The 288358-nt window shown below is 40.7% G+C and overlaps 1 protein-coding gene and 1 pseudogene across 2 annotated transcripts; both read right to left on the bottom strand.

The window, feature by feature from the left end:
• Window positions 1–108607: 108607 nt before the first annotated feature.
• ABCB7 (ATP binding cassette subfamily B member 7) lies at window positions 108608–279518 on the bottom strand. The gene is made up of 15 exons (XM_079764771.1): window positions 279320–279518; window positions 216949–217035; window positions 209121–209240; window positions 154932–155064; window positions 153337–153605; window positions 152150–152238; window positions 151970–152057; window positions 150879–151053; window positions 149628–149785; window positions 148893–149056; window positions 148607–148736; window positions 145194–145365; window positions 127038–127141; window positions 117434–117541; window positions 108608–110548 (listed from the first exon to the last, which is right to left on the bottom strand). Exons 1-15 carry the CDS (start codon window positions 279485–279487, stop codon window positions 110333–110335), a joined length of 2181 nt encoding a protein of 726 aa, XP_079620897.1. The 5' UTR covers window positions 279488–279518; the 3' UTR covers window positions 108608–110332.
• Window positions 176150–177120, bottom strand: LOC307095183 (protein AF1q-like; annotated as a pseudogene). The gene has a single exon. The product of its transcript is annotated as a protein AF1q-like (transcript).
• Window positions 279519–288358: the final 8840 nt, after the last annotated feature.

Here is a 288358-nt window from a genome sequence, read left to right as displayed (position 1 = left end):
TGTCCATGCCCCCAGCCCAGCGCCCTCCACAGGGGGATGGCTGCTGGCCTCTGGGGTGTGCCAAGACCTCAGGGGCCACCACCAGGTGGCAGGGACACACCCCTAACCCAGTGGACACAACCCAGGGGCTGCATGAGCTGCAGATGAATCACCTTTTTAAAAATATATATATTTCATTGATTTTTTTACAGAGAAGAGGGGAGAGGGATAGACAGTCGGAAATATCAATGAGAGAGAAACATTGATTAGCTGCCTCCTGCACACTCCCCACTCCTCCAACCAAGGTACATGCCCTTAACAGGAATCAAACCTGGGATCCTTCAGTCTTCAGGCCCACGGTCTATCCACTGAGCCAAACCAGTTTGAGAGTAAATACCTTTTCTGACAGCTCATTGGCTAAGCTCCCTGTAGGCCGCCACTTGCAGTGTTCTTGGTAATTTGGGTTATAAGAATCCAAGAAGGTGATCTAGGGTTTTTCCACCACACTCCTGGAGGAAAAAATGAGGCCACACACCCCTGGGTCTGGGTGAGGCCACGTGCCCCTGGGTCCAGGTGAAGCTGGAACCCAGGTCGTGGTGAGGCCGCACACCCCTGTGTCCGGATAAGGCTGGGTCCCGGGCCCGGGTGAGGCCACACGCCCCAGGGTCCGGGTGAGGCCGCGCTCCCCTGTGTCTGGGGGAGGCTGAGCGCCCCTGGGTCTGGGTGAGGCCACGTGCTCCGGGGCCAGGGTGATGCTGGGTCCCGGGTCCAGGTGAGGCCACACGCCCCTGAGTCTGGGTGAAGCCGCGCCCCTGGGTCTGGGTGAAACCTAACCAGAGGGAGTCGGACCTGCATTACCACCATTTGTTCACCATCCAGAACTGAAAATCAGTGCTGACATGTACACATAAGGAACTGGTGGACATTGAAATTGGGTCTCAAAAGAACTGTTGGTCCAGAAAGAAACTCACGACAGACTGATTCATTTGCCTGTCAGCATAACTATTATTGCTTGTCTCACATTCGGTTCTTATAAGTATATTTCTAGTAACACATGATCTCACTCATCTAGGGGAAATGATGAACAACATAGACTGAGGAACAAGAACAGACCCAGAAACAAGGAGGCATCGATCGGACTGTCGGGCCTCAGAGGGAGGGTAGGGGAAGGTGGGGATAGGGAGGAGAGATCAACCAAAGGACTTGTGTGCATGCATACGAGCCTAACCAATAGTTAAGGACAACAGGAGGGTGGGGGCATCTGTGGGGAGGGGTGTGGGATCGGAATGGGGGGGTGAGGACAAATATGTGACACCTTAATCAATAAAGAAATTTAAAAAAAATGAAGGTCCCTTGAGGGGTCCCAGATTGAAGAGGCTGCAGGCTGAGCTGAGAGACAATGCCCCCCCTCGTGCACGAATTTTGTGCACCGGGCCTCTAGTTAGAAATAAAAAGCATTCAAATTGGAAAAGAAGTAAAATTGTCATTATTCACAGATGACATGATACTGTATGAAGAAAACCCTAAAGACTCCATCAAAATATTATTAGACTTAATAAATGAATTCAGCAATGGAGCAGGATACAAAATAAATGCCAAGAAATCCATGGCATATTTATACACCAATAGTGAGCTTACAGAAAGAGAGATTAAAAAAACAATTCCATTTACCACTGCACACAAAAAAATTAAGATACCTAGGAATAAACTAAGGAGGTAAAAGACCTATAAGTGGAAAACTATAGGACACTGAAAAAAGAGGTAGAGGAAGACATAAACAAGTGAAAGAACATACCGTGTTCACGGATTGGTAGAATCAACATCATTAAAATGTCCATACTACCCAAAGCAATCTATAGATTCAATGCACTCCCCATTAAAATACCAACAGCATATTTCACAGACCTAGAAAGAACTCTCCAAAAATTAATCTGGAATAAAAAAAAGACCCCGAATAGCTGCAGCAATCCTGAGAAAGAAGAACAAAGTAGGTGGGATCTCAATACCAGATATCAAGCTGTATTACAAAGCCACTGTTCTCAAAAATGCCTGGTAATGGCATAAGAACAGACATATAGACCAAAGGAATAGAATGGAGAACACAGAAATGGACCCAAACCACTATGCTCAAGTAATATTTGACAATGGAGGCAAGAACATACAATGGAGTCAAGACAGTCTCTTCAATAAATGGTGCTGGGAAAATTGGTCAGACACATGCAAAAAAATGAAAGCAGACCACCAACTTACACCATACACAAAAAATAAACTCAAAATGGATAAAGGTCTTAAATGTAAGACAGGAAACCATAAAAAGCTTAGAGGAATCCACAGGCAGCAAAATCTCAGATATATTCCGAAGCAATATCTTCACTGATATAGCTCCTAGGGCAGTGATGGGCAACCTTTTGAGCTTGGTGTGTCAAACTTCGCCAAAAAACTAAGCATAACTCGGGTAGTGTGTCACCTTGAGGAAAAAACATTATTTCGCAAATGTTTCATCCTCACCCACGCGCCCCTGGGTCCGGGAGAAGCTAGATCCCGGGTCCGGGCGAGGCCGTGTGCCCCTGGATCCAGGTGAGGCTGGGTCCCGGGCCCGGGAGAGGCCACACGCCTCTGGGTCCGGGTGAGGCCATGCGCCCCTGGGTCCGGGTGAAGCTGAATCCTGGGTCTGGGCGAGGCCATGTGCCCCTGGATCCGGGTGAGGCTGGGTCCCGGGTCCGGGTGAGGCCGTGGGCCCCTGGATCTGGGTGAGGCCACGCGACCCTGGGTCTGGGAGAGGCCACGGGCCCCTGGTCCGGGTGAGGCCACGCGCCCCTGGGTCCGGGAGAAGCTAGATCCCGGGTCCGGGTGAGGCCGTGTGCCCCTGGATCCAGGTGAGGCTGGGTCCCGGGCCCGGGAGAGGCCACGCGCCCCTGGGTCCAGGTGAGGCCATGCACCCCTGGGTCCGGGTGAAGCTGAATCCTGGGTCTGGGCGAGGCCGTGTGCCCCTGGATCCGGGTGAGGCTGGGTCCCGGGTCCGGGTGAGGCCGTGGGCCCCTGGATCCGGGTGAGGCCATGCGACCCTGGGTCTGAGAGAGGCCACGGGCCCCTGGTCCTGGGAGGCCACGCGCCCCTGGGTCCGGGTGAGGCCATGCGCCCCTGGGTCCGGGTGAAGCTGAATCCTGGGTCTGGGCGAGGCCGTGTGTCCCTGGATCCGGGTGAGGCTGGGTCCCGGGCCCGGGTGAGGCCACGCACACCTGGGTCCAGGTGAGGCCACGTACCCCCTGGGTCCAGGTGAGGCCACGTGCCCCTGGGTCCGGGTGAAGCCGTGCCCCTGGGTCTGGCCGAGACCAAACCAGAGGGAGTTGGACCTGCATTACCACCATTTGTCCACCATCCAGAGCTGAGGGGTCAGTGCCAACATGTACTCATAAGGAACTGGTGGACATTGATATTGGGTCTCAAAAGAACTGTTGGTCCAGAAAGAAACTCACTACAGACTGATTCATTTGCCTGTCAGCATAACTATTATTGCTTGTCTCACATTCAGTTCTTATAAGTATATCTCTAGTGACACATGATTTCACTCATCTAGGGGAAATGATGAACAACATAGACTTATGAACAACAACAGAACCAGAAACAAGGAGGCATCGATCGGACTATCGGGCCTCAGAGGGAGGATAGGGGAGGGTGGGGGGAGGGGGGAGAGATCAACCAAAGGTCTTGTGTGCATGCATATGAGCCTAACCAATGGTTAAGTTCAACAGGGGGTTGGGGCATCCGTGGGGAGGGGTGTGGGATGGGAATGGGGGGATGAGGACAAATATGTGACACCTTAATCAATAAAGAAATTTAAAAGAAAAATGTTTCATCATCAGGAGCAGCAAATATTTCATCCTCGGCATGCAGCCGCTGGCGGCCGCATGTCATCAGAAATGGCTACGCGTGTCAGTGCTGACACGCATGTCATAGGTTTCCCATCACTGTCCTAGGGCAATGGAAACTAAAAAGAAAATAACCATATGGGACTACATTAAAACAAAAAGCTTTTGCACAGCAAAAGAAACCACCAACAAAACAACAATAAAGCCCACTGCATAGGAGAACGTATTTGACAATGCTATCTCTGATAAGGGTTTAATCTCCAACATTTACAGGGAACTTATAGAACATAATAAAAGGAAGATAAACAACCCAATCAAAAAATGGGCAATGGACCTAAATAGATACTTTTTGATAGAAGACATAAGGAAGACCAAGAGACATATGAAAACATGCTCAAAGTCACTAATCAACTGAGAGATGCAAATCAAAACGACAATGAGGTACCATCTCACACCTGTCATCAACAAATCAACAAGTGACAAGTGCTGGCGAGGATGCGGAGAGAATGGAACCCTAGTGCACTGCTGGTGGGAATGTAGATTGTACAGCCACTGTGGAGAACAGTATGGAGTTTCCTCAAAAAACTAAAAATGGAACTTCCATTTGACCCAGTGATCCCACTTCTAGGAATATATCCCAAGAAACTAGAAACACCAATCAGAAAGGATATATGCACCCCTATGTTCATAGCAGCACAATTTACAATAGCTAAGATTTGGAAACAGCCTAAGTGCCCATCAGCAGGTGACTGGATTAAAAAACGTTGGTACATCTACACAATGGAATACTATGCTGCTATAAAAAGGAAGGAACTCCTACCTTTTGCAAAAGCATGGATGGAGCTGGCGAAATAAGTCAGTCAGAGAAAGATAAATAACACATGATCTCATTCATTTGTGGATTATAATGAACTATATAAACCGATGAACAAAAGCAGATACAGAGACAGAGAAGCATTGATCAGATGCTCAAACCACAGAAGGAAAGTAGGGGAGGGTGGGGGTGAGGGGGAGAGATCAACCAAAGGACTTTTATGCATGCATATAAGCATAAATAATGTATGCAGACAACAGGGGGTGAGGGTGAGGGCAAGATTGGAGGGTGGGGAAGCAATTGTGGGATATGGACACATATGTAATACCTTCTTCAATAAAGAAAAAAAAAGATACAACAGACCAAACCAAACATACCACAAAAATCAGGCTACTCAATGCCACAAACAGGAGAGATTAAGAAAGAAAAGGAAGAGAAAGCAAAGCAAAGAAAAAATAAAAAGGATGCAAAAAGACACATGACCAAAGACTTAGAGGTGATATAAAGAAAAAGGGAGAAAGAATAAGATGAAGAAATGGCTATATTGAAGCAAGGAGGAAGCTAAAAGAACTAGTATAAGAGGGGAAAAGGAAACAGAAAATAAATGAAATAATAATAATGATTTCAAAATGTAGTGATAATGGATATAAGATAAAGATAGAAAAGTACAATGGAAAAATGAGAAAATGAAAAATAAAGTAAGAAAAATTAAAAAGAAGAAGAAGGAGAGAGAAAAGTAGAATAAAATCAAAGGGAAGAGAGAAATTAGAGATGTGAAAGAAAAAAAGAGAAGAAATATAAAAAGGGGAAAGAACAAACAAAAAACAAAGAAAGAAAAAATCCACTCACACACACACAGACCAAAAATCAAAAGCACATATGCTCACACACTGAAAAACCTTTGGGTCCACTATTTGTGGAGTTCAATGGATTTTGCTCTGATGTTGTTGAGTCTGGTCCCTTGGTGTGTCTATCCTGGGTCCCACAGGAGCTTCTCTGGTGCAGGTCAATATGAGTCACTGTCCCTTTCTTGCCCTGGGCAACCTGATTGAGATCCAAGGGGATGAAGCCCCTAGTGGTCCTGTGGGCATGGACTCCTTAGCCCAAACCTGGGTCTGCCAGTCTCAGGCCTTGGTTGTCTCTGTTCTGGGCTATAGGCCCTTCCCCCACTGAGTGGGGCTCTGTGTGTGGGTATCCTGGTCTTGGCTAGGACAGTTTGATCAGAGTTGTGGTCGGGTAGTGCCAATAACTTGTAGGAGGTGGGTGGGGGCCCTTCCTCTCCTAATGCCTCAGCTCTGCCTGGTTTGCTGAAACTTCCTTTCTGTCACCAGCAGGAGCACAGATTTCCTGTCCCGTGGTGTTTCCCCTTGCCTCAGGTCACTGCATATCAGATCAGAAGCAGCTGTTTTACCACCAGGAAAGAGGATCCCTCCCCTGTGTTCCAGGGTGTAGGTCTGATCTCCTTCCTGGATCTACTGTCCAGCCCCCTTTCTGCTCACCAGCACTAGTTCCTCCAAGAAATAGAGGGCCCCCCAGATTCAATGTTAATTGTGTCCTTCAGACTCCTCCAGTGTAGACTGGCCCTAATCTTCAGTGCATGACCCTTCCCATTGGTCAGAGAAGCTTCCAAGGCTGCATGATGGCGGGGACTTCAGCCCTATCCAGGGACTTCAGCCCCAGGCTTCCACTGCTGCGCCCACTCTGCAGTCTCCACAGCCAGTGCCCTCAGGGCCTCCTCTCTCAATCCCAGGGCCTTCCATCTCACCTACAGATCTGTAGCCTCTTCAGTTTCCTCAGATTCAATAGGTCCAGGTCAGGGGAGGCTATATCCACCTCTCGGCCTTCAGCACAGTTCCTGCATCCAAGCCCTGGCGGTGGAGCCAAGCATCTGCCCTCTAGAACAGTGGTGGCAGCACAGTAGTGATGGCAGTGAGTGCGTACATGGCAAGGTCAAGAGCCCTGCGGTGTCAGTGGTGGCCTCATGGCGGTGGCACAGTGTCCAGGCTGGGTCCTGTTGAGTGCATGGATTCAGGCTGGGTGCGTGCCAGGCACACAGAGGACCCACTGGTGTCTGTTGTAAGCATGCGGGTCTGGGTTGTGATCTCTGTGGGTGCACAGGGACCGGGGAGGGGTGCACGTGGGTTTGAGCAGAGGCTGCATTGACTCTGAGTGGTGGCGAGGCTTGGTGGCTAGCTGCTGCCGCTCCCCACCGCCTCCTCCCAAAGAGGACCATGTAAACCCCTCAAAATGGCGCCATCTCCAAGCTGGTGCTGTGCCTAGGGAGTGGCTGTGGTGGTAACAGTAGCTGCTTGTGGAGGTAGCACTGGGTCACGCAGTTATCAGCTGCAGGTGTGTGGGGTCCTGCTGCTGTTCCTGCTTTTGAGTCTTTTCATTGTAGTTGATTTCTAAGTTCATTCCATTGTGATCTGAGAAGATGCTTAATACGATTTCAATCTTCTTGGACTGGTAGAGACTTAATTTGTGAGCTAATATGTGGTCTATCTTTGAAAATGTCTAATGTGCACTTGAGAAGAATGTATATTCTATATCTTTGAGGTCAAATGTTCTGAAAAAGTCAATTAATTCCATCTCATATAGAATGTCATTTAGGATCACTGTTTCCTTATGGATTTTTTATGTAAAAGATCTATCCAGTGATGTAAGTGGAGTATTAAAGTCTACTAATATGATTGTATTGCTATCCAATTCTTCCTTAAAATTCTCCAAAAGTTTTTTTTTATATATTTGGATGCTCCTGTTTTGGGTACATATATGTTTACAAGAGTTATATCCTCTTGTTGTATCGATCCCTTTAGTATTATGAAGTGGCCTTCATTATCTCTTGTTATGGCCTTCACTTTGAAGTTTATTTTGTCAGATATGTGTATTGCAACCCCAGATTTTTTTTTTTCATTTCCATTTGCCTGGAAAATTTTATTCCATCACTTTACTTTCATTCTTCGTGAGTCCTTTGTTCTCAGGTGGGTTTCTAGTAGATAACATATATATGGATCATATTTTCTTATCTATTCAGCTAACCTATGTCATTTGATTGGAGCATATAAGCCATTTACATTTAAGGTTGTTTTGTTTTATTTTGTTTTGTTGTTTTGATAGGTACTTATTTGTTGCCATTCTTATATTTTATACCCATGTGCTTCTCTTTCTCTCTATTTCTTCTTCTTACAACAGTACATTTAGAATTGCTTGTAGTGCTGGTTTGGTTTGGTGATAATAAATTCTTTTAGTCTTTTTTTTTTTTTTTTTGTCTGTGAAGCTCTATCTCACCTTTGATTTTGAATGATAGCCTTGCTGGATAGAGTAGTCTTGGGTTCAGTCCCTTGGCTTTCATTACTTTGTATACTTCATGCTACTCTATTCTGGCTTGAAATGTTTCTATTAAAAAATAAGCTGACAGTCAAATTGGAGCTCCCTTGTAGGTAACTTTCTGTCTCTCTTTGCAACCTTTAAGATTCTTATTTTTACTCTTTTCTACAAAAATGGAATGAAAATTCTGGTCATTCATCCATCTAACATAAAGCTCTGAGAACTAATGAATAGCTACAAGGCTCTTTCTCAAAATGAAGTCCTTGTGAGAGAGAGGTGAGCAATAAATAGCACCCGTACTTTCCTCAGTTTCCAAGACAACTCTGATTGAAAATTTTCTGTCCCTTTGTCAGGTCATATGTCAGGCTTTGTGCCAAATTTTTATGCTAACCCTAACCAAACTCCTCTTCCACGCGGACATAAAACAGTTATAATTTCCTAAAGTCAGAGAATCCCAAGAAAACTCAACTAAGAGTACCTATAGGGGAAAGGCTTAGGAAATGTCTTTACTGTTAGGCATAAGACATATACTAATTTGTATGACTGATTTGCAGACATTATACAAGAGTCATTTGTCAATGTTTCCCTGGGCTCCTCATTTTTCTGGGGACACAAGTGCAAATAGCAGCAGATCAAGTCTTCCCTGAACTATTTATCCCCACTTAGCAAAATCTTTGACAGAAAAGTTAAAGTGTCTTAGAGTCTCTCTCTCTCTCTCTCTCTCTCTCTCTCTCTCTCTCTCTCTCTCTCTCTTCTCTCTCTTTTCCAGGAGAAGGAAGCAGTTTTGGCCAGAGGTATTAATAAAGACTCCTTATTTTTTTTTCAACTTTTACAGACTTTCCACTTCGTCTGGCTCACATAAGAGTACAGCTTGCTTTCTCCTTGGTTTGAACATTTTCACACAGGCACTCATATAGAAAAATATTTCACACACTTGGTCCCCCAATAAATATACACTAGTATATTGGTCAGGGGTCTCAGAATAGGTTTCATTTAACAGATACCTTCTATTACTAAAGACAAAAATAGCAAGAATGTGAAACAGGAACAAGAATGAGAACAAAGAAGTAGAAAAGTCAAATAAAAATATCACTAAGAGAATCCAGAATCCCAGAGTCAGAAGGATCTTGGAAATCATATAATCCAATTTTGTCCTGATTCATGATTCCCTTTCACAGTATCCTCCACAAGTGGATGCTTAATCTATTTTTTCATAACTCTTATGCCAAGGAATTTACTATTATCACTTTTTAAGGATATGAATTTTTATAATTCATAGAAAGATAGCTGAGTGGATCCAAAGAGAAATTGGATCTACCATGTTGGGGGAGGGGTGGCTTTGTTTCAAAGATCAAAACTATATCCTTCTTTTTGTCAATAGTTGATAGATCAAGCAAGCATAAAACCAGTAAAGAGATATAGATTATTGGAACAGTACTATCAATCAACTTGATCTAATTGACATTTATAGAATACTTCATCCAGAAACAGCAGAATACACTTCCCAAACTTGTAGGGAACACTCACCAAAATAGACCACATTCTGGGCCATAGCACATACCTTAAATTTAGATGAATAAAAGTAATAGAAAGTATGATCTCAGAGTACAATAGAATTAAACTAAATCAACAACCAAAAGATATCTATAAAATCCCCAAATATTTGAAAATTAAACAACACACTTCTAAATAAGCCATGGGTTGAATAAGCAGACTCAAAATACTTTAATCTCACTAAATAAATATACAACTTATAAACTTCATGGTATGCAGCAAAAGCAGTGCTTAGAGGGAGAGTTATAGTACTAAATGAATATATTAAAAAAGAAGAAAGATCTAAAATTGATACTGCTTTCAATTTTTGAAACTAAAGAAAGAAAAGCAATTTAAGATGGAAGTAAGCAAAAGACAAGAAATAATAAAAAAGTGAGCCAGAAATCAATAGTTGAAAATAGAAAAACAATAAAGAAAACCAATAAAACCAAAAGCTGGTGTGGTGGGGTTTTTTTTGTTTATTTGTTTGTTTTTTTGAAAAACAAATGTTTGATAGACCTCTAGCGAGGTAAAATAAAAGAGAGAGGACACACACACACACACACACACACACACACACACACATTCTTATTTTGTCTTTAATGTTTGCCATTTTAATTATGATATGTGTAGTTATGGGTCTCTTGGTGTTCATCTTGACTGGGACTCTCTATGCTTCCTGAAGTTGAGTGACTTTTTCCTTCACCATGTTAGGGAAATTTTCTGCCATTATCTCTTCAAATGGGTTCTCTATTCCTGGCTTGGATTCTTCTCCTTCTGGTACCCCTATAATGTGAATGGTGTTATATTTCATGTTATCCCAAACTCCCTTAGATTTTCTCCTGCTTTTATTTTTTCCCAATTGCTTCTCTGAATGGGTGTGTGTGTATTTTCTACCTTGTCTTCTAATTTGCTGATTCAGTCCTCAGCTTCTTCTAGCCTACTATTGAATTCTTCCAGGATGTTCTTTATTTCAGCTATGTCATTCTTCATTCCTCTTGGTTCTTATTCATGTTGGTGTAGTTCTCATTCAGCTCTTTATAATTCTCATTAAGGTGCTTGTAGTTCTCACTTAATTGTTTAAGCACCCTTATTACCATCACTTTGGATTATTTTTTCTGACAAATTGCTTACCTCCATTTCATTTAGTTCCTTTTCTGATAATTCCTCCTTTTCTTTCATTTGGGGGTTGTTTCTTTGTATCCCCATTTTTGTTGTTCCTTTGTACTTGTTTCTATGTTTTAGATCAAACTGCTATTCCTCCCAGATTTTGTGGGGCGGTCTTATGTAGTAGGTGTTTTGTGGGACCCAGTGGTGCCGTTGCTTAGATATCCTGAGCTGGGTGCTCTAGAAAAGCCCCTTACTTGAGTTATTTGGATACTCCTGTTGTAGTTGGGTCTTGAATGTTATTGTCCCAATCATGGATGGAGTCTCCTCTCAGGCTGGCTGACTATGTGTTTCAACTATGACCATGTCATGAGAACTGTTGTGGAGATGCTGACCAAAGAACACAAAATACAATACAACAAAACACAAAACAAAAGAAACAAAATAAAAACATACACAAGACCAGTAGAGCACCAAAAAAAGCAACCACCAGACAAGAGAGAATTAGGAAAAAGAAAAGAGAGCAATAATGATGGAAACAAAGAAAAATATATAAGGAGAAAATAAAACAAACAAACAAAGCACAAACAAAGAAAGGATGTGGGAGGAATATGTAGGTACAGATTTGAAATAAAGAAAATCAGAATAAAGAATTATGGGAGTAGGGGAAAGAAAAATGTTTAAAATTGAGGAAGAAAATAAAAGAAAAAATTGGAAAATGAAAGTAGAGGAGAAATAAAATAGATCTAAAATAAGAAAAAAGATGAGAAAGCAGGAGAGAAAGAAAAGAAGAAAAAATATTGAGTAGTGAATAAAAGGAAAAATGAAAAAATGAGTAGAAAAAAGGAATAAGAAAATTAGGTATATGAAGAAATCAATAGAGACTAGAATAATAACAAATGAATAAAGAAGATAGATAAAGTAGATAAATTAAAAAGGGGGAAATGTAAGGAAATAGAAAAAAGAAAAAAGAAGAGAAGAAGTAAAAAATAAAAAAAAGTGAAATGGCATTTGTTTCAGAAGAGTTTACTGTCCCATGGGAGCTCACTTTTGATCATAGTCTTCTGATGACGGTTGACTGTTCTGTCTACTAGTTATCAACTTCCTCTGAGGTACTTGGGTGCTAACCACTGTTGCCCTTGGCTTTCAGCTACCGGCTTGAAGTTTCAAGAGATCCACCTTTGTATCCGTCTCCACAAAACTTGGCTGCAAGAAGGAGGGGCTAATCTGCCCTCTAAAGTAGGCTTGTAAGCAGCATGGGGCCCAGGTAGGTCTGAATAGGCATACTTCCCATGGGTTCCCTGGCTCTGCCTCTGCCATCTTTTGCCTGCTAGCCATCTGTCAATCATAATCACTCAAAAGTATGTTTCTGCAAGGGCTTTAGGTAGGGGAGGTGCTGTTCAGCTTTCAGTAAATGTGGTTGTTGTGTTTCCCTGTCCCAGAGCTACACCTCTGTGAGTGGCACAAAATACTCTGGCCTCATCTGGGCACAGATAATTGTATGGAGTCCAGTGTGATCCACTGGAAACTTGGAGTTTTTATCAGCTCTCCGATTCAGGGAAAGTATCAGTCAGGTTCCTGGGATAGTGGGGCGGAATGCCCCTCCCCAATCTAGTAACTGGTACTCTCTAATACTGTTCAAATCCATGGACTTAGACTCTGCTTTTGTTTCCTCTGAAAAGGTTAAAATCAGGATGTGGCAGGCATGTCTCCTGAGGGTGGGGAAGGCTGCCTCACCTACAGCAGGGTTTCTTTCTTTTCCTACCCTATGTCTACTGGGAGCAGCTAGCACTTCTCAGGAAAAAATGACCATTTCAGTTTGGGAACACACAACCAAATGCAGGACTCCTGGCTTCTGCTTTTCCATGACTTCCTGCAATGCTTCCCATCTGAGCCTATCCTCAGGCACCTCAAATCCATGCCTCCCTCCCTGCACTGAAGCCTTGAGTGAGTAGCTTCAAATAAAAACTCCTGTGCTCTGGGTTTAAGAAAAACAAATGAACATGAAACTGTGGCTTTCTCTCTAACCAGCTCCAATCTACTGGCTCCAGATTCTGCCATGAACAGCAGCCCTGCCATCATTCATGGCTGAATGTTATGTGGAATGCTGGTCTTGGCTCTGGTGCTTAGGGCTGTGGAGCCCAGCCTGGGTTCTATCTTCTGAAGGAAATGACCCTCCCACTTTTGGCCTGTTGGCCTGCCACACCTGGGAACTAGGTCATCTCCTCTCAGAACCTCGCCCTTTCTACCAGGTGTTTTCTGTCCTTCCTTGATATAAGTCTCTACAGATGGATCTCAGTTGGTAATTCCAGGTTGGTATGTTCCCCACTTTAGTTTTATTTCCAGTTTGGCCCTGGGAGGAGGTACAAGAAAGGTCTACCTATTTGGCCACCATTGTTCCCCTCCATCCTATCCAATTTTGATGCCTTTTATTTTTCCTTCTTGTCTGATCAATGTGGATAGGACTTCCAGTAATATATTGAATAAAACTGGTGTAAGTAGACATCCCTGTCTTGTTCCTGTTCTTAAGGAAAACACTTTGAGATTTTGTGCATTGAGTATGATGTTGGCTTTAATTTGTCATATATAAACTTTATTATTTTGATGTAAAATGCTTCTATTTCCACTATTCTGAGAGGTTTTATCAAAAATAGGTGCTTGATTTTGTCAAATGTTTTTCTGCATAAATTGATATGATCATGTGATTTTTATCTTGCAATCTGTTAATGTGCTGTATCACATTTATTGATTGCAGATATTGTACCAATCTTGTATCCCTGGAATATATCTTTTTAATGATCTTTTTAATGTATTGCTCAATCCTATTTGTTAAAATTATGTTGAGGATTTTAGCATATATGTTCACTAGGGATAGGCCTGTAATTCTCTTTCTTTGTAGTATCTTTATCTGGTTTTGGAATTAGAATAATGCTGGCCTTCTAAAAATAACTTGTACATCTTGCTTCCTCTTGGAATTTTTGGAATAGTTTCAGGAGAATAGGTGCTAGTTCTTTGAATGTTTGTTAAAACTTCCGTGTGAAGTCATCTGATCTAGGATTTTGTTTGTTGGAAGTTTTTTATTACTGCTTCAATTTCATTAGTTATTGACCCATTCAGGTTTTCTGATTCTTCATTATTGACTTTTGGAAGACTATTTTTCTAGGAATTTTTCCATTTAATCCAGGTTATCCAACTTGTTGGAATATAGTTGTTCAAAGTATTTTCTTAGAATCCTTTGTATTTTGCTGGTCTCAGTTGTTACTTCACATCTTTCATTTTTTCATTTTATTTACTTCCATGCTATCTATTTGTTTCTTGATGAGTCTGGCTAAAGGTTCATCAATCTAGTTTATCTTTTCAAGAAACAGGTCTTGGTTTCATTACTCTTTTGAATTGTTTTTTGGTTTTTTTGTCTCTATGTTATTTATTTCCACTACTACTATTTACTCTGGGCTTTTATTGTTGTTCTCTTTTTAATTCTTTTAGTTGTAGGGTTAGATAGTTTATTAGATTTTTCTTGTTTCTTGCAGTTGGCCTGTAAAACTATGAACTTCACTCTCAGGACTGATTTCCCTGTGTCACATAGATTTTGGATTATTGTGTGTACATTTTTGTATTTTCAAGGAAGTTTTAGATTTATTCCTTGATTTCAATGGTAAACCATTTACTGTTTAATAATGTGCTACTTAGTCTCCATAAGTTTGAGTGTTTTTTATTGTGGTTGATTTCTAGTTTTGTGCCATTGTGATCTGAGAAGATGCTATCTTTTGAAGACTGTTTTCATTGTGATATGATTTCAATCTTCTTGAACTTGTAGAGAGCTATTTTGTGTCATAACATGTGGTCTATCTTTGACCATGTCCTATGTGCAGTGGAGATTGTATATTCTGCAGCTTTGGGGTGAAATGTTCTGTAAATGTCCATTAAATCCATCTCATCTAGTGTGTCTTTTAAGGTCACTGTATCCTTATTGATTTTTTGTCTAGATCTATCTAATGATGTCAGTGGGGTGTTAAAGTCCCCTTCTATGACTATATGGTGTTGATCTCTTTCTTCAAGTCCCCAAGAGATTTTATATATGTTTAGGTGCTCCTGTATTTGGTGCATATATGTTTACCAGGGTTATATCCTCTTGTTGGATAAATCCTTTAGTCTTTTTAGTGGACTCCTTTGTCTATTGTTGTGGCATTTGCTTTTGAAGTCTATTTTGTTAGATATAAGTACTGCTACCCCTGCATTTTTTTTCATTTCCATTTGCATGGATAATTTTTTACTCATCCCTTCACTTTCGTCCTTTTTGAGTCTTTTGTTCTGAGGTGGGTCTCTTCTAGATTGTATATATATGGGTCTTATTGGTTTGTGTTTTTTTTTTCATTTGTCTACCCTATTTCTTTTGATTGGAACATTTAATCCATTTACATTTAAGGTTATTGATAGGTACTTATTTATTGCCATTTTAATTCATCATGGCTCTCTATTTTTTTTTCTTACAGCAGTTCATTTAACATTTTCTGCACTGCAGACTTTGTAGCGATAAACTCCTTTAGAATTTTTTTTTTTGTCTGCCAAACTCTTTTTTTCACCTTCAGTTTTGAGTGATGACCTTGCTGGATAGCATAATCTTGGTTTTAGTTCTTTGCTTTTCATTACTTTAAAAACCTCATGACATTCTATTCTGGCCTGTTGTATTTCTGATGAGAAATGAGCTGGCAACCTATGGGAGCTCCTTTGTAGGTCATTGACTGTCTGTTTCTTGTCGCTCTTAAGGTTTTTCTCTTTGTCTTTAATGATTGCGATTTTAATTATCACGTGTCTTGGTGGGGTCTCTTTGCATTCATCTTGCTTGGTACCCTCTGTGCTTCCTGAACTTCTGTGGCTTTTTCTTGTACCAGCTTAGAGAAAATGTTCTCTCATCATTTCTTCAAATGGGTTCTATGCCTTGCTCACTTTCTTCTCTGTCTGGTACCCCTAATATGTGGACATTGTTCCCTTTCATATTGTCCCAAAGTTCCCTTAAACGGTCATGTTTTTTTACACACTCTTCCTTTTTGCTGCTCTGATTGCATGTTTTTTTTACCTTGTATTCTAATTAGCTTATTCAGTCCTCTAGTTCATTGAGCCTGTTTTTAGTTTGCTGGAAGGTTTTGGATGACTGCTTCAATTTCTTCCATAATTATCAGACTATTGAGATTTTTAGAATCTTCCTGATTGAGTTTTGGAAGGTTGTATTTTTCTAGTAATATGTCCATTTCCTCCAGGTTGTCTAGTTTGTTGGAATAGAGTTATTCATAGTATTTTTTAACAATCCTTTGTATTTCTGTGGGTTCTGTTGTTATATCTCCTCCTTCATTTCTGATTTTGTTTATTTGGGTCCTCTCTCTTTGCTTCTTGTTGAGCCTGGCTTGAGGTTCATCAATCTTGTTTATTCTTTCAAAGAACCACCTCTTGGTTTCATTGGTCATTTGTATGTGTTTTTTTTGTTTGTTTGTTTTATTTTATTTATTTATTTTTTGTCTCTATGTCATTTATTTCTGCTCTGATCTTTATTATCTCCTTCCTTCGCTCACTTGGGGCTTTTCTTGTTGCTCTCTTTCTAATTCTTTGATTTGTAGAGTTAGATGATTTATTACCCTTTTTTCTTGTTTTTTGAGGTAGGCCTGTAGCACTCTAAATTTCCCTCTCAGGACTGCATTCATTGTGTTCAATAGATTTTGGATTATTTTGTTTTTATTGTCATTAGTTTCCAGGATGTTTTTAATTCCCTCTTTGATATCTTTGGTAACCCAATCACTGTTTAATAGCATGCTATTCAGCTTCCAAGTGTTTAAGTTTATTGGATTGTTTTTATTGCAGTTTATTTCTAATATGCCATTGTGGTCTGAGAAGATGCTTGGTATTATTTCAATCTTCTTGAATTTTGGGAGATTTTGCTTGTGACCCAATATGTGGTGTATTTTTTGAAAATGTCCCATGTACACTTGAGAAAAACGTATATTCTGCGGCTTTCGGGTCAAATGTTCTGAAGATGTCAATTAAGTCCATCTGATCCAGTGAGTCATTTAGGATTGATGATTCTTTGATGATTTTTTTTGTCTAGAGAATTTATCCAGTGATGTCAGTGGTGTATTAAAGTCCCCTACTATGATTGCATTGTTGTAGATCTCTCCCTTGATATCTTAGAGGAGTTTTTTTTTTTATGTATTTGGGTGCTCCTGCATTGGGTGCATATATGTTTATTAGGGTTATATCCTTTTGTTGTATCGATCCCTTTAGTATTATGAAGTGGCCTTCCTTATCTCTTGTTATGGCCTTCACTTTGAGGTCTATTTTGTCAGATATAAGTATTGCTACCCCAGCTTATTTTTCATTTCCATTTGCCTGAAAGATATTTTTCCATCCCTTCACTTTCACTCTGTGTGAGTCCCTTTTTCTGAGGTCGGTCTCTTGTAGACAGAATATATATGAGTCATGTTTTTTTTTTTTTAATCTATTCAGCCACTCGATGTCTTCTGATTGGAGCATTTAGTTCATTTACGTGTAAAGTTATTATTGAAAGGTACTTGTTTGTAACCATTTCTATTTTTTGTGCCTGGGTTCCTTCTTACCTTTTTATTTCTTCTTTTTACAACATTCCCTTGAGCGTTTCTTGCATTGCTGGATTGGTAGTGATAAACTCCCTTAGTCTTCTTTGTGGTTGAAGCTCCAGATTTCCGCTTCAATTTTGATTGATAGTCTTGCTGGATAGAATATTCTTGGATTCAGTCCCTTGCTTTCCATAACTTTGTATACGTCCTTCCATTCCCTTCTATCTTGATGTGTTTCTGTTGAAAAATCATTTGATAATCTGATGGGGGATCCTTTGTAGGTAACTCTCTGTCTCTCTCTTGCAGTCTTTAAGATTCTCTCTTTGTCATTAACATTTGCCATTGTAATTATGACGTGTCTTGGTGTGGGTCCTTTGGGATTCTTCTTGCTTGGGACTCTGTACTTGTGTAACTTTTTTCTTCCCCATATCAGGGAAGTTTTCTGTCATTATTTCTTCAAATAAATTTTCTAATCCTTGCTGCTTTTCTTGTCCTTCTGGAAGCCCTATTATACATATATTACTTCGTTTTGCATTGTCCCAAAGCTCCCTTAGGCTCTCTTCCTTCTTTTTAATGTTTTCCTCCAGTTTCTGTTCAGATTAGGCTTGTTTCTTTACTTTATCTTCTAACTCACTAATTCAGTCCTCTGCTTCTTCTAGTCTACTGTTGTAACCTTCGTGGTGTTTTTATTGTAGCTATATCACTTTTCATTTCTTCCTGATTTTTGCTCAGGTTGTTAATTTCCTCAACCATCCAGTGTATAATCTGTATGACCATTACTCTGAATTCTTTTTCTGTCATGTTGCATGCTTCCTTTTCACTTATTTCCTTTCTTGGCGATTCCTCCTTTTCTTTCCTCTGGGGATTGTTTTGTTGTCTCCCCATTCTGACTATCACCAGAAGGTTCAAATGTCGATTTGCAGGGGCCTGGGCTGTGTTCAGTGGGAGCTTTGCACCCACCGAGTGTCACTGGAAAGCTCTGACACCAAGACATGTGGCTGCCGTGGGTTGGTGGGAGCCACGCTCGCCCAGTATCAGAGTCACAGATGCTTAGTGTGGCCTCATGTGTGCACCTAGAATCAGGGACCCTACCTGCGCCACACTGAAATAGAGACCCCACTGGCATGTGCCAAAAATCAGAGTCCCCTGTTGCATGTCAGGAGTCAGAGAACCCTTATATCCGTGCCGATAATCGAGTATCAGATTCTCTGTTGCTTGGTGTGGTCTCGCACCGAGAATCAGGGTCCCTGTGTGTGCATGAACTAAGAATTGCAGTCACTAGCTCTTAGTGTGAATGCACTGGGAATCAGGGATCCCAGGCACACTAGAAACAGAGTCTAGTCACTGGTGCTCAGTGCTGCCTCTTGTGTGGAGATTCAGGGTCCCTGATCTGCTTGGGAGACCGGGTTGCACAGTCGCACTGTGTTTGCAGGAGGTCCACTCCTGCCCTGCAGAAAACAGCCTTTCGTGTGTGCTTGCCCTGAATCCACATCAGGTGGCACTACGGCCCAGTGTGGGCATGGAGTCTAGTCATGCAGGTGTGCACTGAGGGAAACAACTCCTCATGTCCATGAACCCAGGCTCAAATTCATTGCTGCCTCCCTGTGTGGGCATGGAGTCTGGTCATGGGAAACAAAGTCCCTGAGTTCGCACGTCTAGGTTCAAATTCAGCGCAGCCTCCCTACTTATGTGCAGGGTCTGGTTGTGGGAAACAAACTCCCCGGGTTGGCATGTTCAGGTGCAGATTTAGTGCAGCCTCCCTGCATGGGCGCAGGATATGGTCGCGGAAAACAATCTCCCTAAGGTCGCGAACCAAGGCTCAAATTCAGCACAGCCTCCCTGCATGGGCATGGAGTCTGGTCGCAGGAAACAAACTTCCTGTGTCTGCACACCAAGGCTAAAATTCAGGTAGAGCTACTGCTGCTGTGTGTGGGCAGAAAGCCTGTTTGTGCGGAGCGGGTCTGCCAGTTCCTATGCCACTGCTGCAGGGAGGGGGATTGGCTCTGTGACTCACAGAAATCTGCGGCCAGGGTGCCTGGAATCTTGCTGTCCCTGGGTCTGAAGCTGTGGTCACAGGTCTTTTACCCGATTGGCTGTAGGGTCCTGGTTTGCAACTGAGGCCAGATTGGGTAGTGGCAAGGCTAGGATCCTAGTCTCAAGCAGTTCTGCTCTTCAAGATGGTGTGGTCTCTGTGCCGGCGGTGTACTCCCCAGAGTGTTTGCGGTGGCAGCAGGGTTTTGCCATCTCAGACTGCCCAGTTTGGCAGCCCCTTGGAAGACCTGCAGGAGCTAACTGTCCCTATTTCACACACACACACACACACACACACACATCCACACACTCCTCTATCGCTCTTTCACTCTCTCACACACTATCCCTCCCTACCTCCTTGCCAGTCGCCATCTTTTCTCCTCTGTATCACCATTTTTTAATCCACTCATCTGCTGATGGACAGTTAGACTGTTTCTAAATCGTGGCTATTGTAAATTGTGCGGCTATGAACATAGTTGTGCATATATTCTTTCTGATTGGTGTTTCTGATTTTTTGAATATATTCTAGTAGTGGGATTACTGAGTCAAATGGGAATTCCATGTTTAATTTTAGAAGGAAACTCTACTGTTTTCCACAATGGCTGCACCAGTCTGCATTCTCACCATCAATTCACGAGGGTTCCTTTTTCTACACATCCTTGCCAGCACTTGTCATTTGTTGATTTGTTGATGATAGCCATTCTGACAGGCATGAGATGGTACCTCATTGTTGTTTTGATTTGCATCTCTTTGATAATTAGTCACTTTGAGCATGTTTTTAAATGTTTCTTGGCCTTCTGTATGTCCTCTTTTGAAATGTGTCTAGGTCATTTACTCATTTTTTATTGGATTTTTTATCTTCCTTTTGTTAAGTTGTAGGAATTCCCTGTAAAATATGGAGATTAAACCCTTATCGGATATAACATTGGCAAATATGTTCTCCAATGAGTTGGGTATTCTTGGTGTTTTGTTGATGTTTTTTGTTTTTGTTTTTGTTTTTGCTGTGCAGAAGCTTTTTATTTTAATGTAGTACCATTTGTTTATTTTCTCCTTAATTTCCATTGTCCTAGTAACTGTATCAGTAAAGATATTGCTATGACATATGTCAGATATTTTGTTACCTGTGGTTTCCTCTAAGATTTTTATGCTTTTCCATTTTACATTTAAGTTCTTTATCCATTTTGAGTTGTTTCTGTGTGTGTGTGTGTGTGTGTGTGTGTGTGTGTGTGTGTGGTGTAAGTTGGTAGTCTAGTTTCATTTTTTTGCATTTATTTGTCCAATTTTCCCAACACCATTTATTGAAGAGACTGTCTTGACTCCATTGTATGTTCTTGCCTCCTTTGTCAAATATTAACTGAGCATAATGGCTTGTGTCAATTTCTGGCTTCACTGTTCTGTTCCACTGGTATATATGTGTGTTCTTCTGCCAGAACCACGCAGTTTTGAGGACAGTGGCTTTGTAATATACCTTGATTTCAGCAACTGAGATTATTCCTACTATGTTCTTTTGTCAAGATTGCTGTACCTATTCGGGGTCTGTTTTTATTCGAGATGAATTTTTAGAGAATTTGTTCTAGGTCTGTGAACTACACCATGGGTATTTTAATGGGGTTGCATTGAATCTATACATTGTTTTGGGTAGTTTTGGGGATTAGGGTAATGCTGGATTCAGCATTTGAGATTTTGTTGGAATAGAGTTGTTCATAGTATTTTTTCATAATTGTTTGTATTTCTGTAGGATTGGTTGTTACTTCACCTCTTTTATTTCTGATTTTGTTTATTTGGGTCCTCTCTCTTTGCTTCTTGGTGAGCCTGGCTAGAGGTTCATCACTCTTATTTATCCTTTCAAAGAAACAGCTTTTTTCATTTCAATGAATCTTTATTGTTCATATTATTACAATTGTTCCTCTTTTTCCCCCACATAGCTCCCTCCACCCAGTTCCCACCCAAGCTCTGCCCTTAACCCCCCTCCACTGTCTTCATCCATAGGTGTAAGATTTTTGTCCAGTCTCTTCCCACACCCCCACACCTCTTTCCCCCCGAGAATTGTCAGTCCACTCCCTTTCTATGCCCCTGATTCTATTATATTCACCAGTTTATTCTGTTCATCAGATTTCTTATTCACTTGATTATTAGATTCTCTTGTTGATAGATATGTATTTGTTGCTCATAATTTTTATCTTTACCTTTTTCTTCTTCTTCCTCTTCTTAAAGAATACCTTTCAGCATTTCATATAATACTGGTTTGGCGGTGAGGAACTCCTTTAGATTTTTCTTATCTGTAAAGCTCTTTATCTAACCTTCATTTCTGAATGATAGCTTTGCTGGGTAGAGTAATCTTGGTTGTAGGTTCTTGCTATTCATCACTTTGAATATATCTTGCCACTCCCTTCAGGCCTGCATAGTTTCTGTTGAGAAATCAGCTGACAATCGTATGGGTGCTCCCTGTAGGTAACTAACTGTTTTTCTCTTGCTGCTTTTAATATTCTCTCTTTGTCTTTTGCTCTTTGCATTTTAATTATGATGTGTCTTGGTGTGGTCCTCTTTGGATTCCTTTTGTTTGGGGTTCTCTGCACTTCCTGGACTTGTAAGTCTATTTCTTTCACCAGGTAGGGGAAGTTTTGGGTCATTATTTCTTCAAATATGTTTTCAGTATCTTGCTCTCTCTCTTCTTCTGGCACTCCCATAATTGGGATGTTGGTACACTTGAAGTTATCCCAGAGGCTCCTTACACTATCTTCATATTTTTGGATTCTTTTTTCTTTTTGCTTTTCCGGTTGGGTGTTTTGCTTCTTTGTATTTCAAATCTTTGACTTGATTCTTGCGATCCTCTAGTCTGCTGTTGGATCTCTGTATATTATTTTTTATTTCAGTCAGTGTATGCTTAATTTCTAGTTGGTCCTTTTTCATATCCTTGACGGTCTCACTAAATTTATCAGCATTTTTTTTTAAATTGAAAAACCTAATAACCGTGGTTTTGAATTCTAGATCCAGTAGTTTACTTTCTTCCATTTCTTTCATTTGTGACCTTTTTCTTTGTCTCTGCATTTTGGCTGCTTCCCTGAGTTGATAGAGTGGCTTTGTGTGCTAGGTGTCTTATAGGGCCCAGTGGCTCAGCCTCCCCAGTTACCTGAGGTGGACACTCTTGATGCACCCCTTTGTGGGCTGTGTGCACAGTCTTGTTGTAGTTAAGCCTTGATTGTTGTTAGTATCACTGGGAGGAATTGACCTCCAGGCCAATTGGCTGTGAGGATCAACTGTGTCTACAATGGGAGAACTTCTGTGATGGAGAGACCCTTATGAGGCAAGGCTTGCTTCAGTGGGGCTTTGGTGCTCACTGAGTCTGCCCCCTGAGTGTGTCCCTTATGGGTCTGAGGAGTTGTAATCTGGATGCTCCTACTCTGACCCATGGGTACACTGGCTCCAAGGAGGTGCTAATTTAGCCTCTGCCTAGGCCACCCAGCAGGAGCTACAGAGAGATCTGCAGATTCCTCTTCTTTGTTCGGGTTTTGCAGGGGCCCAGATGAGGCTCAACTGTGAAGCAATGCAAGCTGCTGCAGGGCCTTGGGCCTTTTTTTGGATGTTCTGGGTCTCACTGACTCAGCTGCAGTTTGTTAGGTAATTTTAGTTTTCAAAGTCCAGGCCATTCATATGCAAAAGACTCTGCACACAGCTTGGATGGGGCGGAGTCTCAGGGCAGAGCAAATAGCAATGGCTTCCCATCAGCCCTGCCCTAAGAGGCCCCTGGGTCTCAGTGTCCTTCGGTAATTGCTGCAAGCAATTTCTCTGAGAGAAAGCCACCCTCGAGTTCCGCCCGCTGCCAGACAGTCCAGTTTACCCCCATATGAGTCTGGGTCCCCAGAGTCTTGCCCGGAACTGGATTTCAGAGCAGTCAGGAGCTTTTGTCTCCCTCCCGCTTGAAAAAGACAGCTGCATACTCAGTTGCCAGCCCTCTCTGCACGTGTGCCTCCATACCTCTGCCTTTAGTTCCTCAGCTCCTCTGAGTCTCAGTGTGCTTTCCTCTTTCCTTCTAGTTGTAGAAGTTCCAATCAGCCAGCCTTCCTGTGGTTCTGGATGATGTCTGTTTTGTCTTTTTGTTGTAGTTTTGAAGTTGTTGTGCAAGGCAGCAGTTCAGGTGTTTACCTATGCCACCATCTTGGTTTCTCCTCTCCTCAAAGAAACAGCTCTTGGTTTTGTTGATCTTTTGTATTGTTTTGTTGTCGTTGTTGTTCTTTGTGTGGTTGGTTTTCTTGGGGGGTTTGTTTGTTTGTCTTTTTCATTTATCTCTGCTCTGATCTTTATTATTTCCTTCCTACTGCTTATGCTAGGCTTTTCTTGCTGCTCACTTTCTAACTCTTTGAGTTGTATGGTTAGATAATTTATTACCATTGTTTCTTGATTTTTGAGGTAGACCTGTAGATCTATGAACTTCACTCTCAAAACTGCTTAATTTGTGTCCCATAGATTTTGGATTGTTGTGTTGTCATTGTCATTTGTTGCCAGGATGCTTTTTATTTCTTCTTTGATCTCTTTGGTAACCCAGTAATTGTTTAATAGCATGCTATTTAGCCTCCAGGTGTTTGCTTTTTTATTGTTTTTATTGTAGTTGATTTCTAGTTTTACGCCATTGTGATCTGAGAAGATGCTTGATATGATTTCTATCTTCTTGAATTTGAAGAGACTTTGCCTGTGTCCCAACATATGGTCTACCTTTGAAAATGACCCATGTGCACTTGGGAATAATGTATATTCTGTGGCTTTGGTGTGAAAGTTTTGAAGATTTCAATTAATTACCTCTGATCTAGTGAGTCATTTATGATTGGATGTTTCTTTGTTGATTTTTTGTTTAGAGGATATGTCCAGTGGTGTTAGTGGGATATTAAAGTCCCCTACTATGATTGTAGTGCTGTCAGTCTCTCCCTTGATATTCTCCTGTAGTTTTTTTTATGTATTTGGGTGCTCCTGTATTGGGTGCATGTATGTTTACCAGAGTTATATCTTCTTGATGAATTGCTCCCTTTAGTATTATGAAGTGGCTTTCCTCGTCTCTTGTTATGGCATTTACTCTGAGGTCTAATTTTTCAGATATAAGTATTGGTAACCCAGCTTTTTTTTTTTTTTCATTTCCATTCACCTGAAAAACCTTTTTCCATCACTTCACCATCTGTCTGTGTAATTCCTGTTTTCTGAGGTGGGTTTCCTGTAGACAGCAGATATATGTGTCATGTTTTCTTATCCACTCAGTGACCCTATGTCTTTTGATTAGGACATTTAATCCATTTACGTTTAACATTATTAATGATAGGTACTTGTTTGTTGCCATTTTTATTCTTTTTGCCTGTGTTCCTTCGTTGCTTCCTATTTCTTCAATTAGCATTTCATGCATTGCTGGTTTGGTGGTAATAAACTCCCTTAGTCCTTTTTTGTCTGTGAAACTCCTGATTTCACCCTCAACTTTGATTGATAGCCCTGCTGGATACAGTATTCTTGGATCAAGAACTTTCCTTTGCATGACTTTATATTTCATTCCATTCCCTTCTGGCCTGATGTGTTTCTGTTGAGAAATCAGTTGATAGTCTAATGTGGGATGCTTTGTAGGTAACTTTCTGTCTCTCTCTCTGGGCACTCTTAAGATTCTTACTTTGTCATTGGTGTTAGCCAATTTAATTACAATGTGACTTTTCATTGGTCTTTTGGGGTTCATTTTGTTTGGTATTCTGTGAGCTTCTTGGATTTGTGTGATTTTTTCTTCCCTATATCAGGGAAGTTTCCAGTCATTATTTCTTTAAACAGATTTTCTATTCCTTCCTCATTTTCCTCTCCTTCTGGTACCCCTATTATGCGGATGTTGTTTCATTTTGTGTTGTCCCAAAGTTCCCTAAGGCTCTCCTCCTGTTTTTTAAGATTTTTTTTCCTAGATGCTGCTCTGCTTGGGTAATTCTTTCTACCTTGTCTTCTAGCTCACTGATGCAGTCCTCCACCTGTTCTAGTCTATTGTTGATGCTTTCAATTGAGTTCTTTATTGCAGTGATGTCATTTTCATTTCTTCTTGTTTCTTACACATATTGTTGAATTTGTCTTCCAACCTTTTCAGCGATCTTATGATCATTTCTCTGAATTCTTTCTCTGACATATTGCTTGCCTCTATTTCATTTATTTCCTTTTCTGGTGATGCCTCCTTTCCTTTCATATGTGGGCTGTTTTTGTTGTTGTTGTTGTTGTTGTTTTGTCTCCCCATAATCTCTCTTCCCCAGGTGTCTGGTTATGTAGCACTCTTTCTCCTGTGTTGACTTAAAGGCACAAAATGCAATACAACAAGGCACAACACACAAGGCACTGAACACAAATGTATTCCCAATACTAATTACCCCAAATAAAGGTGACCACCTGATAAAAGAGAATTAGGGGATAAAAAAGAGTGCAAAAATGATATTGAGAAAATGAAAAAAAAGTAAGAAAGAAAAGCAAGAGAATAAAAAAGAAGGTGGGAAAAACTATTTATATGGGGAGAAAACTCAATAGAACAACTAATCCAAAAAAATTCAAACAACTAACATCCAGAGATGAATGCAAACTAAAAACAACAACTAATAACAAGCAAGGAGAGGAAAAACAGAAGCAAAAAAAAAGAGAGAGAGAAACAATTACACAAACAAAAAAAAGCAATCCTACCTAATAATAGACAAATATGCAAATTGACCATACCTTTGCTATGCCTGCAATTGGCCAGGAGGCGCGGGGGGGGGGGGGGGGGACGGGACTCAGGGTGGCCGGGGTGGCTGATTGGGCCGGCGGGACGCTGAGCTCACGTCGCCAGCGGCGGCTCGAGCTCAGCATCTGTGCCATGGCTATGCTGTGGCACAGAAAGGGCCTCTGAGGCAGCGAGCTCACGTCCCGCCGCGGACCATCAAAAGCGGGGGAGCTGGGTGCCTGTCTACTCAGGCACCAGGCCTTTCAGAAGCCTCCGGCAGGGCAGAGGCTTCTGAAAGGCCTGGTGCACCAGCAGACAGGCACCTAGCTCCCCGAGATCGAAAGCAAAAGTGTGGGAGCCAGGTGCCTGTCCACTCCGGCACCAGCGGACAGGCACCTAGATCCCCGAGATCGAAAGCAAAAGTGTGGGAGCCGGGTGCCTGTCCGCTCAGGCACCAGGACTTTCAGAAGCCTCCACAGTGCTGGAGGCTTCTGAAAGGCCTGGTGCACCAGCGATCAGAAGCAAAAGTGTGGGAGCTGGGTGCCTGTCCGCTCCAGGCCTGGTGCACTAACGGACAGGCACCCAGCTCCCCCGAGATCGAAAGCAAAAGTGTGGAAGCTGGGTGCCTGTCCGCTCCGGCACCAGGCCTTTCAGAAGCCTCCGCGGCGCTGGAGGCTTCTGAAAGGCCTGGTGCACCAGCGATCAAAAGCAAAAGCGTGGGAGCTGGGTGCCTGTCCGCTCAGGCACCAGGCCTTTCAGAAGCCTCTGCCACGCTGGAGGCTTCTGAAAGGCCTGGTGCACCAGCGATCAAAAGCGAAAGCGTGGGAGCTGGGTGCCTGTCTGCTCAGGCACCAGGCCTTTCAGAAGGCTCCGCCCCACCGGAGGCTTCTGAAAGGCCTGGTGCACCAGCGGACAGGCACCCAGCTCCCCCCCTAAATGTGCATGATTCAATCATGCACTGAGCCTCTAGTCTAATCAATAATCAATCAAGCAACAACAATAGGACAGAGACAAAGAAGGGCAAAACCAAGCAAAATAAAAATATATATATAAAACAAAAAAAAAGAAGAGAGAAAAATGGATAGTGAAGAAAGAGAAGAGAGAACTGTATATGGACTTGTAGCAGGGGATTGGAAATTAGATATATAAGTTGAATGAATTTTAACAGGGAGTAAAAAGAAGGAATAGGGAAACTCTAAAGCAAGAATAGGGTAAGAGAAACAGAACAACAAAAGGGGAAAAGTGAGGAGGAGAATGTTGGAATAAAGGTAAAGTTGAGATATAGTAAATTGATGCTAAAGAAAAAAATGAAAATAGATTGTAGAACATTAATCCCAAAATAAAATAAAATAGAGAAAATAAAATGAAACTTTAAAAAAGGTAAAATAATAGTAGTAATAATACTGATTAAATATAAAAATATAATAATTTAAAAAGTAAAATAAAGTGAGAAAAAATTTAGTTCCTTAAGTAAAAGATAAAAAGTAAAAATGAGCAGTAGTGAAGGTCATTCACTTCCTGTTTCCTGTCAGGTAGTCATGACAGTATTGAAGTTCCCTGCATTCCACCGCTCCTTTGTGTTGTAAACCATAATCATGTTTTCAAGCAGGCAGTATTTCTTTGTTTCTCATCCTGGCTTTAGTTGTATTTCCACAAGAGTCAATTTGTGATACAACCCTTGGGTGGCAGTGTTTCTTTATTGACATCCTGGACTATATGTCCTCTCTACCCAGTATTTAGATTTTGTTTTCCCTGCTGCACTTAATACTGGTTTGGGGGAATAGACTGCCCCAGAGCTGGTTTTCTGATTGTTTCTTCCCACTCTCATCCCCAGGTTCCACAAAAACAACTTTCCCCTGCAGTCTCTGAGAGTGTTTTTAATTGTGTGATCCCATTTACTGGGCTTAGTAATCAAAAGCAAGGATTTAAAAAATAAAATGAGCCAGAGTAAGCGTGCAAACTTGTGACTTTTTTGCTCCAGCACTGCACGCAACTCTGCGCACATCTCTGCACAAGTCTTTTTTCCCTGGCACAGCACAGCCAGTATACTAGTAAAACTTCAGGCTGCCTTTTTGTGCCCATCCAAGCTATGGGTTGATTGCTAGAGTTCCATTCTGCCAACATCCTTGTGGTCCCCCTTCCACATCCATGGACTACGCTGGCCCCAAGGACCACGCATTTTGTGAGGTGCAGACTTCCTCTGAACCTTTAGATCCTGATGCAGGCGTTTCTCCCTCCAGCCTGGATCACAAACCTCACCTTTCTCTGGGCGAAATCTGACCTTTCCGTGAGAAGGTGCAGAGCTCATCTGAGTCTGTGTATTCGCACTGCTTAAGACCCAGTGTTTGTGTGTTCACAGCTAGTCCCTGGGTGTTGTAGTTATAGGGTCCTGGAAGGTATCTGATTCTTCCTGGTTGAAGTTAAGGCTAAGCTTATGATTACAGCCACCCTACCCTTCAAGATGATGTGGTCTCTGCAGCAGAGCCGGTCACTCCAGGAGAGATTTCAGCAGCAGTGGAGGCTGCCCGGTCAGGGGAGCCCAATCTAGCAGTTCCCAACAGTCCCTTGCAGTATAGCTGACCCTCACTCACAAATATATACTCCCCGTATGTCCATACACTCTCCTTTCATTCTCTCACTCACAAACTATCTTGCAGCCTGCCTTCCTGTCAGCAGTCATCTTCAGTTCTAGGGGCATATAAGTTTACCAGAGTTATATCCTCTTGTTGTATGGATCCCTTTAGTATTATGAAGTGGCCCTCCTTTTCTCTTGTTATGGCCTTCACTTTGAGGTCTATTTTGTCAGATATAGGTATTGCTACCCTAGCTTTTTTTTAATTCCCATTTGCCTGAAAGATATTTTTCCATCCCTTCACTTTCAGTCTGTGTGAGTCCCTTGTTCTGAGATGGGTCTCTTGTAGACAGCATATGTATGAGTCATGTTTTCTTATCCATTCAGCCACACAATATCTTTTGATTGGAGCATTTAATCCATTTACATTTAAGGTTATTATTGATAGGTACTTGTTTGTGGCCATTTTTATTCTTTGTGCCTGTGTTCCTTCTTGTATTTCTACTTCTTATTGCCACAGTCCCTTTAGAATTTTTTACATTGCTGGCTTGGTAGTGATAAACTCACTTAGCCTTTTTTTTTTTGTCTGTAAAGCTCCGTATCCCTTCAATTTTTAATGATAGCCTTGTTGGACAGAGTATTCTTGGATTCAGTCCCTTGCTTTGCATCAGTTTGTATACTTCATTCCATTCCCTACTGGCCTTATGTGTTTCTGTTGAGAAATCATTTGATAGTCTAATGGGAGTCCTCTTGTAGGTAATATTCTGTCTCTCTCTTGCAGCCCTTAATATTCTTTCTTTTTCATTAATGTTTTCCATTGTAATTATGACGTGTTTTGGTGTGTTTCTTTTTGGGTTCATCTTGTTTGGGACTCTGTGCTTATGTGACTTTTTTCTTCCCCACATCAAGGAAGTTTTCTGTCATTATTTCTTCAAATAAGTTTTCTAATTCTTGCCCCACTCCCTTTTGTTCTGGCACCCCTATTATTTGTATGTTGCTTAATTTCATATTTTCCCAAAACTCCCTTAGGCTCTCCTCCTGCTTTCTAATTTTTTTCTCCAATTGCTGTACAGATTGGGTGTGTTTTCTGCCCTGTCTTCTAATTCACTAAGTTGATCCTCCACTTCTTCTAATCTACTGTTGAAAGCTTCTGTTGTGTTTTTTATTGTAGCTATATCACTTTTTATGTACTCTTGATTCTTGCATAAGTTGTTGATTTTCTCATCCAGCCGTTTTAGGAGCTGTATGACCATTATTCTGAATTCTTTTTCTGACATATTACATGCCTCTGTTTCATTTAGTTCCTTTCCCGGGGACACCTTTTCTTTCCTTTGGGGGTTGTTTCATTGTCTCCCCATTTTTGCTCTCGTGGAAGGGTCTAATGCTGCAGGCTTTGTGGGTATGGAGCACAGTGTGAGGTCCACCTGCAGGATGTGCATGGCTGGGGCTGACTCCAAGGGCTTGGCGGGTGGGTAGCACAGTTAAAAGCTCGCCTGAGGGATAGGCAGGGCTGTGGCCCATGCCATGGGCTTGGCAGGCAGGGAGTGCAGTCCAAGATTCACTGGTGGGATGTGTGGGGCCAGAGTAACACTGCGGCCTTGGTAGGCAGGGGGGTGTGGCGCAGTGGAAGACTTACCAGCAGGATGCACGGTGCCCAGGAATGACGCGGTGGGCCAGTAGGAGAGGGTGCATTCTGGGAACCATAAGAGCCCATGACCAGGGAGGCTGCAGTCCTGGTGTCCATGTGTCTGCAGCTGAGATAGCAGGTCTTTGGGAAGAGTTTAGGCTCTATGGTGGTGTCTGAAGCCAGTCTGGGTGGTGGTGAGGCTGGGCTCCTAGTCACAGAAGCTTTCCCCTTCATGATGGTATGGTTTCTGTCAAAGCTGGCCACCCGGGAAGTGATTTCAGCAGTAGCAGGGGGGTATCCATCTAGGAGAGCCCAGTCTGCCATCCCCCAAAAGTCCTGCAAAATCTAACTTCACACACACACACACACACACACACACACACACACACACACAAACTCTGCATGTCCACACACTCCCCTTTCACTTCCTCACTCACTTGTACTCTCTTCTTCACTGCTGTCCTGCCAGCCGCTATCTTCCCTTATCTGCATAAAATATTTAAGGGCCTGGTGATCACTTATTCTAGCCTCTGACTCTTCATAAAGAGCCACAGTTCCCACCATCTTGTAGTTGAGGCTTTTGGATAGCATAGTTCAGGATGGAGCGAGAAGATGATGATAAATAGTGTTGATGATCTCAAAGGGCTTTAGAAATTATATAATACAACTTCATCATGTTGCAGTTAATAATGAAGCTTACTAATGATGAAGATAAATTGATAATAACAACAGACTGCTTACTATGTACCAGGCACTGTATTACTTGCATTATCCCACTTGACCCTTACAATATTCCTTTGGAATAGGAATTGTTATTATACCTATTTTACAGCTGAGAAAACTAAAGCACAGAGAGGTTAACTTGCCCAAGATCACATGATTAGAGAGTAACAGAACCCAAACAATGCAAGAGATCTTTGGCATATTTTTCCTTCAAAAACCATACTGCCTATGGAAAACAAGTTAAACTTTTAAATATGGCATTCAAGACAATCCATGATCTAGGCACAGCCTCTCTTTGCAGCCTTGTTTGCTGTGATTTATCTTCAAATATCTTGCACTCCAACTTTCCTAACTTATTGCTTTGACTGTTCCCTTTTATTCCCTCCCTTGGCATCTCTACAGGTTCAAATGTTACCCATCCTGTAATACTCCATTTACTTTTTAACTTTATTTTTATTGTTGACACTGTTACAGATGTCCCCATTTTCCTCCCCTTTGCCCACCTCCACCCAGCCCCCCTTCCTTCCACAACCACACTGTTGTCTGTGTTGTGGGTTATGCACATATATTCTTTGGCTAATCCCTTCACCTTCTTAAATGCCATTCAGATCACTTAGAAGTGATCCAACCTTCTCTGTGCTTCTGAATCTCCTTACATTGACCTTCTGCCCATGAAGGGCTTGTATTTTGGTTTGGCCAACAACAAAAATGACAAGAGAACCTCTATTTTCTGTTAGAGTCCTAGAGTCCTGCTTTCCTCATAAGCTTATCATAAGAATGTAATGAGGCAATGCATATGAAAGAGCTTTTGGAACCATTAAGTACTGTAAAGGTCATCACTGAATTTTGGATATCCCTATAATTGCCCAGGTTTGGGAAGGCAGAGCCTTTCCAGTGTGTGCCCACTTTTAGGAGGGCAAAATTCCATTTCTGATACACATTAAAATAACTGAAAATTGAATAAACAAAATGGCAAGAAATAGAAGGTAACATGGACAAATAAAAATATTGACTTTTATTAGGTGATGAGAATGTGAACAATTAGATCTCAGATTTGTGCTGTTTTTACAATAACCATGAGAAAAGTAAAGATAGTTGCTTGGAATTAATTGTGCATGTTCATAGCCTTTGTTTTATTTTTAAAATCTGTGTTCATTTAAAAGCCCTTTGCTTTTAGATGACAGAAGACTTATGCTCTTTGCTGACAGAGTGATAGGGTGGCTAGAGACCATGGTTTTATTTATGTCTATGTATGCATGTATGAAACCCACCAACATGCTAAAGAATAACACTTAACACATTGAGGACGCATCACTAGAATTCTTGCTTCATATTACAGTGTGGTTTATTTTATTTTATTTTTTATTTCAGAGAGGAAGGAGACAGAAACATCAATGATGAGAGAGAATCATTGATTGGCTGCCTCCTGAATGTCCCACACTGGGGATCAAGCCCATAACCTGGGCATGTGCCCTTGACAGGAATCGAACCTGGGACCTTAAGTCCACAGGCCAATGCTCTATCCACTGAGCCAAACCAGCTAGGGCCAAAGTATCATATTTTAAAAAGATATTAACTTGTAAGAACATGTAATAAATAACTTCAAAATGCAATGGGTACTTAATTGTAAAGCATGCCTTTAACATTTATGTAAAACGTTTTTTGTACTCATTCAGTAGAAACTTATCTGGCCACTGGGTAAAGCTAGCAATAAAACTACTGGTCCACAATGTGTTAAGAGCCTTCAGAGAGATAGTGACATCTGCTATGGGGGACTCACTCTTGGGACAACTTGATTGACCATTTCTTGGCAGGTGCTGGTCTAAACTGGTTTGTCTATTGGCTAAAAAATTTTTCTGAATTAGGTCCAACTCTCAGCAGGCACATTTCCATCTGGTTAAGTTTAGAACTCAAGCTGTTTTTATTTTTAAAAATACCTTACACCAATACTAGTCTAGGCAAAAGGTCTTATGTATCATACCATCTCTGTATTTTTTAAAAATACATTTTCATTTCCCTTTTCTTTAACCTGGATGTTAATGGTGTGGTTGTTGGGGATCTTTGAGCTGGGATTTTGAAGAAGAACAAAGATAGTTTTTTTTAAAGACACAAAGGGAACTAGGGAGAAAGAAAATTCAGACATCTGCAAAAACGGGTGCACTTGCATGGTAAAACAGGAAGTTAATGTGTTAGGTGCTTGCATTCCCTCAGTGGAGAAAGGTAACCCTGATGAACAGCTGTTTAGTGTAAAAAAAGCCTCCTGATACTTGGGTCTTTCATTGTATTTATGTCAAGCACTAGTCTTGGTGACAGTGCATCATATTATCAAGTCACATAGATGATTAGAAGAAAGATGACAATAAGCAAAGTCATGTGGTGTATGATATGTACCAGTAGGACAATAAATCAGACAGGCCCAAGTGCTTTGCTTACAATCAGCTCAATAATGATATTGTTGACCTTTCCTTAACACTCTCTGGTCCTCACTTCTGGGTATTAATTTCCATAGGCTATTTGGCTGACTTAGGGGTAAAAAAGTGAAGGGCAAGGCAGAGGACTGAACGACATGGCTAGTAATTCTTCAAAATGTGTTTGCAGCCCGGATATTGACAGAGCAACCTGAAGCAGAGCCTCTCATAACTAGATGTTTTGTGATTCTGTCATAGATCAAGGTTATAAGAGGTGTTTCATAGTTACTACAACATTGTAAAAACCACTTTTCACTTGATTCATAGTCTAAATCAGGCTAGAGATTTCTGGGGTGGTTCCAGAAATCTAGGGATGTTCAGTTCTTCTCAATTAAACATTTGTAATTTTAAAATAATTTTCACTTTCATAAGAGTTACAAAAATAGTAGAGTTCTCATGTAGTCTTCACCCACTAACAGAATTCTTATATAACCATGGTACATTATTAAGACCAGAACATTGACATTGGTACAATACTATTAACTAAACTATAGACCTTATTCAGATTTCATCAAGTTTTACATGCATTCATTTTTTTGGATATTTTGAAATGAAATCTTATACATGTAATTACCACCACCATCAGATATGTAACTTACATCCCAGAATGAATCTCCTTTGTGCTAATGGTTTTACAGTCCAGTCACACCAAGAGTATTACATTTTAATTAAGTTTTAACCTCTTTGAGATAGCCTAGGTCAAAAAAAAACTCTTATGAAACCTGTCTTCCAGTTAAAACCTCCTTGACTGGTTTCCAGAGGAACACTATTTTCTCATTAAATCTCTGGGACAGGTGTGAACAATTTTCTCATTTTTGACTCAACACACCTGTAGAAGGCTAAAAATATTTAAAGACTTTTAAAAATATTAAGGAGAGAGACAAAAATGGCGGCAGAATAGACAGAAATGTCCCAAGCCTTGTCCCAGAGCAGATAGAATGAACAGCTGAAACGAATAACATCCAACCCGAATTGGTGAAGGAGACTCAGCGGTTGAGACAGTTTGCAGCCAGGAAAGGCATAGGATCCCTGGAAAAAGGTAAAGTCAAGGATCTGGGCAGGAGAGTCTGCCAGACCTCTGAGCCCAGAGGGTCAGAGGGAATCCACACAGCACCAAGCCACATCCCTGGGGACAGGCACAGCGTCTGACTGTGGAAAGAAGGGCCACAGGACTGCTGAACTGCAGAGGATTCTAGAAATGGATTCAGAGTCACAAAAGGCTGATCCCAGAGGGTGCAGCCTGAAGGGCTGGCCAAACCACGCAGCACCAGCAGGAGTGGAGCGCTCAGAAGCCCAGTCTTTCACCTCTCTATGGCCTGAGCCTTTATTCACTGAACCTAGCTCATAGGACCTTTTGTATACAGACATTTACCTGTGACTGAGGTGAGGGAGAAGGTGCAGACTTTTGGAGTCTGGGGAGAGGAAGGGTTCCAGGAGAAGTGGCAAGGAGTCTGGCACTGATCATACCCGAGCACGGGACCTGAGCAGCCATTTTGTCCTGGAGATATAGACCCTCCCTCCAGTTTCCAGGCAACCAATACAGCCACACCCAGATCCCACCCTGAATGGTACAAAGGATTTAAAAAAAAAATAAATAGTCCCTGAGAGTCCAAAGGGACTGGGCTAAAGACAGTACAGAAGTCTGGGACCTTAAGCAAGCCAAAAAAACGAAACTTCACTTTTTCATTTTTATTTTTTTATTATTATTTTATCTCTCTCTTCTTTTCGTTTTTCTTTGTTTCCCTGATCTTATTTGTTGCTTTATTTTCTTTTCGCATTATTTTTCCATCACTCTATTTTATTTTCATTTGGTATTTTTTATACCATTTTTGAAATCAATTTTTTGGTAAATTTATTATTATTGTTATTATTATTTTCTTCTCATTCTCTTTCTTATTATCCACCCATCCCCTTTCTACTTCCTCTACACTGAACTGAGGACCTCCCCATATTCATACAATTCTTAACCTAATTTTCTGTATATAAGCTCAGCCTATACAGATTCAGCCCCCATGCTAGTGTGTTTTTTGCATATTACTCTTTTATTAGATAGGATTATATGTGTACATATCTTACCATTGACCCCCCACCTCACTGCCATACATGCTCTCACCACCCAGTGTTTTGCATCTATTGGTTATGCTTGTATACATGCATACAAGTCCTTCGGTTGATCTCTTATCTCCCCCACCTTGCTCTAAATTTCCAACTGTAATTTGACAGTCTGTTGGATGCTTTATTGCCTCTGTATCTATCTTTTTGTTCATCATTTTATAATGTTCTTTATTATCCACAAATGAGTGAGATCATGTGGTATTTTTCCTTCATTGACTGGCTTATTTCACTTAGCATAATGCTCTCCAGATCCATCCAAGTTGCTGCAAATGGTAACAATTCCTTCTTTTTAAGGCAGCATAGTATTCCATTGTGTAGATGTACCATTGTTTTCTGATCCAGTCATCTGTTGATGGGCACCTAGGCTGTTTCTAAATCGTAGCTATTGTAAATTGTGTTGCTATGAACATAGGGGTGCACATATCCTTTCTGATTGGTGTTTTCTATTTACTTAGGATATATTGCTAGGAGTGGGATTACTGGGTCAAATGGGAGTTCCATTTTTAGTTTTTTGAGGAAACTCAATACTGTTCTCCACAGTGGCTGCACCAGTCTGCATTCCCACCAGCAGTGCACGAGGGTTCCTTTTTCTCCGCATCCTCGCCAACACTTGTTGTTTGTTGATTTGTTGATGATAGCCATTCTGACAGGTGTGAGATGGTACCTCATTGTTGTTTTGATTTGCATCTCTCGGATAATAAGTGACTTTGAGCATGTTTTCATGTGTCTCTTGGCCTTCCTTCTGTCTTCTTTTGAAAATATTCTGTTTAGGTCCGTTGCCCATTTTTTTATTGGATCATTTATCTTCCTTTTATTAAGTTGCATAAGCTGCCTGTAGATGTTGGAGATTAAACCTTTATCAGTGCTAGCATTTGCAAATATGTTCTCCCATGCAGTGGGCTTTCTTGTTGTTTTGTTGATGGTTTCTTTTGATGTAAAAAAGCTTTTTATTTTGATGTAGTCCCATTTGTTAATTTTCTCTTTAGCTTCCATTGCCCTAGGGGCAGTGTCAGTGAAGAAGTTCTTTTGGCATATGTCTGAGATTTTGTTGCCTGTGGATTCCTCTAGTATTTTTATGGTTTCCCGTCTTATGTTTAAGTCCTGTATCCATTTTGAGTTTATTTTTGTGTATGGTGTAAGTTGGTGATCTAGTTTCATTTATTTGCATGTGTGTGTCCAATTTTCCCAACACCATTTATTGAAGAGACTGTCTTGATTCCATTGTATGTTCTTGCCTCCTTTGTCAAATATTAATTGAGCATAGTGGTTTGGGTCGATATCTGGATTCTCTATTCTGTTCCATTGATCTATATGTCTGTTCTTGTGCCAGTACCAGGCTGTTTTGAGAACAGTGGCTTTGTAATACAGCTTGAAATCTGGTATTGAGATCCCTCCTACTTTATTCTTCTTTCTCAGGATTGCTGCAGCTATTCGGGGTCTTTTTTTATTCCAGATGAATTTTTGGAGAGTTCTTTCTAGGTCTGTGAAATATGCCGTTGGTATTTTGATGGGTAGTGCATTGAATCTGTAGATTGCTTTGGGTAGTATGGACATTTTAATGATGTTGATTCTACCAATCCATGAACATGTTATGTTCTTCCATCTGTTTATGTCTTCCTCTATCTCTTTTTTCAGTGTCCTGTAGTTTTTCGTGCATAAGTCTTTTACCTCCTTAGTTAAGTTTATTCCTAGGTATCTTAATTTTTTTGGTGCGATGGTAAATGGGATTGCATTTTTAGTCTCTCTTTCTGTAAGTTCACTATTGGTGTATAGAAATGCGATAGGTTTCTTGGCGTTAATTTTGTATCCCGCTACATTGCCGAATTCATTTATTAAGTCTATTAGTTTTTTCATGGAATCTTTTGGGTTTTTTATGTACAATATCATGTCATCTGCAAATAAGGACAGCTTCACTTCTTCTTTTCCAATTTGGATGCCTCTTATTTCTTCTTCTTGCCTAATTGTGGTAGCTAATACTTCCAGTACTATGTCAAACAGGAGTGGTGAGAGTGGGCATCCCTGTCTTGTTCCTGTTCTTAGAGGAAATGGTTTTAGTTTTTGCCCATTGAGTATGATGTTTGCTGTGGGTTTATCATATATAGCTTTTATTATGTTGAGGTATGATCCATCTATTCCCACCTTGTTGAGAGTTTTTATCAAGAAAGGGTGTTGGATTTTGTCAAATGCTTTTTCTGCATCTATTGACATGACTATATGATTTTTATTTCTCAATTTCTTTATGTGATGTATCACATTTATTGATTTGCGGATATTGTACCATCCTTGCATTCCTGAGATAAATCCTACTTGGTCATGATGTATGATCTTTCTGATGTATTGCTGGATACGATTTGCTAGGATTTTGTTGAGGATTTTGGCATCTATGTTCATGAGGGATATTGGTCTGTAATTCTCTTTCATTGTGTTGTCTTTATCTGGTTTTGGTATTAGGGTGATGCTGGCTTCATAGAAGGAGCCTGGAAGTGTTCCTTCCTCTTGAATTTTTTGGAATAGTCTGAGGAGGATAGGTTTTAGTTCTTCCTTGAAAGTTTGGTAAAACTCTCCTGTGAAGCCATCAGGCCCCGGGCTTTTGCCGGAAGCTTTTTGATGACTGCTTCAATTTCTTCCATAGTTACTGGCCTGTTGAGCTGTTTAGATTCTTCCTGATTGAGTTTTGGAAGGTTGTATTTGTCTAGGAATATGTCCATTTCCTCCAAGTTGTCCAGTTTGTTGGAATAGAGTTGTTCGTAATATTTTGTAACAATCCTTTGTATTTCATCAGGGTCTGTTGTTATTTCACCTCTTTCATTTCTGATTTTGTTTATTTGGGTCCTATCTCTTTGCTTCTTAGTGAGCCTGGCTAGAGGTTCATCAATCTTGTTTATCCTTTCAAAGAACCAGCTCTTGGTTTTGTTGATCTTTTGTATTGTTTCTTTGGTCTCTATGTCGTTTTTTTTTTTTTTTTTTTTTTTTTTTTTTTTTTTTTTTTTCAATTTTTTTATTAAGGTATTATATGTGTACATATCTTACCATTTCCCTCCCCACACCCCCCTCCCATATATGCCCCCACCCCCCAGAGTTTTGCATCCATTGGTTATGCTTATATGCATGCATACAAGTCCTTTGATTGATCTCTTATCTCCCCCACCTCTCCCTAACCTTCCCCTTGTAATTTGACAGTCTGTTTGATGCTTTACTGTCTCTGTATCTATCTTTTTGTTCAAGATTATAATGTTCTTTATTATCCATAAATGAGTGAGATCATGTGGTATTTTTCTTTCATTGACTGACTTATTTCACTTAACATAATGTTCTCCAATTCCTCCCAGGTTGCTGCAAATGATGAGAATTCCTTCTTTTTTATGGCAGCATAGTATTCCATTGTGTAGATGTACCACAGTTTTCTGATCCAGTCATCTGCTGACGGGCACCTAGGCTGTTTCCAAATCTTAGCTATGGTTAATTGTGCTGCTATGAACATAGGGGTGCATATATCCTTTCTAATTGGTGTTTCTAGTTTCTTCGGATATATTCCCAGGAGTGGGATTACTGGGTCAAATGGGAGTTCCATTTTCAGTTTTTTGAGGAAACTCCATACTGTTCTCCACAGTGGCTGCACCAGTCTGCAATCCCACCAGCAGTGCACGAGGGTTCCTTTTTCTCCGCATCCTCGCCAACACTTGTCGTTTGTTGATTTGTTGATGATAGCCATTCTGACAGGTGTGAGATGGTACCGCATTGTTGTTTTGATTTGCATCTCTCGGATAATTAGTGACGTTGAGCATGTTTTCATGTGTCTCTTGGCCTTCCTTCTGTCTTCTTTTGAAAAGATTCTATTTAGGTCTGTTGCCCATTTTTTTATTGGATCATTTATCTTCCTTTTATTAAGTTGTATAAGCTGCCTGTAGATGTTGGAGATTAAACCTTTATCAGTGATGCCATTTGCAAATATGTTCTCCCATGCAGTGGGCCTTCTTGTTGTTTTGTTGATGGTTTCTTTTGCTATGAAAAAGCTTTTTATTTTGATGTAGTCCCATTTGTTAATTTTCTCTTTAGCTTCCATTGCCCTAGGGGCAGTGTCAGTGAAGAATTTCTTTTGGCATATGTCTGACATTTTGCTGCCTGTGGATTGCTCTAGTATTTTTATGGTTTCCCGTCTTATGTTTAAGTCCTGTATCCATTTTGAGTTTATTTTTGTGTATGGTGTAAGTTGGTGATCAAGCTTCATTTTTTTGCATGTATCTGTCCAATTTTCCCAACACCATTTATTGAAGAGACTGTCTTTATTCCATTGTATGTTCATGCCTCCTTTGTCAAATATTAATTGAGCATAGTGGTTTGGGTCAATATCTGGATTCTCTATTCTGTTCCATTGATCTATATGTCTGTTCTTGTGCCAGTACCAGGCTGTTTTGAGAACAGTGGCTTTGTAATACAGCTTGAAATCTGGTATTGAGATCCCTCCTACTTTACTCTTCTTTCTCAGGATTGCTGTGGCTATTCGGGGTCTTTTTTTATTCCAGATGAATTTTTGGAGAGTTCTTTCAAGGTCTGTGAAATATGCCGTTGGTATTTTAATGGGGAGTGCATTGAATCTATAGATTGCTTTGGGTAGTATGGACATTTTAATGATGTTGATTCTACCAATCCATGAACATGGTATGTTCTTCCATCTGTTTACGTCTTCCTCTATCTCTTTTTTCAGTGTCCTGTAGTTTTCCGTGTATAGGTCTTTTACCTCCTTAGTTAAGTTTATTCCTAGGTATCTTAATTTTTTTGGTGCGATGGTAAATGGGATTGCCTTTTTAGTCTCTCTGTCTGTAAGTTCACTATTGGTGTATAGAAAGGCCATAGATTTCTTGGCGTTAATTTTGTATCCTGCTACATTGCCGAATTCATTTATTAAGTCTATTAGTTTTTTGACGGAGTCTTTCGGATTTTTTATGTACAATATCATGTCGTCTGCAAATAAAGACAGCTTTACTTGTTCTTTTCCAATTTGGATGCCTTTTATTTCTTCTTCTTGTCTAATTGCAATGGCTAATACTTCCAGTACTATGTCAAACAGGAGTGGTGAGAGTGGGCATCCCTGTCTTGTTCCTGTTCTTAGGGGAAATGTTTTTAGTTTTTGTCCATTGAGTATGATGTTTGCTGTGGGTTTATCATATATAGCTTTTATTATGTTGAGGTATGAGCCATCTATTCCCACCTTGTTGAGAGTTTTTATCAAGAAAGGGTGTTGGATTTTGTCAAATGCTTTTTCTGCATCAATTGATATGACTATGTGATTTTTATCTTTCAATTTGTTTATGTGATGTATCACGTTTATTGATTTGCGGATATTGTACCATCCTTGCATTCCTGGGATAAATCCTACTTGGTCATGGTGTATGATCTTTCTGATGTACTGCTGGAGCCGATTTGCTAGAATTTTGTTGAGGATTTTGGCATCTATGTTCATGAGGGATATTGGTCTGTAATTCTCTTTCATTGTGTTGTCTTTATCTGGTTTTGGTATTAGGGTGATGCTGGCTTCATAGAAGGAGCTTGGAAGTATTCCTTCCACTTGAATTTTTTGGAATAGTCTGAGGAGGATAGGTTTTAGTTCTTCCTTGAATGTTTGGTAAAACTCTCCTGTGAAGCCATCAGGCCCCGGGCTTTTGTTTGTCGGAAGCTTTTTGATGACTGCTTCAATTTCGTCCATAGTTATTGGCCTATTGAGCTGTTTAGATTCTTCTTGATTGATTTTTGGAAGGTTATATTTTTCTAGGAATATGTCCATTTCCTCCAGGTTGTCCAGTTTGTTGGAATAGAGTTGTTCGTAGTATTTTGTAACAATCCTTTGTATCTCAGCGGGGTCTGTTGTTATTTCACCTCTTTCATTTCTGATTTTGTTTATTTGGGTCCTCTCTCTTTGCTTCTTGGTGAGCCTGGCTAGAGGTCCATCAATCTTGTTTATCCTTTCAAAGAACCAGCTCTTGGTTTTGTTGATCTTATGTATTGTTTCTTTGGTCTCTATGTCATTTATCTCCGCTCTGATCTTTGTTATTTCCTTCCTTCTGGTTACACTGGGCTTTTCTTGCTGCTCTTTTTCTAGCTCTTTGAGTTGTAGGGTTAAGTAATTTATTACCATTGTTTCTTGTTTTTTGCAATAGGCCTGTAGAGCTATGAACTTCCCTCTCAAGACTGCTTTCGCTGTGTCCCATAGATTTTGGATTGTTGTGTTTTCATTGTCATTTGTTGCCATGATGTTTTTTATTTCTTCCTTGATCTCTCTGGTGACCCAGTCCTTGTTTAATAGCATGCTGTTTAGTCTCCATGTGTTTGATTTCTTTGGATTGTATTTATTGTAGTTGATTTCCAGTTTTATGCCACTGTGATCTGAGAAGATGCTTGATATAATTTCTATCTTCTTGAATTTGAAGAGACTTTGCCTGTGACCCAGCATATGGTCTATCTTTGAAAATGACCCATGTGCACTTGAGAAGAATGTATATTCTGTGGCTTTGGGGTGAAATGTTCTGAAGATGTCAATTAATTCCATCTGGTCTAGTGAGTCATTTAGGATTGCTGTTTCTTTGCTGATTTTTTGTTTAGAGGATTTGTCCAGTGGTGATAGTGGGGTATTAAAGTCTCCTACTATGATTGTGTTGCTATTAATCTCTCCCTTGATATCCTCCAGGAGTTTTTTTATGTATTTGGGTGCTCCTATATTGGGAGCGTATATGTTTACCAGATTTATTTCTTCTTGTTGGATTTCTCCCTTTAGTATTATGAAGTGGCCTTCCTTATCTCTTGTTATGGCATTTACTTTGAGGTCTATTTTGTCAGATATAAGTATTGCTACCCCAGCTTTTTTTTCATTTCCATTTGCCTGAAAGATATTTTTCCATCCCTTCACTTTCAATCTGTGTGAGTCTCTTGTTCTGAGGTGGGTCTCTTGTAGACAGCATATATATGGGTCGTGTTTTTTTATCCATTCAGCTACTCGATGTCTTTTGATTGGAGCGTTTAGTCCGTTTACATTTAAAGTTATTACTGAAAGGTATTTGTTTGCAGTCATATCTATTTTTGTGTCTGTATTCCTTCTTACCTGTTTATTTCTTCTTTTTACAGTATTCCCTTTAGCAATTCTTGCATTGCTGGTTTGGTGGTGATAAACTCCCTGAGGCTTTTTTTGTCTGCAAAGCTCCTGATTTCCCCTTCAATTTTGATTGATAGTCTTGCTGGATATAGTATTCTTGGATTCAGTCCTTTGCTTTGCAACACTTTGTATACCTCCTTCCATTCACTTCTAGCTTGTTGTGTTTCTGATGAGTAATCATTTGACAATCTGATGGGTGTTCCTTTGTAGGTAACTCTCTGTCTCTCTCTTGCCGCCTTTAGGATTCTCTCTTTATCATTTATATTTGCCATTGAAATTATGACATGTCTTGGCGTGGGTCTTTTGGGGTTGATCCTGCTTGGGACTCTCTTTACTTGCGTAACTTTTATCTTTCCCATATCTGGGAAGTTTTCTGTCATTATTTCTTCAAATAGATTTTCTAATCCCTGCTGCTCTTCTTGTCCTTCTGGCAGCCCTATTATACGCATGTTACTTCGTTTCATGTTGTCCCGTAGTTCCCTTAGGCTTTCCTCCTGCTTTTTAATTTTTTTCTCCAATTGCTGTTCAGCTTGAGCTTGTTTCTGTACCTGATCTTCTAACTCACTAATTCGGTCCTCTGCTTCTTGTATTCTACTGTTGAAACTTTCCATGGTGTTTTTGATTGTAGCTATATCACTTTTCATTTCTTCCTGATTCTTGCATAAGTTGTTGATTTTCTCATCCATCCGATGTATAAATTCCATGACCATTACTCTGAATTCCTTTTCGGTCATGTTGCAAGCTTCATTTTCACTAATTTCCTTTCTTGGCGACTCCACATTTTCTTTCCTCTGTGAGTTATTTCGTTTCCCCATTCTGGCTATTACCAGAAAGCTTAAGCTTCTGTTTGCGTGGACCTGGGCCGTGTGCTGTGGGGACTTCGCTCCACCCTAGTTTCACTGAAGTGCTCTGACACTAGGACGTGTGGCTGTCTTTGGTTGGTGGGAACCAGACTTGCCCAGGATCAGTGTCCCCAGTGTGCCGTGTGGTCTCGTGTGCACATTTAGAATCAGGGGCCCTGTCTGCACCACACTGTTGGTATGTGCCGAGAATGAGATCCTTAGCATGTGCCAGGAGTCACAGTTTCCCTGTGTCTGCACCAAGACTCGAGTGTCAAAGTCTCTGTTGCCTTGTGCGGTTTCTCGTTGAGAATCAGGGTCCCTGTGTGTGCACGCACCAACAATTGGGGTCGCTGGCTCTTAGTGTGAATGCGCTGTGAGTCAGGGATCCCAGGCAGCTGTGTCCCGCGTGCCAAATTCCCTGAAGTGGAGCTGCGTCCTGTGTGTGCTCTCTCTGCTGAGCCAAACCGGCTAGAGCGCACTTTCTTAAAAACCTGAAGGTGAGCCGGCTCAGTGCATTCTCCCAAAGTCCCAGAAGGGGGGCGGAGTCCGTCCTGCGCGCCAAATTCCCCAAAGGGAAGCCCCTCTGTGCTGGCTCTTAAGAATCTCCGAAGGGGGAGCTGTGACCCGCGAGCCAAATTCCCCCAAATTCCCGGAAGGGGAGCCCTCTGTGCGCACTGACAGATTTCCCCGACGGGGAGCTGCTTCTGTCCCGTGCGCGAGCGCGCGCCAAATTCCCTAAGAGGGAGCGCGTCCCTGAGCAAAGCTCTGCAGCTTGGGCCGGGGGCGGGTCTATCAGTTACTATGGCGCTGTCTGTGCGCGCTGTGCGCGCTCCTGTGAGCAGCTAGGGCGAAGGGCGCGTCTATCAGTTACTATGGCGCTTTCCGCGCGCTGTGGGCGCTCAGCAGCTTGGGGGAGGGGCAGGTCTATCAGTTACTATGGCGCTATCAGCGCCTGCGAGGAGGGGGATAGGCTCTTTGACTCACGGAAATCTGCTGGGAAGTCTGGATTCTTGTTGTTTGTTTGTCTGAAGCTGTGATAGCAGTTCTCTGTCCCCGGTGGCTGCAGGGTCCTGGTTTGTGTCAGAAGCCAGGATCTGAGTCTCAGGCGGCTCTGTTTCTCAAGATGGCGTGGTCTCTGCGTCCGCACCAGCCGCCGAGAAGTGTCCGCTTTGTGCGCGGGGCTCCGCCGTCTAGGGCTGCCCTGTTCGGGAGCCCCTTGGAAGACCTGCAGAATCTAACTGACCCTATCTCATACACACACACACACCACACACATCTACACTCTCCTCTATGGGTTCCTCACTCACACTCTCTCTCTCCCTACCTTCCTGCCGGTCGCCATCTTTCTGGTCTCTATGTCGTTTATCTCCGCTCTGATCTTTATTATTTCTTTCCTTCTGCTTACACTGGGCTTTTCTTGTTGCTCTCTCTCTAACTCTTTGAGTTGTTGGGTTAGGTAATTTATTACCATTGTTTCTTGTTTTTTGCAGTAGGCTTGTAGAGCTATGAACTTCCCTCTCAGGACTGCTTTCGCTGTGTCCCATAGATTTTGGATTGTTGTGTTTTCATTGTCATTTGTTGCCATGATGTTTTTTATTTCTTCCTTGATGTCTTTGGTAACCCAGTCATGGTTTAATAGCATGCTGTTTAGTCTCCATGTGTTTGATTTCTTTGGGTTGTTTTTTTTTTTGTAGTTGATTTCCAGTTTTATGCCACTGTGATCTGAGAAGATACTTGATATGATTTCTATCTTCTTGAATTTGGAGAGACTTTGCCTATGTCCTAACATATGGTCTATCTTTGAAAATGTCCCATGTGCACTTGAGAAGAATGTATATTCTGTGGCTTTGGGGTGAAATGTTCTGAAGATGTCGATTAATTCCATCTGGTCTAGTGAGTCATTTAGGATTGATGTTTCTTTACTGATTTTTTGTTTAGAGGATTTGTCCAATGGTGATAGTGGGGTATTGAAGTCTCCTACTATAATTGTATTGCTGTCAATCTCTCCTTTGATATCTTCCAGGAGTTTTTTAATGTATCTTGGTGCTCCTGTGTTGGGTGCATATATGTTTACCAGAGTTATTTCTTCTTGTTGGATTTCTCCCTTTAGTATTATGAAGTGGCCTTCCTCATCTCTTGTTATGTCCTTCACTTTGAGATCTAATTTGTCAGCTATAAGTATTGCTACCCCAGCTTTTTTTTCATTTCCATTCGCCTGGAAAACCTTTTTCCATCCCTTTACTCTCAGTCTGTATGTGTCCTTTTTTTTGAGGTGGGTTTCCTGTAGACAGCAGATATATGGGTTTTGTTTTCTTATCCAATCTGTTACCCTATGTCTTTTGATTGGGGCATTCAATCCATTTACATTTAAAGTTATTATTGATAGGCACTTATTTGTCGCCATTTTTATTCTATACCCCTCTGTTCCTTCTTTGCTTCCTATTTCTGTCTTTTTTTTTTTTTAATAGCAGACCCTTTAGCATTTCTTTCATTGCTGGTTTGGTGGTGATAACCTCCCTTAGTCCTTTTTTGTCTGTGAAGCTCCTGATTTCACCTTCAATTTTGATTGATAGCCTTGCTGGGTACAGTATTCTTGGCTTGAGACCCTTCCTTTGCATGACTTTGTATATTTCATTCCATTCCCTTCTGGCTTGATGAGTTTCTGTTGAGAAATCAGTTGCTAGTCTGATGGGGGTTCCTTTGTACGTAACTGTCTGTCTCTCACTGGCCGCTTTTAAGATTCTTACTTTGTCGTTGGTGTTTGCCAATTTAATTATAATGTGCTTTGGCGTCGGTCTTTTGGGGTTCATTTTGCTTAAGACTCTGTGAGCTTCTTGGATTTGTGTGGGTTTTTTCTTCCCTATATCAGGGAAGTTTTCTGTTATTATTTCTTCAAACAGGTTTTCTATTCCTTTCTCAGTTTCCTCTCCTTCTGGAAGCCCTATTATGTGGATGTTGTTTTGTTTTGTGTTGTCCCAAAGTTTCCTTAGGCTCTCCTCCTGCTCTTTAAATTTTCTTTTCTAGAAACTGCTCTACTTGTGAATTTTTTCCCACCTTGTCTTCTAGCGCAATGATGTGGTCCTTTGCTTCTTCTAGTCTACTCTTGATGCTTTCTATTGAGTTCTTTACAGCAGCAATGACATTTTTAATTTCTTCTTGGTTCTTCTTCATTTCCTCTTGGTTCTTACTCATATTGTTGAATTTGTCTTTCATTCTTTTCGTCCACCTTATGACCATTTCTCTGAATTCTCTCTCTGACAGGTTGCTTCCTTCTATTTCGTTTACTTCCTTTTGTGATGATTCATGCTTTTTTTCATTTGCAGGCTCTTTCCTTGTCTCCCCATGGTCTCTCTTCTCCAGATGTCTGGTTATGTAGTTCTCTCTCTCCTGTGTTGATTTAAAGGCACAAAAAACAACACAACCATGTACAACACACAAGGCACTGAACAGAAATGTATTCATGATATTAATAACCCCCAATAAAGGTGACCACCAGAGAAAGGTAAATTAGGGGATAGGAGAGAAAGAAAAAGAGGGGGGAAAATGAGTGCCAAAATGAAATTGGGAAACGAAAAAAAAAGTAAGAGAGAAAAGAAAGAGACTAAGAAAGAAAAGGGGAACAAACTATATATATGGGGAGAAAACTCCAATAGAACAGCCACTAATCCCAGAAAATACCAGCAACAAGTACCTGGAGATTAATACAAACTACAAATAACAACTAAAGTCAAGTGAAGCGAGGGAAAACAGAAGCAAAAAAACAAACAAAAACAAAGCAAACCAAAAAAAGAACAAAAAAAGTAAGCAAAACAATCTCACAAAAAAGCATAAAAAATCGATATAATCAACATTCAAGCAAACAACAGCAAAAGGACAGAGAGAAAAACAATTTTTTGGATAGTTAAGACAGAGAAGAGAGAGGTGTGTATGGATTTGGAGCAGGGGATTGGAAATTAGATATATAAGTAGGGTGAAATTTTAACAGGAAATAAACAGAAAAAATAGGGAAAATCTAAAGCAGGAAAAGGGTAAGAGAAACAGGACACCAAAAGGGGAAAAGTTAGGAAAAGAGTGATGGCATAAAGGTAGAATTGAGATAGAGTAAAACGATGCTAAAGGAAAGATGAAAATAGAATGTAGAACACTAATCCCAAAGTAAAATAAAGAGAAAATAAAATGACACTTAAAAAAAAAGCTAAAATAGTAGTAGTAATAATACTGATTTAAAATAAAAATGTAATAATTAAAAAGGTAAAATCAAGTGAGGAAAAAACTAAAAAAAACACATTAGTTTCTTAAGTAAAATATGAAAAAAGTAAAAGTAAAAAACTAAAATGTGCAGTAGTGCAGGACATTCACTTCCTCTATTGTTCTGTTTGGCATGCCTTTTTCCCAGTCAGGACAGTATTGCAGTTCCCTGATTTCCACTGCTTCTCAGTGTTGTAAGCCAGTCCTGATTTTTTAACAGGCGGTGTCTTAATTTCTTGTATTCCTTTATTTTTGATTACACAAGAGTCAATTTGTGATTCAGCCCCTTGGTGGCAGTGTTTCTGGATTGACTTCCGGGTCTATATGGCCTCTCTAGCCTGTGCTTAGATCCCGCTTTCCCTGTGGCACTCAATACCAGTTTGTGGGAGTGGGCTGCCCCAGAGCTGGCTCTCTGACGGTCACTCCCTGCTCCGATCCCCAGGTTCCAGAAAAACAACCTTCACCTGCAGTCTCCCAGGGTGTCCCCAACTGGGTGATCCTGTGTATTGGGCTTAGTAATCAGAAGCAAGGATTTGAAGAGGAAAAAGCCCAAGTGTGCGAACAACGGGGCTGCATGCAAGTCTGTGCAGACTCCCTTTCCCCCTTGGGTCTAAGCAGCTGGCACACTTTTAAAAATTTTAGGCTGTACTCTTGCGTCAGATCAAAGTGTGTTGCTTTTTATAGATCCCTTCTGTTAGCAGCTCTGAGGACCCCCTTCCATATTCACGGTTCATGCCAGCCCCAACAACCACGGATTTTCTAGGCACAGACTTCCCCCGGTCCTCCAGCTCCCGATGTGTGCGCATTTCTCTCTCCCACCGGGACCAGAGACCTCACCTTATCCCGGTCAAAATTTGACCTTTCCATGGTGGACTGTAGAGCTCCTCTGAGTCCACATGTTTGCACCAATTGGGGACTAGTGTTCTGGGGCTCGCAGCTGTTTAGTGGTTGCCGCAGTTGTAGATTTTCAGGCTTCCAATAAGATCCACTTTCCCCTTCAAGATGGCGCGGTCTTCGCGTCCAAGCCCGTAGCTCCGGGAGGGGACCCAGTAGCAGTGGGGGCTTCCCAGTCAGGGGAACCCCGTCCAGCAGTTCCCCACCTTCTCCTGGAGTATAGCTGTCTCTTAACTCACCAACAAATACTCCCCGTGCGACCCTCAGCTGTTCTTTCTTTCTGCTCCAGGACAAGGCTCGGGACCCATCTATCTATTCCGCCACCATTTTTCTTCTCCTTGCCCCCACCCTCTTTGCTGGGTGTTTGGTGTTTGTATTTTTTTGGTTTACCTATTGGTTCTGTAGTGTTTGCTCCCGATATGTATATATATTCTCTTTTTCTTCCTTTTTCTTTTCTCTCTTATCTTTTTCTCTCTCTTTGATATCATTTGTGCTGTCTTTTCTCTCCTCTAATTCTCTTTTCTTGGGTGTTTACTTATAGTGGGGTCATTGGTGATGTGAGTATATCCGTGCTTTTTTCCCTTTGTGTTGTGTCTTGTCGAGGTGAATTTTATCCTGTGTGGCCAGGAGCTAGAGAGCGAGCCACATTAACCAGATACCTGGAGAGAAAACTCCATCCACGAACGGGTCAATAACACCCCAGATGCAACTACAGAGGCAGGAAGAAGGCGGCAGGAAGGGAGAGAGCATGAGTGAGGGAGGGAGCAAAAGAGGAGTGTGTGGTCATGTGGTGTGTGTGTGTGTGTGTGTGTGTGTGTGTGTGTGTGTGTGTGTGAGTAAGGCACAGTTAGATCCCGCAGGACCTTCGGGAGCAGGCTAACAAGGCTCGCTTAACTGGGCAGCCTCTACTACCATTGCAAAAAGTACTGGGAGGCCAGCTTGTTCTCAGAGGCCTAGCCTTTTTGAAGGGGAGAGCTGCTGTAACTGGGAACCCAGCCTCAACTCCACCCAGGGTTCCCTCAGAGAACACCTGGGACTCTAGAGCCACTCCTGCCAGGTACCTGCTACCTCAGCTATGGTCCCATAGTCAATGAGTCTCCAGCCACCATGGGTGCAGGCTCCTGTGAGTTTTTAAGCACACTCCCTTCTGACCGGCCCAACGCTTTAGCCCAGGGCACTGCAACCACATGAGCAGCAGACACATAAGCAACCCGCTCCTGTCCAAAGAGAAGCAGCCCCACAAGCAGCCTGCCCCAGGCCTCAGAGCAGCAGCTGCAGGAGCAGCCTGCCCCAATCTGAGGAGCAGCAGCTGTGTGAGCAGCCTGCCCCCATACGAGGAACAGAAGCACTGCAAGCAGCCCACCCCCATTCGAGGAGCAGCCCGCACTGGATCGAGGAACAGCAGCCACACAAGCAGCCTGCCCCCATCCAAGGAGCAGCATCTGTGTGAGTAGCCCGCCCCACTAGGAGGAACAGCAGTACTGCAAGCGACCCACCACCATTCGAGGAGCAGCAGCCACCTGAGCAACCTGCCCCATTTGAGGAGCAGCAGCCACCCAAGCAACCTGCCCCAGACCGAGGAGAAGCAGCCACACAAGCAGACTGCCCACGTTTGAGGAGCAGCAGCCCTGCGGAGCCCGCACTGGTCTGAAGAGAAGCAGCCGCACACAGCCTGCACCTGTCCAACAAGCAGCAGCTGGGTGAGCGGCCCACCCCCGCCTGAGGAGAAGCAGACATGCAAGCAGCCTGTCCCCCATCCAAGGAGCAGCAGCTGCACGAGGAGCCCGCACCTGTATGAGGAGCACCAGCCCGGCAAGCAACCTGCCCCTGTCCAAGAAGCAGCAGCCTCACAAGCAGCCCGCCCCATCTGTGGAACAGCAGCAGCATGCACCAGCGCTGACCCGAGGAGCAGCAGCCACGTGAGCAGTCCTCCCCTGTCCGAGGAGCAGCTACCACGTGAGCAGCATACCACCGACCAAGGAACAGCAGCTGTGCAAGCAGCCTCCCCCACCAGCCAAAGGAGACACCACTGCTGCGAACAACACCCACCAGAAGAGCCACTTCCAACTGAGGACCAGCCATTTCAGAGACCACCTGAGGAGCAACCACAGCCCAAGGAGCCACTGCCACGCAAGGAGCAGCCCCTGCACGACTCGACATCTAGATCAACCAGTGAGACGTATTTCAGAAAAAGAATGCAGAATAATGGTCATGCACTTCATAAGCTGGATGGAGGAAAAAATCAACAACTTAAGTAAGAATCAAGAAGAAATGGATGAAAAAATCAATAATGTATGTAAGAATCAAGAAGAAACTAAGAGTGATATAGCTGCAATAAAAAAACACCATGGAAAGTTTCAACAGTAGAGTAGGATAAACAGAGGACCGAATTAGTGAATTAGAAGACAGGGAAGCAAAACACATCCAAACTAAACTGCAATTAGAGAAAAAAATTAAAAGACAGGAGGAGAGCCTAAGTGAGCTATGGGACAACATGAAACGAAGCAACATACAAATAATAGGGGTGCCAGAACAACAGGAAGAGGAACAAGGGTTAGAAAACCTATTTGACGAAATAATGTCAGAAAACTTCCCTGATGTGGGGAAGAAAAAAATTACACAAACACAGAGAGTCCCAAACAAGATGAACCTGAAAAGACCCACACCAAGACACATCATAATTACAATGGCAAATGTTCAGGACAAAGAAAATCTTAAAGGCTGAAAGAGAGAGACACAAAGTTACATACAAGGGATCTCCCATTAGATTATCAAATGATTTCTCAACAGAAACACATCAGGACACAAAAGAACGGAAGGAAATTTACAAAGTGATGCAAAGCAAGGGACTGAATCCAAGAATACTCTACCAAGCAAAGCTATCATTCAAAATTGAAGGGGAAATAAGGAGCTTCACTGACAAAAAAAAAAAAAAAAAGGCTAAGGGAATTTATCACTACCAACCCAGCAAAGCAAGAAATGCTAAAGGGACTGGTGTAAAAAGAAGAAATGAAAATGTAAGAAAGAACACAGGCGCAAAAAATAAAAATGGCTATAAACAAGTACCTTTCAATAATAACTTTAAACGTAAACGGACTAAATGCTCCAATCAAAAGACATCGAGTGAGTGAATGGATAAAAAAAAAAAAAGACCCACATATCTTCTGTCTACAAGAGACCGACTTCAGAACAAGGGACTCACACAGACTGAAAGTTAAGGGATGAAAAAATATCTTTCAGGCAAATGGAAATGAAAACAAAAAAAAGCTGGGCTAGAAATACTTATCTCTGACAAAATAGACCTCAAACTGAAGGCCATAACAAGAGATAAGAAAGGCCATTACATAATACTAAAGGGATTGATACAACAAAAGGATATAACCCTGATTAATGTATATGCACCCAATGCAGGAGCACCCAAACACATAAAAAAAAAACTCCTGGAGGATATCAAGGGAAAGATTGACAACAATACAATCATAGGAGGGGACTTTAATACACCACTGACATCACTGGATAAATCCTCTAGACAAAAAAGCAGCAAAGAAACAGCAATCCTAAATGACTCACTAGATAAGATGGACTTAATTGACATCTTCAGAACATTTCACCCCAAAGCCATGGAATATATGTTCTTCTCAAGTACACATGGGACATTTTCAAAAATACACCACATATTGGGTCACAAGCAAAGTCTCCCCAAATTCAAGAAGATTGAAATCATATCAAGCATCTTCTCAGATCACAATGGCATAATATTAGAAATAAACTACAATAAAAACAATCCAAAAAACTCAAACACTTGGAAGTTGAATAGCATGCTATTGAACAGTGATTGGGTTACCAAAGAGATCAAAGAATAAATTAAAAACTTCCTGGAAAATAATGACAATAAAAACACAACAATCCTAAATCTATGGGACACAATGAAAGCAGTACTGAGAGGGAAATTTATACTGCTACAGGCCTACCTCAAAAAACAAGAAAAAAATGGTAATAAATCATCTAACTCTACAACTCAAACAATTAGAAAGAGAGCAACAAGAAAAGCCCAGAGTGAGCAGAAGTAAGGAAATAATAAAGATCAGAGCAGAAATAAATGACATAGAAACCAAAAACAAACATACAAAAGACTAATGAAATCAACAGGTGGTTTGTTGAAAGGATAAACAAGATTTATGAACCTCTAGCCAGGCTCACCAAGAAGCAAAGAGAGAGAACCCACATAAACAAAATCAGAAATGAAAGTGGCGAAATAACAACAGACCCCACAGAAATACAAAGAATTCTTTAAAAATACTATGAACAACCCTATTCTAACCACTAGACAACTTGGAGGAAATGGACATATTCCTAGAAAAATACAACCTTCCAAAACTCAATCAGGAAGATTCTAAAAATCTCAATAGGCCAATAACTATGGAAGAAATTGAAGCAGTCATCAAAGAGCTTCCAGCAAACAAAAGCCCAGGGCCAGACAGCTTCATAAGGGAGTTTTACCAAACATTTAAGAAAGAACTAAAACCTATCCTCCTAAGACTATTCCAAAAAATTTAAGAGGAAGAAATACTTCTAAGCTTATTCTTTGAAGTCAGCATCATCCTAATCCCAAAACCAGATAAAGACAACAAAATGAAAGAGAATTGCAGGCCAATATCCCTCATGAACATAGATGGCAAATCCTCAACAAAATTCTTGCAAATAAGCTCCAGCAGTACATCAGAAAGATCATACACCATGACCAAGTAGGCTTTATCCTGGGGATGCAGGGATGGTACAATATCTGCAAATCAATAAACGTGATACATCACATAAACAAATTGAGAGATAAAAATCGCATAGTCATATCAATTGATGCAGAAAAAGCATTTGACAAAATCCAACAACGTTTCTTGATAAAACCTCTCAGCAAGGTGGGAATAGAAGGATCATACCTCAACATAATAAAAGCCATATATGACAAACCCACAGCCAACATCATACTCAATGGACAAAAACTAAAACCATTTCCCCTAAGAACAGAAACAAGACAGGGATGCCCACTCTCACCACTCCTGTTCGACATAGTACTGTAAATACCAGCCATTGTGATCAGACAAGAAGAAGAAATAAAAGGCATCCAAATTGTAAAAGAAGAAGTAAAGCTATCCTTATTTGTAGATGACATGATACTGTACATAAAAAACCCGAAAGACTCCCTCAAAAAATTATGAGACTTAATAAATGAATTCAGCAATGTAGCAGCATACAAAATTAACACCAAGAAATCCATGGCATTTCTATACACCAAAAGTGAACTTACAAAAAGAGAGACTAAAAAAGCAATCCCATTTACCATCGCACCAAAAAAAATTAAGATACTTAGGAATAAACTTAACTCAGGAGGTAAAAGACCTCTGCTCAGAAAACTACAGAATGTTGAAAAAAGAGATAGAGGAAGACTTAAACAGATGGAAGAACAAACCGGGTTCATGGATTGGTAGAATCAACATCATTAAAATGTCCATACTACCCAAAGAAATCTACAGATTCAATGCACTCCCCATTAAAATACCAAGAGCATATTTCACAGACCTAGAAAGAACCCTCCAAAAATTCATCTGGAATTTAAAAATAATAATAAAATAAAATAAAATAAAATATAAAACACGAATAGCTGCAGCGATCCTGAGAAAGAAGAACAAATTTGGAGGGGTCTCAATACCAGATATCAAGCTGTATTACAAAGCCACTGTTCTCAAAACTGCCTGGTACTGGTACAAGAACAGACATATAGATCAATGGAATAGAATAGATAACCCAGAAATTGACCCAAACCACTATGCTCAATTAATATTTGACAAAGGAGGCATGAACATACAATGGAGTCAAGAGAATCTCTTCAATAAATGGTGCTGGGAAATTTGATCAGACACATTCAAAAAAATGAAGCTAGAGCACCAACTTACAACATACACATAAATAAACTCCAAATGGACAAAGAACTTAAACATAAGATGGAAAACCATAAAAATATTAGAGGAATACACAGGCAGCAAAATCTCAGATATCTGATGAAGCAATGTCTTTACCAACACAGCTCCTAGGGCAATGGAAACTAAGAGAATATAAACAAATGGGACTACATCAAAATAAAAAGCTTCTGCGCAACAAAAGAAACCATCAACAAAACAACAAGAAAACCCACCGCATGGGAAAACATATTTGCCAATGATATCTCAGATAAGGATTTAATATCCAACATTTACAGGGAACTCATACAACTAAACAAAACGACGACTAACAATGCAATAAAAAAAAATGAGCAACAGACCTAAATAAATACTTTTCAAAAGAAGACATAAGGATGGCCAAGAGACATATGAAAACATGCTCAAAGTCACTAATCATCCAAGAAATGCAAATCAAAATGACAATGTGGTACCATCTCACACCTGTCAGAATGGCTATCCTCAACAAATCGACAAACAAAAAATGCTGGCCAGGATGCGGAGAAAAAGGAACCCTCATGCACTGCTGGTGGGAATGCAGACTGGTGCAGCCACTGTGGAGAACAACGAGTTTCCTCATAAAACTAAAAATGGAACTTCCATTTGACCCAGTGATCCCATCTCTAGGAATATATCCCGAGAAACTAGAAACACCAATCAGAAAGGACATATGCAACCCTATGTTCATAACAGCACAATTTACAATAGCTAAGATTTGGAATCAGCCTAAGTGCCCATCAGCAGATGCGTGGATTTAAAAACTGTGGGACATCTACACAATGGAATACTATGCCGCAATAAAAAAGAAGGAATTTCTACCATTTGCAACAGAATAGATGGAACTGGATAGCATTATGATAAGCAAAATAAGCCAGGCAGGGAAAGATAAATATCACTTGATCTCACTCATATGTTAGATATAATGATCAACATAAACTGATGAACAAAAACAGATCCAGAGCTTTCAGGAAAAATGGCCATTTCAGTTTGAGGACTTCCGACTGCTGCTTTTCCATGTCTCCCCACAATGCCTTCTACACCAGCCTCTTAGGCACCTTGAGTCCACACCACCTTCCCTGCACCAAAGCATCAGCTGTAGCCGATCATCATGAGTCATTATTTAATCAATCACAAGATACCGTATTTGGGTGATATGAAGAAAGCAAGGACTGTTGGGGACTGGCATACCAGGATCCATTGGCCGGGCAGCCTCTACTGCCACTGAAATCTCTCTCCGGGGGGGGGGGGGGCGGCACTGGTGCAGAGACCATGATATCTTGAAGGGGAGATAGGCTGTGATCAGAAGACCAGCGTTACCTTCAACCGGAGAGACCTTGGATACCTCCTGGAACCCTAAAGATACAATGCCCAGTGACCAGCTACCTTAGCTGCAAACCCACAAACACTGAGACTCCAGCCTAAAATGTTTGTCTAGGGGGAGACAACATGGCGGTTGAATACATGGACGGGTCTTGTGCCTTCTCACAGAGCAGATAGAAGGAACAGCTGAATCAAATAACATCCACCCAGAATTGGTGAATTAAACACAGCTGGTGAGGCAATCCATGGATGGAAAGGTCAGAGATCACCTAAAGAGAGGTGAGATCTGGGATCCAGGCTGAAGGCAGAAACATGCACAGCGGGGACTAGAGTTTCAGAGGGAGACTGCGCTCCACCAAATCCAAGTCCCTTGGGGTCAGTGTAGCCCTCGAATGTGGAAGGGTGTCCACAGTGCTTCTGGCAGAGGGGGGGCTCTAGATCTAAGCCCACCACCATGAGAGACTGTGCCCAGAAAGGCAGCCTGAAGTTCTATGCCGGCAGTGCAGTGCCAGGGGGAGAAAGACCAGTCAGTGCAGTTCCTTTGTCTTTTTTACTTCCTTGCTTTTGCTTGCTAAGCCCAATACATAGGATCTTCCAATTAAAAACACTCACCAAGACTGCAGGGGAAAGTTGTTTTTGTGGAAAGTGGGGATCAGAGTAGGGAGAGATGAGCAGGAAACCAGCTTTAGGACAGTCTGTCCCCACAGCTCAGTCTTAAGTGTGGCAGGGAAAGAAGAGTCTAAACACTGGGATGAGGGGCCATTTGGTCCCATAAACTACTACAGAAACACCACCACTCAGGGACTGTGTCAGAAATAGAGGCTTGTGTAAATACAACTGATGACAGGCAGAGAAACAAAGTGAGCAGAGAGATCCTGCCTGCTTGAAAACAAGGTTTTGACTGATGACACAGAGGATCAGTAATTCGTGGGGAACTTCAACACTGTGCTGATTACCTGGCAGGAAACAGACGTGCCAGGCAGAACAGTAGAGAGGGGTCTTAAACCAGCCCCCATGGGTCATTGAAGACCCACTGAAGCAAATGAGCTTCACTACTTCACTTTTTTATTTTTTATCTTTTTCTTAAGAAACTAAAATTTTTTTCTCATTTTATTTTACTTTTTTTTTTAATTTCTTTATTGATTAAGGTGTCACATATTTGTCCTCATCCCCCCATTCCCATCCCACACCCCTCCCCATGGATGCCCCAACCCCCTGTTGAACTTAACCATTGGTTAGGCTCTTATGCATGCACACAAGACCTTTGGTTGATCTCTCCCTTCTCCCCCCACCCTCCCCTATCCTCCCTCTGAGGCCCGATAGTCCGATCGGTGCCTCCTTGTTTCTGGTTCTGTTCTTGTTCATCAGTCCATGTTGTTCATCATTTCCCCTAGATGAGCGAAATCATGTGTCACTAGAGATGTACTTATAAGAATTGAATGTGCGACGGGCAATAATAGTTATGCTGACAGGCAAAAAATCAGTCTGTAGTGAGTTTCTTTCTGGACCAACAGTTCTTTTGAGACCCAATATCAATGTCCACCAGTTCCTTATGAGTACATGTCGGCACTGACCCCTCAGCTCTGGATGGTGGACAAATGGTGATAATGCAGGTCCGACTCCCTCGGGTTTGGTCTCGGCCGGACCCAGGGGGGGCACGGCTTCACCCGGACCCGGGACCCAGGCTCACCCGGATCCAGGAGCCCGCGGCCTCGCCCGGACCCGGGGCCCAGGCTCGCCCGGATCCGGGGGCCCGCGGCCTCGCCCGGACCCGGGGGCCCGCGGCCTCGCCCGGACCCGGGGGCCCGCGGCCTCGCCCGGACCCGGGGGCCCGCGGCCTCGCCCGGACCCGGGGGCCCGCGGCCTCGCCCGGATCCGGGGGCCCGCGGCCTCGCCCGGACCCGGGGCCCAGGTTCAGCAATCTTGTTTATCCGTTCAAAGAACCAACTCTTGGTTTTGTTGATCTTTTGTATTGTTTCTTTGGTCTCTATGTTGTTTATCTTTGCTCTGAGCTTTATTATTTCCTTCCTTCTGCTTAAATTGGGCTTTTCTTGTTGCTCTCGTTCTAACTCTTTGAGTTGTAGGGTTAGGTAATTTATTACCATTGTTTCTTGTTTTCTGCAGTAGGCTTGTAGAGCTATGAACTTCCCTCTCAAGACTGCTTTCGCTGTGTCCCATACATTTTGGATTGTTGTGTTTTCATTGTTATTTGTTGCCATGATGTTTTTTATTTCATCTTTGATATCACTGGTAACCCAGTCATTGTTTAATAGCATGCTATTTAGTCTCCAAGTGTTTGATTTTTTGGGTTGTTTTTATTGTAGTTGATTTCCAGTTTTATGCCACTGTGATCTGAGAAGATGCTTGATATTATTTTTATCTTCTTGAATTTGAAGAGACTTTGCCTGTGTCCTAATATGTGGTCTATTTTTGAAAATGTTCCATGTGCAATGGAGAAGAATGTATATTCTCTGGCTTTGGGCTGGAATGTTCTAAGGATGTCAATTAAGTCCATCTGATCTAGTGTGTCATTTAGGATTGCTGTTTCTTTGCTGATTTTTTGTTTGGTTGATTTATTCAGTGTTGTCAGTGGGGTATTAAAATCCCCTACTATGACTGTACTGCTATTGATCTCTCCCTTGATATCTTTCAGAAGTTGTTTTATGTATTTGGGTGCTCCTCTATTGGGTGCATATATGTTTACCAGATTTATATCTTCTTGTTGAATTGCTCCCTTTAGTATTATCTAGTGGCCTTCCTTATCTCTTGTTATGGCCTTTTCTTTGAGGTCTATTTTATCTGATAAAAGTATCGCAACTCCAGCTTTTTTCTCATGTTCATTTGCCTGAAAAATGTTTTTCCATCCCTTCACTCTCAGTCTGTGTTAATCCTTTGTTCTGAGGTGGGTCTCTTGCAGACAGCAAATATTTGAGTTATGTTTTCTTATCCTTTGAGATACCCTATGTCTTTTGATTGGTGCATTTAATCCATTTACATTTAATGTTATTATTGACGAGTACATATTTGTTGTCATATTTTTCCTTAATGTTTGTGTTTCTTCTTGCCTTTCTCTTTCTTCTTTTTACAGCAGTCCCTTCAGCATTTCTTGCATTGCTGGCTCGGTAGTGATAAACTCTCTTAGTCCTTTTTTTGTCTGTGAAGCTCCTGATTCCACCTTTAATTTTGAATGATAGCCTTGCTGGGTATAGTATTCTTGGGTTCAGTCCCTTGCTTTGCATCACTTTGTAAATTTCATTCCATACCCTTCTGGCCTGTTGTGTTTCTGTTGAGAAATCTGTTGATAGTCTAATAGGAGAACACTTGTAGGTAACATTCTGTCTCTCTCTGGCAGTCTTTAAGATTCTTACTTTGATGTTTGTATTTGCCAATTTAATTATGATGTGTCTTAGTGTTGGGCTTTTAGGGTTCATCTTGTTTGGGACTCTGTGTGCTTCTTGGACTTGCATGTTTTTTTTTCTTGCCAGTATCAGGGAAGTTTTCTGTCATTATTTCTTCAAACAGGTTTTCTATTCCTTGCTTCTCTTCCTCTCCTTCTGGTACCCCTATTATGCAAATATTGTTTCATTTTGTGTTGTCCCAAAGCTCCCTTAGGCTCTTCTCTTGCTTTTTAAGTCTTCTTTCCAGTTGCTGCTGTGTTAGTTTGTTTTTTCCTACCTTGTCTTCTAATTCGCTGATTCGGTCCTCAGCCTCTTGTAGTCTACTGTTTAAGCCTTCCATTGTGTTCTTTATTGCAGCTAAGTCATATTTCATCTCCTCTTGGTTCTTTTTCATGTGGGCGACATTCTCATTTAGCTCCTTATAATTCTCATTGAGTTGCGTGTATTTGTCATCCAGTCATTTAAACATCTTTATAATCATTAATCTGAATTCTTTCGCTGTTAAGCTGCTAGCCTCAAGTTCATTTAACTACCTTTCTGGTGATTCCTCTTTTTCTTTCCTTTGGGGTTGCTTTTTTGTCTTCCCATGTCGTCCTGTAATGTTTTAATTGTAGATCCAATTGCTTTGCTACCCAGGTTCTTTTGGGGATGGTGCTACTGGTGTAATCTCTCAGTTCTCCTGGGCTTGGTAATTTAGTGTAGCTCCCTACTTGAGTTATTTGGATTCTCTTGATGTAGACCTGCGAGTTTGGGAGGCACAACTGCGGTGTCTAGAAGTCAGCAGCTGTGTAGGGGAGTGTCCCAATTTTTGCTGTCTTGCACCCTTAGTTGAAATCACGTGTGCCCAGCGGGGACTCACAGTGGCACCCAGGAACCGTCTGTTGGGGTGATAGGGTTCAGGGGTCCTGAACTATGGAAAGGCATGACTGTGGTGTCCAGAGTTCTGCACTTGTGGGGTGGGCAGACTCAGCTTTTGATGCTGTACCTGTGGTGGATAGGCACTCACTCCCAGTGGCGGATCAAAGGGGTACCCACAGTATGTTTGCCTGAAAGGCACACTGAAGCTCTCTGAAGGGCCCGGGCAGTGTAGCCGCATAATTGAGGCACCTGTGGGCAAGTCTCCAGGATGAGTGAATTCAGAATTTCTACTGCTGGGGGGCGGGGAGTGTGCCCCTGTTTGTCCACGATCACACCCAGGGAGAGCTCACAGTGGCTCCCACTAGCGCCCTGTGGGTAGATGGGTTCAGGGTGCCTGCCTGTTGGAAATTCGCATCTGTGGAGGTGCATTTGCACTCTGAGGGGTCCTGGCACTGAGGTTGAGCAGCTGGGGTGAATGTGGACAGTTATTCATGAAGAGGAAGTTCAGAATTTCTACTGCGGGGCAGTGCATCCTTGTCTGTACAGAATCACAACCAGCAGGGGCTCAAAGCAGCTCCCCAGAGGACCCTGGGGATATATGGGCTCAGGATGCCTGCCCTTTGGAAATGTGCACGTCTGTGGTGAGTGATTTTGCTGGCACAGAGCTCTGATGCACTTTGAGGGACCCTGGCACTGAAGTTACACTGCTGGGGTGTCTGTGCAGGTGTCCAGGATGAGTGAATTCAGAATTTCTACTGCCGGGACAGTGTGTCCCTGTTTGTCCAAGATCACACACAGCCAGGACTCACAGCAGCTCCCACAAGCACCCTGTGGGTAGGTGGGCTCAGGGTGCCTGCCCATTGGAAGTGCCCGCATGGAATGGTGGTGCGTTTGCCTGCACAGAGCTCTGACACACTTTGAGCAGTGGCCCTGGCACTGAAGTTGCACAGCTGGGGTGTCCGTGGGCAGTTATTCAGGAAGAGGGAGTTCAAAATTTCTACTGCAGGGCTGCACACCCTTGTCTGTACAAAATCACACCCGTGGTGGCTCCCAGTGGCTCCCAGGCGCTGCCTACGGAGCAGAGTGCCCGGCTGCCTGAGTGCGCTGGAAACAAGTGAATGTTTTGTCCGGAGTTCTGCCGCTGGGGAGGGAGAGGTTGCACTTACTGCTGCCGAGCAGTGCACCTTTGGAGGTGGATGTCCCAGGGTCCGCAGGTCTGCGGGTGGGGCAGCAGGATTTTGGCTGGAGTGGCTGCTGGGTAACGGGGCAGTTCCAAGGCCTATCTGGTTGGTGGTGTTGATGAGTTACTAAAAAAGGCTGTTCTCCCCTTCAAGATGGCATGGGCTCCGTGCTGGAGTCCAGCAGTCCGGGGAGTGCCCGCAGCAGTGGTAGTCTCTCCTTGTCCAAAAGAGCCTGTCTACAAGCCCCTGCTCTTCCTGCGAGATTTAAATGTCCCTTACTCACTCACACACACATGACACACATCTACACACTCTCCTTTCATCCCTTCACTCACTCACATCTTCTCCCTCACCTCCATCCTGCCAGCCGCCATCTTCCATCTCTTCATTTAATTTTTTTAATAAGTCTTTATTGTTCAGATTATTACAGTTGTTCCTCTTTTTTCCCCCCATAGCTCCCCTCCACCAGGTTCCTACCCCACCCTCTGCCCTTACACCCCCTCAGTGTCCTCCTCCATAGGTGTATGATTTTTGTTCAGTCTCTTCCCGCACCCTCCACTCCCCTTTTCCCCTGAGAATGGTCAGTCCACTCCCTTTCTATGCCCCTTATTCTATTATATTCACCAATTAGTACTGTTCATCAGATTTTTTATTCCCTTGGGTTTTAGATTCACTTGTTGATAGTTACCTATTTGTTGTTCATAATTTTTATCTTTATCTTCTTCCTCTTCTTAAAGAATACCTTTCAGCATTTCATATAATTCTAGTTTGGCGGTGATGAACTCCTTTAGCTTTTTCTTATTTGTGAAGCTCTTTATCTGGCCTTCAATTCTGAATGATAGCTTTGCTGGGTAGAGTAATCTTGGTTGTAGGTTCTTGCAATTCATCACTTTGAATATTTCTTGCCACTCCCATCTGGCCTTCATAGTTTCTGTTGAGAAATCAGCTGACAATCGTATGGGTGCTCCCTTATAGGTAACTGTTTTTCTCTTGCTGCTTTTAATATTCTCTCTTTGTCTTTTGCTCTTGGAATTTTAATTATGATGTGTCTTTGTGTGGTGCTCTTTGGATTCCTTTTCTTTGGGGTTCTGTGTGCTTCCTGGACTTGTAAGTCTATTTTTTTATCAGGTGGGGGAAGTTTTCTGTCTCTATTTCTTCAAATACGTTTTCAGTATCTTGCTCTATCTCTTCTTCTGGGACCCCCATAATTCTTATGTTGGTACGCTTGAAGTTTTCCCAGAGGCTTCTTACACTATCTTCAACTTCTTGTATTTTTCTTTTTGCTTTTTGATTTTTCAGAGGAGTGTTTTTTTGCTTCTTGGTATTCCAAATCTTTGACTTGATTCTTGCGATCCTCTAGTCTGCTTTTAGGTCTCTGTATAATATTTTTTATTTCAGTCAGTGTATGCTTTATTTCTAGTTGATCCCTTTTCATTTCCTTGAGGTTCTTGTTTAATTTATCAGCCTTTTCTAGGAAATTCTTGAAAAACCTTATAACTGTGGTTTTGAACTCTATATCCAGTCTTTTGCTTTCCTCCATTTTCTTTAATTGTGGCCTGCCTCTTTGTCTCCGCATTTTAGCTGCTTCCCTGAGTTGATGGTGTTGCTTTGTGTGTTAGGTGTCTTAGCAGAGCCCAGTAGCTCAGCCTCCGCAGTTACCTGTGGTGGATCCTCTTGGTGCACCCCTTTTGGGCTGTATGTGCAGACTTGTTGTAGTTAAGCCTTGCTTGTTGTTGGTATCACTGGGGGGAGTTGATCTCCAAGCTAATTGGCTGTGAGTATCAGCAGTGTCTCCGCTGGGAGGGCTTCTGTGCTCAGCTTGGATGGGGTGGAGTCTCAGGGTGGTGCAGACAAGCTTTGGTTTCCCGTCAGCCCCACCCTAGTGTCCCGCAGTGATGGCTGCGTGCACCTCTGAGAAGGCTGCTCTCAAGTTTCGCCTGTTGCCAGACAGGCCAGCTTCTCCCCGACAGGAGCTGGATATCAGTGTGGTTGGGAGTTTTGTTTTTCTCCTGAATGAGAAAGCTAGCCACTGGGAGGGCTTCTGTGCTCAGCTTGGATGGGGCGGGGTCTCAGGTTGGTGCAGACAAGCTTTAATTTCCCATCAGCCCCGCCCTAAGAGGGCCTTGTTTTCTATATCCCACTACAATGGCTGCGCCCCTCTGAGAGAAGGCTGCTCTTGAGTTTCGCCTGCTGCCAGACAGGCCGGCCTCTCCCCAACCAGCGATGGATATCAGTGTAATAGGGAGGCTTTGTTTTCCTCCCAAACGAGAAAGCCAGCTGCGCACTTGGTGCGTACCCTTTCAGTGTGCCGCGAGCAAGCCAGTCGTGTATTCAGCCGCCTGCCCTCTCCGCGCTCACAGATCTCCACACCTCCACAGCTCCCAAAGCTCAGCGTCCCTTTCTCTTTTATTATAGTTGTAGATCATCCGCTCAGCCAGCTTTCTGGTGGTTCTGGACGATGTCTGCTCTGTTTTCCAGTTGCAGTTTCAAAATTGTTGTGGTAGGCAACAATTAGGTGTTTACCCTATGCCGCCATCTTGGTTTCTCCCCTCTTCATTTAATTTTTGAAAGTGCTTGTTTTTTGGACAAAGAATCGCACATTTAGATATATTTTTAATATTATCTATAGATATACTATTACCAAAGGTAGCTTCAAAAATAGATCCATTATAAATCATTTCACAGGGGGAAGGTAGGGTAAGGTGGAGAGATCAACCAAAGGACTTATATGTATGCATATAAGCCTAACCAATGGATACAGACAACAGGGGGGTGAGGGCATGAGTGAGGAGGATGGGGGTGGAAAAGGGGGCATAAGGACATATATGTAACATCTTAATCAATAAAGAAATTAAAAAAAGAAAGTCTCACTAAGTCCCTTGGAGGTTTCTATAAGTTTATTGAGTAACCTTATAACCATGGTTTTAAACTCTACATCCAGTAGTTATCTTTCTTCCATTTATTTCATTTATGATATGTTTCTTTGTCTCTGCATTTTGGCTGCTTCCCTGTGTTTATTTCTATGTATTGGGTAGAGCTTCTATGTCTCCTTCAGTTGGTAGAGTGGCCTTGTGAAGTAGGTGTTCTATAGGGCCCAGTGGTTCATCCTCCCCAGTCACCTGAGCTGGGAGCTCTAGGTGCACCCTTTCGTGGGCTGTGAGCACAGTCTTGTTGTAGTTGAGACTTGATTGCTGTTGGTGTTACTGGGGGGAATTGACCTCCAGGCCAATTGGATGTGAGGACCAGCTGCAACTACAGTGGAATACCTGCTGTGCAGGAGACACCACTATGGAGCAGAACTTGCTTCAGTGGGGCTTTGGTGCTCACTGAGTCTGCCCCTTAAGTGTTTCATTTATGAATGTGTTGAGTTGTAACCTGGTATAGTCTAACACTGACCACTGGGTACACTGGCTCTTGGGTCTTCAAGGAGGTGCAAAGTCAGCCATGGTCTGGGACCACCCATCAAAGCTACAGAGAAAGCTGCAGATTCCTTCTCTTTGTGTGGGGTTTGAAGTGCCCAGGCAAGGCCAAGCTATGAAGCAAGGGCCTTTTATTGATAGGTTTGGGGCTCCCTTACCCAGCTGCAGTTTGTTTGATTTTAGCCTGAGCAAGGACAGTCCATTCATATTAAAAAGATAATGAATACAGCTTGGGTGGGTTTGTAAATTGCATGAGGTGCGGTCTTAGGGAATCAACAGCACAGAGCAAACAGAAATTGCTGCCAGTCAGCCCTGCGACAGAGGAAGTCCCAGCATAGGAACAATGATCCTTATGAGCACTTCCATCTGGGAGAAAGCTGCCCCCAAGTTCCTGCCATGATGCCAGACAATCCAGTTCCTCCTTATAGGTGTCTATGTCCCCCAGAGCCTCGCCCTGGTGCTGGAGCTCAGATGAAGCAGGAGGAAGTGGGAGGAAGAGGGATCTTGTGAATTCTGTTCATGCACTGGCCTTTTAAATGGAACAGCTGGGTCTCCAGCAGCCTCTTTGTCACTGAGCCCCAATCTGCACTGGTTTTTACATCTTGTAATTATGGGAATTTCTCTTCCCAGCTCTTGGTCCCTGGTCTGAGCTTCTGGTGTTGGGCTTGGAGCCCTTGCTCCTCACAGGCAGCTTCCACAAATATGATCTCCCTCCCAATTAAAAGAGCAGCACACGTGGGTGTCGAACCAGCCTGTTCCACAGCTCTGCCCCTCCTACCAATCTCAGTGTGCTTTCTTCTTTACTTCTCTAGTTGTAAGACTTCCATTCATCCAGCTTTTCCAGTGGTTCTCGATGATGGTTGGTCTTTATTTTAGTTGTAGTTATTTTGATGTGGTTGTGGGAGGCAGCAAGTACAGGTATTTACCTATGCCACCATTTTGTTTCTACCCCATCCCTTCACTTTCATTCTGTTTGAGTCTTTTGTTCTGAGGTAGGTTTCTTGAGCATATACACTGAGTGGCCAGATTATTATGATCTCTGAACACATAATAATCTGGCCACTCAGTGTATACAAAGTAATGAAAACCAAGGGGTTGAACCCAAGACTACTCTGTCCAGCAAGGCTATCATTCAAAATTAAAGGCTAAATAAAGATCTTCTCAGCCAAAAATGGCTAAAAGAATTTATTACCACCTAAGCACCACTGCAAGAACTGCAAAAGGGACTGTTGTAATAAGAAGAGAGAAAGATTAGAACATGAGTATAAAGAATAAGAATGACAAGCAAATACCTATAACTAATAACCTTAATTGTAAATGTCTTAAACGAGCCAATGAAAAGATATAGGGAAGCCTAATAGATAAGAAAACATTATATATACATACACATATACATGAAGAGAGGTTGAAATAATAAATAAGAATATATATATATACTGAGTGGCCAGATTATTATGCATTCAGAGATCATAATAATCTGGCCACTCAGTGTATACTTCATGCCACTCCCTTCTGGCCTGAAGTGTTTCTATTGAGAAATAAGTTGACATTCCAAATGGAGCTTCCTTGGAAGTAACTTCCTGTCTCTCTCTTGCAGCCTTTAAGATTATTTATTTGTCTTTAATATTTGCCATTTTAATTAACATGTACCTAGGTGTGGATATTTTGAGGTTCATCTTGATTGGAACTCTCTATGTTTCCTGATCTTGAAACATTGAATCACTATTTCCTTCACTAAATTAGGGAAATTTTCTGCCATTATTTCTTCAAACAGTTTCTCTATTCCTTGCTTGGATTCTTCTCCTTCTGGTAGCCCTCTGATGCGAATGGTGTTATGTTTCATGTAGTCCTACAGCTCTCTTAAACTCTCCTACTGCTTTTTAATTTTTTCCCCATATGCTACTCTGAATGGGTGTTTTCTCTACTTTGTCTTGTTATTCGCTGGTGTAGTCCTCAGCTTCTTCTAGTCTACTGTCTAATGTTTCCTGCCGGGGTCTTTTCCGCATCTAGTAGGGTTAAGGAATATGGAGAAAGGGCTGTGCATAACTGAATGAAGAGACTAGAGAAGAAATATGAATTTGGAAAGCATTTTGGGGTGCCAGACAGAAACTTAGTTCTAGTGACTAAGCTCCTTGAGTCTCCGCACCCAGGGCTTTTTATTCACACATTTTTCCCTCTAGCAAAGCAGATATACATATCAAAGGTAAGGTTTGGTAAACATTAAAGGACCATCAGGTTGGGGGAATTGCCTTCAGCTGTTCCAGCAGCAGGTAATAACATGCAGATTTTCATCCCTGCTGAAAGAGTCCATTCAACCTTTTGAGGACTTCTCGCATTTATTATGACCTGCTGGACTTAGCCTCCAGCAGTTTCCAGCATGTTCTTTATTTCTTCTATGTCATTCCTCATTTCCAATTGATTCTTATTTATTGTTTCAACCTCTCTTCATGTTGCTGTAACTCTCACTAAGTCTCTTATAATTCTAATTAAGTTCCTTATAATTCTCCTTAAGTTATTTGTAGTTCTCACTAAGTTGTTTGAACACCCTTATTACTATTACTCTGAATTCTTTATCTGGAAAATGGCTAGCTTCCATTTCATTCAGTACCTTTACTGGTGATTACTCCTTTTCTTTCACTTGGGGGTCATTTCTTTGTATCCCCATTTTTTCAGTCCTTTTATATCTATGTATTAGATCAAACTGATATGCTTTCAAGACTTTGTGGGGTGGTCTTATGCAATGGTTATTTTGTGGGACCCAGTGGTACATTCTCCTACATCTCCTGAGCATGGTGCCTTAGGAAAGCCCCTTGATGTGTTATTTAGGTTCTGTGGTAGTTGGATATTGAATGTTATTGTCCCATTCATGAGTTTAATTTCCTCTCAGGCTGGCTGACTATGTGGCTCACCCCTGATTATATCATGGGGGCTGTTGTGGAGGTGCTGACAGAACATAACAAAATACAAAACAACAAAATGTGAAACAAAATAAAAACATACACCAGACCCCTATTGCAACAATAAAAGCAACCAATATAGAAGAGAATTAGGAAAGAGAAAAGAGAGCAAGAATGGTGGAAGAAAAGAAAGAAAAAAGATATGAGAAAAGAAATTACAAAACAAACAAAAAATCTCACATAAACAAATTCACCAAACAAAAAAGACAAAAAAGGTGGGTGGAAAAAAAGGAATATGTAGGTGCAGAGCTGAAATAAAGAAAATAAGAATAAAGAATTAGGGGAATATAGGAAGGAAAACAGTTTTAAAAAAGGGAGAGAAAGAAAAGAAAAATATTTTGAAAAACTAAATAGAGGAGAAAGCAGGAAGACCCAAAACACAAAAAGGAAAAAAGATGAGACAGCAGGGGAAAAGGAAAATAGACAAAATGGGGTGGGGGGGGGAAGAAATAGAGTATGAAAAGGGAAGAGGAAAACTAGATATATAAACAAAATCATAGAGACTAGAATAATAACAAATTAATAAACCAGATAAAGAAGAGAAATTTAAAAAAAAAAAAAAACAGAAAGAGAACAGAAAGAGAAAAAAATTTTAAAAGGGAAAAGAAAAAAGAGAAGAAAAAATAAAAAGAAAAAAGTGAAGTGGCATTTGTTTCAGCAGAGTACAGTCACCATAAGAGCTATCTTTGGATCCTACTGTTCTGATGACTGCTACTTATGGACTTCCTGTGAGATTTTTACCTGCTAACTACCATCAGAAACTGTCCTCCTTTGGTGTTCAGTAACTTTCTTAAAGCTTATACAACCCAAACAGGACTTAGATGCAAGCAGGAGTGGCCCTCTAAAGCAAGTTTGTTAGCAGCACAGGGACCTGAGCTGGGTAAGGAAACTTCCCCTAGGTCCTTAGACTCTGCCTCTACCTACCTTTGCCTGCTATCCAGCTTTCAATCTTAAACCCTCAAAAGTTTGTTTCTGAAAGGGCTTTAGGTAGGGTAGGTGCTGTTCAGATTTCAAGGAATGTGATTGGTGTGTTTCACTGTCCCAGAGGTACTCCTCTGCAAGTGGCCCAAAAATATTACTTTACCCTTGGCTGGGCAGGGATCCTTGTATGCAATCCAGTGGGATAAGCTGGGAAACCTAGATTTTCTGTAATCTCTTCCTTGTAGGGAACATACAAGTCAGGTTCACAGGACAGTGTGGTGGAAGGCCCCTCCCACAATCCAGTCACTGATGCTCCCTGAGACTGTTACTAACAGTAGGTTTGGCCTCTGTTTTTGTTTCCTTTGAAAAGGTCAAAAGGCAAAGATCAAAAGGAAGGGTGTGTCAGGCAGGGCTCCTGGGGGTGGGGAGTACTGTATCACCTAGGGAGGTTTTTTTTTTTTTTCTTTACTTACCCTGTGTCTATAGGGAGCTACTAGCTTCTCTCAGGAAAAATGACGGTTTTGGTTTGGGGACACACAACCAAATGCAGGACTCCTGGCTGCTGCTTTTCCATGTCTCCCTGCAATGATTCCCACCCTAGCCTTTCCTTAGGCACCTCAAGTTTGTGCCTCCCTCTATGCATCAAAAACACAGGTGAGTAGTTGTAAATGAAAAATCCTGTGCTCTGGGTTTACAAAAACAAACAAACAAAAAAGAAACTGTGACTTTCTCTCCAACCAGATCTGGTCTACCAGCTTTGTAAGATAGCTTGATATCTGGTATTGTGATCCCTCCAACATTGTTCTTCTTTCTCAATATTGCTGCAGCTAATCGGGGTCTTTTTATATTCCAGATGAATATGTGGAGAGTTTGTTCTAGGTCTTTGAAATATGCCATTAGTATTTTAATGGGGAGTGCATTGAACCTATAGATTGCTTTTGGTAGTATGGACATTTTAATGATGTTGATTTGACCAATCCATGAATATGGTATATTCTTCCATTTGTTTATGTCTTCCTCCATCTCTTTTTTCAGCATCCTATAATTTTCTGAGTAATGGTCCTTTACCTCCTTGGTTAAATTTATTCCTAGGTATCTTAATTTTTTTGTTGCAATGGTAAATGAGATTGTTTTTTAGTTTCTCTTTCTGTGAGTTCATTACTGGTGCATAAAAAAGCCAGAGGTTTCTGGTTGTTAATTCTGTATCCTGCTACATTGCTGAATTCATTTATTAAGTCTATTAGTTTTTAGATGGAGTCTTTAGGGTTTTTGATCTACAATATCAAGTCATCTGTGAAAAATGACAATTTTACTTCTTTCCAATTTTGATGCCTTTTATTTCTTCTTCTTGTCTGATCGCTATGGCTAGCACTTCCAGTACTATGTCGAATAGGAGTGGTGAGAGTAGGTATCCCTGTCTTGTTCCTGTTCTTGGGGAAAATGGTTTTAATTTTTACCAATTGGTGTTATGTTGGCTGTAGGTTTGTCATATAAGGCTTTTATTATGTTGAGCTATGATCCCTCTATTCCCACTTTGCTGAGTGTTTTTATCAGAAAAGGGTGTTGGATTTTGTCAAATGCCTTTTCTGCATCAATTAATAGTATTATGTGATTTTTGTCTCTCAATTTGTTTATGTGATGTATCACCTTTATTGATTTGCAGATATTGTACCATCCTTGCATCCCTGGGATAAATCTCACTTGGTCATGGTGTATGATGTTTAAAATGTAATGCTGGATCTGATTTGCTAGAATTTTGTTGAGGATTTTAGCATCTATGTTTATCCGGGATATTGGCCTGTAATTTTTTTTGTAGTGTATTTATCTGTTTTTGGGATATGGTAATGCTGGATTCATAGAAAGAACTTGGAAGTATGCCTTACTCTTGAATTTTGTGTAATAGTCTGAGAAAGATTGGTTTTAGTTCTTTGTTGTTGATTTTTTAATATATTTTATTGATTTTTTTACAGAGAGGAAGAGAGAGGGATAGAGAGTTAGAAACATCAATCAGCTGCTTCAGGCACACTCCCTATTGGGTATGTGCCTGCAACCAAGGTACATGCCCTTGACCGGAATTGAACCTGGGACCCTTGAGTCCGAAGGCTGATGCTCTATCCACTGAGCCAAACCGGTTAGGGCGGTTTTACTTCTTTGAATGTTTGAGAAAACTCCCCTGTGAAGCTATCCAGTCCAGGACTTTTGTTTGCTGGAAGATTTTTTATTACTGTTTCAATTTCACCAGTAGTTATTGGCCTCTTCAGGTTTTTTTATTCTTCCTGATTGAGTTTTGGAAGCTTGTGTTTTTCTAGGAGCATGTCCATTTCATCAATGTTGTCCCATTTTTTGGAGTAGACTTGCTCAGTATTTTTATAACAATCCTTTGTATGTCTGTGGGGCGGTTGCTACTTCACCTGTTTCATTTCTGATTTTGTTTTTTTGGTTCCTCTCTCTTTGTTTCTTGGTGAGCCTGGATAAAGGTTCATCAATTTTGTTTATCCTTACAAAGGACCAGCTCTTAGTTTCATTGATCTTTTTACTGGTATTTTTGTTTGTTTGTTTATTTTTGTTTGTTTGTTTTGTTTTTGTCTCTATGTCATTTACTTCTGCTCTAATCTTTAATATTTCCTTCTTTCTGGTTACTCTGAGCTTTTCTTGTTGCTCTTTTTCTAATTATTTAAGTTGCAAGGTTAGATAATTTATTACCATTTTTTCTTGTTTGTTGAGGTAGGCCTGTAGAACTAAAAACTTCCCTCTCAAAACTTCTTTCACTGTGTCTCATAGCTTTTGGATTGTTGTGTTTTCATTGTCGTTTCTTCCAGGATGCTTTTTATTTCCTTGTTGATCTTTGGTAACCCAATCATTGTTTAATAGCATGCTATTTAGCTTCCAAGTGTTTGATATTTTTTTCATTGTTTTCATTGTAGTTGATTTCTAATTGTATGCCATTGTGGTCTGAGATGCTTGTTATGATTTCTATCTTCTTGAATTTTAAGAGAATTTGCCGGTGTCCTAATATGTGGCCTATCTTTGAAAATGTCCCATGTGCACTTGAGAAGAATGTATGTTCTGTAACTTTGAAGTGAAATGTTCTGAAGATGTCAATTAAGTCCATCTGATCTAGTGAGTCATTTAGGATTACTGTTTCTTTGCTAATTTTTTGATTAGAGAATTTATTCAGTGGTATCAGAGGTGCATTAAAGTCCCCTACTATGATTGTATTGCTCTCGATCTCTCCTATGATATCTTCCAGAAGTTGTTTTATGTATTTGGGTGCTCCTGTATTGGGTGCATATATGTTTACCAGAGTTATATCTTCTTGTTTAATTGCTCCCTTTAATATTAGGAAGTGGCACTGCTTATCTATTGTTATGGACTTTACTTTGAGGTCTATTTTGTCATATATAAGTATTGCAACCCCAGCCTTTTCCTCATTTCCATTTCCTGAAGAAAAAAATTTCATCCTTTCACTCTCAGTCTGTGTTAATCCTTTGTTCTGAGGTGGGTCTCTTGCAGACAGCAAATATATGGGTCATGTTTTCTTATCCATTCAGCTACCCTATATCTTTTGATTGGAGCATTTAATCCATTTGTGTTTAATGTTATTAGTGATAAGTACTTGTTTGTCACCATTTTTATTATTTATGCTTGTGTTTCTTCTTGCCTTTCTCTTTCTTCTTTTTACAGCAATCCCATTAGCGTTTCTTGCATTGCTGGCTTGGTGGTAAGAAACTCTCTTAGCCCTTTTTTGTCTGTGAAGCTCCTGATTCCACCTTCAATTTTGAATGATAGCCTTGCTGGGTATAATATTCTTGGGTTCAGACCCTTGCTTTGCATGACCTTGTATATTTCATTCCATTCCCTTCTGGCTTGGTGTGTTTCTGTTGAGATATAAGTTGATATTCTAATGGGAGATCCCTTGTAGGTAATTTTCTGTCTCTCTCTGGCAGCCTTTAAGATTCTTACTTTGTCATTGATGTTTGCCAGTTTAATTATGATGTGTCCTGGTGTCAGTCTTTTGGGGTTCATCTTTATTGGCACACTATGTGCTTTTTAGACTTGTGTGTGTTTTTTCTTGCCAACATCAAGGAAGTTTTCTGTCATTATTTCCTTAAACAGGTTTTCTATCCCTTGGTCCACTTCCTCTTCTTCTGGTACCCCTATTATGCAGATGTTGTTTCACTTCATGTGGTCCCAAAGCTCCCTTAGGCTGTCCTCCTGCTTTCTAATTTTTCTTCCCAGTTGCTGCTGTGTTTGTGTGTTTTTTTCCTACCTGGTCTTCTAATTCATGGATGCGGTCCTCAGCCTCTTCTAGTCTACTGATTAAACCTTCCATTGTGTTCTTTATTTCAGTTAGGTAATTCTTCATTTACTCTTGGTTCCCTTTCTTGTTGGTGACATTCTAATTCAGCTCCTTATAATTCTTACTGAGTTTTGTGTATTTGTCATCCAGTTGTTTGAGCATCCTTATAACCATTACTCTGAATTCCTTCTCTGACATGTTACTTGCCTCTATTTCATTTAATTCCCTTTCTGGTGATTCCTCTTTTTCTTTTCTTTGGGGAATGTTTTTTTGTCTCCCCATTTTTGCTGTAACATTTTAATTGTTTCTATGTCTTAGATCCAACTGCTTTCCTATCCAGGTTCTTATGGGGGTGGTGCTATGTAGTTGGTCATTTTTGGGACCCAGTGGTGTGGTCTCTCAGGTCTCCTGATTTTGGTGACCTAGTGGAGCTCCCTACTTGAGCTATTTAGGTCCTCTTGATTTAGTTGGGTCTTTAATATTAATTTCTTATTCGTGGATGAAATCTCATTATGGATTGGCAGTGTAAGTCACCCCCACCTTTGTTGTGCAAGCTGTTTTGGATGTGATCATGGTTCCAGCTCTTGTGGAGAAGGTTGCCTGAGGTCTCACTGGTATGTTCTCACTGTGGGCTCCCAGAGTCCATGGCCTGAAAAGAAGGAGTCTAGGGGCCTGAGGCTCAGGTACCGTGACTTTGGCCAGTGTTTTGTGACTCTTGCTGGAATAGAGTCACTCTGCAACTCACCACGATGGTCCCAGAGCCCATGTCAGTGTGGAGCAGGTGTCTCGTAGTCTGTGGTTGAGGCAATGATACTCTTGCCAAAATGATTTCCCTCTCTGAATCACAAGGGGGTTCAGGAGCCAGCAGCTGGGGATGTGGTAATCTCAGAGTCTGTGGCTGATACAATGTGACCTTGTCCAGGCAGGCGAGTCCTCAGTAACTCACCAAGTTGTCCAGAGGTAGGCAGCCAGGAGGGGATGTTGTGGATCCTGTTGAGGGAGTCATGCACTGCTGGTTGGAGAGGCACATGCCCAGTGGCAGCTCACAGAGGTTTCCAGGAGCCATATTCCAGGGGTGTGTGCTCATGGGGGCCCACATGCTGGATCAGAGTGATTGTGGTGTGCCACTGGCCCTGTGTAGGGAAAAGTTCCAATTTTCTGTTTGGGGAGGTGTGCACCCTTTGTTGCATACATGCACTCAGCAGCTGCTTACAGAGAAACCAAGGAGCTGTCTGCTGGGGCACTGGGCTCAGGGGGCTTGTGTGCTAGGGTGGCGCTACAGCAGGGACTGGAAGCCAACTGCTGGGGTTGTGCCTTACAGTTGCTCAGAGAGGCATCCAGGGATTGCCTGCAGCAGTCTCAGGGGGCTTGCATGCTGGATTGTTGTGACTGCAGTGACCGGAGGTTGGCAGCTGAGGAAGGGTAAATCCGAGTTTCTGCTGCCAGAGCCTTGCACCCTTGGTTGGATACAAGTGCACCTAGTGGTGGCTCACAGAGGCACCCAGGAGTTGCCTTCTGGGGTGGCAGACTCAGGGGGCCTGTGTGGTGAAACCATGTGACCACAGGGTTTATGGGCAGGCAGCTGGGCAGGGGGAAGTCTGAATTTCTACTGCTGGGGCCATGTGCCCTTCTTTGGATACAAGTGTGCCCAGCGGAGGCTCGAGTAGGCACCCAGGAGCTGCCTATAGGGGCAGCAGGCTCAGTAGGCCTGCGTGCTGGAAAGGCGCAACTGCTGTGTCTGGAGGTCAGCAGTTGGGGAGGGTGAAGTCCCAAGTTTTGCCACCTTGCGACCTTGGTTGGATTTGTGCATGCCCAGCAGGGGCTCACAGAGGCACCTAGGTGGCGCCTGTCAGGGTGGTGGGGCTCAGGAGGCCTTCACACAGATATTCACATTACTATTCATTAACAGTAGCAAAATTACAGTTATGAAGTAGCAATGAAAATAATTTTTTGGTTGGGGGTCACCACAACATGTGGAACTGTATTAAAGGGTCACGGCATTAGAAAGGTTGAGAACCACTGTACTAGAGGATTGCCTGTCACTTAACAGTTAACCCATACAATCCACATCCACATTTGGCTAACATTAATTAAACTAAACACCTATTATGTGGTGGGCAGTGGCCTAAGACTCCAAGACAAGGTAAATTGGAGGAGGAAGAAGTAATATTGGAGAGAAAACAAGGAAGCCAACTTTTTTTTTCCATTTGCTTTACTTTTTATTTTATTTTTATTTATTTATTTTCTATTTAATTATTTTTTTTCTTTATTGATTAAGGTATTACATATGTGTCTTATCCCCCCTCCCCTCCCCAACCCTTTCTCGTGCTCTCACCCACCTAGTGTCTGTATCCATTGATTATACTTATATGGATGTATACAATTACTTTGGTTGATCTCTCCCTCTTCCCCCCCATCCTCCCCTACCTTCCCTCTGAGGTTTGACAGTCTGATTGATGCTTCTTTGTCTCTGGATCTGTTTTTATTCATCAGTTCATGTTGTTCATTATATTCCACAAATGAGTGAGATCATGGGATATTTATCTTCCTCTGACTGACTTATTTCACATAACATAATACTCTCCAGTTCCATTCATGCTGTTGCAAATGGTAAAAGTTCCTTCCTTTTTACAGCAGTGTAATAGTCCTTTGTGTAGATGTACCAGGTTTTTGTAATCCACTCATCTGTTCATGGGCACTTAGGCTATTTCCAAACTTTAGCTACTTTAAATTGTGCTGCTATGAAGATAGGGCTGTATATATCCCTTCTGATTGGTGTTTCTGTTTTCTTGGGATATATCCCTAAAAGTTGGATCACTAGCTCAAATGGGAGTTCCATTTTTAGGTTTTTTTTTAAAAAACACCATACTGTTCTCCACACTGGCTGCACCAGTCTGCATTCCCACCAGCAGTGCACGAGGGTTCCTTTTTCTCCACATCCTCACCAGGAATTGTCGTTTGTTGATTTGTTGATGATAGCCATTCTGACAGGTGTGAGGAGGTACCTCATTGTCATTTTGATTTGCATCTCTTGGATGATTAGTGACTTGGAGCATGTTTTCATATGTCTCATGGCCTTCTGTATGTCGTTTTTGAAAAGTAAATATTTAGATCTGTTGCCCATTTTTTATTGGGTTGTTTATCTACCTTTTGTTAAGTTGTATGAGTTCCCTGTAAATATCGTAGATTAAACCCTTATCAGAGACTAGAGGCCCAGTGCACGAAATTCGTGCATGGGGGGGCGTGTCCCTCAACCCAGCCTGCACCCTCTCCAATCTGGGACCCCTCGAGGGATGTCCGATTGCCCTAAATGGGCAGTCGGACATCCCTCTCACAATCCAGGACTGCTGGCTCCCAACTGCTCACCTGCCTGTCTTCCTGATTGCCCCTAACCGCTTCTGCCTGCCAGCCTGATCACCCCCTAACCACTGCCCTGCCAGCCTGATTGATGTCTAACTGCTCCCCTGCCAACCTGTTTGCCCCCAACTTCCCTCCTCTGCCGGCCTGGTCACCCCTAACTGCCCTCCCCTACAGGCTTGATCACCCCCAACTGCCCTCCCTTGCAGGCCTGGTCCCTCCCAACTGCCCTCCCCTGCTGGCCATCTTGTAGTGGCCATCTTGTGTCCACACAGGGGCAGGATCTTTGACCACATGGGGGCAGCTATCTTGATCTTGTGTGTTGGAGTGATGGTCAATCTGCATATTACTCTTTTATTAGGTAGGATAGAGGCCTGGTACATGGGTGGGGGCCAGCTGGTTTTCCCTGAAGGGTGTCCCGGATCAGGGTGGGGGTTCCCTTGGGGCATGGGTTGGCTTGGGCGAGGGGCCTGTGGTGGTTTGCAGGCCAGCCATGCCCCCCTGGCGACCCAAGCGGAGGCCCTGGTATCTGGGATATATTTATTTTCTTCAATTGAAACTTTGTAGCGTGGAGTGGAGCCAAGCCTTCTGCTCGCTCCGTGGTGGCAGCCATTTCTGTTGGGGTTTATTCACCTTCTATAATTGAAACTTTGTAGCCTGGAGTGGAGGCCTAGGCTGGCCAGGGCAGGTGGAAAGCTTGGCTTCCTCTGTCACCGGGGGCAACCCTAGCCTGCTCTCTCCAGCTCCGTGGCTGCCACCATTTTTCTTGAGATTTATCTTCTATAATTGAAACTTTGTAGCCTTAAGCAGAGGCCTAGGCCGGCAAGGGCAGGTGGAAAGCTTGGCTTCCTCCATTGCCGGGGAAACCCAAGCGTCTCTCCTGCTCTCTCCATGGCCGAAGCCATCTTGGTTGTGTTAATTTGCATAATTGTTCCTGATTGGCTGGTAGGCGTGGCTGGTGGGCGTGGTTTGTGGGTGTAGCGGAGTGATGGTTAATTTGCATATTACTCTTTTATTAGATAGGATAACATTGACAAATATGTTCACCCATGCAGTGGGCTTTCTATTTGTTTTGTTGATGGTTTCTTTTGCTGTGCAGAAGCTTTGGTTTTTGTGTGTGTGTTTTTTATGTAGTCCCATTTGTTTATTTTCTCTTTAGTTTCCATTGCCCTAGGAGCTATATCGGTGAAGACATTGTTTCAGCATATGTCTGAGATTTTACTGACTGTGGATTACTCTAAGATTTATAAGGTTTCCCGTCTTATGTTTAAGTCCTTTATCCATTTTGAATTTATTTTTGTGTAGGGTGTAAGTTGGTGGTCTGGTTCCATTTTTACTCATGTATCTGTCCAATTTTCCCAACACCATTTATTGAAGAGACTATCTTGCTTCCATTGTATGCTCTTGCCTCCATTGTCAAATATTAATTGAGCATAGTTGTTTGGGTCAATTTCTGGATTCTCTATTCTATTTCACTAGTGTATATGTCTGTTCTAGTGCCAGTTCCAGGCAGTTTTGAGAATAATGGCCTTGTAATATTGCTTGTTTTATGATATCGATATCCTTCCTACTTTTTTCTTCTTTCACAGGATTGCTGCAACTATTTTGGGTCTTTTTTTTTTCCAAATAAATTTTTGGAGAGTTTGTTCTAGGTCGGTGAAACATGCGATGGATATTTTAATGGGGAATGCATTGAACCTATAGATTGCTTTGGGTAGTATGGACATTTTAGTGATATTGATTCTACCAATCCATGAACATGGTATGCTTCTACACTTCTTTATGTCTTCCTCCATGTCTTTTTTCAGTGTCCTGTAGTTTTCCAAGTACAGGTTTTTAACCTCCGTAGTTAAGTTTATTCCTAAGTATCTTAATTTTTTGGTGCAATGGTAAATGGGATTGTTTTTAATCTCTCTTTATCTAAGTTCACTATTGTGTATAAAAATGCCATAGATTTCTGGGTGTTAATTTTCTATCCTGCTACACTGCTGAATTCATTTATTAAGTCTAATAATGTCTTGATGGAGTCTTTAGGTTTTTCTATGTACAGTATCATGTCACCTGTGAGGACAGTTTTACTTCTTCTTTTCCAATTTGGATACCTTTTATTTCTTCTCCTTCTCTAATTGCTATGGCTAGCACTTCCAGTACTATGTCCAACAGGAGTGTTGAAAATGAGCATCCTTGGGGGAAAGAAGATGGCTGCCGACAGGAAGGCAGACTGCAACATAATGTGTGAGTGAGTGAGAAAACAAAGTGAGAGTGTGTGGTCGCATGGGGAGTGTTTGTTGGTGAGTTGAGGGACAGCTATACTCCAGGAGACTGTGGGGGACTTCTGGACGAGGCACCCTTGACCGGGAAGCCCCCACTGCTGCTGGGTTCCCTCCCGGAGCGACAGGCTCGGACATGGAGACCATGCCATCTTGAAGGGGAAAGTGGATGTTATTGGATGCCTGAAAAGCCCAGGGAATCTACAACCATGGCACCCACCGAACAGCTGAGAACCCGAGAACACTGGTCCCCAAGTGGCATAAGCATGTGGATTCAGAGGAGCTCTACACTCTCTCATGGAAAGGTCAGATTTCTCCTGGGATAAGGTGACGTCTGTAGTCCTGGCAGGAGAGAGAAATGCGCATATGGGAGCTGGAGGATGGGGAAGTCTCCGCCAAAAAACAAAATCCGTGGCTGTTGGGGCTGGCGTGATCTGTGAATGTGGAAGGGTATCCGCAAAGCTGCTAACAGAAGGGAACTCTAAAAAGCAACCCATTTTGATCTGGGCACAAAAGAATAGCCTAAAAGTGTGCCGGCTGCTTAGACCCAAGGGGAAAAAAAGACTGCACAGACTTGCACACAGCCCCAAAGTTCGCACACTTACCCTGGCTCTTTTTTTTCCCTCCTATTTGAATCCTTGCTTCTGATTACTAAGCCCAATACATAGGATCACCAAATTGGGGATGCTCTGGGAGACTGCAGGGGAAAGTTGTTTTTCCGAAACCTGGGGATCAGAGCAGGGAGTAACCATCAGAGAGCGAGCTCTGGAGCAACCCACTCTCCCAAGCCGGTATTGAGTGCCACAGGGAAGGCAGTATCTGAACACTAGCTGGAGAGGACCTGTAGACCTGGAGGTCAATCCGGAAACACTGCTGCCCAGGGGTTGAGTAGCAGATTGACTCTTGTGTAAACACAAATAAAGGAATAAAGGAAATAAGAGACGTATTGCCTGCTTAAAAATCAGTACTGGATAACAACACTGAGCAGCAGTGGAACACAGGGAACTTCAATGCTGTCCTGACTGGGAAACGGGTGTGCCAGGCAGAGCAGTAGAGGAACTGAATGACCTTCACTGCTGCACATTTTTGTTTTTATTTTTTTTTCATCTTTTACTTAAGAAACTAAATTTTTTCTTATTTTTCCTCACTTAATTTTACCTTTTTAATTATTGCATTTTTATTTTCAATCAGTATTATTACTACTACTATTTTACCTTTTTTTTTAAAAAGTGTCATTTTATTTTCTCTTTATTTTACTTTGGGATTAGTGTTCTACATTCTATTTTCATCTTTCCTTTAGCATCATTTTACTCTATCTCAACTTTACCTTTATGCCATCACTCTCTTCCTCACTTTTGCCCTTTTGTTGTCTTCTTTCTCTTACCCTATTCCTGCTTTAGATTTTTCCCTATTCCTTCTTTTTAACCCATGGTAAAATTTCACCCTACTTATATACCTAATTTCCAATCCCCTGCTCCAAGTCCATACACACCTCTCTTTTCTCTTTCTTCACTATTCAAAAATTTTTTTCTCTCTGTCCTTTTGTTGTTGTTTTCTTAATTGTTGATTATATGAATGTTTTATGCTTGTTCGTGAGATTGTTTTGCTTTTGCTTTTTTGTGTTTGTTTGTTTTTTGATTCTGTTTTTCCTAGCCTCACTTGATATTAGTTGTTGTTTGTAGTTTTCATTCATCTTCAGGTACTTGTTGCTGGCATGTGTTGGGATTAGTGGCTGTTCTATTGGAGTTTTCTACCCATATATATAGTTTTTTCCCTCTTCTTTCTTATCCTCTCTCTTTTATCTCACGTTTTTTTTTCCTTTTCCAAATTTCATTTTTGTACTCCTTTATTTTTCTCTACTCCTTTCTCTCCTATCCTCTAATTCGACTTTCTCTGGTGGTCACCTTTATTTGGGGTTATTAATATTGTGAATACATTTGTGTTCAGTGCCTTGTGCGTTGTACCTTGTTGTGTTGTATTTTGTGCCTTTAAAACAATGCAGGATGGAGAGAACTACATAACAAGACACCAAGGGAAGAGAGATCATGCGGAGACAAAGAAACTGCTTGCATATAAAAGAAAAGCAGGCATCACCAGAAAAGGAAGTAAACAAAAAGGAGGCAAGCAACCTGTCAGAGAAAGAATTCAGAGAAATGGTCATAAGGTGGACGAAAAGAATGGAAGACAAATTCAACAATATGAGTAAGAACCAAGAGGAAATGAAGAAGAACCAAGAAGAAATTAAAAATGTCATCACTGCTGTAAAGAACTCAATAGAAAGCATCAAGAGTAGACTAGAAGAAGCAGAGGACCACATAAGTGATCTAGAAGACAAGGTAGAAAAAATACCAAATAGAGTACCTTCTAGAAAAAAAGTTAAAAGGCAGGAGGAGAGCCTAAGGGAACTTTGGGAAAACACGGAACAAAACAACATCCACATAATAGGGCTTCCAGAAGGAGAGGAAACTGAGCAAGGAATAGAAAACCTGTTTGAAGAAATAACGATAGAAAACTTGCTTGATATAGGGGGAAAAAAACCACACATATCCAAGAAGCTCACAGAGTCCCAAGCAAAATGAACCCCAAAAGACCGACGCCAAGGCACGTTATAATTAAATTTGCAAACACCAATGACAAAGTAAGAATTTTAAAAGTGGCCAGACAGAGACAGAAAGTTACCTACAAAGGATCCCCCATCAGGCTAGCGACTGATTTCTCAACATAAACACATCAGGCCAGAAGGGAATGGAATGAAATAGACAAAGTCATGCAAAGGAAGTGTCTGAATCCAAGAATACTGTACTCAGCAAGTCTATCAATAAAAATTGAGGGTGAAATCAGTAGCTTCACAGACAAAAAAGGAATAAGGGAGTTTAGTACCACCAAACTAGCAATGTAAGAAATGCTAAAGGGTCTGCTGAAAATAAATAAATAAATAAATAAATAAATAAATAAATAAATAAATAACAGAAATGGGAAGCGAAGAAGGAACACATGGGTAAAGAATAAAAATGGAGACAAACAAGTACCTATCAATAATAACTTTAAGTGTAAGTGGATTAAATGCCCCAATCAAAAGACATAGGGTAACAGATTGGATAAGAAAACATGACCAGTATATCTGATGTCTACAAGAAACCCAACTCAGAAAAAAAGACACACACAGACTGAGGGTGAAGGGATGGGAAAGGGTTTTTCAGGCCAATGTAAATGAAAAAAAGCTGGGGTAGCAATAGTTATATCTGACAAATTGGATCTCAAAATGAAGGACATAAAAAGAGATAAGGAAGGCCACTTCACAATACTAAAGGGAGCAATCCAACAAGAAAAAATAATTCTGGTTATTTTTAATAACATATACACACCCAATATAAGAGCACACAAATACATTAAAAAAAAAAACTCCTGGAGGATATCAAGGGAAAGACTGACAGAAATACAATCATAGTAGGAGACTTTAATACCCCACTATCACCATTGGACAAATCCTCTAAACAAAAAATCAGCAAAGAAACATCAATCCTAAATGACTCACTAGACCACATGGATTTAATAGACATCTTCAGAACATTTCACCCCAAAGCCACAGAATACACATTCTTCTCCAGTGCACATGGGTCATTTTCAAAGATAGACCATATATTGGGTCACAGGCAAAGTCTCTTAAAACTCAAGAACATAGAAATCATATCAAGCATCTTCTCAGATCACAGTGGCATAAAACTGGAAATCAATTACAATAAAAACAATCCCAAAAAATCTAATACTTGGATACAAAATATCAAGCTATTAACCCTTTGCACTTGCTTGCTTTGTCCTCAATTCTTTTATTCTAATGCTAACCATATCGAGTCACACTCAATATCCGAGTGCAAAAGGTTAAACAATGACTTGGTTACCAGAGAGATCAAAGAAGAAATAAAAAACATCATGGCAACAAACAACAATGAAAACACAAAAATTCAAAATCTATCAGACACAGCGAAAGCAGTCTTGAGAGGGAAGTTCATACCTCTAAAAGCCTACTGCAAAAAACAAGAAGCAATGGTAATAAATTACTTAACCCTACAATTCAAAGAGTTAAAATGAGAGCAACAGGAAAAGCCCAGTGTAAGCAGAAGGAAGGAAATAATAAAGATCAGAGTGGAGATAAACAAGATAGAGACCAAAAAGACAATACAAAAGATCAACAAAACCAAGAGCTGGTTCTTTGAAAGGATAAACAAGATTGATGAACCTCTAGCCAGGCTCAACAAGAAGCAAAGAGAGAGGACCCAAATAAACAAAATCAGAAATGAAAGAGGAGAAATAATAACAGACGCCACAGAAATACAAAAGATTGTTAAAAAATACTATGAACAACTCTGTTCCAACAAACTGGACAACGTGAAGGAAATGGACATATTCCTAGAAAAATACAACCTTCCAAAACTTAATCAAGAAGATTCTAAAAGTCTCAATAGACTGGTAACTATGGAAGAAATTGAAGCAGTCATCAAAAAGCTTCCAGCAAACAAAAGCCCGGGGCCAGAAGGCTTCACAGGGGAGTTTTACCAAACATTCAAGAAAGAACTAAAACCTATCCTCCTCAGACTATTCCAAAAAAATCAAGAGGAAGGAACACTTCCAAGCTCGTTCTATGAAGCCAGCATCACCCTAATACCAAAACCAGATAAAGACAACACAATGAAAGAGAATTACAGGCCAATATCCCTCATGAACATAGATGCCAAAATCCTCAACAAAATTTTAGCAAATTGGATCCAGCAGTACATCATAAAGATCATATACCATGACCAAGTAGGATTTATCCCAGGGATGCAAGGATGGTACAACATCTGCAAGTCAATAAACGTGATACATCACATAAACAAACAGAGATAAAAATCACATAGTCATATCAATTTTTGCAGAAAAAGCATTTGACAAAATCCAACACCCTTTCTTGATAAAAACTCTCAGCAAGGTTGGAATAGAAGGATCATACTTCAACATAATCAAAGACATATATGACAAACTCACAGCCAACATCATACTCAATGGGCAAAACTAAAACCATTTCCCCTAAGAACAGGAACAAGACAGGGATGCCCACTCTCACCACTCCTGTTCGACATAGTACTGGAAGTATTACCCATTGCAATTAGACAAGAAGAAGAAATAAAAGGCATCCAAATTGAAAAAGAAGAAGTAAAACTGTCCTTATTTGTAGATGACATGATATTGTACATAAAAACCCCGAATGACTCCATAAAAAAACTATTAGACTTAATTAATTCGGCAATATTGCAGGATACAAAATTAACGCCAACAAATCTATGGCATTTCTATACACTAATAGTGAACCTACATAAAGAGAGACTAAAAATGCAATCCCATTTACCATCGCACCAAAAAAATTAAGATATCTAGGAATAAACTTAACTAAGGAGGTAAAAGACGTATACGTGGAAAACTACAAGACACTGAAAAAAGAGATAGAGGAAGATATAAACAGATGGAAGAAAATACCATGTTCATGGGTTGGTAAAATCAACATCATTATAATGTCCATACTACACAAAGCAATCTATAGATTCAATGCACTCCCGATTAAAATACCAACGGCATATTTCACAGATCTTGAAAAACTCTGCAAAAATTCATGTGGAATAAAAAAAGACCCTGAATATCCACAGCAATCCTGAGAAAGAAGAACAAAGTAGGTGGGATCTCAATACCAGATTTCTAGCTGTATTACAAAGACACTGTTCTCAAAACAGCCTGGTACTGTCACAAGAACAGACATATAAACCAATGGAATAGAAGAGAGAACCCAGATATTGACCCAAACCAGTATGCTCAATTAATATTTGACAAAGAAGGCATGAACATACAATGGAGTCAACACAGTCTCTTCAATAAATGGTGTTGGGAAAATTGGACAGATAAATGCAAAAATATGAATCTAGATCACCAACTTACACCATACACAAAAATAAATTCAAAATGGATAAAGGACTTAAACATAAGACAGGAAACCATAAAAATACTAGAGGAATCCACAGGCAGAGAAATCTCAGACATATGACGAAGCAATTTCTTCACCAATACAGCTCCTAGGGCAATGGAAACTAAAGAGAAAATAAACAAATGGGACTACATCAAAATAAAAAGCTTTTTCACAGCAAAAGAAACCATCAACAAAACAAGAAAGCCCACTCTATGGGAGAACATATTGGTAAATGTTATCACTGATAAAGGTTTAATCTCCAACATCTACAGGGAACTTATAAAACTTAATAAAATGAAGGTAAATGATCCAACAAAAAAATGGGCAATGGACTTAAACAGAATCTTTTCAAAAGAAGAGCGAATAAAGGCCAAGAGACCCATGAAAACATGCTCAAAGTCACTAATTATCTGAGAGATGCAAATCAAAACGACAATACAGCCGAAACCGGTTTGGCTCAGTGGATAGAGCGTCGGCCTGCAGACTGAAAGGTCCCAGGTTCGATTCCGGTCAAGGGCATGTACCTTGGTTGCGGGCACATTCCCAGTGAGGGGTGTGCAGGAGGCAGCTGATCGATGTTTCTCTCTCATCAATGTTTCTAACTCTCTATCCCTCTCCCTTCCTCTCTGTAAAAAATTAATAAAATATATTTTAAAAAAACTAAACAAAACGACAATACAGTACCATCTCACACCTGTAAGAATGGCAATCATCAACAAATGAACAAATGACAAGTTCTGGCGAGGATGCGGAGAAAAAGGAACCCTCGTGCACTGCTGGTAGGAATGCAGACTGGTGCAGCCACTGTGGAGAACAGTATGGAGTTTCCTCAAAAAACTAAAAATGGAACTCCGATTTGACCCAGTAATCCCATTTCTAAGAATATATCCTAAGAAACTAGAAACACCAATCAGAAAGGATATATGCACCCCTATGTTCATAGCAGCACAATTTACAATAGCTAAGATTTGGATACAGCCTAAATGCCCATCAGCAGATGAGTGGATTAGAAAACTATGGTACATTTACACAATGGAATACTACGCTTCTATAAAAAATAAGGAATTCTTACCATTTGCAGCAGCATGGATGGACCTGGAGAGCATTATGTTAAATGAAATAAGCCAAGCAATGAAAGAAAAATACCACATGATCTCACTCATTTATGGAAAATAAAGAACATTATAACCTAATGAACAAAAAGATAGATACAGAGGCAATCAAGCACCAAACAGACTGTCAAATTACAGCGGGAAGACTGGGGAGTGTTGGGGAGGGGGGGAAAGAGATCAACCAAAGGACTTATTTGCATGCATATAAGCACAATCAATGGACACAAGACACTGGGCGGCTGGCATGACGGCATGCAACAGGGGATAGGGGAGGCTGGGGGAAGGTCAATGGGGAAAAATGGAGATATAGGTACTACTATATGTAATATTTTAAACAAAAAATAAAAATAAAAAATAGAAAATGAGCAATCTTGTCTTTTTTGTTTTCTTAGGTGAAATGGTTTTAGTTTTTGCCCATAGAGTATAATGTTGGCTATAGATTTGTCATATAAGGCTTTTATTATGTAGAGTTATGATCCCTCTATTCCCACTTTGCATTGGTTTGTTATCAAGAAAGGGTTTGGGGTTTTGTTAAATGCTTTTTATGCCTCAATTCAGGCGTCCTCAAACTATGGCCCGCAGGCCACATGCGGGTGTTTTTGCCGTTTTGTTTTCTTACTTCAAAATAAGATACGTGCAGTGTGCACAGGAATTTGTTCATAGTTTTTTTTTAAAACTATAGTCCGGCCCTCCAACGATCTGAGGGTCAGTGAGCTGGCCTCCCGTTTAAAAAGTTTGAGGACTCCTGCCTCAATTGATATGACTATGTGAGTTTTATCTCTCAAGTTATGTGATGTATCACGTTTATTGATTTGCAGATATTGTACCAGCCTTGCATCCCCCGGATAAAACCTACTTGGTTATTGTGTATGATCTTTCTGATGTAATGCTGGATACGATTTGCAGGAATTTTGTTGAGGATTTTGGCATCTATGTGCACGAGGGATATGGGCCTGTAATTCTCTTTCATTGTGTTGTCTTTTTCTGGTTTTGGCATTAGGGTGATGCTGGCTTCATAGAATGAGCTTGCAAGTGTTCCTTCCTCTTGAATTTTTTTGAAAAATCTGAGGAGGATAGTTTTTAGTTCTTCTTTGAATGTTTGGTAAAACTCCCTTGTGAAGCTGTCTGGCCCCAGGCTTTTGTTTGCTGGAAGCTTTTTGATGACTGCTTCAATTTCCTCCATAGTTATCAGCATATTGAGATGTTTAGATTCTTCCTGATTAAGTTTTGGAAGGTTGTATTTTTCTAGGAATATGTCCATTTCCTCTAGGTTGTATAGTTTGTTGGAACAGAGTTGTTCATAGTATTTTTTAAACAATCCTTTGTATTTCTATGGGGTGTGTTGTTATTTCACCTCTTTCATTTCTGATATTATTTATTTGGGTCCTCTCTCTTTGGTTCTTGGTGAGCCTGGCTAGAGGTTCATCAATCTTGTTTATCCTTTCAAAGAACCAGCTCTTGGTTTCATTGATCTTTTGTATTGTTTTTGGGTCTCTATATCATTTTTTTTCTGCTCTGATCTTTATTATCTCCTTCCTTCTGCTAATTCTGGGCTTTTCTTGTTGCTCTCTTTCTAGTTCTTTAAGTTGTAGAGTGAGATCATTTATTACCACTTTTCTTGTTGTTTTTTTTGTGTGTGTGTGTGTGTTTTTTTGTTGTTGTTTGTTTTTTATGTAGGCCTGTAGAACTATTAACTTCCCTCTCAGGAAGGATTTCATTGAGTCCCATAGATTTTGGTTTGTTGTGTTTTCATTGTCATTAATTTCCAGAATGTTTAATTTCATCTTTGATTTCTTTGGCAACCCAATCATTGTTTAATAGCACGCTATTCAGCACCCAAAGTATTTGAATTTTTAGATTGTTTTTATTTTAGTTTATTTCTAATATTATGCCATTGTGGTCTGAGAAGATGCTTGATATGATTTCAATCTTCTTGAATTAGGAGAGTCTTTGCTTGTGACCCAATATGTGGTCTATCTTTGGAAATGTCCCATGTGCACTTTAGAAAAATGTATTTTCTGTGGTTTTGTGGTGAAATATTCTGAAGATATCAATTAAGTCCATCTGATCTAGTGAGTAATTTAGGATTGCTGTTTCTTTGCTGATTTGTTTGTCTAGTGAATTTATCCAGTGATGTTAGTGGGATATTAAAGTTTCTTACTTTGATTGTATTATTGTTGATTTCTCCCTTGATACTTTCCAGGACATTTTTATGTATTTGGATGCCCCTGCATTGCATGAGTATATGTTTTCCAGGGTTATATCCTCTTGTTGTATTGATCCCTTTAGAATTATGAAGTTGTCTTCCTTGTCTCTCATTATGGTCTTCACTTTGAGTTCTATTTTGTCAGACATTAAGTACTGCTATCCTACCTTTTTTTCATTTTCATTTGCCTGAAAGATGTTTTTTCATCCTTTCACTTTCAGATTTTGTGATTCCCTTGTTCTGAGGTGAGTCTCCTGTAGACAGCATATGTATTGGGTCATGTTTTCTTATCCATTTAGCCACTCAATGTCTTTTGATTGGAGCATTTAGTCTGTTTACACTTAAAGTTATTTTTGATAGGTACTTGTTTGTAGTCATTTTTACTTTTTGTGCCTTGTTTTCCTTCTTCTCTTTTTATTTCTTCTTTTACACCAGTCCCTTTAGCATTTCTTGCATTGCTGGCTTGATAGAGATAAACTCCCTTCGCCTTTTTTTTGTCTGTAAAGCTTGTGATTTCACCTTCAATTTTGAATGATAGCCTTGCTGGATAAAGTATTCTTGGATTCAGTACCTTAATTTGCATCACTTTGAGAACTTCTTTCCATTACTTTCTGGCCTGATGTATTTCTGTTTAGAAATCATTTGATAATCTAATCAGAGATCCCTTGTATGTTACTTTCTGTCTCACTCTTGAAGCCTGTAAGATTCTCTCTTTGTCCTGAATGTTGCCATCATAATTACATCATGTCTTGGTGTGGGTCTTTTCGAATTCATCTTGTTTGGTATTCTCTGTGCTTGTGTGACCTTTTTCTTCTCCAAATCAGGGAAGTTTTCTAACATTATTTCTTCAAATATATTTTCTAAACCTTGTTCCTCTTCTTGTCATTCTGGCACCCCTATTATTCGTACGTTGCTTCATTTCATGTTGTCCCAAAGCTTCCTTAGGCTCTCCTCCTGTCTTTTAACTTTTTCCTCCAATTGCAATTCATCTTGGGTGTGTTTTGTTCCCTGTCTTCTAATTCGCTAATTCAGTCCTCCTCTTCTCCTAGTCTACTGTTGAAACTTTCCATAGTGTTTTTTACTGTAGCTATATCACTCTTTATTTCCTCGTGATTCTTAAGTTGTTGATGTTTTCATCCATCTGGTTTATGAACTGTATGGCCCTTATTCTGAATTCTCTTTCTGACATATTGCATGCCTCCATTTCACTTAGCTCCTTTTCTGGCAATTCTTCCTTTTCTTTCCTTTGGGGGTTTCTTTGTCTCCCCCTTTTTGCTCTCACTGAAGGATCTAAGTGTCAAGTGGTGTGGAGGCTACTCTTCGGGCAGCAGCAGGTACTTGGATGGTGGCTGCTCCTCAGGCAGTCATGGCAGCAGCTGCTCCTCAGTTTGTGGCAGCTCCTTGGGTGGGCGCTGCTCAAACAGCTGTTCACAGTAGTGGTGGCTTCTCCAACTGGCGGGGCAGGATGCTCACGTGGCTGTTGCTCCTATGACTGAGGCAGGCAGCTCATTTGGCTGGTGCTCCTCGGACCAGGGCAGACTCCTCACGCAGCTGCTGCTCGTCAGATGGGGGCCAGCTGCTCGTGGCTGCTGCTCCTCTGACTGGGGTGGGCTTCTCGTGCAGCTGCTGCTCCTTGGAGAAGGTCAGGCTGCACATGGAGGGATCCGATTTTCAAAGGTTTTATAAGACAGTCTAAGAAGTTTGAATTTTATCTTGAGGACAATGGACCGCCATTGAACTATTTTATATAGAGCCCAATAGCTTCAGATTTGCACCTTAGAAAAAAAACATCTGTCAGCATTGGTAGAGAATGCACTGCAAGGGAGGCAGGCTAGAGGTAGTAGAAATACAGACTGTAAGTCATGTGAATGTGTGGATGCAGTACTATGTCCCAAACTGGAACACACCACCACATTTCTTTGTGTTCTCCAAGAATTGATCTCAAATCAGGTTCCCCTCCAGCTTCCCAGCTACCAAAGCTACTCCTTATACTTCCTCAGAAAATCGGGCTTTTGGGGCAGCTCCTAGGTGGGAAGTGTCCTTGCCATGCCATGCTCAACTCAACTGTCTTCTACACTCCCCACCTTGTTCTAGCTGGCTTAGGCCTGAAACTCTGGTATTGTGGATTTCTTAAACTTTGTTCTTTTTTCTTAAGATTGTGGCAGCTATTCAGGATCTTTTTAGTTCCCTATAAATCTTTGGAGAGTTTGTTCTAGGTCTGTGAAATATGCCGTTGGTATATTAATAGAGATTGCATTAGATCTGTAGATTGCTTTGAGTAATATGGACATTTTATTGATGTTGATTTTACCAATCCATGAACATGGCGTATTCTTCCATTTGTTTATATCTTCCTCTATCTCCTTTTTTAATGTCCTGTAGTTTTTCAGAGTACAGGTAGTTTACTTCTTTGGTTAAGTTTATTCTTAAGTATATTAATTTATTGTTGTAATGATAAATGGGATTGTATTTTTAGTTTCTGTTTCTGAGAGTTCACTATTGGTGCATAAAAATGCTATGGATTTGGGGGTGTTAATTTTGTATCCTGCTATGTTTCCAAATTCATTTATTAAATCTATTAGTTTTTGATGGAGTCTTTATGGTTTTCAATGTACAATAACATGTCATCTGTGAATAATGACAGTTTTACTTCCTGCTTTCCATTTGGATGCCTTTTATTTCCTCTTCTTGTCTGATTGCTATGGCCAGGACTACCAGTACTATGGTGAACAAGAGTGGTGAAAGAGGGCATCTCTCTCTCTCTCTCTCTCTCTCTCTCTCTCTCTCTCTCTTTGAAAAATTTTTTTATTTTTTAAGTGTAATTTTTGAATTTATTTTCAAGAAAAATGATTTTAAATATAACAATGTTAAATACAATAAACATTTTTAAAAATACAATAAACATTAATATTTCAAGAAATATTTAAAATATAATATTACCAAAACTGTACTAATATAGTATAATATCACAAAAGTTGTAGGAATTATTAAAAATCTGAAAATAACAGGATTACATCTACTATATTGTAAAAGATATTTTTTCCTCTGGCTCTATTTTTGTTGATTAGTTTATGTTGTTCATTATATCCCATAGATGAGTGAGATCATGTGATACTTATCTTTCTCTGACTGGCTTAATTCACTTAGCACAATGCTCTCCAGGTCAATCCATACTGTTGCAAATGGTAACAGTTCCTTCTTTTTTACAACAGCATAGTATTCCATTGTGTAGATGTACCACAGGTGTTTTTTTTTAAATACTATTTTATTGATTTTTTACAGAGAGGAAGGGAGAGGGATAGAAGTCAGAAACATCAATGAGAGAGAAACACCGATAAGCCGCCTCCTGCACACCCCCTCCTGGGGATGTGCCCGAAACCAAGGTACATGCCCTTGACCGGAATAGAACCCGGGACCTTTCAGTCCACAGGCCGACGCTCTATCCACTGAGCCAAACCAGTCTCGGCTGTACCACAGGTTTTTAATCCACTCTTCTAATGATGGGCACTTAGGCTGTTTCCAAACTTTAGCTACTATAAATTGTGCTGCAATGAACATAGGGGTGCATATATCCTTTCTGATTGGTGTTTCTGATTTCTTGGAATATATTCCTAGAAGTGGGATTACCGGGTCAAATGAGAACTCCATTTTTAATTTTTTGAGGAAACCCCATACTGTTTTCCACAGTGTCTGCACCAGTCTGCATTCCCACCAGCAGTGCACAAGGGTTCCTTTTCCCCCACATCCTCACCAGCACTTGTCTTTTGTTGATGATAGCCATTCTGACAGGTGTGAGGAGGTACCTCATTGTCATTTTGATTTGCATCTCTCAGATGATTAGTGACTTTGAGCATGTTTTCATATGACTCTTGGCCTTCTGTGTATCCTCTTTCAAAAAGTGTCTATTTAGGTCCTTTGCCTATTTTTCATTGGATTTTTTATTTTCCTTTTGTTAAGTTGTATGAGTTCCCTGTAAATGTTGGAGAGTAAACCCTTATCAAAGATAACATTGGCAAATATATTAGCCCATGCATTGGGCTTTCTTGTTGTTTTATTGATGGTTTCTTTTTCTGTGCAGAAGCTTTTTATTTTGATGTAGTCTCATTTGTTTATTTTCTCCTTAGTTTCCATTGTCCTAGGAGCTGTATCAGTAAAGATATTGCTACAATATATGTCTGTTATTTTGCTGCCTTTGGATTCTTCAAAGATTTTTATGGTTTTCTATCTTATGTTTAAGTCCTTTATCAATGTTGAGTTTATTTTTGTGTATGGTGTAAGTTGGTGGTCTAGTTTCATTTTTTTTTTTTGCATGTATCTGTCCAATTTTCCCAAAACCATTAATTGAAGAGACTATGTTGACTCCATTGTATGCTCTTGCCTCCTTTTTCACATATTAATTCAGCATAATGGCTTGGGTTGATTTCTGACTTCTCTGTTCAGTTCCATTGATCTATATGTCTCTTCTTATGCCCATACCAAGCAGTTCTGAGGACAGTGGCTTTGAAATATAGCTTTATATCTGGTATTGTGATGCCTCCAACTTTTTTCTTCTTTCTCAGGAATGCTGTGGCTATTCAGGGTCATTTTTATTCTATATGAATTTTTAGAGAGTGTTTTCTAGGTCTGTGAAATATTCTATTGGTATTTTAATGGGGATTGCATTGAATCTATAGATTGTTTGGGGTAGTATGGACATCTTAAATGATGTTGATTCTACCAAGCCATGGACACAGTATATTCTTCTATTTGTTTATGTCCTCCTCTATCTCTTTATTCAATGTCCTGTAGTTTTCCAATTATAGGTCTTTTACCTCCTTAGTTAAGTTTATTCTTAGTTAACTTAATTTTTTTTGTTGCAATGATAAATGGGATTGTTTGTTTAGTTTATCTTTCTGTGAGTTCATTATGAGTGTGTACTAGTAAAAAAGCCATAGATTTCTGGGTGTTAATTTTGTATCCTGCTACATTGTGGATTTCATTTATTAAGTCTAGTAGTTTTTGATGGAATCTTTGGGGTTTTCTATGTACAATGTCATGTTATCTGAGAATAATGATAGTTTTGCTTCTTTTTCAATATGGATTCCTATTGTTTCTTCTTGTCTGATCACTATCGCTAGCACTTCCAGTCCTAGGTCGAACAGGAGTTGTGAGAATGGGCATCCTTGTCTTGTTCATGTTCTCAGGGGAAATTGTTTTAGTTTTTGCCCATTGAGTATGATGTTGGTTCCTGGTTTGTCATACATGGCCTTTATTATGTTGAGGTATGCTCCCTCTATTCCAACATTGCTGAGAGTTTTTATTAAAAATGGGTGTTGGATTTTGTCAAATGCTTTTTCTGCATCAATTGATATGATCATGTGATTTTTTTGTCTTTCAATTTGTTTATGTGATGTATCACATTTATTGAATTGTGAATATTGTACCATCCTTACATCCCTGTAAAAAATTCCACTTGATCATGGTGTGTGATCTTTTTAATATGTTGTTGGATGTGATTTCCTAATACATTGTTGAGGATGTTAGCTTCTATGTTCATCAGGGATATTGGCCTGTAATCCTCTTTCTTTGTAGTGTCTTTATCTGGTTTTGGAATTAGGATAATGTTGGCCTCATAAAAAGAGTTTGGAAGTGTTCCTTCCTCTCTTATTTTCTGAAATATAGTTTGAGGAGTATAGGTGTTAGTTCTTCTTATAATGTTTTATAAAACTCCCCTGTGAAGTCATCCAGACCTGGGCTTTTGTTTGGTGGCAGTTTTTTTTATTACTGTTTCTATTTCATCAGTTGTTATTGACCAGGTTTTTTTTTTCTTCCTGATTCAGCTTTGGGAGATTGCATTTTTCTAGGAATTTGTCTATTTCATCCACATTGTCCAGCTTGTTGTCATATAGTTGTTCATAGTATTTTCTTACAATCCTTGTATTTCTGTGGTGTCAGTGGTTACTTCTCCACTTTTGTTTCTGATTTTATTTGGGTCCTCTTTCTTTGTTTCTTCATGAGTCTTGCTAATGGTTTATCAATTTTGTTTATACTTTCAAAAGAAGAGCTCTTGGTTTCATTGATTTTTTTTATTTTTTTAGTCTCTATGCTATTTATTTCTGCTCTACTCTTTTTTATTTCCTTCCTTCTACTTACTCTTGTCTTGTTCTCTTTCTACTTATTTAAATTGTAGTTATAAATAGTTTAAGATCAGTGCTATGAACTTTCTTATCAGGACTGCTTTTGCAATGTCCCAGAGATTTGGAGTTGTGTGTTCATTTTAAATTGTTTCCAGGAAGTTGTTTATTTTTTTCTTGATCTCGTTGGTAACCCATTCTTTGTTTAATAACATGCTATTTAGCTTATATGTGTTTGAATGTTTTTGGGTGGTGTTACTGTAGTTGATTTCTAATTCTGTGATGTGAGAAGATGCTTGATATGATTTCAATCTTCTTGAACTTGTAGAGACTTCTGTTGTGACCTAACTTATAGTCTATCTTTGTGAATGATCCATGTGCACTTGAGAAGAGTATATTTTGCTATGTTGGGATGAAATGTTCTATAAATGTCAGTTAAATCCAGTGTGTCCTTTAGAGTCTCTGTTTCCTTGTTAAGTTTCTGCCTGGAAGATATATCCAGTGAAGTAAGAGGGGTGTTTAAGTCCCCGACTATGGCTGTATTGTCAATCTCTCCGTTAAAGTCCTCTGGAAGATTTTTTATATACTTAGGTGCTCCCATATTGGGTGCATGTATGTTTACCAGGGTTATATCCTCTTGTTGGATCAATCCCTTGTGTATTATGTAGTTACCTTTGTTATCTCTCTCTTTTCTTTTCTTTTTTTTTTTAGTTTTTATTGTCTAAAGTTTTACATTAGCCTTCTTTTTCCCCAACTGACCCCCCCTGCCATTCCCACCCCAGGAAAGCCCCCGACGCCTCAGTACCTGTGTCCATTGAATATGTTAATATGCATGCATGCAAGTCCTTTGGTTGCTCTCTAACTTCCCCTCCCCTACCATTTGTCTCTGGATCTATTCTTGTTCATCAAATTATGTTGATCACTATATTCCACATATGAGTGAGATCATGTGATATTTATCTTTCTACTACTGGCTTATTTCGCTTAACATAATGCTCTCCAGTTCCATCCCTGCTGCTGCAAATGGTAAAAGTTCCTTCTTATTTATAGCGGCATAGTATTCCATTGTATAGATGTATCACAGTTTTTTAATCCACTCATCTGCTGATGGACACTTAGGCTGTACCAAATATTAGCTATTGTAAATTGTGCTGCTATGAACATAGGTGTGCATATATACTTTCTGCTTGGTGTTTCTGTTTCTTGGTATATAGTCTTAGGAGTGGGATTACTGGGTAAAATGGGAGTTCCATTTTTAACTTTTGGAGGAAACTCCATACTGTTCTCCACATTCGCTGCACAGTCTGCATTCCCACCAGCAGTGCACTAGGGTTCCTTTTTCTCTGCATCCTCGCCAGCACTTGTCACTTGTTGATTTGTTGATGACAGGTATGAGATGGTACCTCATTGTCGTTTTGATTTGTATCTCTCAGTTGATTAGTGACTTTGGGCATGTTTTCATATGTCTCATGGCTTTTTGTATATCCTTTTCCGAAAAGTGTCTATTTAGATCCTTTGCCCATTTTTTGATTGGATCATTTATCTCCCTATTGTTAAATTGTATGAGTTCTCTGTAAATTTTTGGAAATTAAACCCTTATCGGAAATATCATTGGCAAATATGTTGTCCCATGCAGTAGGCTTTCTTGTTGTTTTGTTGATGGTTTCTTTCGCTGTTCAGAAGTTTTCATTTTGATGTAGTCCCATTTGTTTATTTTCTCCTTAGTCTCCATTGCCCTAGGAGCTGTGTCGGTAAAGATATTGCTACGACATATGTCAGCAATTTTGCTAACTATGGAGTCTTGTAGGATTTTTATGGTTTCCTGTCTTACATTTAAGTTCTTTAGCAATTTTGAGTTTGTTTTTGTGTATGGTGTAAGTTGGTGATCTAGTTTCATTTTTTTTGCATGTATCTGACCAAATTTCCCAGAACCATTTATTGAAGAGACTGTCTTGACTCCATTGTATGCTCTTACCTCCTTTGTCAAATATTAATTGAGCATAATGGCTTGGGTCGATTTCTGGGTTCTCTGTTCTGTTCCATTTGTCTATAAGTCTGTTCTTGTGCCAGTACCATGCAGTTTTGAGAAGCGTGGTTTGGTAATACAGCTTGATATCTGGTATTGTGATCCCTCCAACTTTGTTCTTCTTTCTCAGGATACCTGTGGCTATTTGGGGTCTTTTTTAATTCTAGATGAATTTTTGGAGAGATCGTTCTAGATCTCTGAAATATGCTGTTGGGATTTTAATGGGGATTGCATTGAATTTATAGATTGCTTTAGGTAGTATGGACAGTTTAATGATGTTGATTCTACCAATCCATGAACACAGTATGCTCTTCCATTTGTTTATGTCTTCCTCTATCTCTGTTTTCTGTGTCCCGTAGTTTTCCATGTACAGGTCTTTTACAACCTTAGTTAGATTAATTCCTAGGTACCTTATTTTTTTTTTTTTGGTGTGATGGTAAATGGGATTGCTTTTTTAGTCTTTCTTTCTGTAAGTTTACTACTGGTGTATAGAAATGCCATAGATTTCTTGGTGTTAATTTTGCATCCTGCTACATTGCCAAATTAATTTATTAAGTCTAATAATTTTTTATGGAATCTTTAGAGTTTTTATGTGCAGTATCATGTAATCTGCGAATAAGGAGAGTTTCACTTCTTCTTTTCGAATCTGGATGCCTTTTATTTCTTCTTGTCTGATCGCAATGGCTAGTACCTCCAGTACCATATGAACAGGAGTGGTGAGCGTGGGCATCCCTGTCTTGTTCCTGTTCTTAGGGGAAATGGTTTTAGTTTTTGCCCATTTAGTATGGTGTTGGCTGTAGGTTTGTTATATAGGGCTTTTATTATGTTGAGGTATGATCCTTCTATTACCACCTTGCTGAGTGTTTTTATCAAGAAAGGGTGTTGTATTTTGTCAAATGCTTTCTCTGCATCAATTGATATGACTATGTGATTTTTATCTCTCAGTTTGTTTATGTGATGTATCACGTTTATTGATTTGCGGATATTGTACCATCCTGGCATCCCTTGGATAAAGTCTACTTGGTCATGGTATATGATCTTTCTGTTTTACTACTGGATCTGATTTGTTAGAATTTTGTTGAGGATTTTGGCATCTATGTTCATGAGGGTTATTGGCTTGTAATTCTCTTTCATTGTGTTGTATTTATCTGGTTTTGGTATTAGGGTGATGCTGGCTACATTGAATGAGCTTGGGAGTGTTCCTTCCTCTTTAATTTTTTGGAATAGTCTGAGGAGGATAGGTTTTAGTTCTTCCCTGAATGTTTGGTAAAACTCCCCTGTGAAGCCGTCTGGCCCCAGGCTTTTTTTTGCTGGAAGCTTTTTGATGCTTGCTTCAAATTTTTTTCCCATAGTTATAGGCCTATTCAGGTTTCTAGATTCTTCCTAATTGAGTTTTGGAAGGTTATATTTTTTCTAGGAATATGTCCATTTCCTCCAAGTTCTCTAATTTGTTGGAATAGAGTTGTTCATAGTATTTTTTAACAATCTTTTGTATTTTTGTGGGGTTTGTTGTTATTTCACCTCTTTCATTTTTCATTTTGTTTATTTGGGTCCTCTCTCTTTGCTTCTTGGTGAGCCTGGCTAGAGGTTCATCAATCTTGTTTATCCTTTCAACGAATCAGCTCTTGGTTTCATTGAAATTTTGTATGTTTTGTGTTTTATTTTTGTTTGTTTGTTTTTTTGGTCTCCATGTCATTTATTTCTGCTGTGATCTTTATTTCCTTCCTTCGAAATACTGTGGGCTTTTCTTGTTTGTCTCTTTCTAATTCTTTAAGGTGCAAGTTTAGATAATTCATTACCAGTTTTTCTGTTTTCTTTGAGGTAGGCCACTAGAGCTATGAACTTCCCTCTCAGGACTGCTTTCATTGTGTCCCATAGATTTTGGATTGTTGGTTTCATTGTCATTTCTTTCCAGGATGCTTTTTATTTCTTCTTTGATTTCTTTGGTAAACCTATAATTGTTTAACCTTTTGCACTCGGATGTCGAGTATGACTCGACATGGTTAGCATTAGAATGAAGGAATCAAGAAAAAAGCAAGCAAGTGCAAAGGGTTAATAGTATGTTATTTAGCCTCCAAGTGTTTGATTTTTTTTCATTGTTTTTATTGTAGTTGATTTCTAGTTTTATACCATTGTGATCTGAGAAGATGCTTGTTATGATTTCTATCCACTTGAATTTGAAGAGACTTTGCCCATGTCCTAATATGTGGTCTATCTTTGAAAATGTCCCATGTGCACTGGAGAAGAATGTATATTCTGTAGCTTTGGGTTGAAATATTCTGAAGATGTCAATTAAGTTCATCTGATCTAGTGAGTCATTCAGGATTGATATTTCTTTGCTGATTTTTTGTTTAGAGGATTTATCTAGTGGTGTCAGTTGAGTATTAAAATCCCCTATTATGACTGTATTGCTATTGATCTCTCCCTTGATATCTTCCAGACATAGTTTTATGTATTTGGGTGCTCCTGTATTGGGTGCAAATATGTTTACTAAAGTTATATCTTCTTGTTGAATTGCTCCCCGTGGTATTATGTAGTCGCCTGCCTTATCTCTTGTGATGGCCTTTACTTTGAGGTATATTTTGTCAGGTATAAGTATTAGAACCCCAGCTTTTTTCTCATTTCCATTTGCCTGAAAAAATTTTCCCATCTCTTCGCTCTCAGTCTGTGTGAATCCTTTGTTCTGAGGTGGGTATCTTGCAGACAGCAAATATATGGTTCATGTTTTCTTATCCATTCAGCTACCCTATCTCTTTTGATTGGAGCATTTAATCCATTTACGTTCAATGTTATTATTGGTAAGTACTTGTTTCTGGTCATTTTTATTCTCAATGTTTGTGTTTCATCTTGCCTTTCTGTTTCTTCTTTTTACAGCAGTCCCTTTAGCATTTCTTGCATTGCTGGCTTGGTGGTAATGAACTCTCTTAGCCCTTTTTTGTCTGAGAAGCTCCTGATTCCACCTTCAATTTTGAATGATAGCTTTGCTGTGTATAGTATTCTTGGATTCAGTCCCTTGCTTTGCATCACTTTGTATATTTCATGCCATTTCCTTCTGGCCTGGTGTGTTTCTGTTGGGAAATCAGTTGATATTCTAATAGGAGATACCTTGTAGGTAACTTTCTGTCTCTCTCTGGCAGCCTGTAAGATTTTTACTTTGTCATTGGTGTTTGCCAATTTAATTATGATGTTTCTTGGTGTAGGTCTTTTGGGTTTCATCTTGCTTGGGACTCTATGTGATTCTTGGACTTGCATAGTTTTTTTTCTTGCCAATATCAGGAACGTTTTCTGTCATTATTTCTTCAAACAGGTTTTCTATTAATTGCTTCTCTTCCTCTCCTTCTGGTATCCCTTTTATGCAAATGTCTTTTCGTTTTGTGTTGTCCCAAAGCTCCCTTAGGCTCTCCTCTTGCTTTTTAAATTTTCTTTCCAGTTGCTGCTGTGTTTGTGTGTTTTTTTCCTAGGTTGTCTTCTACTTTGCTAATGCGGTCCTCAGCCTCTTCTAGTTTACTGTTTAAGCCTTCCATTGTGTTGTTAATTGCAGTTATGTTGTTCTTCATTTCCTCTTGGTTCCTTTTCATGTTGTTGATATTCTCATGCAGCTCCTTATAATGCTCATTGAGTTGTGTGTATTTGTCATTGAGTTGTGTGTATTTGTCATCCAGCCATTTGAGCATCCTTGTAACCATTACTCTGAATTCTTTCTCAGATATGTTACTAGCCTCAATTTCATTTAACTTTCTTTCTGGCGATTCCTCTTTTTCTTTCCTTTGGGGCTTGCTTTTTTGTCTTCCCATGTTTTGCTATGTTTTAATTGTAGATTCATTTGCTTTGCTCCCCAGGTTCTTTTCGGGTTGGTGGTACTGGTGTGATCTCTCAGGTATCCTGGGCCTGGTAATCTAGCATAGCTCCCTATTTGAGCTATTTGGGTTCTCTTGATGTAGGCCTGCAAGCTGGAATGTCGCAACTGTGGTGTCTAGAAGTTAGAAAGTCTGCAGGGAGGTGTCCCAATTTTTGCTGTTTTGTGCCCTTGGTTGAAATTGCGCATGCCCATGGGATTCACAGTGGCACCAAGGATCTGTCTGTTGGGGTGGTGGGGCTCAGAGGGCCTGCGCTCTGGAAAGGCCTGACTGTGGTTCCAGAGTTCTATAGTTTTGGGGCAGGCAGACTCAGCTTTTGCTGCTGCTCCCGTGGTTGGATACATGCGCCCCCAATGGCAACTCAAACGGGCACCCATGTTGCATTTGCCAGCAGGGTGTACTTACGCATTCTGAAGGGCCCTAGAGCTGAAGACATGGGATTGCGGTGTCTGTGGCAGGTATCCCAGAAGAGGGAATTCAGCATTTCTACAGCCCAGCAGAGTGCCCCTGTTTGTATAAGTGCGTGCCCAGCAGGGGCTCAGAGCAGCACCCAAGGGATGCCTGTGGAGTGATGGGCTTGGGAGGCCTGCACACTGGATAAGCGCATAAATGTAGTGTCCAGAGTTCTGCATCTGTGTGGTGGGAAGACTCAGTTTTTGCTGCTGCACCTGTGGTTGGCTAGGCGTGCGCTCCCAGTGTTGGCTCGCAGGGGCACCCGCGGTGCATTTGCCAGTGCAGTGCACTGAAGCACTCTGAAGGGCCCTGGCACTGAAGCCACATAATCGAGGCATCTGTGAGCAGGTGTCCAGGATGAGTGAATTCAGAATTTCTACTGCTGGGGGAGTGCATCCCTGTTTTTCCAAGATCGCACCCAACCTGGGCTCACAGTGGCTCCCCAGAGCACCCTGTAGATAGATGGGCTCAGGGGGCCTGCTCCTTGGAAATGCGTGACTGTGGCAGTGCCTTTGCCAGTGCCGAGCTCTGATGCACTCTGAGGGGCCCTGGCACTGAAGTTGCACAGCTGGGTTGTCTGTCTGTGGGCAGTTATTCAGGACGAGGAAATTCAGAATTTCTACTGTGGGGCACTGTGCCCTTGTCTGTACAAAATCACACCCAGCGAGCACTCACATTAGCTCCCAAAAGATGCCTATGGAGTGGTGTGCCCTGGAATTCTGCGCCCTGGAAATGCGTGAATGTGGTGTCCGGAGGTCTGCCACTGGGGAGGGGGAAGTCACACTTACTGTTGCAGGAGCAGTGTACCTTTGGATGTGAAGGTTCCAGGGTCCTCGGGTCTGCGGGTAGGGCAGCAGGATTTTGGCTGGAGTGGTTGCAGGGTCAGGGGCAGTGTCCAAGGCCTGTCTGGGTGGTGGTGCTGATGAGTTCCTCGGCAGCTTGTGTTTTTCTAAGAATATGTCCATTTCATCTAGGTTGTCCATTTTGTTGGAATAGAGTTGTTCATAGTATTTTTTCATAATTGTTTGTATTTCTGTGGCATCAGTTGTTACTTTGCCTCTTTCATTTCTGATTTTGTTTATTTGGGTCCTCTCTCTTTGCTTCTTGGTGAGCCTAGTTCTAGTATTATGCCATTGGATCTGAGAAGATACCTGATAGGATTTCTATCTTCTTGAATTTGAAGAGACTTTGCCTGTGCCTCAATATGTGGTCTATCTTTGGAAAAGACCCATGTGCACTTGAGAAGAGTATATATTCTGTGGTTTAGGGTGGAATGTTCTGAAGATGTCAATTCCATCTGATCTAGTGAGTCAATTAGGATTGATGTTTCTTTGCTGATTTTTTGTTTAGAGGATATGTCCAGTGTGTTAATGGGATATTAACGTCCCCTACTATGACTGTATTGCTGTCAGTCTCTCCCTTGATATCCTCCAGAAGTTTTTTTTATGTGTTTGGGTGCTCCCGTATTGGGTGGATATATGTTTACCAGAGTAATATCTTCTTGTTGAATTGCTCCCTTTAGTATCATGAAGAGGCCTTCCTTATCTCGTTATGGCCTTCAATTTGCGGTCCAATTTGTCGGATATAAGTATTGCTACCCCAGCTTTTTTTTTTTTTTCCATTTCCATTTGCCTGAAAAACCTTTTTCCATCCCTTCACCTTCAGTCTATGTGCATCTTATTTTCTGAGGTGGGTCTCCTGTAGACAGCAGATATATGGGTCATGTTTTCTTATCCACTCAGCTACCATATGTCTTTTGATTGGGGCACTTAATCCATTTACATTCAAAGTTATTATTGATAGGTACTTGTTTGTTGCCATTTTTATTCTTTATGCCTGTGTTCCTTCTTCCCTTCCTATTTTTTTTACAGCAGACCCTTCAGCATTTCTTACATTGCTGGTTTGATGATAATAAACTCCCTCAGTCCTTTTTTGTCTGCGAAGCTCCTGATTTCACCCTCAATTTTTATTGATAGCCTTGCTGGGTACAGTATTCTTGGATTCAGACCCTTGCTTTGCATGACTTTGTATATTTTATTCCATTCCCTTCTGGCCTGATGTGTTTCTGTTGCGAAATCAGTCGATAGTCTGATGGGAGATCCTTTGTAGTAACATTCTGTCTCTCTCTGGAAGCCTTTAAGATTCTTACTTTGTTGCCCTAACTGGTTTGGCTCAGTGGATAGAGCGTCGGCCTGCGGACTCAAGGGATCCAGGTTTAATTCTGGTCAAGGGCATATACCTTGGTTGCGGGCACATACCAAGTAGGGACTGTACAGGAGGCAGCTGATCGATGTTTCTAACTCTCTATCCTTCTCCCTTCCTCTCTGTAAAAAAATCAATAAAATATATTTTAAAACATTCTTACTTTGTCATTGGTGTTTGCCAATTTAATTATAATGTGTCTTGGTGTCGATCTTTTGGGGTTCATCTTGTTTGAGACTCTTCGAGCTTCTTGGAGTTTTGTTTTTTCTTCCCGATAACAGGGAAGTTTTCCGTCATTATTTCTTCAAACAGGTTTTCTAGTCCTTGCTCAGTTTCCTCTCCTTCTGGTACCCCTGTTATGCAGATGTTTTTGTTGTTGTTGTTGTTTTGTTTTGTGTTGGTCCAATGTTGCCTTAGGCTCTCCTCCTGTGTTTTACGATTTTTTTTTTTTCTAGATGCTGCTCTGCTTGGGTATTTTTTCCTACTTTGTCTAGCTCACTGATGCGGTCCTCTGTTTCTTCTAATCTACTGTTGATGCTTTCTATTTAGTTCTTTATTGCAGCGATGTCATTTTTCATTTCTTCTTGGTTCTTCTTCATTTCCTCTTGGTTCTCACACATATTGTTGAATTGTTATCTCTCTTGATGGCCTTCATTTTAAAGTCTCTTTTGTGGAATATGTGTCTTGCTACTCCAGATTTTTTTTCCCCATTTGTATGGAAAATTTTTTTCTATCCCTTAAATCTCATCCTGTGTGTGCCTTTTGTTTTAAGGTGCGTTTCTTGTACACAGCATATAGTTGGGTCATGTTTTTGTATCCATTCAGCTACCCTACACCTTTTGATTGGAGCGTTTAATCCATTTACATTAGGGTTAATATATTTTTTTTAGTATTTCTTTTTTTTTAATGAATCTTTATTGTTCAGATTACAATTGTTTCTCCTTTTTCCCCCCATATCTCCCTACCACCCAGTTCCCACCCCCCCATCTACCCTTACCTCCCCCCCGCTGTCCTTATCCATAGGTGTGTGATTTTTTGTCCAGTTTCTTCCCATACTCCCCACACAGACACCCCTTTCCCTGAGATTTATCAATCCACTCCCATTCTATGCCTCTGATTCTATTAAGTTCACCAGTTTATTCTGTTCCTCAGATTTTTAATTCACTTGACTTTTAGATTCACTTGTTCATAGATATGTATTTGTTCATAATTTTTATCTTCTTCTTTTTCCTCTTTTTAAAGAATACCTTTCAGCATTTCATATAATACTGGTTTGGTGGTGATGAACTCCTTTAGCTTTTTCTTATCTGTGAAGCTCTTTATCTGACCTTCAATTCTGAATGATAACTTTGCTGGGTAGAGTAGTCTTGGTTGTAGGTTCCTGCTATTCATCACTTTGAATATTTCTTGCCACTCCCATCTGGCCTGCATGGTTTCTGTTGAGAAATTAGCTGATAATCATATGGGAGCTCCCTTGTAGGTAACTAACTGTTTTTCTCTTGCTGCTTGTAAGATTCTCTCTTTGTCTTTTGCCCTTGGCATTTTAATTATGATGTGTCTTGGTGTGGTCCTCTTTGGATTCCTTTTGTTTGGGGTTCTGTATGCTTCCTGGACTTGTAAGTCTATTTCTTTCATCAGGTGGGGGAAGTTTTCATTCATTATTTCTTCAAATAGGTTTTCAGCATCTTGCTCTCTCTCTTCTTCTGGTACCCCCATAATTCTGATGTTGGTTCGCTTGAAGTGGTCCCAGAGGCTTCTTACACTATCTTCAACTTTCTGAATTCTCTTCTCTTCATGCTTCTCTGGAGGAGTGTCCTTGGCCTCTTTGTATTCCAAATCTTTGAGTTGATTCTTGCGATCCTCTAGTCTGCTGTTGGGTCTCTGTATAATATTTTTTATCTCAGTCAGTGTATGTTTAATTTCTAGTTGGTCTTTTTTCATATCCTCAAGGGTCTCATTGAATTTATCGGCCTTTTCCATGAAATTCTTGAAAAACCTTATAACCGTGGTTTTGAACTCTATGTCCAGTCGCTTGTTCTCCTCCATTTCTTTGGTTTGTGATCTGTTTCCTTGCCTCCTCATTTTCGCTGCTTCCCTGAGTTGGTAGGGTAGCTTTGTGTACTAGATGTCCTATTGGTTCAATGGGTCAGCCTCCCAGTTACTTGAGGTGGACACTCTTGGTGTACCCTTGTGTACTGTGTGTCCCCCAGCAGGAGCTACAGCTAGAACTAGTTTTCTCCTCCTTTGCTTGGGCGGTTTTGGAGCAGTCTGACTGGAGCTGCAGTTAATTTGGTTGAGCTGCCACAGAACAGGCCATTTATATGCAAAAGCCGCTGTGTGGAGCCTGGGCGGGTTTGTAGAATGTGCGGGGCGGGTCTCAGGGCGGGGCGGGGTCTCAGGGTGTCACTAGGCTGGGGCGTGGCCAACGGCAATGGCTGGCGTCAGCCGTCTCTGCCTTTCCACGGTTTCCAAGTCCCTGCGCCCCACGCTCCAGCGCAGTAAACAATGATTGCTGGGCGCACCTCTGCAAAAAAGTCACTCTCACTTTCCGACCCGATGGCCGAGAGTCCAGCTTCTCCCCGTAGGTGTCTGGGTCCCCCACGTGTCCCCAGAAACTGGATTTCAGAGTGATCGGGAGCTTGTCTCCCTTCGGGTTGAAAAAAAAGCAGCGCGCCCAGTCGCCCGCCACCAGCCCGATTCGCACGCCTCCGTACCTCAGCTTTTCAGCGTTTGTGCTCCTTTCTCTCCTTAGTTGTAAATCTTCCACTCAGCCAGCTTTCCCGTGGTTCTGGGTGGTAGACGTTTTGTCTTTTAGTTGTATTTTTGAAATTGTTGTGTGAGGCAGCAGATTAGTTGTTTAACTATGCCGCCATCTTGGTTCCTCTCCTACATTAGGGTTAATATTGATAGGTTCTAATTTATTGCCATTTTAATTCTATATGGCTAGGTTTCTCTGTCTGTTTCTTCTTCTCATTACAGCAATCCCTTTAGTATTTCATGTAATGCTGGCTTGGTGGTAATGTACTCCTTTAGCCTTTTTGTGTGTGTGTGTGTGAAACTCTATCTTTGATCATCCATTTTGAATGATAGCTTTGATGGATATAGTAATCTTGGTCTCAGATCCTTGCCTTCCATTACCTTGAGTACTTCATGCCCTTCCCTTGTAGCCTGTAGAGTTTCTGTTGAGAAATCACTTGTCAGCCTTATGGGAACTCCTTTGTAGGTAACAGTTTTCTTTTCTCTTGCTGCCTTCAAGATTCTCTTTGTCTTTAATTTTTGGCATTTTAATTATGATGTGTCTGGGCCTGGGCCTATTTGGGTTCTTCATGCTTGGGGTTCTCTTTGCCTCCTGAAGTTGTGTGACTTTTTCCTTTACCAGGTTAGGGAAGTTTTCTGTCATTATTTCTTCAAACACTTCTATGCCTTTCTCCCTTTCAGCCTCTTCTGGCACACCTGCTATTTTAATATTGTTACATTTCACGTTGTCCCACAGCTCCCTTAAGCTTTCCTCCTGTTTTTTATTTATTTTTTTTTTTTTTGTTCTCAGATTGAGTGATATTTTGAACTCCGTCTTCTAATTCACTGACTCGATACTCAGCTTTCCCTAATCTGCTGTGTATTCCTTCTATTGAGTTCTTCATTTATTATGTCATTCTTTATTTAGACTGTTCTGTTTTCATAGCTACTATATCTTTTTTTCATGCTGTTGAGCATATTTACCATCATTACTCTGAAACTCTGTTTCAGATAAATTTCTCTCTGCTTCATTTATCTTTTTCTGGAGAATTCTCTACTTCTTTCATTTGGAGGTTGTCTCCTTATTTTGGCCTTCTATGAGGTAGATCTACCACCTCTCAATCTCTAGTGCAGGACAGTGTTAAAAGCTATTTCTGACTAATTATATCAGGCATAGACTCAAAGCCTCCAGAGACTGCCTCTACCTACAGACTGATGGATTCTGACTTGAATTCCCACCCCCCACCCCCAGGCAATTGTCTTCAGGAAAGGCAATATTTTTTTCAACAGGGTGAGGCAGTTGCTTCTGCCTGGAGGATAATTGTTACTTTTAATCTCTTAAGTGTCCTCAGGGCAAGGTGTTTCCCAATAGGGTGTATCAATGGTCTTACCCCCAGGCAAGGCAAATGTGTATGTGGGAAAGATGTCCTCTACTGAGGGAATGACTTAGCCCAGGAGACTTGGGGTGTCTGCCTCCTGAGCTCTATCCCCCAAGTCCCCAGTTCTGGCTTCTGCTTTCACAACTCCAGTCCACTTCACGCTCCCTCTGCCTGAGCACAAGGTAGGTGGCTCCAGAGGGAATTTTGTGCATTGGCCCTTTAAGAGGGTGTCCGAATTTTCAGCTGTTACTCTCTAGCAGACTGCACCCTGCTACTGTTCACAGCCAGATGTTATGTGGGTACCCTCCTCATTTTGGTGCTCTCTGCTGGGGTCCCAGCTTGGGGTTTAGATCCCAGAGTTTTCAGTGGCAACCCCCCACATCTGAGATATGTCTCTGGGACTTCAGTTGCTGTCTGTGGGTGTCCATCTAGCCCTTTTGCACCTCAGTATCTCCTACCAGTCTCTATGCAGTCTCCACTTTCAGTCCTCAGGTTTCAGGGTTCTGTCATGTGAGCTTTCCATAGATTATTCCAGAAGTTTTTCTGTATTTTAGTTGTAATACCAGTTTGTTCCTGGAAACATGTCCCTACAGCATCCACTTACTCTGACACCCATTGCTGATTATCTGCACATACTGCTCTAAGAGCAAACTGTCATTAAGGGTCTCTCTAGCTACTCTTAAACTAATTTGGTCTAACTAATCAGTTTCAACCAGCTTTTTTGACTTAATAGTGTCACTTAATACCATTTACATTCAAAATCTACATTCTTAAAGCAGAGAGAAAAGGGACCTTAATCTATAATTTAAGAAAGCTGCCATTACAAACATTCAAATGTTTGCAACTACTAATCCACAACAAAAGTCCTATGATAAAGCTACAAGGTTGGATAATTATGAATATACACTGGCAAAAGTTGCTACTCACTGACACAGCCAGCAATTAGGAAATATGGCAGTATGGGCAAAGTGATCCAAAACAAGGAATCACATAATCTTGACCTATCGTGTCTTTAAAGTAAAATATATTTTGAACTAGACATCTTTACAAACTGAACTTTGTCAGTATCTAAAGGGAAAGGCAAAATATTTATCTTAGGGTATATAAAAGGTACAAATCCCTGAAGAAAAGTAAATACATACTGTGAGCTCGTCCAAATGCTAAGATTTCTTTCGGATTCGAAGAAATGACCCTCAATTTCCAAATGAGCTCATCTGCTCACCAAGTTATTTCTATGTTAGAAACCTTCAAGAAGACATCTGGCCCATTTTTATGATCCCAAATTACCTCAGTTTCAATTTAATTGTTGTAAATTGGAATTCCCTTACGAAGAAAGTAAATGTTTAAAATAATGGGATGAGATAAACCCTATCATCATGCTCCATTTTAAGAGCCTCTTTTTCAAAACTCCAACTTATCCCAATACATAAAAAAACTATGTTGCAGCCCAGCCAGTGTGGCTCAGTGGTTGAGCATCAAACTATGAATCAGGAGGTGATGATTAGATTCCATGTCAGGGCACATGCCCAGGTATGAGGCTCAGTCCCCAGGTGGAAGCAGCCAATCAATGATTTGCTCTCATCATTGATGTTTCTCTCTCTCCCTCCTTCCTTCCTCTCTGAAATCAACAAAATATATTAAAAAAAACTATGTTGCAGTACTGATTTGTAAAATTTATACACTTATGTAATATTGTAACGTAATTATAGTAAAAGCCTTTTTTTTCTAGCCATTTCTTCTGAATCATCCTAGAAAGCTTTCCTTTAATTTTCATTAGTCTATTATTTCACTGTAAGGAATCACCTTAATATGATGAAGAGAAAAATATTTAAGACTTAGTTATGACCCCTACAAAATATGAGCGTTTCAGGTAACTTTTTATTAGCTGAAAATATTGGTTAATGATCACAATGACCCAATGGTCTAGAAACCACTTCCAATCATATGGAAAAATAGTGCTTGAAATCCCTTACTGGGGAAATTGCCCCCAACCTAAAAACATTCCTATTTTTCTTTGACTAAATGTTTCACAAATTGCAGAATCACTTACTTTGAATCTCACTATTCACACTCAAAATGAGTATTTCTAATGGCTACTTCAATCTTACCTGCTTGATTATACAGCTAAGCTAAATCTTTTCCATCAGCATCATTGGAAATGTATAGAAGGAGTTAACAGAAGCAAAATTTCTATCTAGATTAAGCACATTTCTAGTAATACAGCTGATTTGTTCAAAGGAATTGCTTTTTTTTTTTCCTTCAGAAGAGTAATAATGTCTGTGGCTTCAGATTAAGAAATGTTCATTCCTACCCCCATTTTTCAGTTGATTATACATCTCAGTATTAACTACAACTTCAAAAGCAACATCCTGCATCACTTAGTCTAGTGTCAAAGACTAACAGTGAAATACTGGTTGCAAGCTACTTATCAAATTGCCTTTATATAACAAAACTGGATACTCAAGTTAGAAAGCACACTAACCCATAAACCAATAAAATAACTACTTTAAAACCTTTTCTGATAAATAAAGGCTCTTAATGTAGTCATGTGGTTGGTCATGAAATACAGTTTCTCAAACTGAATGATTACTATCAAATAAATGAAAGAAAATTCAAATTATAAGAGAGAAGAGATTTCTCAGTGAACATATATCAACATTTTATTAATTATTTCCAGCAGATAAAACTTGAATATTTCATTTGGGCTCCTCCTGTTAAATCAAGCTTAAAGGGACTCATTAAATTAAATTACTGAAAAAGAGGAGACATTGAAATAAAGTAACTCTGAAGTGTCAATACAGATTAGAGTCATGTTCATCTAACCCTCTCCTATTTATCTAAAGGTCTCTAAAAGTGCTTTAAGTGGATGTTGCCATATTTACGTGTGAGCGTGTGCACACACACATGCATACACACATCTCATTTACTTGTTTCTTTGTGTAACTTTGGATAACAAAAGCAGTATATTTAAGGTGGAAACAGAAAAAGCTATTAACTTCTGAGGCTATTACTGCCAGTATGGCAAATATCAAATTACATCAGGGTTTTTTAGTCTTTAAGGAGAAATATATAAATTGTGGTCCAAAACAAAAGCAATATCTTATTTTGGTGGAAAAAAATAAAATTCTCACTACTAGATGATAGTTATAATGCTGATTAATGACGAAGAACATTCTATATTAACTAACACGAGAATTGAGTTTTTCCTCAAAAAGGTTATAGTGGAAAACACTTTAAAAATATAAGTAAAGATATCTATTATAGAAGTATTTCAATGGAGGTTGCAGAAAAGAAAAACAATGAACCTTACTGTCCTCTTTTTTAAATTAAAAAAAAAAAACCCAGACATTTTCCACCTAAATTGTCAGCATAAAGGAGGTTTTAAAAACTGTAAAAATTTGGAAACCAAGCTGATTAATCTGGTTGTGAATATCATCAAATGGCTATCAGGCCTCAAAAATGGAAATGGGATAAAGTCAAATAGTAACAAAAATAATGATTTGAGCAAAATGAAGGCAATAACAAGAAAATAATTTGGGGCTAAATATAGTTAAAAGATTGTAAAAGATATAAAACTCAAATCCACTTTCAAATAAATCTTATCTAAAGAAGGAGTATGGGTAATGGGAATATATAATTTTTAATGAAACAATTTTGCTTCAGTGCAAATGTATAGTCAAAAAAAAAAAAAACAACAAAGGAAATGTCTCATGTGACTTAGCAGGAACAGTTTCCACAGCCTTTCACACTGTTCACAATTTCTTCTTGTAGTTTCTTCCTTTCTTCCTCTTTGGATACATTTTCTTTCTTTGCATGCCATTTGGAGTTATCAAGGTTCTGCACATGGCTGCTCTGTGTATGCCACATTTCTGAATAGATACTGCCAGGATTAGCAAGCAAACCATGATGGGTACCACGTTCAGCTACTTTACCCTAAAAAAAGCAAAACCAAATGAAACATAGAGAAAGGTCATACAACTAGCAAAATAACTGAAAATATATAATATTTTCTAACTAAAGATCACATCTTTATCTATTTAGCTATTGATGGACACCTAGGTTGCTTCCATATTTTAGTTATTGTAAATAATGCTAAATGAACTTAGGGATGCAGATATCTTTTCAAATTAGTATTTGTTTTCCTTGGATAAAAATGTAGAAGTGAAATTGCTGATTTGTATTATGGTTCTATTTTTAAGTTTTTTGAGAAATCTCAATACTGTTTTCTATTAATGGCTGCAACAATTTATAATCACACCAACAGTGTATAAGGGTTACCTTCTTTTCCAAATCCTTGCCGACACTTGCTAATTGACTTTTTGATAATACACATTTTGACAGGTGTGAGGTGGTATCTCATTGTGGTTTTTATTTGCATCTCCCTAATCATTAGTGATGTTGAGCATGTTTTGATGTCTGTTGACCATCTGTATATCTTCACTGGAGAACTACCACATGCCCTCTAACCATTTTTTATTGGATTCTTTTTGTTATGGGGTTATATAAGCTCCTTATATATTTTGAATATCAACTTCTAATGGGCTATCTTTTCCCATTTATCACTGTGCAGATTCTTTTTATTAATTTGCTGAAATCCCATTTGTTCATTTTTGCTTTTGTTTCTCTTGCTCGAGGGGATGTATCTAAAAAGATATGACTATGAATGATGTCAAATAGTTTATTACTTATGTTTTATTCCAGAAGTTTTATGGTTTCAGGTCTTACATAAGTCTTTAATCCATTCTGAGTTTATTTTTGTATGTGGTGTAAGAGAGGGATCCAGTTTCATTTTTTTGCACATATCTATCTAGTTTTCCCAAAACTACTTATTGAAAAGACCCTCCTTTCTCCATTGTATATTTATGTCCATTTGTCGAAGATTGACTGTATAAGTGAGGGCTTATTTGCGGGTTCTCTATTCTGTCCCATTGATGTGTCTGCTTTTGTGCCAGTGCCATACTGTTTTGATTAATATGGTTTTATAATATAGTTCGAAACTAGGGAGCATGATATCTCCAACTTTGTTCTTCTTTCTCAAGATTGCATTGACTGTTTGGGGTCGTTTGTAGTTCCATTTAATTGTTCTGGTTCTGAAAAGAATGCCATTAATATTTTAATAAGGACAGCAATGAATCAGTAGATTGCTTTGGGTAGTAAATACATTTTAATGATATGCATGGTATAACCTTCCATTTATTTGTGTCCTCTTTAACGTCTTTCTTCAGTGTCTTACAGTTTTCAGAGTATAGATCTTTCACCGTTTTTAAGTTTATTCCTAGGTATTTTATTCTTTTTGCTGCAATTGTAAATATAATTGGTTTCTTAATTTCTTCTTCTGATTATCTGTTACTAGTGTATAAAATTATCAAAGATTCCTGTATATTAATTTTGTATCCTGATACTTGACTGAATTCACTTATTAATTCCATTAGTATTTTATGGAGTCTTTAGGGTTCTCTAAATATAGCATCATGGACTCTAGAAAAGAAAACTGTCACATATGTTTTAATAATCCAATCTTAAAACACATGTGACAGTTTTACTTCTTACTTGCCAATTTTGATGCCTTTTGTTTCTTTTTCTTGTGTTAACTGTTGTGGATAAGATTTCCAATACTATGTTGATCCTGGACTTTTGTTTGATGAAAGTTTTTCCATTATTACATCAATTTCCTTGCTAGTTATCGGTCTGTTCAGATTTTGCTTATTCATGGTTCTTTCTTAAAAGGTTGTATGTTTCTGGAAATTTATTTCTTCTAGCTTGTGCAATTTGCTGGCATATTACTTATTGTATTTATAGTATTTTTTAAACAATCCTTTGTAAAGGATTATTACAAAGGATTTCTGTGGTGTTGGTTGTAACCTGCCCTCTTTCATTTCTGATTTTATTTATTTGGGTTTTTTATTTCTTGATGAGGATGGTTAAAGCTTTACCATTTTTGTTCATACTTTAAAGAACCAGAACCATCTCCTATTTTTATAGATCATTTCTATTATTTATTGGTATCTAATTCATTTATTTCTGCTCTAATCTACATTATTTACTTCCTTCTACTTAGGGTTTTAATTCTTGTTCTTTTTCTAGTTCATTTAAGCTTAAAGGTAATTTGTTTATTTGGAATCTTTTGTGTTTCCTGAGGTAGGCAGGTATAGCTATAAACCTGTTAGTACTGCTTTTGCTGTATTATAAAAAATTAAGCAGTATTTTTCTCTTTAATTTGCTTCAAGGTAGTTTTTGATTTCCACTTTGATTCATTGGTTGTTTAGTAGCATGTGGTTTAGTAGCATGTGGTTTAGTCTCCATGTGACTGTATTCTTTCTAGTTTTCATCTTATAGTTGATTTCTAGTTTCAAACTGTTGATTGGAAAAGATACTTGATATGATTTCTTTATTCAACCATGGAGAATGTTCCATGTGCACTTGAGAAGAATGTGCATTCTACAGTTTAATGAAGTGTTCTTTAAATATCTATTAAGTTGATATGATCTAATGTGACATTTAACACAAATTCTCTATTGATTTTCTATCTGATAAATCTATTGTTGATAGTGGGGTATTAAAGTCCCCTACTATTATTGTATTGCTGTCAATTTCTCTATGTCTGTTTTACTTGCTTTACATATTTAGGTACTCCTATGTTGAATGCATTGATATTGATTGTTATATGTTCCTGGATGGACCCCTTTATATAACAGCTTTTTATCCTTTTACAAACTTTGTTTTCAAGTCTATTTAGTCTGAAGTGAGTATTGCTACCCCTGCTTTCTTTTCATTTCTATGTGTACAGAATAGCTTTTTCTATCTCTTTACTTTTAGTCTATGTCTTTCTATCTGAAATGAGTCTCTTGTAGGCAATATATAAATGGGTCTTGTTTTTTAACCCATTTAGCTACCCTATGTCTTTGATTGGAGCATGTAGACTCTTTACATTTAAAGTAATTATTAATAGGCACGTGCTTATTGCCATTTGTTTTTTGGTTGTTTTGTAATTCTTCTCTGTTTCTTTATTCTCCTGGTCTCTTTCCATTAGATTTACTAGTTTTCTTTGGGGGGAGGAGAGGGATTTATTCCTTTATCTTTATTTTTGTGTGTATTTTTTTCTAGGTTTTTGGTCTGAGGTTACCATGAGATGCATACACATATACATCTATATCTATAGCACACTATTATAAGCTGATAGGCCTTTAAGTTCAAACACATCCTAAAAGCACCAGCATCTTACTTACTACTCCACCATTTATGTTTTTTATGTCATATTGTATATCTCTATTTTCTGTATCATCTATTTATTGTAGTTATAGTTAATCTTGCTATTTTTGTCTTTTAACTTTCATATTAGTGTTTTAAGTGGCTGATTCACTGTTAATTCTCTATTTGCTTCTATATATCTGTGGTGTGTTTTTTTCTTTCCTAAAGTTTCTTATTTCTGGTTATGGACTTTCATGCATAAAGACCCCTTAAGATAACTTGTAAGACATGTTTAGGTGATAAACTCCTTTACTTTTTCTTGTCTGGAAAAATCTCTCCTCCAATTATGAACAATAACTTTGCTGGGTACAGTATTTCCAGGTTGTAAGTTCCCTTCTTTCAGCAATTTAACCATTCCCTGACATTCCCTTCTGGCTTGTAAAGTTACTGCTGAGAAATCAGCTGATATAAACTTATGGGGTTTCCCTTGTATGTAAATTATTTTCCTATTGCTGCTTTCAAGACTCTCTTTATCCTTACCTTCTGCCGCTTTAATTACAATATGCCTCGGTGTGGGCCTCTTTGGGTTCATCTTGTTTAAAACTCTCTGTGCTTCTGGGACCTGAGTGTTTTGTTTCCTTTGGCAGATTAGAAATGTTCTCAGCCATTATTTCTTCAAATATACTTTCTTCCCCTTTCTCTCTTGTCCTTCTGGTATCCCTATAATGTGTGTATCCCTAGAGTGCTTGATGTCCCAAAGGCCCCTTATACTATCCTTGTTTTTGAAAATTCTTTTTTCTTTTTACTATTCTGATTGGCTAATTTTCACTGTTCTGTCTCCAGATCACTACTCTGTTCTTCTGTATTAACCCTTTGCACTCGCTTGCTTTTTTCTCTATTCCTTTATTCTACTCGGGATTTAATTTTTTATATACCCCAGATTTTACAAAGCGTGGCAGTAGAATAAAAAACTGGAGTTTCTTTTCATACAAACTTATTTATTTGGATTTTTTAATATTTCAAATTATTGATACATTCAAAGAGTATAGAAAGAGCTGCTACCGATGCTAACCGTGTCGAGTCACACTCAACATCCGAGTGCAAAAGGTTAAATCTGCTGTTGATTCCTTCTAATTGGTTTTCCATTTCAATTATTGTATTCTTTATCATTGGCTTTTTATTATATTTTCGAACTCTCTTCTTTCTGAGTTTCTCTATTGTACTCTCAAGTTTGAAAAATCCAAATTTTTCTGGATTTTGCTCTTGTTCCTTCATTTGGAGCATATTACTCTCTTATTTTGACTTTCTCTGTTTGTTCCTATAACATAGATGTGATAGGTATCTCTCCAAATATTGAAAAAGTGGCCTTTATGTAGACTGGGTGCCAGTTGGTTTAGGTAAGCTGGTTCAAATCAGGACTGGAGTATGTGGCACCTTGGTTGTAGGTTAGGGGAAGAACAGCCTGGTATGCACACATCTATGGTAGCTCCCTGTTGTTCCAGCTCTTTGCCTATGGAACAGTCATAGCAGGGCAGCCCTGTGGGAACACACAGCAGTAGCCTCATGTGTGTAGCACTGTAACCTGTTGGACCCACTGAATCAAGCTCCAGCTGGGGGTACTAGGAATGCACTAAGGCGTCAGTTGGAGCACATAGATAAGAGTTCCTGCCTGCATTATCCAAGTGGAGGGAGATGAAAACAACAGCATTCACAGATTCCTCCTATCCTGGAGAGTCCTCAGATCCCAGAAAGGTCTCACAGTTTCTCATCCTTCTCTATGAAATCTCTCATTTGTTGTGCAGAAGCTATTTAATCAACCCTCTTTTTTTTTTTTTTTGCTTGTCTTAGAGGTCTCCCTTTATTATCCACTGATAATTAAAAGTTGTGCATTAAAAAGCTGACTTGGGAGTGGCCTTTTCAACTGTTGGGTTTCACTGAAGGATGATCACATGGGTAGCTGGTCTTTTTGTTGAGGCCCTCAAATTCAAATATCTTTTTTTCTGAGGCTAACTTTTTTTCTCCAGAGAAGAATCTTCCAATTATCTGATGATGAGGGAAGGAGTGATGATAGCAGAAATAAACAACTGGTTGGCAAGGTTCTTGGAGCCAGTGGCACGAGACAGTCTGTGTGGTCTTGTTTTTTTGGTATGTTTTGATTCCCACTTAATCTAGCCCCTCATTGTTAATTTGTTTGGTAACCTGAATGTGTCCAGAGCCTCTCTGACTATATTTCCTGACAAGCAAAAATCTAGCCTCTTGCCAAGGCTGGGAAGGGGTAAACACTAGGCTGTACAGGGTGAGGAAGGGTCTTAGGAATGCTATTCTTTTTCTTTCTTTCTTTCTTTTTCTCTCTCTTTTTTTTTTTGTTAATCCTCACCTGAGGAATGTTTCCCATTAATTTTTTAGAGAGAGTGGGAGGGAGGGAGGAGGAGAGAAAGAAACATTGATGTGAGAGAGACACTTCCATTGGTTGCCTCCTGAACCCACAACCCAGGCACTTGCCTTTGACCAGGGATCGAAACCTTGAACCTTTGGTGAACAGGCCAATGCTCTAACCACTGAGCAAATAGGCCAGGGCGGGAATGCTATTTCTCATGTAGACTCAACATTAGTATTATAAGAGACTTCTGACAGAACAAATGAGGTCACAGTAGTTTCACTAGAAAATAAAAATCTCTGATCTTCAAGATCATGCAATTACAGAACCATCAAATTATGAACCCAAAGATATTTTAGATACAGGTGCCATAATCATTAATAAGTTATTTCCAATTATAATCCAAACTCCAAGTGGCATGTTGTAATATAACTGTATAAATACTGTGAACCCCATGTCATGAGGCAGGTAAGCACATGCCTGCTAAAGTACTAACATTTTATAAGAAAAGGCTTTATTTGCATAACTGCATAAAATTGGAAAGTTTAGTAAAAAAAAAGCACAAAACAGCAGATTTTATTTCAGATTCTTGAACATCAATGAGATAATAAAGCATATCCACAAAATTTCCCATTTAAGATATTCTGGTTGAATTATAATGGGGGAAAATCACTTTATTTTCTAATGAATGCACACAGTGATGAACAAATAAACAAAAAGACCTAGGGTCTCCAATACACAGGCAACTTATAAAGGGAATAATATATACACCATAGAACATCATACACAACATTTAATGGCATGAAAAATTCTATATCAGTAACTTAATATGGAAAGTATATGAGAATGTTTTTTCTCCCTTAACTCCCAGTACTCAGGGTTTCAAAAATGATAAAGAATTGAAGGTTCATTTATTAGGAGGGAAAAATAATCAAAGAAAATGCTGCATGAAAGTTGAAAAACCAAATAATGTTAGATAATGTACCAGGGGTAGGGAGAAGTCCTTATAGAAAGTAGAAAAGAGAAACTATTACAATTTTCAAATATACCAATCACAATAGCAGTACTTTGATTTGTTTATGACATTTAGACAGTACACTTTTATATTAATTCCCACAGAAGAGAGACAGTGGGCTGTCCATTTTATTATTTTCCACATGAGAAAAACTATTAGAGAAACTATTTCATTTACTTATGTTTGTTAAAATTCACAATGTTCTTCAAATACTAAACTTTAAAGTTAAATCTCTTACCTTGTCCAAGACTATGATTTCATCTGCATCAACTACTGTTGACAGTCTGTGTGCAATGAAAATAGAAGTTCTGTGTTTGACTGCATCCCTCATGGCACCAAGAATTGTCTGTAAGATTGGCAACAAGAGTAAGAGGAAAAAGAAGATCTATCTATTAGGTAAATGTAAATTAAAATAACCATATATTCCCTAAAGGAACACATAAAATGTCAATTAATTTTATATTACATAAACTTTATACCACTACCAAATATTTGACCTAATCTATCTATCTATCTATCTATCTATCTATCTATCTATCTATCTAGCCAGTGTCCGTGACAACCATGATGACCAAATGACTGGTCACCATGAGGTGCATTGAGCACCTCTCGGTCCCTCCACCTCAGCCCGTGAGTGGGGCGGGGTGGGATTGGGGACTGGCGAGTGGGCTGAATAGCTGATCTCTTGGTCCCTGTCCCAGGCCCGCAGGCTCCGATGGATCAGCGATGGTGAACGGGAGAATCGGGGTGGGTGCCAGGAGGACTGGGCTGTCAGGCTGTTGGGATCACCAGCTCATCCCCAGCTGCTTGGGGGCTCAGGCCTGTGGGAAAGCAGGTGCCGGCGACTTCACCTCCATGCATGTGTGCCGGCCGGCCGCTGATGGAATGCTGGGGCGAGTAGGTCACGGGCGTGCCCCACAGCTTCCTGTCAGCGCCTCAAGCCCCAGCAGCAGCAGCAGCAGTGGTGGCGGCGGCAGCAGCGCCTGTGTGAGCGGCCCCGAACAGGCAGTGCGTTCCATCACTGGCTGGCCCGGGCACATGCATGGAGGTGAAGTCGCCGGTACCCGCTTTCCCGCAGGCCTGAGGACTGGCGAACGGACAGAAGATGGCCCTGATCACAGGAGGCTAGGCCCTACTGACCCTACCTGCACGATTTCATGAGCTGGGCCTCTAATCTAATAATAACTAAGGAGAAAATCAATCAAAAAGGGAAGGTAAATATGACCACATTATCCTGGAAAAATTAGCTTTAAGATAAGCAACATTTCTGTAAATTTTAGTCTGGGAGAAGGTGGATATTTTCTATACTTAAAAACAAACAAACCATAATGAATACAATGACATTAGGAGCATAGCCAGATATGATGTTTATTTGGTCAATGAGAGCAAAAATGAAATAAGGAGGGACTCAAATGGTAAGATGCAAAGAAATTAAAAAAGATCAAGAGAAAAATATGAGACTCAATGGGCATGGATTTGCTTTTCCTTCAAACTTAGAGGACAAAAAGGACACAGAAAACCGTGTATGTATAACTTGAGGAAACTAATTTTTAAAACAATTCTGACTTCTTAATGCATTCTGGAAAACACATTTTTGTCTACTGCAAAGTATATATATATATATATATATATATATATATACACATATACACATATATATATATATACACACATACACACACACACACACACACACACACACACTTTGCATACACACACACAGAGACACACACAGCTATATTTGGAAACCTGGGTCTAAATACAGCTAGCTAAATGGAAATAGGCATGTGGGAGATGGGGATATACCAAATGTCTTCCTATAGATATTTCTAAACATTGTATTTATTAAAGAAATAAAATTATCAAGAGTACATGGGAAAAAAAAAAGATGGCGACCGGCAGGAAGGTAGGGAGAGAGAGAGTGTGAGTGAGGAACCCATAGAGGAGAGTGTAGATGTGTGTGGTGTGTGTGTGTGTATGAGATAGGGTCAGTTAGATTCTGCAGGTCTTCCAAGGGGCTCCCGAACAGGGCAGCCCTAGACGGCGGAGCCCCGCGCACAAAGCGGACACTTCTCGGCGGCTGGTGCGGACGCAGAGACCACGCCATCTTGAGAAACAGAGCTGCCTGAGACTCGGATCCTGGCTTCTGACACAAACCAGGACCCTGCAGCCACTGGGGACAGAGAACTGCTAACACAGCTTCAGACCAACAGACAATAAGAATCCAGACTTCCCAGCAGATTTCCGTGAGTCAAAGAGCCTATCCCCCTCCTCGCAGGCGCTGATAGCGCCATAGTAACTGATAGACCCGCCCCTCCCCCAAGCTGCTGAGCGCCCACAGCGCGCGGAAAGCGCCATAGTAACTGATACACTCGCCCCTCACCCAAGCTGCCGAGCTTTGCGCAGGGACGCGCTCCCTCTTAGGGAAGCAGCTCCCCGTCGGGGAAATCTGTCAGTGCGCACAGAGGGCTCCCCTTCGGGGAATTTGGGGGAATTTGGCTCGAGGGTCACAGCTCCCCCTTCGGGGATTCTTAAGAGCGTGCACAGAGGGGCTTCCCTTTGGGGAATTTGGCGTGCAGGACGGACTCCGCCCCCCTTCCGGGACTTTGGGAGAGTGCACTGAGCCGGCTCACCCTCAGGATTTTAAGAATGTGTGCTCTAGCCGGTTTGGCTCAGTACAGAGAGCACACACAGGACGCAGCTCCACTTCAGGGAATTTGGCACGCCGGACACAGCTGCCTGGGATCCCTGACTCACAGCGCATTCACACTAAGAGCCAGCGACCCCAATTGTTGGTGCGTGCACACACAGGGACCCTGATTCTCAACGAGAAACCGCACAAGGCAACAGAGACTTTGACACTCGAGTCTTGGTGCAGACACAGGGAAACTCTGACTCCTGGCACATGCTAAGGATCTCATTCTCGGCACATACCAACAGTGTGGTGCAGACAGGGCCCCTGATTCTAAACGTGCACACGAGACCACACGGAACACTGGGGACACTGATCCTGGGCAAGTCTGGTTCCCACCAACCAAAGACAGCCACACGTCCTAGTGTCAGAGCACTTCAGTGAAACTAGGGTGGAGCGAAGTCCCCACAGCACACGGCCCAGGTCCACGCAAACGGAAGCTTGAGCTTTCTGGTAATAGCCAGAATGGGGAAACGAAATAACTCACAGAGGAAAGAAAATGTGGAGTCGCCAAGAAAGGAAATTAGTGAAACTGAAGCTTGCAACATGACCGAAAAGGAGTTCAGAGTAATGGTCATGGAATTTATACATCGGATGGATGAGAAAATCAACAACTTATGCAAGAATCAGGAAGAAATGAAAAGTGATATAGCTACAATCAAAAACACCATGGAAAGTTTCAACAGTAGACTACAAGAAGCAGAGGACCGAATTAGTGAGTTAGAAGATCAGGTACAGAAACAAGCTCAATATGAACAGCAATTGGAGAAAAAAATTAAAAAGCAGGAGGAAAGCCTAAGAGAGCTTCGGGACAACCTGAAACGAAGTAACATGCGTATAATAGGGCTGCCAGAAGGACAAGAAGAGCAGCAGGGATTAGAAAATCTATTCGAAGAAATAATGACAGAAAACTTCCTGGATATGGGAAAGATAAAAGTTACGCAAGTACAGAGAGTCCCAAGCAGGATCAACCCCAAAAGACCCACGCCAAGACATGTCATAATTTCAATGGCAAATATAAATGATAAAGAGAGAATCCTAAAGGCGGCAAGAGAGAGACAGAGAGTTACCTACAAAGGAACACCCATCAGATTGTCAAATGATTACTCAACAGAAACACAACAAGCTAGAAGTGAATGGAAGGAGGTATACAAAGTGTTGCAAAGCAAAGGACTGAATCCAAGAATACTATATCCAGCAAGACTATCAATCAAAATTGAAGGGGAAATCAGGAGCTTTGCAGACAAAAAAAGGCTCAGGGAGTTTATCACCACCAAACCAGCAATGCAAGAATTGCTAAAGGGAATACTGTAAAAAGAAGAAATAAACAGGTAAGAAGGAATACAGACACAAAAATAGATATGACTACAAACAAATACCTTTCAGTAATAACTTTAAATGTAAACGGACTAAATGCTCCAATCAAAAGACATCGAGTAGCTGAATGGATAAAAGAACACGACCCATATATATGCTGTCTACAAGAGACCCACCTCAGAACAAGAGACTCACACAGATTGAAAGTGAAGGGATGGAAAAATATCTATAAGGCAAATGGATATGAAAAAAAAGCTGGGGTAGCAATACTTATATCTGACAAAATAGACCTCAAAGTAAATGCCATAACAAGAGATAAGAAAGGCCACTTCATAATACTAAAGGGAGAAATCCAACAAGAAGAAATAATTCTGGTAAACATATACGCTCCCAATATAGGAGCACCCAAATACATAAAAAAACTCCTGGAGGATATCAAGGGAGAGATTAATAGCAACACAATCATAGTAGGAGACTTTAATACCCCACTATCACCACTGGACAAATCCTCTAAACAAAAAATCAGCAAAGAAACAGCAATCCTAAATGACTCACTAGACCAGATGGAATTAATTGACATCTTCAGAACATTTCACCCCAAAGCCACAGAATATACATTCTTCTCAAGTGCACATGGGTCATTTTCAAAGATAGACCATATGCTGGGTCACAGGCAAAGTCTCTTCAAATTCAAGAAGATAGAAATTATATCAAGCATCTTCTCAGATCACAGTGGCATAAAACTGGAAATCAACTACAAGAAATATAATCCAAAGAAATCAAACACATGGAGACTAAGCAGCATGCTATTAAACAAGGACTGGGTCACCAGAGAGATCAAGGAAGAAATAAAAAACATCATGGCAACAAATGACAATGAAAACACAACAATCCAAAATTTATGGGACACAGCGAAAGCAGTCTTGAGAGGGAAGTTCATAGCTCTACAGGCCTATTGCAAAAAACAAGAAATAATGGTAATAAATTACTTAACCCTACAACTCAAAGAGCTAGAAAAAGAGCAGCAAGAAAAGCACAGTGTAATCAGAAGGAAGGAAATAACAAAGATCAGAGCGGAGATAAATGACATAGAGACCAAAGAAACAATACATAAGATCAACAAAACCAAGAGCTGGTTCTTTGAAAGGATAAACAAGATTGATGGACCTCTAGCCAGGCTCACCAAGAAGCAAAGAGAGAGGACCCAAATAAACAAAATCAGAAATGAAAGAGGTGAAATAACAACAGACCCCGCTGAGATACAAAGGATTGTTACAAAATGCTACGAACAACTCTATTCCAACAAACTGGACAACCTGGAGGAAATGGACATATTCCTAGAAAAATATAACCTTCCAAAAATCAATCAAGAAGAATCTAAACAGCTCAATAGGCCAATAACTGTGGACGAAATTGAAGCAGTCATCAAAAAGCTTCCGGCAAACAAAAGCCCGGGGCCTGATGGCTTCACAGGAGAGTTTTACCAAACATTCAAGGAAGAACTAAAACCTATCCTCCTCAGACTATTCCAAAAAATTCAAGTGGAAGGAACACTTCCAAGCTCCTTCTATGAAGCCAGCATCACCCTAATACCAAAACCAGATAAAGACAACACAATGAAAGAGAATTATAGACCAATATCCCTCATGAACATAGATGCCAAAATCCTCAACAAAATTCTAGCAAATCGGCTCCAGCAGTACATCAGAAAGATCATACACCATGACCAAGTAGGATTTATCCCAGGAATGCAAGGATGGTACAATATCCGCAAATCAATAAACGTGATACATCACATAAACAAATTGAAAGATAAAAATCACATAGTGATATCCATTGATGCAGAAAAAGCATTTGACAAAATCCAACACCCTTTCTTGATAAAAACTCTCAACAAGGTGGGAATAGATGGCTCATACCTCAACATAATAAAAGCTATATATGATAAACCTACAGCAAACATCATACTCAATGGACAAAAACTAAAAACATTTCCCCTAAGAACAGGAACAAGACAGGGATGCCCACTCTCACCACTCCTGTTTGACATAGTACTGGAAGTATTAGCCATTGCAATTAGACAAGAAGAAGAAATAAAAGGCATCCAAATTGGAAAAGAACAAGTAAAGCTGTCTTTATTTGCAGACGACATGATATTGTACATAAAAAATCCGAAAGACTCCGTCAAAAAACTAATAGACTTAATAAATGAATTCGGCAATGTAGCAGGATACAAAATTAACGCCAAGAAATCTATGGCCTTTCTATACACCAATAGTGAACTTACAGACAGAGAGACTAAAAAGGCAATCCCATTTACCATCGCACCAAAAAAATTAAGATACCTAGGAATAAACTTAACTAAGGAGGTAAAAGACCTATACACGGAAAACTACAGGACACTGAAAAAAGAGATAGAGGAAGACGTAAACAGATGGAAGAACATACCATGTTCATGGATTGGTAGAATCAACATCATTAAAATGTCCATACTACCCAAAGCAATCTATAGATTCAATGCACTCCCCATTAAAATACCAACGGCATATTTCACAGACCTTGAAAGAACTCTCCAAAAATTCATCTGGAATAAAAAAAGACCCCGAATAGCCACAGCAATCCTGAGAAAGAAGAATAAAGTAGGAGGGATCTCAATACCAGATTTCAAGCTGTATTACAAAGCCACTGTTCTCAAAACAGCCTGGTACTGGCACAAGAACAGACACATAGATCAATGGAACAGAATAGAGAATCCAGATATTGACCCAAACCACTATGCTCAATTAATATTTGACAAAGGAGGCATGAACATACAATGGAATAAAGATAGTCTCTTCAATAAATGGTGTTGGGAAAATTGGACAGATACATGCAAAAAAATGAAGCTTGATCACCAACTTACGCCATACACAAAAATAAACTCAAAATGGATACAGGATTTAAACATAAGACGGGAAACCATAAAAATACTAGAGCAATCCACAGGCAGCAAAATGTCAGACATATGCCAAAAGAAATTCTTCACTGACACTGCCCCTAGGGCAATGGAAGCTAAAGAGAAAATTAACAAATGGGACTACATCAAAATAAAAAGCTTTTTCACAGCAAAAGAAACCATCAACAAAACAACAAGAAGGCCCACTGCATGGGAGAACATATTTGCAAATGGCATCACTGATAAAGGTTTAATCTCCAACATCTACAGGCAGCTTATACAACTTAATAAAAGGAAGGTAAATGATCCAATAAAAAAATGGGCAACAGACCTAAATAGAATCTTTTCAAAAGAAGACAGAAGGAAGGCCAAGAGACACATGAAAACATGCTCAACGTCACTAATTATCCGAGAGATGCAAATCAAAACAACAATGCGGTACCATCTCACACCTGTCAGAATGGCTATCATCAACAAATCAACAAACGACAAGTGTAGGCGAGCATGCGGAGAAAAAGGAACCCTCGTGCACTGCTGGTGGGATTGCAGACTGGTGCAGCCACTGTGGAGAACAGTATGGAGTTTCCTCAAAAAACTGAAAATGGAACTCCCATTTGACCCAGTAATCCCACTCCTGGGAATATATCCGAAGAAACTAGAAACACCAATTAGAAAGGATATATGCACCCCTATGTTCATAGCAGCACAATTCACCATAGCTAAGATTTGGAAACAGCCTAGGTGCCCATCAGCAGATGACTGGATCAGAAAACTGTGGTACATCTACACAATGGAATACTATGCTGCCATAAAAAAGAAGGAATTCCCATCATTTGCAGCTACCTGGGAGGAATTGGAGAACATTATGTTAAGTGAAATAAGTCAGTCAATGAAAGAAAAATACCACATGATCTCACTCATTTATGGATAATAAAGAACATTATAAACTTGAACAAAAAGATAGATACAGAGACAGTAAAGCATCAAACAGACTGTCAAATTACAGGGGGAAGGTTAGGGAGAGGTGGGGGAGATAAGAGATCAATCAAAGGACTTGTATGCATGCATATAAGCATAACCAATGGATGCAAAACTCTGGGGGGTGGGGGCATATATGGGAGTGAGGTGTGGGGAGGGCAATGGCAAGATATGTACACATATAATACCTTAATAAAAAAATTGGAAAAAAAAAAGAGTACATGGTTACCCAGGAAAAGAAGACCTTATATTTTGCTACTGCAGACTGAAAAGAAAGTACAGGACCAATTCTAAGAAAAATTGTGATGTCTGTAGGGACTCCACTTCCTAATCCTCAAGAAATTAAACTCTGATGTGCTCTATGGACCTATTAAAAAGGACCATTAAAATTTATCAAATATGTTGGTAACTCATTCCCTTGGGGAGGTGTCTCTGCTACCTCTTAATGAGTTATGCTCCATGACATAATAAAGCTACATGGCTCAAATAATGACTGTTGAGACTCTTAATTTGTTATAAACATGAAGGAAATATTTTTAGGCATAAAGTTTTTATAAACAGACTTGTGCCGGCGGGGTCCCTTGGCCTGGTCTGTGGGGATCAGTGGACCTCCGTGCTGCCACAGCCCGGCCTTACCTGCCAGGGCTCCTGCCTGCTGTCTGCGTTGATCCTTCATAGCACGAAGTCGTGCAGGAAGCAGCAGGAAGCCAGGGAGGAGCCCAAGTCGGGACTGGGTGCCACGCTGCTCCTGCTCATCCTGGCCCACTATGCCTGCCGCCACTACTGCCCAGGCACGCAGGGGGAGTGTCCACAGAAGAGGCTCATGCTGCCGCAGCTGCGCTCGCCAGCCATGAGCCGGCGTCTAGTGCCCATCTGTCAGCTGAGTGGCACTCCCGCTATGAGAGCACACTGACCACCAGGGGGCATATCCTGCATTGAGCATCTGCCCCCTGGTGGTCAGTGCGCATCATAGCTACTGGCCGGTCATCCGGTTGTCCAGTAGCTTAGGCTTTTATATATATAGATTCCTACTCTGCCCATGAATGGGGTCTGTCCTGTTTAAGGTTCCCTTCAAATGTAACGAATCCTTATGCTAAACAATTCACTTAGAAATTAAACTGTTTTAAGCACATGACAAATCAAATAATGTGCTCTGAACTTATCTCCCGTATGCAAAAATTATGTCATACACCTGTAAAACTGAAACTAGGCCTATCCTTCAACACTAGGTTTTAACTATATATTCAAGTAAATATGGGTGAAAGGAAGAAACTGACAAATAACATCTAGCTATCTTCAATGAAGACTAAGGAGATTTATTCATGAAATTATCAATGTTGTTAAGACTTTTGTATTTAATACAAATATGTTGTTATGAAGTCTAATGTAGTTGATGGGTAATAGTACCATGACATCAGTTTCATAATATTTGTTGTGAAATAAATATAAATTGATACCAGCACCACAGGCTGTGTGTGCCAGTTTGCACCTCAGTGAGTTGCTCCATGACAAGTGAAAGGCTTTCTAGTATATACTGTATCACAATCATTTACATGACTTGTTTTAATGAGTGTTAAGTGGTAATAGGAGAAAAACTAAAATCTTCCTTTGCCAGCTGACTAGAGAATTTCTACAGCTTTGTAAAATGCAAGGGCAATGCAACAAGGGCATAAGGTGTAATACAGTTCCAAAAGAAGGCATACTTGCAAATGAACTGAACAATGTGATCTTTCAATGCAGTCTGGCATTCTTACTATCAACAATTGCTATCTGGGAAAAAATGGCTAAGTGTTTTGCTCTATAGCACCTCCCATTGAAGTTCACTCAAAATACAAAAGAATATAGCTATTTTATCAAAATTTCCAAGGACAAATTAAAGCATTGATTATTGAAGAGTTTTATATTTTCACCATCATTTACCTCTTCAGTAATTGAATCTAATGATGAAGTGGCTTCATCATAGAGAATAACTTGAGGGTCCTTCAAAATGGCTCTTGCAATTGCTACTCTTTGCTTTTCTCCTCCTGGTTAAAAAAAAAAATTAGTTTAAGGAAGCATAACATAAAGACATATTTTATGTTTCTAGTATTGCATAGGATATAACCATCAAATAACACCTTCAACATTTACCTGCTCAGTTACAAGAGTTAAATTTATACATGACATCCTTTGACAAACTACATTCCTTGGAACATAAATGTAGTTTTTGATTCTGACTTCCTGGCAAGTGAAACAATGAAGTAAAAACTTTGATTCCACAATTATTTCTCAAACCAGAAATATGCTCATTACATTTTACTTTATTCTTTTTATTTAAACATATTTTTATTGATTTCAGAGAGGAAGGGAGAGGAAGAGAGAAATACAAACATCAATGATGAGAGGGAATCATTGACTGGCTGTCTCCTGCACGCCCCCTACTGGGGACCAAGTCCACAACCCAGGCATGTGCCCTTGACCAGAATCGAACCCAGGACCCTTGAGTCCACGCTCTATACACTGAGTCAAACTGGCTAGGGCTACATGTTACTTTATATGTACTTTATATTACTTCCCCAGAAACAGTAATCTCAGATAGAAAAATTTCACTATTAGAGATCTGAAAAAGCCAAAAACAAATTCAATACCTGAAACCTGAAGACATAAAACAATTTATCTCTTAACATTAAAAGGTACCATTCAGCCAGTATTCTCAAGGATTTTTTGTCATAAAGCTATTATTTTTGTAGCACTCTTCAAAATTAAGGGTACATACTAGATACCTCTTATGTAACCTTAGTTATTTAGTATTGGGTCCTTGGCATTTAAAAATTTTAAAACAGAAACAGTTTTGGGTGGTAAACACAATGCAATATACAGATGATGTATCATAAGAGTTGTATACTTGAAATCAATATAATTATATTAAATGTCACCCCAATATTTTAATGGAAAAAAAAAAAGGACTTACTGGACACTGAGAGGCTGTTTACCTCAGCGCGCACCACTGCGACCAGACCATACACCCACACAGGGCGGTAGAGCCACCTGATTTTAGACTCTGGGAAAGCACACACGGAAGTCTGTTTTCCGCAGTGCAGGAGTGGACCTCCTGATGACACAGGGCGGCTGTCCAACCTGGTCCCCCAAGCAGACTGGGGATCCTGATTCTCCACGCGAAAGGCATCACTGAGCACCAGTGACTTGACTCTGTTTCTCATCGCGCGTGCCTGGGATCCCTGATTCCTAGTGCACGCACACTAAGAGCCAGTGACTCCAATTGTCGGCGCATGCGCACACAGGGAATCTGATTTTCGGTATGAGGCTGCACCAAGCAACACAGACTCTGATACTTGATTCTCGGCACGGGCGGGGGGGGGGGGGAGGGGGGACGACTCTGACTCCTGGCACACGCTAGGGGACTCTGATTTTAGGCACACACTAGTGGGGTCTCTTTTTCAGCGCGGTGCAGTTAGGTCCCTGATACTAGGTGCATGCACGAGACTGCACTAAGTGCTGGTGTCTCTGATCTTAGGCAAGGGTGACTCACACCAACCCACGGCAGCCACACGTCTTGGTGTTGGAGTTCTTCAGTGACACTCAGGTGGCGTGAAGCTCCCACTGCACACGGCCCAGGCCCCGGCAACTCCGAGTTTGAAACTTATGGTGATAGTTAGAATGGGGAGACAAAGACACAATCCCCAGAAGAAAGAAAAAGAAGAATCGACAAGAAAGGAAATAAGTGAAAGGGAGGCACGCAGCATGACAGAAAAAGAAATCAGAGTAATGGTCTTACAGGTCATACACCAGATGGATAAGAAAATCAACAACCTATGCAAAAATCAGGAAGAAATCAAAAGTGATATAGCTACAATCAAAAACACCATGGAAGGTTTCAGCAGTAGACAAGAAGAAGCAGAGGACTGAATTAGTAAGTTAGAAGATAAGGTAGAGAAACAAGCCCAAACTGAACAGCAACTGGAGAAAAAATTTAAAAAGCAGGACGAGAGCCTATGGGACCTTTGGGACAACACAAAATGAAGTAACATACGTATAATAGGGCTGCCAGAAGGACAAGAAAAGCAGCAAGGATTAGAAAATATATTTGAAGAAATAATGACAGAAAACTTCCCTGATATGGGGAAGAAAAGAGTCACCCAAGTACAGAGAGTCCCAAGCAAGATGAATCCCAAAAGACACACACCAAGATATGTCATAATTACAATGGAAAATGTTAACAACAAAGAGAGAATCTAAAAGGCTGCAAGAGAGAGAAAAAGAGTTACCTACAAAGGATCCCCCATCAGATTATCAAATGACTTCTCAACAGAAACACATCAAGCTAGAAGGGAATGGAAGGAGGTATACAAAGTGATGCAAAGCAAAGGACTGAATCCAAGAATACTCTATTCAGCAAGACTACCAATCAAAATTGAAGGGGGAAATTAGGAGCTTCACAGACAAAAAAAAGGCTAAGGGAGTTTATTACTATCAAACCAGCAATGCAAGAAATGCTAAAGGGAATACTGTAAAAAGAAGAAATAGAAAGGGAGGAAGGAACTCAGGCATAAAGTACAGAAATGACTACAAACAAGTACCTATCAATAATAACATTAAATGTAAATGGATTAAATGCTCCAATCAAAAGAAATCGAGTGACTGAATAAATTAAGAAAACAAGACCCATATATATATGCTGTCTACAGGAGACCCACTTCAGTACAAGGGACTCACATGGACTGAAAGTGAACAGATGGAAAAATATCTATAAGGCAAATGGATATGAAAATAAAGCTGGGGTAGCAATACTTATATCTGACAAAATAGACCTCAAAGTGAAAAGCATAACAAGAGACAAGAAAGGCCACTTCTTAATTGTAAATGGATTGGTAAAACAAGAGGATATAACTCTGGTAAACATTTATGCACCCAATGAAGGAGCACCCAAATACATAAAAAAAGAACAACAACAACTTCTGGAATATATCAGGGGAGAAATTGACAGCAACACAATCATAGTAGGAGACTTTAATACCCAATTAACATCACTGGATAAATCCTCTAGACAAAAAATTAGCAAAGAAACATCAATCAAAAAGACTCACGAGATCAGATGGACTTAATTGACATCTTTAGAACATTCCACCCCAAAACTACAGAATATACATTCTTCTAAAGCTCATATGGGACATTTTCAAAGATAGACCACATATTGGGACACAGGCAAGTCTCTCCAAATTCAAGAGGATTGAAATCATATCAAGCAACTTGTCAGATCACAAGGGCATAAAATTAGAAATCAATTACAGTAAAAAAAAATCACAAAAATTCAAACACTTGGAGGCTGAATACCATACTATTAAACATTGAGTGGATTACCAAAGAGAGCAAAGAAGAAATAAAAAACATTCTGGAAACAAAGGAAAATGAAAATAAAACAATCTAAAATCTTTGGGACACAGTGAAAGCAATCCTGAGAGGGAAGAGTTCATAAGATTAAAGGCCTAACTCAAAAAACAAGAACAAATGGTCATAAACTATATAACTCTGCAACTTGAAGAATTAGAAAGAGAGCAACAAGAAAAGCCCAGAGTGAGCAGAAGGAAGTAAATCATAAAGACCAAAGCGGAAATAAATGACATAGAGACTAAAAAAATAATACAAAAGTTCAATGAAACCAAGAGCTGGCTCTTTGAAAGGATAAACAAGATTGATGAACCTCTAGCCAGGCTCATCAAGAAGCAAAGAGAGAAGACCCGAGTAAACAAAATCAGAAATGAAAGAGGTAAAATAACAACAGACCCCACAGTAATATGAAGAATCATAAAAAAATACTATGAGCAACTTTATTTGAAGAAACTGGTCAACCTAGAAGAAATGGACATATTCCTAAAAAAAAAAAAAACAACTTCCAAAACTCAACCAGGAGGAATAAAAAAATCTGAATAGGCCGATAACTATGGAGGAAAGTGAAGCAGTAATAAAAAAAACTTCCAACAAACAAAAGCCCTGGACCAAATGGCTTCACAGGGGAGTTTTATCAAACATTCAAAGAAGAAATAAAACGTATCTTCCTCAGACAATTCTAAAAAATTCAAGAGGAAGGAGCACTTCCAAGCTCTTTCTACAAAGCCAGCATTACCCTAATCCTAAAACCAGATAAAGATAATACAAAGAAAGAGAATTACAGGCCAATATCCCTCATGACCAAAGATGCCAAAATCCTCAATAAAATTATAGCTAACCGAATCCAGCATTATATTAGAAAGATCATACACTGTGACCAAGTGGGATTTATTATGGGGATGCAAGGATGGTACAATATTCACAAATCAATAAATGTGATACACCACATAAACAAATTGAGAGATAAAAACCATATAATCATATCCATTGATGCAGAAAAAGCATTTGACAAAATCCAACAAACTTTCTTGATAAAAACTCTCAGCAAGGTAGGAATAGAAGGACTATACCTCAACATAATAAAAGCCAAATATGATAAACCCACAGCCAACATCATACTCAATGGGCAAAAACTAAACCCATTTCCCCTAACAACAGGAACAAGACAGGGATGCCCACTCTCACCACTCCTCTTTGACACAGTACTGGAAGTACTAGCCATTGCGATCAGAGAAGAAGAAATAAAAGGCATCCAAATTGGAAAAGAAGAAGTAAAACTGCCCTTATTCGCAGATGACATGATACTGTACATATAAAACCCCAAAGACTCCAACAAAAACTAGTAGATTTAGTAAATGAATTCAGCAATGTAGCAGGATACAAAATCAACACCCAGAAGTCAATGGCTTTTCTATACACCAATAATGAACTCACAGAAAGAGAAATTTAAAAAGCAATCCCATTTATCATTGCAACAATAAAATTAAGATACCTAGGAATAAACTTAACCAAGGAGACAAAGGACTCATAAAATTCCAGGACACTAAAAAAAGAGATAGAGGAAGACATGAACAAATGGAAGAATATACCATGTTCATGGATTGGTAGAATCAACATCATTAAAATGTCCATACTACCCAAAACAATCTATAAATCCAATGCAATCCCCATTAAAATACCAAGGGCATACTTCAAAGACTTAGAACAAATTCTCCAAAAATTCTTCTGTAATAATAATAAAAAAAAGACCCTGAATAGCTGCAGCAATCTTTTTTTAAAAATATATATTTTTGTTGATTGTAGAGAGGAAGGGAGAGGGAGAGAGAGATAGAAACATCAATGATGAGAGAGAATCACTGATTGGCTCCCTCCTCCATGCCCCCTACTGGAGATTTAGCCCACAACCCGGCATGTGCCCCTGAATGGAATCGAACCTGGGACCCTTCAGTCTGCAGGCCGACGTTCTATCCCCTGAGCCAAACCAGCTAGGGCAGCTGCAGCAATCTTGAGAAAGAAGAACAGTGTTGGAGGGATCACAATACCAGATATCAAGATATACTACAAAGCCACTGTTCTCAAAACTGTCTGGTGCTGGCACAAGAACAGACATATAGACCAGTGGAACAGAACAGAGAACCCAAAAATCGACACAAGCCAGTATGCTCAATTAATATTTGACAAAGGAGGCAAGAGCCTACAATGGAGACAAGATAGTGTCTACAATAAATGGTGTTGGGAAAACTGGGCAGATACTTGCAAAAAAATGAAACTAGACCACCAACTTACACCATACACAAAAATAAACTCAAAATGGATAAAGGACTTAAAACGTAAGATGGGAAACCAAAAAATCTTAGAAGAAGCCATAGGCAGCAAAATAGCAGACAGCTGTTGTAGCAATATATTTACCGATACAGCTCCTAGGGCAATGGAAACTAAGGAGATAATAAACAAATGGGACTACATCAAAATAAAAAGCTTCTGCACAGCAAAAGAAACCATCAACAAGACAACAAGAAAGCTCACTGCATGGAAGAACATATTTGTCAAAGTTATCTCCGATAAGGGTTTAATCTCCAACATTCACCATTCTAGATGCCATTAAGAACATTCATGATTCATGGGAAGAGGTTAAAATATCAACATTAACAGGAGGTTGGAAGAAGCTGATTCCAAACCTCATGGATGACTTTGAGGGGTTCAAGAATTCAGTGGAAGAAGTCTGCAGATGTGGTAGAAATAGTAAGAGAACTAGAATTAGAAGTGGAGCCTGAAGATGTGACTGAATTTCTGCAATCTCAAAATAAACCTGTAATGGGTGGGGAGTTACTTCTTATGGGTAAGCACAGAAAGTGGTTTCTTGAGATAGAATCTATAGCTGGTGAAGATGCTGTGAAGATTGTTGAAGTGATGACAAAGGATTTAGAATATTTTATAAACTTAGTTCATAAAGCAGCAGCAGGTTTTGAGAGGACTGACTCCAATTTCAAAGAAGATCTGTGGGTAAAATGCTATCAAACAGCATCACATGCCAAAGAGAAATGGTTTGTGAAAGAGTCAATTGATGAGACACACTTCATTATCTTATTTTAAGAAATTGCCAGAGCCACTCCAACCTTCAGCAATAATCAACCCTGAGCAGTCAGCAGCCGTTAACATAGAGACAAGACCCTCTACCAGTGGCCACCCTGCCAAGACTGGGAGTCATAGCAGTTCTATCTAATACAAAGAAACAAACATAAGGAGACAGCCAAAATGGGAAAACAAAGAAACAGGACCCAAATAAAAGAATAGGAGTAATCTTCAGAAAAAGAGCTAAATGAGTTGGAGGCAAACAATTTATCAGAAACAGAGCTTAAAGTAATGGTTATAAGAATGCGCGACAGCAAAAAAAAAAAAAGGACATAAAAACCATGAAAAACAATCAAATGGAAATGAAGAATACCATAGTTGATATGAAGAACACATTGGAAGGAATAAACAAAACAGTAGGCTCCATGAAGAGAGGCCCGAATAACAATTTTGAAGACAAAGTAGAAAAAAAAAATCACCCAATCAGAGCATTAAAAAAATAATTAAAAAGAACGAGAATAGTTTAAGGCAGTGGTCGGCAAACTCATTAGTCAATAGAGCCAAATATCAACAGTACAACGATTGAAATTTCTTTTGAGAGTCAAATTTTTTAAACTTAAACTTCTTCTAACGCCACTTCTTCAAAATAGACTCGCCCAGGCCGTGGTATTTTGTGGAAGAGCCACACTCAAGGGACCAAAGAGCCGCATGTGGCTTGAGAGCCGCAGTTTGCCAACCACAGGTTTAAGGGAACTTTGGAACAACATGAAACAACATCTGCATCATAGGGGTACAAAGAGAAGTAGATAGCAAGAAAGGGATAGAGAACCTATTTGAAGAAATCATGACAGAAAACTTCTCTAAACTGGTGAAGGAAAAAGTCATACAAGTTAAGGAAACACAGAGAGTCACAATCAAGAAAAACCCAAAGAGGCTCATACCAAGACATATCATAATTAAAATGGTCAAGGTTAAAGAGAAAGAGAAAATATTTTTTAATTGATTGCAGGGAGCAAGGGAGAGGGAAAGATAGATAGAAACATAAATGATGAGAGAGAAACATTGATCAGCCGTCTCTTGCATGCCCCACACTAGGGATAGAGCCTGCCATCCAGGCATGTGCCTTGAATGGGAAATGAGCTGTAACCTCCTGGTTCATAGGTCAATTTTCAACCACGGAGCCATGCCGGCTGGGCCAAAGATAGAATCTTAAAGTCAGCAAGAGAGAGACAGTGAATTATCTATAAGGGAGTTCCCATAAGGCTGTCTGCTGATTTCTGAAGAGAAACACCAAAGGTTAGAGGGAATGGGGTGAAGTATTCAAAGTAATGAAAATCAAGGATCTGAAACCAAAACTACTCTATTGAGCAAGGCTATTATTTAAAATTGAAGGTTAAATAAAAAGCTTCCCAGACCAGAAAAATAAAAGCTAAAGAAGTTTAGTACCACCAAACCAGCATTGCTAGAAATGTTAAAGGGATTGCTTTAAGAAGAAAAAAAAGAGGAACGTAAGCATAAAGAGAAAAATGGCAATAAGTACCTACCAATAACATTAAATGTAAATGTCAATTTAGGTTATCTGCCAATTTTTAAACTGGATTGTTTTTCTTCCTTTTGTTAAGTTGTATGAGTTCCTTATATGTTTTGGATATTTACCCTTTACCAGATGTGTCATTGCCAAATATGTTAGCCCAGGACCTAGATAGAAATTTCTCCAAAGTGGACATATAGATGGCCAAGAGGCATATGAAAAAATGCTCAAAGTCACTATCAGAGAGATGCAAATTAAAATGACAGAATGACTACACATCAACAAATCAACAAATGACAAGTACTGGCAAGGATGTGGAGAAAAGGGAACCCTAGTACACTCCTGGTGGAAATGCAGACTGATGCAGCCATTATGAAAAACAGTATGGAGCTTCTGCAAAAAATTAAAAATGGAACTCTCATTTGACCCAATGATCCAACTTCTAGGAATATATCCTAAGAAACCCAAAACACCAATCAGAAAGAAGGTATGCACCCCTATGTTCATAGCAGCACAATTTACAATAGCTAAGATCTGGAAACAGCCCAAGTGCCCATCAGTAGATGAGTGGATAAAAAAGCTGTGGTACATTTATACCATGGAATACAATGCAGCAGTAAAAAGGAAGAATCTCTTACCCTCTGAGACAGCATGGAGGGACCTGGAGAGTATTATGCTAAGTGAAATAAGTCAGTCAGAGAAAGACAAGTATCACATGATCTCACTCATATGTGGAATCTAATTAACAAAATAAACTGATGAATGGAGTGGATCCAGAGACATGGAAGCATGGATCAGAGTGTGGAATCTCAGAGGGAAGGCAGGGGAGGGTGGGTGGGTCGGAGGTGATTAACAAAAGAACTTGTGTGCATATATGCATAACCCATGGACACAGACAATAGGGTAGAGATGGCCTGGGGTGAGGTGTGGGGGTGGACTGGAGGGGGTCAATGGGGGAAAAAGGAGATATATGTAATACTTTCAACAATAAAGATTTTTTAAAAATAAATAAGAAAAAGGGAAAAATGTAAATGGATTAAAAGTTCCAATCCAAAGATATAGAGTAGTTGAATTGATACAAAATCTCAACCCATATACTAGTATAACCTGTCTACAAGAAAACCACCTCAGAAATAAAGACTTACAAAGGCTTAAAGTGAAGGAAAGAAAACTATATTCCATTTAAATGAAAACAAACAAAAAAGCTGGTGTAGCAATACTTATATCTGACAAAATAGACTTCCAAACAAAGACCAGGTAAAACACAAAGAAGGTCATTTCATAATACTAAAAGGATGAATCCAACAAGAGGATATAACCCTGATAAACCTATATGTATCCAAAATAGGAACACGTAAATAAAAAAACTCTTGGTGGACTTAAAGGGACAGATGGACAGCAATAGAGTCATAGTAGGGGACTTTAACATGCCACTATCTTCTATGGATAGATCTTTCATAATATCAACCAGGAAACAGCAACCTTAAATGACACACTAGGTCAAATGAATTTAATTGATATTTATAGAATGTTTAATTACAGAACAAAGCAGCAGAATATACATTCTTCTCAAGTGCACATGGGATATTCTCAAAGACAGACTCCATGTTAGGACACAAAAGAACATTTAAATCACATCCAGTATGTTCTCCGACCCCAACAGCATGAAACTAGAAATTAGCCACACACACAAAAAAACACCTCAAAAAAATTAAAACACAGGGAGGCTAAATAGCATGTTATTAAACAATGAATAAGTTACCAATGAGATTAAGGAAGAAAAACAATTACCCAGAAACAAATGAAAATGAACACGCATCCCAAAAATCTAAGGGACACAGGGAAAGAAGTCTTGAGAGTAAAGGTCAAAGCATTACAGGCCTAACTCAAGAAGCAAGAAAGACTTCAAGTACAAAATCTAATCCTACAAATAAAAGAATTATAAAAAGAACAGCAGGAAAAAGCCCACTGTAAGTAGTGGGAAGGAAATAATAAAAATCTGAGCAGAAATAAATGACATAGAGATTAAAATAAAAATATCAACAAAACCAAGAGCCGGTTCTCTGAAAAGAAACACTGATGAACCTTTAACCAGATTAATCAAGAATGAAAGATAGAGGACCCACATAAATAAAATCAGAAATGAAAGAGGCGCTATTACAACTGACATCACAGAAATACAAAGGATTGTAAGAAAATATTATGAACAACTATATGCTGACAAATTGGACAACCTAGGTGAAAAGGGACAAATTCCTAGAAACATACAATCTTCCAAAACTGAAATCAGGAAGATGCAGAACCAAAAGCAACTAATGAAATCGAGGCAGTAATAAAAACAAGAAACAAAACAAACAAAAAACAACCCCCCCTCCAAAAAAAAAAAACAAACAAAACTGCCAGAAAACAAAAGTCCTGGACCAGAGGGCTTCACAGGGGAGTTTTACCAAACATTCAAAGAACTAATACCTATCCTCCTCAAACTATTACAAAAAAATCCAAAAGGAGGGAAGACTACCAAGATCTTTTTACAATGCCAGCATTATTCTAATTCTGAAATCAGATAAAGAAACTACAAAGAGCCCAGCTGACATGGTCAGTGGTTGAGCATCTACCTATGAACCAGGAAGTCATGTTTCGATTCCCGGTCAGGGCACATGCAGGGGTTGCAGTCTCAATATCTGGTGTGCGGCATGCAGGAGGCAACTGATCACTGATTCTCTCTCATCATTGATGTTTCTATCTCTCTCTCTCTCCCTCTCTGAAATCAATAAAAATATATTTTTAGAAAATCATAGTCCAGTATCCCTGATGAATACAGATGTAAAAATCCTTAATAAAATATTAGGAAATCACATCCAGCAGTACATTAAAGAGATCACACACCATGACCAAATGGGACTTATTCTGGTGATGCAAGGCTGTTACAATATTCGCAAATCAATCAATGTGATACATCACATAAACAACAAAAAAAGATAAAAGTCACATGATCATATCAATAGAAGCAGAAAAAGCACTCAATGAAACCCAGCACCCATTTATGATAAAAACTCTCAGCAAAGTGGAAATAGAGGGTTCATACCTCCACATAATAAAGGCCATTTATGACAAACCTACAGCTGATATCATATTCAATGGTCAAAAGCTAAAAATGTTTACCTTAAAATCACAGGGGAAAACTTTCACCACTCTTATTCAACACTAGAGGCCCCGTGCACAAAATTCGTGTGGGGGGGAGGGGGTGTCCCTCAGCCCAGCCCTCACTGTCTCCAATCTGAGACTCCTTGGGGGATGTCCGATTGCTGGTTTAGGCCCGATTCCTCTCACAATCCAGGACTGCTGGCTCCTAACCACTCGCCTGCCTGCCTGATTGCCCATAACCACTCTGCCTGCCAGCCTGATAGCCCCCTAATTGCTCCCCTGCTGGCATGATCGTCCCCAACTGCCCTCCCCTGCTGGTCCGATCTCCTCCAACTGCCCTCCCTGCTGGCCTGATTGCCCCCAACTGCCTTCCCCTGCGGGACTGAGGGGACTGAGGCTGGATGAGGCTGGATGCTGCGGGGACTGGATGAGGCTGGGCTGAGGGGACTGGGGGACTGAGGCTTGATGAGGTGGGGCTGAGGGGACTGGGGGACTCTGGCTGGATGAGGCGGGGCTGAGGGGCCTAGGGGAGTGAGGCTGGATGAGGCAGGGCTGAGGGGACTGGGCGCCGCCATCTTGTGAGGGTGTGATGGTCAATTAGCATATTCCCTCTTTATTAGATAGGATGGAACTGGAAGTTCTAGCCACAGCAATCAGAAAAGAAGAAAAAATAAAAGGCATCCAGATTGGAAAGGAGGAAAAAGCTGTCATTATTCACAGATGACATGATACTGTATATTAAAAACCCTAATGACTCCTCCAAATAACTAGCTCTAATAAATGAATTCGGCAAGACAGCAGGATACAAAATCAATGGCATTTTTATATACTAATAATGAACTCCCAGAAAGAGAAACTGAGAAAAAAATCCCATTTACTATTGCAACAAAAAAATAAAGTACGTAGGAATAAATTTAATTAGGGATGTAAAAGACCTATACTCGAAAAATTATAGGACACTACAAAGAAATTGAGGAAGATACAAATAAGTGGAAGCACAGACCCTGTTCCTGTATTGAAAGAATTAACATTAAAATGTCCTTACTATCCAAAGCAATCTATAGATTCAATGCAATTAAAATACCAACAGCATATTTCACATATCTATAAAAAATAATCCAAAAATGTATATGGAATAAAAAAAAAGATCCCAAATAGCCACAGCAATCTTGATAAAGAAGAGCAAAGTTCGAGGTATCACAATACTGGATATCAAACTATACTACAAGGCCATTATAATCAAAAGAGTCTGGTACAGGCATAAAAACAGGCATATAGACAAAAGAAACAGAATGCAGAGCCCAGAAACTAACCTATGTCTCTAAGGACAATTAATATTTGACAAAGGAGGCAAGAGTAGTCAGTCTCCTCAATAAATGGTGCTGGGAAAATTGGAAAGTTACATGCAAAAAAATGACAGTAGACCACTAACTTACACTATACACAAGAATAAACTCAAAGTGGATAAAAGAGTTCAATGTCAGTTGTGAAATAATAAAAATCCTATAAGGAAATATAGGCAGCAAAATCTCAGACATCTCTCATAGCAAGATGTTTACAGATACATCTCCTAACACAAAGGAAACTAAGGAGAAAATAAACAAATGGGACTACTCAAAATAAAAAGCTTTTGCACTGCAAAAGAAACCATCAACAAAATGAAAAGAGAACCCACTATATGGGAGAACATATTTGCCAATGATATATCTGATAAGGGGCTAATTCCCAAAATATATAAAGAACTCATACAACTCAACACCAGAAAGACACACAAATCCAATTAAGAAATGGGCATAGGACCTGAATAGACACTTCTCCAGAGGACATACAAATGAAAAAAATGCTCATTGTAATTAAACATTAGAGAGATGCAAATTAAACCACAAATACATATCACCTCACACCTGTCAGAATGGGTACTATCAATAAATCAACAAACAGCAAGTGCTGAGGAGGATGTGTAGAAAAGGGAACCCTAGTGTACTAATGGTGGGGAATGCAGAATGATGCAGCCACTGAGGAAAAGTTTATGGAGTTTCCTCAAAAAATTAAAAGTGGAACTACCTTATGACCCAGTAATCCCACTTCTGGGAAGATATCCTAAGAATTCTGAAACACCAATCAGAAATAATATGTGCACCCCTATCATTGCAGCAATATTTAAAATAGCCAAGATCTGGAAACAGCCCAAGTGCCCATCAGTAGAAGAATGGATAAAAAAAGCTGTGGAATATTTACACAATGAAATACTATGCAGCTGTCTCATCAAAAGATATCTGAACCTGGAGATTATTATGCTAAGTGTAATAAGCCAGTCAGAGAAAAACACAAATATCATATGATCTCACTTATATGTGGAATCTAATGAACAAACTAAACTGACAAACAAAATAGAACCAGAGACATGGATACATGGTATAAACTGACAGATGAGAGGGGAGGTGGGTGGTACAGATAGGATGACAGAAGGTGAAGAGAATGGGCAAAGAACATATATGCACTGACCATGGACACAGACAACAATGTGGTGAGGTCCAGAGGGTGAGCAGGGCAAGGTCTAGATAGCGGTGGCAAAGGGGGAGACAATAGGGAACATCTGTAATAATGTCAACAATTTTTAAAAAGTTCCTCCAACCAGCAAAAATTATGACTCGCTGAAGGTTCAAATGGTCATTAGAATTTTTTAGCAATAAAATATTTTTAAATTTATATAAATTATTTTTAAGACATATTTTGTTATATACTTAAGTGACTATAATATAATGTAATCTTAACTTTTATATGCACTGGAAAACCAAAAAATTTGTGACATGCTTTATTGTGATATTTCATTTTATTGTGGTACTCTGGAGCCAAACCCAAAATATCTCTGAGGTATAGCTGTATAAAAGGTGGTGCTTTACTTAATAAGTCCCTTTTGGCTTCTTTTCTTGTCTGTTATCTATTAATTTATTAATATCTGAAAAAATATTTTTCAGCTTCAGTAAGCTCTTCAGGAAATAAATTCCACCTTTTTATTTTCTGGTACACCAAGTATATTTGTTCTGCAATTTATTTTCTTCAACCTATAAAAGGACTCCTTGTATCTAATATTAATGCCTAAGTATATATTCATACTATCCGCATTCTTCCCCTTTTCATAAGATCAAAATGTCCCTAACAAAGCAGACACTATGACAGAACTATCTGCTGATCCAGCTAGTAACTCAGCAACAGAAAGCTCCTAAAAGAAGCAGACACTCAGAGGAAGGATTCGTTTTGTCATTTTTTTAATTTGAGATTTTTAATTAAATTCATTGGGGTAACATTGGTTAATAAAATTATATAGGTTTCAAGTGTACAATTCTTTAATACATCATCTGTATATTGCATTGTGTATTCACCAACCAAAGTTTTTAATGTGCCTCCCAAATTTCAAATCGAAACCAACCCAGTTCCAATTTTATTGAATATAATTTTGGAACTTGAAGAAGAGCATTTGTTTATCTCTACCAGAATTGAGCATAGATGCCAATTAATACACTGCTCATTTTGAGATGTCTGGTTGTAAGGCGATGGGTATCAGGTAAAAATAACATTTCTTTAGCCATTCCTACTCTCAAAGGTATGCTGAGAGGGGAAACAAATGGTTGGAAAATGCAATGTGGCATAGTCATCTGAGTCAAAGTCATAAGTTGAGGAAGGTAGCCCATATTATGTGACAAATTGGGAATTTCCAGAGTCAGCCAAATGGACAAATAATCTGAGGGTGAGCTAGTTAATTGGAAATTACTCCTATTAAAAGCAATGGTAAAGTATAAAAGTGAACTGGAATGATACAGGCACCTTATACTACTAATTAATGACCAAATAACTATTACAAACCAACTAAATGTGAAAATAATCTTTAACATTTTCTAAACCTAGATCAAAACTTTCTAACAGACTGTAAATTCCTTGAGAGAAGATTGGCTTATGCTTCATCTTTTTAACTCTCAAATCATGTAGCATAGTAGATTGCAGGTAGTAAGGTATACTGGTTAATAATGAGGATTTTATAATCAAAGAAAATATGATAATTTCAAGAGAAACATCAAAAGTGCTTTATTCAAAGTAATGTATATCGCTAGCTACACATTTCCCCATCTTTCAGGTAATTTGTGGATACCGTCCCAAAAGAACTTTTCTTGTTTTGAGGCAAACCATTCAGAGACCCAATTTTTCACTTCTTCGTATGTTTTGAAGTGCTGCTCAGAAAGTGCGTGTGCCATCGATTGGAACAAGTGGTAATCTGAAGGAGCCAGGTCTGGTGAATACAGCGAGTGGGTTAATACTTCCCAGGCAAGATCTTTTAACGTGTCTTTAACTGGTTTTGAAGTGTGTGATGATGCGTCATCATGAAACAAAATTACTTTGCCGTGTCTTCTGGAACATTCTGGTTGTTTCACAATCAAAGCATGGTTCAAATTGATTATTTGTTGTCGGTAGCGATCAGTATTAACGGTTTCACCTGGTTTTAGAAGTTCATAATACACCACACCTTCCTGATCCCACCAAACGCAGAGCATTGTCTTCTTTCCGAAGTGATTTGACCTTTCAGTCGATGTTGATGGTTGATCTGGATCAACCCATGCTTTTGTGCATTTGGGATTCTCAAAATAAATCAACTTTTCATTGCCAGTCACAATTCGATGCAAAAAAGACTTTCTTTCATGCCACTGAAGCAACATTTTACTGATGACTTTTCAGTTTTCCATGTGTCTTTCCTTCAGTTGATGTAGCACCCATTTTTCTTCCTTTAAAATCTTTCCCATTGCTTGTAAACAATCGGAAATTGTTTGCTGAGCAACGTTTAATCTTTCTGCAAGTTGTTTCTGAGTTTGACATTCATCTTCATCTAATAATGCTTATAATTATTGGTCTTCAAACTTTTTCAGTTGACCTGGACGTTCTTTGTCTTTCACATCGAAATCATCACTTTTAAAGCATTTAAACCAGCGTTCACAAGTATCTTGAGATGGAGCATGTTCACCATAAGCTTCCCGAAGTATTCAGCAGCACTTTTCTTCAAAATAAAGTAATGAATTATAACTTCCCGCAAATGCTCTTTTTTTTTGGCACGAAATTTGACATTTTTAAGTGTAAAAATATCTATGATGTTAACACCTTCAGCAAATTTGACATATGAAGTTTTGAAGCTTGTTGTCAATATAACAAAATAGCATACATAACAAATTGCATATGTATCAACATATGTGTAACTCCATCTATTGAAAAAAACCTGCATTATTTACCAGTACACCTGGTATACCGGTTTATAGATAAAAAATAAATGATGTAGATATCTCTACATCATGTATATACTAGAAGCCCAGTGCACAACATTCGTGCACTCGGGGGGGGGGGGAGGGGGGCCCTCAGCCCAGCCTGCGCCCTTTTGCAGTCCAGGAGCCCTCGGGGAATGGGCCTAAGTTGGCAGTTGGACATCCTTAGCACTGTTACAGAGGCAGGAGAGGCTCCGCCACCGCCACTGCACTCACCAACTGTCAGCCCAGCTTGTGGCTGAGCAGCGCACCCACTGTGGGAGTGCACTGACCACCTGGGGGCAGCTCCTGCATTGAGTGTCTGCCCCCTGGTGGTCAGTGCACATCATAGCAACCAGTCATTCCACTGTTCGGTTGATTTGCATATTACCCTTTTATTTTTATAGGATATGTTTATAGATATATGCATCTGTATCTATATATTATGTATGTACTAGAAGCCCGGTGCACTAATTCGTGCATGGGTAGGGTCCCTAGGCCTGGCCGGTGATCAGGGCTGATCAGGTTCCCCGCCTACCTGCCTCCCCTCCCCTTTCCCTTGCCAACCGCACGCGCTGCCACAACTTGGTTCCCCCCACCTCTCCACCTCCTCCTTCCCTCGCTCCCTAATCCATGCTGTGAACAAATGAAGCCAGTTTGTAACAAAGAGAAATGGGGATATATTAAAATTCATGCATACTATTCTTTATTCCCCTTTTGCCTTACTCCTATCCCTAATCTATAAATTTCCTCCTTAAACTAAAATAGAATGAAGAATAAATGTAAAGGATTCAGTATATGAGTTACATTAATACTTGCAGGCATTAGATATTACTGTACTCTGGAATGCAAATAATTTGGGGCAAAGAAACATATTTATGGACCCTCCAAAAATTCAGTCATTTTAGGATAATTCATTATTAAACCTTATCAATCTCATAATTAAACACTTAAATAGAAATGTAGAAGCCCCAAATTTACTTGACCATTAAATCAACAAGGACATATAAATGAAGATTGCTGTAAGGAACATATGGTGTCACCTGGGTACTAGACTTATCGGGGTGATTATTTCATAAGGTATATGAAAGTCTAACCACTATGTTATACATATGAAACGAATATATACTGCATGTCAACTGTAATTGAAAAGTAATTTACAAAAAAAAGTATAACAGTTAAGTATATTCTGTACAAGGAAGTCTAAAGTATTCAAAACATTACATAATAATCGAGGAAATTATGATGAGATACACTAGTAACTACCAAATTACTTCTTTCTACTCTTACTACTTTCCAAGGAGAATAATGATCCTGGCTTTCCTTTAATATTAAGAATATGGGTAACAAGTTAATACTGATTTGAGCATATATCCATAACTTACTATTAAGCACTTAACGTGTTTGCAGCTGCAAAAGAAAAAAAAAAGACTTGTATGATTTGAGAACACTTACTTCTGATCTATCAGATTGTTTACAGTGATGGATAGGAGGCTTGGGGACCTTGTCTAAAGCACTTGGATAAGCACTAGGTTTGAATACTACTACTGTATTTTCTAGAAAATGCCTATGACAAATTAAAGTTTGAAGGGAGTATCCAAGTGTGGTGGTGGTCTGTGTGTGTGTGGGCAGGGGGGTAGGGGAGATCTAAACCCTAATTACCTGAAAGCTTGAGTCCTCGTTCCCCTACTTGGGTGTCATATCCATGTGGCATTCGAAGAATTGCATCATGGAGTCCAGCTAATTTTGCCACTGCATACACATCCTCAGGTGAAGCACTGATGTTTCCATATAACAAGTTGTAGTAAATGGTATTATGGAAGAGGACAGCATCCTGGAGCAGACACACACACACACACACACACACACACACACACTTATGTTCATCATAAAGATTATTAAAATAACAGTAAAGACATAAAGGCATAAAGAGTAAAACATGATAACCCCCCACATCCCTGCAATTCCATTTCCCTTCCCAGAGATAATCACCATTAACAATTTGCTGTGTATTATTGCTGATTTTTTTCAATCCATTTATAGGCCTAAACATACCCCTTTTTTTTCAACACAAATGGTGACATATTATATGTATTATTTTGCAAATTGTTTTTTTTTTTCACTTAACACATCCTGGAGATTGTATATATCAGTAATAGAAACCTACTTCATTCTTTGTAACAGTTGTGTAATATTAAGGGTACATCATAGTTTATTTATCCATTCCTCTATTGATGGACAATGTAGTTTCTAAATTGTTACTACAAAGAATGTTGAAATATCATTGTATATATGACTTTGTGCACCCATGTATTTCTTTCTGTAAGAAGGATTCCTATAAGTAGACTGAGTTGAAAAGTAATCATATGTTTATCCATTGATAGTATTGCCCGACAGTCTTAAAATGCTGACAAGTATACATTCCAACCAATAGTGTATGAGGGTGCCAAGTCTCCATATGCTCAGCAATACTGGATATTAGTAAGTTTTAGTTGATGTTACTTTAGGAGTAAAATGTGCTTTTGGTTTAAATTAGCATTTCCCAAATTAATAGTGAGGTAGAATATGTCTTTACAAAAACATGTTTCTCAAAGCTTTTAAATTGAACTTAAAACAAAGAAAACAAAATATGAAAGTTCACTGCAAATAGTCATTTGTTATTTCAATTTATTCTGACATAGCAAACTAAACCTAATTTAATTAGAGCATCCATCTCCCACTTCTCTTTAAGACTCCAAATGATTGGAAGGCAATAGTTAGTGAGATGAAATAAAATTACTCCATTAGTTCAAATTAACAAGGATACTCAATTAAAACTTCTTTAACATCATAATCAGAATTTTAGATATTTAAATATTTTAACCATTTATATTCCTACTAATATAAAATATTAATTTATTAAGTTGGAAATTAAACCAAATAAGCTTAAAGTTCTATAAAGAGAAAATACTTATTTTTAAATACTTTATATTCAGAAAAAAATTGACAAACAAATGCTAACTGGAAACTTTGAAAATACAAAAAATAAGGTAAAATAAAAATGAATTTAATAATCTATAATCCAATAACTACTATTATCCAAAATGTTTCTCCTATCTTTTTTCTCTACTGACATGTATTCATTTAATATTTAAAAATTGGGGATTTTATGTTTTGTTTTGGTATCCTCTTTTTCAACAAACTTTGTATCTGAGTATTTTGCCAAAACTCAATATTCTTTAAAAACTTGGTATTTACAAATGGCTGTATGACATTTGATACTATGATAATTTAACCATCTACTTATTATTTGACATTTATATTGTTTCTAACTTCTGCTATTATAAATACTGCTGTAATGAGTATCTTTGCATATAAAAATCTGTTCGCATCTGTTCATTTCCTTACTAAAACTTCCTAGGGGCAGAATTATTGGAATAAAGGGTGTGAGTATTTTTCAGGTTCTTGATACATATTGCCAATTTGCTCATCAGGAAAGCTGTATACTTTCACCAGCAAAACAAGAGACTGGCCATTTAATTCACAGCCCTGACCAAGCTGGATGCCATGAATTTTAAAATCCTTGACAATCTGGTTGTTAAGTAAAAAAATAAATGGCATTCCATGGTTGATTTAATTTATATTGCTAAGGCCTCCAATGAGGATAAACATCTCCTCTTTCCTTTATTGACCACATATATTAATCCTTAATGAATAAAATGTTTTCTTTTTCAAGAGAATGGCTGGAATCTAGTTATACATAGTTATATGGATGAGGACAATAAGCCCTAAGTAGGCAGAGCCCATAATTCAGTTTATTTGATATACAGTTTAGGTCAGTGTTTTCCAACATATAGTTTATGAATATCTGTATCAGAATCACCTAGGTCAGTGGTCGGCAAACTCATTAGTCAACAGAGCCAAATTTCAACAGTACAATGATTGAAATTTCTTTTGAGAGCCAAATTTTTTAAACTTAAACTTCTTCTAACGCCACTTCTTTAAAATAGACTCGCCCAGGCCATGGTATTTTGTGGAAGAGCCACCCTCAAGGGGCCAAAGAGCCACATGTGGCTCGTGAGCCGCAGTTTGCCAACCACGGACCTAGGTGGTATATTAAAAAACATAGGTTTCTCGGCGCCATATTGCAATCCTAAATGAGAACCAAGGTGTGTGAGAGAGAGTGCTGGCATTTCAATAAACTCCGTAGGTGAGTCATACACACTAACATTTGGAATTCTCAGTGAAAGGGAGGACAAAGCAGAATGGAATGTGTCAGATCACTTGGGGACCTTTTACAAGTTACACATCCCTGTCTGATCCCTTTTCTACAGTTCTTCCAGGGAATCTGATTCTGATTCTAGGCTGCAACTTATTCCCAGGTCTCTATTGGCTTTCAGCATAAGAAAAACTCACATCCTATAAAAGCTATCTCCTTCTTGTCTTCTAGACTCTTACTCTGGCTTTACTTGTCCCTTCCACCCCTCCACCCCTTTACCCCAAAGTCATTCAGCAAATATTTGTTAAATGCTTACTATGGGTCAGGAACTGTGCTTGGTACTGAAGGGACAGTGGTGAACATGGCATACAAACTTGACGTTGGCAGCAAAAACTGCTTTGTAATTTTTATAAATTTACTATATCTAAAACTATTCAAAATTACAATAATAGTTTTCACTTACTGAACAATTGCATAATGAACATTGTGCTTGGTGCTTTACACATATATCTCTAATCTATAATAATTCTATCCTATAAGAGAAATAGTATCTTGTTTTATAGATGAGGAAACTGAGGCCAAAACCACAGAATTTATAAGGGTTAGAACTGGAGTTAGAATCAGGTTCTGTTTGATACCAGTGTTGGCTCTTTCCTCTATATTACTCTGTCTTTCTAAGGCTTAAAAACAAAGTCTTTCCATCGTGCAGACATTTCATTCATTTTTTTTCAGTCTTTTTGGTAGCAGAATTTGACCTACAGGGCTTAATGTTTCCTAATTAGAACATATTGACTCCTTGGATTCAAATTATTCTGGTAAAAGAGCCACCAACCCAGTTTATCTTCCCCCAAGTAGTTTTCTTCTTTCATTTAAATACCTGAGGCACTACTCCCACTGCTCTCCGAAGGCTCTCCAGACTCACATCTTGTATATTTTGACCAGCAAGGTAAATGTTACCCTTTTGAGGCTCATAGAAGCGAAACAACAGCCTCACTATTGTGGATTTCCTGAAATTGGATATAAGGAAAAGTTATTTAGCTCCTAATGACATTAGGGAACCCCTGTTTGACAACAGTATTCATTCTATTTTCATAAAGAAAAGCTATTACATTGGGAATTATTAATTAATGATGCAGAATTTTATAAATAACTAAATTACCCACCCTGACCCACTACCTCCTACAATGGCCACTTTCTTTCCTGCAGGGACTTCAAAAGATATTCCACTAAGAACTTTCTGCCCCTCAATGTATTCAAAATGCACATTATCAAAGGCCACCGTAGCTGTCTGTGGTGTGATCTGAAGGGGAGATGCCATCACTTTGTCCTAGCAGAGAAGAGACAAAAAAAAAAAAAGCCACTTTACATACTTCCTAGAGTACAACTATGCAGATAATTTTCTAATTCACAGAGATAAAAAGGAAAATAATGGGAAGAAGGTAGTTTATAAGTACAGTTAGACCACTTTCAAACATGCTTTTAAAAACTTGCTTTTCACTTTTCAACGCTAAGGTAAAAAATCCTGGATGCTTTAATTTTTCAGTATTTTGGGAGGGAGGTAAAGGGATGCTGGATAGGGGAGTAAGGAAGCAAAGGATGTAAGAAGAGGCAATTGCACATCGTGTATCATTATTATCAAAAATAAGTCAAGTGTAAGTACAAATAATTCCAGTTAACAATATTTAGCTTCTAGGCATAATATTCTTTGTCAACACTGTAAGGTTTCTAAAGATAGAAGTAAAAACCGTAACAATTTCCTAATAGACATGATAATCTCAATTTCTGCAAAATCAAAATTGGTTTCCTAACATGGTCATGTAAGAATATTCCCCTAGAATAATCCTATTAATGGGACAAAACTCACATGCTTTTCAAAAGGTACTAAATAAATTACTTACTTTAATTCGGGTGTCTACCTTGAGTAATGTAAACAAGGTATTCATATCTATGAGTGCTTGTCTAGTTTCTCTATATACAGTTCCCAGAAAGTTCAGGGGTAATGAAAGCTGAAAAAGCAGTCCATTCACCATTACTAGATCTCCAACGGTAAGGGTACCTTAATATGCAATTGGCAGAAGAAGAAAAAAAGGTATTTTAGATGTTATTAACTGTTCCAATTTAAAGTAGAGAAAGTCTATTACTCTGGAATACAGTTCAAAATGTACAAAATAAAAAAAATGTACAAAATCAGCAACTCTTAGGCCTACTTAAATTACAAAGCATTTTTAAAATTAAATTTATTGGGTTGACATTAGTTAATATATGTTTCAAGTGTACATTTCTATGACATACCATCTATATATTATATATTGCTCTGTGTGCCTAATGCCCAAAGTCAAATCTTCTTCCGTCACCATATATTTGACCCCCTTTACCCTTTAGTCCATAATTTAGGAATACAGGGCACTTGATATACGCTGAGTAGAATAGGAAAAGTCCACCCATACACTATGCATTATACACACAAAAATATGGCTTAAGTGAGGATAAAAACCGAAGGCTGAAAATCTCTCCTTAAGCTAGTTTCTTTGTAATATAAAAAAAGAAATTTTAAAAAGAGTATATATTAAAAAATTGGAGCAAATGCACGTCATGATTAAAAATGATAAAACATGTATTAAGGTAACAGTGAATAAATGAATCCTAACTTGAACGGCAAGGTAACAAAAATGAGGCACAGCCATTATTAATTTTTGAAATATTTTTCAAATAAAAAACTATTAGAAAGGTTAAAAGGTTACTAGTAATTCTAAAGAAAAGATTGCTTGAGTTTTAGTCCTTTGGACTAAACACTAGTTACAATGATTTTCAGGTCAATAAGAGAAATTAGAAACTTTAGATGCTAAAAAAAAGTTACTCCTCAAACAATCAGATTGCAGGCCCGAAAAATATATAAACAGAAATTCCAACCAATGAGAGAGCCAGTGCTAAAATTGTAGTGCTAAACCAAATGAAGTAAACAAAACAAAACATTACTATACAATCAAGAAAACACATTTTGATACAAAAAGGAAAGTACTCCAAGGATGGTAAAGCACATTATTGAATATGCTTTATAATGAAGACTAATACACAAATTAATTTCATTAATCTTTATTTATAAAGGTTAAGTAAAACATCCATGAATATTAAAACCACAGATCCATTACCTGCCACAATTCCCTGACTGGCAAGCACCATTATAGCTGTTAAACCAACACTGAAAATAGCACTTTGACCAAAGTTCAGCATAGCCAGAGTAGAGGTACTTTTCAATGAAGCAGTCTCATATGTCTTCAAAAATCCATCATATCTTTGTGCTTCATAGTTTTCATTATTAAAATACTACAAAATATATAAAAATAGTAACTACATACAGGTATAATTAGAATTTATTCTCTTAAAGTGATTATTATCTTTTTAAATCAGACTTCCATGTACAGAAAAATTTTATTTATTTTTAAATATATTTTTATTGATTTCAGAGAGGTGGGAAAGGGAGAAAGAGACGGAAACATCAATGATGAGAGAGAATCACTGATTGGCTACCTCCTGCATGACCCACACTGGGGATCCAGCCCGCAACCCAGGCATGTGCCCTGACCAAGAATCGAACAGTGACCTCCTGGTTCATAGGTCAACCCTCAACCACTGAGCCACGCCAGTCGGACAAACCCATATCTTAAAAAAAGCCATCAAGGGCACATCATTCACAAACCTTCCCCATATCCCCTGGAACATTGAGTTGACAGTTGTCATTGTCCCCACTGCAATATGCCTTCTTGTATAGTCATCGGCATACTTACTTTAACTCTCAGTAGATTAACAAATTCTGGGAGGGTAAGGATTAAATATGAAGCATTCCTTTTTGCACAGAACTTAGTGCTTTGCACACAAGAGGCATTCAATAATAATTATTAAATGAAAAAATTAACAAATAATCAAAAAGAAGGCACTATGATAGGCACTCTGAAGGATAGAGAGCCAAGAACTTCCATGCTAAACTGATTAGCTTAGTGTTCATTCTGAATCAAAATGCTAACCATACTCATATCACTTTCTGATGGTGTCACAAAAAATTGAGGTGGAAATAAAGGACAATTTCTAAATAAAAGAAAAATAATAAAGTACTATTATTCTATCACACCTAAAGATACTATCTTAATCTGAAGCTCTAAGTTATAGTAAATATTAAGTTAAATGGCAAAACAAATCTTAGTGCAGTTTAAAGGCTGAAGAAAAGTATAATTGAACATAGTACCTTCACAGTTTCATAATTCAGCAGCGAGTCTATGGCAGCGTTACCTGCATCATTATCAGCTTTGTTCATTTCTATTCTAAATCTAGTTCTGTAAGACAAAGATTTGCATAGGCATGAAATGTTTGTTAAAGAAGCATAACTAATTTCCGAATCTTGACTGGCCTCTGGGGAATACCTTACCTCCACCGGGTGATGGCAACTGTGAATGCTGTGTATGCACCAAGTGTCCCAAGAGTCACCAATGCAAACTGGGCACCACATTTGTAATACTGAAGAAGGCAAAAGGAGAAAAGAGAAATAGTCACTGTTCTTGTCAAATAGTTTATAATATACAATAACAAATTTTAGTCAAAAGATTTTAAAAAATATGTTGGTGAACAAATGAATAATTATTTGGGGAAGAAAGAAAATACCTTAGAAAATCTACTTTAGGTAACAAGGGAAGAAAGCCAAACTGCACCAGCCACACTGATGCTACTGTCAAATGTTGATAATAATAGTGCAAAGTTCCATGAAAGGAATAATATATACTGTATATACATTTTGATTTAAAAATATGAAATTGTCTAAAATATCATGAATGGTGAATAGAAACCAAGATAATCTAAAGCATATCAGTCTAAAGTTCTCTACAAAAATCTCTGCTAACAAAAATCGCAAGCACCAGCTAAATTATTGATCAATGTGTAGAATTGAACAGCTCTTTAAAATAACAACATAGCCGAAACCGGTTTGGCTCAGTGGATAGAGCGTTGGCCTGTGGACTGAAAGGTCCCAGGTTCGATTCCGGTCAAGGGCATGTACCTTGGTTGCGGGCACATCCCCAGTAGGGGGTGTGCAAGAGGCAGCTGATCGATGTTTCTCTATCATCGATGTTTCTAACTGTCTATCCCTCTCTCTTCCTCTCTGTAATAAAATCAATAAAATATATTTAAAAAATAAAAAATAAAATAAAATAAAATAACAACATAAGCCCAGCTGGTATGGCTCAGGAGTTGAGTGTCAACTTATTAACCAGGAGGGTTTGGTTTGATTCCCAGTCAGGGCACATGCCTGAGTTGTGGGCTCAATCCCCAGTAGGGGGTGTGTAGGACGCAGCCAATCAATGATTCTCTCTCATCATTTATGTTTTTATCTCTCTCTCCCTTTCCCTTCCTCTCTGAAATCAAATTAAAAAAATAACAACATAATAAAGATTTTGGACAGTCCCTTGAAGCTTGTAGTAAATAACTTAATATACTGCATAATCCTCTAGCACCATGGTATTGTGCTTTCAAACCATGGACACACAATACCATAATAGCTTCAAGTACTAAATAGCTACTAATGAGAATGTAAAAGCTTGTTATGAAAACTGTTTTACTTACCAAAACACCACTGACAAGAGTGACCTCAAACATAATGGGAAGAAGATTAAATACTAAAGCACTCAGAACAAAACTGATACCCCTTGTCCCTCTGTCGATAGCCTTCGATAAAGCTCCTGTCTGTCTGCTGAGGTGGAAAGCCAGATCCAGGTTGTGAAGATGGAGAAATACATTTTTGGCTATTCTTCGTATTGAATTTTGGGCTACCTTGCCAAATACTGCATTACGAACTTCATTAAAAAAGGCAGCTCCGGCTCTTGATACACCATCTAACAATACAGTCAAAAGAAAAAATGGGGCATAAAAACATTAGAATCATAGGAATGTAAAAATGATAAAGGCTCAGAAAGTATTTGTACAATGAATGAATACATCACTGAATACTTACACTAAAAGGAATCTAAAAAGAATCTAGTCTAGTGAGTACCAATCTTTTCACCAACATGGATCCCTTTCAATGTTATTCTCCCTATATGCCCCAGGTGTTGAAAGATTTTTCTCCAACTAGGTATTTTTAATACACAACAGCCCATATGGCCTTATTGTGGATAAATACACAGTATCTGTTGAGCTTTTTGATCTGATTAAATTCCCCCAAATAACAAGTGATGAAATTGAGATACTGAAAAATCAACTTCATGGAATAAAGCAGGGATGTGGAATGTCCGGCCTGGGAACACATAGGCCCACAAAATCATTTGGTCTGGTCCTCCCAAGGCATTAGGGGTGAGTTAACTAAATGTTTGACCAAATATAGCAGGCGAATTTTTAAGTTGATAATTTTGTATGGCTTGCAGATGATGTTATAAATATCCAAATGGCCCTTGGCAGAAAAAAGGTTCCCAACCCCTGGACTAAAGCATGGCCCCATTCAAGTCTCCTAAGTCTCATAAAGTGTCCTTTTTAATGCATGGAGACACAAAGCATCATATTCTCTGCTTTACAAATTGTAGTTTTGTGTCATGGCTATTGGATATAATTTAATAAAGCAAAAGCATTAATGCACAACAATTAATCATTATTTAGCTATTTCCTATTTAACAGCTAATAAAAACAACATCAAGAAACTGCCCAGCCTGGTGTAGCTCAGCAGTTGAATGTCAACGTAGGAACCAAGAGGTCACTGGTTCGATTCCCAGTCAGGGCATAGGCCCAGGTTGCAGGCTCGATCCCCAGTGGGGGGTGGGCAGGAGGCAACCAATCAATGATTCTCTCTCATCATTGATGTTTCTATCTCTCCCTCTCCCTTCCTCTCTGAAATCAATAAAAATATATTTTTTTTAAAAAGAAGAAACTAACTTGCCTCACTCTTTAAATGTATCTTATAAGAAGTCTATTAGAAGTGGTTGCTATAATTTTAATGTCTCATTTCATATTATTGTTTTCTAGAACTTGGAGAATGAGACTATTATTAACAGAATTTTTTGAAAATATGATACAAATAATTGTTAAAACCACATATCAAAAAAATCTCACATAAAACAATATAAAACATGCTAAATTGTGTTTGTAATGAAAAGGTCATCTGCCCAAATATGATGAAACCGTATTGAAGAAAGTAAAAAACGGTAGACAGATCTAAGAATCACACATACAGCCAATCAGAACTGCCGTTGCCATGGTTGCAACTGTATTTGGTGCATCACTCAGGTTCAGCATGTTTCCCGACATCTGGTTGAGGTTGTCTACAGCATATTTAAACATGAAAGGAACCACAATATTCATGGCCTAAAAATATAAAAGCAGCAATTACCCATCATATGAAAATACGTATTTATAAAAGTATAACTACTTACCTTAAATTAATATTTATGGGAATCCTACATAATAAAAAGGTAGTATGTAAATTACCATCACTCCGCTACGCCCATGATTGGGCCAGCGGGAGACACAGGGGGCGGGACTCGGGGTGGCTGGGGTGGTGATTGGGCCGGCAGGACGCTGAGCTTGCGTTGCCAGCAGCGGCGCGAGCTCAGCGTCTGCGCCATGGCTGTGCTGCGGCACAGACAGGCCTCTGGGGCAGCGAGCCGGGCTTTTGGAGGTTTGGAGGCGGCACGGGTGGGCGGGCAGCGCGGCTCCCGGGGGAGGAGTCTGGCGGCAGTTGGGCCGCAGGAGCACGTGGCCGTGTCCCGGTGTCTGCAGAGGATGCGGGTTTCCACGAAGGCAGAGGAGGCGACGGCCCCAGCCTTCCTGGGCGGGAGGCTAAGGCAAGACCCTGGCCTGGGCTCCGGCTGCAGGAGGACCACGCCCCGCCCCGCCTCGCCCTAGGGGCCCAGGGACTTCGGAGCTGCCGGCCACCCTGGGTCCCGACCAGCGGACAGACAGCCTACATGTGCATGATTAAATCATGCACTGGGCCTCTAGTGTTTATATATTAAACCATTTCAAGTATTAGAATGATTTTCCCAGTTTATAAAGATAAAATCTTTGACATTAGAAGAGCTGTCATTTCAGGATTCCTACCTCAAACTGACCGCCATGTTAACATTAATTTATAAGCTACTAGAGGCCTGGTGCACAACATTTGTACACTTGTTGAGTATGTGTGGGGTGGGGAGGGGCACCTCAGCCCGGCCTGTGCCCTTTCGCAGTCCAGGAGCCCTCGGGGGATGTCCGACTGCAAGCCTAAGCCGCAGTTGGACATCCTTAGCACTGCCGTGGAGGCGGGGCGCTGCGTTCACCAGCCGTCAGCCTAGCTTGTGGCTGAGCGGTGCTCCCCCTGTGGGAGTGCACTGACCACCAGGGGGGCAGCTCCTGCGTTGTGTCTGTCCCCTGGTGGTCAGTGAGCATCACAGCGACTGGTCATTATGTCATTCAGTCGATTTGTATATTACACTTTTATTATACTAGAGGCCCGGTGAACGAAATTCATGCATGGGGGGAGCGGTGTCCCTCAGCCCAGCCTGCACCCTCTCCAATCTGGGACCCCTCGAGGGATGTCCGACTGCCCGTTTAGGCCTGATCCAGGTAGGATCGGGCCTAAACGGGCAGTCGGACATCCCTCTCACAATCCAGGACTGCTGGCTCCCAACTGCTCGCCTGCCTGCCTTCCTGATTGCCCCTAACTGCTTCTGCCTGACAGCCTGATCACCCCCTAACCACTCCCCTGCCAGCCTGCTTGATGCCTAACTGCTCCCCTGCCAGCCTGTTTGCCCCTAACTGTCCTCCCTGCAGGCCTGGTCACCCCTAACTACCCTCCCCTGCAGGCTTGATCTCCCCCAACTTCCCTCCCTTGCAGGCCTGGTCCCTCCCAACTGCCCTCCCCTGCAGTCTTGATCGCCCCCAACTGCCCTCCCTTGCAGGCCTGCAGGGTGTCCTGGATCAGGGTGGGGATTCCCTTGGGGCATGGGGCAGCCTGGGTGAGGGGCCTGTGGTGATCTGCAGGATGGCCACGCCCCACGGCGACCCAAGCGGATGCCCTGGGATTTATTTATCTTCTATAATTGAAACTTTGTAGCCTTGAGCGGAGGCCAAGGCAGGCCATGGCTGCAGAAGCTTGGCTTCCTCCATTGCCGGGGGCAACTCAAGCCTCCTGCTCTCTCCAGCTCCGTGGCTGCCACCATTTTTGTTGGGATTTATTTATCTTCTATAATTGAAACTTTGTAGCCTTGAGTGGAGGCCTGGGCTGGCCAGGGCAGGCAGAAAGCTTGCCTTCCTCCATTTCCTGGGAAATCCAAGCCCCCTGCTCTCTCCATGGCCGCAGCCATCTTGTTTGGGTTAATTGGCATACTCGCTTCTGATTGGCTGGTGGGCGTGGCTTGTGGGTGTACTGGAGGTACGGTCAATTTGCATATTACTCTTTTATTAGATAGGCTAGGATGTGCATTATTCAGATGCTCCTGCCTGATCATAAAATCATCCCTGATCATTCACTCAAAAAAGATATCTCCATTATCTGATATCCTACAGAGCTCATGGCACTTATGGCAAATTGCCTTGTAGTTATCTGTGTATATATTTTTCTTTCCTACTACATTCTTGGTGATCTGTATCATATTTCTCTTTCTGCCCTACCCATGTTGAATACAATGCTTTGTATATAAAAGGTATTTAATACATGCATATAAAATTATTCATTCCCCAAAATAATGGTAAAACTGAAATTTCACAGCAAAGAGGATTTCAAAAGCAAATAATTACTATTATGTATGGCTGATTCACCATTGGAAGACCAAATAACAGTGATAGACCTATTTTCCCCATAAAGATTCCTTTGCTCCAACATATACAAAATAATATCCACTGAATAACAAACTACCTTTCAAAACTAACCTATTTCTCCATGAGAATACCCCACAATATCTGAAAATTAGGAATATAATGCTTTCATATATTAAGGGCAAACATTCAATCATTCACATTTCTATGCAAAGTTATAGTATCAAAAGCAACAACTTTTAGAAACATGAAGTTGGTTAGACTGCCAAAGTTTTATTTGAAGAAATTAAATTCATATACATTAATGACATGTGAAAACAATTGTATAAGGGTTAATGAAAACAATGAAAACCCATATCATGTTAATAACCTCAGGTTCTTGCTTTTGCTTATAATGGTCTCCCACCTGATTTACCTCTCCAGACCTCTCCATTCTTCAAAACCTACTTTTAATCCCATTTCTATCATGATGCCTTCTCTAACAACCACAGCCCACTTGGCACTTACCATTTTCCAGCTTCTCTTTTTTGTAGATTATACCTCAATATATAATCATTTTTAGTATATATTTATCATTCACTTTGTCTATAGGTGCATGAATATACTACCATCTCAACCTCGGTGACTTTTTGTGGCAAAACAAACATTTTGTGAACAACAGCTATGTGAGTTGGATATGGTGCTAGGAACCGTTCAAAAATTGTTGAATGAGAGCTGAATGAAAACAATTCTATGAAATGGGTATTATGCCTACAATTGAGAAAACTCAGGTCTGGTAAGCAGCAGAACTGGGATTAAAATCCAGGTCAGACTTGAAATTCTATTATACCATAGCCATATTAGCAGCATATAAGGTAGAGACCATAATATTTTACTACTTTTGTACCCTAAAATGGATGCTCTCAAACAGCTATAGTTGTAAAATATGGTATAAGTAATTTGGATAAATTTGAGCAGATTCAGATTTTGCATATAATATAGCCACATCCCCACACTTGCATTTCAATATACTTGAGTGATAAATGAAGTGGTAATTACAGCTAGCAGAAAATTCTCATAACTCACAGCCTTACTATGTTGATACCTTAGTGTTAACTATAGAACTGTTTCCCCATTTTAAAATGTGTATTCATGTATGTGTGTGTGTGTGTGTGGTTTGAATCATGTTCTATGTAATGTTATCTCATGTTCAGATCTATGTCCACACTCAAGATAAAGAACTATCCCATCACCACAAAATAACTCCCTTGTACTACCTCTTTTATATTCACTCCCATTTCACCTTGCCTCAGCCCAGTCCCTGTCCTCTGGGAATCACCAATCTGTTCATAATCTCTATAGCTTAGTGATTTTGAGAATATTTATATACATGAAATAATAGTATGTAACTTTTTGAGATAGGCTTTTCACTCAGCGTAATGTCCTTGAGGTTCACTGAGGATGATGCATGTATCAAGAACTTATCATCGAAAGGAGAAACCAAGATGGCGGCATAGGTAAACACCTGAACTTGTTGCCTCGCACAACCACTTCAAAACTACAACTAAAAGACAAAACGGACACCATCCAGAACCACAGGAAGGCTGGCTGAGGGAAATTCTACAACTAGAAGAAAAGAGAAAAGCACACTGAGACTCAGAGGTGGTGCGGAAAGTGTGGAGGTACGGAGGTGCGCGTGCGGAAATGGGCTGGCAACTGAAGACACAGTTTTCTTTTTCAATTGGAAGGGAGACACAAGCTCCTGACTGCTCTGAACTCCAGTTCCGGGCAAGAATCTGGGGACCCAGACTCATACGGGGGGAAACTGAACTGTCTGGCATTGGGCCAGAACATAAGGGCGGCATTCTCTCAGAGGTGCTTCCAGCAATTACTGCAGGACACTGAGACCTGGGGGCTCTTAGGGCAGGGCTGATGGTCAGCCATTGCTGTTTGCTCCACCCTGTTGATTCCCTGAGACCCCGCCACAGCAATTTACAACCCCACCCCAGCTGTGCGCAGAGGCTTTTGCATATGAATGGCCTGGCCCTTTGCAATCTAAAATTATCTAACAAACTGCAGCTGGGTCAAAGAGCCCCAGAACTTCCAAAAGAAGGCCAAAGGCTCCACAGCAGCTGGCATTGCTTCACAGCTGGGCCTCATCTGGGCACCTCCAAACCACAACAAAGAAGAGGAATCTGCAGATCTCTCCGTAGCTCCTACTGGGGGGCCTCAGGCAGTGGATGACTTTGCACCTCCTTGGAGATGCAAGAGTCAGTGTACCCAGTGGTCAGAGTGGGACCATCCAGATTACAACTCCTCAGATCCATAAGGAACACACTTAGGGGGCAGACTCAGTGAGCACCAAAGCCCCACTGAAGCAAGCCTTGCCTCATAAGGGTGTCTCCAGCACATAAGTTCTCCCATCGTGGACACAACTGATTCTCACAGCCAATTGGCCTGGAGGTCAATTCCTCCCAGAGATACCAACAACAGTCAAGGCTTAACTACAACAAGACTGTGCACACAGCCCACAAAGGGATGCACCAAGAGTGTCCACCTCAGGTAATTGAGGAGGCTGAGCCACTGGGCTCTATAGGACACCTAGCACACAAAGCCACTCCATCAACACAGGGAAGCAGCCAAAATGTGGAGACAAAGAAACAGGTCACAAATGAAAGAAATGGAGGAAAGCAAACTACTGGATATAGAGTTCAAAACCATAGTTATAAGGTTATTCAAGAATCTTCTAGAAACCGCCAATAAATTTAGTGAGACCCTCGAGGATATGAAAAAGGACCAACTAGAAATTAAACATACACTGACTAAAATAAAGAATAATACACAGAGATCCAACAGCAGACTAGAGGATCACAAGAATCAAGTCAAAGATTTGAAACATGAAGAAGCAAAAAACACCCAACCGGAAAAGAAAGAAGAATCCAAAAATATGAAGATAGTGTAAGGAATCTCTGGGACAACTTCAAGCATACCAACATCCAAATTATGGGGGTGCCAGAAGAAGAGAGAGATCAAGATATTGAAAACCTATTTGAAGAAATAATGATAGAAAACTTCCCCTACCTGGTGAAAGAAATAAACTGACAAGTCCAGGATGCGCAGAGAACCCCAAACAAAAGGAATCCAAAGAGGACCACACGAAGACACATCATAATTAAAATGCCAAGAGCAAAAGTCAAAGAGAGAATATTAAAAGCAGCAAGAAAAAAGTTAGTTACCTACAAGGGAGTACGCATACGATTGTGACTGATTTCTCAACAGAAACTATGCAGGCCAGAAGGGAGTGGCAAGAAATATTCAAAGTGATGAATAGCAAGAACCTACAACCAAGATTACTCTACCCAGCAAAGCTTTTATTCAGAATTGAAGGTCAGATAAAGAGCTTCACAGATAAGAAAAAGCTAAAGGAGTTCATCACTGCCAAACCAGTATTCTATGAAATGCTGAAGGGTATTCTTTAAGAAGAGTAAAAAGAAGAAAAAGGTAAAGATAAAAATTATGAACAACAAATACATATCTATCAACAAGTGAATCTAGAAATCAAGTGAATAAAAAATCTGATGAACAGAATATAAACTGATGAATATAACAGAATCAGGGGGAGGACTGACAATTCTCAGGGGGAAGGGGGTGTGGGGAGTGTGGGAAGAGACTGGACAAAAACCGTACACCTATGGATAAGGACAGTGGGGAGGGGGGGGTAAGGGCAGAGGGTGGGGTGGGAACCATGTGGAGGGGATCTATGAGAGGAAAAAAAGAGATAACCTGAACAATAAAGATTAAACATAAAAAAGAATGTATCATCCTATATAATAAAACCCTAATATGCAAATCAACCGAACAGTGGAACGACTGGTCGCTATGATGAGCATTGACCACCAGGGGGAGTGCCGTTCAGCCAGAAGCTGGGCTCATGCCTGGGGAGTGCAGCAACCATGGCGGAAGCCTCTCCTGCCTCCACTGCAGGCGGGTGGTAAAGACCGAGGGGTCCCAGACTGCGAGAGCCCTGGACTGCGAGAGGGATATCTGACTGCCGGCTTAGACATCCGCTGAGGGGTCCGGGACTGCAAGAGGGCACAGGCTGGGCTGAGGATCCCCACCCCCTCCACCCGGTGCATGAATTTTGTGCACTGGTCCTCTAATATAACAACAGTTTTCAGTGCAATTGCTAAGTAATATGGTAAGTTTACATTGACTTTTTAAGAAAATTCCATACTCTTTCAGAGTGGCTGTACCATTTTACATTCCCACAGTAAAGTGTGAATGATCCAGTTCATCCGCATCCTTATCAACTTTTGGTATCATCACTTTTAAAAAATTTGAAACAATTTTAATAGGTATAGAATTATATCTCACTAGAGGCCCGGTGCACGAAATTCCATATTCTGCCATATTCTGCACTCTGTCACGGTGGGGTGGGGGGGAGGGGTGTTCCTCAGCACGGCCTGCACCCTCTCCAAGAATCTGGGACCCCTTGAAGGATGTCCTGCTGCCGGTTTACAGGGATCGGGCCTAAACTGGCAGTCAGACATCCCTCTCACAATCCGGGACTTCTGGATCCAGCCGCTCACCTGCCTGCCTGCATGCCTGATTGCCCCTAACCACTCTGCCTGCCAGCCTGCTTGCCCCCAACTGCCCCCCGCCCTGTTCGCCCCCAAATGTCCCCCCCCAGCCTGATCACCCCCAACTGCCCCCTCTGCTAGCCTGCTCGCCCCCGTCTTCCCTCCCCACTGGCCTGCTCACCCCCAACTGCCCCCCTGCTGGCCTGCTCACTCCAAACTGCCCCCCGCTGTCCTGATCACCTCCAACTGACCCCCACTGATGGCCTGCTCACTTCCAACTGGCCCCCCTGCTGGTCTGCTTACCCCCAACGGCCCCTGCCATCCCATCCTGGCCTGATCACTCCCCGGGAGACCCAAGGTCCCAGCCCCTCCTTTTTTTCTTTTTCTTTTTTTTTTTTTTCAGCGCCTCCTTAAGTGGAGGCTAGGGCCGGCTGGAAGCAAGTATCTAGGATTTATTTATCTTCTATAATTGAAACTTTGTAGCCTTGAGTGGAGGCCAGGGCTGGCCAGGGCGGGTGGGAAGCTTGGCTTCCTCCATCCCAGGAGGCAACCCAAGCCTCCTGCTTGCTCCAGCTCCGTGGCCACTGCCATTTTTGTTGGGATTTATTTATCTTCTATGTGGCCGCTGCCATTTTTGTTGGGATTTATTTATCTTCTATAATTGAAATTTTGTAGCCTTGAGTGGAGGCTAGGGCTGGCCAGGGCGGGCAGGAAACTTGGCTTCCTCCATCGCCAAGGCAACCCAAACCTCTTGCTTGCTCCAGCTCCGTGGCTGGCTGCCATCTTGGTTGGGTTAATTTGCATACTCACTCCTGATTGGCTGGTGGGCGTGGCTTGTGGGTGTAGCAGAGTAATGGTTAATTTGCATGTTTCTCTTTTATTAGTGTAGATTGTAGTTTTAATTTGTGTTTCCTTAAGGATAAGGAGGTTGAACCTCTTTTCATCAGCAGGAGGTGACAGAGTGCAGAATATGGCAGTGTCGGCTGTGGCGGGATGGTGGAGCAGATGAGCAGGGGTACCAGACCAAGGCAGGGCACCGGTCACTGTCATCAGAGTGAGCCTCTGGTAGTTATTGAAAATTCTTTGCTCCTGTGCATCGCAGTCCTGCCTGGCATTCGCACCTGCTGCTGGCACCAGCCCCGCTCACACCTGCAGCCAGCGTCAGAGCTGCTGCTTGCACCCACTGCCAGCACTCAGCACTGGTCCCAATTGCTTAGTGCCATCAGCTGGTGCAAGTGGCAGCTGCCGGCCGTGATCGCCCATGAGGGCTTCTCCACCATCCCCTGCTCCTGAGGGGTGATCAGGTCAGCAGCCGCCCCTTGCACCCGCTGATGGTGCCGACCCTGCTCACACCGGCTGCTGGCGCTGGCCCCAATCGCTCTGCGCCTTCAGCGCATAGGAGCAGTGACAGCAGGAGCGGGGCTGCTGGCAGACGGGACAAGGGCTGAGGCAGGTGGGCCTGTGAGGGGTGTGGAGGATGGGCATCACAGCCCACAGTTCCTTTCAAGGTGCATGAATTCGTGCACTGGGTCCCTAGTAATCCATAAAATAAAATAAAATGATAAACTGCAACCTATCAAAATTAAAAACTTTTGTTCTGTAAGACACTATGAAGGGAATTTAAAAAACAAGCTTATAGACTTGGAGGAAATAAGGACAGGTATCTTCCACTTTCTGAATGTCTGCATTATGCCACCTCACTTTTATGAAAGACCTATATTAGTACCTGTTTTCACCAACTGAAAAAAATCCTAAGAGGATTTTCACTTTTATGAAAAAAGCTGTTACAGTACTAATGTAGATCTTTCATAAAACCAAGTGGCATAATGAGAACTTTTGGACAGCAGAGGATATTCTTCGCTTTATGCCATTCTGACTTACAAAAGGTTTCATAGAAATGCTCTACTTTGGGATAGTGAGGGAACCTGTACATAAATAACTCACAAAATTCAATAGGAAAAACAACAGCCCAACTAAAACATGGACAAAACACTTGAACAGACACTTCAAAGTGAATATATGAATGACAACTAAGCACATGCCAAGATATTCAACACCATTAACATTAGGGAAATGCATATTGAAACCATAGGTAGTACTATATACCTGACAAGACCAAATGTTGGCACAGAAGTGAAGTAACTGAAACTTTCATATATTGCTGGTGGGAAGACAAAAACAGTGATTTTGGAAGAGAGTTTAGCAGTTTCTTACAGTTAAAAATACATTTACCCAGCAATCTCTTTTAGGTATTTATCCCAGGGAAATGAAAATTCAGGTTCACAAAAAAAAAAAAAATGTACCTGAGTGTTTATAGCAACTCTAGTTATAATTGCCAAAGGGTGGAAAGAAACCAAATATCCAACAGTAGGTGAATGCATAAACAAACACTAGTACATCCATAATTTGGAATACTACTAGGCAATAAAAAAGAACTACTAATATATTCAATGATTGGGATGCACAACACAAACATTATGTTGAGTGACAGAAGCCAGATCAAAAGGTAAACATACTATATGATTCTATTTATATCAGTGGTCGCCAACCGGTGGCCCATGAGGTCCGAAAGGTTGGCAACTGCTGATTTATATGGTATTCGCAAAATGATAAAACTATAGTGGTAGAAGATAAATTAATGGCATCTAGCAGCTAGGGGTCTAGAGAGTGTATGTCTACAAATGGGTTACAGAAAGGACACGATGGCACATTTCCATATCCTGACAGAGGTAAACCTACCCTGAGTGGCCAGATTACTCTGATCTCTGAACGCATAACAATCTGGCCACTAAGTGTATATCCTATATAATAAAAGGCTAATATGCAAATTATCCCCTTGACCAGGAGTTCGACCAGCAGGCAGTCCGGCCAACTGCCCATGTCCCCTCCCCCTGGTCAGGCTGGCCGGACCCCACCCATGCACTAATTCATACACCGGGCCTCTAACACACACACACACACACACACACACACACACACACACACACACACTGAGTGGCCAGATTATTATGCGTTCAGAGATCATCATAATCTGGCCACTCAGTGTATATAATAAAAGGCTAATATGCAAATAGACCAAATGGCAGAACACCCAAACAACTGCAACCAGTCGCTATGATGTACACTGAACACCATCACCAGTCACAATTTGATGCAAAAAATACTTTCTTGCCATTGAAGCAACATTTTACTCATGACTTTTCGATTTTCCATTTGTCTTTCCTTCAGTTGATGTGGCACCCATTTTCCTTCCTTTAAAATCTTTCCCATTGCATGTAAATGATCAGAAATTGTTTGCTGAGCAACGTTTAATCTTCCTGCAAATTGTTTTTTGAGTTTGACACGCATCTTCATCTAAATAATGCTTGTAATTGTTGGTCTTCAAACTTTTTCAATTGACCTGGACCTTCTTTGTCTTTCACAATGAAATCATCACTTTTAAAGCATTTAAACCAGCATTCACAAGTATCTTGAGATGGAGCATGTTCACCATAAGCTTCCCAAAGTATACGATAACTTTCAGCAGCACTTTTATTTAAAATAAAGTAATGAATTAAAACTTCCCGCAAATGCTCTTTTTTTGGCACAAAATTTGACTTTTTTTTTTTAATTTAATAAATCTTTATTGTTCAGGTTACAATTGTTTCTCCATTTTCCCCACCATATCTCCCCACCACCCAGTTCTCACCCCCCCCTGCACTTACCTCCCCACCGCTGTCCTTATCCATAGGTGTATAATTTTTGTCCAGTCTCTTCCCGTACCCCCCAGACACCCCTTTCCCCCTGAGAATTATCAATCCACTCCCATTCTATGCCTCTGATTCTATTATATTCACCAGTTTTTTCTGTTCCTCAGATTTTTAATTCACTTGACTTTTAGATTCACTTGTTGATAGATATGTATTTGTTGTTCATAATTTTTATCTTTACCTTTTTCTTCTTCTTCCTCTTCTTAAAGAATACCCTTCAGCATTTCATAGAATACTGGTTTGGCAGTGATGAACTCCTTTAGCTTTTTCTTATCTGTGAAGCTCTTTATCTGACCTTCAATTCTGAATGAAAGCTTTGCTGGGTAGAGTAATCTTGGTTGTAGGTTCTTGCTATTCATCACTTTGAATATTTCTTGCCACTCCCGTCTGTCCTGCATAGTTTCTGTTGAGAAGTCAGCAGACATTCGTATGGGTGCTCCCTTGTAGGTAACTAACTGTTTTTCTCTTGCTGCTTGTAAGATTCTGTCTTTGTCTTTTGACCTTGGCATTTTAATTATGATGTGTCTTGATGTGGTCTTTTTGGATTCCTTTTGTTTGGGGTTCTGTGTGCTTCCTGGACTTGTAAGTCTATTTCTTTCATCAGGTGGGGGAAGTTTTCTGTCATTATTTCTTCAAATAGGTTTTCAGCATCTTGCTCTCTCTCTTCTTCTGGTACCCCCATAATTCTTATGTTGGTATGCTTGAAGTTGTCCCAGAGGCTTCTTACACTATCTTCAACTTTCTGAATTCTCTTCTCTTCTTGCTTCTCTAGAGGAGTGTCCTTTGCCTCTTTGTATTCCAAATCTTTGAGTTGATTCTTGCATTCCTCTACTCTGCTGTTGGGTCTCTGTATAATATTTTTTATTTCAGTCAGTGTATGTTTAATTTCTATTTGGTCCTTTTTTCATATCCTCGAGGGTCTCATTAAATGTATCAGCCTTTTCCATGAAATTCTTGAAAAACCTTATAACCGTGGTTTTGAACTCTATGTCAAGTCGTTTGTTCTCCTCCATTTCTTTCGTTTGGGATCTGTTTCCTTGCCTCCTCATTTTCGCTTCTTCCCTGAGTTGGTTGGGCAGCTTTGTGTACTAGGTGTCTTATTGGTTCAACGGGACAGCCTACCAGTTACCTGAGGTGGACACTCTTGGTGTACTCCTTTGTGTACTGTGTGTATAGCCTTGTTTTAGTTAAGTCTTGATTGTTGTTGGTGTCACTGGGAGGAAATGACCTCCAGGCCAACTGGCTGTGAGGGCCCGCTGTGTCTATAACGGGAGAATTGCTGTGCAGGAGACACGTTTATGGGGCAGGACTTGTTCCAGTGGGGCTTTGGTGCTCACTGAGTCTGCCTCTTGAATGTGTCCCTTATGAGAGTGGTTGAAATCTGGTGTCGTCTCACACCGACCACTAGATACACTAGTGTTTGGATTTCCAATGGGGTGCAGGTCAGCTACTGTCTGAGGCCCCCCAGCAGGAGCTACAGCAAGAACTAGTTTTCTCCTCTTTGCTTGGGCGGTTTTGGAGCCGTCTGACTGGAACTGCAGTTAATTTGGTTATGCTGCCACAGAACAGGCCATTTATATGCAAAAGCCGCTGTGTGGAGCCTGGGTGGGTTTGTAGAAGTGCGGGGCGGGGTCTCAGGGCAGGGTGGGGCGGGGTCTCAGGCCGTCACTAGGCTAGGGCGTGGCAAATGGCGATGGCTGCTGTCAGCTGTCTCTGCCTTTCCGCATTTCCAAGTCCCTGCATCCCTCGCTCCAGCGAAGTAAACACTGATTGCTGGGCGCACCTCTGCAAAAAGTCACTCTCACTTTCCGCCCCGATGGCCAAGAGTCCAGCTTCTCCCCGTAGGCGTCTGGGTCCCCTGCATGTCCCCAGAAACTGGATTTCAGAGCGATCGGGAGCTTGTCTCCCTTCGGGTTGAAGAAAAGCCGTGCGTCCAGTCGCCCACCACCAGCCCGATTCTCGCGCCTCCGTACCTCAGCTTTTCAACGTTTGTGCTCCTTTCTCTCCTTAGTTGTAAATCTACCACTCAGCCCGCTTTCCTGTGGTTCTGGGTGTTAGATGTTTTGTCTTTTAGTTGTATTTTTGAAATTGTTGTGCGAGGCGGCAGTTTAGTTGTTTAACTTTGCTGCCATCTTGGTTCCCTGATATTTTTAAGTGTAAAAATACCTATGATGTTAACACCTTCAGAAAATTTGATATATGAAGTTTTGAAGCTTGCTGTCAATACAACAAAATAGTATACATATCAAATCGCATATATATCAACATACGTGTAACTCCATCTATTGAAAAAAATCTGTATTAACTGGTACACCTGGTATCTCTCATGAAATAGGTTTTTAAAATCCTCACCAAATCCAATAATGCATAAAAATAATTACACAACATGACCAAGTGGATTTTATTTTAGGCATGCATGGCTGGTTTAACATTTGAAAATCAATTAGTCATGCACTGCATAACAACATTTCAGTCAGCGATGGATGGCACATATGATAATCGTCCTGTAACATTATAATTGAGCTGAAAATTTCCTACTGCCTAGAGACATCATAGCCATCATAACACAAAGAGCAAAGATTGCAAAATCAACAAGGCTGTGATAGAGATGATAAACTTGAACCTAGTCTGTGGATGATGACATTGAGGAACTCCTAGAGGTGCAGATGAGGAATTGTAGGAATAGGAACAGGAATGCAGAGCTGAAGAAGAAGCAAGAGAAAAGGAAACTAGAGAAGGAATAGAAGGACCCCCAAGAAAATTTACAACGTAGAGTTTAGCAACATGCTCCTTAAAACGTTTGAAAATATGGACCCTGATTATGAAAGATTTTCATTAAAAGAGAGGAATGTTCATGGTGCATTATGTGCTTACATGCAAATCTATAATGAAAAAAAAATAAATCAAGCAAACCACCATGGTTATATTCCTGAAGAGTGACACCTCCTCTAAATGAGCCCCAGGGAGTTCCATCAGGAGGTGTTCCAGAAGGTACCATTATCACAGAAGATGACAACTCCATGTGTGTTACTGCTCCTGAAGACCTTCTAGTGAGATAAGATGTGGAGGTAGAAGACAGTGATACTGATGACCCTGACCCCATGTCAGCCTAAGCTAATGTGTGTGTTTGTGCCTTTTTATCAAAAAAGTAAATATAAAACTTATAGAATAAAGATATAAAGAAAATATTTTTGTATATCTATACTGTGTGTCTGTTTTTTTAATTAAATTTATTGGGGTAAAATTGGTAAATAACATTACATAAATTTCAGGTAGGTAACTTTATAATACAACATATGTGAACTATCATGAGTTCACTACCTAAAACCTAATCTTCTGTCACCATATACTAGTATCTGAGCCCTTTTACATTTTTCCCCCTCTACCCCTATTCCCCTTTCCCTCTGTAACCACCATTCTGTTGCATCTTTGAATTTGCTTTTTGTTGCTTTATTGTTTTAAATCTCACATATGAGTGAAATCATACTGTTCTTGTACTTTTCCATCAGATAAATTTCGTTTAGCATAACACTCTCAAGATCCATCCCTGTTGTTGCAAAAGGCAATATTTCATCTTGACGGCTGAGATGTATTCCACTGTATATATGTACCATATCTTCTTAATGCAATAATCAGTAGAAGGACATTTAGGCTGTTTTCATGTCTTGGCTATTGTGAATAATGCTGAAATGAACATATAGGTGCAAATACCTTTGTGAATAAGTGTTTTCAATTTTTTTAAATGTATTTTATTGATTTTTACAGGGAGGAAGGGAGAGGGATAGAGAGCTAGAAACGTCGATGAGAGAGAAACATCGACCAGCTGCCTCCTGCACACCCCCTACTGGGGATGTGCCCGCAACCAAGGTACATGCCCTTGACCGGAATCAAACCTGGGACCTTCCAGTCCGCAGGCCGACGCTCTATCCACTGAGCCAAACCGGTTTCGGCCAGTGTTTTCAAATTTTTGGGGTAGACACCCAGAAGAGGGAATTCTGAATTTTTTCAGAAACCTCCATACCGTTTTCCAAAGTGGCAGACCAATTTACAGTCACACTGGAAGTGTGAGAGATCCTTTATCCACACCCTCTCTACCACTTATTATTTCTAACAGGCGAGAGGTTGTATCTTATTGTGGTTTTGATTTACATGTCCCTTATGTTGAGCATCTTTTCATATACCTGTTGGCCACCTGTAGGTCTTCATTGGAAAAGCTCTAAACATTTTTAATCATATTTTTTGTTGTTGTTGAGATGTATGAGTTCTTTATATATCCACTTATCAGAGGTATTGTTTGCAGATTACTTTTCTCCAACTTGGTTGGTTGTTTTTGTTTGTTTTGTTTTGTTTTGTTGATGGTTTCTTTAGCTGTGCAGAAGCATTTTAGTTTAATGTATTCATTTATTTATTTTTGCTTTTACTTTCCTTTCCTTTGGAGTCAACATCACAAAAATCCCTATTAGACCAAGATCCTTAAGTTTAGTGCTTATTTTTCCTTCCAAGTATTTTATTGTTTAAGGTCTGATTTCCAAGTCTTTATTTTCAGTTATATTTCTGTATGGTGTCAGTTAGCATTCTAGTTTCATTCCTTCACATGTGGTTTTCCAGTTTTCCCAGAACCATTTATTGAAGATGTTCCTTTCTACATTCTTTATTTTTAGCTCCTTTGATGAAAATTAGTTGCCCATATATGTGTGGGTTTATTTCGGAGCTCTCAATACTGTTCCATTGGTCTATGTATCTGTATTTTTCTGCCAATATCATACTGTTTTCATTAATAAACCCCATTGATCATGACATATAATCCTTTTAATATAGTGTTGTGAGTGCGATTTGTGGGGTAGAGAATAATAGGAATAAGGATCTGGGCTGGAAAGGGATAGTCAGCCAGCAGGCCGAGATGGTAAGGAGGAAGCTGCATTGCACCAAAGCCGTGTCCCTGGACGACAGGCATAACAACCAACTGTGGAAAGGAAAAGCCACATGCCTGCTGGTGGCTGGGGAATCTGGACCTAAGACCACTGACGCAAAAAGGCTGCACTACAAAAGGTGGCAGGAGGAATGCAGTGTTAGGGGGAGAGAAACCCACTGTATTGTGGTTGTTTTGTAAGAATCTTAAAGGCTGCCAGAGAGAGACAGAAAGTTACATATAAGGGGTCTCCCATTAGACCATCAACTGATTTCTCAACAGAAACACAACAGGCCAGAAGGGAATGGAATGAAGTATACAAAGCAAGGGACTGAATCCAAGAATACTCTATCTAGCAAGGCTATCATTCAAAATCAAGGTGAAATCAGGAGCTTTGCAGACAAAAAAATGATAGAGTTTATTACCATCAAGGCAGCAATGCTACAATCAAAAGACATAGGGTAGCTGAAAGGATAATAATACATAATACATAGTTTTCAAGAGACCCACCCCAGAACAAAGGTCTCATAGACTGAAAGTGAAGGGATGAAAAATAATTTTCAGGCAAATGGAAATGAGAAAAAAAAAAGCTGGGATGGCAATAAATATATCTGACAAAAATGACCTCAAAGTGAAGACCATACCAAGAGATAAGGAAGGCCAGTTAATCCTATATAATAAAAGCCTAATATGCTAAGTGCCCAGTCGACCAGTCGGCCATTCAACCAATCAAAGCATAATATGCTAATGATATGCTAAGGCTGCTCAACCACTTGTTATGATGTGCACTGATCACCAGGGGGCAGACAGTCGACCAGTCGCTATGACATGCACTGACCACCAGGGGGCAGAGCTCCAACCAGTAGGTTAGCTTGTTGCTAGGGTCCGACCAATTGGGACTGAGTGAGACAGGTCGGACATGCACTGGAGCCCTCCCACGGTCCTTCCCTGGCTGGCCAACCTCCCGTGTCCCTCAGCGGCCCTAATCGTGCACCAGTGGGGTCCCTCGGTCTGGCCTGCACCCTCTCTCAATCAGGAACTACTCAGGGGATGTCGGAGAGCCTGTTTTGGCCTGACCGCACAGGCAAGGCCAAGGGACCCCAATGATGCACAAATTCGTACTCTGGGCCTCTAGTAATACTATAGGAATCGATTCAACAACAGGATATAATTCTGGTAAACATATATGCACCCAATACAGGAGCTCCCAAATGCATAAAAAGACTTCTGGAAGATATCAAGGAAGAGATTGACAGCAATACAATCATAATAGGAGACTTTAATACACCATTGACACCACTGGATAAATCCTCTAGACAATAAATCAGGAAAGAAACAGCAATTCTAAATGACTCACTAGATCAGATGGAATTAATGTACATCTTCAAAAAATTGCACCCCAAAGATATGGAATGAATATACATTCCTCTCAAGGGTACATGGGACATTTTCAAAGATAGACCAAATATTAGAACACAGACGAAGTCTCTACAAATTCAGGAAGATTGAAAGCATATCAAGCATCTTCTCAGATCACAATGCCATAATATTAGAAATCAACTACAAAAAAATTCAAACATTGGAGGCTAAATAGCATGCTATTAAACAATGGTTTACCAAAGAGATCAAAGAGGAAATAAAAAACATTTTGGAAACAAATGAAAATGAAAACACAACAATCTAAAATCTATGGGACACAGTGAAACCAGTCCTGAGAGGGAAGTTCATAACACTACACCCCTAGCTAAAAAAAATTAAAAAATAAAAGAAAAACTGGTAATAACTTATCTAAGCCTACAACTTAAAGAACTAGAGCAACAAGAAAAGCCCAGAGTAAGTATAAGGAAGGAAATAATAAAGATAAGAACGGCAAAAAAAAATGACATAGAGAACAATAAAATACAAAAGATCAATAGAACTAAGAGCTAGTTCTTTGAAAGGATAAACAAGATTGATGAACTTCTAGCCAGGCTCACAAAGGAACAGAGAGAGAGGACCTAAATTTAAAAAAAAAAATCAGAAATGAAAGAGGTGAAGTAACAACTGATCCCACAGAAATACAAAAGATTGTTTAAAAAAAATACTATGAACAACTCTATTCCAAAAAACTGGAAAACCTAGATGAAAATGGACATATTCTTAGAAAAAATACAATCTTCAAAAACTCAATCAAGAAGAATCAGAAAACCTGAATAGGACAAGAACTACCGATGTAATTGAAGCAGTATTTAAAAACTTCCAGCAAACAAAAGCCCTGGTCAGGATGGCTTCACAGGGGAGGTTTACCAAACATTCAAAGAAGAACCCCAATCCTCCTCTAATTATTCCAAAAAATTCAAGAGGAAGGAACATTTTCAAGCCCTTTATATGAAGCCAGCATTACCCTAATCCCAAAACCAGATAAAGTCACTTTAAAGAAAGAGAATTACAGGCCAATATTCCTGATGAACACAGATGCTAAATCTTCAACAAAATATTAGAAAATTGCATCCAAAATGAACAAAATGACCTCAAAAAGTAAAAAGATCATACTCCATGACCAAGTGGAATTTATTGCAGGGATGTAAGGCTGGTACAATATTTGCAAATCAATAAACATGATACATCACATAAACAAATTGAAAGTAAAAAAAACCCACATGATCATATCAATCGATGCAGAAAATCATTTGACAAAATCCAACACCCTTTCTTGATAAAAACTCTCAGAAAAGTAGGAATAGAGAAAACATAACTCAACATAATGAAAGCCATATATGACAAGCCTACAACCAACGTCATACTCAATGGGCAAATACTAAAACCCTAAGAACAGGAACAAGACAAGGATGCCCACATTCACCACTCCTGTTCGACATAGTATTGGAACTGCTAGCCATAGCAATCAGACAAGAAGAAGAAATAAAAGGTATCTGAACTGGAAAAGAAGTAAAGCGGTCATTATTTGCAGATATCAGAATATTGTACATGGAAAACCATAAAGATGCCATCAAAAAACTAGATTTAATAAATGATTTCAGCAATGTAGCAGGATACAAAATTAACACCCAGAAATCTATGGCATTTTTATACACCAATATTGAACTCACAGAAAAAGAAACTTTAAAAAAAATCCCACTTACCATTGCAGCAAAAAAATTAAGATACCCAGGAATAAACTTAACCAAGTATGTAAAAGACCTGTACTTGGAAAACTACAGGACATTGAAAAAAGAGATAGAGGAAGATATAAACAAGTGGAAGAATATACCATGTTCATTGACTGGTAGAATCAACATCATTAAAGTGTCCATACTATCCATAGCAATCTATAGATTCAATGCAATCCCCATTAAAATACCAACGGCATATTTCACAGACCTAGAACAAACTCTCCAAAAATTTATATGGAATAAAAAAAGATCCCGAATAGCCATAGCAATTTGGAGATAGAAGAGCAAAGTTGGAGGGATGACAATACCACATATCAAGTTATATTACTGTTGGTGGGAATGCAGACTGGTATAGTCACTGTGGAAAGCAGTATGGAGTTTCCTCAAAAAGTAAAAACAGAACAGCCTTTTGACCCACCAACCCATGTCTGGGAATATATCCTAAGAATCCCGAAACATCAATCAGAATAAATATATGTACTCGTATGTTCATAGCAGCAGTATTTAAAATAGCCAAGATCTGGAAGCAGCCCAAGTCCCCATCAGTAGATGACTGGATAAAGAAGCTGTGGTACATACTAGTATACACAGTGGAATACTATGCAGTTTTAAAAACAAGGTGTTAGGATGGACCTAGCGATTATTATGCTAAGCAAAATAAGTCAGAAAAAAAAACACACGAATACCATATTATCTCACTGATACGTGGAATCTAACAAAATAAATGGACAAACAAAATACAACTAGAGGCATGAATACATGGAACAGACTGACAGCTGTCTGAGGAGAGGCGTGTGGGGACTAGATAAAATAAGGTGAAGAGATTAGTCAAAGAACATATATCTATAGCCCATGGATACAGACAACAATGTGGTGAAGGCCAGTGGGCACTGTGGGGGCTGGGTGGAGGAGGGTACAGGGTTGGGAGGAAGGGGAACATCTGTAATAGTGTCAGCAATAAAAAATAGACTTTTCCCCTTTAACCTTTATAATATAGTTAATTGTTTGATACTCTATTTTGAAAAAAAGGTTGTACTTTCCCCCTTCTGTCTATTTTGTTATCCTATTCAAAGTTTTGCATACTTTTGTCTTTTTGTTTCAGGTACAATTGCTCCATTCAAAATTACTTGAAATGCAGATCTTGTGGAGGTAAATTCTCCTAGTTTTTTTCCTTACTAGGATTGAATATCTTTATTACAAAAATGATTAAATGGGAGTACAAATCAGCATCAAAAATTTTGTAAGGAGTTGGAACAGGATGTAGGGTAAGAATATGATTGTTCATTTCATGGTCTCAAGATATGTGAAAAACTTTCCCTGAGACCCATTGATCAATATACATCTCAAATGCAGGAAGGCAAATCTAAAATACTGAGGACCTAACCCGATGCCTTTTAGAAACAGAATCAAAACCATACCAAATATTATAATAGCAAGATTGCATTTTAAGATTTGAAATTGAGTGATTTTCCTCAGAGTTGTCAAACTCTAATTAGGAGCAAAATTGTAAAGTGAGTAGGCTTGAAGAAGAAATACCCTTATGAGAGAGATTGGCTATTTCTAAAATGATTCAGGTCTTTCCCCTATTTTCAGATTCCAAGATATTATTGCCTCTTGTTTCACATCTTTACCCACAATTTCTCTAAGAGGAGAATGATAAAAAATCAAGTGTGTTATCACCTTACCTTTTAGAAATCCTACTGTCTTGTACCAGATAATCTCACATTAAAATTTATAAGGTATTCATCAACCCTTGAAGAAAAAACTGTATTTATTGACCTAGAGCAGAAAATTAGGAAGGTATGAGCAATCTCAAAATCTGATTAAAATTAGGTTTAAAAAAAATCAGTCCTGCCCTAACCGGTTTGGCTCAATGGATAGAGCATCGGCCTGTGGACTGAAGGGTCCCAAGTTCGATTCCGGTCAAGGGCATGTACCCTGGTTGCGGGCACATCCCCAGTAGGGAGTGTGCAGGAGGCAGCTGGTCGATGTTTCTCTCTCATAGATGTTTCTGGCTCTCTATCCCTTTCCCTTCCTCTCTGTAAAAATTCAATAAAATATATTTTAAAAAAATATATCAGTCCTTCTATTTTATGGGGCTATACTACTCTCTGGTTGCCCTATCAGGCCTGTTTTCTGTAATAAATAAGGGGAGGAGAGGAGGAATCCTTGTGACACAGTAAGTACTCCGTTGCTTAAACCCTTTGCTTTGGGGCTTGAAGGTTTTTGAGAAAAATTGATACAATAAATGAATGAACAAATGAACAAATAAATAAGACACAACTCTGGCAGACTTAACAGCACCACCTCAAAACAATTGAGGGGAGAGAGCAATATTAATAGGGGAAAGGAGGGAAAGGAAGAGACTTGAAAGGGAAGACAATGAGGGCACTGTGGGTGAGAAAAGTATTGGGCTTAGAGTAAGTCCAGTTCGAAGGAGTGGATGCTGGCAATGTGAGTTCTCCAGAACTTGAAGGTGCTGCACTAAAGGAGGGCACGCCTTCAGGGATTTTCTCCTGCTCTGTTTCAGTTGCTTGCTGGATCATTTTGACAATGCTGTTGTCCTTGACCTTGTAGATGGATGTATCTGACAGATCCAGGCTTCCCAGCTCTGACAGATCCAGTTCTGGAATGGGCATCCTCCAGAAAAGAAAGAAGTGGTACTGACTATTCACAGGGACCCTCATAACTGTTATCAATGAATTACTAGTCTGCATTCCAAAGATGGAGGGAGGACCCGGCTCTGGACCCTGTTATGGGATAGAGAAAAAGGCAACAGTGGAGACATTGCTGGCTTTGTCTTCTTGCTCTCCATCTTCTGTGTTTCAGTTTTTGTTTTTGACTGGGAAAGTCTTTATTTCTCCTTCCTATCCAAAGCATAACTTTGCTGAATATAGAGAGTGTGGCAAAGTAGATTAACAGTCGTCCATATGGAAAATGATATAATCCTATATAATAAAAGGCTAATATGCAAATCAACCGAACAGCGGAACGACCGGATGCTATGATGCACACTGACCACCAGGGGGAAAACCCTCAATGCAGGAGCTGCCCCCTGGTGGTCAATGCACTCCCAAAGGGGGAGCACCGCTCAGCCAGAAGCCAGGCTCATGGCTGGCAAGTGCAGCGGCGGTGGCAGGAGCCTCTCCTGCCTCCACTGCAGCATTAAGGATGTCCAACAGCAGGTAGCAGGCCTAAGCCATCAGTCGGACATCCCCCAAATACTCCCGGACTGCAAGAGGGCGCAGGCCAGGCTGAGGGACCCCTCCCCCCGGAGTGCATGAATTTCATGCACCAGGCCTCTAGTAATTAATGATAAGACAATAATAAATTGTGTTTCCCTTATTCACAACTGTAAGCCTGTAAACCTCTTTTGCCTCACCTTGTATTGCTCTTGGCCAATGGTTTCTCTTTTTCAATATTTTGAACATTTCATCCCACTATCTCCTGGCTTATAAGTTTCTGATAAAAGACCTGATTAAAATCTAATTGGGTTTTCCGTCTAAGTTACTCTTTTTATACTTGACTGCTTTTAGAAATTTTACTTGTCATTAATTTTTGACAGTTTAAATATAATGTATCTTGAACAAGGTCTTTTTGCCTAAATAATTAGGTGTTCTGTTAGCTTCTTGAATTCAGATTAGTTCTTTGCTTAGGTTTAAGAAGTCCTCATCAATTATTCATTTGAATAGGCTCTCTGTACTGTTCTCACTCTTATCTCCTTCTGGTATATCCAACATTTTTATGTTGCCCTTTCTATTGGAGTCAGATAATTCTCGAAGAATTGTTTCAATTTATAAACTACTAGAGGCCCAGCGCACGATTCAATCGTGCGGGTAGGGTCCCTAGGCCTAGCCTCCTGCGATCAGGGCCATCTTCTGCCTGTTCGCCAGTCCCCAGGCCCAATGCTGCCTCCGCCGCCGCCACTGAGCTGCCAGGCTGTTGGGATCACCAGCTCATCCCCAGCCGCTGCCGCTGCTGCTGGGGCTTGAGGCGCTGACGAAGGGGAGCACGGCAGGGGATCCGGGTGCGGACAACCGGCTCCCCGCCTCCGATGGCAGCGGAGCTGGGCAGGGGATCCGGGTGCGGACAACCGGCTCCCCGCCTCCGATGGCAGTGGAGCTGGGCAGGGGATCCGGGTGCGGACAACCGGCTCCCCGCCTCCGATGGCAGCGGAGCTGGGTGTCCAGGGTGTCCGAGGCGGCCCCCCTCAGCGGCCGCCAATCCAGCCGTTGAGAGGCAGGGGGGGCGGGGCGGGAGTCCCTCGCCTCTCAATGGCCGTATATGCCACCCCAAGTCCCGCCCCCCAGCCTCCCACCGCCCAATCGTGGGCGTAGCGGAGTGATGATTATTTGCATATTGCCTTTTTATTATGAAGGATTGGTTCTCTCTCTTTTTCCTCCTGAGTCATTTCTTGGTTTCCATCTTTGAGCCCACTCATTCTCTCTTCCATGTCCTCAGGTCTATATCTAATGCTAATACAGTCTTCATCCCATTTATTAATTTCTTCAGCTCCAGAATTTCTATTTTTTTTTTTTTTGGTTGGTTGTTTCAGTTTCCATCCCTTTGGTAAAAAGAGGGAAGCTTCATTAATTTTCTTTCTGAACTCACTGCCTTTGCTAGTTCTCTTGTTTGTTATTGAGCTTCTTCATAACTACAATAATAAATTCTCTGTCCTTTAAGTCACAGTATTCTACAACTTTGAGTTTGGTTTCTGGAGACTTTTCTTTCAGTACTCCCATGTAACCTTGGTTTATCAGGGTATTTGATAGATTGTTTCTGCCTGCACATTTGAGGTAATGAACTCTTTTCTTATTTAGATACTAGAGGCCCGGTACATGAAATTCGTGCACGGGTACAGTCGCTAGGCCTGGCCTGTTATCAGGGCCACCCTCCCTGGCTGCCAACAGCCGGCCCCGCCCCCCAGCTGCCAGCAGCCAGCCCTGCCCCCCCCCCACCAACCCCTGGTTCCCAGTTCGCCATTGGGTTATTGGAGCCTGCAGGCCAGGGGGAGGGACCAAGAGGTTGGCCATTCCCGCCCGCTCGCCAGCCCCGTCTCCCGCTGCAGGTCGCCCTCTGTGTGTGGGGTGACCAGCGGCCTGGGGGCCTTGGCTTGGCGCCGCCCACATCCACCGCCACCACTCCTGGTTCCCCATTCTCCATCGGACCATCAGAACCTGCTGGGTAGGGGAAGGGGCCAAGAGATTGGCCGGCAGGCCCTGATCGGGTAATCGGGGCCTGTGGGCTGGGGGCAGCTCCTGCGCTGAGTGTCTGCCCCCTGGTGGTCAGTGCGGGTCATAGCAACTGTTTGTTCCACTGTTTGGTTGATTTGCATATTAACCTTTTATTATATAGGAGGGTGACTTTGCTATCAACAATTTTGAGCATTTATTGATAGGCAGGTACTTTCTTTTGTCTACCAGTGAATGGTGTTAGAATGTAAGGTTTTTTTCCCTCTTATTAAGCACTATTTTTGCATCTGGGATTGAGGTGAAGCACCATAACTTAGGTTAAGGAATATGCCACACACTCACTGGGATTGTGGGTGTCCCCTCTGTGACTGGCTTGCCTAAGTTAACAGCACCATCACTGTGGTGAAGAAATGTGGGAGTGGTGAAGAAATGATATTGCAAGTTCCCTATGCTATTTCCTTTTTACTAATGTTGTTGGCCTCACTATGTGTTTTGAAGGTGTCTCCACTGCAGCTACTAGACTGTCAGGATGGGTGAGGAAAGAAAAGCAAGTTTGTGCTGCCTAGGCTGTGCCACTGTCAATAAGAGAACTGGGCACAAACTGTGCTGTCTGTGGGTAAAAGCTTTCTTTTACGAGCTCTGCTGGGAAGTATGAGACAGATTTGCTTTCTGCAGTCCTACTATCTGACCCTGAAATGCCACCAGCAATTATCTTGGGCACCAACAGGCTGTGTGTGACTTCTTAGCTTTCTTTGCTAGGATCTTCAGGGAAGGGTGCAACTAGGTTGGCAAGCTTCTGACCCACCGATTCTGATGAGTCTGACATGATGGGGAATGAGGAAGTGCGATGTCTCTTCATGGGGGAAAACTATATCTGCTTCTCTTATGTTCCAGGCTACATTGTAAGAGTTGCAGCCCAATTTCTCCATTACTTCTACACTCTATGGAGGCAGGATGGGCACCGAGCTGAATCTCAGGAAACTGTCTCTGTCCTTTCTCCATACAGCCTCCGCTGCTCAATACAATCTACTATCCTTGGATTTTTCAGGTGTGTTTGTGTGTTGAAAAAGGGATCAGTTGTTGGGTTTTAGAAGTCTGACTAGTTGTAATTTATATTATTCTATTACATTTATTTTTATTACATTTATTTGGGTGAAATTGGATAACAGGATGCTATGTTTAAGGTGTGGACAATTATGTTACAAAATGTGTATATTGCACTGTGTGCCCACCAACAAGTCAAATCATGTCCCCTCACCATATATTAGCCTCCCTTTATCCCCTCAACCCCACCAACCCCTTCCTCTGTTGACAATCAGATTTCTGTTTCTGTCCACAACTTTCAGTTATATATCCCAAACATGAATGAAATCATATGGTTCTTAGATTTGTCTGCTTGAGTTATTTCACTCAGCATAATATTCTCAAGATCTATCCATGTTATTGCAAATGGCAGTACTTCATCTTTTGTTATACCTGAGTAGTATTCCATTGCGTATAAATACATCTTCCTTATCCAATAATCATTGAAGGACACCTTGGTTGCCTCAGTGTCTTGGCCAACATGAATAATGCTGTAATGAACACAGGGAAGCATTTATCTTTAAGAATACATTTTGTCGAATTTGGGGGGTATATACTCAGAGGAGGCAGTGCTAGGTCATATGGTAGCTCTATTCTTAATTTTTTAAGGAAACGCCAGACTATTTTCCATTGTGGCTGTACCAGTCAACATTCCCACGAGCAGTGAATGACAGTTCCCTTTTCTCCACAACCTCTCCAACACTTGTTTCTGCTTTTGCTTTTTATCAGAGTCATTCTAACAAGTGTGACGTGGTATCACATTGTAATTTTGATTTGCATTTCCATAACTGCTAGTAAGGTTGAATATCTTTTCATGTATATATTGGCTGCTTATATGTCCTTCTTGGGAGAAGTGCCTGTTCAAGTCATCTTCCCATTTTTTAATTGAGTTGTTCATTTGTTTTCGAGTGTTATGAGTTCTTTGTATATTTTGTGTATTAAAACTTTGATGGAAATAGTATTTGCAAATATCATCTCCTATCTGGTCAGCTGCCTCTTTGTATTGTTATCAGTTTCTTCTGCGGTGCAGAAGCCTTTTAGTTTGATATAGTCCAACTCATTTATTTTTGCTTCTACTTCCCTTGCATTTGGAGTCAAGTTCTTAAAATGTACTCGAAGATGAAGGTCAGTACGTAAGTTTAGTTCCTAAGCTTACTTTTATGTAATTTATTGTTTCAGATATTATTTTTAGATCTTTGATCCATTTTGAGTTAATTTTTGCACATGGGGACAGACTATAATCCAATTTCATTCTTTTGTGTGTAGCTTTCCAATTTTCTCAGCACCATTTATTGAAGAGGCTTTCGTTACTCCACTGTGTTTTTCTGTGACTTTGTCAAAAATTATCTGCCAATATACATGCCGTTTTATAGCTCAATTCTGTCACATTGATCTGTAACTCTTGTTTTTCTGCCATTACCATGGTGTTTTATCATAGCTCTATAGTATAATTTGAAGCCAGGTAGTGTGATACCTCAGGTTTTGTTGTTTTTTCTCAGAACTGATTTAGCTATTTGGGGTCTTTTGTGGTCCCATACAAATCTTAAAATTTTTTGTTCTACTTCTTTAAAGAACGACATTGGGATTTTTATGGTGATTGCATTAAAATTGTATATTACTTTGGGTAATGTGGCCATTTTTAACTATGTTGATTCTTGCTATCCATGAACACGGGATATTTTCCCATTTTGTTGTTGTGGCTTTTACTCTTTTTTTTTTAAATAAAAAAATATTTTTTATTGATTTCAGAGAGGAAGAGAGAGGGAGAAATAGAAACATCAATGATGACAGAGGATCACTGATTGGCTGCCTCCTGCATGCCCCCTACTGGGGAATGAGGCCTCAACCTGGGCATGTGCCCTTGATTGGAATCAAAACTGGGACCCTTCAGTCCACAAGCTGATGTTCTATCCACTGAACCAAACCAGTTAGGGCTCTTTTACAATCTCTTTTAATAATGCTTTGCAGTTTTCAGTATATAGGTCTTGCATGGTTTTTGTTAAGTTTATTGCTATGTATTTTATTTTTTTGGTTGCAATTGCAATAGGAATTGTCGGTTTGTTTGTTTGTTTTTTTCATTTCTTTTTCTGACATTTTGTTGTTAGTATACAGGGAGGCAATGGATTTTTGCACATTGATTTTATATCTTGCAACTTTTCTGTATTTGTTTCAAGTAGTTTTTTGGTGGACTCTTTAGGGTTTTCTATGCTCAGAATCGTGTCATCTGAAAAAAGTGACACTTACTTCTTCCTTCCCTATTTGGATGACTTTATTTTCTTTCTCTTAACTTCTTGGTTTGGGTAGGACTTCTAAAACTATGTTGAATTGGAGTGGTGAGAATGGGCATCCTTGTCTTGTTCCTGATTTTAGGGGAAAAGCTTTCAGTATTTTTGCCACTGAGTACAATATTGGCTGAGATTTTATCATATACTAGAGGCCCGGTGCACGAAATTCATGCACATGGCAGGGGGGTCCCCTCAGTCTGGCCTATGCCCTCTCACAGTCTGGGAGCCCTCGGGGAATGTCTGACTGACAGATGTCCGACTGACAGATGTCCAGAGGGAGCAGGCCTTAGCCAGCAGTCGGACATCTTTAGCGCTGCCACGGGGCAGAAGAGGCTCCCGACACCACTGCTGCACTCGCCAGCCGTGAGCTGGCTTCTGGCTGAGCGGCGCTCCCCCTGTGGGAGCACACTGACCATCAGGGGGCACCTCCTGCATTGAGTGTCTGCCCCCTGTGGGAGCACACTGACCACCAGGGAGCACCTCTTGCATTGAGTGTCTGACCCCTGGTGGTCAGTGCACATCATAGCGACCAGTCATTCTGCCGTTCAGTCGATTTGCATACTAGTCTTTTATTATATAGGATGGCCTTTATTATGTTGAGGTACTTTCCTTCTATTCCTATTCTATTTAGTGTTTTAATCATCAATGGATGTTGTATTTTATGAAATACTTTTCCAGTATCTATTGATAACATATGATTTTTTTTATCTATTCTTTTATCGATGTGGTGCATTACACTGAATGATTTGCATATTTTGAACCATCCTTGTGCCTCTGGAATGAACCCCGTTTGATCGTGATGTATCATTTTTTTATGTATTATATTTGATTTGATAGTATTTTGTTTAGGATTTTTGCATCTGTATTCATCAGAGATATTGATCTGTAGTTTTCTTTTCTTCTGTTATCCTTGCCAGGTTTTGCTATCAGAGTTATGTTGTCTTTATTAAATATGTTTGGAAGTATTGCCTCTTCTTCATGTTTTTTGGAAGTTTCAGAAGGACAGGTTTTATTTATTTAGAAGTAATTTTTATTGTTGATAGTATTACAGATGTCTCCAATTTCCTTCCTTTACCCTCTACCTCCTAGGTCCTATTCACTCCCCGGGGTCTTCAATGCCCTATTGCCCGAGGCTATGCATTATTATATAAGTTATTTGGTTTATTGGTTCTTGTACCTCCACCACCCCTCCCCCACTTTGTCCCCACATCAAGGTATGTCAGTCTGTTCCATGTCTCCATGCTTCCAGCCAATACATTTTGTTCTTAAGATTCCACAAATAATGCAATCATGCGATATTTTTCTTGCTCAGATTGGCTTATTTTACTTAGCATAATATTCTCTAGGTCCATTCATTCTGTCCCAAAGTGAAAGAGATCCCTCTTTTTTACAATTGCATAGGTTTAAAATTTTTTTTTTAATGTTTGGTAGAATTCACTGGCAAAGCCTTCTGGTCCTAGGCTTTGAAATTTAGGGAGGTTTTTGATGATTGTTTCAATTTCCTCAATGCTTATCAGTCCATTTAGATTTTGCAATTCTTCATGATATAGTCTAGAAAGGTTGTATATTTCTAGGAATGTATCCATTTCTCCTAAGTTAATGAATCTGGTGGTACACAGTCATCCATAGTATTTCAGTATGATCCTTTGTATATGTGTGATGTCTGTGGCGACTTCTCTTTAATTTCTGATATTGATTATATGGGTCTTTAATCTTTTATCCTTAGTGAGTTTAGTGAGGGGTTTGTCAATTTTATTAATCTTTTCAAAGAATGAGCTCTTTTTTATTATTTTTTTTGTTTAGTCTTTCTGTTCTCTATTTCATTCAAGTCAGCTCTAATTTTTATTATTTTCTTTCTTCTACTGACTTTGGGTTGCTTTTGTTCTTTTTCCAGTACATTAAAATGTAATATAAGGTTGTTTACTTGGAATTTTCCTTGTTTCTTGAAATAGGCTTGTACTGATATAAATTTCCCTGTTATTTCTGCTTTTATTGCATCCTAGAAGTTTTGATATGTCATACTGTCATTCTCAATTGTCTCTATATATTTTTATCTCACCTTTATTTCTTCTGTGACCCAATCATTTTTTAGTAATATATTCTTTAATATCCATGTATTTGTGGGTTTACTTCCTTTTTGCAATTGATTTCTAATTTCAAGGCATCATGATCAGAGAATATGCTTGGTATAATTTCAATTTTCTTGAATTTGTTGATGGTAGTCTTGTGGCACAACATATGGTCTATCCTTGAGCATGTTCCATGTGCACTGGAGAAGAATGTACACTCTGATGTTCTGGGGTGAAAGGCTCTGTAAATGTCAATTGTGTTCATTTATTGTAATGTGTCATATAAGGCTGATATTTCTTTATGGATTTTGTTTGGATAATCTATCTAGAGGTGTTAATGGAATAGTAAGGTCCCCAACTATGATTGTTTTGATCCGTTTCTCCCTTCAGTTCCATGAGAAGTTGCTTTGTATATTTTGGTGCTCCATGATTGGGTACACCTATATTAAGAAGTATTATGTTTTCTTGATGTAGTGTCCTTTATCATAAAATATCCATCTTTGTCTCTTGTTATTTTTATTATCTTGTAATCTATTCTGTCACGTATAAGTATGGTCATACCTGCTTTTCTGTGAATATTATTTGCTTAGAGAATCATTATCCACACTTTTACTTTGAATCTACCTTTTTTTCTTTGCAGCTTAGATATCTCTTGTAGGCAGCATAACAGTTGGTGTTTTTTTTAAATAAATATGTTTTTATTGATTTCAGAGAAGAAGGGAGAGGGAGAGAGAGATAGAAACATCAATGATGAGAATCACAGACTGGCTGCCTCCTGCACACACCCTACTGGGGATCGAGCCCACAAACCAGGCATGTGCCCTTCACCAGAATCAAACCAGGGACCCTTCAGTCCACAGGCCGACACTCTATCCACTGAGCCAAACCAGCTAGGGCTAGTTGTGTTGTTTTTTGATCCACTCTCCTACACCATAACTCTTTATTGGTGAATTTTGTCCATATACATTTAGGGTATTTGTTCATGTATCAGGAATCATATGGCCATTTATCTTTTGTTTTTTGGAAGCTCTGCATCTTTTGTGTTTTTCCCCTTGTGTTTCTGTCTGTTGTTTTTGTTTGGTGGAATTCCATACTTCTTTCCTGTTTCCTCTTTAAGTTATGTGTCTTAATTTTGGGGTTTTGGTGTGTGGTTACCTATAGGTTTATGAAAAATAAAGTTGCATATATATAGTAATTTTTTTCTCTTGAGTGCCTCTGATCTCTGTCCACCCTTGCCAGTTATGACTTTTACCCATTCCCTTTAATGTTTTTGTTGTCACAAATTATCCATGTTTATGCTGTAATTTTTGGGTGATCTTACTTTTAGTGTTGCAACCTTATGCTCTTTATTTCAGGTAGAATTGCCTTGTATATTTCCTGCAATTGAGATTTTCTGGTGATTAAATCCCTCTGTTTCTGTATGTCTAGGAAAGTATTTATCCTTCATATCTAAAGGATAATTTTGCTGGATATATTATTCTTGGCTGGTAATTTCTGTCTTTCAGTCGTTTGAATATTTCGTTCTACTCTCTTCTGGCTTGTAGATTTTCTGCTGAGATGTCAGACAATATTCTGATGGGTTTTCCTTTGTAGGTCACTTCCTTGTTTTCCCTGGCTACTTTGAGAATTTTCTGTCATTCATTTTTTACAATTTTAATACAATGTGTCTCGGGGAGAGCCTCTCAATTGATATAATTAGATGTTCTGTTTGCTTCTTGGATTTGAGGACCTAGCTCTTTCCATAGGTTTGGGAAGTTTTCTTCCACTATTTATTTAAATAGACTCTCTGTTCCTCTCTCCTTCTAGTATTCTTAAAATTCTTATGTGCTTTTTCTGATGGAGTCAGATAGTTCTTGTAGATCTCTTTTATTTCTTTTTATGGTCAGGTCTCTTTCTTCTTCCATCTTTGTCATTTCTAGATTCCTATCTTCAATGTCACTAATGCTTTCCTTCATCTGGTCAGCTCTGTTTCCTATGCTCAGTAGTTCACTACTAATCTCTAATTTCATGCTTCATTTCCAGGATTTCTGATTGGTTCTTTTTAAAAGTTTCAAGCTCTTTTGTAAAGTACTCATTTAGTTCATTAATTTGTTTAATGAGTGCACTGAATTGCCTGTCTCTATTTTCTCACATCTCCTTGAGTATTTTCAGACCTGCAATCCTGAATTCTCTGTCATTTATATAACATATTTCCATGTGTTTCAGCTTGGTTTCTGGAGATTTTTCATTTTCTTTCTAACAGTCCTCATTACCTTGGTTATTCATGGTATTAGCTGGTCTCCTCTGTCTAGGCATCTATCGAATTACTGGCCTTTCTCTAGCAGCTTTCTCTGAAGAGGTTTTTCTACTATTTTCTGGTAGGTGTTGCTGAATCACAAGATTTTTACCTCTGTGGTCTCCCAGAGCTGAACTTCTTGGTTTTCTGTCCGACAGTACAGACAGTACAGCCATGATGCTTGTGGGTGGGATTTGTTTGCCCTCACCATAATGACCACCCGGGACCTCAGCCACAGCCCCATTTACCCCACCTGGGGATCAATCATAGAGGGGAAAAAGTATTTCTTCCGCAACAGCCCTCTGTTTTCAGATAATGTGCTCCTCAACCCAACACCAAGGACAAATGGAGACTAGTTTGGGGAGTTCATGGGGTGGCAAAGCTAAATTGCTTCATTTCTTTGCCTGAAACACCCACATCTGACAGCAGAAAGCTGCGGCAGAAACCCTATGTTGTGTCCTTGCCCCAGGTCTTGTGTCCTTGTCTAGGCATCTCAGTTGGCTCAGCTGCTTTCACACTGCTAGCCCTGCTGGAGAGCCCACAAAGACTCTCTGTTCCTATCAGCCCACAGTAGCATCTGCCACCATCAGATTCCTCCCCTCTCTGGCAGAGCTGTTACCCACCTCCTGGCTTCAGGGCTACAAATGTGGCCATCTGGGCTTTCCTCCCTTCTTGCCTCTCCATTTATTCCCAGTTGTCCACCTTTAGGACTCCACATTCTCTCACCACTCACTCACTGACTTACCCAGAGCAACTTCCAGTCCTGCAAGCTCCATTTGTGTTAAGTGTCCTATATAGGTATACCATTTTATATCTTTTATACTGTATTTCTATGTTTATATACACAAATATTTATCATTGTGTTATAAATGCGTACAGTATTCAGTATAGTAACATGTACTGGTTTGTAGCCTATGAGCAATAAGCTACGTCATAGCACTTAGGTATGTAGTAAGCTAAAGCATCTAGATTTCTGTAAGTGCACTTTACATTATTTTCACAATGTCAAAATCACCGTACAATGCATTTCTCAAAACATATCCCTTTTGTTAAGTGATGCATGGCTACAATGTAATTTATCACTTTAACAGGCTAAAGAAAATATATCAAATGATATCAATAGATGCAAAAGAAGTATGGGACAAAATCTAGCACCTATTCATGATAAAAACTTTCAGCAAACTGGAAAAAGAGGGGAATTTCATCAACTTGTTTAAGAACATATACATAAAACCCTATAGCTTACAATATACTTAATTATGAAAAACTAGATGGTTTTCTCTTAAGGTTAGGAACAAGGCAAGGATGTCCTGTCTTACTGCTATTGTTCAACATTATACAATAAGAAAGAAATGGAAATAAAAGCAAGTAAATAAAATAAAAAGTATACATATTAGGAAGAAAGAAATAAATGATTTTTGCAGATATGATTATCCATGTAGAAAAATCCAAGAGTCAACAAAAAAACTCCTGAAATTAATAAGCAAATATAGCAAAACTGAAGGATAAAAAGGTAATATGCAAAAGTCAATTGCTTTCCTACATTCATCCAATGAACAACACACAATTTAAAATAAAAAATATAACACCATTTAAATGAGTACTAAAAAATGAAATAATTAGGCAGTGAAAATTATTCTGTACAGTACTTTAATAATGAATACATAACATTATGCATTTCCAAAATCTATATGAGGAAACTTAGAAAACTCTGATAAAAAAATCAAAAAACAACTAAATGATTGGAGAGATATTTCACATTCGTGGATGACTCAATATTGTCAAGATGTCAATTCTTTCCAAACTTGATCTATATTGGCGATGCAATCCCAATCAAAATCCCAGCAAGTAATTTGGTAGATATGAACAAACTGATTTTAAAGTTTATATAGTAAAGAAAAAGACCTAAAATATCCAACTCAATATTGAAGAAAACAATATTGGAAGGCTATCACTACTTGACTTCAAGACTGACTATAAAACTACACTAATTAAGACAGTATGATAAGGGCAAAAGAATAGACAAATACATCAATGGAACAGAATAGAGAGTCCAGAAATAGACAAATATACACAAAAAATAGTTAACTGATCTTTGGCAGCAGTGCGAAGGCAGCCCAGTGGGAAATTTTCAAAAAATAGTTCTGGAACTAATTTTTAAAAAGTTTTTAGACACTGATCTTATACCTTTTCCAAAAATTAACTCCAAATGTATCACAGACCTAAATGTAAAGCACAAATCTATAAAAATTCTAGAAGATAACATGAAAGAAAATCTAGGTGACCCTTAGATGCAACACTAAAAGCACAATCCACAAAACATTGATAAACTGGACTTCATCAAAATTTACAATTTCTGCTGGGAATGAAAATACAGCCACAAATTGAGTGAAAATATTTTCAAGACATCTGACCAAGGACTGGTATCCAAAATGTATACAAAGAACTCTTACAAGTCAATAGAAAATGAACAACCCAATTAAAAAATGGATGAAAAGCCTAACCAGTGGTTAAGGAAAACAGGGGGGTGGGGGCATGCGTGGGGAGGGGTGTGGGATGGGAATGGGGGGATGAGGACAAATATGTGATACCTTAATCAATAAAGAAATTTTTTAAAAAAGGAAAAAAATGGATGAAAGACCACACACGTCTCACTAAATAATATATACAGATGGCCAAAAAGCAAATGACAAGTTATACGTCATATAAGGCAAATCAAATTAGAATAAAAATGAGATAACACTACACATCAATTAGAATGGCTAAAATTCAGAGCAAATGCTGACAAGGATGTGGAGCAACAGTAACTCTCAATCATTGCTGGTGGGAATGCAAAATGGAACAGCCAGTTTGGAAGACAGTTTGGCAGTTTCTCACAAAACTAACCACAGTCTTATAATATAGTCTAACAATTGCATTCCTTGGTAATTACCCAAATAAACTGAAAATTTATGTCACACAAAATCCTGAACAAAATGCTTATTGCAGTTTATTTACAATTGCCCATATCTGGAAGCAACAGGTGAATGGATAGACACATCATGGTACATCCACACAATGGAATATATTCAATAATAAAAAGAAATAAACTCTCAAGTCACAAAAAGACATAAATGACTCTGAAATGTAGATTGCTAAGTGAAACCAGCCAGTCTGAAGTGGCTATACATTATATGATTTCCAATTATATAACAGTCTGAAAAAAGGCAAAATTTCAGAGTAAAATGATCATTGGTTACCAAGGATCTGGGAAGATGAAGAGAGAGATTAATAGGTGGAACACATGGAATTCTTAGGGCAGTGAAAATTATTCTGTACAGTACTTTAATAATGAATACATAACATTATGCATTTCCATGAACCTATATATACTAAAACACACAGTGAATCCTAATGTAAACTATTAATTTAGTTAACAAGAATAATGTATTTTTTGCCGAAACCGGTTTGGCTCAGTGGATAGAGCGTCGGCCTGCGGACTCAAGGGTCCCAGGTTCAATTCCGGTCAAGGGCATGTACCTTGGTTGTAGGCACATCCCCAGTAGGGGGTGTGCAAGAGGCAGCTGATCGATGTTTCTCTCTCATCGATGTTTCTAACTCTCTATCCCTCTCTCTTCCTCTCTGTAAAAAATCAATAAAATATATTTTTTTTAAAAGAATAACGTATTTTTATAATTGGTATATCAATTGTGAAAATGTAGTACATGAATAGAAGATGTTAGTAATAGAAAAAAACACACCTGTTTTTTAGAGAGCTTGTGCTTGGGGTAAGGGGTGGTGGGAGAGAGGTCAATGGGGGGAAAAAGGATACTCATGTGATACTTTGAATAATAAAGAATTTTTAAAAAAGAACATTCTGTACTTATTGCTTAATTTTCTGCAAGCTTAAAATATAGTATTTTAATTTTTAAAAGTACTCCAGGGTATAAATTATACTACTCAACTTAAAAGGATTTAAGTAGCACTGTTTCATGTTATAAAATATTTTTCATAAAATTTTAAAGAACCAAAGCTAAGCAAGAAGTGCATGAGTCATTTGAAGTTACAAATATCAAGTTCGTAGTTACTGAAAAGCTCTAGCTCTTGCATGAAGCCTTTCCTAAATGCCTAATTGTTAACATTCCCATACAGCTTCATTTGTGACTTCCTTTGGGTATTTTTAATGTTATACATTATCATCATTTATATATTTTATCCTTCAATATACTACAACTCCAGAAGGGCAAGGAGCACATTTTATTCATTTTTGTATCTCCAGTTGCAAAGCACAGTACCTTGTATTTAACAGTCACTTAACAAATGTTTGTTTGCTCAACACATATCGCTATAGTATGAATATTTGTGTCCTGCTCCTGCGCCACCCCCACTCAATACAGGCAGTCCTCGGGCAACGTACATCATTTCATGGTTACGTCACCATCTCCCATTTATTTATTAAAAAAAAACATTGTCATTTCGACATATGTACTTATGTGCTTTATATGTTTATTATTTATTTACCACAAGTAAAGGTCAGGAATTATCTTTCTTTTAATTTTTTTTCACTGTCTCGCTTCATTACTGCTGTGTATGTGCTCCATGAGAGTGACGTAGGTGCTTATGTAGGTGGGTTCTGACTTACGGCAAAAATTGCATTCCGTCTTGCTGTAGGAACGGATCTCCAACGTAACCCAAAGACCTACTGTACATAGGTTGAATTCTAACTCCCAGGGTGATAGTATTAGGAGGTGGAGCTATTAGGAGGTGTTTAGGTCATAACCACAGAGGCCTTACAAATGGGATTAATACGCTTATAAAAGAATCCCCAGAGACCTCTTTTGTGAGGTTAAAATGAAAAAAACAAACAAACAAAAAAACAATGGATCAGTGCATGTTATCTGTTATAGCAGTCAAAATGGACTAAGACACATATATTATCCCTTATTTTATATAATGCTTTCTTGGAGAAAAGGGGTATTGATTATATTTTTATAAATCATACATTCTTGTAAAATTATTTTATAATTTTAAATATGGTTTATTTTCATTTCCAACAGATTATTGAGACTATATTTTTGAACATGATACTTTAACTTAATGTGCCCCCAAATTCTCTGTCAACTAAGTTATTTCCCAAGGTGATGGTGGTTAGAGAATATGAGTAATGAGTAAACTTTTATAATCTATATATATAAAAGGCTAAGTGACCCACCATACATCTATCCGAACGTCCGGTACCTATGATGCACAATGGCAATTTAAAAATAAACATTGACTTGCACATGCACGATACATATAAAGCTCTCGCTGGCGCCAATCGCACAAGTGTGTTTTGATCTGTCATTGTCGATCATGAATTTGGTTGACGCTTCTATTATAGAGAAAGAGTGAATAGCAATATTAAAATATTTCTTCTAATTAATTTCCTTTCAATGTGCACAAATCTATGCACTGGGCCACTAGTATTAACCCTTTGCACTCGGATGTCGAGTGTGACTTGACACGGTTAGCTTCGGTAGCAGCTCGAGAAAAAAGCAAGTGAGTGCAAAGGGTTAAAATAAACATTTATTTTATGAAATCAGAATTTAGTAAATATGTTTTATTTTTTATTTTTAAAATATATTTTTATTGATTTCAAAGAGGAAGGGAGAAGGAGAGATAAAGCATCAATGATGAGAATCATTGATCTGATGCCTCCTGCATGCCCTCTACTGGGGATTGAGCCTGAAACCTAGGCATGTGCCCATGACCAAATCGAAGCCGGGACACCTTCAGTCTGCAGGTGATGCTCTATCCACTGAGCAAACCAGCTAAGGCAGTAAATATGTTTTATATTTACTTTAAATCTTGGCACAGTTGTATGTAATATACTAACAGAAAGGATGCATTTAAAAAATCCTCAGAAGATCTCAAAATCCCCAGATTAAGGATGATGTGATGCTCCTATAACATATGTGTGGATGGTAAGAAAAGGCATTAGATATTATTTGTAGGAATTTAAGAAATGAAGCCAAACATTTTCTCTGTCTCTCTTGGCAGCAGAACCCTTAAAACATATGTCATACTGAGCTCTAATGTAATATAATAGAATTGCTACAACTTGGATAGATTATCAACACATCCTCTTTTCTTCCTCTAGGCTGCAAGGCCTCTCTAAATAATACAGTTTATTTTAAAATTCTTTGCTAGAGACAATGATAGCATTAAGACCCTCGGAATAAAAAGAGCATTAAAAGGAAAGTAAGTAAGCAGATGGTATGCTGTAGCCCCATATGTTAAGCATGAAATCCTCCTCCTTTTTAATTCTCACTTGATATTTCTCATTTTCTGTCTTCCATCTCTCTGATGGATGCCTCAGGCCTCATTATGAAATCACCACCCACTGTTACGATGACAGGGCAGCATTCTTTTAGAGCTAAGAAAGATCTTGAACCCTGTCCTAAAGTTCTCAGAAGTATCTAGAGGAGATAAAGAAGACCAGATTGGTCCAAAGTGCTTATATGCCAAAGAATATAATCAGGTTCAGGAAAAAAATAGGAAGCCAAGGAATTAAAAGGGTAATAATCCATCTTTGCACACCAATTATAAATAACTGCAATACTCCTCAGAAATAAACAATGACCAGGTTTTAAAGATTTGAGAGAGTGATCACTTTTAAAGTGAGGACAGTACAGAAGATGGAAAAACAATGTTAGGACTGTTTAAATGCTACTATGCTCTATATTCCTAAAGTTATTCTATGGTCTGGTTCCTGTCTAATAAAAAGAAAACTGTTTTTCTATATGCTCTGAAAGTACCGAGTAAGTACACATAATAACATCTGGCAATTTCTTCCAATTTCTGAACAAAAAGGAATCAAACATACGTTTTGAGGATAGATTTTTCTGTTTTCTATTTTTAAATTTTAATTTTCAATTAAAGTTTACATTAAATCTTATTTTATATTACTTAGAGGTGTATAGCATAGTATTTTAGACAATCATGTATTTACAAAGTGAGCCCCCTGATATTTTAAGTACCCAACTGGCACCAATCATAGTTATTACAATACTAGGGGCCCAGTGCACGAATATGTGCATCATGAAATAAACTGTGGGCCATGAGGCTGCGGTGGGCACAGGGGAGGGTCTTGGCCCATCCTCCATGACCCCGCCTGGCCCCTCCCAACAGGGACCACAGTCCCCTCTCTGCCAGCAGCCCCGCTCCTGACACTACTGGTTCTACACGCTGATGGCGCTGGCCCCATTTGCACCCGCTGACGGCGCAGAGCGATTGGGGCCGGCACCAGCAGCGGGTGCGAGCAGGGCCGGCGCCATCAGCAGGTGCGAGCGGAAGCTACAGCCCCAATCACCCCTCAGGAGCAGGGGGAGGTGGAGAAGCCCTCAGGGATGATTGGGGCAGGCAGCCACCGCTCACACCCGATGATGGCACCAAGAGATTGGGACCAGCGCCGGGCACTAGCAGCGGGTGCAAGCGGCAGCTCCAGCGCCAGCAGCGGGTGCAAGCAGGGCCATCGCCAGCAGCAAGTGTAAGAGGCAGCTGCCAGCCCCAATTACCCCACAGGAGCAGGGGGAAGTGGAGAAGCCCTGAGGGGTGATTGGGGCCAGCAGCCACCTCAGACCCGCTGATGGTGCTGAGCCATCAGGGCCGGCACTGGCAGCAGGTGCGAGCGGCAGCTCTGGTGCCGGCAGCGGGTGCAAGCACCAGGCTGGACCGTGGTGTGCGGGAGCAAAGAATTTTCCGTTACCACCAGAGGCTCGCCCCGATGACAGCAACCTGCGACTCACCATGGTCTGGGAGCCCTGCTCACCTGCTCCACCATCCTGCCATGGCCGATGCCCACCACAACGCACGCTCTGCTGACTGCTATGTTCCGTGTGCAGCCCCTGGTGGTCAGCGCACATCATAGTGACTGGTTGTTCAGTTGTTTGGTTGTTCTGCCGTTCGGTCTATTTGCATATTAGGGTTTTATATAGATTAATGACTATGTGCCTTATGCTGTACTTTATATCCTCATCACTGTTTTATAACTACCAATTTCTGTTTCTTAATCTGTTCATCTTTCAAATAGTCCCCCACTGCCCTCCCCTCTGGCAGCCATCAGTCTGTTCTCTGTATCTATGAGTCTGTTTCTACTTTGTTTGTTCATTTATTTTGTTCTTTAGATTCCACATGAGTGAAATTATATGGTTTTTGTCTTTCTCTGACTGGCTTATTTTAATTAGCATAGTAACTTCTAGGGAAAACCATACTATCGCAAATGTTAAGATTTCATTCCTTTTCATAGATGAGTAATGTTGTATAGATATATCTACCAGAACGTTTTTATCCACTCAACTATAGATGGGTATTTGGGTTGTTTCCATATCTTGGCTATTGTAAATAATGCTGCAATAAAAATACAAAAACAGAGAAGGAGCCAAGATGGCGGCGGAGGTGAATGGCTGATCTGTTGCCTCGCATGGCAGTTTCGGAAATACAACTAAAAGATGGACTGGTGAGCGCGACGACACCTGCTCGCGTCTCCCCAGGCCGGGCGACTGCTCCTCTCAGTCAGCACCTCAGCCCCCGGGGCCATGAGCTCCTGGGCGGCCGCGGCCGCTGCTGTGGCGGCGGCCGCGGACTCGGCACAGTGGCTCTCGGTGAAGGAAGAGACCATCTTTCTGCAGGACGGGCCCATCCGCGTCACCGACCTGGCCGAGCTGCTCAGTGAGATCCTCTAGGCCCCGGAGACCGCCAACACCGACTTGGAGGATTTTTAGGACTTCCCGTCTTACATTCAAGTCCTTTAGCCATTTTGAGAGAGGAGAACCAAGAAGGCAGCAAAGTTAAACAAAGGAACTTCGCCGCGCACAGCAATTGCGGGGATACAACTGGAGGACAGAGCGTCTGCCACCCAGAACCACAGGAGAGCTGGCTGAATGGTGGATTTACAGCTAAGAGGGAAGAGGAAAGAGCGAACTCGGAGGGGCTGAGGTGCAGAGGCGCGTGAGTCGGGCTGGTGGCGGGGGAAGGGTCGTGCGGCTTTTGTTCCAACCCTAGGGGAGATTAGCTCCCCATCACCCTGAAATCCAGCTTCTGGGGACTCGCGGGAGACCCAGACGCCTGCGGGGAGAGGCTGGACTCTCGGCCTTCGTGTCGGAGAGTGGGAGTAACTTCCTTGTGGAGGTGCGCCCAGCAATCAGTGTTTGCTGCGCTGGAGTGCGGAACGAGGGGGCTTGGAAACGTGGAAAGCAGAAAAAGCAGGCTTGCACCCATTTCGGTTCGCCACGCCATGGCCTGGTGGCGCCCTGAGGCCCCGCCACGGCCTGAGACCCGCCCCGCCCTGGGACCCGCCCCGCACGTTTTGCAGGCCCACCTGGGCTCCAAACAACGGCTTTTGCATGTGGGTGACCTACCCTGTGGCAGCTTGACCAGATAAACTGCGGTTCTAGTCAGGACTGCTCCAGGGCCACTCGGACAGGAGGAGGAAATTGCAGTTTTTGCTGTAATTCCTGCTGGGTGGCCTCAGGCAGTAGCTGACCTACACTCCATTGGAGACCCAGAAACGAGGGCATCTAGTGGTCGGTGTGAGATGACACCAGATTTCAACCACTTGCATAAGGGACACATTCGGGAGGCAGACTCAGTGAGCGCCAAAGCCTTGCTGCACCAAGACCCGGCCCATAAACGTGTCTCCTGCACAGCAACTCTTCCTTTATAGACACAGAGGGTCCGCACGGCCAATTGGCCTGGAGGACAATTTCTCCCAGCGACACCAACAACAATCAAGACTTAACTATACAAAGGAGGACCAAGATGGAGGCATAGGGCGGAAGCCTGATTGTTGGCTACCACAACAATTTTGAGTCTACGACGGGAGAGCAGAGCAGACACCATCCAGAACCACCGGAGGGCTGGCTGAGCAGATGCTCTACAACTAGTATAAAAGAGAGGGGTACGCGGGATGATGCTGATGCCGGTGACCCAAAGATCACACTTTAAGAACTACGGCTCAGGAGACAAAATGGCGGCCTGGAACGTGCTCGGCACAGTACCCCCGGCGGTCTCCGGCTGAGGGGATGGCTCCAATCGCTGACGAGCACGGACAGACGAGCCCCTGGGAGACATGGGGTAGGAGACTCCACGCTTGTTGACCTCCGAGTCCTTCAAGAATCTCAACGCCCAGGAAGCGGCCAGGTGCGCACGCTCGGCGACCGGCCACTGCTGCAGACCCAAGGGCCGACGCAGCCACCCCGGACCAGCCCGGCGCCGCGCACCAGGCACACTGGAGCTTCGCCGAGCCCGCCGCGCAACGAGTTCTGCGGCGGCTGCCCTGGAGCTCTAGGAAAATGGCCGAAGGAATTGCTGAGATGTAATTGACCAACAGGAATTGGGATCAAGAAGACAAAACCCTGCTGGGTCCCGGATCCGGGTGAAGCCGCGCGCCCCTGGGTCCGGGTGAGGCTGGGAACTGGGTCAGGGTGAGGCTGGGTCCCGCGTCCGGGCGAGGCCACATGCCCCTGGATCCAGGTAAGGCCGCACGCCCCTGGGTCCGGGTGAGGCTGGGTCCCGGGTCCGGGTGGGGCCGCCCCCCAGGGTCCGGGTGAGGCTATGCGCCCCTAGGTCCAGGTGAGGCTGGTACCTGGGTCCGGGTGGGGCCGTGCGCCCCTGAACCCGGGTGAGGCCACGCGACCCTGGGTCTGGGAGAGGCCACGCGCCCCTGGGTCCGGGTGAAGCTGTATCCCGGGTCTGGGTGAGGCCGTATGCCCCTGGATCCGGGAGAGGCTGGGTCCCGGGTCCAGGTGAGGCCTCGCACACTTGGGTCCGGGTGAGGCCACGCACCCCAGGGTCTGGGAGAGGCCACGCGCCCCTGGGTCCGGGCGAGGCCGTGTGCCCCTGGATCCGGGTGAGACTGGGTCCCGAGCTCGGGAGAGGCCACGCGCCCCTGGGTCCAGGTGAAGCTGAATCGTGGGTCTGGGCGAGGATGTGTGCCCCTTGATCCGGGTGAGGCTGGGTCCTGGGTCCGGGTGAGGCCACGCGACCCTGGGTCCGGGTAAGGCCACGCGACCCTGGGTCCGGGTGAAGCTGGACCCAGGGTCCGGGTGAGGCCGTGTGCCCCTGGATCCGGGTGAGGCTGGGTCCCGGGTCCGGGTGAGGCCGTGTGCCCCTGGATCCGGGTGAGGCCATGCGACCCTGGGTCTGGGAGAGGCCACGCGCCCCTGGGTCCAGGTGAGGCCACGCGCCCCTGGGTCCAGGGGAAGCTAGATCCCGGGTCCGGGCGAGGCCATGTGCCCCTGGATCCGGGTGAGGCTGGGTCCCGGGCCCGGGAGAGGCCGCGCGCCCCTGGGTCCGGGTGAGGGCATGCGCCCCTGGGTCCGGGTGAAGCTGAATCCTGGGTCTGGGTGAGGCCGTGTGCCCCTGGATCCGGGTGAGGCTGGGTCCTGGGCCCGGGTGAGGCCACGCGCCCCTGGGTCCGGGTGAAGCTAGATCCCGGGTCAGGGTGAGGCCACGTGCCCCTGGATCCGGGTGAGGCCACGCGCCCCTGGATCTGGGAGAGGCCACGCGCCCCTGGGTCCGAGTGAGGCCACGCGCCCCTGGGTCCGGGTGAGGCTGGATCCCAGGTCCAGGTGAGGCTGGGTCCCGGGCCCGGGTGAGGCCACGTGCCCCTGGGTCTGGGAGAGGCCACGCGCCTCTGGGTCCAGGTGAGGCCATGCGCCCCTGGGTCCGGGTGAAGCTGGATCCTGGGTCCAGGTGAGGCCATGTGCCCCTGGATCCGGGTGAGGCTGGATCCCGGGTCCGGGTGAGGCCACGCGCCCCCTGGGTCCGGATGAGGCCACGTGCCCCTGGGTCCGGATGAAGCCGTGCCCCTGGGTCCGGCCGAGACCCAACCAGAGGGAATCGAACCTGCATTACCACCATTTGTCCGCCATCCAGAGCTGAGGGGTCAGTGCCGACATGTACACATAAGGAACTGGTGGACATTGATATTGGGTCTCAAAAGAACTGTTGGTCCAGAAAGAAACTCACTACAGACTGATTCATTTGCCTGTCAGCATAACTATTATTGCTCGTCTCACATTCAGTTCATATAAGTATATCTCTAGTGACACATGATCTCGCTCATCTAGGGGAAATGATGAACAACATAGACTGATGAACAAGAACAGAACCAGAAACAAGGAGGCATCGATCGGACTATCGGGCCTCAGAGGGAGGATAGGGGAGGGTTGGGGGAGGGGGGAGAGATCAACCAAAGGTCTTGTGTGCATGCATATGAGCCTAACCAATGGTTAAGTTCAACAGGGGGTTGGGGCATACATGGAGAGGGGTGTGGGATGGGAATGGGGGGATGAGGACAAATATGTGACACCTTAATCAATAATTAAAATAAATAATTAAATAATAATAAAAATACGAAAACATATATTTTTAAATTACTGTTTGGGGTTACTTCTAATATATACTCAGAAGTGGAATTGGTGGGTCATAAGTCAGTTGTATTTTTTTTATTTTTCCTAGGCAACTCCATACTGCTTTCCACAGTAGATACACCTGTCTGTATTCCCACCAACAGTGCAAGAGGGTTCCATAGTCTCCACATCCTGGCCAATACTGGTTGTTTTTTGATTTATTGATGGTAGCTATTCTAACACTTGTGAGGTGATACTTCATTGTGGTTTTAATTTGCATTTCCCTGACAATTAGTGACAGTGAGCATCTTTACATACTAGAGCCCCGGTGCATGAAATTCGTGCACGGAGGGGGGTTGTCCCTCAGCCCAGCCTGTACCCTCGCCAATATGGGACCCTTAAGGGATGTCCGACTGCCCGTTTAGGCCCGATCCCGGTGGGATCGGGCCTAAACGGGCAGTCGGACATCCCTCTCACAATCCAGGACTGCTGGCTCCCAACTGCTTGCCTGCCTGCCTTCCTGATTGCCCCTAACCGCTTCTGCCTGACAGCCTGATCACCCCCTAACCACTCTGCTGCCAGCCTGTTTGCCTCCAACTTCCCTCCTCTGCCGGCCTGGTCACCCCTAACTGCCCTCTCCTGCAGGGTTGATCACCTCCAACTTCCCTCCCTTGAAGGCCTGGTCCCTCTCAACTGCCCTCCCTTGCAGGCCGGGTGCCTTCCAACTGCCCTCTCCTGCTGGCCATCTTGTGCTGGCCATCTTATGTCCACATGGGGGCAGGATCTTTGACCACATGGGGGCAGACATATTGTGTGTTGCAGTGATGATCAATCTGCACATTACTCTTTTATTAGATAGGATAGAGGCCTGATACAGGGGTGGGGGCAAGCTGGTTTGCCCTGAAGGGTATCCCTGATTAGGGTGGGGTTCCCTTGTGGCATGGGGCGGCCTGAGCGAGGGGCCTGTGGTGGTTTGCAGGCCAGCCATGCCCCCTGGCAACCAAAGCGGAGGCCCTGGTATCTGGAATTTATTTTCCTTCTACAATTAAAACTTTGTAGCCTGGAGCGGAGCCAAGCCTGGGGCTCCCTCCGAGGCCGGCAGCCATTTCTGTTGGGGTTATAATTGAAACTTTGTTGCCTTAAGCGGGTGGGCCCAGCCAGGGTGTGCGGAAAGCTTTGCTTCCCCTGTTGCCGACAGCAACCCTGGCCTGCTCTCTCAAGCTCCATTCTTCCGCCATTTGTTTGAATTTGTTTACCTTCTATAATTGAAACTTTGTAGCTTGAGTGGAGGCTTAGGCCTGGCAAGGGCAGGAGGAAAGCTTAGCTTCCTCTGTTACCTAGGAAACCTTGCTCTCTGTGGCTGTAGCCATCTTGGTTTGGGTTAATTTGCATGCTCGCTCTGATTGGATGGTGGGCGTGGCTTGTGGGTTTGTCAGAGGTATGGTCAATTTGCATACTTGTCTATTATTAGGTAGGATGGGCCATCTGTATGTCCTTTTAGAAGTGTCTGTTCAGATCTTCTGCCCAATTTTTAATTGGATTGTTTGACTTTTTTGATGTTGACCATTACAGGTTCTTTATAAATTTTGGATATTAACCCTTTATCAGATGTATTGGCAATATGTTCTCCCATTCAGTAGGTTGTCTTTTCATTTTGCTGATTTTTTTTTTTTTTTTTTTTGCTGTTTAAACCCTTTTAACTTGATGTAGTCACTTGTCTTTATTTTTCTTTTGTTTCCCTTGCCCTAGGACCGTGGTTGGCAAACTGCGGCTCGCAAGCCACATGTGGCTCTTTGGCCCCTTGAGTGTGGCTCTTCCACAAAATACCACGGCCTGGGCGAGTCTATTTTGAAGAAGTGGCATTAGAAGAAGTTTAAGTTTAAAAAATTGGCTCTCAAAACAAATTTCAATCGTTGTACTGTTGATATTTGGCTCTGTTGAATAATGAGTTTGCCAACCACTGCCCTAGGAGATATATCACAAAAAAATATTACAAAAAGCAATGTCAAGAGATTTTACTGTTTTCTTCTATAAGTTTTATGGTTTTGAGTCTTACATTTAAGTCTTTAATTCATTTTGAGTTTATTCTTATACTAGAGGCACGGTGCATGAAATTCATGCACTGGGGGGGGGGGGAGACGGGGACGGGGTGTGTCCCTCAGCCTGACCTGCACCTCTTGTATCTGGGACCCGTCGGGGTATGTCCGACTGCCGGATGTCCAACTGGCCTGCAGAAATCGGGCCTAAACCGGTAGTCAGACATCCCCCGAGGGATGTAGCAGTGCGCCAATTGGCAGGTGGCCAGGGAGGAGCCAGAAGTGGAGCTGGGTGTTGCACCGCTCACACTCATCCCAGCCCACTATGCCTAGAGCTGCTGCAGTCACGAGAGGCTACTGCTGCTGCAATTGCGCTCATCAGCTGTGAGCCCGGCTTCTGGCTGAGCGGTGCTCCCCCTGTGGGAGCGCACTGAACACCAGGGGGAAGCTCCTGCCTTGAGCGTCTGGCCCCGGGTGGTCAGTGAGCATCATAGCGACTGGTCGACTAGTCGTTCCGTCGTAACGGTCCCTTAAGCTTTTATATATATACTAGAGGCCCGGTGCACGAAATTCGTGCACAGGGTTGTGTGTCCCTCAGCCCAGTCTGCACCCTCTCCAATCTGGGACCTTTTGAGGGATGACCAACAGCCGTTTAGGCCCGATCCTACCAATCAGGCCTAAACGGGCAATCAGACATCCCTCTCACAATCCAGGACTGCTGGCTCCCAATCACTCGCCTGCCTGCCTTCCTGATTGCCCCTAATCGCTTCTTTCTGCCAGCCTGATCACCCCCTAACCACTCTCCTGCCAGCCTGATTGATGCCTAACTGCTCCCCTGCCAGCCTGTTTGTCCCTAACTGCCCTCCCCTGCAGGCCCAGTCACCCCCAACTTCCCTCCTCTGCCAGCCTGTTTGCCCCTAACTGCTCTTCCCTGCAGGCCTGGGTCCCCCACAACTGCCCTCCATTGCAGACCTGGTCCCTCCCAACTGCCCTCCCCTGCTGGCCATCTTGTGTCCACATGGGGGCAGCCATCTTGTGTGTTGGAGTGATGGTCAATTTGCATATTACTCTTTTATTAGATAGGATAGATAAGCAGTAAGAAAGTAAGCCAGTTTTAGTTTTCTGCATGTATCTGTTCAATATTCCCAACACCATTTATTCAATACACTATGTTTATCCCAATGTATATTTTTACCTCCTTTGTCAAATATTAATTGACTGTAAAGGAATGGTTTTATTTCTGGGCTCTGTTCTGTTCCATTAATTTATATGTCTGGTTTTATGCCAGTATCATGCTGTTTTGATTACTAACACCTTGTAGTACTGTTTGGGATCAGATAATGTGATACCTCCGACTTTATTCTTTCTCAAGATTGCTGTGGATGTTTGGTGTCTTTGGGAGGTTCCATATACACTGAGTGGCCAGATTATTATGATCACCTGACGTTTGTAGGCAAATTAGCCGTACACTGCATCATATGGGATATGGAAGCCAAAGGCCTGTTCGAACAACTTTGCTGTCTGCAGTTACCAAGATAAAACGTCTCCAATTCGCACAGGAACACAAGGATTGGACAGTTGAGCATTGGAACAAAGTCATGTGGTCCGATGAATCACGTTTCCAGTTGCATCATGCAGATTGCAGAGTGAGAATTTCACAGAAACAGCATGAAAGCATGCACACCACATGCATGAGTACAACCCTTCAAGCTGGTGGGGGCAGTGTTATGGTTTGGGGCATGTTTTCCTGGCATGATTTGGGCCCTTTAATTCGTGTGGAACAACGTTTGAATAGCACAATATACCTAAGTATCATTGCTGATCAAGTTCATCCTATCATGTTGATGGCGTATCCCAATGGAGATGGCTTCTTCCAGCAAGACAATGTGCCATGCCACGGTACTCGTATTGTGCAGGAGTGGTTTCAAGAACATGAGGGAGACTTACCTTGCTTAGGTGGCCCCCACAACCACCAGATCTCAATCCAATTGAGCATTTGTGAGACGAAGTTAAAAGAGCCATCAGGCAGCTGGTTCCACAACCATAAAATCTCACAGAACTGGACAGTACTATTCATCAGGCATGGTGTCAAGATTCCTCACATCACCTTTCAACATCTCGTGGAGTCAATGCCAATAAGAATGGCCGCAGTGTTGAAGGCAAAAGGTGGCCCAACAAAGTACTGATGGGGTGGTCATAATAATCTGGCCACTCAGTGTAAATCTTTGGAGAATTTGTTGCAGTTCTCTGAAATATGCCATTGTATTTTGATAGGAAGTGTGTTGAATCCACAGACTAATTTGGTTAGTATGAACATTTTAATTATGTTAATTCTTCCTTTCCATGAACAGAGTACATGCTTCCATTTATTTGAAACTTCTTTAACTTTTTTCTTCAATGTCTTACAATTTTCTGAGTACAGGTGTTTTACCTCCTTGGTTAAATTTCTTACTTGATAATTTATCTTTAATGATACAATTGTAAATTAGGTAGTTTTCTTAATTTCTCCTTCTGGTAGTTCATTACTGGGAGTATAAAAATGCAATAAATTTCTGAATATTTATTTTGTATCCTGCTACTTTACTGAATTCATTTATCAGGTCCAGTAATTTTTTGGTGAAATCTTTAGAGTTCTCAATAAGTACTATAATTTCATCTGCAAATAACAACAGTTTTGCTTCTTCCTTTCCAATTTGGATGACTTTTATTTCTGCTTTTTGTCCAATTGCTGTGGCTAGGACTTCCAGTACTATGTTGAATAAGAGTAGTGAGTGTACAACCCTGTCTTGTCCCTAATCTTAAGGAAAACAACTTATAGTTTTTTCCTGTTGAGCATGTTAACTATGGGTTTGTCACATATGGCCTTTATTATCCTATCTAATAAAAGAGTAATATGCAAGTTGACCATCACTCCAAGACACAAGATGGCTGCCCCCATGTGGACACAAGATGGCCACCACAAGATGGCCTGCAGGGGAGGGCAGTTAGGGGTGACCAGGCCAGCAGAGGAGGGCAGTTGGGGAAGACCAGGCCAGCAGGGGAGGGCAGTTGGGGGCGACCAGGCCTGCAGGGGAGAGCAGTTAGGGGTGACCAGGCCAGCAGGGGAGGGCAGTTAGGGGTGACCGGGCCAGCAGGGGAGGGTAGTTGGGGGCAACCAGGCCTACAGGGGAGGACAGTTAGGGGCAACCAGACTGGCAGGGGAGGGCAGTTACAGGTGACCAGGCCGGCAGGGGAGGGCAATTAGGGGCAATCAGGCCGGCCGGGGAGCAGTTAGGCGTCGATCAGGCTGGCAGGGGAGTGGTTAGGGGTGATCAGGCTGGCAGGCAGAAGCGGTTAGGGGCAATCAGGCAGAGGCAGGCAAGCGGTTGGGAGCCAGTAGTCCTGGATTGTGAGAGGGATGTCCGACTGCCTGTTTAGGCCCAATCCCACCGGGTCCCAGATTGGAGAGGGTGCAGGCTGGGCTGAGGGACACTCCCCCCTCCATGCATGAATTTCGTGCACTGGGCCTCTAGTGTTGAGATAAGTTCCTTTTAATCCCACTTAGCTGAGAGTGTTTATCATAAATGGGTGCTGGATTTTATCAAATGTTTTTCTGCACCTATTAATGTGACCTTATGATTTTTATCCTTTATTTGTTTATGTGGTATATCACATTAATTGATTTGTGGATGCTGTACCCACCTTTCACCCCAGGAATAAATCCCATTTGGTCATGGTGTATGAATTTCTCCATGTATTGCTCCATTCAGTTTGCTAATATTTTGTTCAGGGTTTTTGTGCCTATGTTCATCTGGGATATTGGCCTTTACTTTTCTTTCTTTGTAGTGTCGTTACCTGGTTTTGGGATTAGGATAAAACCAGCCTCCTAAAATAAGCTTTGGGGTCTTCTCTCTTTTTGAATTTTTGGGAAGATATCAATTCTTCTTTAAATGCTTGGTAAAATTCACCTGTGAAACCATCTAGTACTTTTGTTTGTTGGCAGTTTTTTTATTACTATCCTGTGTACAGGAAGATGGTCTTCGCTTTAAAATCACACAACTCAGTCTCTCCCTGTGTGTCTCTGGCGCCTCCATGTTTGCCCAGAATTCCTTGAGCATTTTTTTTTAAAGAAAGACCGCAACATTGTCCCATGTTCACCAGTTCGCATGAGCAGAGCCCACAGCCGTATGTGACACTGGCAGAGTGGGGTATCAGGAGTCATCATGATGGGGCTAATGTACCTCCCTAGCTATATAGGAGTACTCAGCCGAGAAATGATGGTGTCCTATGGCAGTTGAGGTAAGGCAATCAACACAGAGACATTAGCACTGTCTCTCCAGCCCTGCCCCCAAAGCCATAAAACTCAGTCTCTCCCTGTATGATTCTGGTAATCTCTGAGCTGCTGCCTCCTCCTTGGGAGCCTAGGGTGAGTGTTTGTGAGCAAAATTTTGTGCGCTGGCCCTTTCACAGCATGCCTGGGTTTCTATTAGCCTTCTGTCTTAGCCCAGTAGACCAAATCCCAGATGATTTTCACAGCCAGATGTTTCATGGGCTATTCTTCCCAGCAGTGGTGCTCTGAGTTGGGTGCTCTCAGTGGCAGGCTGAGGTCCCCATGCCCCTAAGGGGGTCCTCTATAGCTGAAATATCGCTCTGGATTCTCAACCCCTCCACATGGATCCTGCAGCGTTTCACAACTCTGTCCCTTCTACAGGTCTAGACATGGCTTCTTCTTTATATCCTCAGTTATAAAACTTCTGTTCAGCTATTCTTCAAATGGTTCTCCAGATAACTTAGTTGTAATTTTGATGTAGTCATGGGAGGAGCTGAGGGCAATGTTCACCCATTCTGCCATGTTTGATCCCTCTGAGGATTAATTTTTCTATATTCATTTCTAATTACTTTTAATTAGTTTATATGAGGTTAGTACAAAAGTTTACAAACTATAGGTACTAAGTATTTGTTGACAGAGAATCAGATATTAGCCTTGTAAAAATATCTCTGTCCTTAAGAAAATTAGATTGATCTAGATTTCATACCCTGACATTACCTATCACCAAGAAACAGAAACCTGTGTTTCAAGAAAGAGTGGAATTCACTCTAAAAATAGTCTATCTAAATGCCATTATTTAAGACTTCTCCCTTTGACTAAATTAATTAGTCATGTTCTAGAAAACAGTCTGCCTTCAACTTGTCAGCAAGGTACTTACATTCAGTTAATGAAGGATTAAAGGACAATTTGCTACTTCTGCCTCAGTATAAGCTTTACCCTTGAGTAATTTGTGAGTAGAAGACAATTTGGCAACCAGAACTGTACTAAAAATGAATATGAGTTTTTAAAATTACAACATTCGATTTATAATGGTATGCTCTCTCTTAAGCTTAAACAAATAGAATAAAGTATGGATTCTTGGTCTGTTGCTCAGCATCCTGATTTAATTCCTCTCCCAGAGAAGGGTCTGATTCATTGAGAGAGCACTTAACAGAGTCCATAGATGAAAAAGGAAACTGACTAAAGTATTTTGGTTTTACTCTTACCTCTCCAATCACTCTTTCCAATGTTTCCACTACTATTTACTTTACTTTCCTATAGGAACACATTTATCACAGGGTCTGTCTCTAGTCGCCTTCTATTTCTGTTCTTTTCCTTGGTGAATTCATCAAATTGCATTGTTTCAACTATTATCTCCTAATCTTTTAACCCTGGGCTCCTTCCTCAGCTTGTCTTGTATTTTGTATTATCAGCTAAATATCTCTATCTTCATGTTCTACTAGCACCTCAAACTTAACATGCCCAAAACCAAAATTTTCATCTTCACAAAGACCTCCCAACATACTTCTGTTAAAAAGGCACTATCATTCTCTAATTCTTGACAACATCTTTGAATCCTATTCCTCTTTTTTATGTTGCTAAGTCTTAATGATTCTACCTCCCTTACCTCACAATATCTCTGGCATCTTTTCCCTCCATATTACCATTTATGCCACTATTCCAGTACAACAATTACTTCTCATTTAGACTATTAAGTTACTATCATAACTGGTCGATAAATATTTGCTGAATGAATGCATGAATTGAAAATGAATGGTATCTGTACTTTAGGTCTCTCATTACCCTAATCCACCTTATACATCAGGGACAGATTAATTTCCTAAACTAAAGCTCTAACTTTACTCCCTTACTACTCAAAATAGTTTACTACTTCCAACATAATTTAATAAATTTAATACTTTCCAACATAATTAAATAAATTTTCATTGTACAGTTAAGGGATTTGGCCTTAGGAGTTCTATTTATCTTTTCTAAATTACTTTGAATTCCTCTGAAACATTACCCTCTCACTGGAGCAAAGTTGTACTACTCACTTCTCTATACATACTCTATCTTCCCTCTCATCTTCTTCTTGTTACTCCTATACCTATAACAAGCCCATTCATTAATCCAGGCCTGTCTCAGATATCACCTCCTCTATAAAACCTTTCCTGACTCCCCATCATTGTGGTTCTTTCCTTTGAAATACCCTCAACACTTCTTTTAAATCATTTATGACCTACTCTGTATTATAGCAATAAAATAAAAAGTGTTATTCTATATGATTTGAGAGAAGAAATGTGATTTATTTATATTTGAATACTCTGCAGGGCCAAAAACAGTACTTTGTATGACAAGTTCTCAATAAATATTTTTGGAGTAGGAAAAAAGAGTAAAAAAAAACGGGAACACACATGATACAGAGAAGAAGTAAATTATAAGACCTGAGTTCTACAACAAAATGTTAACACATATGTAAGACTGGTAACCAAATGATAGCCAAACCTCATTTATACTTTTAAGCAGACTTTGTTTTTACCATATTTATGATGGAAATCTGAATTTATTTTGATTTTAGCATTACATTATGTTTCACTGTGTGCCAGGCACAGTTATAAGCCTTTTGTATTTTAAATTATTTATCCTTTATAACAACCTTATTTTGCTTTATTTTGCAAGTTAAATTAAGAAACTGGGGCACAGAGACTAAGCAACTTGAGCAAGGTTACCCCAGGAAGTCTGACTCCACAGCCTATAAATGTACCATTACTGTATACTATACCTAAAGATATGTACAGCACTGACTTAAAATGTGAGTAAATTAAAAATAAGGGATGTTTATTGAAAGCTCAGTCATTATTATAAGTTTGCCTTATTAACATGTATTACAGTACAGCAAGAAACTGAGGAGGCTGCTAATATATACAGAGCCCCTATATTGAATGGTACCAAAATGCCCAGCTTTTGTTGTTGTTTCTTTCCCTTTTTTCCCTTAATATCACACTGTTGTTTACCACTTAGGACTATCAATGTGCCTAAAATGTCTTTATCCTTTACAATTTACTGGGAACTGAGAACAATGTATTAAATATCTACACTAATAAAAGAGAAAGATGCAAATTGACTGTAGATTCATGACACCCACCAGCCAATCAGGAGTGAGTATGCAACAAAGATGGTGGGTTAATTTTCATACGCAGACACCCAGCGGCCATGGGCGGTGCGAAACACCTCTGGGCAGCGTGGGAAGGCAGAAAGGAGGCTCCGGGCCAGAGCAAAGGCGGTGCCCGCAGCCAGGGGAAGGAAGGCCCATTCTTGCATGAATCTTTGTGCATCAGACCTCTAGTATATTAAATAAAAGCCAACAAGACACTGAGGAGTTTCTTTTATAAAAGTTCCTTATGTTTTGCTCCAATAAATGATCTTCTATTAGAGATCAGGAATGAATTCCATTAAGTTGAGGCTGTTCTAAGTCTGATCCACAGATAAATCAGACATTACCATATAATTTCTGCTGATTGCATACAACAGTTACTATAGGGTCCTAAATGTTGACAATGCTCCCCCAAAAGTGCCTTACATCAGTCCAAGTTTCAATACTAGAAAATATCATAGCATTTCTTATAATAATGATCAACACATAATTTCTTAATCTTACCTTTGCGCATCCCAAAAATCCCAGGGAAATAGCAACCCTAGCTCGTAGATCTGGCCTGTCTTTGGGCCACACATAAGAAAGCATTGCTCTTATGATTTTCCGAGTATCAACATCTTTTAACTGTTGAGAGAAAACAAAGCAGTGAGTAACATGTTATTTCAAATATAACTATATTTCAATAATGTAGAATTATGTCCCTAATGAGAAAAACATAAAAAGATTACAAACATAAATTGTATACAGAATATAAGGTCAATATCTTTCAAACTCAAACTATTTTGGAGAAAAAGAAACTTTCAATTACTTTGAAAAAGCTACTCACTTCTCTTAATTTCCTACTTTCAGCTATAGTTATCCTTATAATGCCAAAAAGTTACTAAGTGGGGGTGAGGGGACATGCACTATACATTTATTCCTTAGCAATTAAACTATTAAAACATTACAGAAAATTTAAACATTTCCATCTTTGTGGTCAAAATCGTTATGTACTTTTGGGGGTTTTATCAGTACATTTACTTAAAATGGTTTGAAACCCTAAGCCCAAACTACTGACACAACAGTGTTACAATACAGTGTTTAGGAAGGTAGGTGTCTTGGCAAAGTGTGGGTTATTACACTAATGCTTGATCTAACTTAAGTTTACCTTACATTTCTTTTACCCATTTACCGAGGCAACATTCCCATTAGAGGCTTTGTTTTAGTTTTAGCTTTTAAAGGTACAATATTAAGAATCAAAACCACACTTTCTAAAGCAAAAATATACAGTAGTCCTCCCTTATCAACAGGGGATATGTTCCATGACCCCCAGTGGACGCCTGAAACCATTTGATATTTAGTATCAAACCCTAAATATACTATGTAATTTCTATATATACATACCTATTATAAAGTTTAACCCTTTGCACTCGCTTGCTTTTTTCTCGATTCCTTTATTCTACTCGGGATTTAATTTTTTAAATACCCCAGATTTTACAAAGCGCAGCAGTAGAATAAAAAAACTGGAGTTTCTTTTCATACAAACTTATTTATTTGGATTTTTTTATATTTCAAATTATTGATACATTCAAAGAGTAATTTTAATCTCTATAATTTTTCATGGTGTGGTATTTTTTGAAACATTCACCCACATGAAGACCTGGTTTACATTCGCATGTTTCGCAAATATAAATCGTTTTCTTCCTCCTTTGATTTTTCTGTTAGAACAAACAACACAATCTTTGTGTTTTTTGTTAGGGTGAGGTGTGATTATATGGAGCTTTCCATCTAAACGTTGCTCTAAGTTAGTGGATCATAATCTACCCCTGGAAGTTAGTGTACCATCTCTGAATTCTCCAAGATCATATACTAGTTTCCTAATAAATTTCACATGCGTTATCGGTTTTTCATTTTTTCTTTTTTGGCATTCTTTGTACAATAATAGGAATTTACAACACTGACCTCAAGCCCCCAGAAAAACAATTTACGCCACCATTTTAGAGTCTTCCTCATAAAACAGTATGTGCCTGTGTAGTGATCAGCTATATCAACACCCCCCATAAACTTTGTATAGTTGGTCATGACCTTGGGTTTGAGAACTATTTCCTTCCCACCACCACGCACTCTCCTTTCCACAGACTCAGTCTCTGAAGTGTCCCATGTACTGAGCATTGTGACTATCCTCTTGTCTTTCCACGCAAGAAGCATTACATTTTCATCCCTGAAAGCCACTATCTCTCCTTTCATTAGCTTTGGATGTTTGATAACAGGTGGATTATCTTTCCTATTGGGCATTATTGTCCCTGTCAAGTGTGTTTTTTCCTTGAACAATTCCTTTGCAAGAATGACACTAGTGTAATACCTGTCAGTGAAGAAATGATAACCTTGAGAACCAGGTACTGAGTTCTTCAATCTTTCATGAAGCTCTAAAAATATTCTGCTAGTAAAAGGGAGATCAGGTCTCACCAACGTTTCAGATGTTATTCCTCCATAATAAGGGACAAATGAATGTACGTAACCACATTTTGAATCTGAGAGGACATAAACGAATACCCCATTGTGTTGGCTTTTTAGGATTATATGTGATGAAGTGTATCTTTCCCCTGAAACCAACAACAGCCTCATCAACAGCAATCTCTCTTCCAGGACAGAATCTCTCCCTAAATTTCATTTCAAGGTATGACAAGAAGCAGTTTACCTTCTCGGTTCTTGTTCTCAAATCTTTACTTGACTTTTGGTCGTTTTTCAAGTGTAACATCCAAAATATTTGCAAGAACCTTTCTCTTTTGATAACAGATCGAAAAAATGGTATATGAGACTCAAAATCCATGGACCAATAACTCTGCAAGTTGGGGTGATTCAATACACCCATATTTAGTATTACACCAAGAAAAGCCTTCATTTCCTCTATCGTCACATCTTTCCAATTATTCCAAGTGGATCGCTGGGCTAGTTCTTTCTGGCTAATTTTATGCCTAGCATACTCATTTGTCTCATCAGTTATATTTTTTAATCAACGTCTCAGTAAAAAACAACTGAAAAATGTCTATTGGTGTGGCACATCCAGAAGGAACTTGAGGTCCAACATGTAACTGACCAGTGGAGAAAGGGATTCTGCTAGGCTCTTTGTCATTCACAGATGTAGATGTCCACTTTTCTTTTTCCTGTTTTCCCCTAGAAACGTAACTTTCACTGGGTCTTATACCCGAATTCTCAATGATATCACCTATATCTCCATCACTCTCACTCGAATAAACAATTGTGCGTCTTCGTTTTGCCTTTATGAATTCAATGTCACTGTCACTGTCAGTACTTTCAGCCAGATCTTTGGGCAAAGCAAGGGACTTTTTCCTTTCAGTAGTTCCACTAGGACCAGCGATTTGTTCATCATCTCCACTCGCATCCTCAGAGAACTCACTTTCGTCACTATTACATTTTTCACTTTTTTCTTCGTTTTCGAAGTAAAATTCATCATCGCTGCTTTCTATGTCTTTGGAAAACTTATCCATCCTGAGGAGGGGAAATTCACTCAGAACATGCGACTACTAGGGGGCAAACCAATCATCCAACTAAACCCTGTGTCATGACAACATCTGTGATATGCTAATAGAAACCTAAACAAACCTAGGAGATGAAAAGATAAGGAAGGTTCTTTACCAAGGGAAGATGATGCAAGCTCAAAAAGGCATGATGCAAGGACTCATGCCTTGGACCCTCCTACTCAAGATTGCTGCCTATGCAAAAGATAAGCTTAGGTGGTAGCATCAGTTGAGACGGCATTTACATTTTACTTGACCTTTCATGCTAATGAAAACAAGAAAAGATACTGGAAAAATAGACAAAAGTCCCCCTTCCCTCCCACCCCCCCGCGGTGAAACTACGTGTCGAGTGTGGCTCGACATACGAGCTGCTACCGATGCTAACCATGTCGAGTCACACTCGACATCCGAGTGCAAAAGGTTAAGTAACTTGCTCAGGGTCATTCCAATATAGGAAGTGGTGGAGCCAAGATTGAAATCTAGGCAGTCTGGTTCCAGAGTTCAGGCTCTTAACTAGAACTTCATACTGCCTCATTTCTGGTGTGGCCTTCAAGCTCTATCCTATATAATAAAGAGGTAATATGCAAATTGACCCTCACGCCGTTGCACACGATGGCCACCCCCATGTGGTCAAAGATGGCCGCCACAAGATGGCCGACAGGGGAGGGTAGTTGTGGGCAATCAGGCCGGCAGGGGAGGGAAGTTGGGGGTGAACAGGCCTGCAGGGGAGGGCAGTTAGGGACAACCAGGCTGGCAGGGGAGGGCAGTTGAGGCGGATCAGGCCAGCAGGGGAGGGCAGTTAGGGGCAAACAGGCCTGCAGGGGAGGGCAGTTGGGGGCGACCAGGCCAGTAGGGGAGGACAGTTAGGGGTGACCAGGCCGGCAGGGGAGGGCAGTTGAGGGTGACCGGGCCAGCAGGAGAGGGCACTTGGGGGCAATCGGGCCAGCAGGGGAGGGCAGTTGGGAGTAACCGGGCCAGCAGGGGAGGGCAGTTGGGGGCAATTGGGGCAGCAGGGGAGCAGGTAGGTGTAGATCAGGCTGGCAGGGGAGTGGTTAGGGGGTGATTAGGCTGGCAGACAGGCAAGCGGTTGGGAGCCAGCAGTCCCGGATTATGAGAGGTATCCTAAATTGGAGAGGGTGCAGGCTGGGCTGAGGGACACACACACCCCCCTCCCCCAGTGCACGAATTTCATGCACCGGGCCTCTAGTTGTTCTATAATCCCTTTTAGCCAACAAAGCTAAAGTAACACAAAGTTGACAGGGGAGAAAAGATAAAGAGACCAAATATACTGTTATAATGATTTTTTGCTTTGTTTAATTTATTTGAGTACAAAGAAACTATCTTGAAATGTATAAAGCTTGAGCCTAACAGCATTGACTGCTTCTCCGTCATTAGTCAACATATGTTTGGTGTATTTATAGCATTATTTTCAACCATCCTTAAGAGGCCTTCGTGAAAGACAAACCTGAAAGCTGACAAATATCATGCCAAAAACACATGAATAAACACACCGCAGTATTTGTATTAAATTTTAAAATTCTATTTTATAATATTTTCTGCTTCTAAAGCCAGCCATGAAGGGTAGTATATTAAAAAATGGGAGAGAAATATGAAAATGAAAGCAATGTGTTTTGTGTTCTGTGAAAAGAGTTATTTTGGATCTCAAACAAGGAGAAAAGCACTGGGAAAGGTTTTCTTCCCACAAATAAAATAACTAATATTTATCTCTCCACAATTTAGAAAGCATCTTTACACAAAATTTTTCAATTGCCAATAATCCTAAAAATGTCATTTCTAATTATAGATACCATATATATCCTGGTTGGGTCAAGTAGTAGGAAAAAGAAGAGGCAAGCTAAGAGTAAGAGGACCACATGAATAATTGTATAACAGTATGCAAATGACATTTTCACTTACAAGGAAAAATATAATACAATTAAATGTTTTTATTTCGGTGACCCTACTGTTTAACTTCCCTATTTGATGATAATAAAAATGAAAAAGAATATGGATAATTAAATAAATGGATCAGGTAGATGGAGAATTTACCATGATGCGAGGGGACATTCTAGAATCGTTCTAAAATACTTATACAGAAGGAAAAATGTTAACCTTAAAATAGACACACACATGCACACAAATTAGTTGTGTTCTATCTAATTTACCTATTTATTTATAAGGCTAGAATATACACTGAGTGGCCAGATTATTATGATCTCTGAACGCATAATAATCTGGCCCCTCAGAGAGAGAGAGAGAGAGAGAGAGAGAGAGAGAGAGAGAGAGGGGGGGGGAGAGTGTGTGTGTGTGTATTAGAGGCCTGGTGAATGAATGTGTGCATGGTTGGGGTCCGGCAAGCCTGGCCAGGGGGAGGGGACATGGGCGGTTGGCCAGTCTGCCTGCTGGTCGAACTCCTGGTCGAGGGGACAATTTGCATGTTAGCCTTTAATTATATAGGATATACACTGAGTGGCCAGATTATTATGCGTTCAGAGATCATAATACTCTTGCCACTCAGTGTATAACAACCTAAACCAATACTATCTATAATAATAAAAGCATAATATTCTAATTACACCAGACACCCTTCCAGACAACCTTCCGGATGACCTTCTGGAGGAAGCCAGGGCTGCGAGGGAAGCCCAGGTCCCGGGTGCCTGCCAGCAGCCAGGCAGACTCCACCCTTGCACGAATTCATGCACCAGGTGTCTAGTTTATAATAAAGCACTAAAATGTAGAGGTTCATAATTTTGTGGGGTTTTTATACCCAATCATGAATTCTGCTTGTTTGTTTTAAGCATGACAAAAATATCTTCTATATAACAATGGTCACTTCCTATGGTTTTGTATAAGAAAACCAAAATCACAATCTACAGATTGAATGGAATCCTTATTAAAATACTAACAGCATATTTCAAAGATCTAGAACAAACTCTCCAAAAATTCATTGGAATAAAAAAAAAATAGCCATAGCAATCCTGAGAAAGAAGAACGAAGTTAGAGGGATCACAATACCACATATCAAGCTATATTACCAAACCACGGTTCTCAAAACTGCCTGGTACTGGCACAAGAACAGAAATATAGACCAATGGAACAGAACAGAGAACCCAGAAATCAAACCAAGCCATTATGCTCAATTAATATTTGACAAAGAAGGCAAGAACATACAATGGAGTCAAGACAGTCTCTTCAATAAATGGTGCTGGGAGATTTGGTCAGATACATGCAAAAAAATGAAACTAGACTACCAACTTACACCATACAGAAAAACAAACTCAAAATGGCTAAAGGACTTAAATAAAAGATGGGAAACCATAAAAATCTTACAAGACTCCATAGGCAGCAAAATAGCAGACATATGCTGTAGCAATATATTTACCAACACAGCTCCTAGGGTAATGGAGACTAAGGAGAAAATAAACAAATGGGACTACATCAAAATAAAAAGCGTCTACACGGCAAAAGAAACCATCAACAAAACAACAAGAAAGCCCACTGCATGGGAGAACATACTTGCCAATGCTATTTCATATAAAGATTTAATCTCCAAATTTTACAGAAAACTCATACAACTTAAGAAAAGGAAGATAAACGATCCAATCATAAAATGGGCAAAGGACCTAAGTAGACACTTTTCGAAAGAGGACATACTAAAGGCCGAGAGACATATGAAAACATGCTCAAAGTCACTAATCATCTAAGAGATGCAAATCAAAACCACAATGAGGTACCATCTCACACCTGTCAGAATGGCTATCATCAACAAACAACAAGTGCTGGCAAGGATGTGGAGAAAAAGGAACCCTCCTTCACTGCTGGTGGGAATACAGACTGGTGCAGCCACTGTAGAAGACAGTATGGAGTTTCCTCAAATAGTAAAATGGAACTCCCATTTGACCCAATAATCCCACTTCTAGGACTATATCCCAAGAAACAAGAAACACCAATTTGAAAGGATATATGCAACCCTATGTTCATAGCAGCACAATTTACAATAGCTAAGATTTGGAAACAACCTAAGTGACCATCAGCAGATGAGTGGATTAAAAAACTATGGTACATCTGCAGAATGGAATACTACACTGCTATAAAAAAGAAGGAACTTTTACCGTTTGCAACAGCATGGATGGAACTAGAGAGCATTATGCTAAGTGAAATAAGCCAGTTGGAGGAAGATAAATATCACATGATCTCACTCATATGTAGAATATAATGATCAACATAATCTGATGAACAAAAATAGATCCAGAGACAAATGGCAGGGGAGGTGGGGGGGTTTGAGAGTAACCAAAGGACTTGTATGCATGCATATTAGCATAACCAATGGACAGAGACACTGGGGAGGTGGGGGTTGCCCTGGGTGGAAAGGGTTGGGGGGAGTCAGTTGGGGGAAAAAGGAGACATATGTAAAACTTAAGATAATAAAAAAACAAAACAAAACAAAGATAATTTAACCTTTTGTACTCGGATGTCGAGTGTGACTCGACACAGTTAGCATCAGTAGCAGCTCTTTTTATACTCTTTGAATGTATCAATAATTTGAAATATAAAAAAATCCAAATAAATAAGTTTGTATGAAAAGAAACTCCAGTTTTTTATTCTACTGCCACACTTTGTAAAATCTGAGGTATTTAAAAAATTAAATCCTGAGTAGAATAAAGGAATCGAGAAAAAAGCAAGCGAGTGCAACGGGTTAAAAAAAAAGAGAAAACCAAAATCAAAATACTCTGGAATATGATAATCTTTGACATACTTTCTATCCAAACACAGTCATCTTTAAGAATTTCCATTTACTTGTTATTAGCTCTTACCCCTTCTTTCGGGTCTGTGTGGAGTCCTCCTCCTGCATGACCATGCCAACAGGTCCTCTTTTCTATCAGCGGCCATGCCTGGAGAGCCTAGTTGAAAATGATACCAAGCATATTAAACAGTTAATTAATGCTTTCCATGTGTACAGTTTTGCTTTACAATTTAATATACTTGATTTTACACAACTGATTATTTTTCTTATTATTTTGCCTGCAATATAAACATTTAGAACCAAAGTATTTTTTAACCTTTTGCACTCAGATGTCGAGTGTGACGGTTATTGAATGTATCAATAATTTGAAATATAAAAAAATCCAAATAAATAAGTTTGTATGAAAATAAACTCCAGTTTTTTATTCTACTGCCGCGCTTTGTAAAATCTGGGGTATTTAAAAAATTAAATCCCGAGTAGAATAAGGAATCGAGAAAAAAGCGAGCGAGTGCAAAGTTAATACTTCACAGTCTATCTTATGTTACAGTAACTTGCATACATGTTTTGTCTCTCCTATTACATGGTAAATTTCTTAATATTAGAGACAGTCTGTTTTATCTTTTTATCTCCCATGGAACATACCACAGCGTTCTGCACATGGGTAGGGTAGATTTCAATGCTTGTTGGATTAGCTTATAAAGTTGAGCTATCTACAAATATTCCAACTAGCCCTGAAAATACACAAACATCTTGTCTATTATAATTTTTAAAGGCCTTAAGATTACTACTGCGCAGGTTAAGGAAATAAAATTATATTTTCATGTATTGGTAGATTTCTCTTTCTCTTCTATCTGCCTTAATTTATTTTTATTGTTGACATTATTACAGATGTCCTCCTTCTCTGACCCCCTTCCTTCTGGCCAGCACCACATTCTTATCTGTGTCTATGGGTTAGGTAATCTCTTCAACTTTTTTCATCCAGTGCCCTCGACCTGAGAGCTGTAAGTCTTTTCCAAGTTTCCATGCCTCTGATACTATTTTGTTCATCAGTTTATTTTGCTCATTAGATTATACATATAAGCTAGATCATATGGTATTTGTCTTTCTCTGACTGGCTTATTTTACTTAGCCCTAACAATCTCCAGGTCCACCCATGCTATCACAAAAGGTAAGAGTTCCTTCTTCTTTCACTGCCGGGTAGTATTCCATTGTGTAAATGTACCTCCTGCTGCTTGGGCTGATTACACAGGGTACATATATTCTTTCTGATTGGTGTTTCAGGATTCTGAGTATATAGTCCCAGAAAGAGAATTGCTGGGTCAAATGGTAGTTATATTTTTAATTTTATGAGAAAACTCCATGTTTTCCATAGTGGCTGTGCCAGTCTGCATTCCCACCAGCAATGCACGAGGGTACCCTTTTTTCCACATCCCCCCAAGAACTTGCTGTTTGTTGATTTATTGATGATAACCACTGTGACAGGCGTGAGGTGATATCTCATTGATGTTTTAATTTGCATCTCTCAGATGATTACTGATGTTGAGCATCTTTTCATATGTCTTTTGGCCATCTGAATGTATCCACCTATTCTTTGTCAGTTCAGTACTGTTAATGGCACTCAAACTGAGAAGGTTGTTAACCTCTATTTTATTATCTCCTCATGGTTAATAAACAGAGACATGATATAAAATGCAAATGTATTTCTGGTAAAACAATTATTGCCAAAAATAATTGCATTAGCTTTTCAAATGAAAAACATAACCCTTTCAAAAGATATTGCACCCTCTCAAACATACACAAAAATGTCTTAATTTGACTCTCACTTATGTCATTTATGTATTTGAGCCCTGAAAATCTACCCATTTTTTTCTAAAAATATCAATCTTCTTTTCAACAGCGCTTTGAAAATTCCATATGACCATAACTCATACAATGGCTAAAACACTTATCTACACTATAATAAAAGAGAAACATGCAAATTGACTGTCACTCTGCTACACTACCAGTCAATCAGGAGTGAGTATGCAAATTAACCCAACAAAGATGGCAACACCCATAGCGGCCAGGTGAAGCTGGGGCTGCTGGGGGCTGGATCAGAGACACAAACCCACAGGCCCTGCACCCAGTAGCCCCAAGGCCCACCACTGTGCACCGGGGCTGCTGGGGGCGGGATCGGAGACAAAAACACGCAGGGAGGCCAGCACCCAGCAGCCCCAAGCCCTGCCACGGCGGCGCTGGGGCTGCTGGGGGCCGGACTGGAGACAAAAACACGCAGGGAGGCCGGCACCCAGCAGCCCCAAGCCCTGCCACGGCGGGTGCTGGGGCTGCTGGGGGCTGGATCGGAGACACAAACCCGCAGTCCCGGCACCCAGCAGTCCCAAGCCGCGGCTGAGACGCTGGGCCTGCTGGGGGGGGGGGGGGGGCAGCAGAGACACAAACCCGCAAGAAACCTGTGGAAAGGGAGATAAACTATCATAACTTTATCTCCCTTTCCACAAGGTGAGAAAACTGACCCTGGTTTATTTAGTGATGTGGCCCACACCTTTCTACAAGCACAGGGTATGTTATGACCACTCCTAGGAAGGTCTTGTCAGAATACCGTCTCCAGGGAATAACACTACTGTGGCAAATCATCTAAGAGAGGAGACAAGCTTTTGTTGGGTTTATTCTGAAGGTCAGAGAACATGCCACCTCAACATATGCTGTATTGTTATATTGATGATCTTGAGCTGCAGATGCTTGATAAACAGCAAATGCAAGCAGAGGCTTTCACTGAAGTCTCCTGATCTGCCTAAAATCGTACCCCCATAAGGAGCATAAATGTCATAGGTCCCCTTGACGGGAGAAGTGTCATCAGGCAGAGAAGACTGACTCCTGTCACAGGACAGGAGAGTAGAAGTTGACATCATACCCAAACTTTGTTACCAACTATTTCTCCCCACCCCCATTCATCTTTCCTAAAAATCATTTACTCTCCTCTAAGAGGCCTACATCTCCCATCCCCTTTCCCTAGGAAGAAGGTATTTAAATCTGCATTCTAAGCCACCTTGGGGAGCTACTCATTTTTCCCTGGGATCTCCCACATATACATGAGGTACACATGTTAATGAACTTTTGTTTTTCTCTTGGTGATCTGTCTTTCATTATAAGGGCCTCCACTAAGAACTCAGAAAGGTAGAGGAAAAATATTTTTCCTCCTCCATAATTCTATCTCGGGAAATCAAGTCCCCAGCTGAACAATGAGATTGGCTCAAGTAGCAAGCAGTAACAGCTGACGGGAGGGAAGCTTCTAGGGAGAAATCAATGATATTGGCATCAAAGTGGGATGGAGGGCACACGCATGGTTGCTGGTGGGAGTTTAAAGTGGTTCAACATTTTTGGAGGATGATTTGGCAAATTCGATAGAAATGTTCAAGGTACATCCAAGAGTCTTCTTCTAGGAATTGCATCTGCTGACATAAAGCACAAGCGCATAAGCCCTGGTCAGAACCCAGGATGCTACTGTGTCTCCCCTTCCACGATAGGAAAACCTGGGAACAACCTGCATTTTTAGAACAAGGTGGCATCCATACTAATAAAAGGGTAATATGTTAATTAGACTGAACATCTTCCAGGCGACCTTCTGGATGTCCTTCCAGACAAAGCCATGTTGGCGGGGCCAAGGCAGAGGAGGTTAGAGGCAATCAGGCAGGCAGGGGAGAGCAGTTAGGGGGATGAGGCCAGCAGGGGAGAGCAGTTAGGGCGAACAGGCTGTCAGAGAGCAGTTAGGGGAATCAGGCCAGCAGGGGAGAGCAGTTAGGGGGATCAGGCCGGCAGGCAGGTGAGCAGATAGGAGCCAGAGGTCGTGAGGGGTCCCAGATTGGAGAGAGTGCAGGCCGAGCTGAGGGGACCCCTTTCCGGTGCACAAATTTCGTGTACTGGGCCTCTAGTCCTATATAATAAAGAGCTAATATGCAAATGGTCATCACACCCTCCACGCCATCACGGCTCAGACACTCAACACTGGGGAGAGAGGAATAGGGACCAGCCAGGCACAAATGAGCTAGCGAGAGAGGAATGGGGACCAGCCAGGCTGCAGCCTGGGAGAGGGACAAACCGCATGCCCCACGGTCCCAGGAGCCAACAGCTGCGCCTGTGGCCCAGGAGAGGGACAATCCGCATGCACCATAGTCCCCGCGGTCCTGGGCACCAGCGTCTGCGTCTGTACCTGCGGCTTGGGAAAGGGACAAGCCGCCTGCCCCACGGTCCTAGGCACCAATGACTGCGCCTGAAGCCCGGGAGAAGGACAAGCTGCCCGCCCTGTGGTCCCGGGCGCCAACACCTGCGGCCCAGGAAAGGAACAAGCCGCCCACCTCATGGTCCTGGGCACCAGCACCTGTAGCTGTGGCCCAGGAGAGGGACAAGCCGTCTGCCCCGTGGTCCCGGGCACCTGGGGCTGTGGCCCAGGCAAAGCCGCCCACCCACGGTAACCCTGTGGCGGTGGCCAGCCCGGGCGAAGCCGGCCTGGGTCCTGGGTGCCTGCGGCCGGCCAGAGGGAGGGAAGTCTGGGTCCTGGGTACCTGAGACCGGCCAGAGGAGGGAATCCTGGGTCCTAGGTGCAGGGTGAGGCAGAGGCGGTTTGGGGTGATCAGGCCAGCAGGGGAGCAGTTAGGGGCGATCAGGCCAGTAGGGGAGCAGTTAGGGGCAATCAGGCAGGCAGGCAGAGGGGTTAGGGGCTGTCAGGCAGGCAGGCAGGCGAGCGGTTAGGAGCCAGCGGTCCCGGATTGCAAGAGGCAGTCGGACATCCCCCAAGGGCTCCAGGATTGGAGAGGGTGCAGGCCGGGTTAAGGGACCCCCCCCATGCATGAATTTCATACACCGGACCTCTAGTTTTCACATAATGCCAGGAAGAAAACTGATAGCTCTCTTAGAAGCATTTAAAAACTGTGGGTTTTTTGTAAATGCCTTTACGAGAAGCACCTAGAACCTTAAAGTCACTTGAGAATGTTTCAAGTGTAAGTCAACTTTGCTCTAAATTGCCATATCAACCTTCTTAAATTAGGATTCACTTTTGCAATACAAAATAAGGGTTTTATCTTACCCACTGTTATCAACCAAAAATGTAAATACATGATCCTTTATGCTTTAGAAGTTTATAATCTAAAACTAATAGATGCAGGCATAAATATCATAGTAAGACAAATGTAATGGTAAGATATATCTTGACTGCCCTCGCTCATCCACCTAAAAAATAAACTTCAATTTTAGTTCATCCCTGAAGACACTTAGCCCAGAACAAAATAACAGATTCATTGGAGGCCAGGACAGTTAGTGTTTTATCCATTTTTCATATTTTCATTGTGGTCTTCTTTTGCTAAGGAATTTTTGAATTACAATGTGGATTAGAAAAATCTATACTATAATAATTTTTAGTAAGAATGGTTCAAGAAGCACTCACTATTTGGCTGGCCTCCTGCTCAACACTGCATTATCTCATTTCATGCTCACTACAACCCTACAAGATATTTATAATTGTTATTATTATTATTCCCATTTTATAGACTAGATATAGAGGCTCAGAGAGGCTGCCTTGCTCAAGTTCATATAGCCAGAAGTGGTAGAATGGAGATGTTTGTTCCTAACATTATTGATATTAATAACATCAGTAACATTACTGGAGCTAGTGAGCTTACTGTCACCTTCCCGATTGATACCCTTGAACATCTGGTTAATTTTGCTGTTGTTAACATGGCACATGTGATATTGTTTAATTTGTGGCAAAATCATCAATGCAATTGTGATGTTAAAGAGTGGCACCACCAAAAGTGTCATCTACACATATTCACTTAGAAATATCAAAGTAAAAGAATATATTCTATGAGAGACTAGAAAGAATAAATAAAGTGAAAAGAATCAGATTGACATCAGACTTTTCGACAAGTTTGGGTGCAAAAAGACAATGGAGTAAGATTTTCAAAGCCTTGAAGGCAAAAGAATACCTAACAGGGTTTTATATGCAACTAAATTGTCTTTTGAATATGATGACATTATGGACACAAATTTACATGGGTCTGGTCACTTTGTAAAAAAGTCATCAAGCTGTATACATGATATTTGCATTTTTCTGCATATGTGCCACACTTAAAAGGTTAAAGGAGTGACATCACAAGATGTCAGAAAAGGAAATCCCAGCACTTTTTCTCCCAAGGAAATAAGTTAACAATGATACATGGACCAAAATACCTTTATGAGAATTCCACATCCCAGTTAAGATGACACAGTGCCCTAGACAATAACAAAGTCAAGAACAGTTGCACTGAAAAAGGTAAAAAGAACAATTTCACTTTATCTACATAAACCCCTACCATAAGCTGGCAGAGCTCAACACCAAGAAAAATCATCCCATCCTACAACTTCTCCAGCAGGTGAAAAAAGAGAGCAAAACATGTATACCATACAACATTCCAGAATCACAGAGAACTACAAAAAGTACTGGTTTCTGTCTCAGCTCACTAATTAGTACTGATGAAACCGGAAAAATTTGGATGCCTGGGGGCAGCTAAGAACAAAGGAAAAGCAGTTGGTGTGCTGCTACAGTTAACAGGGCTTTGCACAATTGGGAGTAGACACACAATTTAAGTCTTCCTGCCTGATAATGAGGGAGAAATAACGAGGGCCTGAAAAAAGAAACCAACAAATCCCTCTAATTACAAATCTATAAATACAAGTCCAGAGAAAATACAACCACGGGCTCCCAAAATCTCTAGCTGGAATGATTGGTGAAGGTCTTTCCCAGTCAGAGCCAGTGAATGAAGACTAGGAGATACGGGTATTTCTTCAAATGTGCAGATAACAACACAAGGTAGAAGAAGCATGAAATGAGAAAAAGAAGGTCCAGTTGAAAGGGAAAAAATGAAGCTCCAGAAACTTACACTAAAGAAATGAAGGTATATGAATGATCTGACTTAAGTTTTTAAAATAACTATCATAAAGATTTTCAATGAGCTTGAGAAAATGGTACACAGACAAAATGAGAATGTAAAGAGACAGAAAATATAAAAAAGAAAACTTTGGAGCTAAATAATGCAAAAACTGACCTGAACAATTCAATAGCTGGGTTCAACAAAAGACTTGATCAAAGAAAACAAAGAATCAGCCAACTTGATAAAAGGTCATTTGAAATTATCCAGTCAGAAGAGTAAACAGGAGCAAAAATGAAAAATAGTGAAGAAAGCCTAAGGGACTTAAGGAACACAATATGAATCACTCTTCATCAAGCACGTCAAACTCACAGCCCGCAGGCCGCATGCGGCCCACAATTAATATTTTTCCAGACCAGACAATATAACAGTATGTAAGAAACGTTTTAAAATTTCACAACTTAATTTTTACAATATCCTGTTATACATAATTAATAACTAACTACAATGTTCGCTAATGACTGATTACTATAATTGTGTTGCATTTATTTCCTTTAGGCCTTCCGCGCAGGCGCACCATTTCTCTTCACTAATACTAGCAGTGAATATTTTAGCAGCCGATTGCCACGTCATTAGTCTTGTACTGACTTGTTTGGTGTGCACAACAGGAAATATTTTGCTTTCAGATAACAAGAAAAATAGGATTATTTGCGTTACTGTTAGTAATTTGTGCAGTTATTCAGTGTCTGGTAAGTTAATGTTAAAGAAAAAAATATTAATTTTTATTAAAGTCTTCATTTTATGTTAACGATTACTCATTTATTTCAGCCCTTTGTATTCAGCATGTCTCTATCAAAATAAACCTACATTTCTATGAAAATTGAAGCTTTTGTTTTTTTGCGGCCCACATAAACTTAACCTTTTGCACTCGGATGTCGAGTGTGACTTGACAGGGTTAGCATTAGAATAAAGGAATCGAGAAAAAAGCAAGTGAGTGCAAAGGGTTAAATATTGTTTATTTAGCCCATGTTAGCCTTTGAGTTTGACATGCTTGCTCTTCATATTATAGGCATCTCAGAATGAGAAAGGTACATAAATATTATAGTGGCTGAAAACTTCCAAAATCTGGAGAAAGAAAAATGGATAACCAGATCCAAGAAGCTCAAACAGACTAAAAGAGATGAATCCAAAGAGATCCCCAGCAAGACACATTATAATTAAATTGTCAATACTCAAGGACAATATCAGAATTTTGAAAGCAAAAAGAGAAAAGTGACTCACCACATAAAAGGGAGCCCCAATAAGACTATTAATAGATTTCTCATCAGAGATTTTGTAGAACATAAGGGTATGGAATGATATATTAAAAGTCATAAAAGAAAAAAATTGCCAAACAAAAATACTCTATACAGCAAAAATGTCCTTCAAAAAATGAAAGACTTTCAGATAAACAAATGTTGAAGAAATTCAACAATGTAGAGCTACTGTTACAAGATATGATAAAGGATGTAATTCTAGTTGAAATTAAATGGAGTTAAACAGCAACACAAAAATATATGAAGGTATAAAGCAAGCTGGTAAAGGTAAATACAGGGTGGGACAAAAGAAGGTTTATAGTTCTGAGCACATGAAACACAGATTTTATTCTTGTATTGTTATTTTAGTTATTGTATTATTTTGCATACGAACAACTGTAAACCTACGTTTGCCCCACCCTGTATACAGACAAATAAAGAATACCATTATACTCTAAAACTGGTACAAAACCCACTTTTCCTAGAAGTTAAAAATAAAAGCATAAATAATAACTATAACTAGAAATATTTAATTGAAATACATTAAAAAGTCAAGTCCTTATTTATCAATAATTATTTTAAACTTTAAAGATAAGTTCTCCAATCAAAATAGAGTGGCTGAATGGATTTAAGAAAAAAAAAGATCCAATCATGCTGTCTACAAAAGACTTACTTTAGACTTAAAGATACACAGGATAAGTAAGAGAAAGATAAGTATCACATGATCTCACTCATATGTGGAACCTAATGAACAAAATAAACAGATGAACAAAATAGGTCCAAAGACATAGAAGCATGGTACAGATAGTGGAATCTCAGAGGGAAGGCAGGGGTAGGAAGAGATCAACCAAAGAACTTGTATGCGTATATGCATAACCCATGGACACAGACAATAGGGTGGAAAAGACATGGGGTCTGGGGCAGGGGTGGGTGAGAAGAGGTCAAAGGGGGGGGGGGGGAGGGAGCTATATCTAATATTTTCAAAAATAATTTTTTTTAAAAACAGACACACAGGCTAAAAGTAAAAGGATAGAAAAAGATATTCCATGCAAATGGTAACCACATCAGAACAAATAGACGTTAACTCAAAAAATGTAAGAAGACACAAAGTATATATATATTATCTATATACTAGGGGCTCAGCATGCGAGACCAAGGACCCAGAGTCCCGCAGCTTGGGGGGACCCAGAAAGAGTCCCGCGGCTGCCGCTGCTGCGGCAGCCACGGGAGGCGGGACCCAGAAACCCACTGGCGCCTCCAGTCATGTCCTCCAGAGTCAAGTCCCCGCCCACATGCATGCACCTCGCCACACATGCAGCCTCCTGCTGATCAGTCATTATGGCGTGATGGCATGACAACCACAGGCTTTTTATATAATAGATATAAAACCCTAATATGCAAATAGACCAAATGGTGGAACAATCGAACAACCAGTCGCTATGACGTGCACTGACCACCAGGAGGCGGCAGAGCATGGAACATGGAGGGTGGCGGCCATGGCAGGATAGTGGAACAGGTGAGTGGGGGCGCCAGACCAAGGCGGGGTGCTGGTCACTGTCATCAGTGCGAGCCTCTGGCAGTTACTGAAAATTCTTTGCTCCTGCATGCCACGGTCCTGCCTGGAGCTCACACCTGCTGCCGGCGCCAGGCCACTTGCACCTGCAGCCAGTGCCAGAGCCGCTGCTCACACCCGCTGCCGGAACCCAGTGCCAGTCCTGATCATTTGGCACCGTCATCAGGAGCGAGCGGCAGCTACCAGCCCCAATCCCTCCTGAGGGCTTCTCCACCTCCTCCTGCTCCTGAGGGGTGATCGGGGCAGCAGCCACCATTCGCACCCACTGACGGCCAGCCCCGCTAGCACCCGCTGCTGGTGCCGGCCCCAATTGCTCCGCACCATCAGCGGGTACAAGCGACGGTGGCGGGAGCGGGGCGGCCAGCAGAGAGGGGACTGGGGGCTGCTGTGGGAGGGATGGGCAGGGGCGTGGAGGATGAGCCGAGACCCACCCCTATGCCCTCTACAGCCTCGCGGCCCACAGTTCCTTTCAAGGTGCAAAAATTTGTGCACTGGGTCCCTAGTATAATGATAAACCCTCTCGCAATCCGGGACCAATGGCTCCTAACCACTCACCTGCCTGCCTGCTTGCCTGCCTGATCACCACTAACTGCTCTCCCCTGCCAGCCTGATCCCCCTAACTGCTCTTCCCTGCCGGCCTGGTTGCCCCTAACTGACCCCTGCTGCCCTGGTCGCCCCCTAACTGGTCCCCTGCCTGCCTGCCTGATCACACCTAACCACCCTACCTGCCAGCCTGATTGCCCCCTAATTGCCCCCCTGCCAACCTGGTCGCCCCGTAACTGTCTGGAAGGAAGTCGGACGTCCAGAAGATGTCCAGTTGACATTGCCTAATTAGCATATTACCCTTTAATTAGTATAGATAGGCATCCAACATCTGAGTACATAACATATGAAGCAAACTTTGACAGAAACGAAGGGAGAAATACAGGGCAACACAATAATAGTAGACTTTAACATCCCTCTTTCAATAACAGCAAAAAATACAGACAAAAGATCAGTAGGAAATTAGAGAACTTGAATAACACTTTAAACCAAATGGATTTAAGGAAACATTCCACCTAACAGCAATACAATACACATTATTCTCAAGTACATAAAGAACATTCTCCAAAATAAATCACTTATTAGGTCACAAAACAAATTTAAGAAGACTGAAATTATACAAATTGTTTGCCAAACATAAAACAAAACTAGAAATTAATGGCAGAAGGAAAATACAAATCAAAACCAGTGAGATAACACCTGTTAGGATGGCAATTATGAAAAAACAAAAAATAACAAGTGTTAGTGAAGATGTGGAAAAATTGGAACACTGCACACTGCTGGTAGAAATTTCGATGCAGCTGCTATGGAAAATGGTATGAAGGTTCCTCACAATGTTAAAAAACATAACTAACATATGATCCACCAATTTCAGATCTGGGTATTTATCCAAAAGAATTGAAATCAAAATCTCAAAAACATTCTTGCACTCCTATACTTATTGCAGCATTATTCACAGGAGCCCAACTGTAAAAGGAACGTATATATCCATCAATGGATGAATAGATAAGTAAAATGCACATACATAAAATGGAATATTATTTAGACATGAAAACGAAATCCTGTCAAATATGGCAACATGGCTGAATCTAGAGGATATCATACTAAGTCAAATAAGCTAGTCATGAAAAGACAAATACTGCATGATTCCACTTATATGAGGTATCTAGTATAGTCAAAGTCATAGAACCAGCCCAGGCGGTGAGGCTCAGCGGTTGAGTGTTAACCTATGAACCAGGAGGTCATAGTTCTATTCCTGGTCAGAGCATATGCCCAGGTTGCAGGCTCGACCCCCAGATTGGGGCATGCAGGAGTCAGCCGATCAATGTTTCTCTCTCATCATTGATGTTTCTATCTCTCTCTCCCTCTCCCTTCATCTCTAAAATCAATTTTAAAAATTTTTAAATCAGCCGAAACCGGTTTGGCTCAATGGATAGAGCGTCGGTCTGCGGACTGAAAGGTCCCAGGTTCGATTCCGGTCAAGGGCATGTACACTGGCTGTGGGCACATCCCTGGTAGGGGGTGTGCAGGAGGCAGCTGGTCGATGATTCTCTCTCATCGATGTTTCTAGCTCTCTATCCCTCTCCTTTCCTCTCTAAGAAAATCAATAAAAAAATTTTTTTTTAAATCATAGAAACAGAAAGTAGAATGGTGGTTGACCGGGGCTTGAAGGAAGAGGAAATGGAAGTTGCTATACAATAGTATAAAGATTTAGTTATGCAAGATGAATAATTCCTATATATTTCCTGTACAACATTGTACTCACAGTTATTATAAGGAACACTTACTTTTTTTAAAGACAGTAGATCTCACATAATGTGATTTTTACCACATAAAGAAAAAAATAGTTAATAAACATGATGGAGGAGATGGCAAAGCAGTGGAAGCATAGCATTTTCATCCCCTGGAATTATCACATTACAAACAGAATAACTATATAGAATGTACTAAAAACATGTACAACCAACTGGGATATAAGAAATCCCCTTGACCTTCAAAAAGCAAGCACAAGGAGGGAAACCACAAAAAGCCACATAATCTACATGGTATCAACAATTCTGTGGTAACTAGTGGCCCAATGCACAAATTTATGCACATTGAAAGGAAATTAATTAGAAGAAATATTTTAATATCACTATTTGCCCTTTCTCTGTAATAGAAGTGTCTACCAAATTCATGATCGACAATGACAGATGGAAACACACATGTGCGATCAGCACCAATGAGAGCTTTATTATATCGTGCATGCACGAGTCAACTTAGCCTTTTATATATATGGAATAAACTTGCTTAATTAGACCTGCTTTCTGATTTAGCTAAACTTTTTCCAGCCCAGTGAAGAACCCCAACTTCTCTTTCAGGTAATTGTCAGCAATACAGCAGTAAATATCAACATGAAGCACATTATTATTGTAGATCACGCGGAGAGAACAAAGGGTAAAATGTTTAACTGCAGCAGTGTTTGATTATATTCTGCGCAGTAAGAAAACCTGAAGTCATTTTCAAGGTCCACCATTTCTTACTTCTTTTCAGTCAGGTAAAGTTTCTAAGCTTTCTAAATCTCCTTTTTCCAGCTAATGAAAAGAAAATAGGATTCCACAGAGTCTCCTATCTACCTACTCCAGGACTTCTGTGAGGATCAAATAAGATGAGGCACAGGAAAACACTTCACAGACATTGAGTTACAGTGTGAAATATTTCCACCTGGCTATAAAGCAAGTCATGTTCCTGGGGTGAAGAAACTGCAAGGAGGCTAATCATCACTAGGGAGAGGAAGCTGGGCATTGCTACGTGACATCATTACCCGGTGCCCATAGCCACCATTTCTGGCTGGACTGGGCTGTGGGCCACATTTTGCACCATGGGGTCTTGGCAGCGTGGGCTGCAATTTGGTGGGCTGTCGCTCCAAGGTGGTGGTATGACCTGTGTCCCACATGGGGGAAGCCAAGTGTTGCTTTGTGGATGCCAGGTGCGTGATGCCATTTCTCTGTAAATGGCCAGTGCCCATCACAGCAGCTCCTGAGTTGAGTGTGTGCCCCCTGGTGGTCAGTGCGTGTCAGAGCTACTGGTCGGATGGACACTTAGCCTATTAGCCTTTTATATATATAGATAAGCAGAGGCCACCTGGTCAGAATACCCTGAGTGTATTCACTGTAAAACTTAGAGGCCAAATTAGGAACAGTAGATAAAACAAAAGGCTGTTTTTTAATCCCAATAGTAAATGAATGCAAGCTGTCTGGGATAATATATTCTGAAGGAGCTGGAAAAGTCTAATCCCATGAGCTCTCAAAACACACTGATAAAAAAACTAAATAAATAAACAAACTAACCAATAAATCTTCCTTTCTGGACACAATGAGGAAAAACTGCTAGAAGTGGAATTAAAATTAGGCAGGACAAGGACAATAGAAGTAAAAGAAACGAAGACCCAGTCAAAAGAAATGAAGGGGAAGAAAGATAGGACATCACTGAAAACAACACAAAAGGGCGCTCTGTGAAGTTAGAAAAGTTAGGTGCACCAAGCCTCCTACTAAAAGTTCAGGTCAGGCAAAGTCATTTCACATAAAAATGAGCAACAGAAAATGATCAAAATCAAACCCCATACAAGCTTAGTATGAAAATACAAAATAATAAACAGAATTATAGCACTATAGTCCAGGAAAGTACAACAGAAAGGCATAATTATAAAATAATCAAAATAAGCTAAAAATTTAAGAAAAAACCCATCCAGAATGACTCAGTGACTGAATGTCAACCTATGAACCAGAAGGTCATGGTTCGATTCCCAGTCAGGTCACATGCCTAGGCTGTGGGTGCAATCCCCAGTGTGGGGCATGCAGGAGGCAACCAATTAATGATTCTCTCTCATCAGTGGCGTTTTTATCTCTCTCCCCATCAACCTCCCTATCTGAAATCAATAAAAATGTATTTTTTAAAATTTTATTTAAAGAAAAAAAATTTTTAGAAATAAAGCCTAAATTAGAATGAACATGAAGAAATAAACAGGGGCAAATAAACTCAACATATAATGTCTTAAGAAAAGCAGAAGGGGAAAAAGAAAAATGGCAGCGAAAAAGACAGACGGGCCTTGTCCCAGAGCAGAAAGAAAGAACAGCTGATGGTCGCACGGGGAGTATTTGTTGGCGAGTTAAGGGACAGCTATACTCCAGAAGAAGGTGGGGGACTGCTGGAAGGGGTTCCCCTGACCGGGCAGCCCCCACTGTTGCTGGGGCCCAACCCAGAGCTACAGGCTCTGACGCGGAGACTGCGCCATCTTGAAGGGGAAAGTGGATCTTATCGGAAGCCTGAAAATCTGAAACTGCGGAAACGACCAAACAGCTGCGAGCCCCAGAACACCTGTCCCCAATTGGCGCAAACATGCGGATTCAGAGGAGCTCTACACTCCACTACGGAAAGGTCAGAATTCGCCTGGGATAAGGTGAGGTCTCTGGTCCCGGCGGGAGAGAGAAACGCACGCACTGCGGGAGCTGGAGGACCGGGGGAAGTCTGTGCCTAGAAAAATCCGCGGCTGTTGGGGCTGGCATTATCCGTGAATGTGGAAGGGGGTCCTCAGAGCTGCTAACAGAGGGGATCTCTAAAAAGCAATCCATTTTGACCTGACGCAAAAGGACAGCATAAAAATTTTATAACTGTGCCGGCTGCTTAGACCCAAGTGGGAAAGGGGGACTGCACAGTCTTGCGTACAGCCCCGTTGTTCGCACACTTGGGCTTTTTCCTCTTCAAATACTTGCTTCTGATTACTAAGCCCAATACATAGGATCACCCATTTGGGGACTCCCTGGGAGACTGCAGGGGAAAGTTGTTTGTCTGGAACCTGCAGATCGGAGAGGGGAGTGACCATTGGAGAGCCAACTCTGGGACAGCCCACTCCCACAAACTGGTATTGTGTGCCACAGGGAAAGCAGGATCTAAGCACAGGCTAGAGAGGGATATAAACCCGGAAGTCAAGCCAGAAACACTGCCACTCAGGGGCTGAATCACAAATTGACTCTTGTGTAATCACAAATAAAGGAATACGAGAAATTAAGACACAGCCAGCTTAAAAATCAGGACTGGCTTACAACACCGAAGAGCAGTGGAACTCAGGGAACTGCAATACTGTCTTGACTGGGAAACAGGCATGCTAAACAGAACAATAGAGGAAGTGAATGAACTGCACTACTGCACATTTTATTTTTTTATTTTTTCATGTTTTACTTAAGAAACTTATTTTTTTTCTTTTTGCCTCAATTGATTTTACCTTTTTAATTATTACATTTTTATTTTCAATCATTATTATTAGTACTGCTATTTTACCTTAATTTTTTCTTAAAGTCATTTTATTTTCTCTTTATTTTACTTTGGAATTAGTGTTCTACATTCTATTTTCATCTTTCCATTAGCATCGTTTTACTCTATCTCAACTCTACCTTTATGCCATCAATCGTTTCCTAACTATTCCCCTTTTGGTGTCCTGTTTCGCTTATCCTTTTCCTGCTTTAGATTTTCCCTATTCTTTCTGTTTACCACCTGTTAATATTTCACCCTACTTATATATCTAATTTCCAATCCCCTGATCCAAGTCCATACACACCTCTCTCTTCTCTGTCTGAACTATCCAAAAAATTATTTTTCTCTCTGTCCTTTTCTTGTTGTTTGATTCAATGTTGATTATATCGATTTTGTATGCTTTTTTGTGAGATTGTTTTGCTTATTCTTTTTTTGTTGTTGTTGTTGTTTTTTGTTTGATTTGTTTTTGTTTATTTTTCACTTCTGTTTTCCATCACCTCACTTGATATTACTTGTTGTTTGTAGTTTGTATTAATCTCAAGGTACGTGTTGCTGGCATTTACTGGGATTAGTGGCTATTCTCTTGGAATTTTCTCCCCATATATATAGTTTGTTATCCTTTTCTTTCTTAGTCTCCTTTTCTCTCTTAATTTTTTTTTTCCTTTTCCCAATTTCATTTTGGCACTCCTATTTTTTTTTCTTTTTCCTCTTCTTCTTTCTCTCCTATACCCTAATTTGCCTTTCTCTGGTGGTCACCTTTATTTGAGGTTATTAATATCGTGAATACATTTCTGTTCAGTGCCTTGTGGGTTGTACATTATTGTGTAGTATTTTGTGCCTTTAAATCAACGCAGGAGAGAGAGAACTACATAACCAGACATCAGGAAAAGAGAGACCATAGGGAGACAAAGAAACAGCCTGCATTTGAAAGAAAAGCAGGCATCACCAGAAAAGGAAGTAAATGAAATAGAGGCAAGCAATCTGTCAGAGAAAGAATTAAGAGAAATGGTCATAAAGTGGCTGAAAAGAATGGAAGACAAATTCGACAATATAAGTAAAAACCAGGAAGAAATGAAGAACAATGAAGAAATGAAAAATGACATCGCTGCTATAAAGACCTCAATAGAAAGCATCAAGAGTACATTAGAAGAAGCAGAGGACCGCATCAGTGAGCTAGAAGACAAGGTGGGGGAAAATTCCCAAGTAGAGCAGCTTCTAGAAAAAAAAAAAGTTATAAAGCAGGAGGAGAACCTAAGGGAACTTTGGGACAACACGAAACAAAACAACATCCGCATAATAGGGCATCCAGAAGGAGAGGAAACTGAGCAAGGAATAGAAAACCTGTTTGAAGAAATAATGACAGAAAACTTCCCCAATATAGGGAAGAAAAAACCCACAAAAATTCAAGAAGCTCACAGAGTCCCGAGCAAAATGAACCCCAAAAGACCGATGCAAAGGCACATTATAATTAAATTGGCAAACACCAACGACAAAGTAAGAATCTTGAAAGCAGCCAGAGAGAGACAGAAAGTTACATACAAAGAAACCCCCATCAGACTAACAACTGATTTCTCAACAGAAACTCATCAGGCCAGAAGGGAATGGAATAAAATATACAAAGCCATACAAAGGAAGGGTCTGAATCCAAGAATAAAGTACCCAGCAAGGCTATTAATCAAAATTGAAGTGAAATCAGGAGCTTCACCGACAAAAAAGGACCAAGGGAATTTATTACCACCAAACCAGCAATACAAGAAATGCTAAAGGGTCTGCTGTAAAAAAAGAAATAGGAAGCGAAGAAGGAAAACAAGGGTAAAGAATAAAAATGGAGACAAATAAGTACGTATGAATGATAACTTTAAATGTAAATGGGTTAAATGCACCAATCAAAAGACACAGGGTAATGGATTGGATAAGAAAACAAGACCCATATATATGTTGTATACAAGAAACCCATCTCAGAAAAAAAGACGAACACAGACTGAGGGTGAAGGGATGGAAAAATGTTTTCCAGGCCAATGGAAATGAAAAAAAAGCTGGGGTAGCAATACTTATATCTGACAAATTAGATCTCAAAGTGAAGGACATAACAAGAGATAAGGAAGGCCATTTCATAATACTAAAGGGAGCAATCCAACAAGAAGAAATAACTCTGGTAAACATATACGCACCCAATATAGGAGCACCCAAATACATAAAAAAAACTCCTGGAGGATAACAAGGGAAAGATTGACAACAATACAATCATAGTATGAGACTTTAATGCCCCACTATCACCATTGGACAAATCCTCTAAACAAAAAATCAGCAAAGAAACATCAATCCTAAATGACTCACTAGAACAGATGGAATTAATTGACATCTTCAGAACATTTCACCCCAAAGACACAAAATATACATTCTTCTCAAGTGCACATGGGTCATTTTCAAAGATAAACCATATGTTGGGACACAGGCAAAGTCTCCTCAAATTCAAGAAGACAGAAGTCATATCAAGCATCTTCTCAGATAACAGTGGCATAAAACTGGAAATAAACTACAATAAAAAGCATCCAAAAAAAACAAACACATGGAGACTGAACAGCATGCTATTGCACAATGACTGGGTTATCAGAGAGATCAAGGAAGAAATAAAGAACATCATGGCAACAAATGACAATGAAAACACAACAATCCAAAATTGATGGGACACAGCAAAAGCAGTCTTGAGAGGGAAGCTCATAGCTCTATAGGCCTACTGCAAAAAAACAAACAAAAAAAAAAACAAGAAACAATGGTAATAAATTACGTAAACCTACAACTCAAAGAGGTACAAATAGAGCAACAAGAAAAGCCCAGTGTAAGCAAAACGAAGGAAATAATAAAGATCAGAACGGAGATAAACGACAGAGACCAAAAAAAACAATAGAAAAGATCAACAAAACCAAGAGCTGGTTCTTTGAAAGGATACAAAAGATTGATGAACCTCTACCCAGGCTCACCAAGAAGCAAAGAGAGAGAACCCACATAAACAAAATCAGAAATGAAAGAGGTGAAATAACAACAGACCACACCAAAATACAAAGGATTGTTAAAAAAACACTACGAACAACTTTATTCCAACAAACTGGACAACCTGGAGGAAATGGGCATATTCCTAGAAAAATAGAACTTTCCAAAACTCAATCAGAAAGAATCTAAATAGCTCAATAGGCCAATAACTATGGAAGAACTTTAAGCAGTCATCAAAAAGCTTCCGGCAAATGAAGACAGAAGAGAAGCAGTCCAGAGACGGAAGACACTGATGTGGCCTTCCCATACTAGCAGTTAGCAGCTGTGCATCACTGCAGGTTGCCCAGGACCAAACCAGAGAGGGTCGGACCTGCATTACCACCATTTGTCCACCATCCAGAACTGAAATGTCAGTGCTGACATGTACACATAAGGAACTGTTGGACATTGAAATTGGGTCTCAAAAGAACTGTTGGCCCAGAAAGAAACTCACTACACACTGATTCATTTGCCTGTCACCATAACCATTATTGCTTGCCTCATTTTCGGTTCTTATAAGTGTATTTCTAATAGCACATGATCTCACTCATCTAGGGGAAATAATGAACAACATAGACTGATGAACAAGAACAGACCCAGAAACAAGGAGGCATGGATCAGACTGTCGGGCCTCAGGGGGAGGGTAGGGAAGGGTGGGGGTAAAGGGGGAGATCAACCAAAGGACTTGTGTGCAGGCATATGAGCCTAACCGGCGGTTAAGGACAACAGGGGGGTGGGGGCATGGGTGGGGAGGGGTGTGGGATGGGAATGGGGGGACGAGGACAAATATGTGATACCTTAATCAATAAAGAAATTTAAAAAAAAAGAAAGAAGGTGCACTGTACCAAGGCCATGTCCTTTGGGGACAGGCATAACATCCATCTGTGGAAAGGAAGTCCACCGGACTACTGGTGGCTAGGGAATCTAGATCTATGTCCACAGCCATGAGAAGCTGTGCCCAGAAAGGCGGCCTGAAGAGCTGCCCGAACCACGCAGTGCAAGGGAAAGAGAAACTCAGTCACGAGGTTGCTTTGCCTTTCTTGTGTCCATGCTTTTATTCGCTAACCCCAGTTCATAGGACCTTTCCATTACAAACACTCACACAAAGCTGTGGTGCAGGTGGAGGTGCAGATTTGTGGAGTCTGGGGAGAGGCTGTGGAGGGGAGCAGGCAGGGAAAGTTGACCAGGAATCTGGCACCCTCCGAACCTAAGCAGCCATTTTTTTCCTAAAGAGCCAACCCCTCCCAGCAGCCTCAAGACAACTAATACAGCCATACCCAGCCTACACATTGATCTTCACAAAGAAAACAAAGACTCTGTATAGCCCCAAAGGGCCCTCAGGGACTGGGTTGAAAAGGGGCCATTCAGTCCCGGAAAGCAATACAGCATCACCTCCATCTAAAGGCCTGTCAGAAACATTCGCTTGAGTGATTAAAATTGACAGAAGGCAGACAAGCAAAGCAGACTGGTCCCACCTGCGTGCAGCCAAGGCTGTGGAGACAAGCACAAAAAAAGGAGCAATGGATCACTTAGAACTTCAACAGAGTGCTGACTACTTAACAGAAAACTGAGAAGTGTCAGACAGAACAGAAGAGTGGAGTCTGAAACCAACCCACATGGGACATTAAAACTAGGCTGAAGAGCCCTGACTGGTTTGCCTCAGTGGATAGAGTGTCGGCCTATGGACTGAAGAGTCCCGGGTTCGATTCCAGTCAAGGGCATGTACCTTGGCTGAGGGTGCGTCCCCAGTGGGGGGTGTGCAGGAGGCAGCTGATCGATGTTTCTCTCTCATCGATGTTTCTAACTCTCTATCCCTCTCCCTCTCCCTTCCTCTCTGTAAAAAATCAATAAAATACATATAAAAAATTAGCTGAAGAGAACAACACTTCACTTTTTTTATTTTTTACCTTTATTTTTTTAAAAAATTCTTTTCTTTATTTCTTTTGTATTTTTTCTTTTTTATATTATGTTTTCTTTGTTCTATTTTTATTTTTTATTGCTATTTTATTTTATCTTTTTTCCCCCATTTTCTTCCTCATTTCTCCCTTTTTCATCCTGTTTTCTCTTCTCCTGTCCCCACTATAGTTTTTCTCTTTCCTTCCTTTTTACGCCTTGTTAAAAACTGATCTTCTTTATCTGCTTTATTGACATGTTATTGTAGTCTGTTGGCTTACTCATATATCTAATTTCCACTCCACTACTCCAAGAACATGCACCCTTCTCTTTTTTTCTTTCTTTGCTAGTCAATTTTTTAATGGTTTTGTTTTTCCTCTCCTCTCCTGCTCTCTTCTTCTCCTGTTTAGTTTCAATCACTAAAATCAAGCCTATCTGCTCCATTCTCCTATTCCAAAAATAAACGGATAACTAAATACACAAATATAAAAAAAATTTTTTTCTCTTTATTTTCTTCTTACCCACTCATTCTTTTTCTATCTCCTCTAAACTGAACGAGACCATCCCCCATTCACTCAATTCCTTAACTTTACTTTCCATACATAAGCTCTGCCTCCACAGATTTTGTCCCCACCCCCACCCCAATCCCATTTTCAGGGTGTTGGTTGTTTGTATTTTTTGGTTTATTTGTTTGATTTGTGGTGTTTTCTCCCCGTATGTTTTTTCCTTTTTTTTTTTACTCTTTTACCTTTTTTCCTTTTCTTGATATCATTTATGCTCTCTTTTTCTCCCTCCTAATTCTCTTTCCTCTGGTGCTCACTTTTATTGGGGTCATTTGTGTTGTGAGTACATTTGTGTTTTGAAGCCTTTGTGTTGTGCCTTGTCGAGTTGTATTTTGCATTATTTGGTCAATGTGGTAGAGAGCAAGGCACATAACCAGACAATCTGAGACTCGAACCACGAATGGGACAATTAAACTCAAGACCCAACAACACCAAGACAACACAAAAATCCCAAGTAGAGGGAATCCCTAGAATACCCAGCCCAGGAGACCTGAGAGATTGCATCACTGGGCACCACAAAACATCTACTTTGTAAGACAAAACAAAAAATCTTGGTGACATAGCAGTGTGATCTAATAAGATAGAAAAAATCACAAAGGAACAAGAAAATGGGGAGACAAAGGAACACCACCCATAGGATAGAAAAGGAGAAATAAGCAGAAAAGGAAATAAATGAAATGGAGGCAAGAAATTTGTCAGGGAAAGAATTCACAGCAATGGTTATCAGGACACTGAAAAGGATGGAAGGCATATTCAACATGTATAAGAATGAAGGCCATTACAAGAGATAAGGAGGGCCAGTTCATAATATTAAAGGGAGCAACTAAACAAGAGGATATAACTCTGGTAAACATATATGCATCCAATACAGGAGCACCCAAATACATAAAAAAACTTCTGGAAGATATCAAGGAAGAAATCGATGGCACTACAATCAGTCGAGGACTTTAATATCACATTGACACCACTGGATAAATCCTCTAAAAAAAAATCAACCAAGAAACAGCAATCATACATGACTCACTAGATCAGATGGAATTAAATGACATCTTCAAAACATTTCACCCCAAAGCTACAGAATATGCATTCTTCTCAAGTGCACACAGAAAATTTTAAGTTAGACCACATATTAGGACAGTGGTCAACAAACTCATTAGTCAACAGAGCCAAATATCAACAGTACAACGACTGAAATTTCTTTTGAGAGCCAAATTTGTTAAACTTAAACTTCTTCTAACGCCACTTCTTCAAAATAGACTCACCCAGGCCATGGTATTTTGTGGAAGAGCCACACTCAAGGGGCCAAAGAGCTGCATGTGGCTCGCGAGCCACAGTTTGCCAACCAAGGTATTAGGACAAAGGCAAAGTCTATTCAAATTCAAGAAGATAGAAATCATATCAAGCATCTTCTCAGATCATAATGGCATAAAATTAGAAATCAACTACAATAAAAAATGCAAACAAACAAACAAACAAGTAATTGGAGGCTAAATAGCATCCTATCCTATTAAACAATAATTGGGTTACCAAAGAGATCAAAGGAGAAATAAAAGCATCCTGTAAATAAAAGACAACAATGCAAAATCTATTGGGCACAGTGAAAGAAGTCCTTAGAGGGAAATTCATAGCTCTACAGGCCTACATCAAAAAAAAAAAAAGAAAAAGAAAAAATGGTACTAAATTATCTAACCCAACAATTTCATAAATTAGAAACAGAGCAACAAGAAAACCCTAGAGTAAACAGAAGGAAGGAAATGATAAAGTTGAGAGCGGAAATAAATGACAGAGAACAACAACAACAAAAAAATACAAAAGATCAATAAAACCTAGATCTGGTTCTTTGAAAACATAAACAGGATTGATGAACCTCTAGCCAGGCTCACCAAAAACAAAGAGAGAGGATCCAAATAAACAAAATCAGAAATGAAAAAGGTCAAGTAACAAGCAACCGCACAGAAATACAAAGGATAGTAAAAAAAATACTACGAACAACTCTACTCCAACAAACTGGACAACCTAGTCCTAGACGAAATGGGTATATTCCTAGAAAAATACAACCTTCCAAAACTCAGTCAGGAAGAATTAAAAAATCTGAATATGGCGATAACTACTGATGAAATTGAAGCAGTAATCAAAAATCTTCCAGCAAACAAAAGCCCTGGTTTAGAGAGATTCACAGTGGAGTTTTACCAATCATTCAAAGAAGAAATGAAACCTATTCTCCTCCGAGTAATCAAAAACACTCAAGAGAATGCCGAGACCGGTTTGGCTCAGTGGATAGAGCATCGGTCTGCGGACTGAAGGGTCCGAGGTTCGATTCCGGTCAGGGGCATGTACATTGGTTGCGGGCACATCCCCGGTAGGGGTGTGCAGGAGGCAGCTGGTCGATGTTTCTCTCTCATCGATGTTTCTAGCTCTCTGTCCCTCTCCCTTCCTCTCTGTAAAAAATTAATAAAATATATTTAAAAAAAAAACTCAAGAGGGAGGCACACTTCCAACCTCTTACTATGAAGCCAGCATTACCCTAATCACAAAACCAGATAAAGACACTACAAAGAAAGAGAACTACAGCTTAATATCTCTGATGAACATAGATGCTAAAATCCTCAAAAAAAAATTCTAGCAAATCAAAAACAGCATTACATCAGAAAGATCATACACCATGACCAAGTGGGATTTATTCTGGGGATGCAATGCTGGTACAGTATCTGCAAATCAATAAACATGATATATCACATAAACAAACTGGGAGATAAAAATCACATAGTCATATCATTGATGGAGAAAAAGCATTTGACAAAATCCAACACCCTTTCTTGTTAAAAACTCTCAGAAAAGTGGGAATAGAGGGATAATACCTGAACATAATAAGAGCCTTGTATGACAAACCTACAGCCAACATCATACTCAATAGGCAAAAACTAAAACCATTTCCCCTAAGAACAAGAACAAGACAAGGATGCCCACTGTTACCACTCCTGTTCGACACAGTACTCGAAGTGCTAGCCATAGTGATCAGACAAGAAGAAGAAATAAAAGGCATCCAAACTGGAAAAGAAGAAGTTAAACTGTCATTATTCACAAACTAGAGGCCCGGTGCACGAAATTCGTGCACGGAGGGGGGTTGTACCTCAGCCCACCCTGTACCCTCTCCAATCTGGGACCCCTAGAGGGATGTCCGACTGCCTGGGATCAGGCCTAAACGGGCAGTCGGACATCCCTCTCACAATCCAGGACTGCTGGCTCCCAACTGCTTGCCTGCCTGCCTTCCTGATTGCCCCTAACCGATTCTGCCTGCCAGCCTGATCACCCCCTAACCACTCTGCTGCCAGCCTGTTTGCCCCCAACTTCCCTCCCCTGCCGGCCTGGTCAACCCTAACTGCCCTCTCCTGCAGGGTTGATCACCTCCAACTGCCCTCCCTTGCAGGCCTGGTCCTTCTCAACTGCCCTCCCTTGCAGGCCGGGTCCCTCCCAACTACCCTCTCCTGCTGGCCATCTTGTGGTGGCCATCTTGTGTCCACATGCGGGCAGGATCTTTGACCACATGGGGGCAGACATATTGTGTGTTGCAGTGATGATCAATCTGCACATTACTCTTTTATTAGATAGGATAGAGACCTAGTACAGGGGTGGGGGCCAGCTGGTTTGCCCTGAAGGGCGTTCCGGATCAGGTGGGGGTTCCCTTGGGGTGTGGGGCGGCCTGAGCGAGGGGCCTGTGGTGGTTTGCAGGCCGGCCACATCCCCTGGCAACCCAAGCAGAGGCCCTGGTATCTGGAATTTATTTTCCTTCTACAATTGAAACTTTGTAGCCTGGAGCAGAGCCAAGCCTGGGGCTCCCTCCGAGGCCGGTAGCCATTTGTGTTGGGGTTATAATTGAAACTTTGTTGCCTTAAGCGGGTGGGCCCGGCCAGGGTGTGCGGAAAGCTTTGCTTCCCCTGTTGCCGGCGGCAACCCTGGCCTGCTCTCTCAAGCTCCATTCTGCGCCATTTGTTTGAATTTGTTTACCTTCTATAATTGAAACTTTGTAGCTTGAGTGGAGGCTTAGGCCTGGCAAGGGCAGGCGGAAAGCTTGGCTTCCTCTGTTACCTAGGAAACCTTGCTCTCTGTGGCTGTAGCCATCTTGGTTTGGGTTAATTTGCATACTCGCTCTAATTGGATGGTGGGTGTGGCTTGCGGTGTGTCGGAGGTATGGTCAATTTGCATATTTGTCTATTATTAGATAGGATGACATGCTATAGTACATAGAAAAACCTAAAGACTCCACTAAAAAAAACTACTAGACTTAAAAAATGAATTTGGCAATGTAGGAGAATACAAAATTAACACCCAGAAATCAATGGCTTTTTTATATACCAATAATGAACTCACAGAAAGAGAAATTAAAAAAGCAATCCCATTTACCACTACACCAAAAAAATTAAGATACCTAGGAATAAACTTAACTAAAGAGGTAAAAAACCTGTACTTGGGAAACTACAGGACATTGAAAAAAGACATAGTGGAAGACATAAACAAATGGAAGAATAAACCGTGTTCATGGACTAGTACAGTGATCGGCAAACTCATTAGTCAACAGAGCCAAATATCAACAGTACAACGATTGAAATTTCTTTTGAGAGCCAAATTTTTTAAACTTCAACTTCTTCTAATGCCACTTATTCAAAATAGACTCGCCCAGGCCATGGTATTTTGTGGAAGAGCCACACTTAAGCGGCCAAAGAGCCGCATGTGGATCACGAGCCACAGTTTGCCAACCACGGGACTAGTAGAATCAACATTATTAAAATATCTATACTACCCAAAGCAATCTATAGATTTAGTGCAATCCCTATTAAAATTCCACCAGCATATTTCAGACACCTAGAACAAACTCTCCAGAAATTCATATGGAATTTAAAAAAAGACCCCAAATAGCTGCAGCAATCCGAGAAAGAAGACCAAGTTCGAGGGATCACAATACCAGATATCAAGCTATATTACAAAGCCACTGTTCTCAAAACTGCATGATACTGACGAATAGAACAAAACAAAGAACCCAGAAATCAACCCAAGTCATTATGCTCAAGTAATATTTGAAAAAGCAGGCAAGAGCATACAATGGAGACAAAACAGTCTCTTCAATAAATGTTGTTGGGAAAATTGGTCAGACACATGCAAAAAAAATAAAACTAGACCACCAACTCACACCATACACAAAAACAAACTCAAAATGGCTAAAGAACATAAATGTAAGACGGGAAACCATAAAAATCTTGGAAGAATCCATAGTCAGCAAAATATCAGACATATGTCATAGCAATATCTTTACCGATACAGCCCCTAGGGTAATGGAGACTAAGGGGAAAATAAACAAATGGGACTACATCAAAATAAAAAGCTTTTGCACAGCAAAAGAAACCATCAACAAAACAACAAGAAAGCCCAGTGCATGGGAGAACATATTTGCCCATATTATATCTGATAAGGGACTAATCTCCAAAATTTGTAGGGAACTCATACATGTTAACAAAAGGAAGATAAACAATCCAATTTAAAAAATGGGCAAAGTACTTGTATAGAGACTTTTGAAAGTGGACATACAGAAGGCAAAGAGACATGTAAAAATATGCCCAAGGTCACTAATCATCCAAGAGATGCAAATCAAAACAATGAGGTACCATTGAAGAATAGTAACCTCCATCTTGGGTAAAAACTGCTGTTTAAAATTTAACCCTGCTATTCTGGCTTCTGTAAACGTTTACTTGCTTAAATAATAGGGAAAAATAAGACTACTCCCCATTCCAGAGAGGCCATAAACTATGCCCCAGACAGAGTTGTCAGTGCTGGTGCCAGGCCAGGCCTTGAGATATGGTCTCACGGTCCAGTTCCAGCACACAGGACTTTTTCTCAGAAGGTCCGGAAGTCTCATTCCAAATTTGGGAGACAAAGAGCTGAAAAACATATAAATAAGGGAGATTTCCACCATATTGGGCCCCAGAATTTGAAAAGTAAGAATTTCCTCTGGGCCCGCTAGCGCTAGCAAACAGAACTCCAAATAAATTTGGCTTATTGATTAAGGCATCTTCTGATTTACAATATAACACCATCTCATACCTGTCAGAATGGTTGTCATCAACAAATCAACAAAAAACAAGTGCTGGCGAGGATGCGGAGAAAAAGAAACTCTCGTGCACTACTGGTGGAAATGCAGACTGGTGCAGACACTGTGGAAAACAGTATGGAGCTTCCTCAAAAAATTAAAAATGGAACTCGCATTTGACTCAGTAATCTCACTTCTAGGAATATCTCCCAAGAAATCAGAAACACCAATAAGAAAGGAAATATGCACCCCTATGTTCATAGCAGCACAATTTACAATAGCTAAGATTTGGAAACAGCCTAAGTGCCCATCAGCAGATGAGTGGATTAAAAACCTGTGGTACATCTACACAATGGAATACTATGCTGCTGTAAAAAAGAAGGAACTGCTACTATTTGCAACAGCATGGATGGAACTGGAGAGCATTATGCTAAGCGAAATAAGCCAATCAGAGAAAGATAAATATCACATGACCTCATATGTGAAATATTATGAACAACATAAACTGATGATCTAAAATAGATCCAGAGACACAGAAGCATCGAACAGACCATCCAACCTCAATGAGAGGTGGCAGGGAACGGGTGGTGAAAGATCAATCAAAAGACTTGTATGTATGCATATAAGCATAACCCAAATAAAGTATATATATACGCTAATAATAATGTAATGGGGTTAGAATGCACCTATATAGCAGCACCATTTTTGTATGCTATTGAAGCTAAATTATAATTAATTCAAATTACATTGTTATAAATTTAGGATGTTAATTATAATCCCTACAGTACACATTAATTTCTAAAAAATATACATATACAAAATTAAATGAGAAGGAAATCAAAGTGGTACACAAAAATAATCAACTGAACCTGAAAAGGGCAAGATTTGAAGGACAAAAATGGTTAACAACATAGTGAAAACAAATAAAGGCAGAAATTCTTCCTAATTAGAAATAACTACAAAAGTAAATGAATTAGCCCAGCTGGGCATAGTTCAGTTGTTGAGCGTCAACCTATGAAGTTCAATTATCAGTCAGGGCACATGCCTGGGTTGTGGGCTCCATTCCCAGTGTGGGGCATGCAGGAGGCAACTGATCAATGATTCTCTCTCATCATTAATGTTTCCATCTCTCACTCCCTCTCCCTTCCTCTCTGAAATCAATTAAAAAAATTTAAGTACATTAATTAAACTCACCAATCAAAAGCCAGGCATTGGCTGAATGGATTTAAAAACACAATATAAGAAACACTCTTTAGAGTGTTAGACCCAAAGATTAAAAAAAAGGGTTGACAATAAAAGGATGGAAAAAGATATTCCACGCAAATAACCACCAAAAGAGACCTGGAGTGGCAAAACTAATAACAGACAAAATACACTTTAAAAAAAGTTGTTACAAGAGACCGAAAAAACCTGTAATATAATAAGTTCAATCCAAAACAACCATACAGAATATCAATAAGGAAGTAGGATTTAAACAATGCTATAGAGCCGTGGTCGGCAAACTGCGGCTCACGAGCCACATGCAGCTCTTTGACCCCTTGAGTGTGGCTCTTCCACAAAATACCACAGCCTGGGTGAGTCTATTTTGAAGAAGTGGCGTTAGAAGAAGTTTAAGTTTAAAAAATTTGGCTCTCAAAAGAAATTTCAATCGTTGTACTGTTGATATTTGGCTCTGTTGACTAATGAGTTTGCCGACCACTGCTATAGAGCAACACACAGAACACAACACGCAACAAAAGCAGAATACACATTTTTCCAAATGTATGTGAAATATTCTCAAGGACTGACCACATTTTTTTGTCACAAAACAAGACAACAAATTTTAAAAGACTGAACTCATATCAAGTATCTTTTACCACCAAAAGGGAACAAAAATAGAAATCAATAGCAAAAGGAAAATTAGAACATTCACAGGTATAAGGAAATTGAACACACTGTTAACCAATTAAATCATAAGGTAAATTAGAATAGATCCTTAGGCAAATAAAAATGAAAACACAACAATACCAAAAACTTATGAGATACAGCAAAATCAGTACTACAAAGGAAATTTATAGCAATAATACTAATGCTGAAAATGAAAAAAAAAACTCAAATCGACCATTTAACATTACATCTTAAGGAACTAAAAAGACAAGACAAACTACAACCAAAGTTAATAAAAGAAAGAAAATAATAAAGATTAGAGTATACATTTAAAAATTGAGAAGAGAAAAAGAAAAGGGAAAAAATTGATAAAATTAAGTTGGTTTTTTGGAAAACTGAAAAACCCTTCGCTAGAATAGGTAAGAAAAGAAAGAAGACTGAAATAAAATTCAAAATGAATGAAAGGTCTAGACAAGACGATGACTCAGTGAACACTGTGCTCTCCTCCTCCTATACCATCAAAATTACAACTAAATTATAAACAAGCAACCTTGGAGAACCATCTGAAGACTAGTTGCACAGATGCCCTAAAACTAAGGATATAAACAGGAAGCCATGTCAAGCCTGGTAGGAGAGGCAGAGACACAAAACTGGTTGGCTCAACACCCCTGTGTGATGACTGAAGAGCAGCAATGAAGAATCCAAAGGATATCTCAGCTACAAAGGTCCTCCTCCCTGAGGAGCGAGGGGTTCCAGCTACACACCATGCTACCCAGCCCAGAGCACCAGTGCTGGGAAGAGGAGCCCCCAAAACATCTAGCTGTGAAAATGAGTGGGGATTCCATCCATCCAGGTGAGAAAGAACACTGCTGGAAGGCCAAGTGTCCTCTTAAAACAGCCCTCACACAGACTTGCTGACTCACAGGCACTCACTCTGGGCTCTCAGAGGGATTTACAGGAATAAACTGGCTCTCAGAGAGACATACAGGGATAAACTGACTTGTGTATTTCAGGGCAATGATTGAAAAGACAGCTACCATTCTGTGTTGAGCCCTCCCCTGCATGGCCAGTGGGTGGAAACCATGTTGAGCTCTCCCCAAACACAACCAAACCTGAATCTGGATTAGCCTGGTGATCTCTGCTCCCTCCACTCTGAGGAATCCCTGAGACCCTGCCCCACCCAAGCTGCATACTGCAAGAGGCTACTTAACACATTGTGGACCAATAGTTTTATTGCTAGCTTTACCCAGTGGCCAGGTAAGTTTCTACTGAATGAGTACAAAAAAACGTTTTACATAAATGTTAAAGGCAAGCTTTAAAATTAAATACCCGTTGCATTTTGAAGTTATTTATTACATGTTCTTACAAGCTAATATCTTTTTAAAGTATTATACTTTGTAAAACACTGTGTAATATGAAGCGAGAATTCTCGTGATCCATCCCTAATGTGTTAACCAGCAGGCAGCCAACCTCAACCCCCACTAGTCTTTCTTAAAAACTCTCAAAGGTCAGTAGATGGCAGGTGGGTGGTGGCTAGCCTCAGGGTGCCCTGTGCCTTTTCCTGAGTAGCCCAAGAACCAGCACTGGCATTAAATCTGAATCTGTATGAACCTAGTGAAATTAACTCCCCACACCTTGGTGTCTCACCAACACCCTGCCTCATCCAACTCACATACAGACCAAGGCCCTTTTAACAGCTGAGCCTTACTGGCAGCCAGCAGGTGGCAACAGGATTCAGGGTGCCCTATGCCTTATCTTATGACTAGAAGCCCGGTGCACGAAATTCGTGCACGGCGGGGGGTTGTCCCTCAGCCCAGCCTGTACCCTCTCCAATCTGGGACTCCTGGAGGGATGTCCGACTGCCCGTTTAGGCCCGATCCTGGTGGGATCGGGTCTAAACGGGCAGTCGGACATCCCTCTCACAATCCAGGACTGCTGGCTCCCAACTGCTTGCCTGCCTGCCTTCCTGATTGCCCCTAAGCGCTTCTGCCTGTCAGCCAGATCACCCCTAACCACTCCGCTGCCAGCCTGGTTGATGCTTGACCGCTCCCCTGCCAGCCTGTTTGCCCCTAACTTCCCTCCTCTGCCAGCCTGGTCACCCCTAACTGCCCTCTCCTGCAGGGTTGATCACCTCCAACTGCCCTCCCTTGCAAGCCTGGTCCCTCACAACTGCCCTCCCTTGCAGGCCGGGTGCCTCCCAACTGCCCTCTCCTGCTGGCCATCTTGTAGTGGCCATCTTGTGTCCACATGGGGGCAGGATCTTTGACCACATGGGGGCAGCTATATTGTGTGTTGCAGTGATGATCAATCTGTATATTACTCTTTTATTAGATAGGATAGAGGCCTGGTACAGGGGTGGGGGCCAGCTGGTTTGCCCTGAAGGGTGTCACAGATAAGGGTGGGGGTTCCCTTGGGGTGTGGGGCAGCCTGAGCGAGGGGCCTGTGGTGGTTTGCAGGCCGGCCACGCCCCTTGGCGACCCAAGCGTAGGCCCTGGTATCTGGAATTTATTTTCCTTCTACAATTGAAACTTTGTAGCCTGGGGCGGAGCCAAGCCTGCTGCTCCCTCCGGGGTGGCAGCCATTTCTGTGGCAGTTAATTCACCTTCTACAATTGAAACTTTGTAGCCTTAAGCAGGTGAGCCCAGCCAGGGTGTGCGGAAAGCTTTGCTTCCCCTGTTGCCGACAGCAACCCTGGCCTGCTCTCTCAAGCTCCATTCTGCCGCCATTTGTTTGAATTTGTTTACCTTCTATAATTGAAACTTTGTAGCTTGAGTGGAGGCTTAGGCCTGCAACGGCTATGGAAAGCTTGGCTTCCTCTGTTACCTGGGAAACCTTGCTCTCTGTGGCTGTAGCCATCTTGGATTTGGGGTTAATTTGCATACTCGCCCTGATTGGATGGTGGGCGTGGCTTGGCTGGTGGGCGTGGCTTATGTAGCGGAGTGATGGTTAATTTGCATATTACCATTTTATTAGAGAGGATGAGCTGACCTAGGCATAGTACTGGAGGCAACGAGACTTGGTTTGCAGAGTGGCCCCTCTCACATACTTCTAAGTCCAGCACAGATCACTTTCTGTGAGTGCAGAATCACTCACAGAAAGCCGCTGACATGGGCCTTCACCAAATCCCCTCCCAAGAGGCTCCAAACCAACACACCTGGTGGTTGACTTCAGAAGACAACAGACCACCACCCAATAAGCTCCACAAGTGGCACAGTCAAAGGGTGGTCTCAACAGACACCAGAAACCACGGAGGCAAATCCCACAGTGTGAGGTCAGTCCCCGCACAGCAACTCATGTGCTGTGGTCATGGCCAATTCTGACAACCAGTCAGCCTGAGGATCAATCCAACCTACTGATAAGCCAACAGCAATCCAGGCTCAACTGCAATAGGTGGGTACACAAAACCCACACAAGGGACATTCCTGGAGCACTCGGCTCAGGTATCAGGAGTAAAGCACCACTGGGCTGCACAAGACACCTACTACATAAGGCCACCCTGCCAAGACTGGGAGACAGTGCTCACCTACCTAATGCCCAGAAACATAGCCAAAAGGAGGGGACAAAGAAACATCTCCCAAATGAAAGAACTAGAGAAAACTCTAAAGAACTAATGAAATGGAGGCAAGCAACCTACCTGAAACACAGTTCAAAACACTGGTTACTACTAGCACTAGCCAGTTGGGCTCAGTGCATAGAGCATCGGCCTATGGACTGAAGGGTCCTGGGTTCAATTCCAGTCAAGGGCACATGCCCAGGTTGCGGACTCGATCCCCTGTAGGGGGCATGGAGGAGGCAAGTGATGATTCGCTCTCAACATTGATGTTTCTATCTCTCTCTCTCTCTCTCTCTCTTCCTTTCTGAAATCAATAAAAATATATATTTTAAAAAAATGGTTATATGATGCTCAAGGAACGTAGGGAGAACTTAAAGAAATAGTAAGCATAAAAGGGAACATAGATCCCCGAGCCTTGTCCTGGAGCAGAAAGAAGGAACAGCTTAGGGTCACACGGGGAGTATTTGTTGGCGAGTTAAAGAACAGCTAAACTCCAGGAGAAGGTGGGGGACTGCTGGACGGGGTTCCCCTGACCGGGCAGCCCTTACTGCTGCTGGGGCCCCTCCCAGAGCTATGGGCTCGGACACGGAGACTGCGCCATCTTGAAGGGGAAAGTGGATCTTATCGGAAGCTTGAAAATCTACAACTGCGACAACCACGGAACAGCTGCGAGCCCCAGAACACCGATAACCAATTGGAGCAAACATGCGGATTCAGAGGAGCTCTACACTCCACCATGAAAAGGTCAGATTTCGCCTGGGATAAGGTGAGGTCTCTGGTCCCTGCGGGAGAGAGAAACACACGCACTGTGGGAGCTGGAGGACAGGGGAAGGTCGGTGCCTAGAAAAGTTCGTGGCTGTAGGGGTTGGCGTGATCAGTGAATGTGAAAAGGGGTCCTCAGAGCTGCTAACAGAAGGGATCTCTAAAAAGCAACCCATTTTGTTCTGACGCAAAAGAAAAGCCTAAGGATCTTAAAAGTGTGCCGGCTACTTGGACCCAAGGGGGAAAGGAGGATACGCAGACTTGCCTGCAGCGCTGTTGTTCGCACTCTTGGGCTTTTTCCTCTTCAAATCCTTGCTTCTGATTACTAAGCCCAATACACAGGATCACCCAGGTGGGGACACCCTGGGAGACTGCAGGGGAAAGTTATTTTTCTGGAACCTGGGGATCGGAGCAGGAAGTGACTTTCGGAGAGCTGGCTCTGAGGCAGCCACTCCCACAAACCAGTATTGAGTGCCACAGGGAAAGAAGGCTAGAGAGGCCATATGGACACGAAAGTCAATCCAGAAACAGTGCCACCCAGGGGCTGAATCACAAATTGACTCTTGTGTAATCAAAAATAAAGGAATACCAGTAATTAAGACACCACCTGCTTAAAAATCAGGACTGGCTTACAACTCTGAAAATCAGTGGAACGCAGGGATACGCAACACTATCCTGACTGGGAAAGAGGCGTGCCAAACAGAACAACAGAGGAAGTGAATGACTTGCAGCACTACTGCACATTTTATTTTTTTACTTTTTTTTTATTGTTTATTGTTTTTTACTTTTATTTTCTTCATCTTTAACTTAAGAAACTAATTTTTTCTTTTTTCCTCACTTGATTTTACCTTTTTAATTATTACATTTTTCTTTTCAATCAGTATTATTACTACTATTTTAGCTTTATTTTTTAAAAAAAGTAATTTTCTTTTCACTTTATTTTACTTTGGGATTAGTGTTCTACATTCTATTTTCATCTTTCCTTTTGCATCATTTCACTGTATCTCAACTCTACCTTTATGCCATCACTCTTTTCCTAACTTTTCCCCTTTTGGTGTCCTGTTTCTCTTACCCTTTTCCTGCTTTAGATTTTCCCTATTCTTTCTGTTTACCCCCTATTAAAATTTCACCTTACTTATATATCTAATTTCCAATCCCTGCTTCAAGTCCATACACACCAATCTCTTCTCTGTCTTAACAATCCAAAAAATTGTTTTTCTCTCTGTCCTTGTGCTGTTGTTTGCTTGAATGTTGACTATACCAATTCTTTATGCTTTTTTGTGAGATTGTTTTTGCTTATTCTTTTTTGTTTTGTTTTGTTTTTTGTTTATTTGTTTCTGTTTGGTTTTTGCTTCTGTTTTTCCTTGCCTCGCTTGATATTAGTTGTTGTTTGTAGTTTGTATTAATCTCCAGATACCTGCTGCTGGCATTTGCTGGGATTAGTGGCTGTTCTATTGGAGTTTTCTCCCCATATATATAGTTTGTTCCCCTTTTCTTTCTTAGTCTCTTTCTTTTCTCTCTTATTTTTTTTTCCTTTTCCCAATTTCATTCTGACACTCTTTTTTTCTCTTTCCTCTCCTCTCTTTCCTCCTGTTTCTCACCTATTCCCTAATTTGCCTTTCTCTTGTGGTCACCATTATAGGGAGTTATCAATAGAGTGAATACATTTCTGTTCAGTGCCTTGTGTTTAATACCTGGTTGTGTTGTATTTTGTGCTTTTAAATCAACGCAGGAGAGAGAGAGAACTACATAACCAGACATCCACAGAATAGAGACCATGGGGAGACAAAGAAACAGCCTGCATATGAAAAAAAAGCAGGCATCACCAGAAAAGGAAGTAAACAAAATAGAGGCTAACAACATGTCAGAGAAAGAATTCAGAGAAATAGTCATAAGGTGACTGAAAAGAATGGAAAACAAATTTGACAATATGAGTAAGAACAAAGAGGAAATGAAGAAGAACCAAGCAGAAATTAAAAATGACATCGCTGCTGTAAAGAACTCAATAGAAAGCATCAAGAGTAGAATAGAAGAAGCAGAGGACTGCATCAGTGACCTAGAAAACAAGGTGGGAAAAAATACCCAATGAGAGCAGCTTCTAGAAAAAAAAATTAAAAAGCTGGAGGAGAGCCTAAGGGAACAGTGGAACAACACGAAAGAAAACATCTGCATAATAGGGGTTCCAGAAGGAGAGGAAACTGAGCGAGGAATAGAAAACCTGTTTGAAGAAATAATGACAGAAAACTTCCCCAATATAGGGGAGAAAAAACCCACACAAATCCAAGAAGCTCACAGAGCCTCAAGCAAAATGAACCCCCAAAGACCGATGCCAAAGCACATTATAATTAAATTTGCAAACACCAACGACAAAGTAAGAATCTTAAAAGTGGCCAGAGGGAGGCAGAAAGTTACATACAAAGGAACCCCCATCAGACTAGCAACTGATTTCTCAACAGAAACTCATCAGGCCATAAGGGAATGGAATGAAATATACAAAGTCATGCAAAGGAAGGGTCTGAATCCAAGAATACTGTACCCAGCAAGGCTATCAATCAAAAATGAAGGTTAAATCAGGAGCTTCACAGACAAAAAAGGACTAAGGGAATTTATCACCACAATAACAGCAATGCAAGAAATGTTAAAGGGTCTGCTGTAAAAAAGAATATAAGAAACGAAGAAGGAACACAGGGGTCAAGAATAAGAATGGCGACAAATAAGTACCTATCAATAATGACTTTAAATGTAAATGGATTAAATGCCCCGATTAAAAGACATAGGGTAATGGATTGAATGAGAAAACAACACCCATATATCTGCTGTATACAAGAAACCCACCTCAGAAAAAAAGACGCACACAGACTGAGGGTGAAGGGATAAAAAAAGGTTTTCCAGGCCAATGGAAATGAAAAAAGCTGGGGTAGCAATACTTATATATGACAAATTAGATCTCAAAGTGAAGGACATAACAAGAGATAAGGAAGGCCACTTCATAATACTAAAGGGGGCAATCCATCAAGAAGAAATAAGTCTGGTAAACATATACGCACCCAATACAGGAGCACCCAAATACATAAAAAAAACTCCTGGAGGATATCAAGGGAGAGATTGACAGCAATACACTCATAGTAGGAGACTTCAATACCCCACTATCACCATTGGACAAATCCTCTAAACAAAAAATCAGCAAAGAAACATCAATCCTAAATGACTCACTAGAACAGATGGAATTAATTGACATCTTCAGAACATTTCACCCCAAAGCCACAAAATATACATTCTTCTCAAATGCCCATGGGTCATTTTCAAAGATAGACCATATGCTGGGACACAGGCAAAGTCTCTTCAAATTCAAGAAGATAGAAATCATACCGAGTATCTTCTCAGATCATAGTGGCATAAAACTGGAAATCAACTACAATAAAAACAATCCAAAATAATCTAACACATGGATACTAAACAGCATGCTATGAAACAATGACTGGGTTACCTGAGAAATCAAGAAAAAAATAAAAAACATCAGGGCAACAAATGACAATGAAAACACAACAATCCAAAATCTATGGGACACAGCAAAAGCAGTCTTGAGAGGGAAGTTCATGGCTCTACAAGCCTACTGCAAAAAACAAGAAACAATGGTAATAAATTACCTAACCCTACAACTCAAAGAGTTAGAAAGAGAGCAACAAGAAAGGCCCAGTTTAAGCAGAAGGAAGGAAATAATAAAGATCAGAGCGGAGATAACCAACATAGACACCAAAGAAACAATACAAAAGATCAACAAAACCAAGAGCTGGTTCTTTGAAAGGATAAACAAGATTGATGAACCTCTAGCCAGGCTCACCAAGAAGCAAAGAGAGAGGACCCAAATGAACAAAATCAAAATCAGAAATGAAAGAGGTGAAATAACAACAGACCCCGACGAAATACAAAGGATTGTTACAAAATACTATGAACAACTCTATTCCAACAAACTGGACAACCTGGAGAAAATGGATATATTCCTAGAAAAATATAACCTTCCAAAACTCAATCAGGAAGAATCTAAACAGCTCAATAGGCCAATAACTATGGAAGAACTTGAAGCAGTCATCAAAAAGCTTCTGGCAAACAAAAGCCCGGGGCCAGTTGGCTTCACAGGGGAGTTTTACCAAACATTCAAGGAAGAACTAAAACCTATCCTCCTCAGACTGTTCCAAAAATTTCAAGAGGAAGGAACACTTTCCAAGCTCCTTCTATGAAGCCAGCATCACCCTAATACCAAAACCAGATAAAGACAACACAATGAAAGAGAATTACAGACCAATATCCCTCATGAACATAGATGCCAAAATCTTCAACAAAATTCTAGCAAATCGGATCCAGCAATACATCAGAAAGATCATACACCATGACCAAGTAGGATTTATCCCAGGAATGCAAGGATGGTACAATATCCGCAAATCAATAAACGTGATACATCACATAAACAAATTGAGAAAGAAAAATCACATAGTCATATCAATTGATGCAGAAAAAGCACTTGACAAAATCCAACTACCTTTCCTGATAAAAACTCTCAACAATGTGGGAATAAAAGGATCATACCTCAACATAATAAAAGCTATATATGATAAACCCACAGCTAACATCATACTCAATGGGCAAAAACAAAAAACATTTCCCCTAAGAATAGGAACAACACAGGGATGCCCACTCTCACCACTCCTATTTGACATAATACTGGAAGTATTAGCCATTGCAATCAGACAAGAAGAAGAAATAAAAGGCATCCAAATTGGAAAAGAAGAAGGAAAGCTGTCCTTATTTGCAGATGACATGATATTGTACATAAAAAACCCGAAAGACTCCATCAAAAAACTAACAGGCTTAATAAATGAATTCGGCAATGTAGCGGGATACAAAATTAACGCCACGAAATCTATGGCCTTTCTATACACCAATAGTGACCTTACAGAAAGAGAGACTAAAAAAGAAATCCCATTTACCATCGCACCAAAAAAAAATAAGATACCTAGGAATAAACTTAACCAAGGAGGTAAAAGACCTATACACAGAAAACTACAGGACACTGAAAAAAGCGATAGAGTAAGACGTATACAGATAGAAGAACATACCATGTTCATGGATTGGTAGAATCAACATCATTAAAATGTCCATACTACCCAAAGCAATCTATAGATTCAATGCACTCCCATTAAAACACCAATGACATATTTCACAGACCTAGAAGGAATCTCCAAAAATTCATCTGGAATAAAAAAAGACCCCAAATAGCCACAGCAATCCTGAGAAAGAAGAATAAAGTAGGTGGGATCTCAATACCAGATTTCAAACTGTATTACAAAGCCACTATTCTCAAAACAGCCTGGTACTGGCACAAGAACAGTCATATAGACCAATGGAATAGAATAGAGAATCCAGATATCGACCCAAACCACTATGCTCAATTAATATTTGACAAAGGAGGCATGAACATACAATGGAGCCAAGACAGTCTCTTCAATAAATAGTGTTGGGAAAATTGGACAGATACATGCAAAAAAATGAAACTACATCACCAACTTACACCATACACAAAAATAAACTCAAAATGGATACAGGACTTAAACATAAGACGGGAAACCATAAAAATACTAGAGGAATACACAGGCAGCAAAATCTCAAACATATGCCGAAAGAACTTCACTGACACTGCTCCTAGGGCAATGGAAGCTAAAGAGAAAATAAACAAATGGGACTACATCAAAATAAAAAGCTTTTTCACAGCAAAAGAAACCATCAACATAACAAGAAAGCCTATTGTATGGGAGAACATATTTGCAAATGTTATCACTGATAAAGGTTTAATCTCCAACATCTACAGGCAACTTATTCAATTTAATAAAAGGAAGATAAATAATCCAATAAAAAAAATGGACAACGGACCTAAATAGAATCTTTTTGAAAGAAGACAGAAGGAAGGCAAATAGATATATGAAAACATGCTCATAGTCACTAAAACATGCTCATAGTCCGAGAGATGCAAATCAAAACGACAATGCGGTACTATCTCACACCTGTCAGAATGGCTATTATCAACAAATCAACAAACAACATGTGCTGGTGAGGATGCAGAGAAAAAGGAACCCTCGTGCACTGCTGGTGGGAATTCAGACTGGTGCAGCCACTGTGAAGAACAGTATGGAGTTTCCTCAAAAAACTGAAAATGGAACTCCCATTTGACCCAGTAATCCCACTCCTAGGAATATATCCTAAGAAACTAGAACCACCAATCAGAAATGATATATGTACCCCTATGTTCATAGCAGCACAATTTACAATAGCTAAGATTTAGAAACAGCCTAGGTGCCCGTCAGCAGATGACTGGATCAGAAAACTATGGTACATCTACACAATGGAATACTATGCTGCCATAAAAAGAAGGAATTCTTACCATTTGCAGCAACCTGTATGGAACTGGAGAACATTATGCTAAGTGAAATAAGCCAGTCAATGAAAGAAAAATACCACATGATCTCAGTCATTTATGGATAATAAAGAACATTATAAACTGATGAACAAAAAGATAGGTACAGAGGCAGTAAAGCAGGGGTCCTCAAACTTTTTAAACAAGGGACCAGTTCACTGTCCCTCAGACCGTTGCAGGGCCGGACTATAGTTTAAAGAAACTATGAACAAATTCCTATGCACACCTCACATATCTTATTTTGAAGTAAAAAAACAAAATGGCAAAAACACCTGCATGTGGTCCATGGGCCATATTTGAGGACGCCTGCAGTAAAGCATCAAACAGACTGTCAAATTACAGCGGGATGGTTAGGGAGAGGTGGGGGAGATAAGAGATCAACCGAAGGACTTGTATGCATGCATATAAGTATGACAAATGGACGCAAAACACTGGGGGGTGAGGCCATGTATGGGAGGGGTTGGAGGGGCAATGGTAAGATATGTACACATATAATACCTTAATAAAAAAATGAAAAAAAAGATAAGATTAAAGCTCCTAAAAAAATAAATTAGCAGTAAAGGTTCAGAAAACACCCAATCAAAACAAAAAATAAATATAGTTTAAGGGACCGCTGGTATAACATCAAGGGTAACAACATTTGTATCAGAGGGGTACCAGAACGAGGAGAGGGATCAAAAGACTACAAACTATTTAAATAAATAATGACTGGAAACTTCCCTAGGTTGGTGAATGGAAAGGACACCCAAGTCCAGGAAGAAGAGAGATTCCAAAACAAGATGAACCCAAAGAAGACCAAACTAAGACACATCATAATTGAAATGGTGAACGGTAAAGTAAAAGAAAGAAACTTAAAAGCAGTAAAAGAAAGACACTTAGTTTCCTACAAGGATGCTCCCCTAATACTATTAGCATATTTCTCAACACAAACTTTTTAGGCCAGAAGGAATTAGAATAAAATATTCAAAGTAATGAAAAGAAAATACCTACAACCAAGATTACCAAACAAGGCTATCATTTAAAATTGAAACAGATAAAGAGCTTACTAGATAAGTAAAAGCTAAAGGAGTTCCTCACCACCAAACCAGTAACAGAAGAAATGTTAATAGAACTTCGATAAGAAGGGGGAAAATGAACATAAAAATGAATTATAAAATGGCAATAAATATGGACCTATCAATCATCACTTTAAATGTAAATGGATTAAATGTTCCCATCAAAAAAACATAGGGAGGCTGAATGGATGAAAAAAACAAGAAGAGACCCACTTGAGATTCACAGACACACAGGGTGAAGCAAAAAAAAACAGAAAAAGATATTTCAAGCAAATAGTAACAACAACAACAAAAAAACTGGGATAGCAATATCTGTATCAGACAAAATAGACTTTAAAACAAAGGCTATTATAAAAGACAAAGAAGGACATCTCATAATGATAAAAGGATCAATCCAACAAGAGGCTATAACCCTTGTAAATATTTATGCATCTAATGTAGGAATACATAAAGCAACTATTGAAGGACATAAAGGGATAGATCCACAGTAATACAGTCACAGCAGGGAAATTTAATTCTCCATTGACATACATGGATAGGTTTTCCAGACAGAAAAATGAGGAAACAACAGTCTTAAATAACATATTAAACCAAATAGACTTGATGGTTTTAGAGCATTTCAACACAAAGCATATATTATTTTCAACTACACATAGAATATTTCCCAGGATAGACCATAGGTAAGGATAAAACACAAGTCTCAATAAATTTCGGAAAATTGAAATCACATCAAGTATCTTCTCCAACCACAATACTATGAAACTAGAAATCTATTAAAGAAAGAAAATTGAAAAACACACAAACACATGGAGTATAAATAACATGCTACTAAACAGTGAATTCAAGGAACAAATCAAATGACACCGAGAAAAATGAAAATAAAAATGACCTAAAATCTATCAGACACAGAGAGAGTTGTCCTAAAAGGGAAATTCATAGCAATACAGGCAACCTTAAGAAACAAGAAAAATCTCAAATTAAAAATTATCTAGGGGTTGTCGCCGCCTCGGCTGCCGTCTCCGCAGCAGCAGGAACCGAAGTCCCCGCCACTGCCGCCTGGGTCGCTGGTCGCCCGCGCGCTGGATCGGCCGGGGCCCGCAGCCATGGAGGACTTCATCGTGATCTCGGAAGACAGTGGCTCCGAGAGCTCGGAGGGCACCCGCTCCGGCGTGGAGGCTCCGCCGGGCCCTGACCTGGACCCCCGGTGCATTGCCCCACCGGACCATGTATTGACTGAGGGGAAGCAATGTGCTTGAATCCAGAAAATCAGAAAGCTATCTCCAATACTTAATATTAGTTAATATTTTGAACTCCTCGTCTTAACCTGGGCTGTAGTGCTTCACTAACTTGATGAAGTGTGATTGTGTTTTTAACAAGCTTTATTGCTTTTTCTTTTCCACAAAGAACACGTACAGATAGTCGATTAATTTTTGGTTAACCTATTACAAAAATATTTAGAAATGTATATAATGAAGAAAATTTATATTGCCCTTAATCTCACTATCCACAGGTAACGAATGTTAACATTTTTTTTAATGTTAACACTTTGATGTTTGTCTGTCCGAACTTGGATCTGTAAATGTGCATGTATACTCATACATACCCATGTATCCCCCAATACATGTTTTTGCAAAAATGAAGTCTTGCTATATATGTGTGTGTGTTTTTGTAGCTTGTCTTTTTCTATTAATGTACTTTTATCTCTTTCCACATTACTAAATACATGTCTTTACCAATAAAAAAAATTATCTAACCAATTGTCTAAAGGAACTAGAAAAATAAAAAAGCCTAAAGTGAATTGAAGAAAGGAAATAAAGATAAGAGTGGCACTAAACAAAATAGTCTAAAAAAACAATACATAAGATCAAAGAAAGCAAGAGCTAATTCTTTTGAAAAGATAAACAAAATGAATAAACCTTTAACCAAACTCATCAAGAAAAAAAGAGATAGGATCCAAGTAAATATAATCAGAAATGAAAGAGGATAAGGGAGAACAAGTCACCATAAGAATACAAAGGATTGTAAGAAAATACTATGAACAAGTATATGACAACAAAAAGACAATCTGGAATAAATGGATAAATTCCTAGAAACAGGGGGGATAAGGACACATATGTAATACCTTAATCAATAAAGAAAAAAAATTTTTTAAAGAACTCTAAAAATAAAAATTCCTAGAAACATACAATGTTCTAAGACTGCATCAGAAAGAAACAGAAAATCTTAACAGAATGATTACTACCAACAAAACTGAATCAAAAAGCTCCCAACAGCCCTAGCTGGTTTGGCTCAGTGGATAGAGCATCGGCCTGCAGACTGAAGGGTACCAGGTTCGATTCCAGTCAAGGACACATACCCCAGTTGCAGGATCGATTCCCAGTGGGGGGCATGCAGGAGGCAGCCAAACAATGATTCTCTCATCATTGATGTTTCTCTCTCTCTCTCCCTCTTCCTTCCTCTGAAATCAATAAAAATATATTAGGAAAAAAAAAAACTCTTATACTCTATGGCTTCACATGTGAACTTTACCAAACATTCAAGGAACTAACACCTATTTTTCTCAAACTATTTCAGAAACTTCAAAAAAAGGAAAGGCTACCACACTGATTTTATGATCCAGCATTATCCTAATTCTAAAACCAGGCAAAGATATTACAAAAAATATAATATTAAGTCAATATCCCTGATAAACATAGTTGAAAAAATCCTCAAGAATATATTAAAAAAACAAATTCAGCAATACATCAAAAAGATCATACACCATAATCAACTGGGATTTATTCCTGGGATGCAAGGTTGGTACAATATCTGCAAATCAATTCAGGTCATGCACCACATAAACAAAATAAAGGATAAAAGTCATATGATCATATCACTAGATGCAGAAAAAGCATTTGAAAAAATCCAACATACTTTTATGATAAAATCTATCAGCAATGTGGGAATAGAAAGAAGGTACCTGAAAATAATAAAGGTCATATATGACAAATCCACAGCTATCATCATCAGCAAGAAACTAAAAGCATGTTCCTTAAGATGCAAAAAAGACAAAGATCTCCACTTTCACCACTTTATTCAACATAGTATTGGAAGTCCTAGCCACAGCACTCAGACAATAAAATCAAATAAATGGAATCCAAATTGGAAAGAAATAATTGAAACTGTCATTATTTGCAGATGACATGATACTGTATGTAGAGAGCCCTAAAGATTCCACCAAAAAAACTCTTAGGATTGATAAATGAATTCAGTAAAGTAGCAGGATACAAAGTTAATATTCAGAAATTAGTTGCATTTTATACACCAATAATGAACTATCAGAAAGAGAAATTAAGAAAATAATTACATTTACAAGTGCATAAAAATACATAGGAATAGTCCTGGCGGGTGTGGCTAAGTTGGTTGGGTGTGGTCCGGAGCACTGAAAGGTTGTGGGTTTGATTCCCAGTCAGGGCACATGCCTGGGTTGTGGGCTAGATTCCTAGTAGGGTGTGAAGAAGACAGCCAATCAATGTTTCACTCTCACATCAAAGTTTTTATCTCTCACCTTCTCCCTTCCTCTCTGTCTAAAAACCAATTTTTAAAAATCTCTATTACCCATAGCAATCTACAGATTCAATGCAATCCCACTCAAAATCCCAGTAGCATTTCTTTGTAGAAATGGGAAAAAAACATCCTAAAATTCATATGGAAACTCAAGAGTCCCTGAGGAGCCACAACAATCTTGACAAAATAAATTGGAGGCCTCACACTTTCTAATTTGAAAACATATCACAATGCAATAGTAATAAAAACAGTATGGGATCGGTATAATGACAGACATACAAGTCAACAGAACTTAAACAGAGAGGCTAGAAATACATTCCTGCCTATATGGCAAAATGGTCTTTTACAAGAGTGCCAACACCACACAATGGAAGACAGTCTCTTAAACAAATGGTAAGGGTACACTGAATATTCACATGCAAAAGAATGAATGAGCACTTACACAAAAATCAATTCAAAATGGATTAAAGATCTAAATATAAGTACAAAAACTATAAAACTTCATGAACAAGAGGAAAAATGTCATGACATTAGTTTTGGCAATGTTTTCTTAAATACATCAAAAACAGATGCAACTTAAGCAAAAATAGACAAATGGAAGTACATTAAACTGTAAAACTCTACACATCACAGAAAACAATCAACAAGGTGAAAATGCAACATATTGAGTCAGAGAATATATTTGCAAACCATATATCTGATAAAGGGTTAATATCTAAAATATATACATGGAAATCATACAACTCATTAGCAAAAACTAAAAATCCAATTTAAAATTGAAGAAATGAATATTTCTCCAGAGAAGACGGAAATGGTCAACAAGTACCTGAAAAGGGGCTCAACATCATTATCAGGGAAATGCAAATCAAAACCAAATTGAGATATCGCTTCTTTCCTGTTAGAATGGCTATCATCAAAAAGACAAGAGCCAATATTTGTTGGCAATGATGTGGAGAAAAAGGAACCCTTGTACACTGATGGTGGGAATGTAAACTAATGTGGCCAGTATGGAAAACAGTATGGAGGTTCCTCAAAATATTAAAAATAGAACTACAATAAGATCTAGCAATTCCATTTCTACATATTTATCCAAAGAAAACAAAATCACTGTCTCAAGAGATATCTTCACCCTTAAGCCATTGCAGAATTATTTACAACTAGAGGCCCAGTACATGAAAATTCATGCACTGGAGGGGGGTCCCTCATCCTGGCCTGTCCCCTCTCACAGTCCGGGAGCCCTCAGGAGCGGGAGGCAACCCGGCAATCAGGGGACGAAGACGCCCCATCACACCTCTGCTGCTGCCACTGCCGGCAGTGCAAGCCTTGGCCAGCCCTGGTTACCTGAGCCTTGGGCTGCCCTGGGTGGCTGAGCAGCCGCCATCCAAGGCTGGGCAGCCGCCATCTGAGGCTTGCCTGCACCTCGGGCCGGCCCTGGGCAGCTGGGGGGCTGAGGGGAATGGGGGACTCCGGAGGCAGGCACGCGGAGCGGCAGGGGCTGCCTGGGGGCGGGCCTAGCCTTGCCGCACCTGCCGCCCTGGCAGGGCTGAGGGGATTGGGAGCTGCCATCTTGTGGATGTGGGTATCACCATCTTTAAGGGCGGGGCAGTCAATTAGCATATTCCCTCCTTATTGGCTGTGGGCGCCACCATCTTTGAGGGCGGGGCAGTCAATTAGCATATTCCCTCCTTATTGGCTGTGGGCGCCACCATCTTTGAGGGCAGGGAAGTCAATTAGCATATTCCCTCCTTATTGGCTGTGGGCGCTGCCATCTTTGTGACAGTGTGAGGGTCAATTAGCATATTCCCTCTTTATTAGATAGGATAATCAAGGCATGAGAACAACCTATGTGTCCATTGACGGATAAATGGATAAAGAAAATGTACAAAAGGGAATATTATTCAGCCATAAAAAAGGAAACCCTGCCATTTGCAACAACATGGATGGAACCTGAGGGCATAATGCTAAGTGTTTTAAAAAGTCAGACCAAGAAAGACAAATACTGTATGATTTCACTTATATGTGAAATTTAAAAAACCAAACTCATAGAAACAGAACAGATTGATGGGGGTTGTCAGCAGTGGGAGGTGGGGAAAATAGGTGAAGGTGATCAAAAGGTGCAAACTTCCAGTTATAAAATAAATAAGTTCTTCAGAATATAATATACGGTAGAGTCACTATAGTTAACAATACTGTACTGTATATTTGAATGTTGATAAGAGAGTAAATCTTAAATTCTCATCACATGAAAAAAAATAAAAATTACAACTGTAAGGTAATGAATGCATATTAACTAAACATATTATATAATTATTTCACAGTATATACATATATAAAAGTCATTATGTTCTATACCTTAAACTAATACAATAATATTATGTCAATAATACTACACTGTAAGACTGGGAAAATAAAAAATAATCAAACAAAAGCAAAGTTAGGCTCAGGTATAGGGCTGCATAAGATTAAAAGTCAACAAAAAAACAGAACCAGTTTTGACATGTGTGTGTGTGAGTATGCACATGTGTTATTTGGAGTTGATCACAATAACCACCACATGTTATAAACCAATAAACTGAGCACTGGAAAATAATTTAATTTGAATCACCCAGATACAGTTAAAAATTATTAATTCAAACTAATATTTCTTGTGGGTATGGGTAAGAAGCTTCCTGAATTATGGAATAGTTAAACAAGCAGTTGGCAACTCAAGTATAAAATTTTTTTATTTAAATTGGCCCAACTAAAATATACTAAACAGTGTGCATGTATAATTTAAGCTATCTTCTTCAGTCTCATTTGCACTATTAATTTACTCACCAAATGTTTCTTTTTATTGTATAAAAGTGATCCTCAGCCTTGTGCACACCTGTATTTTTCGTAAATTCCAAGAGAGTATGAAGTGGATGAATGATGTATTTACTGGTGCCAAAACAGACATTTGTAAAATATTAATCCTAACTTTACTTTGAGTTGCTTTTTATTTTTCATTGACCAATATAAAGTAACGAACAATTATAAACAAACAAATTCATTAAATGCCTCTGCATGTCACTCAAAGCCAAGCCCTGGAGCTACCCCATGAACAATATGGGGCTCTTGCCTTTAAAGGATTCCAAGTCTAGTAGTGCAGGAAACAGACAGCAAAACATGGTGTTATGAGAGACAGAAGAAAATGGCACTCTGCATCAAAGCTTCAGTGGTTTCTCATTTCTGAAGACAAAATCCAAATGCCTTACCATGTCCTTCAAGGCTCTAGTTGACTGGCCTTGGTCCCTCTCTCAGGACTCATCTCACTGTTTTTTTGGGCTCCTATAGCCCTACCAGCTTCTTTCTGTTCCTAAAACATAAGACCCATTCCTGCCGCAGGACAGTAAAAAATTTGCATATTTGGACAGACACCTCTATGGAGAGATATAACTAAGAGAGTCTGGGCCCACATACATGCTTCAAGCTATTCCCTCATCACTCAGCTATTGTAGCCAGACTGTCCACTAGGAACCAGCATGTGCTAGGCCTTGTAGTCCCTGTCTCTAAGGAGTAATTACCCTGCAAAAAAAAAAAAGTAAAAAAAACAACAGGCATAAGCTGCAAAAGAAGGAATGAAAGAAAATATTTCATGCAATTGGTAACCAAAAGAGGGCAAAGATGGCCATTATTAAATCAGACAAAATAGACTTTAAGTCTAAACTTGTCTCTTGAGACCAAAAAAAAAAAAAAAAAACAAAAGTCATTGATCATTATAATGGTAAAAGGGCTAATTCAACAGGAAGATATAAAATTTTAAATACATACATACCCAACATCAGAGCATCCAAATATAAAAAGCAAATATTGACAGATCTAAGGGTAATAGAGGACTTAAATACTCTCCTTATAATAATGGATAAAACATACAAACAATAAAGAAACAGCTGACTTGAGCAACACCATAGAGCAAATAGATCTAACAGACATGTGCAGAACTTTCCAACCAACAGCAGCAGAATACACAATCTTCTCAAGCTCACACACAACATTCTCCAGGACAGATCAGGCGTTAGGTCACAAAACAAGTTTTAAAAAATTTAAGAAGATGGAAATTATTCCCAAGTATATTCTCCAACCACAACAGAATAAAACTAGAAATCAGTAACAGCCACAAAAGGATAAGTGATAAACACTGGAAACTAAACAACATGATCTTGTACAATCATTGGGCCAAAGAGGAAATCAAAAGTAAATGTAAAAAGTATCTTGAGATAACCGAATAGTAAAACACAATATACCAAAATGTATGGAATGCAGCAAAATAACAGGAAAGTTTATAGTGGTAAACACTTCAGTAAAAAGAAAGACCTCTGCAATAGACTGAATGTGTTCCCTCCCCCCAAAATTCGTATGCTGAAACCTAATCCACAAAGCAATCATATTTGGAGGTGGGGCCTTTGAGAGGTGATTGGGTAAGGAAAGGTACAGCTTCATTAATGGGATTATTCCATCTTATAGAGACCCCAGAGAGATCCCTGGGCCATTCCACTATGTAAAGATACAGCAAGAAGTCAGCCATCTTTGAACCAGGAAATAGGCTCTCGCCAGACACTGAAGCTCCTAGGGCATCTGGATCTTAGACTTCCCAGCCTTCAGAACGGTGAAAAATAAATTTCAGTTGTTTAGAAGCCACCAGTAAAATAAAATTAAAGAAGCCTGAACTAAGAAAATCTCAAACAAACAACCTTACTTTTCACTTCCAGGCAGGTAAAGAACAACAAACTAAACCCAAAGACAGAGGAAGGAAGGAAATAATAGAGTAGAGAAGCAATAAATTAAATAGAGAACAAAATCAACACACCAAAAGTTGTTGATTTGTTGTGTGTGGTTTTTTTTGAAAGATAAACAAAATCAATAAACATTTAGCTAGACTAAGAAAAAAGACTCAAAATCAGAAATGAAAGAATAGACAATAAAACAGATACCTTAGAAATAAAAGTATCATAAGGGATTATTGTGAACTTTAAATGTCACTGAATCACCTCTTACCCTTTTTATTTCCATGCAAAATAATCCACTTAAAAACATCCTCAATTTTTTCCCAAGGTCTGTTTTTCAACCTCATATTACATTCTGTGTCTTCTCAGTAATCACTGTAGTTCCTTGATATGCATATTCTATTTTGAAATCTAAGTCTTAAAAACTAGGATCTGTAAAAACCAGAGTAAAGTAGATGAGTGGATAAAAAAAAGTTGTGGTACATTATACAATGGAATACTATGCAGCAGTAAAAAAGAAAGATCTCTGACCCTTTGAGACAGCATGGAGGGACCTGGAGAGTATTATACTAAGCAAAATAAGCCAGTCAGAAAAAGATAAGTATCACATGATCTCACTCATATGTGGAATCTAATGAACAAAATAAACTGTTGAACAAAATAGATCCAGAGACATAGAAACATGGAACAGACTGTGGAATCTCAGAGGGAAGGTGGGGGTGGGGTGGGAAGAGAGCAACCAAAGAACTTGTATGCACAACTGAACAAAAGGAAGATAAAAAACCCAATCAAAAAATGGGCAATGGACATAGATACTTTTCAAAAGAAGACAGAAGGAAGGCCAAGAGGCATATGAAAACATGCTCAAAGTCACTAATCATCAGAGAGATGCAAATCAAAATGACAATGAGGTACCATCTCACACCTGTCAGAATGGCTATCATCAACAAACGACAAGTGCTGGCGACGATGCAGAGAAAAAAGGAACCCTCATGCACTGCTGGTGGGAATGCAGACTGGTGCAGCCACTGTGGAGAACAGTATGGAGTTTCCTCAAAAAACTAAAAATGGAACTCCCATTTGACCCAGTGATCCCACTTTTAGGAATATATCCGAAGAAACTAGAAACACCAATCAGAAAGGATATATGCACCCCTATGTTCATAGCAGCACAATTTACAATAGCTAAGATTTGGAAACAGCCTAAGTGCCCATCAGCAGGTGACTGGATTAGAAAACTGTGGTACATCTACACAATGAAATACTACACTGCTTTAAAAACGAAGAAATTCTTACCATTTGCAGCAGCATGGATGGAACTGGAGAACATTACGCTAAGCGAAATAAGCCAGTCAATGAAAGAGAAATACCACATGATCTCACTCATTTATAGATAATAAAGAACATTATAACCTGATGAGCAAAAAGATTGATACAGAGGCAGAGAAGCATCAAACAGACTGTCAAATTACAGTGGGAAGGCTGGGGAGGGGGAAGGGAGCTAAGAGATCAATCAAAGGACTTGTATGCATGCATATAAGCATAACCAATGGACACAAGACACTGGGGGATAAGGGCATGTATGGGAGTGGGGGGGGGGGCAATGGGGGTATATGGACACATGTAATACCTTAATCAATTTTTAAAAATTGAAAAAAAAATTTAAAAAATAGATCCAGAGGCAGAGAAGCATCAATCAGACCATCAAACCTCAGAGGGAAGGTAGGGGAGGGGGGGGGAGGTAAGGGGGAGAGATCAACCAATGGATTTGTACGCATGCATATAAGCCTAAACAATGGACACAGACAACAGGGGGGTGAGGTCATGAGTGGGGGGATAAAAGGGGGAGAATGGGGGAATAAGGACACATATGTAACACCTTAATCAATAAAGAAATTTAAAAAAACAGAACTTGTATGCATACATGCATAACCCATGGAAACAGACAATAGAGTGGTGAAGGACTGGGGCAGGGGACTGGGATGTGCTAGAAGTGGTCAATGGGGAAAAAGGAGGGACATATGTAATACTTCCAACGAAAAACATTTAATTTAAAAAAAATAAAAAGCAGAGTAAAGATAATTTCCCCCCTGGCTATTGCTCAGTGGTTAGAGCATCTGCCTAGGGACCGAAGCGTCTCGGGTTCAATTCCCTGTCAAGGGCAGCAGGTACCTCAGTTTCCAGTTTGATCCCAGGCCCAGGTCAGGGCAAGTGCAGGAGGCAACCAATCCATGTGTCTCACATCAATGTTTCTCTCTCTCTCTCTCTCTCTCTCTCTCTCTCCCTCCTTCCCTCCCTCCCTCCCTCCCTTCACCCTCCTCCCTCCCTTCCACTTTATCTGAAAAAATAAATGGAAAAAATATCCTTAGGTGAGGATTTAAAAAAGATCATTTCCCTAGTGTTATTATATTCTCACTTCAGTTAAAGAAGTCCAGAAGTAAGGTACTCTATTTTTTACAATTACATTTGTAAACGGTGGTTCCCTGGACTGTACCAAGAAGAGGTCGATGATCTTATCTTTACAAACTTTTATCAACACAGAAGACAGAGACTTAAATCTGCATAACAACCATGTAAGCACAGAAAAGGGCCTCTCCTTTGCTGTGGCCTTCCACAATATATGAGAAGCACCTGATAATTAAAGGCAGAGATTGCTGGCTCTCCTGATTCAAGCTGCCTCTCTATTCAAAGCAGGACAGGTAAGGGCTGAATTAAAGGAAACACTTTCCCCAAAACCCCCTCCTCCCAGCTATTTTAACAACTCTGGGATAATTCACAATAAGGAGTCTCTAGTTAGTAAAAAGTTCCCTTCCTCCTCCCCTTTTGAACTCGTAATAACGTTTGTTCTAAACTTTTGTTTTATCGGCTTGGGGGGAAATATTGATGTCCTCCTTAGGACAACAACTCTTCAAGACACCCCACCCCCAAATCTTGTCAACTTCAACACAATCCCCCTCCCTTGCTTGTCACTTAGCAACAGCAACTGCTTGCTCTTTAAAAGTGAAAACCACTCTTTCTTACCTCCCCTGTATTGAATAGCAATACACTGGCCCTTTCCTCCCTTGGAAAGTTAAATAAATTTCCTCACTTCATCTCTTCTCTTAATTGTGAATTCTCTCACAGCCCGAATCACCTGCCAAACCCTAACAAGCCTTAACCTTGTTTACTATGCTTTTCCTGGTAACCTCCCATAACTGACTGTCCCATTCCCAACATCTTCTTTTGTCTTCAGCTGAAGATGATATTTAAGGTATTGACTTCAGCCATTTTGGTGGGTCACTCAGTTTCCTAGATCTCTCCCATGTATACAGGAAGTAAACATGTTATTAAGCTTTTGTTTTTCTCGTCGTTTAGTACTGGGACATCTCAGCCAAGAACCCAGAAGGGTAAAGGAAAAATAATTCTTCCTCTTCTGCAGAGAAAGAGGCTACACCATATACACACACCTAGGTTTAGGTGTGTAGTAGGCTATAAGCACACTCCATGATGTTTGCCCAATCAGGAAATCACTGTGGATGAAAAAAGGGCCACATACTAAACCTGACAAGCCCAGAGGAGGCCTGCATAGCAGGCCTTACAAACTCAAGAGACCAAAAGTAACCACATAGGATGGTCTGAACATAAAAATTCCTAACTAAAAGGGAATCATGGCAGATAGTCTCATTCTGGGCCTATAGCTTCCTTGACAACAGTCAATCTGTATCTTAGGTAAGTCTGTTTTACTGTTTTTTTGCATCTAAGTACTCTCCTTTTCCAGACCACTCAAGACATACCCACCGCACTAGAGCAGAGACCACAGAACCCTCCTGGTTATCTTGTTCCCCCCCATACCATCTTTATGTGCTGTAAATATTAGTTATTAACTATCCTGTACCCACCAATGTAAGTTTCTCCATTTTACTCTTTATCCAATCACAGACTTCTCAACTTTGCTTTCTCCTGTGTCCCTAATCTTCCACTAATGAATTTCATGTAACCTTCCTTATGAATCCTCCTTTGATTCTAATGTATAAAATATGCTGTAAAACTGCCATCCTCAGGAGCATTTTTTTAGTATTTTTTATTGATTTCAGAGAGGAAGAGAGTGGGAGAAAGATAGACTCATCAATGATTAGAGAGAATTATTGATTGGCTGCCTCCTGCACGCCCCCTACTGAGAAATCAAGCCCACAACCCCAGCATGTGCCCTTGACCGGAATGGAACCTGGGACCCTTCAATCCGCAGGCCCTGGGAGCATTTTTGCAATATGTTGAGATTTTGATTCCTGGCAATTGTCAGATTGACTCAAATAAACTCATAAAAGTTCTCTATAGCTTTGGACGTTGTTGACATCAACATGGTCTAACAACTGTTGACTGAAAAGGGAGTTCCATGGCAAGTAACCTCACAGGATGTTCTGATCTTACTTCATAACTGGGAAGGTCATGGTGGGTAGTCATGCCACAGGGATACAACTTCTTTACTAAGGCTTATCATTGCCTTAAGCAAACCCTGTCCAACCCTGTCAGGTGTGGCTCAGTGGTTGAGCATCATCCCATGAACCAAGAGGTCACTGGTTAAATTCTCAGTCAGGGTACATGCTGGGATTGCAGGCTCCATCCCCCAGTAGGGGGTGTGCAGGAGGCAGCCGAATGATGATTCTCTTTGATCATTGAAGTTTCTATCTCTCTCCCGCTCCCTTCCTCTCTCTGAAATCAATAAAAAAATATATTTTTAAAAGCCCTGTCCATCATTTCTGTGCATCTAGGTTAAAACACCTTTGAAATGCCCCCTTTCAGACCCCTCAAGAAAGCACATAATCTTAACTATCCTGTAATCCCATCCCCCAAATTGCTTCCTCCCACCTTCTTGTAATTTTACTCATTTCCCTCCTTAATCTCAAATGCATAAAAGAAACTGCAAACTGCTATTCTACAAAACATTTACCTCAGCCTGTTGAGATCTTGCTTCCAAGTGTATCCTTTTTGGCTCAAATACATATCTCTACAGGCTCTGGCCAGTATGTTCAGTGGTTAGAGTGTCAGCCTGTGCACCTAAAGGTCGCAGGCTCAATTACCGGTCAAGGGCACTTACCTGGGTTGCAGGCTCTATTCCCACCCGGTGCAGGCGACAACCAATCAATGCGTCTCACATCGATGTTTCTCTTTCTCTCTTCCCTTCTTTCTCTCTTTCCCCCTCCCTTTCCCTCCCCCCCCTCTCTCTCTTTCTCCCCTCCCTCCCCCTCTCCCTCTCCCTCTGCTCCTTCCCCTTCATCCCCTCCATCCCTCCCTATCTCCCTTCTACTCTCTCTAAAAATCAATGGAAAAAATATCCTTGAGGAAGGATTAACCAAAACAAAATTCTCGCCCTGACCAGTTTGGCTCAGTGGATAGAGCATCAGCCTACGGACTGAAGGGTCCCAGGTTCGATTTCGGTCAAGGGCATGTACCTTGGTTGCAGGCACATCCCCAGTAGGGGGTGTGCAGGAGGCAGTTGATCAATATTTCTCTCTCATCAATGTTTCTAACTCTTTATCCCTCTCCCTTCCTCTCTGTAAAAAATCAATAAAATATATTTTTAAAAATTCTCTACGGTGTGACCATTCTTACATTTATTTGGATTTTTTTATATTTCAAATTATTGATACATTCAGAGAGTATAAAAAGAGCTGCTACCGATGCTAACCATGTCGAGTCACACTCGACATCCGAGTGCAAAAGGTTAACCAGCACATGACTGTATCTACACTAATAAAAGAGAAAGATGCAAATTGACCATACCTTCATGACACCCACCAGCCAATCAGGAGTATGCAAATTAACCCAACAAAGGTGGCGGGTTAATTTGCATACACAGGCACTGAGCGGCCGGGGGCGGGATGCAGGCATTCCACACTGCCCCAGCCGCACCGGGCCTCTGGGCAGTGTGGGAAGGCGGAAAGGCAGCTCCGGCTGGAGCGAAGGTGGTGCCGGCAGCCAGGGGAAGGAAGGACCATTCTTGCACGAATCTTTGTGCATCAGGCCTCTAGTAGGACTATAAAAGACCCTATAAATGCACACTTTTTCTACTTTCTTCTTTGAACTGATTTAGAAAACAATTGTATAAAATTGTGGGGGGTGCTTTAATAAATCAAACTGAAAGTAATCTCACAGGGTGATCTGATCCTAAATTCCTAACTGGGCAGGTCATGCCCCAAGCACAAAACTTCTTTAGTAAAAAGTTTATGTTTGCCTTAAGAAATCCCTCTGCATTGTTCTTGTGCATCTAGGTTAACACATCTTTGAAATGCCAGAGTAATAATGTTTTTCAGACCCCTGAGCACACATAATATAGTTAACTATCCTGTAATCCAGGGGTGGGGAACCTTTTTTCTGCCAAGGGCCACTTGGATATTTATAACATCATTTGGGGGCCATACAAAATTATCAAGTTAAAAATTAGCCTGCTATATTTAATTAACTCACCCCTAATGTCTTAGTAGGGCCAGACCAAATGATTTCACTGGCCTTATACAGCCATGGGCCTGACGTTCCCCACCCCTGCTGTAATCCAAGCCCCAACTTGTTTTCTCCCACTTCCATGTAATCTTTATGTCCTTAATTCCAAAATATAAAAGAAACTGAAAAATTGTCATTCTCAGGAGCATTTGCGATCATGCTTCCCAGCAACTATCACTAATGTGGCTTAAATAAATTTTTTAAAAATAATTTATTTGAGAGAGATCAATTTGTTGTTCCACTTATTCATGCATTCATTGGTTGATTCCTGTATGTGCCCTGACGTGATATCGAACCCATAACCTTGGCGTATTGGGACGAGGCTCCAACCAACTAAGCTACCTGGTCAGGACTTAAATAAATTCTTATAAAAGTTCTCTACTAGTTTGGATGTTCTCATGTCCACAAAATATGTATATAATGTATTGTAGCAATTATAACATACAGAGATGCAATATATTTGCCAATAACATCACAAAGGAGATGGGTAAGACCACAGCTATTTTGGGATGAAGAAATGACTCCACCTGGAAACTCAAACACAAGAGAACAAATGTAGAGAATATAACAAAAGCCATAAATACGGTATTTATTTGTCCTTTCTTATCTCTTTGTCCTTAAAAGTCATAGAATTATATAAAGTAATTATGACAATGTACCATTAGGATTGTAATGTTTATAATTGCACTATCCTATCTAATAAAGAGGGCAAATTGACTGTCACACCATAACAATATGGCTGCACCCACAGCAGAGGCAGTGATCCTGTAACACAAGATGGCTGCGCCCACAGCAGAGGCCAAGTTCCCATAACAAGCCTTAACAAGCAATCAGCAGGGACCTGAGGCTGCGTGGTGCTGGCCGGGGCAGGGAACCTGAAGCTGCGCCCCCCGCCTGGTGGGGCTTGACAGGGGACCTCAGGCAGCGCCCCCCGCCCCAGCACCGGGCCAGGGGACATCAGGCCGCGCCCCCTGCCCTGGCATCAGGCTGGGGGACCTCAGGCCATGCCCGCCACCCGGCAGGGCTTGATGGGGGACCTCAGGCCACACCCTCTGCCCAAAAGGGCCTGATGGGGGACCTCAAGCCGCACCCCCTGCCCCAGTGCCGGGCCAGGGGACCTCAGGCCGCACCCCCCCACCCCAGCGCCAGGCTGGGGGACCTCAGGGCGCACCCCCCGCCCAACGGGGCTTGACGGGGAACCTCAGGCCACGCCCCCCACCCAGCAGGGCTTAACCGGGGTGGGGCTGGCGGGGTCTGGTTCTCGCGAAATTTTGAGGCGCACATGGGTGGGTGGGGACTTTACTCTGGTTCCCGTGGTGCGCCCCAGACTCTGACAAGAGGAAGATTTTCATATACATTTTACTAATTTTCTTTCATCTCTGACACTTCTATTACAGAGAAAGGGCAAATAGCAATATTAAAATATTTCCTCTAATTAATTCCCTTTTAATGTGCATGAATTTTGTGCACTGAATCACTAGTATGTAAATAAAGCAAAACAGAGAAAAGGAACGACAGCTATACAAGAGTAATGTTTCTATATCTCAGTAGAAGAAAGCACCTGTGTAAACATTCATGACCTCATATTTGGCAATGGATTTATAGCCAAAATACCAAAAGTTTGACTAACAAAAGAAAAACATAAATTTAACTTCTTCAAAATGAAAAAATTTTATGCTTCAAAGGATACTATCAAAAGAGAGAAAAAATAACCAACAGAATTAGAGAAATATTTGTAAATCATATATCTGATCTGGGACTTGAATCTGGAATATATAAGAAACTCACACATATCAATAATACAAGACCAATAATCCAATTTAAAAATGGGCAAACAATCTGAATAGATATTTCTCCAAAGATATACAAATGGCCAATAAGCACACGGATAGATGATCAACATCTTTAGTCATCAGGAAAATACAAATCAAAACCACAATGAGCCCCAGCCCATTTTGTTCAGTGGATAGAGCGTGGACCTGCAGACTGAAGGGTCCCAGGTTCGATTCCTGTCAAGGGCACATGCATGGGTTTCAGGCTCGATCCCCAGTAGGGAGTTTGCAGGAGACAGCCAATCAATGATCCTCCCTCATCATTGATGTTTCTATCTCTCTCCCTCTCCCTTCCTCTCTGAAATCAATAAAAATATATTTTAAAATAAATAAAATGAGATAACACTTCACATCCACTAAGGTGGCTTGACTAAAGTGAGTTAATTTAATGTTTGACCAACATTGACAAGGATGTGGAGAAATTTTAACCCTCATACACTTATTATGGTAATGCAAAATGGTGTAGTCACTTTGAAAACCAGTCTGGCAGTTCCTTAAATAATTAAATATAGAGTTACCATATGACCCAGCAATTATATCCCTTAGTATACACCCAAGAGAAATGAAAACTTATGTCCATAAAAAACTTGTACATGAATGTTTATTGTTGCATTATTCATGACAGCCAAAAGATGGAAACAATTTAAATGTCCATCAACCGAGCAATGCATAAAATCTTATATATCCGCATCATGGAATATTACGTGACAATGAAAAACTATATAGTACTTAATACATGCCCAACATGAATGATCCTTGAAAACATAATGCTAAGTGAAAGAAGTCAAGTCTCAATTCCATGTATGTGAAATGTCCAGAATGGAAAAATCTATAGAGACTTAACATAGATTACTGGTTGCTTAGGGCAGGTGGGGGAGAGGAATGGGAGGTGATAGCCAAAATGGTAACAGGTTTATTTTTATTTATTAAAAATTTTTAATGTCGACACTATTGCAGATGTCCCCTATTAACCTCCCTTTTCCCACCTCCACTCACCTCTGCTTCCCCCTCCCTTGGCCTTCACCACACTATTGTCCCTATGCATGAGTTATGCATACATGTTCTTTAGCTAATCCCTTCACCTTCTTTATCCAGTTATCCCCAGCCCCTCCCCTCTGGCACTTGCCAGTCTGTTCCATATATCCCTGCTTCTGGTTTTATTTTGTTCGTCAGTTTATTTTGTTCATTACATTCCACATATAATTGAAATCATATGGTATTTGATGTAATGAAAAATGTAAGTTGTCTATGGTGACGGTGGCACATATTATTGAATATACTAAAATCTATTATTGAATTGCACACTTTAAATGTATGATATTTGAATTAATCTCAATAAATTTGTTTAAAAAAAACAAATGTGGTACATATATACAATGGAATACCATAAGAAAAGATGAAATACTGCCATTTGTGACAACATAGATAGTTCTTAAGAATATCATGCTAAGCTAAATAAGTCAGACAGAAAAAGTAAATACCTTATGATTCCACTCATATGGGATATAAAACTGAAAACAACAAATGAACAAACAAGACAACAAAAACTCAAAGACCAAACAACAGTATGGTGGTTACCAGAGGGGAAGAGGGCTGGGGGAGAGGTAGTAAAGAGTAAAGAGGGACAAATGTATGGTGAGAGAAGAACATTTGACTTTGGGTGGTAAACACATAATGCTATATATAGATGATGTATTATAGAATTTATAGAATTGCAGATGTCCCCTATTAACCCCCCTTGAAACCTATATAATCTTATTAACCAATGCCACCCCAATAAATTTAATTTTAAAAAATGAAGTATATGATCAAGAGTCAAGGACATAAAAAAAAAAATTAAGAGTCAAGGACATTTTAAACTTAGATGAAAGGTGCTATAGATTTACTCAGTTTCTACGATTTAAATATTCATGAAATGAACCCAAAATTCTATCATTCAAAATTCATAAGTCCTTTTATTATTAACTAACATCACAGAGAGGCAACTGTAAAATAAATCATTACAATTTAAATCTTATCACACAAAATCTTTCAATTTTAAGAAAAACTTTTATGTTTAATGTGTTTCCCTCTATTAATAGTGCTCTATTAATTATTAGACCAGTATCATTACAATTCAACAAACACTTACTGTGTGCTTAGTGTCTGTCAGAGTCTTAGCTACCCTTCTATCAATACCTGACACACAGAAGACAATAAATGAATGAATGGCCTCAAAGGCTGTCAATTATTAGGACTTAGTTTCCTCATCTGCAGAATTAGAAGAGCTGGATATGTTATTCTCTCCATAGCAGCACTGTTCAACAGAACTTTCTGCAAGGATGGAAATGTTCCATATCTATGTGGCTATTCAGACTTTAGAATGTGACAATTGAGAAATTAAGTTTTTAACTTAATTTAATTTAAACAGACACATGAAGCTAATTACTACTATATTACACACAGGCTATAGTGTGAAAAACACATTTACAATGCATCCCAGTAATCATATACATGTGGGAGTGTGTGTGTGTATAAACATATAAAACAAAAGTACATAAAGCAATATGTCCTTTAATATGTATAAGGCAATACTTCCTTTCCTATTCTACTGAATTTCACCTTTAAAAAAGTGTTGACCCAACCCACTAACATTTTATAACACAGCAATAAGGTTTCTTTCCAGCTCTAAAATATCATGCTATATACTAATGACTGTCCTAAAAGTTTGCATTCAATATTTACTTTGTAATCTTAAATCACAAGTCACTTAGTAATTTGAATTTGCCTCACATTAGATCAGGTTCTACTTTAAAAGCTTTATAATAGTTCCTTCATCTCCCTGTTAAATGCATTTTTAAAAAAAAAAGATAAGAATTGCATGCCTCTGAGAAGTAGAAAGCAAAGGAAACATCTTTCCCTTGTTTTTCACATCACAGACATTGTAATCAAAGGAAATGGTAGAGTGTAGAGGACAGAGCGGAGGAAGTAAGTTGTGGGGATAGTGTTCATGAAAAGAGAACGCTAACATTTATTGCCATCACCTGCTCTGAAACACCTACTGACTTTTTTTTTAATATATTTTATTGATTTTTTTACAGAGAGGAAGGGAGAGGGACAGAGAGCTAGAAACATCGATGAGAGAGAAACATCGACCAGCTGCCTCCTGCACACCCCCTACCGGGGATGTGCCCTCAACCAATGTACATGCCCTTGACCGGAATCGAACCCAGGACCCCTCAGTCCGCAGGCCGACGCTCTATCCACTGAGCCAAACCGGTTTCGGCCCTACTGACTTCTTTTTCCCTTCATTCTTCCAGGCTGACAAAGTCCTACAAATTTTATCTTAATTTTATTTGGCTTATTAGAGGACTACAGAACAAGAATTATTCCCAGGAGATCATGTTACAAACTTTCAACAATAAAGTATTTTTAAAACCTAAAAAAAACTATCTGGATTTGCTTCTCTAGCCTAATCTGCCACTTCCCATCTTGAACTCACTAGTCTAAACCATATGCAGTTCTACAAAAGGTCCATGTTCTCTCTTACCTTTGGGCCTTTGCACATGCTATTCCCTCTTTAACTAGCTAACTTCTCCTAATGTTTCAGGTCTTTGCTTTTGTATCCATCACTGAAGGCAATTTTCCCCACCTCAAGATCAGACTTGATGCCCCTCATGTATATCTTCCAGTACTTTGGACCTTTCCCATCATTGCACTATTGTATTATAATTGCCTGTTTACTTAATCTATTCCCCCAGTTAGATTTTTAAACTTTAAGGACAGGGCCTATATTTTGTCCTGTTGACTGCTATAAAGGTGTTCATTAATTATTGAATGAATGAATTCATTCCACATGCCTAGCATCATTACCTATTGTCCCTGCTTGGAATGTTCTCCCAGTTCTATCACCAGTATGAGATCCATTCTATAATTTGGCCCTTCATTATCACTATTTCCTCTGGATGCCTATAGCAACTACAACTACTACATTGTTTTTTAGTGACTCTTGTAATGCATAGATCCAATCTCCTTAATGAAATTGACCAATCTTGAAGGCATTAACACGTTTCTCTTGGTACCCCGTTATGTAGCATAGTGCTATGTACATAGTAGATATTAAATATTTGTTGATGAAGAATCAAAATTTTAAGAGGTTATTTCTCATACAAAGCTGATAACATTTTAGTAATACTGATGAACAGGTGGTGGCAATTAAATGTTTGGTCAATATATAAGAAATAAAAAGTTAGACTGAAGTAGAGCAAGTGGAAATAAAAAAAATTTAAAACCCTGTTCTTGACAGATAATAATGTACACAAATATTAAGAGGCACTATAACCACAGCTACATTCAGTAGTTAAAGATAAGTAGCCTTATGGCTTCCAAAGCGACCTGTGTACACAGAAGAGCACTATTTTCTATTCAAAGGACAATCGTGCTTACATATAAATTTAGGACGGTCTATGTTTTGGAGAAAAAGATAATTACGGTTTTGGCTTATCAAGGAGCCCTGCCAGCAAGGGGGATAACTGGTGCCAACTCAATTTGCCGCTTGTTTATACCTAGTTTGCCATCTTCTTGAGTACTCTCCAAATGCTACTTCTGAGTAAAATCAGAACCATTGGCAAATTGGTCCCAAATTCCATTACTAACTTTGGAAAACAGTCAGTTTTCCTTGCATTTACCAAGGTAAGCAGTATGGGAATGGTGTCCACCCCATCTCTTAAACTAAGAGAACACTGTAAATCCTACGCGAGTTACTGGTGTTCGGGGTGACCTCTGTCCGGAACCGCCCGTCCCATTCCCATTTGCTGTACCCCTTCACCCCTTTCTCAAATTACTAACCCTAATTTACTTCACTTACTGCTACTCCGAGATAGCCCTGACAACCTTTCTTCTTGGCTCCTTCTCTGATCCGAGGTTAAGAGGGCAACATTTCCCCCATGGGTCCCCTTGCCCTTCACCCTACTCTTCCATGTGAAAGGCATCTCACCTGGGAAATTCGAGCGGTTCCTGGGACACCGAGCTGACGTGACCCCCATTGCGGACCTGATCCGCGCACAGACACTAGAGGCCGAATCAGAATCGCGAGGTGCAAACGCTTTTCGAAAGCAGCCGCCGCGGCAGCCCAGCGCCAGGAATGTATCGCGAGCAGCGCCATCTTGAGCGAGGAAAGAGGAACCGAGAGCAGAGGATTGTGGGACACTGGAGGACTGAACTAGGCTGCCTTAGTCCTTTCTTCCCCTCAACCCTCGTTTTCCCAGGGCCCAAGACCGGAAGTAGCTTCTCGTAAGATTCTGGTACCTTAGAGCAACCGCTTTTTTTCTTCTAGGGCGGGTCTTTGCGAGTTTTTCTTACACAACCGGGAACGTCCGAGTAATACTGTATTTTTCTCATTACCTAGATTTGCTAGATAAAATACAGGATGCGCAGTTAAATTTGAATTTCAGATAAACGATGTATCATTTTTTCAATTTTTAATTTTATTTTTTAACTTATCTTTATTGTTGGAAGCATTACAGATATCCCCTTCGTTTTTGTTTTGTTTTTCCCATTGATCCCCTCCACAACGCACCCGCCCCTCCCAGGCCTTCACCACACTGTAGGCTATGCATATCTGCATATAAATTCCCTGGTTAATCTCTCCCTAACCACCCACCCCACCCCCACCTTCTCTCTGAAGTTCGTCAGTCTGTTTCATGCTTCTATGTTTCTGGATCTAGTCTGTTCCATTTTTTAATACAGATATATCTCAAATATTAAATTTGCTAAATCTAGCAACCTCATCTTGTCCATCATTTCACTCTCCTCTTACCCCCTCCAACTCAGTGCCACACTCCACTCTGCATTTTCCCTTTGCATATTCTTATCTTCACTCTCCTGTACACTAACACTTGGGGTAGATTAAACTACAAATATTCATTTCCCCAGGGAAGGGGCTTCATCCTAGAGATTCACGGCCTCTTCATATTGTAAGTGCTTTTACTTGGCTGATTGTGCCAACCTGGTGGCGGTTATCCACTGGTCTGTAGCTTTTGGGACGGTTTTACATACAGCTTTACTTCGCTGCTTTGCCTCCCTAGCTCTTCCCTTTGTTTTCTGCAGCGTCCTTAATTATTTCAAAACAGCTAGATTAGCTGAGAGATAGTAAAATGTAAATGTATATAAAATTCATGTTTAAAGACAGGGTTACATTCTTTTTTTTGGGGGGGGGGCGGTAATCCTCACCTGAGGATTTTTTTTCTATTCATTTTTAGTGAGAGAGAAAGAAAGAGAAACATAGATGTGAGAGAACGCCTGAAACCAAGGTATGTGCCCTTGACCAGAATCGAACCCAGGACCCTTTGGTCCACAGGCCGATGCTCTACCCACTGAGCCAAACCAGCTAGGGCGACAGGGTTATATTCTTTTGACACCGCTGTCATCAAACAAAATGATGTTGAAATATGTTTACAGTTATTTGGGAAACTGCATTTCCAAGTGTAAATGTTACTTGAAACCGTGGAGACAATAATGCAATTGCAATTTTATATTCATTGCTGCTTTCTCAAATCTGTCAGACAGCACAAGCAAATAATTATGAACTTCTTATGTAGACACACCCTGGACTAATGATAAGTCTGATGAAGACAAAGACTATGCTTGGCCCAGGAAGTTAGCTTCACTTTGTTTCAAGATTCATATTATACTGCAGGTTTCCAGGTAAGGTGATGTTTGAGCAGAATTATTTAAATAAGAATAAATTTTCCAGTGGAAGGGAATTCCATATAAATGAAATGGCATGCTAAAAAAAAAAAGGAGGCATAAAACTTTTCCAGGTTCAGGAGTTTAAGGAGTATATGGCAGAGTAGTAGGAGATGAGCCTGGGTGAGCAAGTGAACTAATGGTGAAAAGGCCTCTAAGAAGTTAGTAATTGATCATATAGCCAGTGAAGGGTTTTAATCAGGAGAGTAACATGATCAAATTTGCATGTCCATTAAACCACTCTAGCTTAAGTGGGAAGGCTGGACTGGAGGGAATTCAGACTAGAGTCAGGTCCTTAAATTCAGTCATAAAATAAAGGCTTTAACCTGGCAGTAACAGTGGTAGTAGATCAATTCCTAAGATATTATGGATCTCGAATTGAAAGGATTTAATGACTAATTGTGGCTTATTATTATCTTGTTAATAGAGCAGTAATGGCCTCTTTTATTAATGTCTATATCATCAATATATTCAGCATCTGTTCTGTTAGAGAGCAACACTCTACACTAGAGAAACCCTAGATTCTTCCCAGTGATTTTTGGTTAGGGCTGAATATTGCCACTGAATCTTTCTACCCAGGTAAGGCATTGTCCAGTAATGCTCTGACTTTTTAAAAAAATATTTTATTGATTTTTTTACAGAGAGGAAGGGAGAGAGATAGAGAGTTAGAAACATTGATGAGAGAGAAGCATCAATCAGCTGCCTCCTGAACACTCCCTACAGGGGATGTGCCCACAACCAAGGTACATGCCCTTGACCGGAATTGAACCTGGGACCCTTCAGTCCGCAGGCCGACACTCTATCCACTGAGCCAAACCAGTTAGGACTGCTCTGACTTTTTTAAAATGTAGAAACATATACCATCTATATCTTGTGAGAAATTGTCAGATATAATGTGACAACATGAAATCTTTAATTTGTATACTTTTAGAAACTCTCATACACACTACCTTGCAGGATCTTAACAATAGGATTATTAAGGTCATTTCTCATTTCTAGTAGATAAAGAAGACCAGGGCCATGTGGTGATAGAGTTGGAAAGAGAACCCTGGTATTCTGGCTTCTCTTACACTGTTCTTTACACTAAAGATGTTGCCTACATTCAAATGTAAAATTTAATTGAAAGACTATAGAGGCTGTTAGGTCTGATCAAAGAATTGAATCAATACCCCCTCCCCTGGGAACTGACCTTTAGGCCACTTCACATTGGACTTTCCACTTGCTTAGACCACATTCCACTTGCTAAGACCATTATCTCTCCCCTCCGGAGTTTCCCAGAATCTGGACCTGCACAGAGAATTCTCCACCCAGAAAAAGCCCGCCTAGAGTCCTTTAAAAACCTCTCTGACTCCCATATTTGGGTGCTGGCGCCATTTTGGGGCTCAGCCCATCTGGTATCCAGATGACCCAATAAATTCATAATTCTTTACCTCTTTGGGCCTCATGCATTCCTCCTTTGACAACCCTAACATTTGGTGCCAAACCCGAGGGGGTTCCATGGGGATGGGGAGCCATCACCCCAGCTTCGGTCAACCCAAGTTTGCTACTCGGAGAGCAGTAGGCAGTGGCAGCTTGACCTGGGCTTACCTCCCAATCCTACTCTGGCAACTTGATTGCCGGCCTCAATTAGGCCTCCCTCCCTTATGGACCCTTCCAAACCAGCCAAGGAGGATGCTGGATCAGGAATCTCTCCTTCTCCATTGCTGACCCTCCATCCCACACCAGCCAATCTTCTCTAAGTGAGTGACTTTCCACAATTTCCCTCGTCTCAAGTCTCTGCCCACTCTTTCTCACTGACTTGTCAAAAGTCTCTCATCCCAAAAGTCCTAGTGCTAAGCCAGAAGACTCCTTAGCCATTTGGCTTTGGGTCCTTCTAGATTGGGGACGCCCAGTCCAGAGGGTCACATCTCCTCGTGGTGATTTGTTTAGCATCAGGGACGCCTCACCTTTGGATTTGTGGTCTGTCACTCAACCTTCCTCTCTCACGGGCCACGCCAAACTCCCTCTGCACACTCGTGGGGGAGATCATGCCCAACCACTACATTTTATTTTGTAACACTGTTTGGCCACAATATAAAGTAGATAATAAGTCTCAATGGCCTGAAAATGGCACTTTTAATTTTAGCACATTGCACAATTTAGATAATTGTTGTCACTGCAATGGAAAATGGTCAGAGATTCCCTATGTCCAGGCCTTTTTCACCTTCAGTCCCAATCCTCTCTCTCAGTCCTGCTTTACCCATCAGATCTTTCTCCTTCACACAAAACATCATACCCCTAACACTTATGATTCTGAAACTACTTTTGACCCAGAAGACCACTAACCCAACCTCCACCCCCTTGCACGTCCCCTCCCTCACCTGCAGTAGATTACCAAAACCCAGACCTTCCTAACCAGCAACCACCTTCTCCCCGGCCCCTGAGAGCCCAAATCCCAAGAATACAAGCTCCAAAACAGCCTTTTCCCACCTAACACTCATTCTTGGGCCACCCAAAGACCACCCTCCTCAACAGCCTCTTCTATTCCTGTGCCCATTCTACCCCTGAGGGAGGTAGCAGGAACTGAGGGTATTGTGGTCAATTATGACAAACTTACTGAAATCACTCAAGACCCTGATGAAAACCCAGCTCTCTTTCTCTTCCTCCTCATGGAGGCCTTACAGAAACTTACCTTCTTGGACCCCACCTCCCCAGAGGAGCCCTTCTTCTGAACACCCATTTTATATCCTAACTAGTAGCCCTGAGCATGAATCCATGTGCCAGTAGCTTGCCAGTAGCTCCTTGCTGCCCTCCAGTAGTTCTCCGCCCGCTGCCCCGCCCTCCTGTAGATCCCCCCGCCCCCCTTCCCCCACTCCCCCTCAGAGCTTGCTGTCCTGCCCCCTCCTGTAGCTCTCTACCACCCTTTGTAGCTAGTAGCTCGCTGCCACCCTCCTGTAGCTCTCTGCCTGCTGCCCTGCCTGCCTGTAGCTCTCCCTCCCTCCCCCCTCATAGCTTGCTTCCCTGCCCCCTCCTGTAGCTCTCCACCGCCTGCTAGTAGCTCACTGCCCCACCCTCCTGCTGATCCATGATCCGGTCATTACATGGTAGATCCTTACACCTTACGGTGTAATGACCATTTGCATATTACATCTTTATTATATAAAATCAGCCCCCGACAGATGCCGCAAACTTCAAAAAATAGACACAGATCCACAAACGCCTCAAAAAGACCGTGTTAACCGGACCTTTAAGGTCTTTAATAATAGAGACAAGGAGAACCAAATCCAAAAACAAAGGCAAGATCAGGCCAAGGCTGAGGCTCAGACAAGGCCTTTCAGCTCCTAGCCACCGCTCTCACAAACCCCAAATAAAGTGTTGGTCCTCCAACCAAGGGTAAGTCAGGGGCTAAGCCTCTTCTGGGCCCATGCTTCAAATGCAACAGGAAGACACGGGACCAAGTCCAGCCCAAACCTAAGACCCCCTCCTGGGCCCTGCCCAAGGTGTGGAAGGGAAGGCCACTGGAAATCAGACTTTAGTGTGGCCCCTTCATGTTGGACCTCAGTCAGTCCAGCAAGGCCACCCTCTGGATCTGGTTTGGAGCTCCCAGACCTCCTGGGACTGTCCACCAAAGACTGAAGCTTCCCGGGCCCTGACAGGGCCCCACAGACTTACATCACCAGGACAGAGCCTCGGGTAACGATTGTGGTGGCAGGTAAGCCAATCTCCTTTATAATTGACACTGGGGCCACTTATTCTGCCCTCTCCAAATTCACTGGGGCCCTTATCTATTCCTGTCTCTATTATGGGGGTTGATGGATTAGTCTCACAGCCATTAGCCACCTCACCTCTACACTGCATCTTACTAAATACCCCCATTCACTCTTTTCTCATTCCGCCTTGGTGCCCAGCCAGGGCTACCATGTATTACCTCATAAAGCCTAGTTGTCCCAAACCACAGTCACCTACCTCAGTTTCACTATCTCATCCCACAAGACTAAGCCATTCCTTGGACTGTAAATGCCTTATCTCTTTATCTCCTCCATGACTGTCTGCTCCTCTGAACAAGAAATGGTCTCCTTTCTTGGGCTCACTGGATACTTTCACCTCTGGGTTCCCAACTTTAGTTTTCTCCCACTGAGCAAAGGAACCACTCACTGAGCCTTTAGATCCCAAGGCCAGCATTCTCACCCCTTTAATGCTCTGAAAACTGCTCTCACCTCAGCACCTTCTCACACCCCCCACTACACCTTTCCCAAAGATCAACTTTCTTTACTGCACATGCTTGCTTAAAGTATGGCTGCTATCAGAAGCTGAACTCATTATCACCCAAACCTTAGTATGCTATCTCTGCGGAAAAATGTGGCAGTTTTAAATCCAAGTGGCTAGAGGCCTGGGAATAGGCTGCTGGGCCTGCTTCCTCCTCCCACTGCCTTTTCTCCAGCCTCATATGCCTATACATAATTTTCCAAAGCCTTTATTAACTTGTGGATGAAAGGGGCCACATGCTAACCTGACAGGCTCAGGGAAGGCCTGCATAGCAGTCTTGCATACTCAGAGACCTAAAGGAACCACAAAGGATGGTCTGAAATTAAACTTTAACTAAAAGCAGTTATGGTGAGTAGTCACCTCCTAGGCTGGTATCTTCACTGACAAGGTCAACATTTACCTTAACTGAGCCTATCTGTCTTTTTGCATCTATAATTACATACCCTTGAAGTGTCTGGGTAACTTGTAACTTCCTTTTTCCGGAACCCTTGGGGCACAACCTAATGTGCTGGGTGCCAGGACAGATACCACGAATTCCTTCATTACCATGTAAATTGTTCCTGTACCACCTAAGTATGTGTCCATCATTTTACTTTTTATCCAATCCCAGGGGTTTCCCCCACTTTGCTTTCTTCCACCTCTCTAATCTATCTCCAATGGATTTCATGTAACCTACCTACATCCCTTTCCTTTGATTGCAATGTATAAATACAATCTAAATCCGCCATTTCTTGGGAGCATTATCTCAATTCGTTGAGGTTCTCCTTCCCGGCATATGTCGACAGTTCGGCTCAAATAAACTCATAAAAATTCTTTACAGGTTTCCATGGTTTTTATGTTAACATTACTTGGCTTAGTCACAGCAGGATTCCAAAGAAGTTCACCCAGGACCATCCCTTAGACTCGGACTCAGTGCTAGGATCCAGCAAAGGGCTCATTGAGCCCACCAGTTCTCCGCCCATTGGGTGAACTTGGGTGAGTTGTCTCTTGGATCCAGACCTTCCCTTGCTTTGGTAGAGGGTCTGACTTTACTTGAGCTGTGTTTTAAAATCCTCGAGGTCAAACCAGGGTTGACAGAACTCAGGTTAAGGGTTGACAGAACCCAGGCTAAGGCGGGACTGGAGGGAAAAATGGATGGCTGGTTTTGATTTTGGCTTTTCAATTGGAATTGCTGATGAAGTATGGTAGCAATCATCTCAGGTAGAAACTGCAGTTTTAACTTTAACCCTGCTGTTTTGGGTTCTGTACTTATTTGCTTGCTAAAACAATAGAAAAGTTATTTTGATTTTCTGAACTTATGTATGCTATCCCAATTGATTGAATACTCCATGGATGGTGGTTTGAATATCCCATTGATTGTGATCTTACTGGTTATCGAAACACATTCTTCTGTACCTGGGAACCAGGACAGCACAATTACTCTAAATTGCCTCAGTAGCTCCAGATAATGTGTTTCGGTTGACTCAGTGGTCCCAAGACCCAAAACTATAATTAAGCTTTTTAAAAAATATATATATATTATTGATTTTTTACAGAGAAGAAGGGAGAGGAATAGAGAGTTAGAAACATCGATGAGAGAGAAACATCGATCAGCTGCCTCCTGCACACCCCCTACTGGGGGTGTGCCCGAAACCAAGGTACATGCCCTTGACTGGAATTGAACCTGGGACCTTTCAGTCTGCAGGCGAACGCTTTATCCACTGAGCCAAACCGGTTTCAGCTATAATTAATCTTTATAGATAACTAACTTGCTCAATTTCACTTCTCTAACTGCTTTGTGCAAACCAGGTTCCTCTTTCCAAACCCAAAGTTGTAATTGATACCTTTGTGATATTCTACCTATATAAGCTAGATGAAGCCAGCATTTCGGGGCTGTGAGATTTGGAGTGCTGATTGCCCCCTCGAAAGCCGCTGGCCTTTAATAAATGACTCCATAATTCGACTTCTTGATTGAGGTGTCCTTTGTGAGATTCGGGGTACATTACCACATTTGGAGGCCCCAGTGAGATCCTTCACTAGGGAGTGCTGGTCCAGACGCCAAGGGAGGCCAATCTCCCCTGGGCCGGTCATGGAGACTGAGGAGTCTCTAGGGGGTGCGCACCCTGAGAAGTTCCAGGGCCCCGGAGAAGTTCCCTTCGGATCCAGCGAGCGGACAGGGAACGTTGGCACATCCCAAAAAATTTGTCTCAGAGTCATCTGGAAACCCTCCTGGAGGTGACTTTTGTTTTTTTGGGGGGACCGGTCATCTGGGGATTACGTGAAGGGCTGGATACAGCCGGAACTTCCCCATCCTTGAAGTGCCCTGAGATGTCAGAGGTCACTTTTGGTTTTTGGTTTTTGGTTTTTGTTTGTGGGCCCTATGTGTCTTATTTGTCGGTTTCATCGGTTTGCTAAAATCCTCCTGGAGGACATTGAGTGGTTCTTCCCTTCCTGTTTAACCGTTGACGTGTGACTGGATTACTGATCTTTTTTATCAAAGTTCCTTGCAGGATTTACCTCTCCTGAAATAACCCTCTATGTGTATCCTGTCCCTCCCCGACTAAGCACTCTTTTTCCCAGGTCAATGCTGGACTCCAGGATGACTTTCCCTTCACAGTCCCTGGAGGACTCTGGGAGTGGTTTTAACTTTTTTTCCTTCACACACACCGGGTCCCGCCCACTGGCCTGCTGTGGTGGCCAGCAAGAGCGGCGGTGGTGGCGTTTGCACGCCCCTTCCCCCCCTCAGGGTGTTCGCTTCCTGAACCCTCAGTCTCCCTGTGCCGACCCTCCTGGTTCCCATAATGACGGCGGACTGAGCTCCCAAGAAACTCCCTAGGTTGTATGATGGGGCATTTATCTGTTTGTCGCGTCTATTAGTCTTGTTTCCTTTGTCCAACATGAGCACATTTCTGTTTTGCCGAAACATGGGTCGAGAATCCTGTCCTGGGATGTGGGATGTGGGAAAGGGAGGCCCCCACGTCTGTTCTTGTTAGGCCCCCATCAGGGGACTTGGGCAGTGTTCCTGTTATCTGTTCAGATCCCAAGACTGTAAGAGTACTTGTTC

The sequence above is a fragment of the Cnephaeus nilssonii genome, assembly GCF_951640355.1.
Source record: "Cnephaeus nilssonii genome assembly, chromosome: X".
Lineage (NCBI taxonomy): Eukaryota > Metazoa > Chordata > Mammalia > Chiroptera > Vespertilionidae > Cnephaeus > Cnephaeus nilssonii.
The sequence above is the reverse complement of the archived record's forward strand: the minus strand, read 5'-3'. Positions and strand labels throughout refer to the sequence as shown.

Excerpts from the sequence above, each read along its gene's own strand:
- ABCB7 (XM_079764771.1), bottom strand. The coding sequence starts at position 279,487 with ATGGCGCTGCTCGCGATACATTCCTGGCGCTGGGCTGCCGCGGCGGCT. Across the intron at positions 152,239-153,336 it reads CTCTTGTCAGTGGTGTTTTG|TATTACAAATGTGGTGCCCA; the intron begins GTAAGTAAAACA and ends TGCCTTCTTCAG. Across the intron at positions 151,054-151,969 it reads TGAATTATGAAACTGTGAAG|TATTTTAATAATGAAAACTA; the intron begins GTACTATGTTCA and ends TATATTTTGTAG.